At 40.4% G+C, this 243793-nt stretch overlaps 1 protein-coding gene across 1 annotated transcript; it reads left to right on the forward strand.

Annotated features, from left to right (window-relative positions):
* Nucleotides 1-53869: 53869 nt before the first annotated feature.
* LOC126095739 (S-phase kinase-associated protein 2-like) lies at nucleotides 53870-242185 on the forward strand. Its single transcript, XM_049910508.1, has 11 exons — nucleotides 53870-54278; nucleotides 81750-81884; nucleotides 103866-104152; nucleotides 109729-109773; nucleotides 146994-147029; nucleotides 154686-154869; nucleotides 173219-173523; nucleotides 188823-189008; nucleotides 191788-191967; nucleotides 223779-224006; nucleotides 240196-242185. The coding sequence occupies exons 2-11, from the start codon at nucleotides 81864-81866 to the stop codon at nucleotides 240335-240337; spliced, it is 1614 nt and encodes a 537-aa protein (XP_049766465.1). The 5' UTR covers nucleotides 53870-54278; nucleotides 81750-81863; the 3' UTR covers nucleotides 240338-242185.
* The last annotated feature ends 1608 nt before the right edge of the window (nucleotides 242186-243793 follow it).

Raw genomic sequence — 243793 nt, forward strand, 5'->3', positions numbered from 1 at the left:
AGAATAATTTAATTTCATTGTCGCCTGTTTCTCTGTTGTCTTTAAACAGTAGAAGCACACCTGCCGGCTGTCTCGTAAAGAAAACTTGACAGTCCCTTTTTTGGCTTCTGTTTCCCGCGTCGCAGGAATTTTAGCTGGGACGCAAATATATTCTGAATATTCTTGACACTGTCTTTCTAATTTAAAAAGCAAATAATTTTTGCAATTTCTTGCAGTGAGCTGTGCTGGATCGACTCTTATCCCACTTACTCTTACAACATTTTAGCGGTTTCTGCGGGCAGAGAACACAGACAACAAAGTTTAAGTAGTCTCGTTGGCAGTTGTTGAAGTGTGTTGTCATTTGTGTGAACACTACTATGTCTACACGCAAATGCACTTTTCTTCCAACATAAAATAAGAATAACCTTTCCTCGAAGAAAAAAAACCTTAGTTAAGATCATGTAAAATTTGTAATGCCATGTACTATTCCATTGCACGGACTGGGAACTTTGATATCATGCAGGCTGCAGCACAACAAATGGGATAAACAAATGTTGGTTTCTTCTTCTTTTTTCGCCAAAAAAAGTAACTAAGAAAATAAATAAACTTTTTAACTGTTGTGAAATGTGTTCCACACATTACATATTCTACTTATGTTCTTTTCGTATAAACATGTGTTTAAAAATGTAGAATATTCCCAGTATCAACATGTTTTGTTAAACGGGTGTCATTAAATCAAAGCTTAGATGTTAAAGACCACAGAGCTTTCACATTAATTACAGTAATGGAGGGCTGACTTGATACTTCCCTGTAATTTCTACAATAAATGTAAGCAGAGTCAGTTTTACATACTGAGACCCACACATGTTACGGTATTTAAGAAACTGCTGATTAGTTTATCACAGCTTTTCAGGGGTCCTGGTATTTTCACTGGGAAAATATGGTAGGGTTAAGTAGAAGCCGACAACATTCTCGGAATAATAACGTTTTAAACACTGCCATCCTGACAGGTTACTTCAAAATATTTTGAACAATCATGAAAATGATACTAGACAGAAACCCAATGTTAAATTTCCATTCGGTCACCAAGTAAACTACGTATATTTCCAAGCGTGTATTGTCGAATTTCGTTCTTAAGCCTTATTTAAAAGCAAGTTGTTGACAATATTAAAAATTTTTGTCGTTTGTAAGCGCAGTTATTTTAAAACGCAAAAGGTTAAAACGAGTACAGAGCAAAAAATGCCGCCCCCGTTAAGGAGCCGCCGCTAGGCCCGCGCCTAGTGGGCCTGTATGTAAATTCGTCACTGGTAACAGTTCTGGAAGATGTTTCTGAAAAACTGGAAGAGTAAATGGTGGTAGAAAGATAGAGGCTGCAACTAGGTCTCCAGTTAGTTTAAATCAGTTATTTTGCCTCGTAAATTACAACATTCATACTTCTTTTACCTTCTGCAGTTCCGTACACATCTTCACTTCTCGCTCTTTTATGATACTTCTGAAAATCTGTTGGATTTTTAGTTATGCCTTCCCTGATGTTTGTAATTTAACGATCAAAAGCTGTCAGCTGATCTTGTGCGTAAGTTGGGTCAGTATCCTTTTTCTGTACATTTACAAAATATCCACATGGATCATAATTTTATTAAAAAACCATGAACTGGAACACGAATAGTCGTCCTTCAAAATCGTTGTTAAGCTGCAAGCCTACACAATGATATTTTTCTGTGCTGTCTTGCCCACTTATATCTTATAGGGTGCCTAGGAAGCTGTTCTCGGAGAGCTAGACAACATACAAGCAAATCATATTAAAAGAGTGTATTACAAGAAAGTAGACTGACAATACTTAACTTTGGGTCGCAAGCAAATGGCGACATGCAAATAATCAACGTCCTTCGATATGTACAATAACCATACAAGCAATTAATGTAAGGCACAAGTCTCAGTATAAGAGTTAGGATGACAGCTCTTCTAGTGCTCTCTTCTAGTGCATGGTTTCTACTAGTGTGCGTCTTCTACTGTCCGACCGAGGAGCGGCGCTTATATTCTCTTAGGATGGAGGCCGCTTCTGTCGTGGTGCGGTCCTAGTCAGCGTACTATTGGCTGACGACGTCTGCTCTTGCGGTCTTCATCTTCGTGCTGGCGCTTGTCATTAAGCCAAAACATTCCCCCCGCCCCAAAGCGACTGGCCGTTGTCGTGTAGGGAGTGTGACAACGGCGGGGGAGGCAGGAGTGTGGGCTCACTACTGGACCGGAAGCTGTGGCTGCAGGGGACATCAAGCTTCCGGTCGTACCATTCCATCCAGCCTTTGCTCTGGCGGAAATGTCCCCTGGGAAACGACTAGAAGGGTAGGCGTCCATCTCCTAATGCCATGAACCAGACCAGATGAAGAATGCACCGACTGCAGCGATGTGAGTCTCCATACGTAAGACGAGAGAAGGCGGAGGAGGTGAAGGCTCTTCTCGCGATGTCGTGATGACACCTTGTGGCGGCAGTTGTGGCCGCGCTGTCCTCTGGATCCGTGAATCTGGGGTAAGACACTGAACATCATCGTGCATATGACAGAGGCGAAGTTGAATTTGATGTCGTCACTGCAAGCCATCTGGACCTGAAATAAGATACGACGGACGATTTCGCCTCGCGCCCACCATCTGCTGCCGCTAAGAACCCTGTAAAAGACAATATCATGCGGCGTGAAGCGGTACTTGCGGCCTTCCTTCGGCGCAGGATACTGAGGAGGGTGGAGCAGCGTCCGATGGCGGCGGCCGTGAAACAATTCCGCCGGCGATGGTCCATCTCGTGGGTGCGAACGATAGGAGGCGGGAAACACTTGCAATGCTTGATCCCTGGTGTTTTATAACCCTACCTCAACTACTGTAATTAGACGTTGAGCGCCCATAAGCCCCCACTATTGGAGGATAGTCCTGTCAATAGGAGAAGAGTTAGCCTTTTTACAGGATTTGACCGTGTGTGTCTAATGCATAAGTAAATCAGACTATTCACTTCTTTCCTAAGATCCTACCCAGCGGTTAGACAGAAACGCAGTATGAATAATATTACACTGAAGCTAGGACAACTCAGTACGAAGTTCATTTAGTGGTTTAAAACATGTATTAATGCTCGCCAGTTTATCCAGGCAATGAAACAGTTAAGTATTGGAAAAGCAGAAGTGTGAATTTTGCCTATTTTCTTGCTACTGTTTAAGTTGCTTCTTCAAATAAATATTACTCCACGTGAACAGTGTTATACTACACCCTTATACATTATGTTTCTAAAAGAGAGAGAGAAAAAAAGTAGATAACTTTAAGGAAGCTAAATAAATTTGGCCAGGGATGACCTTTAGAAAAGCACTTTACATAATCAACAAACTTAAATACTAAAATACTTAGATAATAAAGCACAGACTTTTTATACTGAACATTTCACTTCAAGAAAACCTCTTTCTTACTGGAATTTACTTCCAAAAGCTATTATTCTTTCAACTAACTCTGTATAGTTATTTAACAGATTCTAGTAACTTGGCTACACTCTGAATTTTACGAAAGCAAACTTTTAGTATAACACTTTGCAGTTGTTAAGAACACACAAAAACAATTTAAATGGTGCTCCTTTATATTAACTTGGCACTTCATAAGTCTGTAAAACAGGATACTCGGATTAATCAAACACCAGGAAGGAGCCCTACATAGGTGTATGATTAGGATGAAATAACAGGGCGAACCAGTTTCTTTAAAGTTCAAGAATTATTATTAATACACAGTTTAAATTAATGATTCACGCTGTACAAAAATAAAATACAGTAATGAGTGCTACACTACCCACAGAACGGCCTGCAAGTATCTTGCTGTATGGGTTCAGTTTCTCTTCTTGGCGTCGTTCAATTTTAAATACCGTAGCCCAACAACTCGCAGGTATGCCGTTTGCAGTCTTCATCCGAGGCAATTTTGTGCAAATTTGCAGGCAAAGCTTCTCCTGCTCCACAATGGTGTTGCCTCAATCTCTGCTGCCTACAGACTGAGTGGTTTACTTCTCGCACTAGCTCTAGATAGCGCGACAATTCCCATTTGCCATCCTTTCAACTCCCCAGCGCCGCTTTCGTTTCAAATAAAAGCAAACAGGCTTTGACATAAAACCTATTTCTTACATTGTCCCTAAGCGTAACCAGTTCTTACATTTCTCAAATTTACATCAATATGAACAGTTAATACACACAAACAGTGTCATCAGAAAACTATTTAACGTAATAAACAATTTACATAGTATTTTACATACATTACTCGCATACAATGCAAAGAACTTCGACTTCCAGTATAGTACACTTTACTTTGCATATACAGAAAATATGGTACCAATATGCGAATATTTAAAAAAAATTATAAAATTTATATGAACCATAAACAAATGTTGTTATAGTGCGTGCGGAGCGAACTTTTGCAATCTGCTGCTTGAACGTTCTGCCAAAACGTTCCGCTTCGCCGTTTGATTGTGGATGGAACAAGGCACTAGTTAGATGATGTATGCTGTATGCTATTGCGTTCACAGGACGTATCAAATTCATTTGACGTGAACTGAGGCCAGCTGTCTGACACTATTACTTCAGGTAAACCTTCGACGCAAAAAATAGAGGACAACACCTGAACTGTGCTACGTGACGTTGTCGAGTTCATTGGCACAGCAAAAGGAAACTTGCTATATGAGTCAACCACAATCAACCAGCGAGTGTTCCAAAAACGTCCTGCAAAGTCTATGTGCACACGTTGCCATGGCGATTGCGACTAGCCCATGCAGAGAATTTTTGTGGCGGAGCGGACTGATTTTCCGCACTTGCGTGACGCTGAGACGTCATCTATTCTATTTGGGTGTCCAAACCCTGTCAAGTACAGTGTCGACGCGCTGTTTCGTACGAACAATCCCCCAGGGTCCTTGGTGAAGTAACTGGAACACTTCTTTTTGCAAAGCTGTAGGGATCAATATAGGTGACTATTCACTGTAATTTTGAACAAGAATCACACCTTTTTGTACAGTGAAGCTATGCCGACGTGCAAAGTATCGGCGCACTACAGAGTTCTTTATGCTATGCAAGGAACGAGGCCAAGATGTGCGAATGTATTTTAGCAAAATGTTCAGATCTGAATTAGTAGTTCGGCGGAAAAGATTGAGGCAATTCAGAATCACGAGCAACAATGTGACAACAAGATGTAGCAGAAGCGTCAAAGTTTATGTCGGGGCCAATCGGATACATGTTGAGCCGTCGGATGATACACAATCTCGTACTGGTACTGAGACAACAACAAAGCCCATCTTTTCAATTCTTGGGCAGTTCGTGCAGGAACCGGTTTCGTAGGATGAAACAAGGACTGCAAAGGCTATTATCAGTTACTAAGTAGAATTTTCTGCCGTACAAATAATGGTGGAATTTGGTGACGACATACACAATAGCCAAAGCCTCTTTCTCAATTTGTGAATAGTAACACTGAGCTTTGGACAACATATTTGATGAGAAAGCGATAGTCCCGTCTTGATCACCAGTTCTGTGTGAAAGCACTGCACCGATTCCATAAGAGGAAGCGTCAACTTGCAATACTACTGGTTTGTCAGGATCTAAGTGGACTAAGCATCGATCACTGAGCAATGCACGCATCCATGCAAACAAAGGGGACATTATTGTGAGGCAAGCGATGCAATGGATCCGTGATTTGCGCAGCATTCGTTATGAACCGGATATAACAATTCTTTTTACCTCTGACTGCAATTCTGTGACATTGCGAGGTATGGGCACACTTGAGCAGTCAGATATTCCAAAATTCACTGGAAAATGGCGGTTGCAGAGGTACTGCCTAAAGGCAAACGCAAACACTTAAACAAGTCCAAATGAGTATTTACTACACATACTTTCTGAAATTCTTCATGCAGCTGTATTTGAAGATAAGCGTCGTGCAAATCAATTTTTGAAAAGTAGCGTCCATTGCCTAATTCGTCCATGAGATCCTCTGGATGTGGCAATGGGTAAGTATCAATCATAGTTTGTGGCTTGACTGTAGACTTCAGAGGCACATGTGACCTGAAGGTTTGGGGAGCAATACCAGTGGACTTGCCCACTGACCTACTTGTATGGATGCAATAGCTCCACTATCTTGCAATTATTTAAGTTCAGCAGCGACTTTGTCCCTTAATGCCGTAAGGTGGCTATAATTTCGCACCTTACAAGCACTCATCCACATACTTTGCTGTGAACTACAACCACAATTAGGTGTCATTTGATAGGTTGTACATCGTATATATGAATATTTAAAGGAGACTGACATTGTCACGTACGCCTTGTAAATAATTGTTAACGCTTATTTCATGAAAGGTGACGGAGTGTCTTTATTAACAGAACGGCGTGACGAATGATTGCCTATACTAGTAGAGGTTGGAACGCCAGTGGAGATGAAACGGCAGGCAGAACTCAAGCTCTGGGTGGAAGGCCCGCACAGCTGTTGGTCCTGCTTAAAAACAGGAAGTAGCTAGACAGACGTCTTGGCACCTGAGCTCTGGAGTACACCGACTCAAAGGAAGGCCTCGGCGCATGTTGGTGACGTCACGTCAGTTAGGCACGGCGAACGCCAGGTCTGTTGTAGGCAGAAACGCCTGGGCGTGCTTATCACTATAAACCTCTTATTTTTGGACAAATGTTTGGTATTGTTTTGGATTCTGCAGTTCAACTTAGATGAAAGATTTTCTTACTATCGTAAAGCTACAAATGAAGATCATAGTTCTGTATTACTGAATCCTGTCGAAACAAACGTGGATCAATATGAGAAGATGCTTTGCCCCATTGCAAGCTTCGGAAATTTTACATTCAAGTAACTATATTTATTTGATCCATTTTGTTATCGAAACTTACCTCAACCCCCTTACAATTAACACGTTTCTTTTATTTATTAATTAATTTATTTATTTTCGTTTGACATCGTCACTGCAAATGTGAACTAATTTACATGTGTAAATGTCCAACTGTTGCCAGTCATTAGATTACAGTCGTTTCAACGAAAGGAATTCTAAAAAGGAAACAAAATAGCTTCATACATCGAAAATACTGCTGAGCTTAAACTTTTTTAAACATGCACATTAGAAAAGATAAATATTCCCCTCTTGCAACTGAAAGGAGAAACTTTATAATATAAAAAAAATTATTTGATAAAACAAGTATCTCTCTTTTGCCTCTTCTTCTGTCCCCCACTCCGTCCCCCAACGTGTTCAATCGCAAGATATTTCATTAACATTCAGTGCTCCTCAACCCATAGTCAACCAAGATACCTAAAGAAGAGCACCAATATGTTCACAGTTTCTTGTAAAAGCAACCCAGTACAAACGTAACTTCCTCAGATTTACAAATAAGGTAAAGAAGCACGAATTCTGTTGCTGCTGGACCATGAAGTTGTTTTTTGTATGTCAATCCTTAAAACAGGTGGAAATTTAAGTTCGGGAGTACACTATTTGTTAAGAAAGTGTAATGAATTGCACAATTAATTGATTGCAGAAATCTCTCAGAACAATGTGTGTTGGTCAACTACCGCCAATAGTTTCACATTTTCCTGTGTCAGAGAGGGAGACACCACCATTATGAGTATGCCTGCAACAGACCTGGCGTTCGCCGTGTCTAGCTGACGTGACCTCACGAACAAGCGCCGAGGCCTTCCTTTGAGTCGGTGTTGGTGATGGCCGGCCACTATTGTAGCAGGACTGGAAGTATAGCAGGGAACTCAGCAAATCTTGGACGCAGGTGGGAGGGACGAAGAAGCGGCACCTCAGAGAACACGCAGGCTGGGTCATTTCCAAGGATTTTTACTCAGAAGCGTACCATTGTACGAGTATAGGTTTTTCCTCGCAAACTTTCCGCGCTGGACGACAAAAGACTAAAATATAGTTGGTCGGCGTTCGGAAGAATCTATAGAGAGGGAGAATATTCCGTGGTTTCGGGAATATGATTCGTTTTCGGAATTACGAGGGTGGGGAGCCGAGCCTTGCTGTGAAGCCAGAGGTGGAGAGACTAGGTCTTCCGTTGTGAGCACTCGTGTGTGACGGTCGCTCGGTATCAGCTTTGTTGGTGCAGACAGATTTGCTGTCTTTGCTCTCAGGAGAGTTTATAATTAGAACATTAGGCACTGTACTGTTGCGAACCTATACGATTCTGGACTTCACCTCCGGGATGGAAGTCGTCGTTGAGTACACAGCATTCAGTAACTGAGAGCACTTCTTCTGCCTATACTTACATTTAGACGTTATCTGAACTCTGTACTTGTGGCTGGGAGTTCGCGTTTATCGTCTGTAGAACACAGAGGAGAAGACAGTATTAGAGTATATTAGTCAGAGGACCGCCTTCTGCCGTCCTAGTGTTTGAAAGAGTTTATTTGTGGCTGGAGTTCTTCCATCGTCGCAGACGAGTACGAGTATCATCACTTCGACGCACCACATGCAGTACATACGGTGATATCAGAAATTGCTTCTGCTTATTAGGAATATAAAGCTAAACAGCTGTGATCACGTTAGTTTATTTCCACTGAGGCTCCACACCACCGTAGATCATCTTTGAAGGCAGTGTCTTATAGTGTTTGGTACGTAGATGATGTCAGTCATTTCGCGTTAGTGGTATTAGACTGCAGTGATAATAAGGGTCAGAGTTGGGCAGTTGATTAACAATTTTTAGTTAGGAAATAGAGACAATTGTACTTAAAGGGTTGATTTTAATCTACAATAAATATCTATTGAACAACAACGTTTATCATTTAGTAGTATTAGTTGCCTTCATCATTTATTTATGTCTAGATTGTAATTTATATATCAAAAAGAGCATTAAGAGACTCTAAGATCTGCTTCAGGGGGTAGTCAGACAGGGCCAACTCATCATTTTAGCGTTTATTATTTTCCGTTGCGCACATTCATTTTTAAACGCGCCTGGAGTAACGTCTTGGAATGCAATGGCAACAGTTCTGGCCCGGCAAAATTTTGGCTGGGCATTGTCTTTCAGAGTAATGTGTGCAACAAAATTGTTAGCCTTGCCTAAACCGTCAGAAAAGAGTACCAAGAATTCTTTTAGCAAGCTACCTACACTGTCTTTTGCACATAATGAAGACACTGACAACGCATTGTCCTGAATGTTAAAGCCAAACAAATCAAAAGAATCAAGGCAAAACATGATGTAACACTCCCGCGATTGTAGCATCGTAAAAGTCATTTTCGCGTCTGTGAGCGATACATGGCAGGCAATGTACACTTTCTGAGAACAGGAATATCTTGTTTTATATACACTCCTGGAAATTGAAATAAGAACACCGTGAATTCATTGTCCCAGGAAGGGGAAACTTTATTGACACATTCCTGGGGTCAGATACATCACATGATCACACTGACATAACCACAGGCACATAGACACAGGTAACAGAGCATGCACAATGTCGGCACTAGTACAGTGTATATCCACCTTTCGCAGCAATGCAGGCTGCTATTCTCCCATGGAGACGATCGTAGAGATGCTGGATGTAGTCCTGTGGAACGGCTTGCCATGCCATTTCCACCTGGCGCCTCAGTTGGACCAGCGTTCGTGCTGGACGTGCAGACCGCGTGAGACGACACTTCATCCAGTCCCAAACATGCTCAATGGGGGACAGATCCGGAGATCTTGCTGGCCAGGGTAGTTGACTTACACCTTCTAGAGCACGTTGGGTGGCACGGGATACATGCGGACGTGCATTGTCCTGTTGGAACAGCAAGTTCCCTTGCCGGTCTAGGTATGGTAGAACGATGGGTTCGATGACGGTTTGGATGTACCGTGCACTATTCAGTGTCCCCTCGACGATCACCAGTGGTGTACGGCCAGTGTAGGAGATCGCTCCCCACACCATGATGCCGGGTGTTGGCCCTGTGTGCCTCGGTCGTATGCAGTCCTGATTGTGGCGCTCACCTGCACGGCGCCAAACACGCATACGACCATCATTGGCACCAAGGCAGAAGCTACTCTCATCGCTGAAGACGACACGTCTCCATTCGTCCCTCCATTCACGCCTGTCGCGACACCACTGGAGGCGGGCTGCACGATGTTGGGGCGTGAGCGGGAGACGGCCTAACGGTGTGCGGGACCGTAGCCCAGCTTCATGGAGACGGTTGCGAATGGTCCTCGCCGATACCCCAGGAGCAACAGTGTCCCTAATTTGCTGGGAAGTGGCGGTGCGGTCCCCTACGGCACTGCGTAGGATCCTACGGTCTTGGCGTGCTTCCGTGCGTCGCTGCGTTCCGATCCCAGGTCGACGGGCACGTGCACCTTCCGCCGACCACTGGCGACAACATCGATGTACTGTGGAGACCTCACGCCCCACGTATTGAGCAATTCGGCGGTACGTCCACCCGGCCTCCCGCATGCCCACTATACGCCCTCGCTCAAAGTCCGTCAACTGCACACACGGTTCACGTCCACGCTGTCGCGGCATGCTACCAGTGTTAAAGACTGCGATGGAGCTCCGTATGCCACGGCAAACTGGCTGACACTGACGGCGGCGGTGCACAAATGCTGCGCAGCTAGCGCCATTCGACGGCCAACACCGCGGTTCCTGGTGTGTCCGCTGTGCCGTGCGTGTGATCATTGCTTGTACAGCCCTCTCGCAGTGTCCGGAGCAAGTATGGTGGGTCTGACACACCGGTGTCAATGTGTTCTTTTTTCCATTTCCAGGAGTGTATATTATAAGCTGTCAGTTGCTTGCTAGTTTTAGATAGGTGCGGGGAGCCTAATAGTTCATAAGCGTGACGATTTAGCAATGTGACAGAGGCACCCATGTGCATCTGATATTTCACACGTTCCCCACAAAGAACTGAATGAACAAAAAGTTTGTTTGACTGGCGTATCACTAAAGAAACTGCTCAAGTGCCAGTTTTGCGAATTCCTGTTGCAGACTTTGAATATACTGCATTAATGACATGGGTCTTGTGGCTATATTTTTGTGAGTGGGCTGAATTCTTATGTTTGTCCCGTTGCAAACATACGGATTGCACACGTCCTTCCCTGCCACAAGTGTAACACTGAGCTTGTCGGAAGGGGCAGTCTTGGCGTTTGTGCCGTGAATAACACTGAGGGCAAGACTTGATTCTGTTCGCCTGTGTAGCCGCTTACGCGGCGTGAAGCGTTGTTTACTTGGCGTGGCTAGCGCAAATTGCCGCCGACTGGCCAAACAAGGGACTCAACCTGACAAATTGCTAGCTGCTCAAATTTAACGGCTGACAGGACACCGGAATCATACTGGTCTAGTTTTTGCACTACTTGCTGAAATGATGGCTCTGACTGTTTCAGAATCTGTTCTCTGAGTTTAACATCGGGGACACTGTACACGATCGCATCATGCAACATAACATCTGAATATAAAGCACCGCAAGCACATCTGAATTTGTATTTCGTTGTCACACCCTGCAAATCTGTTACCTACTCGCGATAAGTTTGTTCTGACCATTATTTGCAATGAAAGAATTGATACCTAGCTGCTACCACGTTCACTTGTTGGTCAAAATAGTTACCGACTGTACCATTTGTTCATAAGTAAGTTCACTCGGAGTGGTGTTAGGAAATAGCTTCTGAGTTAAATGGAACACTGCACTTCCTACTGTTTATAATAGATATGGATGTTTCACAGTACCTGGTCCGTTGTGAACGAGTATGTGAGCTTCAAATTGGGACGACCGCTCGAGCCATTCCTCTTCTTGTTCACGAAACTGTCGAAAAGGCGAAGCCGGCCGGTGTGGCCGTGCGGTTCTAGGCGCTTCAGTTTGGAACCGCGTGACCGCTACGGTCGCAGGTTCGAATCCTGCCTCGGGCATGGACGTGTGTGATGTCCTTAGGTTAGTTAGGTTTAAGTAGTTCTAAGATCTAGGGGACTGATGACCTCAAAAGTTAAGTCCCATAGTGCTCAGAGCCATTTGAACCTTGTCCTCGCACCCCACACGCATACACAGGTCCGCATTTCCAGTTGCAGTTGCAAGTTGTTGTCGGCACTTTTGCGTCCCACTTGGCTGCGTTCGTCGCTCAGAGCCTGGGCAAATCTGCTTCTTCACTTGTATAGAAAGCTCAAAAGGCTAAAACAGCCTAAAAAAATTATTCCTGCGAGTAGCACGAACCTATTCATGAACAGAACTCCGATTTTAAATTTCCATACCTTTCCCCATTTTGAAGGGAAATAGCCATTTCTTCGAGCCATAAATCAGTAATAAATCACATGCTGTTGAACCTATAGTGTAAAGAGCACTATTGCTGGACGCCCAGTAAGGCAGGGGAATAGCACCATAGTCTGCCAGAGCCTGCCACTGCCTAGCATAGTCTGCCATTTACAAGACTTGTCAAAGTCCACGTGAATCAGCAGGAGTGCGTTGTCACTTACAGTCGAACCTGCTGTTAAGAGTCAATGAATTGATATAGAGGGCCTCATTCAATGCTATAAGAAGCAGAATTGCCCAAGATTCTTTGGAAACAGTTGATTGGGGTGTGGTAAAGGGTTTTTATGACTGAATTAAAATTAAATGAGATATAAACGACTTGACGGAAAATGGCGAAACAAAGACAGTTATTCTTCTGCAGGTTTGATGAATGGTAGTAGTTATTTTTCTAAGGGAGAGGCTGTCACCTGATAAGTTTAAGGAAAACTCTTCTTTCAAAATAATTTTGCTCTTCAAGATGCTGAGGAGCTTATTCACGACAACCATAAGAGATGATCACACCATTTTCGTAAGCATATGACTGACTCAGTGAATATTTGTTTACTAAAATCCAATAAGTTATACTGGATGACACATGTTCTACAGAAACGAAAGTAAAATCGACTGTGCCCAAAGAAACTGTACGAAGATCTTTAATGTTCTCTATAAACATAAACGTAAGTTCAATAGGATGAGCAACGCTATTACATTGTTCATTGACAGTAGTTATGTCTACAGGAAAGTATCGTCTTTGCACCATCGAAATAAATGCATAGGACTTGGCCAAAATTTCCTCTTGGTGTAATGAATCACAGATCTCTTTCAACTTGGATAAAAATCAGATAATGGCTATTATAATGAAAAGACCGCGATAGTATCAGAGTACAAGACTGGAAATGAATATCTTGAACACGTCTTATTGTATATACGAGTACATCTTGTGATAATGTTAAGGAGTGATATGAAAATGGACAGTGCGTAAAATCAGGCAGACGGAAGATATGGTTCTGAAGGACCGCTTCTGGGAAAGTGAAATCAGTCTGTTAAGGAAATCATAAACAACATGCTGTTGTGAATGTTTCTAATTAATCAACACCTAAATCAATTATGAACGACAGGAGACATCGAATGAATTTAGAGACACGCTGTTAGGGCTCATGAAACTGATCAGTGTAGTCCATACAAAAGTGTAAGACTAATGTTAGGCAAACTTGAATTGGAATCCATGGAAGTAAGACTATGTAGGATTCACAGAACCCTGTTGGGTAGATGTAGAGAACCCATAATCGACTAAGAGTTTAAAACCTGTACAATGCCACCGTCATGAGAATAACATGAATATGAATATGTGAATGGTAAATGGGTTCTACTGATACGGGATGCAGGACTTTTTAAACTTACTGGACTACCGAATGCTAATGCAAATAAGCGCTCTGATATTCTTTTTTATAGTAAATATATTTAATTACAATAATTAAGAAATTATTAACTCATTGCGTAGTAACCATTAAGATGTCAGTATTCTCATCAAATGTACACTGAAATGAATTTACCCAAAATGGTGATCATACTGAATGAAATTAGTTAAATTAAAACATAATTCTTTAGAATCTAATTAAAATTCAGAATTCGGGCCTGCTAGAATATTGCGCATTGGTAACGACAGGTTGGATGTACTAAGATTGATTTCGGCAGGGGTGGCTACATTGATAGGCACTCATGAAGTATAAACACAATTTATTTAACCAAAAACACAATTTAAACACTATTCAATAAACAGTTTGTAATAACACTTGCTGTTGCCTTAGTTTAACATTGTTTCAAATGGTTGAATGGTGATGAAAGGGAAGGTATGTGAAAATTCCGGGAAGAGGATAGGATAAATGCACGTACTTACGCAATATTCATACTAAAGAACAAAGCTCAAGACACATTATACCTTCACCAAAGAGTCAGGGAAACAGATTCATGCCTTCCGAAGTAGTAATCTTTCAACAAATGCAATTGCTTAAAATAATCTCACATAAACAAAACCAATACAAGGTGGGGAAGGGGTGGGGTGCTGTGGGCGTGGGCAACCATGTGTAAACTAGATTAAAAAAAGGTAGCACATTTACCAGGTGGCTAAATATTTTCACAAAACGGTTAAATTACATTTGCGACACACAAAGAAAGATAAAATGAACTGCAAGAAATTTATCCCTCGATGACCACAGAGAGCTGACGGCTCAACTGGCTTGTCCAAGCACCTAGTTCAGGCTAACAAAGCAAGCACGCTATCCATTTGAAATTTCACATAGTGAAAAACACAACCTAAAAGCAATGTAGGGAACACGACTGATTACCGCTGAACAACACAGAAGGCGAGTTCGCGCCATGTGGTGCAAAGCATAAAGGCAAACTTATCAAATCACAGGTGAAACCAAAAGAATTCAAACTGCAATAATAAATGAAAACATTCACACGAGAATGTATCCAGGCACGCCTACACACTTAGGAAAATCTATTGATCACAGGTGAAACTGAAAGAATTCAAACTGCAATAATAAATGAAAACATTCACACGAGAATGTATCCAGGCACGCCTACACACTTAGGAAAATCTATTGTAACGTAATGTCAGCATCACTAGATGGCAAGCCTTTGCTCACTAGAAGTTCTGGTAGCCCAAAGAAAGTACCAGAAGACACTTATTAAAATTGGTAAATTGCACCATTGTCTTCCTGCGTAAACTGTGTATCATATAACGAACCTATCGCTGTAATAGGAAGTGAACAATAAGGCTTCAGCTAGCCTGCTTCACCACCCCCAGAACAACGAATCTCCGCAGGTAGCCAGAACTGACCAAAGGGGTTGCTTCCGGTACCAACCTACGCACTGTCGCTAAAGACGACTTAGAAGGCACGAACCTCTTTGCTTTGACTGAACACCCAAAGTTGGCCAGACTGACCACAGCAGACAGCAAGTTCCGTACTGCTAGCTACCAATGGAAACACGAAAAATACATTCGCATGTATTTTCACACAGACGGTAATGAGAAGGAAGGAAATCTAGGAGCTTAAAATATATTCAATGTAAATCTAGTTTAGGGCTTGCATGTGAACAATTAGGTAATTTAAGTACTTTTATAGTGATGCAGTACGCAGAGACCTTTCAACATAATATGACATACATTTGATTTTTTGTATGAGGGGCATTCAGTAAGTAATGCAACAATTCTTTTTTGAAAGCAGTTTGGTTTTATTCAGGATTACAATAAACCATATTATTTCCCACTCTTTTGACTACAACATCTTATTTATCAACATAATCTCTGTTAAGTGAGACGTGACGGAAGTCGGAAGGTCTGAAGTCGGGGCTACAGGGCAGATGAGGGACAACAGTCCAATGAAGTGTTGTGAGCACTGCCAACAGAAATATCCAGTTGAGTAGCGAGGTGTTTGATTGTAAACTGTCGACAATCTCAAATGAGAGTGTCTGCACGTTCCAACATTGCAGGAGTAACAGCTGTGCCAGCACGTGGGAGACTGTAGAGGTTTGGACGACCTTGTTGCGATAGTAGCAGATGCCTCACTCAATGACTTAGCATGCTTTTGTTCACTGACAGGTCTCCATAGACATTCTGCAAGCGCCTATGAATATCATGTGATGCTCTGGTTTTCCTCCAAAAGAAACTCAATAACAGCTCCCTGCTTGGAACACACCTCCGTTACAGACGCCATTTTGAAGGCTACTTATAGCGTTGCCATCTTCTGGAAGGTCACAAAGTATAGGGCCGAAACGGGGATATTTCACGATGTCCCAAGACAATTTTCGCATTTTTTCAACCGAAATTGGCCGAGAAAAATAATGTGTTGCGTTACTTACTGAACGCCCCTGATGTTATTACCCTCCACCATACAGTCTACCCTGAGGTGACAAAATCCTTGGGCTACCTCTTAATATCATGTTGCACCTCCTTTTTTCCGGCATAATGCAGCAGCTCGACATGACATGAACTCAAAACTAATCGGAAGCCCCTTCAGAAATATTGAGCCATGCTGCTCTATGGCTGTCCATAATTACGAAAGTATTGCTGGTGCAGGATTTTGTGTATGAATTGATCTCTCGACTATGCCCCATAAGTGTTCGATGGGATTCATGTTGGGAAATCTGGACGGCCAAACCATTCGCTCAAATTGTCCAGAATCTTCTACAAACCAATCATCAACTACTGTGGCCTGGTAACATGACAATTGTCATCCATAAAAAATCCATCGCTGTTTCGCAACATGAAGTCCATAAATGGCTGCAAATCGTTTCCATGTAGCCGAATATAAACGTTTCCACTCCATCATCGGTTCAGTTGGACCATAGGTCTCAGTCCAGTCCATATAAACACAGCCCAAACCATTATGTAACCACCACGAGCTTGCACAGTGCCTTGTTGAGAACTTGGGTACATGGCTTGGTATGATTTGTGCCACACTCGAACCTACCATCAGCTCTTACCAAGTGAAATCGGGACACATCTCGCCTGGCCACGGTTTTACAGTCGTCTAGGCTCCAAATGACATTGCCATGTGCCCGGGAAGGCGCTGCAGTCAATGTCGTGCTGTTAGCAAAGGCATTCGCGTCGGTCGTCTGCTGCCATACCCCATTAACGCCAAATTTTGCCGTACTTTCCTAACGGATACGTTCGTCGTACGTACCACACTAATTTATATGGTAGTTCATGTAGTGTTGCTTGTCTGTTAGCTCTGACAATTCTACACAAGCGTTGCTCCACTTGGTCGTTAAGCGAAGGCTGTCAGCCACTGTGTTGTCTGCGGCGCGAGGTAAGCCTGACATTTGGTATTCTCAGTACACTCTTGAGATTGTGGATCCCGGAATATTGAATTCCCTGACGATTTTCTAAATGGAATGTCCCATGCATCTAGCTCCAAGTACTATTCTATGTTCAGAGTCTGTTAATTCCCGCGGCCAGCCATAATCACGTCGGAAATCTTTACACGAGTCATCTGAGTATAGATGACAGTTCCTCCAAACCACTGTCCTTTGTGTACGCCATACTACGGCCATCTGTATATGTGCATATCGCTATACTATGATTTTTTTCACCTCAATGTAAAGATGCTAGCAAAGTATATAAGTTCATATAACTGTAGTTTCTCAACATAGTGACACAATGCAGAGAATAGAAAACGCTTCCCATGGGACCGCCAATGATGATCTATAAAGTGCTTAAGCATCTTCTATATAGTGGTTCTAACAATGAAACGCCGTCTTTCGCTCATCCTTCAACATGAGATTTAAGATTACCTTCTGGCCAACATACGTCTCACGAAATGACTGTAATCAGAAAACCACGGCAATAAGAGATAATATACCATTCAGAACACTTCGCCAGTCAGACAATAATTTCTGTGTGGGATTGCTCATTAAAAACATTTTACATAGATTAGGGTTTTGCCGTATGTATCGCTGATAAGGCTGTCTATAGGAAGCTGTTGGATTGCAGAAGATGGATGATTGTTACAGGGATTTGGTACTGCAGTATCATTATTGTATTCTGAGAGAATGTTACACTACACAAAACAATTGAAATGTAAAATCTTCCAGTACTTTTAAAGTACTTGTGCATTGTGTGCTACGTCTAGCGAGAAGATACGGTTGTGTGAAGAAATGTATAATTAGAGATACAGTATGACATGAAAGACTTTCCTGCTCATTATGCTATGCTACAAACTGTGATATTACAAAAATGGCTATGTGGATGTGATTGACACAGGTTAGATATAAGCCGCTGGAAAAGATATTTACAATACGAAGAAAGACTGACAATAAACCAAAGGGGATAAAAAGTAGCAATTGCAGTGTTTGTGGTAACTATAGTAACTGCTGAGGTGACTGTCTCACGGAATGATTTGTAGGGGGGAGTGGTGGGGGCCATATTAAGTTCAGTTTCCTTGAATCTGCAGTCTATCGTAAATGTTATGTTCTCCAACCTTTAGTCAACAATCTCTCACGAAAAGAGTATCTCTGAATTGTTTGGAAGGAAACTGATTGCCTCTTTCTGTACTCAGGTGTAATCCATAACCAAAAATAACGTTAATATTCAAGGTCTTCATGACGTGTTACCAGAAATGATTCCAATTTTCAAGTGCGTTTTTTCGTGTTTGGTAATATTAGAATGATTTTATAGACACCTAGGGAAATAAGCGTTACACAGTGGAAATAATCAGAATTTGCAACGAGATAAATGAGATCCCGTAATTGTATTTTAATAGAATTTCACACAAGTTTTTTTCATTTATCACTAGAGGGTCGTTGAAGCTGAATCTAATACATCATCTCACAGAGCTCAAGCCATGGCTCGAGAGTCACAGGGATGCTATCTGTCACTAAAGTACCTGTGATCAGCGGGAAGTGTCCGCTAGTGCCTGGGTTACGAATTAGTGCTGTAAGTAAGCCGTACTATGGTGGAGTGCTCACAGCCCCTGGTACATAGCTTTCAGAGTAGCGGCCGTGTTTCTTAAGGAAAAATTGGAACTTTCTGGTGTGTTCCTATGTGACGAAACTGTTTAGGTAATCGGTCGCTAGGCTCACACACTACTAAATCTAACTTAACCCTTTCAGACCCTCTGGCTACAATTGGCTCTGAGCACTATGGGTCTTAACATCTGAGGCCATCAGTCCCCTAGACTTAGAACTACTTAAACCTAACTAACCTAAGGACATCACCCACATCCATGCTCGAGGCAGGATTCGAACCTGCGACCGTAGCAACAGCGCGGTTCAGGATTGAAGCGTCTAGAACCGCTCGGTCACAACGGCCGGCGACTACAATTGTGTACATTAACTTTTACTGTGTCTTAGCTGCATTACAAGTATTTTTCGCAGTGAAAACCTGAGATACACATTTGTTAATCTTCAGCCTTTTCATCATGTCCAAGTGACGCCAACTATTGGGCATCATTATGAAAATACCAGCAAGTCAATGTAGCAGTGCACAGCAGCCCGTGATCACCAGAATACGTGACTGGTTCGCTATATTCTTCTGTATAACTGAATATTGTTATTTTTCATGGTAATTATTGAATGATTGTTTTACTATTTATTACAATGCAGAATATTTCGTAGCTAGTTATTTTAGTGCATACAATGAAGACAAATGTACAAAGTATGTTTTGAAAACTGGTGTTTATTTTTGTATAAATCTTGCGTCTAAAATCATTAATGAATCACCTAAGAGCATTACAACATAAAGAAAAATTTTCCACCCTCAAGAAAAAATTCGGTTCTGAAAGGAATAAACTAACTTACGCTAAGGACAACACACACCCATGGCCAAAGGAGGACTCGTACCTCCGATGGGGGAGAGCCGCAAACCGTGGCAAGGCGGTTGGGACCACGGGCTACCCCGCGCGGCTTTTCTTAAGGGTGATATCCCTTAATAAAGACATGTTTGCTATCTTGCTTTGTCCTACTCCCACAGCATCTGACGGCAGGGGCTAGCATTGTATGTGTTCCGTAGCGAGAGTGGTGCACGTGTGCATGTGCAGGTGCTTGTTGTTGTTGTCAAGCTGTCTCTGGAGTGTTTGCATTGTAATGATTTGTGGGATAAATGTAACTGCAACACCCCACTTGCTCAGCTATAAGTGTGAATGAAAACGTTCCGAAAAAAACTTGTTAAACAGTGAAATTGCGCTTATGAATAATTGTTCTTTGCATAGTAAGAACTTTGTAGTTACACCTCAGCTAAAGTGCTCATTAACCAGTGTAATATGTGAGTTTTTTTAATGAGATACTGTGCTATATTTCTCTCTACAAACAACAGGGCTACTGCATTTTGAAAGGCAAAAAGGAGGACTCACTCTATATTTTAGTAAGAAAAAATTATTCTGTCTGGTTAGCATGTCTAATAAAGGAGAATAAAAATTTTTGGAAGCGTTTTTAAATTAATACATTCTTGGTGTAGTTTTACATGTTATGTTTAGAGCCCAGCTTTGCTGTTATTAATCAAAGAATCGACGTAATTGTGGGTTTGTCTAGATGGTGGCTGCTGGTGCCCTCACGACAGAGTACAGAACGTGAGTGGTGCTATCAGTCAGGCTGTGCACATTTTTCCAAACGGTACAACTGGGTTACTCTTTTTTTTTAATTTCATGAAGACAGGTTTCACTTGCATTGTGATACAGTTACCCTGTCGTAGCATAATTAGCTGATGGTGTACAGAACTCAAATATAGGCTTGCGATAAGCAAGTAACAATCAGCCATCTTTTCTGCCACCATTTTTTTGCACATCCACCTTGTGATATTGTATAATGGTCCACCCGACTGCCTGAAAAAGGAGGGGGGAGTCGGGAATAAGTAGTGTCCCTATCTCATCAGTGACCTGTCAATCAATGTGGCCGAGTGGCCTCCCCCAGGGAGAGAGTGTGCCCATATCTTATCAGTGACTTGGCAGTCAAACTGCACCAGCTCTCTCTTTGGCCCAGTCCTATAATATATTGCTATACATATTTTTTAACATAGAACTCAAAACAGCAAGTCTGTACAATCATATTGTAACATACATGAATGTGACAAATTAAAAACTGAACATGAAACAGACAATTTCGGCACTTGTGTACAAGTTCTGTTAAAATGTAGAAAAGTTTAGATCAAGCATTCCCCTTCCTGTCTCCCCGGGTAGTTTGAGGATGGTCTGTAGCGTACCACATTTTGTCAAATCCTTGTTGATCTCTTAAGTTCGACAGATGTCTGCTCAATCTGTGTATTTTGTGGCTCAGTCTCTAAAGTAGTAACATCGGATTCATTTCCATTCCGCTCTAGTGTTGGCGCAGGAGACAGTTGAATTAAGTGTCTTTCATTTTTAGTTCTGTGTTAGTCAATATTTTTCAAGAAGCTGCAATTTCTGAGTTGGTTGTGACACCTTTTGACAGTCCCATAAGACAGTTTCATGATGAACAGCATATTTCTCATCTGTTTGATTAGACTGCCAATAATCCACATTGGTCTGACTGACAAACTGTTTGAGAATTTTTTGGCATTCAGTTGCTCACCAATTTGAAACTCTGAACCTTTCTTTGTCTTTGTATCCTCTATTTATTGAAAGATCAATGACAATGTCATCCTTGTCTGAAGACCATGAAGCAGTTTGAAAGTTGCCTGTTAAATGCTCATGTCCAATTTTCTATTACATTATTACTTTCTTTAGTGAAATAGTCATTGTAGAAACTTTGCAAAGCTGATTCTGTACCAGACAGCTACAATCTTTGAAGAGTTCTCTCTGTGAAGAATGGGGGAATCACCTCACCTCAGACGCTTCCAGGCATGTTTGCCAATGAGGATTTTAGCTGGTACGCTAACACACGGTGTCGGAGCTTTTCAGACTTGACTGTTGTTACTGGCTCTGTATGGTATGGATATGTTCTCAGTGGTGTGTTGTATGTTGCCATGCAGGCTGGTAGTTTTGGTGAGATGGTTCAGATTATTGGGGTTATCTGTAGACATCACCTATTCATAAAGTGATTTCATAAGGTGTACAGGAAGTATTTATATTGCATGGTCAGATTTTCTATGTTTGTTACAAGCAGAAACATTTTCAGCATGCTGTTACTCGTGCATTGTCTTACGTTGTCTATGCTATAATTGTGACCCAAGGTACAGAGTCCTCATTCAGTCATTGACTCTCGAGAGTAGTTCAATCAACTCAATCACTCTCCCATTCCATTTAATGAGTTAAAAGTTTCGGTTTACATGTGGACATTGGTGTATTTGCTGTGGGCGTACCTGGTTTACATGCCTCGTGTCTTTGTGTTGCACTATCCAACCCCACTTAGTTTTGAGTTAAATATACAACATGGAAATTCTATACTTCTTTCATTTAAATTTCCTTGGCCACTGATTTGATATTTGCTGTAAGAGTATAACATTATTGCGAGTTGTAAAGTACAGACACATCACTAATAACATGGATTTGCTACTTTTTTCATAACATTTCAAATCTCAGATAGTATTACCCATTATAAATAATATACATTCCCATTCTTTGCATGGATCTTACAACCAAACTTGTATGTTTTAACACAGATGCTGCTCTAAGACACTCTGTGCCTGTTTCTACAGAAGTGTATCTACCAAGTGCTTCACAACCAATCAGAGCGATTTTTGCAATGTTTTCTAACACTCCTTGATGAACCATTGATATTCAACCTTGTTAAGATGCTATAATTTTTTTCAGATTTACTTATATTCTGTTACAGATCCACTCTTCCTGTTATTATTATGTTGTGTGATCTTTGTGTGTTCTACCCAATTAACTTTCAATTAGCTTGTACAGTAGATTGCGTTTACTAATGAATTTATGGGTCATTGCAAGGGTTATTATAAGGTATAGTTTCCCTATCTCAGAGAAGATCTGTTTACTTTACACTAGGTAAACCATGTGTCAAAAAGAGCCAAAGCCTTACTAGTTCAACATGTGATTTTCCAGTTACTGGATTTGGAGTTGTGCAACAAGTTATCAGCATTCCCTGCAGAGCATCTGACTTGTTTTCCTGCTTCACCACACTAAGCAGTGTGAAATGGAGGTATAGTCAGATGACCTATGCCTTTCATGCCACAGAAATATTCGAATTCCCGTGATACAAATTGTGTCCCACTATCAAAAATTAGTCTTGGGGAATACTTCAAGACAAAGATTTATTTTTTTGGAATCCCTTTGTTGTGGCTTCTATAGTTATTGATATCATGTCATATTCACAGCTAGAAATAACTCAATATCCAATTCCAAGGCCTGAGGAGCTTTTTCAGAAAATCAGAAATGGCAAATACTTTACAAAAGGACATGCATCTTATGCATATCTCCAACTGAATTGGACGAAGTGTTTGGGATGATGATAGTCATGCGAGCTTGAAACTTATTCACTAGCATGTTCCCAATACCAACTCTAATGTCAGTCTGCTGGAATTTGACATTCCCAACAATTTATAATGATTTCTGCTATGCCAACCTGATAAATTCTAATTCATTACTGTTGCAGGCCAAGAAGCCGAAGTCGCTGTGGCTACACCTGTGCATTCTCTGTTTTAGATTCAGTGGAAGCATTTTGCGCCTCTTGTACTGAAACTATAGAGTCTCTCGCAAATAAGTCAATCACGGGTTCCCCAGTTTGAAAATCTTCATTATAAAAACCGACACCTTCCATGTCTGCACAACACCTAGGTAGGACAGTCTTAGGCGCATTGCTCTATAGAGTGACACACAATTTGGGGCTTTCCTGGTGTATTAAATTATTTTATTTCCTGTTAATTAGCTGCCATGCACTTACACGGCGATACGTTGCATTGCATGGGCAACAGCTGAAGTGTATTAAAAGTGGACAGAATACACATAGTGTAGTTGCTGCCTTCAGCATGTAGGCTGCAGCATCCAAATACATAACGAGAACATTTTCTTCTTGAATTCCCTTCTTCTCCATCAAGTTTGTGAACAATGAGATTACCAATGAAGTATCCATACCCGCCATTTGTTTTGTTGATGGATATATGTATCGTGGTTAATTTATGTCACGCTGCACACTTTTCATAGCCTCTTGGTAACAAAAATCTAAATAGTTTTTCTTTAATGTCGATTCATCAGGTATCTTTTGCCCACACAATTTTTGTAGAAATGCGTGATATTCAGGATTTTGGAGTGTGTACTATGGAATTTTCACAACAACCATAGTAGAGCACTTATCATGGAAAATTCATTTGTGGAGTCTGGAGTCTTTTGCATCTGCTTCAATAACATAAGCTTCTTATAGGTTGCACTACGTTGTTCTTTGTATGCATATCACTCGGTATATGTTGCTGAAGTTGGAACATCAAAGGGCACCTGATCTGCTTATTGAATGCTTGACATAGAACAATATCTCTGTCTATAGTGAAGGCGTCATCTATTATAACCAAAGATCTTAATTCAGATGATAGTTTTAGTGCAACAGGAGGCATCATGAGCACCAACAGTTGTGAACTCTTAAAAGTTCTATTTGGAAAACTTTACTTGGTGCACGCTTTTCCTAATTCTGAATCAGTTGATTTCGCTAGGAGCCGATAAACATGGAGACTTTTGTCTAGGGACAGCAAATCTTGGTGCCAATCATGTGAGTTGAGTGGTTGCGCTCGGCTGGCTGCGAGTTTGCAGCTTGTATCACTTTCCGGTAGCATACAGTGACGGTGTCCTGTTCACATGGTTTGGTTATTTTGTATTACCCTATGTTAATACAATTATCATTTCCAAAATGGAAAAATATATTTGCAGTTTTGTACACTGCAACATAGGGTAGTAATAAAAGCTTATATCGCCAAATTGTCCAAGATAAGGCTTTATAATCAAAATTTTCGTCAAAACTGACAATACTGCCAATTTTTTTCTTTACTTTAGGAGAGCGAAAATCATTTGAGAACCTGGGAAATACCCTTTATTCTTTAACTTGCATAGCCTTGCTACAGATTACATTTCGAGATCGTTCTCCCTGACTTGTAACCTTGAATGTCTCAGGCCTTGGTATCCAAGAAAATTATGGACAGAACGTTCTTTTTCTTACATACCAAATATCAGGTGTAAGATTGTGAGTAATTTATACACAATTTTCATCAAAATCAAAATTGATTAAATAATAAAAATGTATTTGAAGAATCTGATATAGAGTGTCTCATATGCCATACGTCAAATTTAAATACCTCATTGTTGAGATCCAACAGTGGAAAATCCAGGATAGAATGTATGACAGTCTTTTTGTTGTGCCTGTCTGCGACTCAGCATCTCCGCTATTTAGTGAGTAGCAACTTTCATTCTTGAGATCTTTATAATATTACAAATCGTATCAAAGGACCATACTCTCACCCATTTTGTGATGGTTCTCCCCATTAAGAAATGCGCTTTGGCAGTTTGCTTTACTTTTTTAACTCTCTTTCGTTAGCAATGACATTTTCATTTACTTCTTATTCATCAGCAAAACACTAATAGTAATTAAATGGCACAAACAATTTTTATACTAAATGCACACTTTGGTACTAAAGTAGTCTTAATACTGCTATACTGTGTACCTTACAGGTAATTCCTTCATACAAAGCATTTTTAACAAGAAAAATTTCTATGTCACTACTACTGATACTATGGACTATAGAAACAGTTCAACTAATTTTCAAAATATTTCAAACACTTGCAACAAGTACATCAACACTGGCATTGTGTAGGTTTTGCTTTTATATTAGAGTCATTAAGCTAACTAGGTTATATCACAAAACCTGTCAGCTGTTTCTGATTCTCCATACCAGTCCACTGCATTAATAAACACTTTTCCACCTCCAGGATTGTGAAATATAATTATAGTAGTCCTTGTGCTATTGCCAAATTCAATCCCCTGGAAGGAATGTTACATAAAAACATACAGCTACTTGTAGACTGCTGCAGCTGTATAGGAGCTTCTTAAAAGAAGTGTATAAACCTCTGACCGCTTCTTAAAGTTAAAATTCAGCTCCAGGTCAATGAAGGAAACCAGTATCCATGATGTTTGTGTAGATATCGGCGATAAACACAGGATTCAGACCAATTTATTTGCGTAGTCCTCTACACTCAGAAACACAGAGAATTAGTAAGTTAACATAGTAAGAACTGGGACACTTTTCGTAGAAATTACTTGTAGTTTGAGAAGTATATAAACTTAAGTATTGTTTATTTGTGGGCAATATTTTCGAGGACTTTTTTGTGAAGTAAGCAGTGGGTACCCAGAACTGCATAAGTGGTTTATGTGCACCAACCCACTGTTAAGATTGTGACAACATAAGATTACAAACTTCAGTAATTAATAGTTTTGAACTTGGCGAAGAATGAATCAAACAGTTTCTTGTCCAGAAGGCGAATGTAAGCTTTCGCTGTCTGCCACAAGGAAACGCTATGACGTGCAAATCCAAGGCCAGCCGAGTGCAGCCAATTCGCTCGCATAATTTGCTGTCGCTAGACACAAGTAACAGTGGGCCACTAGTATTTTGTTTGACCCTTTGCCAATTTCAAAAGCACATGAAGTCCTTTACTACACACGATAATGACTACTACAGTGTTATCCAGAGTTTTCTTATTATATCTACTTCGCTTTTGAGAACTAAAATTCCGAATATTAGCGAATCAGACAGAAACACGTCCTTAATAATACAACCCAAAACTCATTTAACCATATTTATTGCACAATAATGTGATTTTTTTTCTGTCTTCAACATTCATGGTTGGTCGGATGCGGATATGTTTCTAATGGAACAGCTTGCTGAGAGCGTGGGTAATATGAAAAAGAACAAAAAATGTAATTTTATGTGTAGCACAATGTTAAAGTACGTAATTGTGGTAAAATATGTAACGACAGAATGAAATATATGGACGCTGCGAGTATAATTCGGGACGTTTACACTTCTCACATGTGTAAGAGCAAAGGAAAAGAATATGTGAGTCCTTAAATTCTGAGTTCTAGTCATGAATGACTTCTCATATTAATTGAAATTCGTCACGTTAGGTTTTTATGTTTTCTACGATTTCTTGTCACACAGTAACCAATCAGGCATCTCTCTCTCTCTCGGGTGTTCATCATGATTTGCCCCTCACCCCTGATATGGTGGAGCCTAACTACAGGTGCTGTTCGTCCAGAATCTTCGTTTTGTTGTAACTGTTGATTTCTCGTTTGTGTTGTCGTCTCAGTTCCCTCCTCTGATCTCTTATGTCTTCTTTACTGCCAGCAGTGCTGACAGCTTTTGTCTACACAATGTGAAGGTAGGTTTCACTGCTCCCAGACGCAGATATCGTTGGGAACGCTTGAAAGGGATGGGCTGGCTATAGTGCAACCGGCGTGGCTGCCTGAATAGCTATCATCGTGACCTCAATGACTCTGCGGCGAGACACACCTTGTCGATGGCCACAGACAGCGAAGCGACAACGGCAGCCGGATGACCATTGGTGACAGCAACTGCTGGTGCGCTGCTGGGTGCCGCAGCCTCTGTAAGGCAACTTGTTGCAGCATCAGTGTGGACAGCGGTCAAAGCATTTGCACTCTTGCTGCCTGCCGCGGTGTTGTCATCTGTGCAGTGGTGAGTTTTCTGTGCCCTAGGTCCTAGGCTCTATAGAGATCATCCCACTGTCCCTTTGGACTGACGTCTCGATCACGCTTTCTGGCACACAGGAACCGTCATGTTCTGCTTTCTGGGAAGGAAATGGTGGTGACAGCATGGCTAGCCAGCATCTGCTTAGAGTTGTTTGGTCCCTTTGTTGTCCTTGCCTGTGAGCTGTGGACTTCAGGCAGAGTGGTCAGTCTTCTGTTTGTACAACTCATCATGCTGGCAAGCTACAACCGCCTTAAAACTCACAGACACTATAGCTCGAGGCATGAGCACTGCCAGAGCTCGTGTAGTTGTCTGCACATTTAACGCTTGCTTCAGGGAAGGAACAGTGACATACTACATGTCTCATCTCCTGGCAGCGAAAGCACTCTGAAGAAACACTTTTCTGGTGAAGTGGATCCACTGTGAGAGTGGTGTCAGCCGCTCTCTTCAGTTGAAACAGCTTTCTGTTGTCTACGTTATCGACAGCAATCACCAGGAGCGATGGAGACTCTTTCTACATCTGGAGGCCGTTGATGCATTCACAGTATACACTGAAAATCACAAGTCCACCAGTCCTTCTTTAGGCAAGTATGGGATTGATGAGCACTGGAACCCTCTAAAAACTGCCTCGATGAGCTTCTCTCGTACAGTGGTGTGCATATAGAGGGGCACCGACAGCGCTGACACTTCGCTCATCAGCTTTCAGAAATCTTCACATTTGGCGAGCTGTACTCCCTCAATATAGAGCCCTGCAGTCTTGACGGGGTAGCTCACAGTAGTCCACTGCTTCAGACATTGCAGGAATCCTCTGTAGTCGACTTTCACCTCTATGACGATGGGAGGTCGTCTTTGTTACAACTGCCTGGCTGTGGACACTGGGTGGGAGCTGGCTACGTCCTGATTTGGTTGCTGCCAAGTTGGCAGTTTATTTGGACTGCCCTCTTCTTGTGCTGCAGGACTTATGTTTTATTCACCATTCTACAATTGTTCTTGTGTCAGAGGATCGTGGTTGGTAAGTGCCAGAAAGTGGTTACCGATTTCCGGCTGCATCGCGTTATACTTCTTGGCAGTTGACGCAGAACTAGCAGCATGCTTTGATTTGACCATTTTCCAGTCTCCGTTTGTACCTGTGTTAGCTGTAGGTGTTGTGGGGGAGGAAGAGGAGGGGAGGGGGCAGTAAACATGAACGCCACAGACATTCATGCATGCCCCATCATGCTCGTTCCAGCTATAGCTGGAAGCCACCACTGGCCTTCTGATTGGATGGATTTTCTGCTCAAAGGCTGTGACTCCATCCTGGAATGACTTCTTTGTCTTTGATTGAGATGGAATAGCAATGCTTGTGCCTCTCTTCCCTTCCACACGGCCTCAGAGAATTTGGAATTACATGTCAATGCAGGTGGGCGGTATTCTGCTTCGATGTAATTGTAATTCTCTTCCGTATCGTCCACGTCCATTCCCTCATTCACGTGCCGTGTCGGCTCGATTGGGGAGTCAGGTGGGCCTGTTGAGGGAGCGAGCTCAACCACAAACTCGCCACACCCTTCGCTGTGCTGAGTGCCCTAAGAACAAAGGACGCGCCCGACACACTCCTGGGGTTTTGGAACGAGGAGAAGTACACTCTGGTGAATCATGTGGGACATGTGAGGCACTAACGTCGCCAAGTCCCTTCGCGTACACAGCCATAACTGTGTCTACAGTCGCAAGTACATCACAGTTCAATGCCACTGCACCTTAGGCTCTTTTGCGTATATCAAATAATGCATAAACGAGAGGGAAAATACCTGAAATTGTAAGTAGAAAAAATTCAAACTGACACTTGCATCGTGATTTGAAAACGTGGAGCAGCAGAATAGGCTTCTTTGTTGTATCTATTATCTCCTTGAAAAATAAAACTGCAATATTTGTACCTTGGCTTCGCTAAATGAGACACTGAACTTCGCAGGTTGATAGGTCCTTTAAGTAATAGTTATATTACTTCCACATTAAAGCTCTTGTTCTTTTGGCTGATTTTGGGAGCAAGACTATTCAAAGTTAATAAAAGAAAGTCTGAATTCGATCACAGCTTGCGATAGCACTAAATTCGATCAATTAGCGATATAGTGTACCAACATTCAGTAGGAAATTTGTATTTCCCCCTAGATAGAGCTGTGTCGTCCGAACAAGACATAGCCAGGGCAAAAGCACCCCAGGGGCAAACATGTGAGCTGGTGCCAGTGCCATACAGACTCGCCACTTGTGCTAGTTCCACCAGCGCCACGGGCGGTGCTGAGCATGAAGATATCGACTACGCCTCGGCCAATTGCCGGCCGAGTACAATCCGCCAATGACCGGACGACAATGGACGGAAGCCGACTCGGAAGATAGAAGAGCAGCTCTCACCCACTTGGTTATAGACCATCGTCCAGTACTGACTTAGATGGGGAACGTCATTTAGTTGAACAGACAGTTGTTGTAAATTTCATTTACTATGTACTATGATATCTGATTAACATTTCACGATCACAGGTTACTGTTAGAAGGAGATAAGCGAATGTGAAATTCTGGTATTTTAGTAACCAGAATCTAGAATGCAAACATGCAAATGTGTGTGAAATGTATTATACAGGTGCTGGATGTCAGTTTTTGGGATGGAACTCCATGACTGTTGCAGACAATACAGGGACTGTTAATGTAGTTAGTGGATCACACTTACGTTGTCGTCTGATGATGTCCCATATGTGCTCGAATGGAGACTAATCTGATGATAGAGCAGGCCAAGGAAACTTGTCGACATTCTGTAGAGCAAGTTCGGTTACAACAGCGGTATATGGGCGAGTGTTATCCCTTTGGAAAACACCTTGTGGAATACTGTTCATGAACACCGGTGCAACAAGTCGAATCACCAGACTGATATACAAGTTTGCTGTCAGAGTAGGCACGAGAGTGCTCCTGCTATCATACGAAATTGTACCGCAGACCATAACTCTAGGTGTAGATTCAGTGTATCTAGCACACAGACAGATTTGTTGCTTAACCTCCTTGTAACCAACACATGGTATCACTGGCACTAAGGCAGAACGAGCTTTCACCAGAAACCGCAATAGATTTGCATCCCGCCCTCCAGTGAGCTCTCTTTTGGCATCACTGAACGCACAAATGGCGGTGTTTTTAGGATCAGTGTAATACACCCTGCAGGGTGTCTGGCTTGGAGCTCCTTGAAGTAACCAACAAGTAACAGTACGTTGCGTCACTGTAGTACCAACTGCTGTTGAAATTGCTGCAGCAGATGCAGTACGATGCGCCAGAGTCATACATCGAACATGATGGTCTTCCCTCATGGTAGTGTTACTTGGCCAACCAGAGCCCTGTCTTCTTGCGACCATGCTTTCTCATAAACATTGCTGCCAATAATCATGTACAGTGGCTAGATTTCTGCCAAGTCTTTCTCCAGTATCGCAGAAGGAGCATCCAGCTTCCCCTGGCCCTATTACACAACATCGTTCAAACTCGGTGACGTGTTGATAATGGCGTCTTTGTCGTCTTAAAGGAATTCTTGGTTAAAATCAACTTACCATGTCCAATCTCAAAGGTAAATAACGCAAAAGACCGTTATAGCGTATATTTAAAGCAAACCTGGCTTATATCCACATAGTGGAGCTATTAGGGCCACTCTTATGCGACTAGCGCGAAATGTGAACAGACATCATCTTTCAGATGTAGAAATACACCTACTAACTTTCATTTGTGTCACAACCTCTTCTTGGTATTGCGACTTTTCTCCCTGTCTAAGTAGTTTACATGAAAAGTTAGTGTCACTCCTGGCTTGTACGTAACTGACGTCAAACAGACGTGCAGCTCAATGTAAACAAGAAATTCGATAGTCGGCAAATGAAGAACTCTAGAGACACCATTATGGATTTCGTCGTATTTCATTGTTTTCCTGTTATAACTTGCATGTTGTGAAGCTATTGTGTTTCAAGGAAACGGTGTTTTGAAGACTTGTCACAAACATGTCAGTATTGGTGTCATTTGTTATAATTAAATGTCAGTTAATGCTATATTGGCAATAAAAGCCTTCAAGAGATCCTTTATTCTACAAGGGTCTGTCAAAAATTAATGCCTCCTGCACTTCTAAATTTTTGTCAAGAATTTAAAATAAAATTACACGAATTAAAAACCTTGAAATTGAATATTAATTTATGACTTTACAGTATCATCTCCATCAATTTCCACAGTTTTGGTCCTTCTTTTAACAAGACCATGTATTTGAGTGTGGTAAAATGCACAGTCCTGCTTCTGAAACTATTGAAGCACATACATTTTCACAGCGTCCTCATCTTGAGAGTAAATTCCACAATGAGATTTTTTCCATCCAGTCTTCTGAATCTCTGCAGTTGTGTGAGGACTGGTGTGTGGTCTTACATTGTCATATGAAAGGAATACATACACTATTGTTTTTGTTGGGCATACTCGCTTAAGACTTGCTTTAAGCTGTTTGAGGTTTCTGGCGTATTGGATAGAATTTATTGTTATCTCTGGTCCAAATAATCAACCTTAATTACACCCTCTGCATCCCGGACCTCAGGTTATGCTACAGATCAGTTTGTCACCACAATTAATATTTCAGGGAGGTTGAGGGGGGAGGGCAATACCAACTCTACCCAAACGTTTACATACTGTAATTTCTTTCTGTTTCATAGTAAACTACTAAATAACATCAAAAGCTAATTGCAATATAAAATCTATAGGTATTTTATTTTTCCTCCAACGCCACATTTCCCGACAGCTTACCACAACAAATCGTAATAAAAAACGTGTTTTGGAGAGGCCTTTAATGCGGTGTATGTTAGCTTTGCTGCATGCTTAATTTTCTTGGTATTTTCATTTCTAAACTTCAGACGTTAAATGTTTTATGCGCTCAAATCGCGGCGTTTACGAGTTCGCTTGACCAAAGAGCGATGTTGCCATGACGTCACGGATCTTACGCTGTGATTGGGTGACATCAGCAACCCGAGCAACCGCCTCGGTAGTTTAAAACCGCGTTTGTCGTATTTATAATTGTGTATTACGAAAACACGCATTTTACCTGATACCGCGCACACAACCACTCAGCTGCATTTTTTGGTTCTGTTACAATTGCATGTACACTCCTGGAAATGGAAAAAAGAACACATTGACACCGGTGTGTCAGACCCACCATACTTGCTCCGGACACTGCGAGAGGGCTGTACAAGCAATGATCACACGCACGGCACAGCGGACACACCAGGAACCGCGGTGTTGGCCGTCGAATGGCGCTAGCTGCGCAGCATTTGTGCACCGCCGCCGTCAGTGTCAGCCAGTTTGCCGTGGCATACGGAGCTCCATCGCAGTCTTTAACACTGGTAGCATGCCGCGACAGCGTGGACGTGAACCGTGTGTGCAGTTGACGGACTTTGAGCGAGGGCGTATAGTGGGCATGCGGGAGGCCGGGTGGACGTACCGCCGAATTGCTCAACACGTGGGGCGTGAGGTCTCCACAGTACATCGATGTTGTCGCCAGTGGTCGGCGGAAGGTGCACGTGCCCGTCGACCTGGGATCGGAACGCAGCGACGCACGGAAGCACGCCAAGACCGTAGGATCCTACGCAGTGCTGTAGGGGACCGCACCGCCACTTCCCAGCAAATTAGGGACACTGTTGCTCCTGGGGTATCGGCGAGGACCATTCGCAACCGTCTCCATGAAGCTGGGCTACGGTCCCGCACACCGTTAGGCCGTCTCCCGCTCACGCCCCAACATCGTGCAGCCCGCCTCCAGTGGTGTCGCGACAGGCGTGAATGGAGGGACGAATGGAGACGTGTCGTCTTCAGCGATGAGAGTCGCTTCTGCCTTGGTGCCAATGATGGTCGTATGCGTGTTTGGCGCCGTGCAGGTGAGCGCCACAATCAGGACTGCATACGACCGAGGCACACAGGGCCAACACCCGGCATCATGGTGTGGGGAGCGATCTCCTACACTGGCCGTACACCACTGGTGATCGTCGAGGGGACACTGAATAGTGCACGGTACATCCAAACCATCATCGAACCCATCGTTCTACCATTCCTAGACCGGCAAGGGAACTTGCTGTTCCAACAGAACAATGCACGTCTGCATGTATCCCGTGCCACCCAACGTGCTCTAGAAGGTGTAAGTCAACTACCCTGGCCAGCAAGATCTCCGGATCTGTCCCCCATTGAGCATGTTTGGGACTGGATGAAGCGTCGTCTCACGCGGTCTGCACGTCCAGCACGAACGCTGGTCCAACTGAGGCGCCAGGTGGAAATGGCATGGCAAGCCGTTCCACAGGACTACATCCAGCATCTCTACGATCGTCTCCATGGGAGAATAGCAGCCTGCATTGCTGCGAAAGGTGGATATACACTGTACTAGTGCCGACATTGTGCATGCTCTGTTGCCTGTGTCTATGTGCCTGTGGTTCTGTCAGTGTGATCATGTGATGTATCTGACCCCAGGAATGTGTCAATAAAGTTTCCCCTTCCTGGGACAATGAATTCACGGTGTTCTTATTTCAATTTCCAGGAGTGTATACCCTTGCCTGTTTCGGTTCTTGCTTCATGTTTGCATCCTGTCTGGGCGCATCAGTTTCCTTCACTTTCATCTTAATCGAATGTTCCAAAATTTCACCTGATAAATTGCATACTGAATTCATATGGTGTTGTTTGCGAGCTCGTGGTAACCTGCTGTTATTCGCAAGAAAGCAAAACTCGTTAAACTCAGAAAAAGAAACTTGCCAATGATGCACGTTATCTGCAGTAAGCAAGCAAGGAAAGTAAACTAACTGGACATATTTCACGCACGGGTTATATTTCGCGGTCTTTTTCTTAAAATCGTTCGTGAAATTCCCACTAGGCGGTGATACATATGTTACCGTACTGCAGTGCGCTCTGGCGGGACATTTGCAGACATTCCAACGGTAGAACAATAGTACTAAAGGTCGATTGATGACACCTCAGAGCTTAATAGAGATATACAGAAACAAGGATTCGACACCAACTCTGTTCATTCCCTTTTTATGTAAAGAGTGGAACGTGAAAATTGTGTGCACGTTGGTAGGACACCATTATGCTGAAACACCAGAGCCTTTGGGACGCTCATAAGAGCTCCCAAACGGCTGCTACATAAAGCTAAGCAGCATTTGAAGGCGCAGCCATAAGGCTAGCTACTACCTGTTCGAAAAACATCGCTTGGTATCACATAACTAACAGAAGATCATAACGAGTAATGAAGAACCATCTGCACAGAACTGCTTGCACATTACGAGGCTGATCATGATAATTTTTTGTCGAACATCGACACAGGCGATGAAACATGCTCTTATCACTTCGAACCAGAAGCAAAACAGCACTCCATAGAAAGGCACCACAACACCTCTCCTGCAAAGAAAACGTTCAAGGCTGCAGCCTCAGGTGGAGAAGTCATGGCGGCCATCTTCTGGGATCCTGAAGGGATTATTCTGTTTGATGGCCCCCCCTCATGCTCCACTCTGAAATGTATTGTGGCACCCATAGGAAACTGAAGAAACGACTTCAACATGTTCATCATCACAAAACTGCAGACGAACTTGTGCTTTTCCATTACAACCCAAGGCCTCACACAAATCTGCACACCTGAGAGGAGTTCACAAAACTTCATTGGCGTGTTGCAGCCCAGATCTCTCACCTTCCGATTTCAACGGGGAGATTCTTGATGCGGCAAGACTTTGGCTCTGATGTCAACCCCAGTAGAGTGATACCATGCAGGTACACAGCCCCTCCCAGTAAGGTGACGTAAGGCTGTCACATTGAACAGAGATTTTGTTGAGAAATAGGACTTTGTAGCTGAAAGAATAGGGAATAATATAGTGTATTGGAATACTGAATAATGCCAACCTGCTTTCAGAAGAAAATGTGTTTCTTTACTCATTGAGCGCCCCTCATATTAGCTGTAAAAATGAGAAAGTAATGTACTTTTCTCCCCACGAAGTTATACTCATACGTCCACAAACACTGGAGTGCACTATTTCAAGTAAACGTTTTGTTTTCTTACTTGATTCTTTTCAAGAAGGTTTTTGGGACTTTTTTTCTTTTATGCGAGAAATAAACTGATCCAAATTGTATGATCATTATCATACAATCCACTCCAGTAACCATATATTCTTTTATTAAAATAATACTTCCACAATTTAAGTGTCTTCATTGTCATACAGCATAATTGTTGTCCATTTCTACATAATCTGTATGATTGTGAATTTAATTTAATAGACATATACAGGTGCTATTGTTGTTCCAGAGACAACTATATCTTTCTTATTTTCTACATCACTCTGTAAATCACCCAACAATAGGCATAATCCACTTCTCGTTATTTGAGTAACAGTTAGTAACCTTCTCCAATGTGTGGAACACATGCACATGCCGCGTCATTAATCGGTACTGGTCTATTCTTGACATAACTAGTGATTTTAAGATGAATATTGTTCTCATTGGTAGCCTCAGGCTACTCTTCTCTGATACTGTAACTTTTTAAAAAATGGAGTTGAGTCGAAATTGCTTACCAAATCTTCTCTATTCATCTTGTGTTGTACACAACCAGAATCTACCTTCCTGTGGTTACCATCACATAAATATACAGTAACAGACAATAGTGTATTTTCGTTTTCTGTTTTCACAGTATTTGAGGATTTATTTGGTTTCTTCTTAGTTCTACTTTCATTCATCTTGTGACTAATTTTTTAATGTCTATAGCATTTCACAGATGTAAAAGTTCATTGTACATGAATATAGTTGGAGTTTAGGTGTTTACTGTTCTGCTAACTGCCAGTGACGAAACTGTAGTTCCATTTGTCACCATATCTCACTTTTCATTGCTTCTTGATTTAATTGCTGACTAACTAAATCACTAACAATATTGACATCCAGATTCTAAACTGCCATGCTGAAGATTTTAAAATCTGATGGATGTCCACTTAACATGATCGCTGCTACGAGATCACTATCTATCTTCTTACCAATGTTTCGAGTTTGTTGTTAAGTGACAAGATTTTCGACAAATACATTTCAATATTTTTCTCAGAAGTCAATCATACATTCATCAAGCATCATAGCAGCATAATATAACTAGATAAACTCTTACATTCGAATGTTAGTGACAATCTCTGCTTTTGTACTATTCCTTGTTAGCGGTAGGATAAAGTTCAAATCTCCCAACATCGTGGATTGCATACCTTCAGGGGAAATCATACATTCAGAGGCAAACTTGAGTGTTTTATGACCATCTCCCATTAATGTATTGTAATGTTAATTGATTTATGACCCCCCTGGGGATAATCCATCATTCTGAGAACCTCCTCTCACCTCTCCCTTCCTCCACCTCTCCAGAAAATCTCCAACTCTCCCCCTCCCCCCTCGCCAATACAAACAAACTTTTAATATCAAATTAACTGTCTAATTAGTTAAACTGATCAATTAATTACCCTCTCCCTTTCCTGGGAAATCCCCCAGCCCTCCTTTTCCTTCCCCCACTTCCCCTCCCCTCCCCTACCTGGAAATTGTCAATAAAAAGACTTGGTCTGTGCTGGAGAGGAAGGATTTCACGATAGGAAGTTCAACTACATTGCAGAGGGTATAATAATGCTCAGATACAGCAACTACATGGCCTAACTACATAATTAAACCATTGCAGATTGGAGGTGTTGTCCTGTTGAAAGATGTTTGTTTGTGTGTGTGTGTGTGTGTGTGTGTGTGTGTGTGTGTGTGTGCGCTCACCTTGATGAGAGATTCAACCCCTGTAAATTGAAATTTATAAATAAACAATATATGATTATACCCTCTGTAATGTAGTTGAATTTCCTGTCATGGAATCCTTCCAGTCTAGCGCAGACCAAATCTTTTTCTCGCCAATTTCCAGGTAGGGGCGGGGGGAGAGGAAGTGGGGGAGAGTGCGGTGGCCCGGTGTAATGTTAAGCTCTCTCTATACAGCTTAAGCGTTTTCGTGGACTTACTTGTTGAAGTTCTGCTTTCTTGCAGCGCTGATGTCTTCTGCTAGCAGCGAAAGCTTCTCCGAAAATTTCATTGCTAGGAAGGGGAAATTTTCACTCTCTCGCTCTCTCTCTTCTTATTTAAAAAATACGCTACTCTTGGAATATCATTCATTGCACCAGAACATATTTATTTCCACTTTGTACAAAAAAACAACTAAACTTTATGACATAAGCCCACACATTACTGGGCACCCAGAATCAGCTAATTACACATTTTTGAACACAATTAATACATAAGATTTTATCGTGGCTGACTATCCACATCCAGTCCACGAACTCTCAACAGCAGTTCAATGTCTAATAAACAGTCACTATTTCGAGTCTCTCCATTTGTTTTTTAACAATACAATGCTACATTACTCTTTGCAGCCGGAGCTTCCGGGCCATATTTGCTTATTCTTGGCAGGTCGCGCTGAACACTTGCCAGCGCTGACAAATTATCTCCCTTCCAGTTTCGCCTGCACAAACAATAAATGGGTGCAGTATCCCATGCTCATCCTTACACCCTGCTTTAAAATAACCCGTGTTCGAAACTGCTGGAACCCAAGTGTCTCCAGACTTTTGTAAAATTCTGGGGGCACTACATATCCCTCCCCTTAGCTCGAACACTCGTTATTTTGCACTCAAAATATATTTTAATATTTTTTTTTCTTAACACTTATCTTGTTGCCTTGTACTACATAAAAACATTAGGTACAAAAACGCTCTTCCATCTCCGGTATTTCTTCAAGCTGTTGATACTACCTTTCATGGACATAGTAGTACGATAAACTAATAGTACAACAAGTATTAGCTATTTCCAATAGATTTATCTACTCTTGCTTCCAGGATTGAGCCAAAATAAATCCCTCCCCTTAGCCAGTTTCAAAGTTCAGGCGTTATTCTGAGTAGAGTCTTCACTTTTTTTTAAGAAGCTTTTGCGATGATAACCACCGGTTTTCCGGGTCTGTAAAAAAATTAGTTGTACTGGGGGTTTTCTCTTTTTTCTATCTCCTCGCGCAGGACTTGTCTTTTCTATTTAAAAAAAATTAGAATTCAAATTTACCAGGAGAAACTTTTCACTACAACCTCAGGTCACTATACCACCCTTTCCCTTTGGGTTCCAATGTACATAAGGATTGATACTATGAAAACATCTTCTTCCTCATCCTTGGTTAGGTACGCCCCTTCCATTTATACTAAACTATGGTACAGGTCAATCCCCTTTTTGGTGCCCCTGCCTGCACAGTATAGGTCAGCCTCCTCTGGGTCTGCCTACCTGCCTCTCTTTCTCTCTTTTCATCTATATCAGATGCGCCATCCATATCTTCTCTAACAATGATTCATAGTCTTGCCTCTTTCGTACTCCTCTGCACACTATTTTATTTAAAATTTGCTGGTAAACTTTCTATCCACCTCTCCTTTCCTCCTCCTGAGTCCTTCAGCCTACCTGCTTAACTTCTTCGTTTGTTCATTGCTTATAGCTCACTTATATAGCCTTAATAACTAAATATGTTTCGTCCATAGTTGTAACTTTATTTCTATTCTTCAGGCTATTTGGTCTGCACAATCCTATTATTCATCAGAAACTTATTTGACTCAATACCTCTGGTTTAATATCTATTTCTTTTTATATCCATTCATATTACTTCGTACTACTATAGCTATGAACACAGGTGGGTATACACTTCGTCCCCCCTTGTTCCTTTAGCTTAAGCGTACTACACCGTTTCACTTGAGATGTGCAATCATTACCTAGCACTTGTGCTCGAGCTCTTCCTGAGCACTACTTCCCCCCTTATCTGTGATGGTTGTTCCATCTCCCTGTGTATTACTTGTCTGCGTCTTTGTATTTAATTGTTTGAGTGTGCAAGTGTGATCGTGCATCCTGATTCTTTGGCCCACTAAGGTTCTTAGTTGAAGATTTATAGAAAACACGGAAAAGAGAAGGACTTCAGCGATAGAAGTATATGAATGTGGACAGAGGGAAAGATAGATAGGTACTCTTAAGAGAAGTAAGAAAGGAAATAAAAGAATTGGTTGCTAAGACCGAAGAAAGAAATAAGACAGCCTGAAAGACAGGAAACCCTTCCCACCCCCCCTTCCCTAGGATCCCCACATCGCTGGTACTTAAGTGAGAAGCAGGAGGAGGTATGACATTCGGCATCTCTTGCAGAATGGACATACTCACCATCACCTTTGATGTCCCCCAAGAAAAGATCTTAGCAACTCCTATGGAACAGCAAAAGATTAAGAACCAGCCACACTTGTTTGCGAGGGTTGTATGAAGGGCGTGGTGTGTAGGTCGTGTCTGAGCCTATGCTACCCACCCCTTTCAAAATTAGATATAAACCCTCCCCAATCACATCACACTTTACAAAAAATATAAAACATTCTATAAAAATAGAAATTATATACACTATAATCAAATATTTATTCAGTTAGTCATTTCACTCTGTATTTCATACACATGTTCAGTTTATGTGCTCTAGATATCATTCTTCCTAAACAGTACCATCATATTATATCTCCTGTTAGAATGTTACCCTGTTAGTGTTATCTCATGCTTAGAGGTTACTGTTTATTATGACTCCTTAAATTATTCATAATCGTGTAGTCATAATTGGTCTCTTTTAATACTAATATGATAGGGTAGCTTAAGGGCTATAAATAGATAACAGGATAGTCGAAGATTTGAAGGGAGTTCGGTGTAGGAAAAATAATGTGGAAGTAACACTGAACCCTACTCGGGAACTGGCGGACGTCACTCCGCCCCTTGACACAGAACGTCAACGTCCCTGGGGGGTTTTGTACCTATCGTTTTATATCCTTAACATTATACATTCCCTTTTCCTCTCTCATCACAGGATCTACCAAAATAGGGTTTTTTGGTGTACTATTGATTGAATGTGATAAGGTCCTACGTACTTCAGAAAAAAAATGTGCGTTTCTTTTTTCAGTGCTGAACTTTGAAGGTGTTGTTTTACTAATACTAAGTCATCTACGTGGTATTCTGGGTCAGTTGCGGTTGCATTGTATTTATCATCCTCCCAACTTTTAGGTATGGCTTGGTTAAACCGTTTTAAGAAATTGGTGGGGTGTACCTCCCCGTCTGGTTTCAGTTTAGGAAACTGTCTCGACAAGCCTGAATTTGATCCCAATTGCAAATCAGTTATCATGTCCTTATTTAATATAATATTTTGGGAAACTGTGCCTTTCTCTAGTTTCTCCTGCATAAGCTTGAATTCTTTCCTCAAAGTTTCTAAGTCTTTCTTGGTTTTATTTAAATCGGAAATTACTATAGGCAAAGAGATATCAACACTTAGTTTCTCTTCAACCTTTCGTCCTATTAATTCTTCTACTTGTTCTTCACAGCCATTCAAATTTATGAGCTCTGCAGTCATTAACTTATCTTTGAAGTTCTGTTCTACAGTTTCCACCCATGATTTGATCCCTGAAATTTGCGCCTGTACTAGGGGGAGCAACTTGTCTTGTTTCTGGCCATTGGTTTTTAACATAGTTAATTCTCGTCCGACCACATCAAATGCAACATGATATACATTTATCAAAGAGTCGTATTTTTCGTTAAATTGTGTTTCCAAATTACTACATTTACAGTCTACATCATATTCTAATTTTTGAACTAACCCTTTTAGATGAGCTTCATTTCTTTGTTCTAAATCCTTAAATAAAATATTTGTCTCTTCACTCAGAGAGTCGGACAATTCTTTTTTCAATTCTTTTTTCCATTCTTGTATCTGATTACTTAGGATATTAACAATACAATGCTACATTACTCTTTGCGGCCGGAGCTTCCGGGCCGTATTTGCTTGTTCTTGGCAGGCCATGCTGAACACTTGCCAGCGCCGACGAATTATCTCCATCAAGTTTCGCCTGCACAAACAATAAATGGGTGCAGTATCCCATGCTCATCCTTACGCCCTGCTTTAAAATAACGCGTGTTCGAAACTGCTGGAACACAAGTGTCTCCAGACTTTCATAGAATTCTGGGGCACTGCATAAAAGATGTTTGTGTGTGTGTGTGTGTGTGCTCACCTTGATGAGTGATTCAACCACTGTAAATTGAAATTTATAAATAAACAATATATGATTATACCCTCTGTAATGTAGTTGAATTTCCTGTCATGGAATCCTTCCAGTCTAGCGCAGACCAAATCTTTTTCTCGCCAATTTCCAGGTGGTGAGGGGGGAGAAGAAGTGGGGGAGAAAGTGGGGGAGGGGAGGGCTGAGGGATTTCCCAGGGGAGCGAGGGGGAGTTATATGACCAGTTTAATGAATTAGTCAATTAATTTTATATCAAAAGTGTGCTTGAATTGGCGAGGGGGAGGGGGAGAGTTGAGGATTTCCCACAGTACCAGAGGGGTTGGGGTGGTGGGGATGTTTCTAGAAGGAGAGATTATTCCCATGGGGTAATAAATGAACTCCCAAGGGGGTCATAAATCACTTATCATAAGAATAGGTTAATGGATGGAGTCATAAACCAATCACGTTTGCCCCTGATTGTATGCTTGCCCCAGTATGTATGCAACTCGCAATGTGTTGTGACACGCACTTTGCCGTACTACTATTGGGCTACAATGATTCAAATACATGTGTAAAGTTACAATAAATATATATTTGATAAGGCTTTCATTATATTCTTTGAATTACATTTCAGTATGGAATTTCCAGTTTTTTGATAAAGCTTTCATTATATTATTTGAATTACATTTCAGTAGGGAATTTTCAGTTGCTGTAGTTAGCTATGGCTATCAGTTTTTCAAAATTAAATAGTGCTTTTCCACCAAAATCCATTTTAGATACATTCAGTTAGATAGCAAACAAAGCTTGAATTAAAGAAAAGACTACTACACCATCACAATATACTATATGCTATGGGCAAACCAACTGGGTATTTTGATGTCTGAGTAAATGGTACTTTATGGATGTGAAATTTTTACTAATCTCTTCGTGGCCTTACTAATTACTGCATACAGACTAATGATTGGTCCACGTGCAATTCTATATCTACACAAATATCTATGCACATCATTTCTGGACAGACATATTGTACTGTGTGAACAGGAGATTTTGTGCAGATATGAGATGCATGTATACCTGTAAGTTGGATCTGGAGCTTTTGTGAAATATTGCTGAAATCTCTGGTTTCAAATGACATCTCCACAGGCAAATCTGAATACTTGGACAGGAGATCGTCAGCAATTTGGTTCACTGAATGTGTTTTAATCAGTTGCTTGTTCAGTGTACTGTTTTTCGTCTTTGTGTACACATCGAATTCTAAAATAGTTACTATACATCAAAGAATTATATAGTTAATTGCTGAATTTACTGAAATATTTAGGTCTCACAAATGTCTGTGGAAGGTTAAGACCAACGAATGCAGTGATCAAGACAAGAAGACAGCTGATTATAATTCAACTGACCACACAGCAAATACATACATTACAGTTTTAATAAAAAAAAGGTCATTGTGAACTTGACAATATTGTTCAATTCTGCCTGATATCTATTTAGAAATCTCTCTCATTTCATTGGTCAGCATTAGCAATTGCTAACATACTTTCATTTAGTATTGTCCTATATCATAATCTTTCATTGCAATGTAGCTAAAATAAAAAAGTATTTATTCGTAGAAGAGTGCAATTAGAATATTGTGTTACGTTGATAATGGTACACAATGTAGCAGTAGAGCCAAAGGGACTGTTACACTTGTGTCCCAATACATTTACTCCCTAACCGAGTATGTGCTTCACAACAAAACTGAGTTAAAGGTAAACTACACAATTCACCACCAGAACATTAAAAGTAAAACTTTCCACATAGACTATGAATCCTTTTCTAAAGTTCAGAATGAAGTTTGTTATTCCAATGCAAAAGTTTATAATAGGTTGCTGGTAGCCTTCAGGCAGAGAGCTGAAAATCATTTGCCTGCCTTATAATTTATTATTATATAAGGAGTTCAACATATGTCTAACAATGTAAAAATATTATTTGTAACTTTTCACAACTGATATCTTACATAATTGAGATACTTCATTCAGCTTCATGAAATCCTTCTTCAGGACATTGTTTATGGCTTTGCATGTGTCCTGATCATTGCTTGTTTGGACATAAGTATCGAAAATTCTAAATCCCTTTTGCTTCTTCTTGTTGCCAGGAATTGCAGTGTCGCTATCATCCATTCTTGTGAAAATACACTTATTATAATAGTACTTTGGTGCATTGTATGAGTAGTTAGGAGTGTCAATAGGCATTTATGTCTTCATGTCTATTTGCAAAGAATTTCGTCAGTCGTTGGTTTGGTGGCGTAATCCACAAAATTAATTAATATATGAAAACTGCCATCGCTTAAGGAGCCACTGTCTCAACTACTTAGGTTGTTCTTTCTGCCTCTCACGCTTTGTAAGCATTTTGTAAGACAAGTTGCGAACGCAGACCATACTAGAATTTCCTGGATTACAAGTTGGTGTCCTCTGCAAGATGATAGCCGCTTGCAGTTGAAATTTCCTTCCTAGATTGACAGATGTGGGCCTCCAGCAAACTGAAACTGTGTCGTCTGAACGTGGCAATTTAAGGCCAAATGACGCTAGCTGTCATGTCATGTCACATTATGTCCCATCAAAACATTCTGCAATGCATTTCAAATGGCGGCATCCACACTGGCCATACCATCACGTCACATCATGTCATGACACTGCCAATGTTTCTCAGGAGGAAAGTTTTGATAGCTATTGTCATTCATCCATTGTTGATCACATGGCCCCCAGGCTCATTTCCTTCTAATACATGACCATGCATATATCACTATGTTTCGTTTCATCGTGATTTTTGTGGTTGATATCAGTTGTTTGTTATTTTTGTTGTTTGTTATTAATTGTTTCGTTTCTTTATTTCTTTTGTTAAAATTTATAATTTTATAATAAATCACGAAAGATTAATCGAAGCAGTGAGGCAGCAGCGTGAATTCTACAACATGAGGATACTAAATTTCTTACCATCTACTACATACTGGCAATGTACTGTACTGGTACTGTATTTAATGTTTTACAATGAAATGGGTTGCAGTGTGGCTGCAACTTGAAGTCAAAAAAGTACCATGTGTAGATTCATATTGATTAGTGAGCGAAATTTATTTGTGTATTGTCAGGCAATTGCAATGTTCCATAAAGAAATAGACTGAAATCTTCAGATACTACGACAGGTGCAAAATACTTTTTTTGTGAAGTCTAGACCAAGTAATGTAGTAGAGTTGTTTCTTTAAATATATGTTTGTGGTAGGCTAATTTATTGTTAAGTAGGTCTCTGTATAGTGTGTGAAACAGTTTTGCCAGCATCAGTGGCCAATAGCTACGATGATTCACTAGCTAACCCCACCAAAAATAAGGCACTTGAACAATTAAAATGCAAATACAAGATGTAAAGAAAACCTTTAAATCTTGAAGGGAAAGTTACTGAATATATGAGCACCATACAAAAGTTTACATTGTACTGGCACTAAACTTAACCTTAAACAAACCAGTTTTTATGGGAGGGATGGCAGCCCTTAACATTTTGCAATTTGAACGTTTCAAATGAAAAACTGGTGCTTTGACTTCCTAAAATTCTTATAAAATGCAGGTTTCTTTTCCTCGAGCTGCTTGTAGAGTGTGTGAAAGTCCCCTTCTGTACCATGTAACCATATTTTTTGTATCCTCACTTCTTTGCGTTGTTTTGCATTTCTGTCTCCCTTCTCTAGTACAAAAGCTATCGCTGCGAGCAGGAAACCATTTGCAGCAGCTCAGCTGTGTCAAGTAGTACCACAGGGTTGATGAACTCTGCCAGGAGGTTCAATCTTTCACCATATAGGATCTTTGCCAATGAAGCTTGAAAGTCCTCTCTGAAAGCACTGTGAGCACCAAAGAGCACCCATGGAAAGACCTTGACTATTGTCTGCCATGGCACATCGGTGACACCCAAGTGTGTGATGCCACCACTCCATGAACCCACTGCTCTGCGGGTGGTGAGAAATCGTTCTACTCCAAAGAGGCTGCACAATTCTTTGAAGAGTACCAGCAGTACCTGGTCCATTGGTATGACAGCAGTACAACCAAACCACAAGATCCATACATGAACAAAGGCATTAGCCGTCATCTCAGCCATCATGTTCCATGTAGGTACTGCGTCAACCCACTGTGTGATGGAATCGATGGCTTACAAACTATACTTTTATCCACCAAAATCAGGCAGTGGACTGACCTAATCCAAGTGTATGTGCTGCAACCTTTCTGCTGGAACATCTTAATGGCTGAGCTCTGGGATAGCATATCTGCCTGTTTTAAACTGTCAGTATGCAAGTCAGATGCGAATCCATATCACAGAGTCATGCTTCAAATCTGGCCAAATGAAGCTGTCTGTTACAAGTTCTGTAGTAGAGCAGATACCTGGGTGTGTCAGGTTGTGAAGATTATCAAACACATGTCTTCTCATTTGTGATGGAACCAACAGTCTAACATTCCCTCATGATTCATCACAACAATCTTGTCTATCTGATCTGGGGAGGCAACATTGCTCAAACCAAGGGCTGACTGATGTGTTTTGCAAAAGATCTTTGATGTGTGTATCCATTTCCTGTACTGATGCAAGTTCATTATAGTTAACGGACACAGACAGAGTATTGATTCTCGAGAAGAAACCTGTCGGCCCCTTTAATATGTTCCACATGAGTTGTAAATTGACTTACATAATGCAAATGCCAAAAACGTCATGGTGGAAGTTCTTCCTGGGTTTCTGTACAGCGATTGCTAGTAGTCTGTGATTCACAAAAATAGTGAAGAGCCTACCACCCACTTCTGTTTTGAAATGATGTAGTGCTCCAAACACCGCTACTAGTTCTCTAGCAAATGCAGATCATTTGCACTGTACACTGTACGTTTTTGTGAAAACAATCGTTAAGTATTGTTGGACCCCATCGACTAGTTGTTGGAACACTAGCCTGATAGCCATATCACTCTCATCAGTAATGATAGATAAGGAGTGTCATTTACAGGCTGTACTAGAGTCATAGCCTGCTGGAAAGACGCTTTGATGTTATAAAAGTCCCTGAGAATTTCCGTAGTCCACATCAACGTTTGCCTACCATGTTTGTTGCTGCCTTACAGTGTGTCCGTGAGAGCAGCCAGAGTGGCCACAGGCTGTGGTAGGTGTTGCCCATAAAAGCTGATAGTTCGCAAAAATCGTTTCAATTCTATGTTTTTTTTGTGGTGAGTCACACCCCAGAGGGATTAATCATATGTCCTAAAAGCGTGACTTCCTCCAGGTGTAGTTGGTACTTGTCTGTAGATCTAAAATACGCCATGACCATCAAGGGTGTCGAACACAGAGCGGAGGGGTACTTCATCGTCTGCCAGAGATGGCGAAAAACTCAAAATGGCATCGAGGTATGACAACAAAAAGAAAACTGTCTTAAAATTGGATCGATAAAACGTTGCCACATCTGTGTGGCGTTTTGTAGAGCATAAGGCGTGAGAAGGAACTTATACTACCCAAATAGTGTATTAACAGCTGTCTTTGTCACGTCTTCCAGAGCGATGGGTATGGAAGACATGCCTTTTTGCAGTCGAGTACATTGAAGACAGATGCCCCTCCCAAGACGTGAGAAAAATCCAGATGTTTGGAATAGGGTATCTCTCTGGTACCGTTCATGCAATTAGCGAAAGATAATCCTCACTCATTCTATGAGACCCATAATTCTTTGCGATCAAATGTCCAATAGTCTCACAATCTCATTGTTGAGTACCTTGCCTGTAATATCTTTTGCTATATGCAGTTTGTCAGGCGCCAAACGCCGAGCCTTATAATGAACTTGTGGCCCAGGTGTCATAATGGTACAGTGCACTGTGTCATCATTCACACCATACCTGGCTGACCGTATGCGCTGCTCGGTAGTGTCACTCATCACTTATGTGGAGGTGGAACGCACACTTAAACTATCATGCACTGGACTAACCTTGGCCTCCTGTTTTGTGTCAGGTACGCATGCAGGCAGTGACGTCTTCTTGCATAGACACCGAACAGACTATTGCAGCAGCTGTAGCAGTGGCTGTTATTCTAGATTTTGCTGATGTTGTTATGACTGTTTTTGTAAGAGGGCGATGTTGTCACGAGCATTGCTCAAGTCCTTTCGTAATGCAAGCAGTTTTTCAGTTCTGTACTCGTTGTACAAAAATTCAGATGTTCCTGTCTCGTAATCTCGGATTTCTTCACCATGCTGCAGAGATCGTCTGCTAAAGCTTGCTCAAGTTCCATATCCTCATTGGAAGATTGTGCTGACAGAGAGGTAAATGAGCTGGAGGTGACCTGGAATAGCTGTAAACTGTCTTCCCACTACACGTCTGGCAGAGTACTCTCACTACCAAATCAGCTGCAAGTGAGCACTTGTGCAACTACTTTCTGAAGCAGGCATGATGCCGTCACATTTGAGACTGTGCTGACGCCACAGTATGCAAAGCACTAGAGTCAACTGATGGTGGGGCAGATATAGGCTACAAGTAAAAAAAAGAAAGGAAGTTTAGGGTTTAACGTCCTGTCGACGTCAAGGTCATTACAGTTGGAGCACAAGCTGGGATTGTTTCAAAGATGTCAAGGAAATCGACCACACCCTTTCAGAGGAACCATCCTAGAATTAGCCAGTAGAGGTATAAGAAAAGCATGGAAAACACAAACCAGTAAAGCCAGATGTGGGTTTGAACCACTAATCTCCAAATGTGAGTCTAGTGTAGATGGAGGTCAATGGACCCTCTTCATGTAACACTGGGAGAGCTCAGGCTCCTTGGTCGGTGAAGCCTATGCGGAGCTGTTGTGGCTTCTTACTGCCTGCAGGTAGCAAGAGTTGAGCTTTGTGGGAGGCATCTACAGTCCTTTGCGTTGCTGGGGAATTCCGTGTAACCTGTCGCCCAAAAATAACATATTATTCGTAGCACAGAGGATTTTCGCGATTAACGCAGTCTGAATGAGTGGTGGAAGCATCCAAATGGCCCACAACGTGCTGTCTTGCATAATACCCAGCGATATAGGTTCTTGAAGTAGGATCCAAAGTTGCGAGGGTGTGTTGTAACCAATTCTGTCTTCAAATATGACTTGTTGAAGTTGCTGTTCTTCTGTCTTTGTCAGATGCTGATGTGGGGGTGCCTGTAGAATGTCGCTGATGATGTGGCATGGCTGCAGAGGTTGCACAGCAAGTTTATAAATTCCTTTGTATCATCCACAATACCATAACACTGCAAAATGGTTTAACCATCCGAAATCTCTCAGTAATGTAACTGAAAAGTAGCCAGTTAAGATAATCATAGGGCTCAGATGAAACATCATCTCACCAAATCCCAGTCTATGTGGCTGACAAGCACTCGTTGCACCATCATGAAAGGAAACCTGGGTATGTGACACAGGCTTCAATCAGTTGCACAGAGCTTTGAGGATGAACGGTTTCATCTGGAACAACACCAGCATAGGAGAGCCGAGTGGTAAACTATGCAACTGTCATACACTTTAAAGTATGTAGTTGGAGTAATACTCCGATGGCCTATAGTACCAACATCAACGAATTAGCATCCACTGGGCGAGACTAACTGACACACATTTTGTTCCCGCTCACGGCCTTCGTTGGCGCCATTGTCTGTGCACTGCATCATTTTTTAGTTACATCTGATTATGGGTAATAGGCAGGAAACTGTTCGGTGGAGCAAAGTCGTTCCACTATTCTGCATGAGGTGTTGTAAAAACCGATGTTCGTATAATGTATCCATTGCTGAATGAACAGTTGAGTGTCGCACAAATCCAAAATGGACGGGCGAACTACAGTGTGGAAACAGGGTTATCACTGTAAGTAATCCACAGCAGGAGCCATGCAGAACGAAGCACTAACTGGATATACACTGTGAATAGTGTTTTATTGTTATTAAATGAAACAACACACATGAGCATCTACGTATAAGGCCGCCAAAAAGTGGATTGCTTAAACACTAAAGATATTACAAACATCACTGCTCTCATCGTCTTTATCGATACTGTTTCGTCGTTCATTCGCATCCTTCTAGAGTGACGTCCACACGCACTCGACGGAAAAAATATCCCAGTGGCCAGGGAACACATTTAATCTTCCACGAAAAGTAAGAGCAATGATGAAATAAAGTTTAAGAAGAAACAAAACCACAAAATCCACGGCTGTAACATGATTGAGCGCTGAGAAAACAGGTTAACTTACGATAGCACACAACGGCATCGTAAAAAAAATTTTCCCGACTAATCTTGACGTGACGTGACAGTTCGTTGAAGGCCTATGAGAATACCGTCACTTGAAATGCTTTGTGGAATATTTTCACATGATGAGATGCTTTAGCCAGTGTGAAGTGGCCTTAAAACTTTCTTGTGGAGAAACCTTGGCGGTGACATTACCATTTATTGCCATAGCTACATCGTTCGCCAATCAAGAATGGATAGACTGCGTCAACCAAAGAAGACAAAGTAAATATTCCTGAGTTCCAATCAAGAACAACTGCCAAGATGCGAAACATGGAATTAGATATCCTCAGTGTCGCAAAGCAGATTAAATCACTTAATAAAGGCAAGCCTTCTGGACCAGATTATATATCAGTCAGGTTCCTCTCAGAATCTGCTGTTACAATAGCTCCATATTTAGCAATTATATACAAGCGCTCGCTCACAGGAAGATCTGTACCCAAAGACTGGAAAATTGCTCGAATCACACCATACCCAAGAAGGGAAGTAGGAGTAATCCGTTGAATTACAGACCCATACCACTGACGTCGATTTGCAGTAGGGTTTTGGAACATATTCTGTATTCGAACATTATAAAGTAACTCGAAGAAAACGATTTATTGACACATAGTCATATCATTCTTGCGAAACACAACTAGCTCTTTATACTTATGAAGTAATGAATGCTATCGACAGGCGATGTCAAATTGATCCCATATTTTTGGATTTCCACAAGGCTGTCGACACCGTTCCTTACAAGCATCTTCTATCCAAAATGGAATATCGCCTCAGTTGTGCGACTGGATTCGTGTTTTGCTACCAGAAAGGTCACAGTTCGTAGTAATAGACGGAAAGTCATCGAGCAAAACAGAAGTACTATCCGGCGTTCGCCAAGGAATTGTTATAGGCCCTCTATTGTTCCTGATCTATATTAGCGATATAGGAGACAATCTTAGTAGTTATCTTAGATTGTTTGCAGATGATGCTGTCATTTACCGCCTTGTAAAGTCATCAGATGACCAAAAGGAATTGCAAAATGATTTAGATAAGATATCTGTATGGTGCGAAAAGTGGTAATTGGTTCTGAATAAAGAAAAGTATGAAGTTATTACGTGAATACTAAAAGAAAGCCACTAAATTTCGATTATGCGATAAGTCACACAAATCTGAAGGCTGTAAATTCAACTAAATACGTAGGGATTACAATTACAAATAACCTAAATTTGAACGATCACATAGATAATATTGTGGGTAGAGCAAACCAAAGACTGCGATTCATTGGCAGAACACTTAGAAGGTGCAACAGGTCTACTAAAGAGACGTCTTACACTACGCTTGTCTGCCCTGTGCTGGAGTATTTATGTGTGGTGTGGGATCCGCATCAGGTAGGACTGACAAATGACATCGAAAAACTAAAAAGAAGGGCAGCTTGTTTTGTATTATCGCGAAATAGGGTAGATAGTGCCACAGACATGATATGTGAATTGGAGTGGCAATCATTAAAACAAAGGCATTTTTCGTTGTGTCAGGATCTTCTCATGAAATTTCAATCACCAGTTTTCTCCTCCAATTGCGAAAACGTTCTGTTGGCACCCACCTACATAGGGGGAAATGATCATCAAGATAAAATAAGAGAAATCAATGCTCGCACAGAAAAATTTAAATGCTCGTTTTTCCCGCGCGCCGTTCGAGAATGGAACGGTAGAGCGACAGCTTAAAGGTGGTTCACTGAACCGTCTGCCAGGCACTTTATTGTGAATAGCAGAGTAATTACGTAGATATAGATGTTAATGTTACAATATTAAGATTACACAATCATTATAATAGAAAAACAAATTAGCATAACTACTCATAATAATACAGAAAAAAATTTCATAAGTATAGCATAACACTTAATGGTATGTGGAGCGAGTAACTTTTAAAAAGTACATGTTCACTTCGTTTTGTATGACAGTGCATTGTTTAGATATTCCAATCTGCTGTTTCACTGTCAAAGAACTCATTTAAACTGTACTGTGGTTTTAGGTGTAGATTTTGCGACATCTTCCTCGACGTTTCACCAAGTACAAGAACTGAATTTTAGTATTCAGATGGCTGAACATTTTAATAGCTATAGTTGGAAAACTGTCCCGTGTCATGGAGAGTCAACAGCTTGGAATGTCTATGTATTCCTTACTGCGCTTGTTATAGTTGTGGACATCACTTCTGTTGGTGAATGTTCCATGACTTTCTTTCACATACATGAGACTAATGAAAACATATTGATTGGAAATTGTGATCACTCCTAGACACATGCAAATGGGTTTGCAGTGGTCCAGTATCCTGTTTGACATTATGGTCCTTATTGTTTTTTGTAGTAGCAGAATTTTCTTGCAGCCTGTCCCTGTAGTAACAGACCACAGCTGATATGACTGTGGAACTGTACTTCAGTTTCCTCAAAAGGTATGTAACTCATGATAGTTTATCACACACATGCACTGTATTCTTGCCAAGTGAGTTTACTGTCCACCACGATCCCAGAAGCTTCTCAATTCTTGCAGTTTTTAAGTATCCTTTGTCACTGAGGCTAAATGGCAATTTTTGCGTTTTTTCATGTATTTTCATTTTTTATAAGAAATCATTCCTTTGCAGCATCAAACAAAGCATCTACTTCTTCTTGAGCCTTGCTGGCATCAGTGTCTTTCAAGTACAGGGTTCTGTCATCTGCGAATTGCAAGTACCGCCAGTGAGAACTTAAATCATTTACAGATACTAGGAACAGGAGGTAGCCCATTACTAGCCCCTGTAACACACGGCATTCCAACTTCCGTTAACATGACAGTGCTTCTTGGACTGATACGATCTGCCTTCTGTTCTCCAAATAAGATTTGAGGTTGCTAAAACAGTGCCTCCAACTTCATATTTACTGAGCTTGTGTGGGAGTACCTTATGAAGCAGGAACTCAGACGTTTTTCTAAGACTAAATTTACACTGGCACGATCATGTCACGGCAAGGTGTATTCACACTGTCTGTCGCGTCACGGCTCGTCAAGTCAATTCAAGTCACATGATGTTAACTCGGAAGGTCGACGGCAACGGTTTTTTTCGCGGGATTTGGGATCTTTGTAAGGTGATTTTCAACTGTTTTTACGCGCAAAATGTACATATTAAAAATATATATACAAAGTGGTAGTTTTTATACGTCCATATTTCTTCGAAAATGACATTTATTGCACTCAAATTATTTAAAACAGCTTGCGGGGATAACATTTATATTAGAGAAGGAAGACAGAAGTGCAAAACAACACAAAAAAGTGTGTGGTTCGAAAAATGTCATTACAGAGTACAGAAAGGGAATTTCACACACTATACAAGGAGCTCGAGAACGAGAAATCTTCATTTTATATTTTATAAAGCTGAAGCATCTGCTTTTTTCATTTGTTATGTCAAATTGCACCCAGAATCACTAAAAGGGAGACAGTGTTACAAGCTGCCATCATATCACGTGAAAAATTCGTTTGTTTAAAGTTAATTGTAGTTGCCAGTCCAGTGCAAATTATTTGTGCAATAATCATATCTCCCTCAGTACCTTTCCCTTCAAAAACTTACAGGTTTTCTTTGAGTTCTGCATTTTGCTTTTATCAGTTCAGGTGTCTGATTTGTACTGGAGTTAGCTGGTGAAACCACACAAATATTGATCACTGATTCTCGCAAAACTGTTTTACACATAATCCAGAGAGCTATTGAACAATAAATAAGCCCGTCATATACACGTAATTAAACAAACAAATAGCAGTGTGTGAAGCTTATAGTCCGTTTCTTTACGAAACGCTACAGATGCCCAACAGCATGTAAATAAATTCCACCTACTAATCAATCCTATTCTAACCACAATACATTTTTCACTTCAAGTTGTAGCCATACTGGAATGCATTTCACTGCAAAATATTAAATATCATACAGGTGGAATAAAAATCCACTATATAAATAGAGAGCAAGGAATTTAGTAGGCTTATGGCGTACTGCTCAGACTGCTGCCTCACTGGTTCAATTAATCTTTCGTAATTCATTATAAAATTATAAATTTTAACAAAAGAAAGAACGAAACGAAACAATTTATAACAAATAACGAAGAAAGAGCAACTGATACTAAACACGAAAACAACAACGAAACCAAATATGGAGACCTGCTTACGGTCGTATATCGGGAGGAAATTAAATGTGGATCATGTGATCAATAACGGACGGATGACGTCAGCCGTCAAAACTTCCGAAATCCGAGGAACCTTGACGGTGACGAGACGTGACGTGAAGTGACGGCCAATGTGAATTGGTCTTAAGATCGCCAAGTGTCAGTGCAACAGTTTCTTTGTTCTCAAAACATGTGACGTTTCTTGCCGTTGGCGGCCTGCGCGCAAGCCAACACTAGAAATGTATTGTGGAATGTTTTGATGTGACAGGAACGGGTATATCACAATCTGTGTGAATTATCCTTTGACTGCATCTCAGTGGAATTTTCGATAATGTGACATGAATGTTTTCAACTTGCGTTGTACTTAATGTAGTATCTTTGACTAATCGCTTTGGTTTGTCATATACAGGAAGTTATCGATGGATGATAAAATTAAATAGCCAGCGGTTGATGGCCGTAGGGCGGTTGAACATGTTGAGAATGTTATTAAGGCTAATGGAGCGAAACATTGTGAGCAATATAATTGACTTAATAATAGAGGTTTTATGTTTGTATATTAATTTCTTACTTCCACATCATCACTAAGTATGGCGTCTTAATGTCACTTTACATTAGCAAGAGAATTTTCAATAAAATTGATCAAAGTAAAGAAATTGGTTTTCAATATATTAAAATATGTTTCGTTGTCCGAATGACCCTGCCCAAACGTCTGTTTCACTTTTAGCGGAGAGATATAACGAATTAGGATTTACTGCCGGTAGACTTGTAACTTTCGTTGTGTCAGCATTTCGACAGCAGTTCTTAACGGAAGTTACATACGTACAGCACTGTTGTCACCTTACGATAATTAACTGCATGTAATCGAATTGTAACAATATCATCTGCAGAATTGAAGAAACTAATAAACGGTAATACGTTTGCTGTAAATGATGATAGGCTAGAGTAATTACATTTTTATATCAGTCAAAGATTACACGCTGTTTTGTGAAATAATTAATGTATCCGTACGGAAATGAATGGCTTGGGCCTAAGGGTACGCGGGAAACTCCGTACTTTTACTATCTTCCTGTGTTAAAGAGTGATTCCAAATCATGGAAAGCTAGTATCTGATTTGTGGACCATTCGTTTCTTTTCTTCTCCCAATTGATTTATTTCACAGCTCCCGTAACGGAAGACAACATTTGGGAATCAAAAAGAGCCAAAGTACATCTGACGGCGTGAAACAGTAGTCTAGATAAATACTGAATGTTAAACTTGTCTGTTATTTAAAATACTATAAACAAACATGATAAAATTAGGAGAAATCTTGATAGGGATTTTCAGCCCAAATGTAGATAGATAGCTAATGGAAGGAGTGACAAATTTACGTTTGCAGTCTTGTGTGGATTCTATATTTCTTGCAGGTCTATTAGTTTGGTAAACAGTTTTGTTTTTGAATACAGAACTTAATTTTAAGCAACAGGAAAGGAAGCCAATTCTTCATTGAAATTAATTTTAAATTCGTAATATGTGTTTCACAGTTCAGCTTAAATCAATTTTGGTCACCAAATGTGTTATTAGTTACAGTTATAATACTCAGAAATAATTGCTTTCATCTGCCGTAAACATGTTACTTCAATTACCCCGAAAGATTATATGAACTAGTGTGCAAAATAAGCTATCCTTCGTGTTGCTAGACGGGATAATTTGAAATGCACATCAAAATTGACTGACTAGTTTTGATGAGAGTATCAGAGGATTGACTATTTTTACGTGATATACATATGAAAATTTCACTGCTTAGTGTTATTTTAATATATGACTCTTCTTGTAAGTCTCTGGTGTCCGTTCTTCATTCAAGTTTCTTGTCTAAAGGATTAGATTCTGGCAACTTACTCATGCAGAGCTAATATGGAAAAAGAAAGAGTTGTTACATAATTATATTAAGGCAAACTGTGTAGATTTCCCCCCCCCCCCCCCCCCCCCCCCCCGCCCTGTCCCAGTAAATTTTGAATTTTTTATTTATTATGAATCTGTATTCCTAAGTTTGCTGTCTGTAAGAGAGCAGCAAGCAGTTAATACCCTGTGGTGATTTCGTTGAAGATGATCTAATGGATTCTGAAAGGAAAAATGATCTGGAAAACTTATTTGGATCGTACAATTAGATCTTGTTAATTAAGTTTCCAGCATGGGTGCATAAAGGCAGTAGGATCCTAATTGATGTTTTCATTGTTGAAGCTCAAAGCAAGAAAATAACTGTTTACCTAGTCAAAAGTGCTTTCTCTGATCATGATGCACAGTTAGTTAGGACAAATAATGTAGTGCACTACACTAAAGATACTCATAGTGGACTTCAGGTAGAATAAGTAATGACTTGAGGAAAATTAATGTTTTTAGGAATAGTTTACAAGAGATGATCTGGGATGAAATTTATAATGTACAGAATAAAAATAAATAAAAATCTGTTCCATGATAAACTCTTGTCATTATTTGAAAATAGCTTTCTGCATAAGCTAATCAAAAAGGACATTTAACAGGCATGTACAAAACCACGAATCACTAGAACGACTATGGGTCATGCTGTAGTTCCACACTACAAAACTCAAAATTACTAAGAAAAGTTATTAAAAATGGAGGAACATTTACATAACATCAAAAATCAGTAATTCTGACAACAGACAGGTTATTTGGAATGTAGTGAAATGAGAGACAGAACAACCAGCCACAGATTTAATATCACTATTGAACTGAATGGAAGGCCTTTAAATGATGAGTCACAGGTTGCAAATATATTTAATAATCATTTCTTAATGTAGTAGAAAGTACAGGAACAAACAGTTCAAGAGAAAAAGCACAGCAGTATGTATATGAAAAAGTAACTCTTATAAAATTCAGTCATCACAGCAGTATGTTGAAAAAGTAACTCTCATAAAATTCAGTCATATGGATGTTCGCCAACTCCTTCTGAAATTAAAAAAAAAAATATGGATTCTCTTAAAAATAAAAACTCATCTGGTTTTGTTGGTGTTTCCAATAGAGTACTAAAGATTTGTTCACATATAATAAGCCCATTCTTATATGAAATATGTAATGCATCACTAGATCAAGGCATTTTTCCAAAGAAACTGAAATATACCATTGTCGAACCTCTCTGTAAGAAAGGTGGTAGGAGGAATGTCAATAACTACCGACCTCTTTCACTGCTGATGGCAGTTTCCATAATTTTTGAGAAGATGATGTGTTCTTGACTAATATCTCACCTGAACAACTACTTCTTCAGCTAATCACAGTTTGGATTTCAGAAGAGTTGCTCTACTGAGAATGACATTGACATACTCACTCACCAAATTTGATAAACATCAAATAATAAAATATTGCTGGCTGGTATTTTCTGTTATCTATCTAAGACATTTGACTGAGTGAATCACAGTTTTCTCTTATGCAGACTAAAATTTTATGGGGTTGATGATATAGCTAACCGGTGGATAATGTCATGCCTTACGAAAATAGATAAATAAATGGAGAAAGTTGTACCTAACAATGCAACCAATATAGTAAGGGAACATTTCACTGACTAAAGAGGAATCACCTATGGGTTTCCCCAAGACTCAATCTTAGGTCCACTATTGTTCCTCAAATATGTAAATGATTTTCCATGTAATATACAACAAGCATAATTAGTTCTTTTTGCAGACAGCACTAGTATTGTAATCAGTTCAAGCATTCACACAGAAACAGAAGAAATGGTAAACATTGCCCTTAAAGGTGTCATTGGTTCTCTGTGTATGGTTTCACTCTCAGTTTCAAAAAGACTTAACATTTTCAGTTCTGGACATCTAGGGCTGCTACACCAATGACGTCTCCCATGACATGGGGTTCTGGGTAACTACTCTGAACTCTACTTCTTTTCTTAAAGCTATCCATATCGTTTCCTTTCATCCGTTCAACCCTTATGCCAATGATAAGTGCAACACATGCAAATAAAAAATAAATATGATAGAAACTTCAAAATTCTTGGGTATCCTTGTTGATGAGAATTTAAATTGGAAAAAGCACATTTTGGAACTCCTAAAAATCTTAGTTCAGCCACTTTTGCATTTAGAATCTTCATAAAGCTTGGGGAGAGGCACATAAATAAGTTGACATATTTAGCATATTTTTCATTTGATAATGTCATATGGAATGATGATGTGGGGAAACTCATCTTTAGAAAATGAAGATTTCATTGCTCAAAAACATGTTGTAAAAATATGGTGCTCACTCATGATCATCTATGACATCTGTTTAAAGAGTTGGGAATTCGGATTACTGGTTCACAGTTTATTTATTCCCTCATGAAGTTTACTGTAAATAATCCACTGCAGTTTGAAAGGAACAATGGTGTACATGATTATAGTATCAGAAGAAAAAATGACATTCATTATTCCACATTAAAGTTGTCTTTAGCGCAAAAGGGGAGCACAGTGTTGCAACTAAAATTTTTGATCACTTACCCAGTGATATAAAAGTATGAGAGAAAGCAAAGTAAAATTTGAAAACTAACTAAACAAGTTTCACCTTGACAACTCGTTTTATTGTGTAGAAGAATTTCAATTACTGTAAAGTGTGAAAGGTGGTAGGTAGGAATTACTAATTCACATCTATATATTAAAAAAAGAATACTTTATTAATGTTCAGCATGTAGCCATATTTAAAAATTAAGTTGTGATGTGTGTGTAAAATGGCTCATTCTGTATTATTACAATTAATCATGTAGATGATCCATGGTAAATGAAACTAACTAACAAATAATTAGTACGAGTTTTTTCAGATTAAGCCTTGATGTGTTTGCTGTTCATTGCCAATTTCAATTTTTAAAGCTAAAAACATAGGTTACTTGTATGCTTCAGTTTAAGCCCTTGGTTAAAATTATCATACCGTGGCTAACATTACAATTTTGAACAGCTCTGTTGTGTCATTGGTTCAATGATTATGTTAGATTAAGAAATTATTGTTAAATTTGAAAAAGAATTGCATTTCTCTTCAATAAATATTGTAGGTAATTGGAAAAATACAATCATCCAGTTTTGACCAGTGATGCTACTAACCAGTATGATGACTGCGATGTATGGTATCATACAGTACAGCATATTTAAAGTATCAAATTATTGGGATCTCAATTGAAATATGGAGGTTGTTGTTGGGTATGTTCTTGTTTGTAACATCATTAAATGGATTAAATACTTGAAACTTTCAGACCACCCTGTAAAACTAAAGGTTTCCACCGGAGATGGAGATATAACTACAGAAAGTGTAACATATATAAGTAGGGTAGATAAAAAAATCTACTCAGCAAGAGGCGGCAGAACACACATTCATAAAAGAGGGTTGTAATTAGGCAAGCTTTTGGAGCCAGTGGCTCCTTCTTCAGGCACAAGGGCTGAAGTGGAAGGAACTGCGGGTTAGGGGAGACTTACTGCATGGGATGAGAAGGAAAGTCTTTCCTTCTCATCCCGTGCGGTAAGTCTCCCCTGACCCACAGTTCCGGGTGACTTCCGAAATCTACCACTTTTCCTAGACCTCTCCAGACCTTTTCCTGTACTCCTCTTCCTTCCTCTTCAGCTCTTCTGACTGAAGAAGGAGCCACTGGTTCTGAAAGCCTGATTACAACAATCTCTTATGTGTATGTTCTGCTGCCACTTTGTGAGTAGATTTTTTTTGTATCCAATTGTATTGTTTTGTCAAAAATTGATTGTTTTTGTTAATTTATATAAATCGTATTGTCATGATTCCTTCTTCTGGCATCACCACATCATGACAGTTCACTTTTATACATAACCTATACGTTAAAAAATAATTTGTTTTTGTGACATGTTTGTTGGCTTTGCCAAATCATGATCAGACTGTCACCTTCCATACTAACCAAATCTTCAGGCTACTATACAAACCAATGTGACAACCTTCATTTAAAAAAAAAAAAAAAAAAAAAAAACGGCTAGCTGTCATGACACATTTGTTGGCTTTGCTGACTTGCAGACAAACTGTCGTGGAGAATCGTAAACCAGACCTTGGGCTATACTATAGATCAGTAATTCCAAACAGCCTCCATTCAGTGCAGATGGTGATGTCATTGGTCAGTGCAGAATGGCTGTATCACTAATGTCAACATAGCACAAGTGATTATTCTCAAAAGAGTGAAGAATATATATAATGAACTTGAGAAATTAATATGAAGTGCTGTCTGCAGTAATGGAGTAAAGGAAGTACCCATAAAAGAGGGTAAGAAATGAAGGAGAAAAACTTTAAGGATTTTGAAATTATAAAACACCTTTCTTTCAAAATTTGTATTTCCAAACTAAATATTTTGGAAGGAAAGTCATTATTTATACCTGTAAACATTCGTAAAGCAGAAGACTACCATTCTATATCCCCCCCTCCCAACTTCCTTTAAACCAGCACAGGGCTATACTAAGCTCAATAAATGACATGCCTTAGTACATGTAAACCAATAGAACAGTAAGCACAGTGGTTTTCTGGGAAATTGAAGTACATTAACATGGGCTGCAGAATAGAATAAAGAAATAATCATCAATCTGTGAAGAAAGATAAATAAAAAACACTGTTTACTTATGTCAGAGCTAGCCATCATACCTCAATGCCCTGGATCCCTTAATACATTACTGTCAGTCAATCTACAGATACTTTGATCAACAGTTTTTAATGAAATAGAGTTACTTCTTTTGTTTGACTGTGTACTGAGGAAGAAGTTCTGATTACAGCAGAATTGTGACAGATTTGCAGTCATGTTGGACCATGGCCAGTTAATTTTTGTGATTGCCTGAGGATACTGATACATAAATGGAACTAACGTTGCTCATACATTATGATTGTTATTGGGCTAGTTGGTTTCTACTTAGGTGGTCTGCAGATGACGTAATTGAAATGACGTGTATGGCAGGAAACCAACAGAAGTATGTTTACAGTCGGTAAGAATTGTTGTTAATGTGACATATGAGAACTAGCAGTAGATGCTCTTTGCACAGGAATTTGAAGTGAACTGACAAAGAGATGCAAATGGGGTGGTTTAGGTCTGCAGCTCTATTGGTATATTTAGAGAATCCTCTAGACATCTTTGTGAGCGTGTGACTACTTAGAAATATATGGTTATATTGATTAGATAATTGGCATGATAACACATAAGAACTAAACCATGTCAGAGAAATGCTAGCTTCAAGTTCACTGCCAGCCGCTGTGGCCGAGCAGTTCTAGGTACTTCAGTCTGGAACAACGCGGCTACTACGATCGCAGGTTCGATTCCTGCCTCGGGCATGGATGTGTGTGATGTCCTTAGGTTAGTCAGGTTTAAGTAGTTCTAAGTCTAGGGGACTGATGACCTCAGATGTTAAGTCCCATACTGCTTAGAGCCATTTGAACCCCCCCCCCCCCCCCCTATTTTTTCAAATTCACTGCAGATTTCTTTCCCAATGTTTACAAATTGAGTTAGTACTCCATATCTTATGATCTCATTGTTGAGATATGTTAACAGGTTTACTACCACCATAGGGGGAAACAGTTTACCAGGAGCCATTCAGCTGTACCAGCATTAGATGTTATTTTTTTCCTTTTGATGTGCCGATGTCACCTATCTAGGAGCTGCAAACAGCATGCTTTCCTAAAGTACCTACATGTATGTGAGTTTAGATTGCCAAAGCAACACGTAGCTATGGAATTTTTCATCTGACACCAAAATTGTCTTTAAAGTGGCAGAGACACTGCCAGAAGTGTCAACCTGATGCTTTAAAACCTCAAGTGCAGTGAAAATGATGAACTCTATGTCCCTTCTTGGTTTCAGGCACTTAGCGGAAAGTTGATTGGCTTAGGCAGTTAGCCTGCTGGTGGGAGAGGATGATATACTCAGTCACTAAAGGGATAACTGTCAGCAAATCCAAATCACAGGGGTTCAATTGTTGGGTGATACTAGGATTTTTCAGTTATTTTTTGCTTCTTTCACCTATAGAAATGATTGGTTAATTTGAAAAATGTCAGTTACACTATTAGTTGGCATCTACAGTAAGCTAAGGTCCCCCCTAGTATTTGTTGGGTAAGTCATTTCAGAGGTCAGAGGAAGGCAAGGGTGTTCCACTTCCAATAGGATCATGCCTAGTAGTGCACTGTGGTATTCAAACAAAACTTTTGTCTGAGTACTGCTTTCCTATTATCGTATGAAACATGACATAATTGATGTTTAGAAGAATGTTGCAATTAGTGAAATTATTATTTTTTCCTCATGCACAGGGAAATATGAGACTTTCATAACTACAATGAAGAGTGTTGTAAGAGGATTTGCTGAAAAGTAATGCCTCAGAATTTTTATGTGGAAACTTTTAAAGCTTTTTAAATAAAGCAAATGTTATTAGCATTCTACGTCTTTATTCTTCATGACTGTGTATTTGCAACAGAGGGTTCTGAATTGTAGCGTGTAATGTGGTGGTGTGTAATGTAACTATGTCGGTGTGTGAGAAACAGTGTCTGTAATCGAATTTTGAATTCAAAGAGTTCACCTACACTTGGAGCGTCCTCTCTTTCAGCATGACAATGCCAGACCACACGAGTGCTGCGACATCTGCAAAAATCCATCATCTTGGATTCACTGTCATCAGTCATCCTCTATATAGTCCCAACTTGACCCTTCCAATTTTCTTCTGTGTTCAAAACTTAAAGAACACCTCCAAGGACTTCACTTTGATAGTGATCAAGTGGTGCAAACAGGGGTGAGGCTATGGTATGGCTCTGTCAACAAACTCAAATGTTCTACAGTGATTGTATCAACCAACTAGTGTCTCATTGGGAGAAATGTCTTCATCATCAAGGCGACTGTGTTGAGAAATAAATATGTAGACATCAGAGAATAAAAATGTAGAATGTTAATAATGTTTGTTTTATTTACAAAGCTTTAAGAGTTTTCACATAAAAAATTCCAAGGCATTACTTTTCAGCATGCCTTCATAGTTTACAGATGAAACTCGTAACTTCATAAATAAAATCTGTAATTGTGCATTTTCAACTTCTCGCGGCGTAATGAATAATCCATTAAATTTTGGGCATGCAGCCACGCAAATAAAATTTCCTCCGCTGATATTACGGCCGCATGTCGTCTGGCCATCCTCAGAGTGAGTCACAAGTCTTGTGACTCACTCTGAGGATGGCCAGACAATACGTGGATGAAATATCAGTGGAGGAAATTTTATTTGTGTGGCTGCATGCCGAAATTTAATGGTCTAAATTCTGTAATTGTTGTCCATTTGAATAAGAGAAGAAAAGAAAATTATGTCCTGTCTTATGCAGAAGTACATTCACTGTCTCTTTGTACATATACAGACATAAATGACTGAGAAGTTGTTGTTATAGCTGTAAACAAGATATTGGATGATTTTTAGTGACTTATCAGCAGCATTAAGAAATTACTGACAAAACGGAGAGAGCAACATTTTGGGTTCAAAATATGATCGAGAATTGTAGATTTCGCATTATCCGGGGTAACAAGGAAATATAACTTTGCTTTCTGCATCGTACAGAAACCATGAGTTGCTGTAGCATTTGCTGCTTAAATTGTATCACTCTCTGCAAATGTGTGAAATTCATTGTGTGATCCATTCTTGAGTACTGCTCAAGTGTTTGGTCCCCCACCAGTGTGGATTATAGCAATACATGGAATCAGTTCAGAGGTGTTTAGCCAAATTTGTTAGTGGTAGGTTCAGTCAACAAGCAAGTTTTACATGAATGTTTTGTAAACTCAGATGAGAATCCATGGAGGGAATGTGATCTTTCTGTGAAACACTATTAAGAAATTTCAGGGATCTGGCATTTGTGACAGGCTGCAGGATGATCCTACTGCTGTCGACATCCACAATGACTGTGAAGACAAGATAAGAGAAACTGTGGCTCCTATGAAAGCACATGGACGATTGTGTTTCCCTTGCTCTGGTTGTAGGTGGAACAGCAAAGGACATAACTAGCAATGGTACATGGTACCTCTCACCATGCACCAAATGGTTGCTTGCAGGATATGCATGTAGATGTGATTGAAGTCATGTTTCAAAGTGATAAACTGTACAGTTGCAGCACTTGGTAGAGCATAGTAAAGTAAGAGGACAGAGTTCCCATCAATGTTCTTAGGTCATTTATCTTGCACACAGATTCACACATTGTAGAGAATTAGGGACTGATCCTAGTTGTTTCTCTTTCGTGGCCAACTCTTTATTTGCAAGGAAAGACCATTCTAGTCCCTTTCCAGATTTTAATAATATCATGCATTTGAGATATTTCTCAAGTCTTTCTCCCTTCTGGTCTTGTGGTCTTGTCTCACATCCAGAGAAGTGCTATGAGATGTTCTCCATAAACTGTAGGTCTACCCACAGAGCTGCTACACACCATTATTAACAGCACATAACATTTTTGTACCTACCTTCATAGCCGATGTTGCTTTTACATATGCATCTATATTCTGTAAATCACTATGAAGTTCATGGGAGAGGGTACTTTGCACTGTATCACACATTGAGATTTCTTGCCATTCTATCCATGTATGGAGCACTGGACGAATGATTGTTTAAATGCTGCTGCACATGCTGTAATCAGTCAAAGCTTGACTTCATGATCCCTCAATTCCTCACCTAATACTGTTTCTTAAAACTTTGTAACCAGGCTTTCACAGGATAGTTGGCATCTATCTACAAGCAACTGCCACTTCAGAGTATTCAGCATCTTAGTGGTGATCTCAAGAGGATCAAACAAATCAGTGACCATTCTTTCTGTATGTTCAGTATCCCTTGTTAGTCCTGATTGATATGAGTCTTCCACACTTGAGGAATATGGTTGCTTTTACATTAGTGCTCAACCTGGAAGTAATCAATTCAGATCCTTTGCTGGAACATTTTTCATCACAGGTAATTGACCAAGAGGAGTGAGGGGTGGTAATTATGTGCTGTTTACTATAACCAGATTGCATGCCAATATGAGGAGCTAAATTTGAAACCTCTACAGAGTCCCCCATAGAATGTATTTATTTATTCACCTAGGAATCATGACTGAATTTGTCATCATTACGAAAATAATAAAATGGAAATAAATAGTTCGGAGGAAAACCTAAAACAGGATTCCAAGACAGAGCAAATTCCACCCTTCTGAATATGAAATCAGTGTCTTAGCAAAGGCACTGCATAAGTCCATTGGTCCTGTTGTGGTAGTGTTTGATGTTGTTAATGCTAATCCATCCATTAGTTTTGTTTATTGAACTTCATAACCAGTGGATGCCCTTTGAGAGATGTAGACTCTATATCTGCAGTCTTCATTTAATTCCATAGTAATTCATAACGATGTAAACAAACACATTACTGTATAGTTAGTTAGGTAGTTTCATCTTCCATTCATCATTGTGCACAATAAATCATAATATTGTGGAATGGGTCATTTTCATTCACATGCAAATTAACTGGTAAATATGTATTTTTAATATACAGATGTGAGTTAGCAATTCCTACCCACCACCTTTTATGCATTACAATAACAGAAATTCTTCCTCAGAATGGAAGGAGTTCTCAAGCAGAAAATTTTTCAGTTTTCAAATTTTAATTTGTCTCTGTCAGACATTTTATATCACTGGGTAAAGGATCAAAAATCTTACTTGCAGCATTATGCACACCTTTTTGTGCTAAAGGCAGCCTTAATGTGCAGTAATAAAAGTAATTTTTCCTTTTGGTATTGTAATTATGTACATCATTGTTCCTTGCAAAATGCAATGGATTGTTTAAAACAAACTTCAGGAGGAATAAATATACTGTGAAGCAGTAGTCAGAATGTCCATCTCCTTAAACAGATGCCTACAAGATGATTGTGCATGAGCACAACAGTTTATTCTTACTGCACACTTTTGAGCAATGAAGACTTTCTTTTAGAAAGATGAGTTTCCTCTGAACATCGTTCCATATGATATATTAAAATAATCAGCAACCAGTTGCATAAAAGAACTGTTTGCTGATTATTTCGATATATATAACTACGGTTGCTGAGGATGAATAAGATATTAAAAATTCTGTATAAAATTACTAAGTGAAAATGTGAAAAATATGTCAACTTACTAATGTGTCTCTCCCCAAGGTTTGCAGTGATTCTAAGTGCAAATATGCTTGAACTAAGGTGTCTTAGGAGTTCCAAAATGTGCTTCTTCCAGTTTAAATTTTCATCAATGTGGACACCTAAGAATTTTGAAGTTTCTACCATATTTACTATTTCCTCACCATGTGCTACGTGTATCATTGACGTAATACTCTTAGATGTGCAGAACTGAATATGTCGTGTCTTTTTGAAATTGAGGGTGAGACCATTCACAGAAACCCAACCAATGATACTTTTAAGGACAATGTTTCCAATTTCTTCTGTTTCTGCGTGTATGCTTGGACTGATTATAACACTTGCGCCATCTGCAAAAAGAGCTAATTGTGCTTGTTGTATATTAGATGGAAGATCATTTACATATATGAGGAATAATAGTAGATCTAAGATTGAGCCTTGGCAAAAACTGTAGCTTATATCTCCTCAGTCAGAATAATGTCCTCTTGCTACATTGGTTGAGTAACTAACTACAAGTTTCTGTATTCTTTTGGTAAGATGTGACATTATCCATTGGTGGACTATACTATCAGTTCCATAAAACTTTAATTTATCTTGCCTAGTATGGTGGCACAGGTCTCCTGTGATGTTCCCCCACGCTCTGTAAAGGAGTATGGACTTCATCATCATTAATTTATCTATGAGAGTACTGTCTACTATATCAATGAAAATAATCTGTTTTTGAAAATATAATGTAATTGGATATATAAAAAATCTACTTACCAAGCAATGGCAGGAGAGCATATGTATTGAAGGTATTAAAGTTTGCAAGCTTCCGGATTCAGAAGGTCCTTCTTATGGCAGAAGGGTGGAAGGGAAAGGAAGAGGGTGAAAGAAAAGGATTAATGATGTTTAAGAAAATGGGTAGAGTTCGGAATAGTCACCCAGAACCCTGGTCAGGGGAAATTTCCAGTGCAGGAAGTCTCACCTGACCTGGGGTTCGGGCTACTTTTCTGAATTCTACCCCTTTTTCTAAACATCACCATTCCTTTTGCTTCACTTCCTTTTCCTTCCCATAGAACCCTTCTGCCAGTGAAAGGATTCCATGGCACTGAAAGCATGCAAACTTTGACACCTTTTATATTTTGTTCTTCAGTCTCAGCTTGGTGAATAGATTATTTTTATCAATCCAGTTTCATTATATGTAGGAGAATACTGCAATTCACACAGTCAAATGCCTTAGACAGGTCAAAGAAACTAGGAACTGGAACTGTTGTATTATTTGATGTATGTAAAATTTGATGAGTAACTTGTAAATGGCATAATCAGTAGAACAAATCTTCTGAAATACAAAACTTGATGTGCTGAGTATATTATAGTTGCTCGAATGAGGTGTTATTCTAGAATAAATTACCTTCTAAAAATCATGGAAAATGATTTCAGCAGTGAAAGAGGTCGGTAGTTCGTAACATTCCTCCTGTCACCTTTCATAAAGAGAAATTTGACAATAGCGTATATCTGTCTGTTTCGAAAAATGTCTTGAGTTAGCTATGCATTACATATTTCAGATAAAAATGAGGTTATTGTTTGGAAACAAATCATTAGTGCTCTATTAGAAATGCCATCAAATCCAGATTAGTTTTTATTTTGGAGAGAATGTGTAATTTTGACATGTGGAATAATTGGGTGTACTGCCAGATGCTTGTGTCGCTCTGGCACAATATTTCGGCCATGTAACTCGTTGTCTTCTTCAGGTGCTACCTGAGACTGCCGTATTGGAGGATCTTGTCCAGTATTTGTGCCCACAGTGCGCTGGTTGCTCTCTTTGCCGTCCGCACCCGCCTGGCGCTGCTTGTAAGGTGTTGTCTCTTCCCCGGTGCTCCCTCGGACGTCTACGCCCAACTTGGTCGCCATCTGTGGCAGCTCTCTGAGGCCCGTCCTTTGTCGGGCATTCTGATTGCGGTCCGCGCCCGCCTGGCGCTGCTCCTGAGGTTTTGGCCCCTCCCTGGTGCTCCCACGGACGTCTGTGCCTGGCTTATCCACCATCTGTGGTCGTGGCAGCTGTCTGGGGCTGGACCCATGTTTGGCGTTCCGTTCGTGGTCCGCACCCACTTGGCACTCCTCCTGAGTTGTGGGCACTTCCTTGGTGCTCCGACGGACGTCCGCACCCGCTTCGTCCACCATCTGCAGCTGTAGCAGCTGTGCGAGGCCCGTCTCGCGTCGGGTGCTCCATTCGTGGTCCGCGCCCACCTGGCGCTGCTTGTAATGTGTTGTCTCTCCCACGGTGCTCCCTCGGACGTCTGCGCCCGTCTTGGTCTCCATCTGTGGCAGCTCTCTGTGGCCCGTCCTTTGTCGGGCACTCCGTTTGCAGTCCTTGCCCGCCTGGCGCTGCTCCTGAGGTGTTGGCACTTCTCTGGTGCTCTGACGGTCATCCGCGCCTGGCTGGTCCATCATCTGCGGTTGTGGCGGCTGTCAGAGGCCCGTACCTCGTCAGGAGTTGCGTTCGTGGTCTGCGCCCACCTGGCGGTGCTCCTGCGGTGTTACTACTTCTTGAGGAGTTTCTTGGTTCCTTTTGTTGGGCCCTGATAAGCTCCAGAGCCGGACTCCACGCTGAGCTGAGCTGGTAACCACTGTCTCGGTTTATTAGGTTGTCTGTGACCTTGATCTCGATGGCCTACTTTATGACACTGTCCCAAAATCTTGGCATCTGTGTCACAATTTTGGTGTTGTTGCAGTCCATTGAGTGACCGAGCTCCAGACAGTGCTCCGCTATGGCAGATTTGGTTGCCTTTCCGAGTCTGGTGTGCCTCTGGTGTTCTTTCCACCTGACGTCCACCGTCCTGGTTGTCTGGCCAATGTATGACTTTCCACACTGGCATGGAATGTTGTAAATCCTGGTTTACGTAGTCACAGGTCGTCCTTCACACTCCCTAGCATTGTCCCAATTTTGGAGGGTGGACAGAAGATACTCTTGATATCATATTTTGAAAGAATTCTGCTGATATTTGCAGAAATAGGTCCAGCATATGGCAGGTATGCCATCTTCTTCGCCTCCTCTGGCTCCTCATTCTGATCGCGGTCCGCGCCCGCCTGGCACTGCTCCTGAGGTTTTGGCCCCGGCCACGTAACATCTGCCCTGTGGTTGGCTGGTAGCACGACGTGCCCTTTGGATGTCTGTGGAGGAGTATCCATTTCTGCTGAACACCAGCTGTAGATGTTCTATTTCTGTGGCCAGACTTTCCATATCCAACAGAGCCTGAGCCCTGTGAACTAATGTTTGCAAGACTTCATACTTCTGTGCCGGGCGGTGGCAGCTACTGGCTTGAAGGTATAAGTCAGTGTGGGTGAGCTTATGATACACACTGTGTCCCAGAGTGCCATCTGCCTTCCTTTTGACCAGGACATCCAAGAATGGGAGCTGCCCATCCTTCTCTAGCTCCATAGTAAATTTTATACTTGGGTGGCGTGAATTTAGATGTTCCAATTTTATACTTGGGTGGCGTGAATTTAGATGTTCCAAAAAGTCATCTAGCTTCTCCCTGCCATGGGGCCAAATGACAAAAGTGTCATTGACGTACTTAAGAAAGCACTTGGGTTGGTAAGTGGCTGATGCAAGTGCCTCCTCTTCGTACCTTTCCATGAAAAGGTTGGCTACCACTGGTGATAAAGGGCTGCCCATTTCCACTCCTTCCGTTTGCTCATAAAATTGACCCCCATAAAGAAAATATGTTGAGGTCAGTACATGCTTGAACAGGTCGAGCAGGGCACCATCGAACTTCTCTCCAATGATATTGAGTGAATCGGTGAGTGGCACTCATGTGAAGAGCGACACCACATCGAAACTGACCATGATGTCAGAGTCCACAGTGTGTAGCTGCCTTAGCTGTTGTAGGAAGTCCTCCAAGTTGCGAATGTGGTGTGCACATTTGCCCACATATGACGCCAATATCTTTTTCAGGTATTGTGCAGTGAGGTATGTCGCTGCACCGATGTTACTGACAAGAGGGACCCCCTCCTTGTGGACCTTGGGGAGTCTATATAGTCTGGCTGGTACAGGTGCTTTGGGATGAAGCTTCTTGATGACCTGTTCAGGTAGACCTGTCTCCTTCAGCAACTTTCGGGTCTTCTTGTCCACCTTGTCAGTGGGGTCGCCATCTAGTGGTTTGTAAGCAGTGTCTTCCAGAAGTTGTTGCACCTTCCTATCATACTCCAACTTGTTTAAGATGACCGTGGAGTTACCCTTACCAGCTGGCAGAACTATAATGCTGTCATCCTTCTGTAGCTGCCTGAGTGCCACCCTCTGCTCGAAGGAGATGTTGGATTTGGGGGGCTTCGTCCTGGTGAGTGCCCTGCAGGTCTCCCTGCAGATCTCTTCCAACACATTGGAAGGTAGCTTGTTGACGACTTGCTCAACCAAACTGATGAAGGCTGCAACAGGTACACTTCTGGGAGTCACTGCAAAATTGAGGCCCTTGCTGAGTGCTTTTGAGGTGGCATCATCGAGCTGCTTGTCGCTCAGGTTGACCACTGTCTGTGTGTCCCCATCCTGTTGTACTTTCTTGTTAAGGCGCTGAAATTTGGCCTGTTGACATGCTGTTGATTTACTCATGCCACGGACCAAGAGGCACCATCAACCTGGTCCCAGTCTTCTCGGGTCAGGGTAGCTGCTATGGAAAGGTGGAGATACAGCAAATCCCTAGACGTGACATCTAGGCGGTGGTGCATGTCACGCACTCTTTCTCTTACCAGCACGAGGCTGGCTCAGTGTTTAATTCTGTTTGCTGCTCTGGTGTTATCATGATGCTTGAACCTGGCAAAGACAGGAACTACATCCCCCTCTCGGCATCTCAGAAGGAAACTGAGAGAACTCAGCATCCTCTCCTTCCTCTGTTGAAGCTTATCCGGCTTTTTGATATTAAGGTACATCTCCTTCCCGTAGAGTCTTCTGATGTAACTCTTCAGGATTTCCTGGCGAGATCTTGACATGTGGCATAATCGGGTCTACTGCTGGATGTTTTTGTCCCTCTGGCACAATATTTTGGCAACGTAACTCGTTGCCTTCTTCAGGTGCTACCTGAGACTGCCGTATTGGAGGATCTTGTCCAGTATTTATGCCCAAAGTGTGCTGGGTGCTCTCTTTGCCTTCCGCAGCCACCTGGCGCTGCTTGTAAGGTGTTGTCTCTCCCCCGGTGCTCCCTCAGACGTCCGTGCCCGACTTGGTCTCCATCTGTGGCAGGTCTCTGAGGCCCGTCCTTTGTCGGGCATTTACAACATTCCGTGCCAGTGTGGAAAGCCATACATTGGCCAGACAACCAGGACGGTGGACGTCAGGTGCAAAGAACACCAGAGGCACACCAGACTCGGACAGGCAACCAAATCTGTCATAGCGGAGCACTGTCTGGAGCTCGGTCACTCAGTGGACTACAATAACACCAAAATTGTGACACAGATGCCAAGATTTTGGGACAGTGTCATAAAGTAGGCCATCGAGATCAAGGTCACAGACAACCTAATAAACCGAGACAGTGGTTACCAGCTCAGCTAGGCATGGGGTCCAACTCTGGAGCTTATCAGGGCCCAACGAAAGGAACCAAGAAACTCCTCAAGAAATAGTAACACTGCAGGAGCAGTGCCAGGTGGGCGCAGACCGCGAACACAACTCCTGACAAGGGAAGGGCCTCTGGCAGCCGCCACGACCGCAGATGATGGACCAGCCGGGTGCGGACGACTGTCAGAGCACCAGGGAAGTGCCAACACCTCCGGAGCAGTGCCAGGCAGGTGCGGGATGCGAACGGAGTGCCCGACAAAGGACGGGCCTCAGAGAACTGCCACAGATGGAGACCAAGTCGGGCACAAATGTCCAAGGGAGCACCGGGGAAGAGACAACACCTTACAAGCAGCTCCAGGCGGGTGCGGACGGCAAAGGGAGCACCCAGCACACTCTGGGCATAAATACTGGACAAGATCCTCCAATACGGCAGTCTCAGATAGCACCTGAAGAAGGCAATGAGTTACATGGCTGAAATATTGTGCCAGAGTGACACAAACATCCGGCAGTAGACCCGATTATTCCACATGTCAAGATCTCGCCGGGAAAGCCTGAAGAGTTACAATGCATAATTTAAGGAGAAGTTGAAGACACATTCATGTGACTGAATTTTATAAGAGTTGCTGTTTCAACATACTACTGTGATTCTTCTCTTGAACTGTTTTTTCCTGTACTTTCTATTATGCATAAGAAATGATTATTAAATATATTTTCTACCTGTGGCTCATCGTTGATAGCCCTTTCACTGAGTTAGTAATGATGTTAAATCTTTGGTGGCTTTTCCTGTCTCTCATTGCACTAAATTCCTTACAACCTTAAGTCTGTTGTCTGAATTACTAATGTGTGATGTTATGTTCATGTTCTTTGATTTTTTTAAAATAACTTTTCTTAGTAATGTCTTTTCTGATTAGCTTATGCAGAAAGCTATTTTTAAATAATGATACGAAGTTATCATGGAGCAGATTAAATTGCTTGTTAGTATTTGGTTCATTATAAATTTCTTCCCAGTTCATTTCTTGCAAACTATTCATGAAAATGTTTCTCCTGAAGTTGTTCTAACCGATTTCCACTGAGGAGTGTCAGTACTGTAAGATGCTATCTTATTTATCCTAACTAACTGTGTAGTGTGATCAGACAGAGCATTTGCTACTGGGTAAACTGCTGTTTTCTTGCTTTGAGCTTCAGCAAAGAAAAAACTATCAGTTAGGGTCCTACTGTCTTTATCCACCCGTGTTGGAAAGTAAATTACTGAATTCAAATTGCAGGATCCAAATAAAATTTCTAGATCATTTTTTGTAGCAGTATCCGTTAGAAAATCTACATTGAAGCTACCACAGACTATTAACTGCTTGCCACTGTTGACAGATAGCATAGTAAGGAATCCAGATTTCTCATAAACACTTCACAATTTTCCCAGTGGAGCTCTGTGTACATCTACAATTGAAAGTGAACTATTTTTAACTATTAATTCACAAGCACACAGTTCTATGAGCTGATCACTACAAAATATACTTGTCTCAACATTTTTGTACCTTTGTTTTGTTGTAATATAGGGTGTTTGGAAATTTGAATTACAAACTTCAAGAACTTGTAGAGGGGAGTGAGTACATAATATTTTGAATAGGAATCCACATCTGGAAACATACCATTTCCATTCTGTGATGGTTTCAATTCAGATGTTTAACTCATCCATTTATGCTCGAGGAATTGAATTAAACATGACACAGTTCAATTATTGGGAAAAAAAAATTTGAAAGAAAACACAACGAAATATTGCATGTATCACTAAAGTACATTTGTTTGTGTTAAAGCTTAAACATTATGAGTTTACAAAAAAGAAGCTAGCATACTGTACCTACAAGACAGTACTGATGCATTAAAACAGTGGCTCGATATGGAAACTAAGAAAGTTGTTGCAGACATTGTACTTACGAAGCATGTTGTGCTATGCACTGTCTGTCCCATCTCGTATCTCTTCAATTTTTAGTGCAGCGACCAGAACTTGTGCCAGCAGATCTTCCTCTATCTGTACAGCAGTCTCATAAATTACCTTTGCACATGACATCAGGTGATTGTCTGACATGATATACATCATCCTGTCTACACTATTGTATAGCATGAGAAGTAACTCTGAGACTTTTCTCTTTCCCTCAGCAGACATGGATGCATTACACATCCGAGTTGAAACCATCGTAGAATGGAAACCTTATGCTACCAGACATGGGTTCCTATTCAAAATATTATGTACTCACTCCCATCAGCAAGTTCTAGAAGTTTGTAACGGGAATTCTGAACACACTCCTGCTTTTCCCATATTAATTTTGTGTTAGTAAGTTGCTAAAGTGTATTTTTTCATAAGTAACTTATTTAATCCTGTGGTTATGTGGTGCTCAAATAGTCACAGGATGTTTATCTTTTCAGATCTCTTTAAATTTGCTGTGCAGGGAAGAAGTTCTTCTCCCTTATTACTCAGTCCTCTAATATTTTGATGGGATAAGCTAACCTTACTTTTCTGTACATTCTAAAGCATTTTGTGGGGCTCTTCTGTTATTTTGACTTTTTTCAAAGCAGGGTGCCTGAATTGTGATTCTAACTGAATAAAGGCACCTCTCTGACACCAGTAACCATAGTGATCTTGCTTTGTATGGTGACACCCTCCATATATTTTCTCCAAGAAACTCAGTGAACCTATTCTTCCATCTCCTATTTGGTTGTAGGCTATGTCTTGTATATCCCCACATCCCAATTGCAGCAACAGGCACTGCACTCATATGAGATTTCATTTCTGTTAGCAGTAGCCTGCTCAACTCAATGTTTACACGACCCTCAACAGTATTAACCCAGGGCATAGCACTGCAGGACATCCACCAAACTCACATTTTTGTTTGTAGCTGCTGCTCCTATTTCATCCAGCTTCCCCCTAATGCTCCACTACAATAACCTGATCCTCTCTGCTGAAATCTTTGTCCCTCCAGGGGGCTCACCTCTCTTTGGCGGGTTCATGCTTGGCTACAATGGGGGCCCAGCCTTTGCAGCATCTGTATCCTTCTGTGTTGCATGTCTATCCTCTTGCTGTTCTTGTTCCCCTCACTTGGGGAGCATGTCTGGGGTGTTATTGGGAATGTTCTGCATTGTCTGTCGCCGATGTAAGAACAGTCTTACCACTGTTTTTTTGCTCCCTTTTCCCATCTTTGAATCCCTTCTCTTCTCGTTCCTCTGCTTCAGCATTTGAGATTCTTCTTTTTCTTCTTCCTCCCTGTGCACTCCTGAAGACCAGCCCATGTATCTGACGCATAAAAGGGACTGGGTAATGCACGATTCCAAGCCCTGGATCGACAGGTAGATTTCGCACGTACACCTGGTACACAGGCCAGGCCCAGGGAGGGTTGATTGCCCGAGCTGCAACCTTCCCAAATTGCTGATTGGTCCCTCTGTCAGGTGTTCAGGAGGTGTGACCTAAGGTGTGAACAATTACCTAAGGCGACTGCGCCCCCTTGTAAAGGGGGTCCCCAGTTGGAAGGAGCACGCCATCAGAGACGCTGGCAATCATGGAGTATTTGGAGTATTTTCTCCCAACGAGCCACTCATCTTCACAGTCAGTGTCTACGAAACGTAAACATGATGAGGATAACGATTCAAAGACCCTTGCCGCTGCACGATGGTTCCTCGTGGTCTCACGTACTGAAGACAGTCAGTCCTTCGCCGTGGTAAATCCGTTTATTATTTAGAAAGGTATTAATGCAATTGACGGCCCTGTGAAATCCTGCTCTCATTTGCGGAATGGCACTTTGCTTTTTGAGACTACTTCTGATTCTCAAGCACAACAACTGCTTGCCGTCTCTTTTCTCCATGGCTACCCTGTTCGTGTCAAGGCCCATAGAATTCTGAATTCTTCTCATGGTGTTATTTGCACTAGGCTGCTTGACGGTCTAACCGATGCCGAAATCCAATGTTACCACTCTGATCAGGGTGTCATTGCTGTCCTTCGGGTGATGAAAAAGGTAGATTCCTCCTTAGTGCCCACCTGCACTCTTTTTCTCACCTTTGATAGAGTGGTGCTTCCATCCAAGATCAAAGCAGGCTATGAAATTATCACAGTCTGGCTGTACAATCGGAACGTGATGCTCTGCCACCAGTGTCATCATTTCAACCACACTAGAACATCTTGTCGACACCCAGCCAAATGTGTAACTTGTGGTAGGGTTGTGCGTGAGGGCGATTGTCTGTCTCCTTCTCCTCACTGTATCAACTGCAATGGCAGCCATGCTGTGTCCTCTCGGGATTCTACTGTGTACCTTCATGAGCGGGCTTCCCAAGAGATCTGGGTAAAGGAGAAAGTGCCTTACCCAGTCGCATGCAAGTAATTGGCTAGTCGCTTACACTGTGTTCTCCCGTTTGGAACTTACAGTTCTGTTCTTGCTACCTCTCGCTCCATGGAGGACATGGCCACGTAGACATGTGACCTCAGATTCAGCTCTGAGGTTGTGAAATCGCCCAGTGTCAAGGTAGCATTGTCATCCCCCCTTGCAGCTGTGCAACAAGCCATCAGACTCTCACCTCAAGGGGCGAAGCCACCAGCTACACAACTGGTAGGCCGGAAAGGACAGAAGGAGTACTCCTGTGAAGACTTCATATGTCCCTCCAGCCAAACAACACCAGAGTCTTCTTCTAACCAGAAAGGCCCAAAGAAGTCCACTAAAGGCAAACAGTCTTTTCCTTCACCATCTTGAGATCTTCTTCGATGATATTGCCATATGATACGTTAGCCCGGCCGGTCTCTCTGTCGCCAGTGTGCACCACCAAGCGTTTTTTAGCGTTGGACTCCACAGACTGACAGCACAAGCAAGCTGATGCTTCGGTTGACCCCATGGAGCAGGATCATCCTGCTTCTGTGCCCTGTAGCAGCGACTCTTTACAGGCTGTCACTCGGCAGCTACCGATGTGACATCCCTACAGCTTTTCCTCATCGTTACTCTCCTCCAATGGAACGTTCTCGGCCTTTGGTCCCACAAAGAGGATTTGTGGCTGCTTTTAGCATCACAGCATCCCCTTGTACTCTGCCTTCAGGAAATGAAATTGTGCCCTCACGACTGCTTTGAGCTTTCACATTTCTTCCAGTTCATTTTGACCTTCTCCCTGAGGTTGGCAATCCATCTCATGGGGATATCATCCTGCTGATATGGGATGACATTCATAGTCAACCCATCTCCCTGGCTACCCATCTTCAAGCTTTTGCTGTTCGCATTTTTATTCCCCACCTGACTTTTTTCCTCTGTACCATTTATATCCCTCTGTCATTCATTGTCACCAGGGCAGACTTCCTTCAGCTTATTGGGCAGCTACCTCCCCCTTTTCCGCTACTCAGTCACTTTAATGTATATCATCCCATCCCCTTTGGGGTTTTCCCAGAACCTGTCAGAGAGCTGCCCTCTTGGCTGACCTTCTTAATCAACTCAATCTCTTCTACCTTAACCCTGGAGCACCCACTTTCCTTTCTGACTCCTTGCACACCTTTTCCCATTTGGACCTATCCTTCTGCACTGTCCAGCTTGCCCATCATCTTGAGTGGTCCGTTCTTTCTAACACCTACTCAAGCAACCATCTCCCATGTACTCTCCGTTTGCTGACTCCTACCCCACCTGCGTGCACAACCATATGGCAGCTTACTAAGGCTGACTGGTGGCTTTACTCCTCCCTGGCGACCTTCGAAGAACAAGATTTCCCCATTTGTGATGACCAGGTGGAATATCTCACAAACGTTATCCTTACTGGTGCAGAACGCTCCATTCCTCGCACTTCTTCTTTACCACACCTTGTGCCAGTCCCTTAGTGCCCTGAGGCATGCCGCGAAACAATTCATGCACAGAGATGTGTTCTCTGCGATTTTAACCATCATCCTACAATGGCAAACTGCATTCATTGTAAACAGATATGTAAAAAGTGTCATCGCATGCTTTGGGATAGCAAAGAAGCTAGCTGGATTTTATTCACTAGTTCTTTTAACAGTTCCAACCTTTCCTCTGTCATGTGGGCCAACCTCCAGTGGCTTCCTGCGCCCAAGATCCATTCGCTAATTTCTGGCCTTACAATAGCAGACGATGTTATTGTGGATCCTATTGTTATCTCCAACACCTTGGGCTGCCATTTTGCAGAAGTTTCGAGCTCTTTCCACTATCATCCTGCCTCCCTTCTTTGGAAATGAGCAGGGGAGTTCTTGGGCGATACCCTTCTCTTCTCAGAATTGGGAGTGCCACAATGCCGCCTTTACTATGAGGGAGCTAGATCATGCTCTCAGTTCATCCCAACCCTCCGCCCCACTGCCAGACGCTGTCCACATTCAGATGTTTCAGCACCTTTCTCTTGCAGGCAAGCACTTTCTGCTTAACACATACAACCGCATCTGTGCAGAGAGCACATTTCCCAGACTTTGGTGTGAAGCCTCCATCATACCCATACCAAAGCCCAGTAAGCAAAAAAACCTTCCTTCTAGCTACCGCCCCTTCTCTCTCACCAGCTGCATTTTCAAGGTGATGGAATGTATGATTCATGCCAAGCTGGTATTGTGGCTCGAGTCTCGTAATTTACTAACAAATGCACAGTGTGGATTTTGAGCATGGTGTTCTGCAGTTGACCATCTCATTTCTTTGTCCACCCATGTCATGAATGGTTTTGTGCGGAAATCCCAGACTGTGGCTGTGTTTTTCAATTTGGAGAAGGCCTACGACACGTACTGGAGAACTGGTATCCACTGTACTCTTTACATATGGGGCTTCTGTGGCTGTCTGCCCTGTTTCCTTCAAGAATTTTAAAAGACCGAGTTTTCAAGGCGTGTGTGGATTCTGCCTTGCCAGACAACTTTATCCAGGAAAATGGTGTGCCTCAGGGTTCTGTCCTGAGTGTTGTCCTCTTTGCTATCGCCATTAACCCTATAATGGCCTGTCTCCCACCGGGCATTTCTAGCTGCCTTTTTGTTGACTATTTTGCCGTCTATTGCAGTTCTCCACGGACCTGTCTCACTGAGCGGCATCTTCAGCAATGTCTTGATCATCTTTACTCCTGGAGCATTGACAATGGCTTTCATTTTTCCACTGACAAAACTATCTCTATGAATTTCTGGTGGCGCAAATGGTTTCTCCCACCATCTTTACATCTTGGTCCTGTTGCCCATCTGTTCATTGAAACTATGAAATTCCTGGGGCTCTTGGTCCTCCCTGCACACGGTTCCTCAATGTCCTACATGTCCTCAATGGTACTTCCTGGTGTGCCAATTGAACCACCCTCCTCTGTTTGTATTGGTCCGTTTCCCATTTGAAACTCGACTATGGGTGCTATGCTTATGTGTCTGCACATCCACTGCTCATACATCATCTCAACACTATCCACCATTGTGGCATCCGTTTGGTAACTGGCACTTTTTACACTAGCCCAGTTGAGAGTCTGTATGCTGATGCTGCTGAATGACCACTTTCTTACCTCCGTGACTTTCTCCTCAGCAGCTATGCATGCCGTTTGTCTGCTGTCTGTGGCCACCCGTCCTATGCCTCCTTCTTTGAGGACACCTTTGATCATCAGTATGGGGCACATCCCTCTTCTCTGTTACCCCCTGGAGTCCTCTTTTGGCACTTGCTGCAGTGGCTTAACTTCACACTACCTGCAACTTTCCCAGTGGGTGTGAACCCTTCACAACCTTGGCTTTGTGAAGTGGCCCATGTTAACCTCGGCCTTCATTCCCTTCCTAAGGACACTACTACTGCTTTGCTCTATTGCCTTCTGTTTCACGACCTTTGCATGGAACTTCGCAATAGTACCTTCATATACTCTGATGTCTCTCGGAATAACCATGGGGTCAGGTGTGCCGTCATCATTGGCACCCGTGTCTTTCGATTTCTGCTTCTAGCACACTGCTCAGTATTTACAGCTGAGCTCTTCACCCTGGATCTGGCCACGGAGTACATCCGGCAACACAGACTTTTCAATTGTGTCCTCTTCTCAGACTCACTCAGCGCCCTTCAAAGTCTATGTGCGCTGTACACCACCCATCTCTTAGTGCAACGGGTCCAGGAAAATTGTTACTTGCTCACTCTTGGTGGAGCCACTGTGATGTTTATGTGGGTTCCTGGTCATGTCGGTCTGCCAGGAAATGAGGCTGCTGACACAGCTGCTAAGGCTGCAGTCCTCATACCTCAGCCCGCTAGTTCCTAGATTCCCTTCGATGCTCTCTGTGTTGCCATCTGTCAGGAGATGGCATCCCTTTGGCATCGCCAATGGTCCTCCCTTTATGGAATAAGCTCTGGCTTATTAAGCCTACCCCAGTGACTTGGACAACCGCCTCTCGGCTCTCCCACTGAGAGGAGGTCATTTTAATTAGGCTGCATATTGGGCACTTCCTTTTTAGACATCATCATTTGATAAGTGGCACTACCCAACCACTTTGGAAACATTGTGCACAAGTTTTAACTGTGCTACTCCCTGACGGAATGCCCATTTTTTAACCGTTTACATTCCCACTTGGGTTTGCCATCTGAATTATCAGCCGTTTTAGCAAATGACGCATGGGCTGTCGACCGTGTTTTAGTTTTTATCCACCAAAGCAATATGGTGAAGGCCATGTAATTCTTAGTTTCTGCATGGTGTCTTTTTTAGCTCTTTCCCCATGTCCCTATTTTTAGCTGTTTTCTCTTATGTCAATTGGGACTGACGTGTAGTCATTTTTTAACTCCTCTCTGTCTTCATGTTCTATAGTTTTGACTTGGGTGAGTTTCTTTTTTGCACCCTAAAGCAGAACACAACCAACCAACCAAAATATTTGCACAAATTCACTATGTCTTCTGTCACCTGGTTAAGGCTAGCATGTGGCCTCATTCCTAATTTGTTCTGTACCATTTGGCCTACACCCCTCCCTTGCTACTGCCTAACAGCAAGAGTCTTTTTTTACTGCTCATTTTGAACTGACCTACACTGAAATTCTTTGCTAGAAGCCTGCTGCAACCTACTGTAATGTACAACTTGATTACACCCTTCCCTTATCGTAGTTATCTACATTGTACTGTTCATAAGTAGGCAGTGGCAGACCACTCTGTTATGATCTTGCCCAGTATAGCAACATGGGATTACTCTCAGTTCTTTAATCCTGTCAAATCTTTACTATCGTGATATAGTTCAACATGACATGCATACTGGAAATGGCAGACTATTTGAGTTTACTTTGAATGTTTGTATACACTATGTGTGTAACATTCGAGTAGATGACGAAGTCAATCTTTCCTATGCAGAGTCAGTGTGGATGTGTATGGATGGACGAGATGATTTCCCTGTGGTCTGTTTCCTTCATTGGTTTCATAGCCACTGGAGTTCTCATACCTCTCCTTACATATCAGGTACCTTTCATCATTCCAGAACTCCAGACCAGATTGGATATGTTCAGCATCTTGGCTGTATCTTTGAATAACAGAATATCTTTCTCGATCTTCTCTGTTTCAGTGATATGACTGTGGAATAAAGCATCCTGTAACCTGTAGCTTATCAAAAACTACTCTTTATTCGAGAGGAGATTAAAACTTTATCTGTTTATCATTGGCGCAACTTCTCTTTTGTAATATCACCTTCTGCTTGATAGAGAACCAGTATGTCTGTAACAATGTGAACAGTCTCTGCTTTTCTTGTCCCTATTTATTTCTGTTTTCTTCTTTCCTTCTCATATATTAATCTTACTGTATTATTTCTCACTCTTCCTCAGACCCATCAGCTTCTTCTCCACATCTGATTTATTCTGTACTGCTGCCATATATTTCTATTAAATAAATAGAAATATGGGCATGGCAAATGTTCGATCTCATTACTCACATTTGACAGAACTGTAATGAGGAAATCGGTTAGCACAGTGTTATAAGACTGACATTTCTTAAATTCTATATAGTCAGTACTATATCATTGTTATATTTTTTGTTTTATGCATGTTGTAATATTGACTCACTAAGGATGTCTGCTTAGATGTAAGAGAGAGTTTGAAGATGAAATAAATGCATAAATAAATAAAAATAAATGGTGTTTATCCTTGGAAAATTTATATTTAGAATACTTATTTATTGACATCCTTGTGGTAAGAAAATCATTTGATGGATCCTGTCATGGAGTTTTGTTCATATTTCGATGAAATATTTCAAATAATGCTCTCTGAGTCACAGAAAGAGACCTCCTATATATTCTATAAAATATAATTTATTTCGTTGTTTGCATTTTAAGAAGACATTCCTACAGTTCTGTTGTGAGTGAATCATATAGAAACTGGAAATGACAAAGTTTAATTTTGAAGAGAGATTTTTCATTACAAATATACTAAGAATACATTCTATGTTTACATTCTACAGCATCTACAGAAAACTTACGTGTGAGGGGTGCAGCTTATCAGCGAACTTGTGCTGATATTTCTATGCATATACTATTTCAATATTTTATGAAGAGAGAAAACCACTTCCAACAAAATGAAGACTGCAAAAAGAATGGTGAGTAGGCTCACTAGCTTTTCTGAGACTACTTAAGTGACAGAACTGTACTTAGGATTTTTGAGTAGTTTACTGACAGATCTGTACTTACGATTTTTGAGTAGTTTATTTCTACTTCTGTACTGCACAAGTCAGTGTGTGGCAGAGGGTTTATCAAAATCATTTTCCCATCCATGTTTCATTTGTGAATGGCACACAGAAAGAAAGTAAACCTCTGTGGGTACAAGGAATTCTCTAATTTTTCTTGTGATCATTGCACATATAAGTTGCAGGAAGTAATTTGTTTATTGACTCATTTTGGAATATAAAATATGATTTATTTTTCTGTTATGAGTTATATAAGTTTAAGAAAAAAAATTACAAATGGAACCTGACTGCTCCATATCAAAGTACTTTAAAAATGGATTATCCTCAGTCTTGATTGCAAAAACATTTATTTCGATGGTAACCAGTTTCAGTCTGTATTTTATCAACCTGAGACCCTCATACCATGATGGTAGGTGGTATGAAGGTGGTATGAAGTTCTGAGGATGGTCAAATACTGACTAAAACTGATTACCATCGAAATAAATGTTTTTGTGGTCAAGACTGTTTGTAATCCATTTGGAAAGTACTTTTAGCCAGACTGTTGTTTCTTCACAAGAACTGTTCTCAAACATTACTCACACTGCAATGACTGAAGCTGTTGTTCATGTGGACCCAGTATTTTTTTCATTTGATAATTATACCAGTGACTGTATTTAAGTTATTTTAGAGTGAAATATGCAAAAATATAGGGAACATGTTGGTTGTTAGTAAAACGGTGATCATAACATTTTGCGCATTCCCTTGTTTACAAAACTGATGAGAGACATTGCGAACACAGGATAACTTAACAAAGAGTTACACTGTTTGTGCATCTAGTCATTAAATTAGCAAACAGTGTTTTACATTTGAGGCTTTCATTTTCAGAACTTAGAGGAAAATGTGTTTGTCAGATGAGTGAACCGGACATTTGGATATTGTGAAGATGTGAATACAGCAAGTTAAAAGGAGGTGTACAAGGAGTGATAAAAAAATATGGAGAATGAATTTTTTTTAGCAGCAACTGCTGATGTTACAACCATTTGATGTAATTTGTCCAATAGCCTGTTCCGTTGAGACAGGCAGCATCAAGTTGAAGCACATTCAGGCAGTCAGCATCCAGAGACAGTAGAGTGAGGTTATGTTTATTACGTCTGTTGCACAGTGTGGATTTTGAACAATGCAATTTGCAAAAAGTACCAAAGAAATTCAAGAAATGTTGAAATTGGTGTACGGCAATAATGTTGTAACTCTTAATGCTGCTTACAAATGGTATGAGTGATTTACAAAATGAAAATATTTGGTTGAAGATGAGCTATGTTCAGGGCATCCATTAACCTAAAAAACAGAAGACAACATGCAAAAAGTGGCAAAAATTGTTTGTTCAAACAGGCAAATAACTATTTGAGAGCTTAGCAAAGAACTTACAAGGGAACCTCCCCATTGCACCCCCCTCAGATTTAGTTATAAGTTGGCGCAGTGGATAGGTCTTGAAAAACTGAACACAGATCAATCAAGAAAACAGGAAGAAGTTGTGTGGAACTATGAAAAAAATAAGCAAAATATACAAACTGAGTAGTCCATGTGCAAGATAGGCAACATCAAGGACGTTCTGAGCTCAGGAGTGCTGTGGTCCCGTGATCAGCTGCGGAGCAAGAGGTCCATGGTTCAAGTCTTCCCTTGAGTGAAAAGTTTACTTTCTTTATTTTTGCGAAGTTATGATCTGTCCATTCGTTCATTGATGTCTCTGTTCATTGTAATAAGTTTAGTGTCTGTGTTTTGTGACCGCACCGCAAAACCATGCGATTAGTAGACGAAAGGACGTGCCTCTCCAATGGGAACCGAAAACATTTGATTGCAAGGTCATAGGTCAACCGATTCCTCCACAGGAAAACATGTCTGATATATTCTATACGACACTGGTGATGGCATGTGCATCACATGACAGGAATATGTTGTCGACCCACCTAACTTGTACACTTGGCGAATGGGTAAAAAGATTCTTCTACCTTGCCCGATTTAGGTTTTCTTGTGGATTTGATAATCACTCCCAAAAAAGTGATTAAAACATAAGAGTTTGTCACATTAACTGCAACAAATGAATGCAACAGTTTCACAGTCGCACAGTTTTCCCTGTGCTCTGTCAAAACATATTTTTTAAAGTTTTAAAATTTTTCAGTGTGTAGACCGTCAAATCTTGCATATGTCCAAGCAAATCTGAACATGTCCTGGAATTTTGGAGAGCGAAGTTGATTATGTGTGAGTGCCTGAACTTTGATAATTGTGTGAAAATAAACATTTTTTCACTCGAGGGATGACTTGAACCATGGACCTCTCGTTCCGCAGCTGCTCATGCTAACCACGGGACCACGGAGCTCCTCAGTTCATATTGTCCTTGATGTTGCCTATCTTGCACATGAACTACTCAGTTTGTATATTTTGCTTTTTTTTCATAGTTCCATACAACTTCTTCCTATTTTCTCGATTGATCTGTGTTCAGTTTTTCAAGGCCTATCCTCTGTGCCAACTTATAACTAAATCTGAGGGGGGTGCGATGGGGAGGTTCCCTTGTTAGCATCTCATATGGGTCTTTACAATACATTTTAGCTGATAATTTGCAAATTAGATGAGTGTGTGAAAAATTTGTTTCCAGGCTCCTGAGTGATGAATAGAAAGAAAATTGTGTTTTCGTTTGAATGGTGTTGAATGATCGTCTTCATTCAGATATAGACTTCATGTCCAAAATTGTAACTGGAGACGAAACTCTGGTCTGTGGGTATGAACCTGAAATGAAAATTCTGAGGTCTCAATAGAAAACCATTGAATCTCCTTGCCCTAAAAGGCACAACAGTCAAAACTGAATATCAATCTCACATTCATTCCTTTTTTTTTCTTTCTTTCTTTAGTGATGGCGTAATGCAATCAGAGTGCATTCCAAGGGGAACAACAGTAAATACTGAATTTTACAGTGGTGTACTGCAAAGGTTGCAAAACAATATAAAAATAATGAGACCAGAAAAATGGGCTAATGGCTTTCTTCTTCATCATGGCAACATGCTGTGCTACACTCTGCTTCTGATTCATGAGCTTTTGGCCAGAAAAAGTGTTCCTGCCTGTCCACATCCACCTTACTCACCATGGCCTACTCTCTCAATGGTTATTGACATTAACCACCTATAAAATGATAGGTGTTATTGCAGTGATTAGTATTGCAAACTCCAATGATTTGATTTTGGAATAGTTTTTGGTGACCTTATCGTCTTTAATTACATAGATTGAATTAAAATGTAAGAAATATTTTAAAGTGTATTTTTGGACTGAGCCTGTATCATATGTTGTCAGCCCCCAATACACTCATTGTAAGAAACTGTTTAAAGAGTTGAGTGCAGCTATCAATCCATTTTGCACATAATGTTAAACAAGAGTAATTATTCCACAAAAAGCTGTGTTCATCATCATAGAACAAGATGCAGATTTAACTTATATGTACTTAGGAAAATTACACAAATAATTCAAAACCATATCTTTTACTAATGAATTAGATTGTTTGATAAATTTGACCAAGGCAAAGAACAAGATAACTAAGACTAACATTTTTAAAAAAGGCAGTTAAATAATACGTAGTATACAGCAAAGGATGATCTGTCCAAAATGTGTGTCAATATCAGTGTGATTTTACCAGCAGAGAGGTGACAATTATTTCATCAACTACTCTTTCAGGCAAATTTACAGTTCCAGAGCTAAATCAATGACCTTCAATAATCCCCTTCCTCAGAGCGCTCTCATCTATTTTCTGAGTATGTGCTTGGTCACCATGAGGCCGCAGCCCTTACAGTGCTTCTTCCCTTTCTATGCTACAAATTTAACTTTCTACTGTATCAACAAAAATAATCAGTTTTTGAAAATATAATGTAATCGGATAGATAAAACATATAATCAACAAGCAACGATTCGAGAACACACAAGTAAAAATTATTACAGTTTGCAAGGTTTTGAAGCCAGTGGCTCCCTCTTCCAAGCAATAGGTTGAAGGGGAAGGAAAAGGATTGGTGAGGTTTAAAGAAAGGGATGCATTTCGGAAAAGTCACCCAGAACACCAGGTCAGGGGAGACTGATCAGTCCTGTAAGTCTCCCATGACCCGGGGTTCTGGGTGACTTTTACGAACTCTACTCTTTTCCTAAAACACACCAGCCCTTCTCCTTCACCCTTCTTCTTTCCCCTTCAAATCTTCTGCTAGTAGAAGGAGCCAGTGGCTTCAGAAGGTTGCAAACTGTAATATCATATAAATGGGTATTCTCCTGCAGTAACTTGGTGAGTAGATTTTTTATCTGTCCAATTTCATTTACCAACCTTCTACTTTTCATTTTTCCTCTCCGTCTTTCCATTTTATTTTCTTCTTGGTGCCGATTGTGCTTGGATCTGGTTTGTGATTTTGGACACTTGTTTTCTTCCATTCCAGCACTACAACTTTTCATTCTTAACTGTAATGTATCCTTGTTGGATTTGACTTGCTACTCCTTTCCTGAATTTCACAGGAGTGCAGATCTTGCAGGGAAGGTCGCTCAGTGGGCCTGTATTCTACCTTTTGTGCCTTTCTCCCTTTGCACCCTTCCTTTTTTGCAAAAGTACTGCATCCAAAACCCAGCACAGTAGCCATTACATTGAGGGAGGGAGGGAGGGGGGGGGGGTGGTGTTCACCAGGTACCTAAATGGTGGTAGCCCTCTGAGTCACCTAAGCTGGAAACTCCTTACTACACAAGCCAAGGAGTATGTACCCAATGTGAAACCAAATGCTCCACCACCTATGAGGTGCTTCAGATGTTTACACGGTGGGCATATGTCATCCTGCTGCAAGGCAGATCCAAAATGCAGCAACTGTGGACGATCACCCCATGAAGGTAGTCCTTGGGAACATCAAATTTTGTGCATCTACTGTGTGGAGCACCACCCTCCCTGTTCACCAGTTTGTCCAATTTTGAAGAAAGAACAGAAGACCCAGGCCCACAAATCTATTGATTGTCTGTCATATACTGAGGGACAGAAGAAATACAAACACCTACATACTGTGGGAATGGTGATCAGCTAGGCCAACACCATGACCATCAAACCCTTCTACCTCTACATTCTCCAAAACAGTTATGTCACCACTCTCCTCTTCTTTGGTTTCCGTGGTGCATCCAGGAACCACTTGCTGCTTCTTCAGCATCTCTCTCTCCCCAGCAACCACCAGACAGAAGCCCGATACCAAACAGTACCTGAAGTAGCCGCAGTCTGTGGGTTCCAGGGCTTTCCACTTTTCATCTGCCCCTGCACTCAGTGTGGGTAGCCCCTTGAATGAACCTTGCCCACCAGCAGTTACAAAGTAAATAAAAAAAAAAAAAAGAAGAAGAAGAAGAAGAAAACTGGAGGAGTTTGTACTTTGGTATGTAAAGATGTTGTCAGTGTATGGATTCCCCTTTGTACCTCAGTAGAGACAGTAACAAATGACCTATGCCATTGCCCTTGCCGCAATAGTAACACCAGTTCCTATCAGATCACTGAAATTAAATGCTGTCAGGCTGTGCTAGCACTTGGATGGGTGATCAACCTGTGTGCTGAGTGCTGTTGGCAAGTGGGGTGCATTCAGCCCTTGTGTGGCAAGCCCGTCCATATCTGCATCCAGTGACACTTATGGCCTGACGATGACACGGCAGCTGGTTGGCTTGTTATCTAATCAAATGCAGTAAGAAGGAATGCTGGGAGCCCTATGTCTGCTCATGGGGGATGTATGACTTCTTCTCAGGTGCGGGCCAAGCTCCATTTTCTTAAGGGCTGCCAAAGATCAGCAGCTATTCTGGGTCTTATCCTACTGGGTGGTGTTTGTACCGATTCGTTGGTTCTTGCAGAACACCTTGCGACAGCATCAGCATCGTCTTCCTATACAGCTATCTTTCTACTGCAGAAGTGATGAGTTGAAGAGATCCCCTTATGTTTGACTCCCCACTGAGCTGAATCCTGTAATTAACCCTTCACTGACTGGGAACTACTTCAGACTCTTTCCTCATGCTACAACACAGCCCCAGGCCCTGATTCAGTTCACAATCAGATGATCTAACACCTGAATGTTCCCCAAAGGCAGCATCTCCTCAGAGTCTTCAACAGTATCTCACTTGAAAGTGTCTTTCCCTCACAGTGATGAAAGACTATAGTTGTCCTAATCCTTAAGCCAGGAAAGAACCCAACATCTCTCGACAGGTTTTGACTGATTAACATGGACAACATACTCTGTAAGCATCTTGAAAGGATGGTTGCCCACAGATTATACTGGGTTCTCAAGACTCTGGTCCTTTTGCCCAGCAGGGACAGTCCACAACCAACCACGTACTTAAGTTGGAAGCAGCAGTCTGACAGGATTTTTCTAACCACCAACTTCTTATTGGAATCTTTTCTATCTGCATAAGGTGTACAACACTGCTTGGTGTCATCACACTTTACTTACCCTCTGGGACTGGGGATTTTGAGGCTTCCTACCAATTTTTGTTCATCAAATTGCATCCCACTGATAGTTCCAGATTAGAGTTGGTACCTCAGTCAGCTCCCTGCGGGCCCAGGAGAATACCATCACACAGGGCTCTGTCTTAGAGTGCCACTCTCTTCCTCATCATGATCAATGGTATAGTGACCTCTGTGTTGGGCTGCTGGTCATCCCTGCATTGTACGTTGATGATTTTTGCATTTGGTACAGCTCCCACTCAGTTGCAACAACTGAATGCCATATAAAAGGTGCTGTCCGGTCTTCCTCTGAAAGGGCTATTTCCCATAGTTTCCAGTTCTCTTCTACAAAAATGCTTGTCATGTATTTCTGCTGTCAAAACACACCCCATCCTAACCTGGAACTCTACTTGGATAGCCAGTCCCTGGACATTGTAGCATACTCCAATTTCTTAGGCTCCCATTTCGATGAAAAACTCACTTGGCTGTGGTTTCCAGATTTATGGCTTGACAGCTCCATTAGCTTTGGAACTTTTAGGGTGCTGAAGCAGGGATCTTCCCTCATCAGATTTGATGGTACGAGCTTCTAGTCTCCTATGCAATTGCCATATGACAATTCCCTTATCATTTCATGTATCCCATTCTCTTTGCATACAAGGGCTGTCTTCCTCCTGATATTCACTCTGAGGTGGGATTCCCAGTTGGAATGTGTGTCATTTCCTTTTTCCAAGGTTTCCATCTCCTCTCCCTGGACTGTACTCCCTGTGTTTTCTTGTACACTCCACCTTAGATTGTGCTCAGGCCACAGATTAGGACCAGTCTCTTCACAAAGCCCTAATGTCTCGGCCACCTCCATATGCTTTCGGTGTCTGTTGTGTCCAGTCTTTCAAGAGTTTCGAGGTGCTACCATCTTTTACACCAATGGCTCCAAAACTGTGGGTCAGACAGAATATGGTTTTACATCTCCTACAAGTGTGGAACAACATTTGCTGCCAGGAACGCATAATATGTTTACAGCAGAGCTGACAGCTGCTAGCAGAGCCCTCCATTTTATTTAACAGTCTCTTGACCATGTTTTAAAATGTATTGATTCAGTATGCAATCTCGAGGCTTCTGACCAATGCTATTCTTGCCACCCTTTGGTATACAAGTCCCTCTAGATGATCTTCGTTGTGCTGCCTTCTCTGTTGCCTTTCTTTGGGTCCCAAGTCATGTGGGTATTCTGGGGAGTGAACTGGCCAACCGTTTGGCTGAAGGAGCACTTACTTGCTCTCTGTTTGCTTTTCTGATCCCGGATGCGCATTTGTGAATGCATGTGAGATCTCTGCTCACTCGGAAGGTAATGACATCTGGTGGGCTACTGCCACATCTAATAAACTCTGCACAATCAAGGGGAGTATTGCAGCGTGGTATTCTTCCTTCTGCTTCTCCCAGAAGGAATCCACAGTCCTTTGTCATCTCCACATCTGTCATACCAGGTTAACCCATAGTTTTATTTTGAGTAACGAGCTACACCCCACATTGTGATTGTAGAGCCTCACAGGAAGTAGCTCATATCTTGGTCGAATGCCCCGCCACCCTTTGTGGACCTCCATGGTACGTATGGACTACTAGATTCAGTGCCTCTAATATTGGTGGACTGTTCATGGATGCTTAACCTGATTCACAGCTTTCTCTGTGAAAGTAATTTTTATTCTCAGTAATAAGATTTTAATCTACCACCAGAGTAGGGCAGATCAGTTGGGAATGGTACGTCTCCCACTGTATGCTAGATCTAAAGGTTCCCAAACCCTACCACCTTGGCCAGGCTGTCCTTTAATCCCTCTTTTACTCTGATTTAATTGCTTTTAGAATTTGCTTCTTTTCTGCTTCACCCAGTTTTCTATTCTAGGTGTCGCACTCTGTTGAATAGTGGGCACTCTTGACTATGAAATATCAGGGGTGGGACTGCTGTGAGTGGGGTGGTTCCTGTCATCTGCAGGCCCCTGGAGGTACCCATTTGCTGTGTTTCCTGTTTCCTTAATTTGCTTTTATTATTGTTAGTACAAAAGATGTCAATTATGTTTTTAGGCTTCTCACTTTCACTGTTAGGAATCTCTTGACTAGATCAGAAAATGTTCTTGGTGGATGCACCACTCTTGGATCGAGGGCCTGATGACGCTGTTTAGTTCCTTACCCTTCCTCTCCTTGCCCCAAATTAACAAACCAACCAACCTACCCTCAGTAACATTCGGTTTTCAATTATCACTCTGTATTCATTGTATGTGATCATACTCAATCGCTGTGGTAATACTTGATGAATCGGGGTATACAGCATAAGCTTTCCCCATAGAAAATATGGAAAATCTACAGTTAAAACACTTGCCAGGTCCATTAGTGCTACTACATTGTGATGAGTGTATACGTGGAGTCTGTGTGTCCTTAGCCATATGGCTGGACCACTCAGTGAGTGCTCACCCTCAGTGGGTGTGCACCATGTGATATTGAATGCAGAAACTACCGGTCACGTACTTCCGCAATGTGTGCGATGTGAGTGATGGGCAGCATCAGAAAATGCTCATGTGGATGCAGTGCTCCACCATCTATGGGTGCTGGAACACTGTTGGCATATTCTTTAGTCCAAATGGCACTCTGTGGTAATGGTAATGATGCATTGGAATGGTAAACAAGGTTTTAGGTCAGTCCTCTGTTGCTACTTTCAAGTAATGGTACCTGCTTCACAAATCCATAGTTGTAAAATATTGACTGGTCCAAGCTGTCTAAAGTTTCTTGATATTCAGCATTAAGTATGCATTCATAACCATGGACTGATTTAAGTGCCAACAGTGACAATAAAACCAATATGCCTTACTCCCTTCCATGCTTTTCTTGGTTACAGTTACCACTGGTGCCATCAAAGAGCCAGTACTTTCTTCTATAATTCAGTCAAGTAGGATAAACAATCCTCTAATGTTCAGATACCATATTAATAGTGAGCTGCTTGACACAGTTGCACCATTTAAACATCTAGACTTACATTTACAGAGCGACTTGAGATGCAACATACACATAAGATTGGTTGTAGTGAGAGTGAACGGTGGATTTCAGTTTATTGGGAGGATTCTAGGAAAATGCAGCTCATCTATAAGGGAGACTGTACAGAGCACTTGTCACCCTTTTGTGAGTACTGCTCAAGTGTTTGGAATTTCCACCAGGTCTAATTAAAGGAAGACATTGAAGCAATTCAGAATTGTGTGCTGGTAGATTTGTTATCAGTAGGTTCGATCCATACATTAGTATTGTAGAAATGCACTGTGAACTGAAATGGGAATTCATAGAGACAACACAACATTCTTTATGTAAAACATTATTGAGAAAGTTTGAAGAACTGACATTTGCCACCAATGTAAGTCTTGCATGAAAACTGCGAAAACAAGAAGAAACTTCTTGGCAGATTAAAGCTGTGCGCCCGACCGAGACTTGAACTCGGGACCTTTGCCTTTCGCGGGCAAGTGCTCGGTCGGGCGCACAGTTTTAATCTGCCAGGAAGTTTCATATCAGCGCACACTCCGCTGCAGAGTGAAAATCTCATTCTGGAAGACGAGAGAAATTTGGACTCATATACAGAGGCATATAGACAATCATTTTTTTTTCTTCACTCCAATTTTGCTAGTAAATCAGAAAATGGAATGGCTAGCAGTGCTAAAAGGTCCTTCCACCCCCACTACACACCATATGGTAACATCCAACAAACCCTTAGATCTCGTAATCTTCTTGGTCTAGATCTTCACAAGCTCCTGTCCCATACCCACCCCCATCCCTGTCCCCTTGACTCCCACATCACTCTTTATGCACACACATCCTCTGTTGTGTATGACTATACGCAGTGGTAAGGACAGGTGGGCTTCATAATGGTGCACCAACTGTCATCGTAGAAAAGCTGAACAGGAGTGGAAATGATTAACAAACAAGTTAACACAATGAATAGAAGGTTTACTTAACTTGTATTTCTCCAAGCATACAAATACTCATTACAAATAATGCAGCAACAATTAGAGTCCAGCTCATACAAGAGCAGCTAGGATGAGGCTCGCTGAACTAAGCACGAGCAATGTTGTTGTAGCGTTGAGGCTCCAAGTGCAAGTGGGGTGTGTGGCTGCTGCTGCCGACAATCCTATACCAAGGTGGCATAAGGCTCTCATAGTCCACAGCTGCCGGAGGCGTAGCTCAGTAGGCACACACCATTTAGTCCGGTGGATCCTGCACAACCACTATGACAGCCGCCGGATGGTATCATTATGAGGTACCACATCCCTGCCCCCCAACCTTCTCACCATCGTTGTGTAGTGTAGTGTGAACATTGCCGGGGGACGCAGCGCTGGAAGCAGGTGGCAATATGGAGACACTATCCTCAGCTGAGGCCAGTGCCGAGATTCTGGTGGGGTGTCAGCAATCCTATCAGTCCCTGCAGTAAAAAGAGAGAACAACAAAGAAGTCATACAGTGGTGTCTTGCTCCCAGTGCCTCCATCCACCATGCAGCCTGAAAGACTGAATCATTTGTTTCATACTTTGCTGGCCTAGGCAGAATGCACACCACCCACTGTGGTGGGTGCAGCAACTGAAGCCATCTGTCCATGTAACAACTCTGCTGGCGATGGTCCATTGTGTAGCTTGGAGTGGTAGGAAGACAAGAATTACAACAGAGCTTGATCACATGTGTGGGAGACATGAAGTTTGTGCATCTGTTGCTTAAATATTCATGGAAAGCATTCAGTTTTGCCTTTGGATTACGTGTGAAATGGTGCACATGTGATGTGGTTAATGCCAGAGGGGTGCAAAACTGTTCAAACATGGCCACAACAAATTGAGGTCCACTGCCAGTCACAAGCATTTCAGACTGTCCCTCAAAGCAAAAAATCAGCGACAGGCTGTGGCTTGTGGAACAAGCCATAATAGAGTTATAGGAACCATGATGGGAAATTTGCTGAAAGTGCCAGCAAAGATGAGCCAACATCTATTCCAGTAAGGACTCAAAATCCAAGTGCAAGCATTACTTAGGTGCTTGAGGTATGGGCCATTCAAAGAACTGCTGAGGTGGAGCTGACTGATGTTCAGCACAGGCTTGGCACTGGGAAGTCAACTGTTCAATTTGTGAATCCAGACTGTGTGCAGTGCAATGATGTCACACTACTTGCTAGGTGCAAATGACATCCCAGTGTCCTTGATTTATCAAACAAAGGACATCAATCTGGAGAACCACAACACATGATTGGTCATTATCAGCATGAAGCAAAATGACACCTTGGCAACTGCAAGGGGATACCTGCAGACAAAGTATTGGTGAACCACAGAGCTATGAATCTGTGTGCTGAATGTGGCCAACCATTGCAGATGTAGTGCAACAGAATCTGCAAGTCAGGAACTGCTGCTGTGGCGCTGGCAATTTGCCGGTGATTAAGTGAAAACTATGCAAAACATCTGTGTCTTGTGCGTCAATATAACAAGAAGAAGTAGAGGACTCATAAAATGTTGAATCTGGGCCAACAAGGAGAGGAGAAAGAGCATCTGTGTTGGCATGCTTAAAGGTGGGCCGATACACAATTTGCTAGTGGTAATTTGACAAAAGAAGAGTCCATCGTTGCAGCTTCTGCACTGTGTGAGCTGGGAGTAACTGAGAATGGCTAAACAATGATTGTGGAGATTTATGGTCAGTCAACAAGTAAAATTTTCCACAAAAAAGATAATGGTAAAACTTAGTGACACCACAGACAATGGTGAGAGCCTCCTTTTCGGTCTGTGAATAATTATATTGAGCTTTGTTCAATAACTTCAAAGCAAAGGCAGTTGGCCTGTCAACAGAACCAAATTTATGCATAAAACTGCACCGATGCTGTTAAAGGAAGCATCCACAACCAAGACCACAGGTTTTTTTGGATCAAATTGAACAAGCCATCGATCACTAAGTAAAGAGTCTTTCAGCTTCTAGAAAGCAGACTGACATTCTTGTGACCAAACAAAAGAAACCTTTTTCCTGTGCAAGCAATGCAAGGGAGCCACGATTTGAACAGTGTTTGGAATAAATTTGTATGTAATATGTGAGTGTCAGAGATACAGATTGCAATCTTGCACACTGCATGGGGGTGGAAGGTCATGGATAGTAAGAAAATATGATTGAAACGGGTGAGTACCCTGGCTATTAATGACGCGTCCTAAGTACTTAATTCAGTCAGAGAAAACATACATTTGTCTCTGCTATATTTGAGACCAGCTGCAGACAACACTTTTAAAAGAATGCAAAGATCGCTAATGAGTTTATCAGGAGTGTGAGGATTTGAGCAAAAATTAACTTTTATGGTCAACTTCTCCAGAACGCGCTGGAATATGGCGGGTGCAGAAGCACTGCCAAATGGCAGTACCAAACATTTGAAGAGATCCACGTAAGTATTAATCACAAAGACTTGTTATGACTGCTCATTCACAGGAATTTGTAAGCAAGCATCACACAAACCAATTTTAGAAAGGTAATGACTCGCACCCAAATTATCCATCAGTTCTCGTGGATGCAGCAAGGGATGACTGTCAATGACTGTTTGAAGATTCACAGTTTTCTTAAAATCATTGCACAAAAGGTGTCTGCTGGACAGCTTCTGTGGAATAACAAGAGGGGATGCCCACTGACTGGCAGTGATGAATGCTATGACCATCTGTTCTTGAAGAGCCTGAAGGACAGGACAAGCTCTAACAAAATGAGGGTGTGCATTGTTCCTTATTGTGATATGGACAGCAAAATTATTGGCTTTGTGTAAACCCTCAGAAAACAAATTCTGAAATTCTGCACATAACTGTGCAATACTCTCCTGAGGATCAAAGGAAGAAACTGAAAGTACATTGTTATGAATGCTTAACACAAACAAATCAAAAGAGTCTAGACCATAAGTATTAGCAATGTCTCAGGAGGAAAGCATTGCAAATGTCATTGTCTTCGTGAAATTTCGGAAAGTTGTGGGAAGGCAACAAGTGCCTAAGGCAGAAATGTTTTGGCTGTTATATGGTGTTAGTGTATGATGTGATGTGCACAGCTTAGGTCTGGCAAGCAATTCGCAAGTGCTATAGTTTAGCAAACTCACTGAAGCCCCAATGCCAAGTTGCAAATGGACTGATTGTCCAGCAGTTGTAAGAGATAAAAAAAACTTTGTAGCCCTCACATACCAATGCAGATGAGTTGTGTGCCTTTCTTAAATGGCTGTTGCACTGCTGTTTTGCACTAACGACACTGTGGGGCTCTGAAAACACACTACACAGTGCTTGTGACTTTGATTTGCATGGAGGACACGGGTTTATGCGAGCACTGTGGCTGTGGCCGGCTGGGCTGCTGTTTGTGGGCCAGCTACGATGCCTGCTTCCTGTGTCTATCTACAGAACAAACAGGTTCTACCTCAAAACTCTCTGCTGCACTTTCACAGGAATCCTGATAGTCTCAAATCTGCAAAACCTGTTGCAAGGAAGGGTCTGGATGTTTAAGAATCTGTTCCTGAATTCAAGAGTCAACTACATTGTGCATAATGGCATCACAAATCATTGCTTCTTTGTAGTAATTGCCACAGTCACATTTGAATCTATACTGTCTAGTAAGGCCTTGTAGTTCAGTCACCCACTGAGGGTATGTCTGTCCTTATTGCTTATGCTACCTAAAAAATCTGTAACAGGCAGCTGCCACTTGAACCATGTCCTCATAACTAGTTCAGGGTGGAATCTGGGAAAAAGTTTGTTGCATAGCTGATAAACCGTCACTCCCGCTGTGAATAAGAAATAAGAATGTTTGTCAGTACATTGTATGTGATGTGTTGCAATGTGCACGTTGAACTGTGCAAGGTACTCTGTCCAGTATTCCTTCATCTTGTCAAACTCATAAAACAGCAGCAGATATGCAGGTGTTGTTGTTGCCACTGGGTAAAGCACTTCCGTCATTTGTTTACTCTGAAGCTGAATAAATTGAGTTAGATCAAGTGCAAGTGGCGTAGCAGGTGATTGTGGCTTGGCAGCATTGTAACTAAGCAATGCAGAAAATAACAAAACAATTAAGCAATGCACAAATGCAAACAGCGAAAAGCAAAAATAGTACAGAGAAAACAAAAGGGGGTAAGGCAAACACTAGGTATCCTAAAGACAAGAAATAGAGAAAGCCACTAACAGCAGAAACTAAACAAAAAGATGAGAGAACAGGAAGAAAGAAACTCAAAGATTGCCACACGCAGGCTCGATGACACATCGCTAGATTTGTTGTGTACGACTCCATTTGCAATGGTCAGAAGAGGTGGGCTACAGGGTGGTGAGGTGTCTGTCATCGTAGAAAAGCTGGACAGGAGCAAAAATAATTAGTGAACAAGTTGTCACAGTGAACAGAAGGTTTACTTAACTTGTATTTCTCCAAATGTACAAAGACTCATTACAAATAATGCTGCAAGACTTTGGGTCCAGTTCATAAAATAACATCTGGATGTGGCTTGCTGTACTGAGCCCAAATGGTGATCTCATAACAATGAGGTTCCAAGTGCTGGTGAGGTGAGTGGCTGCCGCCGGCCATCCTATGTTGTAGCGATGGAGGACACTCGTACTCCAGAGTGGTTGAAGGCATGGCTCTGCAGGCACGCATCACTATGTCTGCCAGATCCCACGTGACCCCTATCAATGTCAAATGGAAACTTGCAATTCTGTTGTTGTGACACCCTTGGGGTAGTATCAATATGTGATAGCACAACCTCCTTTCCACAATCTTCCTCTGTCTCTGTTCTGTCTTCCCTGCTCAGTCCATGTCATTGTGTGCTTCATTAACTCCTGCTGGCTACACCACAGTCTGCTTGCTGATACCATATGCCTATCTTATACTCATACTGCCTCTCCCTCCCAGCTGTCAGCTACCCTTCCCTCCAATCCTCCCTTCCTGCTCCCTACTTCCTTTTCCACTTATCAGCTTCACCAACTCAGTCCATCTCTCGAATCAAATTGTGGTTCCTGTGGTGTGTGTGTGTGTGTGTGTTTTCTAATAGTTATGTAGAAAATTCATCCAAAAGCTCAGCAGCATTCAGTCTTGTTCATGTGTCTGTTGACAGCTCAACACCTCAACTGTGTGGTGAGTTGCTGCCATAACTCCTTCCATTATTTATAAAGACTAATATACCCATTTTTATTTAGTTAAAGATAGCATGTGATATAGAAATTTGTGAATCCCCAGCATGGAGCCAGAGACACACACAATTTGTTTATGCATAGCCTATAAGCTCTCTTGTTCTACATTATTTCAGTAGAATTTGTTCAGATGATCTGTAGAACTTGGATTTAACCAATTAATAAGTAAAATCTTATTGCATAAATGGCTGGGAGGCACTGAAGGGCAGATTCAGCCACCTAATTGGAAAGGATTTTCCTATCCTTTGCATCTCCAGGCACCTTTCATTCATGAAGTATGAGAACGATGTGGGTAAGTGTAGATGTCTGAAATGCGTGTGTGTAGAATGTAGCATGATGTTTATCCTTCTCTCGAAGGGAAACCCAGTGCTGGCAATAGCCTGCTTCTCTTGAAGAGCACCCAGGGGCTGCCCATCTTAATGTCCGCATCTGACAGAGGGATGACAATAAACAGTGTCGCATGCCCTCACTTGATGAAACACTGTGGAGAGGTTTGCAGTACATTGGCGCAAAGACTAGTGATTAGGGACTTTACACCACCACACTGTAAAGGCAAATGAAAAATTGTCAACAGCATGCAGCATAACTGGATGGTCTCCCATCCAAATACTGGCCACTCCCGGTGGTGCTTAACTTCAGGGATCAGATGGGAACTGGTGTACCCACCTTGGGGTGGCTCTTGACAAACCAATTATTAAGTTCCGTGGAGCACAACTGTTTGACATATTCAAGAAAGAATGCATGTCTTTGTACATGTTGTGGAAGGATGATAAGAACAAGGTAAGAAAGATTAGGGTTTATTCAGAGGCTTAAAGGTAGTCATTTTGCCAACACTTGTTGCTAGCTGAACACACAAGTGAAGGATAAGTAGTGGTATGACCTTTTCCAGAGTGAGTAGCAACTTACAGCTGTTTTCTGTGGTAGTGTGGTGTATGGGAAGGTGTAATTGTTGAGTGACTGTAGGAGTATACAAAATGTCTTAGACAGAATTTCTAGCTGATGCAATGAATGACAACTTGCTCTAAATGTAGAAGAGTGTGAGCTAATACAGATGACTAGGAAAAATAATCCTGTAATGTTTGGGCCGGCTGGTGTGGCCGTGCGGTTAAAGGCACTTCAGTCTGGAACCGCGTGACCGCTACGGTCGCAGGTTCGAATCCTGCCTCGGGCATGGATGTGTGTGATGTCCTTAGGTTAGTTAGGTTTAATTAGTTGTAAGTTCTAGGCGACTGATGACCTCAGAAGTTAAGTCGCATAGTGCTCAGAGCCATTTAAACCATTTCGTAATGTTTGAATACAACATTAGCAGGATACTGCTCGACACAGTCGCACCGATTAAATATGTAGACATAATGTTACAAAGCAATATGAAATGGAATGAGCACATCAGGTTGGAAGTAAGGAAGGTGCATGCTTAACTTCATTTTATTTGGAAAGTTTTGGGAAGGTGTAGCTCATCCATAAAGGAGACAGTATATAAAATGCTAGCTAGTGTGAAACTTTCTTCAGTATTTTTCAAGTGTTTATCCCCACCAGGTTGGATTTAAGAAAGACACTGAAGAAGCAATTCAGAAGCATGCTGCTAGATTTGTTACCAGTTGGTTTAATCAGCATGCATGTTTTATAGATTTGCTTTGTGAAGTCAAATGGGAATCCTTGGAGGGAAGACAATTCTCTTTTTGAAAGGCATTACTGTGGAAATTTACTCTTTTTGCAAGGTATTACTTTGGGAATTTAGAGAACTGGCATTTGATGTTGACTGCAGAATCATTCTACTGTTGTCAACATACATTTTATATAAGGACCACGAAGATAAGACACGAGAAATTAGGGCTCTTACGGAGCCTTGTGGACAGTCGTTTTTCCCCTCATTCTGTTTGCAAGTGAAACAGGAAAGGAAATGACTATTAGTAGTGTGTGGACTCTCCGTCACACACCGCACAGTGGCATACAGAGTATGTATGTAGATGTAGTGTACAGTATACATTGGCTTCTGCATTATTTCATCTACATCTATATAGATACTCCACAAGCCACTGCATGGCATGTGGCAGAGAGTACGCTGTACCACAACTAGTCATTTGATTTCCTGTTCCACTTGCAAATAGAGTGAGGGAAAAGCAACTGCCTATGTGCCTCCTTATGTGCTATAATTTCTTGTATCTTATCTTTTTGGTCCTTACACACAATGTATGTTGACGTCAGTAGAATGGTTCAACAGTTAGCTTCAAATGCTGGTCCTCTAAATTTTCTAGTTGTGTTCCTTGAATAGAACATCACCTTTCCTACAGGGTTCCCCAGTGAGTTCCCAAAACATCTCTGTAATATTTACATGTTGTTTGAACCTATCGATAACAAATCTAGCAGCCCACCTCTCAGTTGCTTCATTGTCTTTCTTTAATCTGACCTGGTACGGATCTCAAACACTTGAGCAGTGCTCAAGAATATGTCACAAGAGCATCCTACATGCATTCTCTTTTACAGATGAACCACACTTTTCCTAAAATTCTTCCAATAAATGGAAGTCAACCATTCACCTTCCATGCCACTGCCATCACATGCTCATGCCATTTCATATCCCTTTGCAATGTTGTGCCCAGATGTTTAAACATTGTGACAGTGTGAAGCAGAACACTACGAATACTGTATCCAATAATTACAGGTTTGTTTTTTCCTACTCTTCCACAATAACTTGCGTTTTTCTATATTTAGAGCTAGCTGCCATTCTTCACACCAACTAGAAATTTTGTCTAAGTCATCTTGTATCCTTCTACAATCACTGAACTTCGACACCTTACCATGTGCCACAGCATTGTCAGCAAACAACCACAGATCTCTGCCCGTTCTGTCTGCCAAATGGTTTATGTAACAGTATTATTAAAAGGAAAGTTGCTACTCCCATATAGCGATGATGCTGAGACACAGATAGGCACAACAAAAAGACCGTCACAGTGTAAGCTTTTGTCCAAAAGGCCTTTGTTGAAAATAGATGACACACACACACACACACACACACACACACACACACAAACAAACAAACAAACTTAAAAGGTGTCAGTTGCATTTGTGTATGTGTGTGTGTGTGTGTGTGTGTGTGTGTATGTGTGTGTGTCTGTCTGTCTGTCTCTCTGTCTGTCTGTTTTTGACAAAGGCTTTGTTGGCTGAAAGCTTATATTGTGACAGTCTTTTTGTTGTGTCTATCTGCGACTTAGCATCTTCGCCATATGGTGAGTAGCAGTTTTCCTTTTCACAATTTTGTTACATTCCATCCTGGAAATTCCATTGTTTAAATGCTTTCTGTAATCATCTTGTGGTGCAGTTCTTCTTGTTAAGTCCGTGCTTGCTACAAAAATGGGATGAGAAATTCTGCCTTATGCAAGACTCCTTTTTTTCTGTTTTGTTTCACCCATACATGTTTCAGCACTTTTGTACTATCTTCAGTGGGTTTAATTTTTATTTTTTGATGTAGAATTGTTGTTACATATTAACATTTGTGTTGTTTATAACATTATGTCAAAGTTCCATTTATAGCTTAATTGGCGAAAGGTGGATGTATGCATTAGTTTACATACCTTAAATGATGCTATTGTCCATTTATTTTGGTAGCTATTCTGCTACACAATATACAAATTGTCATTTTCAAACAGCAAAACATAATTTATTTATCACTCATTTCATTCTGGAAACATCCCCCAGGCTGCGGTAAGCCATGTCTCCGCAATATCCTTTCTTCCAGTAGTGCTAGTCCTGCAAGTCCTGCAAGTTTCACAGGAGAACGTCTGTGAAGTTTGGAAGGCAGGAGACGAGGTACTGGCGGAAGTAAAATTGTAAGGACGGGTCGTGAGTCGTGCTTAGGTAGCTCAGCTGGTAGAGCACTTGCCCATGAAAGGCAAAGGTCCCGAGTTCGAGTCTCGGTCTGGCATACAGTTTTAATCTGCGAGGAAGTTTCAACACAAATGTTAATATGTGACAACAATTTTACAGTTAAAAATAAAAATTAAATCCACAGAAGAGAGCACAAAAGTGCTGAAACATGTATGGGTGAAACGAAACAGAAAAAAAGGTGTCTTGCATAAGGCGGAATTTCTCATCCCATTTCCCCATAAATGGTTTTTGTATGTAGAGAACAATAGCAGTCCGTATCACATTTCCCTGGAGCACTGTCGACGATACCCTTGCCTCTGATGAATACTCGCCATTGAGGACCACATACTGGGTTGTATAACTTAAAAAGTCTTCGAGCCACTCACATATCTGTGAACCTATTCCATATGCTTATACCTTCATTAACAGCTTGTGATCGGTCACCATGTGAAACAATTTCCAGAAATCTAGAAATATGCACTCTGCCTGTGGCCCTCTGTCCATAGTTTGCAGTATATCCTGTGAGAAAAGGGCAAGCTGAGTTTTGCATGAATAATGCTTTCTAAAACCATGCTGATCAGTGGACATAAGCTTCCCAGTCTCAAGAAGATTTATTAAATCTGAACTGAGAATATGTTCACAGATTCTGCAGCAAATTGAAGTTAGGGATACTGGTCTGTAATTTTATGGTTCATTCTTTTACCTTTGTATATACAGGAGTCAACTGTGCTTTTTTCCAGTCACTTGGGAGTTTGCCCTGGGTGAAAGATTCGCAATAAATGCCATACAATATTCTTTCCAAATTGGACTTAGTAACTTATTTGCTTTCAGATCTTTCAGTTGTTTCTCTACACTACGGATGCTTATTACTATGTCATCCATAGAGGAATTGTCCGATGGTCAAATGACGGTATGTTTGTATGATTCTCCTGCATGAATGATTTATTGAATGTGAAATTTAAATTTCAGCTTTTGTTTTGCTATCTTCAGCTGCCACATCGTACCTGACAACAAGGGCTGGATAGGAAGCCTTAGCTCCACCTAGCGATTTTACATGGGAACAGGATTTTCTCGGATTCTTTGCCAGATCTTTTGCTAAGTTGTTACAATGGTAGTTGTTGTATGTTTTGTGCATAGATCTTTTCACAGATGCACAAATCTCTACTAATCTTTGTGTGTCGTCATTTGTGTGTTCTCTTTGGAACCGAGAGTGCAACAGCCTCTGCTTCCTCAGTATGCTTGAAAAGGGCAAGCTGAGTTTTGCATGAGTGATACTTTCTAAAACATAAGCTTCTTGGTTTCAAGAAGATTTATCACATTTGAACTGAGAATATGTTCACGGATTCTGCAGCAATCCGAAGTTAGGGATACTGATCTGCAATTTTATGGTTCCTTTCTTTTGCCTTTGTATATACAGGAGTCACCTTTGCTTTTTTACTGTCACTTGCGACTTTGTGCTAGGTGAAAGACTTGCAATAAATGCAAAGTAGATAAGAGGCCAAAGCCATAGAGTACTCTTTGTAAAATCGAATTGGGATTCCATTCTGACCTAGTGACTTATTTGCTTTCAAACCTTTCAGTTGTTTCTCTACACTAGGGATGCTTATTACTATGTCATGCATACAGGAGTCCATCCAGTGGTCGAATGATGGTATGTGTGTATGATTCTCATGCATGAATGATTTCTTCAATATGAAATTTAAAACTTTGGCTTTCGTTTTGCTATCTTCAACTGCCACATTACAACAAGGGCTGGATAGGAAGCCTTAGGTCCACTTAGTGATTTTACATGGGAACAGAATTTTCTCAGGTGCTCTACCAGATCTTTTGCTAAAGTATGATGGTGGTGGTTGATGTATGCTTTGCACATGGACCTTTTCACAGACTCATGAAACTCTATTAACCTTCGCTTGTCATTGTATGTGTGTTCTCTTTGGAACCGGGAGTGCAACAGCCTCTGCTTCTTCAGCATTTTATGAATTTCATTATTAAACCATATTGGGTCTTTCCCATCCTTAATCCCCTTCCTTGGCTTATAATTCTCCAGACCACAATTTACAATCTGCTTAAACTTTGCCCATAATTCCCCTATGTCCATCTTACTGGCATTAAGTGATGTCAATTCACAGTCTAAGTGAGAGGGTAAAAATTGCTTATCTGGTATCTCCAGCTTTCTTGACTGATTTATTAACTTTAGATGTTGAACTTTTAACAGGTTAAAACTTTTTAGTGACCTTTGTTACTAACCCAGACAACAGAGTTAAGTGAGCCCTACTCACCAAAGGTAGTTATCTAGGTTTGGGTCCGGTCTGGTACTTGCTTTTAACCTATAAAAATTTTTCAACTTTCATAGCAGCATGAATGTTTTAAAATTACTGGCAGTATCTGGTTAAGTGAAAAATAATGCCCATTGCAGGTGAAAGTGACATCATCGCGTCTGGTTAGAGGACGAAGAGCAAAGTTACTGGCAATCAGATCATTGGAAAGTAAAGGAACATGTGTCGAAAAGAGAAAAGTTGAGCCTCTTGTGAACAAAGATGATGTGGACAATGTGACAATTAATGATTTACCAGATGAGCTGCTTCTCAATGTTATGAAGTTCCTGTCAGTGGAGGAACTGCTGATAGCTCAAGAAGTATGCCATCGCTGGGAGCAGCTGACTTATGGACCAAGTGTTTGGTTGAACAAGAGTTTTGTTGTTTGGTAAGTACTGCCCAAGTGAAAATTAATTACTTTAATGGAACTTTAGTTATCAATATCAGTACATGGGCCTTTTATTCATTTATCTGAGTATCCTGTTGGAACTAGAGACTATTGACCCTCCAGCTGCGGGCGAAGCAGATGTGCAGTCAGCAATTTCCATACAATTTCATGGGATCCACAATTATCGTTTCAAATGCAATTTCTTTTCTGTTTGCATATCAGAAGTCACAATTTTACTGTCAAATACTTTTCTGTTGGTTTGGAATGTTGTAGGCTGCTATTCTCCTGCAAAATCTTTTTTTGCTGCTCTTGAATACAGGGGCTTGCTATTTTCCTGGAGCTTGTGTATGGAACCTTGCTTTAAGATGTACAACACTCAGAAAATTTACCAGTAGTTTATTTTGCTTCTATAGTGTTGAACTTGATTTTCAGGTTTCCCTCATTGTTTATGTTAAATGTCAATTAAAATTAACTCTAAAGTAAGTTTTTGGTTTTTTTATACATTCCTATAATTTTATCCTTACAACTGTTCTAACTATCAAATAGAAATACCCCGCAAGTTTCACAGAAAAAACTGAAAATTGCCTACAGTGTAAGGGAATGTATATGGAATAGACATAGTTTAAAGGATTGTATATGGAATACACAGAGCCCATATTCTGTAAGCTGATAAAACTGGTCTACATCTGGCAGAAATTAAGACAGGTTTCAATCATGCTGAGTAAATGACTTCTTCTTTGGGCATTGCAGAAAAAGAAGAGGTGATGAAGTCTCACATAGTTTTGGCAAATACATCCAAAGAAGCAATATGGCAATTAAATTTGTGGTACCACATCTTATGTCATTAGAATTCCTTATCATGCATAAACAAATGGTTGTTGAAGAGGCTTCATCATTTATGCTTGAGTATGAATACTGGCGTTTGATGAATATTTTTATGCTTAATGGAACACCCAGTCATAAGAAGACAGATTTCATATATAGTGTAAGGTATAAAACAGATATGAAGTTTGATTGCTTATGAAGATTGGTTAGCAACACACATTGCATTTGAAAGGAGAGACAGAGCGATCACTTGTCAGTTTATGTGATCGCTCTAAGCTTGTTGACACCAGTGCCTACCAGTTTAAATTGTATATTACAGCACTGAAGATGGTCACTAAGTGACTGAAAATCGATTTTGCAGTTAATAAAACAAAAAAATACAACCAATGCTGTCTCTCCTTTCAAGTATACCCATTATCTGATCATGGTGCATAGGACACTCCATGGAGTCGCCAATCAACATATTGCATTTTATGTATGCAGCAGCTTCAACTGGTCTATTGTGTAGCTTGGCCACCACATAGGCATTGCATGCAAAATTAATCCTTCAGTCTTCACCTGAGTGTGCACCATTTTGAAACTTCATGATAAAAGTTTGGAAAGTAGGAGAGTCATACTGATGAAACTGAAGCTGTGAAGGCAAAGAGTGGATCAGATCTGAATAGCTTACTAGATCACTGATTGAGAAAGGTGAGGTTCTAGCTTTGAGTCTCAGTCCAGCGCACACAGTTTAATCTAAAATCAGGCCTCAACAGTGCACACACTGCTGGAGAGTGAAAGGTTCATTCAGGAATTTTATTTGTTATTCATTAGTTATTGTTTGTCTTTATGTAATGTGGGGTTGTGATAAGTCTGAAAATAAACAATCCTAATGCTTCTGAAGTCAGCCCAGTAATATTTTTCAGTGCAAGAAGATGTAAGAATTCTCTCTGATGTTATGGAATTGCAGCCTATTATACAGTTGATTGTGTTGCACTATCAAGCAATACAGAATGTTGCACTGATAATTTGACAATAATAGTGACCGTCATTGAAGCTTTTGCACCCTGTGGTCAGGAATTTGTTTTGACGGATGAAACAGTGCAGTCAAAGGCTTATGCTGTGAGCAGGAAAAGTTGTCTGCCATACAGGTAATGATGAAACTTGGTGACACAATATATTAGAGCCAGGGCTTCCTTCTCCAGCTGACTATACTTAATCTGAGCACTGTTCAACACTTAGGAAGCAAATGTGTTGGGGCATTCAGTTTTGCCAATTTTGTGGGATAAAACCACCCCATTGCCATGGAATGAGGCATTGACTGCAAGCAAAAATAGTTTGAGTGGATCGTATTGCGTAAGGCAAGGTTGATGAAGCAATGCATTTTTCAAACTTCGAAAAGCTGTGGCAGTTTACATTGCATTAGGAATGAACTTTATGTAGTATGTCAATTTTCCGAGAACAGTTTGCAGTTCACTTAAATTCTTAGGAGATGGCAATTGCTGAATTGGTTGAAAATGTTTCATTGAAGGACGAGCACCATTGGTGTTGATGATGTGTCCTAAGTATTCAATCATTGTGTTGAGAAAAGAACATTTCTGAAAATTACATTTGAGGCCTGCCTCAGTTAAAATTTGAAAAAGATTGTCAAATTTTTAAGGTGGTGTTATGGCGTTTGCCCAGAGACCATTATGTCTTCAAGATAGGACGACACCATAGATGTTACTTGCTCGAGAAATTTTTGAAACAATGCAGACATGGAAGCACTTCTAAAAGGTAGGCATTGATATTCAAACAAGATAGCATGAATATTGGCAGCAAAAAATTTCTTTGTCTCTCTGTCTGGTGGTAATCGAAGATACGCTTTTGCAAGATCAATTTTTGAGAAGAACTGTCCGCCCTATAGGTGATCCAAAATTTCCTGTATATGTGGGAGCAAGTAGGAGTCAATGACTGTCTGTGAATTTACTGTGCATCTGAAATCTTCCCATGTGGCTCATGAATGATTAGGGGTGATGCTCACTGACTTGCTGAAATAGGTTTTAAGATACTCTGAATTTCTGTAGCCATGCTGACATGTAATGCATGAGGTACAGGGCATGCACAGCAAAATTTGGGTTGTGCATTAGCTTTCAGTTAATATGAATGTGAAAATTGTTTGCTCGTCCTAGAGTACCATCGAACAAATGTTGCTACTTGTTGCAGACTTGTTCGAATTGTGGCTTGGGAAATGTTTGTGTCAATGGCATGCACATTGTCTTGTATGTCTGAACCAAAGGAATCAAATGCATCCATGCCTAAAATATTTGGGCTCATGCAAGAGCTAACTACAGTGAAAGAGACTTCCATAGTCGTGTTTTTTTTTATATTGCAGGTAAGCGGCACACTCCAAACACTGAAATGCTGTCGCTGTTATAGGTAATGAGTTGCAGACTTGATGCATAGAAAGACGATTGGCTATTTTTTTCATATGTATCTATGTTAAGCAACTTTACAGAAGCTCTGGTACCTAGTTGAAAACGCACTGACTTTACAAATTTGCAATGTAATTGACAGTTTGCAGTCTGTTCTCTGAATACAATTTCCATTCCATGTTGTGAAAAACTGTTCTCTGTTTCCACAAGTGCACTAAAGCACATTCATGAATTTCAAGATTGGGAGAGCCTTTTTGAAGTGTGTGCCTGTGAGTTATTCACATTAAATGTGTGTGTGTGTACATTTTCTGCACCTTCACTTGTCTGGTTTTTGAGCAGGAGGAGGTGTAGAATCTGAACATGAAATAATATTGATTTCCATCCATTCCAGCTTTGCGTTATTCCTTCATGAAACAGAAAATATATCTAGTCTCTTGCAGCAGACCAGTTTTTTATGTCCTGTGCAATAACAAAATTAGCATTCAGCTTGTCTGAAGAAGCAATTCTTCTGATCATGGGTGACATAGCATTTCACACGACTTGGCTTTACGTGGAGATGGGGCATTGTAATTAGCATTGCACTGGTGTGGCAAATGCTGTGTGTAGTGTGTCTGGCCTTGTTTAAGCGGTGCTGACTTGCGAGTGCTGGGGCCAGGGCTGTGGCTGGGGCGTGGGTTGTTTGTATCAAGTAAAGTGATGACTGGTAGACAGAAATCTTGCTTGACTATATCTTGAACTTCGTGTGCATCGATAACTTCAAGCACTTCACTGAGGCTAGGGTTGCAATGATTTAGAATTTTGCCCATAAATCTCTGATCTGACAGATTCTGAATATTATCATTGTGAAGCATTTCATCCTGATAAGTTGTGCCACAGTTACAAATGAATTTACAGTCTTCAGTCATACCCTGCAATTCTGCAATCCATTCTTTATAGGATTGATCACTGTGATGTTGGTTGCAGAAATATTTATACTGTGCAGCAGCAACATGTATTTGACTCCCAAACAATTCATCTAATCTTGCAGTTATGACCTCACAGGGCTGGGTTTGTGTCTCACTGAGGGGAAACAATTTCACTAGGAAGTGGTAGATGGACACTCACACAGATGAAAAGAAAAATGCAGCATGTGATTCACCTTTAATTTTGTAGTCATCAGAATATTGATGCAGCCGTGGTACATTTTGTTTCCGTGTTTCCTTCATCTCATCAAACTGTCAGAAGGGAAGGGGTAGCAGCTGAATTCCTTCTTTAGCTTCTGACACCTTGTGCTGCTGGGCTGCTTGCAGTTGTATGAAGCAAGGAACTGCTGACAGCAGTTGTTTGTTGACTCTGGAACTGAATAATAGATGTTTGATGCTGCTCAGCACTTAGATGTTGCTCTCCCTGGTTTGCCATGATTCCTTAAATATCTCCACGTAAATATTCAGCTTATATATTTCAAATTAACATACGCACACACACAAAGAGGAATTCAATAGAGAGAAAAAAAATGTCCTGCTGTGGTGCCCGAAGCTCCTTGTTCCACTTTCCATTTGCTCATCACCAGTCTGTCATGTCTTCCTTTGCACGCTGTGTGGTTCTTTAAAATTCAGGTATCACTCTGTTCTACATCTAATATCAAATAGTTAAAATAATACACAATTTTTTTACTGTAGATGCAGTGTAAGCTACTAGCAGTAGATTTGAATGTAGCAATAATATATACAGACACAAAAGATTTATAAACCTGTCACTCTTCAATACAATGTCTGTTCAGAAGATCACAATCCCTGACCACCATGAAAGTCCATAAATGTTATTCAACTGGCCAACACACAAAAATGGAGTCAGTGTATGAATGTTCCAACTTAAGTACACCCACCACTGTAGCTCCAAAGAAGGGTGCTTGCAGTTATGGCAGTGCTCTCGTGCCGCGATGATGACTGTAGGACTTGCAGCAGGATAACTCGTGGTGCATGTATTTGAAAGTGTGGCCGACTGGATAGTGACTGATACCGCAGATGAGAGCTTGTGTGAAGTTTAAAAAGGAGGAGGGAGATTTAGGAAAAATACAAACTGTAAAGGTAGATCATGAGTCTGAACCTCAGTATCTAAGAGAATTGATTCTGAAAGGTGAGAATCTGGCTTCAAGTTCCAGTTCTGTGAACTTGTTTCCTGTAACTTACTTGCTTCATCATGTCATCACAAAATATATCACATCGATCAGTCACTTAGTTTGCCTCTTCTAAGGACTCAAGAATAACTTGTGGGCCGTAATTCCCATCAGCCTCAATTCTTCATGTTCAGATTTTTAAAAACAATATATGTGCATAATGTTGGGAAAGAATATACAAATTATGCGTTAATTATTTCCAGGCATGGGCGTCATGCTGTACCTTTGGCACGAGGTGACAGAATTGGGTAAGTTAATAAATAATTTTGTGATTCAGTTGAGTGTATCTAATAGTTGCATTGTTTCTTAGGGAGTCAATATTTCTCTAAGAAATTTCAGTAAATACAGCTGTTGTGGACCATTAGACTTTTCATTCAGTTTTGTATTTTAAAAGCTTCTACTCCTGATGTAAATACCTGTGTTATACTGTATGAATCACCATTCAGTTATGTAGTATTTATTAATAAGAAAGCGTAACAAGTATAATAGTAGAGAATCTTGGCTGGAGTATACCGTTAATATGAGAAAAGAAAAATTATTGTTGTAAAGAAGAGTTGAGTGGCAGAGGGGCACACAGACAAGACAAATGATGATTATTATTCACTGTTAAACTGCCATTTCTTATCAGACCAGACATACGCTCATGGACAGCCACTCATTTGTATGACTCTGTGGCGTGATGGTCCAGTATGTATGGCTTTCATATTCTTCTTTGGACTATTAGTTTCAGTTTTTATGTTATGCTTGTCATAATACGAATTATGCTCAATGTAATACACGAAGAAAATGTCTATACACAGGAAAGCTTACTAGCTCCAACTGCAGCATCACGTCTACTTCTTCATACATTATGAGCTACAGGTATACTCAACTCTGGCAGATCTTCCTGCAAATATTATCAGTATTGTAGGTGGTTGTCATGTAATGGTTTTCAAAGAGCACTGTGAAGTCGGTTATGCATCTGTGAAAGAGCCTGCTATGACCTAGGCAAGACAAGCACAGTGAGACGTGTATTACCAATTACTTACGTTACTGAACATAATTTCTAAGCAACAAGTAATGCTCCCGAGCAGCAAGTAAGTTTGTTCTGGCTCGTGTCAGAATCCAGGGCAGCTGCGTCCATGGCACAGGAACAGGTGGAGACTGTGGTGCAGGAGTAGGGGTTGCTGGGGCCAGTGTTGGACCAGCAACAAATGTGCCGGAGGTGACTGAAGATGCGATGGGCCAAGATGAGAAGCACTATTGGTTGGATTGAGCTGGGAAGCCAGAGAGGATGGAGAAGAAGTCCCCCAAGAGAGAGAGTATGCAGGAGCATGGAATCTATTATGGGCATCATAATGAACAGTGAGCGGGTCATGTGAATCTGTGTAGGAGAGGGCAGGAAGGTCAATTCCAAGATTAAGGGATTGAAGAAGGCGATAGGCTGAGAAAGCTGGACGAGGTGAGGAGAAGAGCTTGGCAGTGAGAGTCATCAGTGGTGATGGCCATGAAAGAATGCTCCAGATGATCAAGGAAAGCAGACCATGGCTCCAAAGTGTCATTGAAGGACTGGAGTGTTGGTGCTGATGCCTTGCTGTTGGAGAATGGGAAACAGTTGAATGGTGAGGTGCTGCTGGGAATGGGCATCAGCTGGCCAGGGTATCAGCTACCATGGTGGGGCCATGGCTGTTTGGCAGACTGCTGCAGGAAGAGCGTGTGTTGCACTGCATGGCTTCGATGTCACAGTGTGTGATCTGGAACAACAATGTTGAGACAGTGAAGGGCAACCATTGCTAGTGGTACCAGTCCAAGATATACTGAAGAGAGGAGACCCAACAAAGTGTTAATTCGACACTGTGGAATAGAAACCAATAATCCCCATCACCACTTTTATGTCCGCATATTGGGTGGTAGTCTTTACAGCAAACAGTGACCGATGATTATACAGTTAGTTTGACAACTAATATTTATTTCAGTTGCACCACCAAAAAGTAAAGTGCCCCAAAATAAAATGATAATAGAGATGATCATCATTGATCAATGTGAATGCAGAAACACCAAGAGTTTGTCTTAATCTGGGTCATGACAAAGGTCGTGATGTAATCACTGCTGCAAGACTACACTGTAGCACTGGGTCTCAGGGAGAGTGCTGATGGCTTCTGGATGGTGCAGTAGAGCAATGTGGCATGGTGCAGAGTGGCTGTGCTCCAACAGATTGGATGTCATAGGCAACTGGTGTGAGTGGCCTGGAGCAAAGCTACAACTGCTACTGACCATTGGGGAGTGTGCCACAGCATAAGTACACTGCAGCAAAAGAATATCCATGGGCTCTCAAGGATCAAGTGATCTGCAGACATAAGATAGTCCATGATAGCAGTGCTGCTGTTGTTGCTGTGTGCACTGCCTGTGTGTGATGGTAGCTGTCCCTGTTGGTGCATGTTAGCATTGGGCCTGTGAACAGAATGTTTACAATCAGCACTGAATAAAAAAACAGGGAGTACTGGCAAGGTACTTAACTTTCTGTCATGCCAGAACAGGAGTAGCAGGGGCCTTACTTCTGTGTATATGCTAACATATTAAAGGGTAACCTTACATTCCTAACCCCCATAAGATGCTTCAAGTTCCAGCACCTTAGATAAACCACACGATCACAGTAAATGTAGAAAGAAGGGAGTTGGTTTTTCCATGCCAGTATATGTCAGTGGCTCTGGGAAGCCAAGCCATCTGGAGTAGAGAATGTAGTGTGTCTATGGAAGACAGAAGGTTCAGAAATAAAAAATCATGAAACATGTTTCTTCTTCTTAACCCAGAATCATCTATAAAGAACACAAATCTCCGCTGTGTGTCTCAACATTCACTTCTCTAACTAAAATTTCATACCTTTTGCATCTGTGGCAGAGACCATGGACATTGTAAATTTAGAAGCTCTACCACAAATGACTACTGGCCACAGAAGCTGGCCACCTGAGGAACTATGAATATGATGACATAACTGGTCGCATTGTACATGGAAGTCAGTTTTCTTCAGGTAGCCACATCAAGCAGGTCATGACCAAGCTACACTAAGTCACTGTCTCCTCATCACCACTGCCATTGGACTCTTGAGTACAACATTGCTTCACTCCGCTGGACTGTCAAATTCATTGTTTCATCCTGCTGTAATGCCATGGGACTTCGACTCTGTCAGCAATGCTTGCCCATAAGTGATAGGCTGGGAAATGTTTCCTGTAGATATCTGTGCTGCCTGTCACACGTTGTGTGGAACACTCTGAAATTGTTGACATTATTGTCAATTGTCAGTGACTGCATCCTGTGATATATGCTGAACTTCTGGAACTCCAAGTGTTAGTTACCGTATTTACTCGAATCTAAGCCGCACTCGAATCTAAGCCGCACCTGAAAAATGAGACTCGAAATAAAGGAAAAAAAAAATTCCCGTTTCTAAGCCGCACCTGAAATTTGAGACTCGAAATTCAAGGGGAGAGAAAAGTTTTAGGCCACATCTCCAAATCGAAACAAAGTTGATCCTTTGTAATATGAGAGACAATTTAGGTCGAATGAATGACGATACAGTTACAGTAGTTTGGTTCGAGTCGTAAGCTTATTAGTTACGCTTTACCAGGTAGCCATTGGTATGCGTCAGGTGCTCCGTCCGTATTTATACGAGAACCCTTCCTTTTTCACGTGCTTCGTCTGGTTTGAATCAATTGCTTATTTTGCTTTGATCTGATAAGTGTCGTTTTCTTTGTTAAGCTGAAAATGCATTACTGTACTGTGTCATGCATTGTTTGTCGCATTCTGATAGTGCGTGTTTACGGCCTGTTGCCGCTCGCGGCATGGATCGCTTTTGTGCGCGCTACCGCCGCTTACAATTAAAAAAAAAAAAGAGGAATCGTCTCATTAGCGAACCAATGCCAAGAGACTGCGATTTGTTGTTACTTACACTGCTGCTTTCTTTGATAATGATCACCAAGAATCAAATAATAGACTGCGTATGACAGAACATGTTCTGAACGAGAGTTAGGCGAAAATTTTTCTCCGTTTGAAAATCTTTGTGGCCGCTTCTTTAGTACATCAAATTCTGCACAGAAATTAGAGTCATCTTAGATTTAAAAATCTAGTCAGTTGCCGTGCTTCATTTATGACAGTATCACTATTAGGCATAAGAATAATACGAATATAAACATGACACGATATGTACATTCTTCTGCGTTTGCTGTTGTCTCACTCTAGTTTCGTAGTTTATTAGGCAGACAGGATTTAAATGAGATGGTAGCAAACATGAAAGAATACATGACAAAATGTTTATATGCATATTATTCTTATGGTGAAGAGAATACTGCATGTGATTCACATTTCATCAGGTTCCTATTAGCAACCATCTCTTCTCACAGGTAGGAAAAAATTCAGAACGTAGAGTTGGCCATATTGACAAACTTCCCAACAGTCATGCCAGTCGGATTTTCGTAGTACATTGAAATGCTGCTACACTCGAAGATGAACAATATGGAATTTGTATTTACTTCCTTGGATAATGTACGAAAATGCAGTGGTCAAAACTCGGGGTGGAGAAAAAAAGCTTTTTTTTTAATTAATTTACTGACGCAGAGGTTTTGGCGCCAGTATTTATCTTTGTGCCTACAAAGCATGCCTGTGTCGCGCTACATATATTCGACGGCAGAAGTTAGTTGTGGCGGCACCTACCAATATTTTTCAGAACTTCGCTTGCTTTGCACTCGATTCTAAGCCGCAGGCTGTTTTTTGGATTACAAAAACCGGAAAAAAAAGTGCGGCTTGGATTCGAGTAAATACGGTACTTCTACTTCGTCTGTTCTCTGGTGGAGTTTCATTTTTTCCAGATGAAAGGGTCTGGTGAATTAAGTTGTATTACTATTTGATTCACAGTAAATTTTGTAACTGTAAAAGTGTTTACTTGTCACCGTTGGTTACACCAAATGATGAAGGGGTATTTCTATCGTGTATGCAAGAAAGCTGCAGTATGAGGGAACATAAACAGAGCAGTATCTAGATACATTCAGTTAGTAAGGGCAGGACAATGTTTTAGCAATGGAGACAGCATTTCTTAAGGTCATCAAACAAAAAAACTGGAACTACAGGCATAATAATATGAATGGCAGCAGAAACAATTACAGCAGCAGTTACATCAGCATCAGTAAATGCAACAGTGATAGATGCAACTTAGGAAGTAGCTTTTGCTTCACTGTGAGGTGGCCCCACCCTCCCCAACATAGTCCACACTGTCCCATTCCCTACATTCAACATTGACTGTGAGGAATGGAGTTAACAAGCAGCATGCCTGTGCTTCATCTCTCAGTGTAACATATTACTGTTGCTTCTTGTTGCCAGGACTACTTCTGCATATGGTGGATACTTTAAGTCTTTTAAATGGTATAGAGGATCACTCCTCAGCAGGAGCCTTCTGCCTTCACCCTGGATGAGCTGATGGTTAAACTAGTCCAATACTATGACTGCCGAATGCATGTGGCGTCAGAACAACTACATTTCTTGCATTGTACTAAATAGTATCTATGATGGATCATCAAACTGCAAGGCATTAGTCAGTGATATAAATTCACTTGCACAGCATGGGGTTGTTCTAAATATTATGCAGATGGCGTCAACTGAGACATACTGATTCAAGTTGCACCCAAACATCGATCAACACTCTCAAGTTGCCAGATCCTACAATGGAAGAAGTTGTAGCCACCACATGGTCATTTGATAGCACAGACAGCTCAGTGTCTGATGTCATATGTGATGGTTGTCACGTTCACAGCTTTAAACAAGAACCACTCTTGCTGTCCACCATGGGTCAGCTCACCTTACCAGTGTAGAAGGGAGTGTCCCTCCTACCAGAGGGCTATTGTCAGCACAGCCACATTGGCTGCCCCTATTGCAGAGCTGTTTCTACAATTTGCTGTCAAAGGGCCACATTGCCGCTATTTCTCGCAGCACAAGAAGTCGAACTGTAACACCTACTGTACAGCAAAGGCAGACTTCATCCACACAGTGCAAAAAGGATTCCATGACTGTCCTATAGGTACAAGTCCACACTGCTGGCTACTGAGTACCATGTATCAGTTGGATATTGGCACTACAACTACTCCGTGTACTATGGCATAACCATTTACCATACCTCTGCTTGGGTGTGGCCAAACACCAGTTCCAGTTTTAGACGCATGGTATGCCTTGGCCACATGCAAATTGGTTATCCATCATCTGTTCCCTTATAAGAAATCAGCAACATCAGTAATAATTTTCCCCTCCCTTTTCCATCAAGGTTTAGGATATGTAAAAAGTGTTTCAGCATACATCACTCTTCGTGCTGACACCATTACATGGTTCACATGTGCTTGTCTTATACCTTATGCCATCACTCGGTCTGTATGAAATGAACTCGATCACCTTGTGGTCCAGGGCATTCTGGAACTGATTCCATCAAGTATGTCACCATCCTCCATCACAGTGACCCATAGATCAGATGGAAATCTTAACATCTGTGTCAACTTCAAGGTCACATCAGTGCTCAGGCTATGTGCTACCATCAACCAAAGAATTATTTTCTTACCTTGCAAGTAGGCATTGCCACTCAAAGATTGATCTCTCTGAATGAATTAGAAAATTTTGGATTACACAAAAGAGTAACCGAGAAAACAAATTGGAAGCAAGCCCTTCCATCCGTGTGTTAGTAATCACCACCACCTCCTTATCCATAGGAGTGGCACTTACATATCTCAGATGCAGCATCCAATTCAGGAAGTAGAGAGGAGAGAAGCATTATGACCATGTGTGTGTGAATTGTGATCTGGCTCATCGGAAAATGTCACATGGAGAACACCTTCTGAGTGAAATTATTCCTAAGTCCCAGTGCTTCCTCACAGGATCATAGATGAAGGATGGAAAATATGAGATTTACTTATTGTACATATTTGTATTATTGGGGTGTATTAATTGTAACAGTGCAAAAACCAATATGTATATGTTTACATGTTAAAAGAAAAGAGGAACCCATGTATTTATGTGTGTACATGTACACACCAATGTAACCTAGATAAGATTTGAGGACAAATCTTCTGGCATATGAGATGTAATGACCGAATCACGAAGGGTTGCCATAAAAAAAATAGAAAAATTATTTAAGTGTGAGTATTAGCAGAAAAGCTTGCAACTTAGACACAGTGCAGGTCACTTTTGTCAGGCCATTATGAGATCATATGCATTGACAAACTGCTGATTTCATGCTCAGTGATTGCAAATTGGAGAGAAAAAGCAAAACAGAATTTTCCAGAGGTTCCAGGTGATATGAACTGCAATGTCATACACTTTTCAGGAGGTATTTTGCTCTAAAGGAGTATGATTTTTATATTCAGACCAGGAATCAAGCAAAAGCAAGATATTGGCCAAAAGCAATGCTCATACCGTAGTTGTAATTCTCTTACACCCGTTTTCCCTCTCTTGCTCACTGTGATGTAAATATTCCCTACTACCCTTGCAAGATCATGTACACGAGGAAGAAGCGTAAGGGGTGCATAACCTCCAACTTCTCACAGCACAATAAATAACTTTCCAGATAATTTACCATCCAGGTTATCTGTTGGCATAAGTGTGTGTGGATGCATTAAGGCAATGATATTAGTTGATCTTGATACAACTCTCTTGGTACATCTAATTTCCAGTGTTCCTTTCATATATGCCTTTCCTCTTCAAATCCCTATTGTCCAGAGTTGAAAAAAAAATTCCTTACTGAATGATGAGATAAGTTTTTTTTATATCATCTACAAATTTTTTGGGCCAGTTCTGTGGTTTGCTGTGCACTATTAAGTGACACTCTGTTTGAAATTTTGCTATCTTACATCGTCCAGTTTTGTAGCACTGTTTGAAGTTATGCATCCATTCACTGCTTCCATTGAAATCACTGTAATCTATGTTGCGCACAATTTTATGTGCATAATGTAGTGGGTCATTACCATGCACATCCTGTAAATTGTATCGAGCACCCCTGAAACATGCAAACACCAGTTTGTGTCCTTCCATCAATATCCATAGTTTTTTTGTCTTATGCATTACGTGGTCATATTGCTGCAGACATATTCGAAATCTGTTCGTAGTTGTTTTTTTACTATGCTGTGGACGGTCTCCCATGCACACAATTGTGTTTAGTAATCACTCCTGAAACAATGATTGTCCTTCAGTATGTTGCATTGGAGATGGGATTTGCGGCTCCCTGTCTTACAGGGATGATGAACTACATCGCTTGAAACCTGTTTCAGTATCACTTTCACTTGTTAAGCATTGATTGTCATCATTGTATGTCTCATGTACATTGTCCACACAGTTGAGTATACACGACACCACACATTCCACTGACTCATCTTGCAGAAACACTAATATTTAATCTCCCTTTTCTTTCTCACTCTGTGAAATCCTTGTGTTCCTTTCTGACGAAATGTCAGCTTTGTCAGTTGCTGTTGTAGATATAATGCAATGTTTGCTTTGTTTATTGTTGCCATTGATCTACTTTTATCAACACCACTAGCACTGTATCGTTGTTGTGAGTTATTCTTCATCTCAGAAATTCAACTGCTTTCCATAACCTCATACTGTACTCACCATTTGATATCTCCAGTCATGACTCCTGTTGCCACTAGCAGCCAGTTTTATGGATGCATGGTAGACAATATGTGGGGCATCGAGTGCTGTAAACAACATTGGCTTCTTCAACCTCACACTCAAATTGTCCCTTGTAAGCAGTTATGTTGCAACACACATCAGTTTATGACAGTCACACTAACAATTGCTGCAGAAGTCAGTAAGTAGGGTAGAAGGATCTAAATTTTGGAATGTACAAATTGATGAAACCTTGAACTGGAATAGGCATATTATTGAGCTTCTCAAACAGTTAAGTTTTACTACTTTTTGTTGTTCATATAATTGCCAATCTTGGAAGCAAATGAATTAATCTCCTGACTCATTTTATATGTTTTCACTCAATAATGTCATAGGGAATAATTTTCAGGGTAATCATAACTTAGAAAGAACTGCGCGGGTACACTGATATTGGAACATATCAAATAGTAATTGATGATGTGGCCACATGTGTTGTTTTGAAATGGTGAAGTTGGCACAGAAGAGGAATTCTTGGTAGGTCATAAGAAACCAGCCAGAGGACGAATTTTTCACTTTGAAGCAGAGTATGCACTGATAGGAAAGTTCATGGCAGATTAAAATTGTGTGTTGGACTGAGATTTGAACTCAGGACTTTCGCCTTTCGTGGGCAAGTTCTCTACCATCAGAGCTACCCAAGTGCATCTCACAACCCACCCTCAAAGCTTTACTTCCACCTCTACCTCATCTCCTATCTTCCAAACTTCACAGATGTTCTTCTGTGAAACTTGTTGGACTGATAGTCCTGAAAGATATGGTATTGCGGGGACATGGCATAGCTGAGAGGATGGGTCATGTGTCTTGCTTGGGTAGCTCAGTTGGTAGAGAACTCGACCGTGAGAGGTGGTACCAAATTTGAGTCTCATTCCGGCAGATAGTTTTAATCTGCCAGGAAGTTTATATCAGTGTATATTCTGCTGCAGAGTGAAAATGCTACCTGACATTTTTTTTTTTAGGATGTACCATGCCTCTACACAAAAGAGGATGCCTGATACAGCACAAAGTTCATTACTAATGAATTTTCCTCCTTCGGTCAACAATAAACAAAATGATGCCTTACTTACTGTGTAAGTACAGTGCAAACCTTCTGTCAGTTATCCTTAAAGTACATGTTATTATTATCATTAACCTTAAAAAAAACGCGCACATTCATTATAATGTTACCACATGCATGCACACAATCTACAGACACGCTATTCTCAATGTTCAATTCATCAATATCACATTTTTTTATATCTTAAAGATTTTTCAAAGATAGGTTTCCTTGCATTATAAACCTCAGTAAGCTCACTATGATACAGAAATTCTGCTTAAATGCTGTTTCAAATGAAAATAAAGCCTTAAACTTAATTTGATAACTGGAACTCCTGTCTATCTCTTCTTATTGGAAATTTAATTGGAAATTTAATTTTAGACATATTTGCCCAACCTGCGGTTAACACTTCCTTAAACTGCTTCAAAAAAGGCAATATCATCTATAGAATTGGTAAGTGCGGCATTAAACTCAAAATTCTCTTGCACCTTTGGTTGATCTCTTTCCTGTAGATGTTTCTCCAACAAGTCACAGTTCTTGCAACCTACTTATTTCAACCAATTATCTGCTGTGTTCTAATGTCTCTGCCTGACCTTGCATCTCTAAGATTTTATAGTTTAACATCTTAGGTTCATTGTGTACCTCTTGAAACTGTTCATTCCCTTCATTTTCTACTGGATTATTTCATTTATTTAGTTCAGCATGCAACTTCATAGGCAAATCTAATATTAAGAGTTTCTACTTTAAAAACTTTATCTACTTTTGTATCTATCTTTTCCCATTTTGGTTTTAAATCTGCCATACCCTTAGACAATTCTTTATTCAAGGCTTTAATGTCATTTAACAGATCTTCCTTTTGAATTTGAAATGTAGTAATATTACTCTTTATTTCCTCTATTTGAGTTTCGGTACTATGTGACAGTTCTAATTTAGCAAATAAGGCCACTCGGTCTCACTCCATTTTATGAGTAGTGACAGGCATAGAGTGAAATCAACAGTATGCCCACTAAGTAGCACTAACATACAGTTACATGGTTTTAACATCACTGCACAAGACTAGAAAAATGTATATCAACAATTCCACCTGCCAAATCTCTAAAAAAAGTCTCAGCTTAGTGCTTTTTACAGCTCACCTAATGTGGTGCACAGCAAGTTGCTCTACTCTGCTAATGCATCGTGCGTGTGCAAAGTGGTGTATCTATGAGCCATTGTGTAGCCATTGCCATAGTCAGCTGACCAGCTGCCACACTGATAAGTGAAGGTGCATAGCTGTTTTGTTGGTTGGCTGCTACAGAGTCGCTCTTGGAGATCACTACTGAACTTGTAGCCTCGAAATATGCACGCTGAATCTTCCATTTTGTTGATGTAATGTTTCTTGACTAATGTGTTGACAGTTATTTCAGTATGTAAATATTTCTTGCTGTTGACCTGGTTGTTGTGGTCAGCTAATCTTGCTTATCTCTTCTGATGTTGGTTTTTACCAAATCACCGAATTACTTCTCCTTAAATATTGTGGTGATATTAGGTGACATTACAGCATGTACTTTGCTCCAGGTAGCGTCACGTGTTCTTCCGCTATTTCTTGAAAATTCTTTTTATTATTGTAAAAGCTCTCTTATTTAATTGCCTCTTATCTGCGTCCTTCACCTTCAGCAGCAAACTGAAGTGTTTGAAAGGGCTCTGGTTATGGGATGTAACTGAATCGACAATATTGTAAATAATCTGTCACCCTGACACTCTTCATGCTAACTTTTACCTTGATTATTTTCTTACAGTCACCTTCTTGTAGCTTCTTGAAACTGTGGACCTGCTATGAGTGGCCGGCGCCACTCCTTGTACCCTATGACTTTGTCTCCCTATGCAGAGGATCAAGTGCTTTAAGAGAACTCAGATTTACGTTAACTCACTACAAAATGATGTAAGTCTCTTTTAAAGAACTCTTCTGTATTTGATTGTTCTCATATTTAACATTTACAACATTAGGTAACAAATCTCTTATTACTTAAAACAACACATATGTGAATCTTAGAACAGACAGAAGAGAATGCCATTTCTGTCCAGTTTCTTTCAGCTGTTTATGCCGGCGTTTACACTGTCTACAGAGGTGCTTGCTTGCCCGCCAAGCCATGATATCAAAGTATAAATGCTATCTCCTGAGAGCATCATACCTTGCTGATGTCCTGTGCTCATGTTTCTCCCATCATTTCTGCACGAACCAAAATCTAAGTATGCACATTGGAAATTCTCTATACACAATCTACCTAAACAACATTTTACACTAACATCTTTCATCTGATTGCAAGAAAATGTGGAACAACCTGTTACTCCACAGGTTCTATTGGTGGTACTATTAGCTGTGGCTGTTGTTTCCAAACATTGAATAAAACAACACGTTATCTTGGCAGTGGCCCTACCATACTGTGTTTGACGTTCAATTTCATGTATGAACTATTCATTTCCTTCATTTAGTTATTCTGATATTTTTTCTACTGACATTTGAGGTCACCTATTTGATCTTACTTTTGTATGGAGTAGAAAGCAGAGGCAGGTCACTCAGATCTTAGATTGAGAGGGACTGGCCTGTTTTTGTGAGGAGGAGGTGGTTGCTCTTCAATCTGGAGTCTGAGGGATCTGCCCCTCCTTTTCTAACCTGCCCCAACCTATTCCTCTTTACTTCCCAAGGAAAGCTACAATAGTTGTTTCTACTTTTATGTGTTTCTGTTTGCAGTACTGAGAATTTAAACTTCTAAAGATAGATAAATACTGGTGAGGCACTCTATCTCCTTGTAATTTATAATTTTCTCAAGTGAGTTATCCTTTTGAGACAGTTAAGTACAATCCCGATACTGCTTGCATAGGTCTGGATCTGACAACAATCACGTGAATATGGAATCTGTGAGTTCTGGAGGCCATATTCAATGGCATACATAATCTCAGTGGCCCCATATGACTTGTGCCCAAGAGGAGAGGCATATTGTTCACTCAGCCATGCAGAATCATACTGCCGCATCACATAGCTTGAGTTAGGAAATGACTTGTTCACAGAAAGAGTAGTATCCACATGGAGAGCATGATGGTGTCTGGAACACTGTGAAGTGTCAGCATGACGATCATTGTTGCAACTTCCCTTGACACAGCAGAAGAGGCAGGCACATCAACAGTGGTGTGCCAAATGAGAACACCAGATACAGGAGTGGCACCACACTGTCTCTTCAGTCAAGTCTTACTTCTGCAAACAGCATCACAATGGATGTATCTGAATTTGGAGGCTCCCAAGAGAATGAACATTTGCATTCGTGATCAACAAATGGGACCAACATCTGGTGTGATGGTACGACATGCCACTTAGTGCATAACAGGATTACCTCGTCCTGTCCAAATTTTAATACACTGCGCATTGATCGTGGTCTGCCTTGTACTCTGGATGAAATTTTAGCGGATGACCCAGGAGCAGCTGCTCGCATTCTTTGTTTTATCCACTTAACAAACCAGTCTAGGGACATTTGATTATACTGTTTTCTTTTAATCACTTGCCTGTTAATGTGGCTTTTATAGTGTTGTCCTTTTTAGTTGCTGTTTTAACATTGTGCCTCGCAGTGCATTCATAATTTAGTCTGGGCGCTAATGACCACTGTAGTTGTGCGCCCTAAAACCACAAAAACAAACAAACAGGATTACTTCTGTTTCTTATAGCTTGTAATTTGGACTGCGTTGACATATTTCTGGCATGTTAAGGCTAGTGGCTGTACTCGTATCTTTGTGATCTCAGTGGTGTTATCTTTCAGTGAGATAATGGAAGACCCTTTGAAAACATCTGTCATGGATTGCCGAGAGATTGGCTTGTCATCACTTGGCAGCCATTGTAATTGATGAAGTCTGGCATAAGGTTGAAGCAGTGTGGAATCCTTGCCTGTATACCCCAAATCACCTAAACATTTAATCGTCTATTCCTCCTGTATAAACTGTTTGTGCATTCGGGAGGACGACGGTTCAATCCCATGTCCGGCCATCCTGATTTCGGTTTTCTGTGATTTCCCTAAATTGCTCCAGGCAAATGCTGGGATGGTCCCTTTGAAAGGCACGCCCTGCTTCCTTCCCCGTCCTTCCCTAATCCGATGAGACCGATGACCTCGTTGTCTGGTCTCCTCCCCCAAAACAACCCAACCCAAACTGTTTGTGGTACAATCAGTTGATTTCTTGACAAACACAATCATGGTTATTGTTGAAAATTCAGCTTTTCATTGAGAATCGACATTACAAGTACACTGAGAACTGTTTGTATGACAAGTCCTCTGTGAAAGACTTTGTGGTTTTGTATTCTTCATGCTATGTTGCTTAAGAACAAAAAGTAAATTTTTGTTTTTCTGTATGGTGTGGCAAACTTGAAGGTCAGCAGTTTAGTTCCTTAGGTATTCCAAACCTAATCAAGCATCCCATTAGGATTTCCCATTGCATAATGTCAAATACCTTACCTGAGTCCATAAAATGTGCATGCAGGTCATGATGCTCTCACACTTTCTGGGTGAGCTGTTAGAGCTCACAGTTGTTATCAACTGTGGGTTATCTCTTCTTGAGATCACCTTGGTACTCACCAATCATTTCATCTGCTACAGGTTTGATTCTGTCATACACTACCTTACATATGATCTGAGAAAAGCAATTTCTTGATAGTTGCTACAGTCCATTTCATCAGCAACGCTGCTTTAAAGTTACCTGGAATTTTTTCTACAGTTTGTATCTTCTCAGTTGGTTGACATAGTCATTTGTGGAACTTCTGTGTTCTATCTTAAGAAACTGACGCCTAGATTCAATTTTTGCTTTGGCTTTTGTTCTTCTTCACCTTTCTTGTTTGTGTCTCAACTTAGTGTGGGTGGGGAATATTATGGCTCTAAACAAATACTGAAACTCAGGGTTGATGATCACAGCTGAGAACACTACTGAAGTACTGATTCTGTCTCCTAACCATATTATAATGGTCAGTCAAATGAAAGCAAGATTGATGGGGAAAAAAGTAAGTGGACAGTTTATCATTTAAAAGTAAACACCATATCTTTTAGTACAGTTATCTCACTATGAGACAAGTTAGACAATGCTTACAGAACCATGATTGTACCCATCCAATGTCAATCAACAACCACAAGTACCTTTCTTCAGAGCTCCAAAAACATGTAAATCACAGGGGAGAGATTTTGGCTGTATGGGAGATGTGTAAGGACTTGCCAGTGAAACTTCTGCAGCAGAGTCAAAACAACATTGGCAAACTGTAGGTCCACCTATGTTTCTAGTATGTTGCAGGAGTTTTGCTGGGAAACCCCTACACATCCTCCATGCAGCCCCTGTCTCTTCCCATATGGTTTCCAGGTTCTTTAATCCAAAACAAAGACATTTATGACAGATTTTCTTCAAAGAGGAGGCATGCCTGTGTACAGTCATGTTTCTGTAGGGAACAGCTAACATTTTTCTGTGGAGGCACTGACTGGCTTGTCTAATAGTGGAATAAATGTATTAACATATATGTTGATTACTTCTGAAATAATAAACATTTTGCTTACTTGCAGCACCAATATGTTCTTAGTCTTCTACTTCATATTAGCTCAGACCATAGCTCTGTTGTTGTTGTGGTCTTTAGTCCAGAGACTGGTTTGATGCAGCTCTCCATGTGACTCTATCCTGTGCAAGCTTCTTCATCTCCCAGTACCTACTGTAACCTACATCCTTCTGAATCTGTTTAGTGTATTCATCTCTTGGTCTCCCTCTACGATTTTTACCCTCCATGCTGCCCTCCGATATTAAATTGGCGATCCCTTAATGCCTCAGAATATGTCCTACCAACCAATCCCTTCTTCTAGTCAAGTTGTGCCACAGATTTGTCTTCTCCCCAATTCTATTCAATACCCCCTCATTAGCTATGTGATGTACCCATCTAATCTTCAGCAATCTTCTGTAGCACATTTCAAAAGCTTCTATTCTCTTCTTGTCTAAACTATTTATTGTCCATGTTTCACTTCCCTACATGGCTGCACTCCAAACAAATTCTTTCAATAACGACTTCCTGACACTTAAATCTATACTCAATGTTAACAAATTTCTCTTCATCAGAAACACTTTCCTTGCCATTGCCAGTCTACATTTTATATCCTCTCTACTTTGACCAGATATTTTTCTCCCCAAATAGCAAAACTCTTTTACTACTTTTAAGTGTCTCATTTCCTAATCTAATTCCCTCAGAATCACCCGATTTAATTCAACTACATTCCGTTATCCTCATTTTGCTTTTGTTGATGTTCATATTATATCCTCCTTTCAAGACACTGTCCATCCGTTCAGCTGCTCTTCCATGTCCTTTGCTGTCTCTGACAGAATTACAATGTCATCGGCAAACCTCGAAGTTTTTATTTCTTCTCCATGGATTTTAATTCCTACTCCAAATTTTTCTTTTGCTTCCTTTACCGTATATATATGTATATGATGTAACTTACCAAACGAAAGCGTTGGCATGTTGATAGACACACAAACAAACAAACAAACACACACACACACACACACACACACACACACACACAAAATTCAAGCTTTCGCAACCTGTTGCTTCGTCAGGAAAGAGGGAAGGAGAGGGAAAGATGAAAGGATGTGGGTTTTAAGGGAGAAGGTAAGGAGTCATTCCAATCCCGGGAGCGGAAAGACTTACCTTAGGGGGAAAAAACAACGGGTATACACTCGCGCGCGCACACACACACACACACACACACACACATATCTCTGCCCAAACTCTTTGCCTTTGAATATGTCTGCTTGTGTCTGTATATGTGTGGATGGATATGTGTGTGTGTGCGAGTGTATACCCATCCTTTTTTCCCCCCTAAGGTAAGTCTTTCCGCTCCCGGGATTGGAATGACTCCTTACCCTCTCCCTTAAAACCCACATCCTTTCGTCTTTCCCTCTCCTTCCCTCTTTCCTGACGAAGCAGCCGTTGGTTGCGAAAGCTAGAATTTTGTATGTATGTTTGTGTTTGTTTGTGTGTCTATCGACCTGCCAGCGCTTTTGTTTGGTAAGTCTCATCATCTTTCTTTTTAGATATATTTTTCCCACGTGGAATGTTTCCCTCTATTATATATATATATATATATATATATATATATATATATATATATATATATATATATATATATAGGATATATAGGATAGGATAGGATAACAACGATCCTGAAAGAAGTGGAACCAGCAGCCGTGGAGGAGGACGCCAACGACCGGATGAGATGGACTGCCATCTGCAACAGCTCCCTCCTCTCGTGTAATTGACAGACACTGCGTGTGTGTTCTTTTTTTTGTTTTTTTTTGTTTCTGTAATGTATCCCTCTTGCCTTTTAAACCTTTGATTGAATGCCCTGTTTATTTTTTCGTTTCTTCTTTAAGCTGTAATGTACATATGTAACTTTTACTACTGTATAGAGTACTTTTGTAAGTCTTTTTGTCTTTACTTTTCCTTTTGTTCTTCTTGCTGTAGGCCTTAAAGGCCCGATAAGGCAATAAATGATGATGATGATATATATATATATATATATATATATATATATATATATATATATATATATATATATATATATATATATATCTGTATCTGTCTGCTTGTGTCTGTATATGTGTGGATGGATATGTGTGTGTGTGTGTGTGTGAGTGTATACCCGTCCTTTTTTCCCCCTAAGGTAAGTCTTTCCGCTCCCGGGACTGGAATGACTCCTTACCCTCTCCCTTAAAACCCACATCCTTTCGTCTTTGCCTCTCCTTCCCTCTTTCCTGATGAGGCAACAGTTTGTTGCGAAAGCTTGAATTTTGTGTGTATGTTTGTGTTCGTTTGTGTGTCTGTCGACCTGCCAGCACTTTCATTTGGTAAGTCACATCATCTTTGTTTTTAGATATATTTTTCCTTCGTGGAATGTTTCCTTCTATTATAACTATATATATATATAATAGAGGGAAACATTCCACGTGGGAAAAATATATTTAAAAAGAAAGATGATGAGACTTACCCAACAAAAGCGCTGGCAGGTCGATAGACACACAAATAAACACAAACATACACACAAAACTCTAGCTTTCGCAATCAACGGTTGCCTCGTCAGGAAAGAGGGAAGGAGAAGGAAAGACAAAAGGATTGGGTTTTAAGGGAGAGGGTAAGGAGTCATTCCAATCCCGGGAGCGGAAAGACTTACCTTAGGGGGAAAAAAGGACAGGTTTACTCGCACACACACACATATCCATCCACACATACACAGACACAAGCAGACATTTGTAAGGCCTTTACTACAAGGAAATACAAATAATATTATAGTGACATGGAATATAGCCTTTTGCTACATTCCCCATGAGGTGTTTCAAGTGCATGTGTTCTGGTCATGTTGTCATGGCGCATAAATGTTCCACTGTAGGTGGCTGGAGTATGATAATACTGCTTTCAACTTGGCACCACCTTTTCCTCTTTCATTGACTTGCCAAGTGCTAAAGAAAGAATGCAAAATCCAAGAATATAAAACCCTTCATCTTCTAACATACCAGGAAACTAAAAAGAAGTATGACTTTCTCTGTTCTATTGTGAGGACAGTAAATTTTACGCAAACAATAAGAAAGTAAAAAGAATGCTCCATCTTTACCCTCAATGGTAACGTCTGTTGGCCATCCAAATCTGCTTTTTCACATTGGAGAAGAGAGCCTCTCTCTATGCTCCCTCCCCTCCCCCTCCCCCTCCACATACACACCCACCACACACATGTATATCGCTGCATGGACTTCGACCTCCTCACTCCATCTCCCAAAGAAGAAAGAATTCAACTTCACCAATATCTCCTGAAGGATGGTAGTCTTCTCCTCCTTCAACCCCCAAAACCCTAGTAGCCCCATGCCCTGATGACGGGTTGTGGAACAGCAGCTTAATAATAATAATAATAATAATAATAATAATAATAATAGTAACAGAAGAAGAAGTGAAAAACATCATTCAGTCCCTGAAGAATAACAATGCACTGGGAGAAGATGCTATAGTTGCAGAGCTTTGGAAGCAGGCTGGAGACAAAGCTCAGCAAATTGACTGAGATCCTACGGAACATTTGGGATACTGAGAATTTACCAGATGACTGGACATCTGCTCTGATCCACCCCTTACACAAGAAGTGTGATTTGACTGACATCAACAATTATAGAGGGATCTCATTGTTACCAGTCACCTATAAGATATTATCTAAGGCATTGCTTAACAGAGCTGAACCTCAATTGGACCCAAAACTTGGAGATTATCCAGGCAGTTTTAGAAAGGGATGTTCTTGTGCTGAATATATCCTTAACTTGAAGTCAGTATTAAATCAAATTAATTAGCGAATAAACAGTACGTAGTTACTTTTGTTGACTTCAAGAAAGCACATGATTCAGTCGACAGACATACTCTTATGAGAATTTTGCAGGAAATGGGCCTGGACCAGAAAACCCACAGCCTTATCCAAAAGACCCTGTGTAACACTAGATCACAGGTAAAGTTCAGGGGAACACTTTTAGAAGCTTTGAGATAAAGACAGGAGTTAGACAGGGAGATGGAATTTCACCTCTTCTCTTCAACTGTGCACTGGAAAAGGAGATCATAGAGTGGCGAAAAGAAATAGAAGTACAAAACATACTGAGTCGTATTTACCTGGTACACAAAAGGAAGGAACTTGTAGTAGACTGTTTAGCTTTCGCAGATAATCTGGCACTTATAGCAAACTCAGTGAAAGTTGCAGTAAAGCAGCTCAGGATACTAAAAGAAAAGAGGTTTCAGGACATACCACCCCGTAAAAAGACCGGCACCCTTTGGACAAAGGAGAGAAAGGAAAGACTTAGCCAGAGAATGCGTGATTATTGGGCAGACATCAAGCCCCTCTCCAGGCTGAAAAGTTGACTATTGTTGTCCTTAACTGGCCCATTCAAAAGAAGAAGAAGAAGTCATAAGTAGTAGGAAATTGGAAATACTGTTCGCCGTCTTTTACGAGAGCCTGGAAACTACACTCCTGGAAATTGAAATAAGAACACCGTGAATTCATTGTCCCAGGAAGGGGAAACTTTATTGACACATTCCTGGGGTCAGATACATCACATGATCACACTGACAGAACCACAGGCACATAGACACAGGCAACAGAGCATGCACAATGTCGGCACTAGTACAGTGTATATCCACCTTTCGCAGCAATGCAGGCTGCTATTCTCCCATGGAGACAATCATAGAGATGCTGGATGTAGTCCTGTGGAACGGCTTGCCATGCCATTTCCACCTGGCGCCTCAGTTGGACCAGTGTTCGTGCTGGACGTGCAGACCGCGTGAGACGACGCTTCATCCAGTCCCAAACATGCTCAATGGGGGACAGATCCGGAGATCTTGCTGGCCAGGGTAGTTGACTTACACCTTCTAGAGCACGTTGGGTGGCACGGGATACATGCGGACGTGCATTGTCCTGTTGGAACAGCAGGTTCCCTTGCCGGTCTAGGAATGGTAGAACGATGGGTTCGATGACGGTTTGGATGTACCGTGCACTATTCAGTGTCCCCTCGACGATCACCAGTGGTGTACGGCCAGTGAAGGAGATCGCTCCCCACACCATGATGCCGGGTGTTGGCCCTGTGTGCCTCGGTCGTATGCAGTCCTGATTGTGGCGCTCACCTGCACGGTGCCAAACACGCATACGACCATCATTGGCACCAAGGCAGAAGCGACTCTCATCGCTGAAGACGACATGTCTCCCTTCGTCCCTCCATTCACGCCTGTCGCGACACCACTGGAGGCGGGCTGCACGATGTTGGGGCGTGAGCGGAAGACGGCCTAACGGTGTGCGGGACCGTAGCCCAGCTTCATGGAGACGGTTGCGAATGGTCCTCGCCGATACCCCAGGAGCAACAGTGTCCCTAATTTGCTGGGAAGTGGCGGTGCGGTCCCCTACGGCACTGCGTAGGATCCTACGGTCTTGGCGTGCATCCGTGCGTCGCTGCGGTCCGGTCCCAGGTCGACGGGCACGTGCACCTTCCGCCGACCACTGGCGACGACATCGATGTACTGTGGAGACCTCACGCCCCACGTGTTGAGCAATTCGGCGGTACGTCCACCCGGCCTCCCGCATGCCCACTATAAGCCCTCGCTCAAAGTCCGTCAGCTGCACACACGGTTCACGTCCACGCTGTCGCGGTATGCTACCAGTGTTAAAGACTGCGATGGAGCTCCGTATGCCACGGCAAACTGGCTGACACTGACGGCGGCGGTGCACAAATGCTGGGCAGCTAGCGCCATTCGGCGGCCAACTCCGCGGTTCCTGGTGTGTCCGCTGTGCCGTGCGTGTGATCATTGCTTGTACAGCCCTCTCGCAGTGTCCGGAGCAAGTATGGTGGGTCTGACACACCGGTGTCAATGTGTTCTTTTTTCCATTTCCAGGAGTGTATTTCTGTGGTCAGCCAGAAAGCAATACAGAAAGTACTGACCATAGTTTCCACTCTACAAGTCCACATTCTTGTCCAGCCTGCCGAAAGAAATATTTCTATTCTCTTTTTACTCAGAGGACTCAGGAACCATGATTATAAATGAAGATTTTGAACTCTGATTGATAGATATATTTGATAACTTTCACACACACAACATAGTAATATCCCGTACGATAAGACTAATAATAAATGTCTCTATCCTAAACAGCATTATGAGCAGTTCAGAGGCGACCTGTGCAGTAAGTTCCCATTAAATAGTCTTTTCGCCCTGACTTCTGATAATCAAAATAATTGCTCACCACAGAATGGGAAATAAGTATCACCACTTGACACACGGATTTGTTAACATTGTGGGTGGCACACTGACAGTCACTTCCGAGAAATCTAAGTGATCCAGGATAGTGTACAGTCCTCAAGAGTTCACTTTCTATTATTAATGAAAATACGCATTTATTAACAACCTGTCTGTGATGTCATCCGAGGCAGTGCATACTCTGGCGTTTGACGGACTTGGATCATACAGTAGCAGGGTGTGAAGTGAAGTCTTTTCACCAATCTAAACAATCCAGGTCAGTGTACAGTCCTCAAAGTTCACTTTCTATTATTACTAAAAACATGTGTTTAGTAGTGGCCAAGTTGTGATGTCATCCAAGGTATCACATACTCCTGCATTTGCATTTCACTGATGTGGACTGTACGGTAGCTAGGTGCGAAGTGAAGTCAAGTGTTGCCTCTCAAGCTGTATTTATATATGGGTGCAGCAGATGACCAAGGGAACACCTGCTGTCATCGGCTCTATGCCCCCGGTAGTAGCCTCTTAACTGCCGCTTTTTCAGACACACAAAAACTGTTGTGTATTAATTTTGAATTTTCGTAATTTTTGTATGAATGTAGTTAAGTTTATTAAAATCACAGAAAAAATTTTAGCTCGCCTGCATTTAAACTTTGCTGTCTAGAATTTTTAGAATGGAACTGACAGTAGTAGAACATGACCTCTGAATTACAACTTTAAGAGACCTTGTATTTGTTATTATTTACATCCAGGCCTTGAAACTTGTTATAGCTTTATTATTTAATAGGTTTCATCATGTGCTGTAATGAGAACTTTGTAGTACTAATATAACAGATACTTAATCTACTACAAATAAGGACGTTTTTGTTCCAAATTTAGTTTTCAGTAAATTACTCAAAAACTATTAGAGATAGCTCAATGGGGTCATGTAGTTACTATCTTGATGTTGAACTGAAGCTTCATACAAATTTTCATATTTCTAAGTCTAATATTTAGTGCCTTCAATTTTTCTTAAAAACATGGATTCTGACCAAAATATTGCTTTAATCACATTGAGACTTGTTCCAGTTAATTTTGACATACATCTGCACATTATGACCAATTTTTGGGTTCCTAGCTTTATTATTTAGCGCCACTTACTTTTTCTTAAAACATTGTATTTAGGGGAAAATATTCATCTGATCAATCTGAGATTTGACAGTTTAAACATTAATATACTAAAGCACATGCTGACAAAGTTTGTAAAAGCAACTTTGACTTTTAACTTCAATCTTAATGTATGGTGCAATACTTGTGTGCTGCGCATTGATGCGTCATGGTGATATGGCACTGCTAACTGTGAACTGGTGTAAGTCCTGGCACACTCCCTCACCTCTGCATCACTCAAATGATACAGCGCTTGTTTTTCCACAGGGAGACATGGACAATGGTCATCAAGATGCCCCACTCTTTGTTGAATAACTGTTCTCCCACTCCTGTATATTTAGTTTTCTCCCATTTACCTTCTGGAAAGTTTCTGATGACTTATCTGTTAGTGACCATTTTGTAATCGTGTTGTTCTTAGCACACCGCTACCTAAATGGATTACCTTCACATTGGTTCCTCAACAGTACTGACTGGCACTTCCTTGGCACTTCTCCGTGTGGGATAATTGACATTGTCCTCCACAGCACAACTACAGTAAAATTACATACAACAGAATCAGCAATCCCCATTCTCGTGGGATCTGCTTATCAGAAGCCAGTCTCATGGTGGACAAAAGAAATCACCATGGTCATTAAACACCAAAGGTGTGCACTTCAACAACATAAGCACCATCCTTTGAAGGACACTCACTCGTCTAACCTTCTAAAGGCTCCAAGTAGTTTGTAACTACCATCAGGACACAGACCCCTTCTTCACATGGATTGATCAAAATGCATTGTATTTTTGGCCAGTTGTTGATGACAACAGGTATCTCTGGTCCCTCTCTGGACAGTGTAATCCAGTCTGACTATGCTATGGCCAGTTGTTGATGACAACAGGTATCTCTGGTCCCTCTCTGGACAGTGTAATCCAGTCTGACTATGCTAATATTGCTGAACAGCTAGTAACACTTTTGACGGAACTTCGGCACCTGACAATTACCCTCCCACCTTCTGTCTACAGTAAAGCCTCATGGAAAGTGTCAGTCTGTCCTTAGCTACACAATCATGGCATCAGACAGCGTATCTTTTGTGGTATCATATACTGATACCACCTCACGGATGTTAACGTTCACAATGATATTACAGGTTTCCATCAGATGCTGATATGCCCTGGAAGACAATATGAATTTTCCCACATGGAGAAATGTCAGCTGTTAGAGAATGGCCAAAGATGTGAGGGATATGGCATACCCAATAGTGTGTGCCTGCTGAGCCATGCGTCCAGTGGCTCCATACCATATGCTCCTCAAACCACTGTAGCAGCATTCTGGCTCTGAGACACAGACAATTATATGGCTGATGATGATATTGCCATTGGGGAAAGACACCAGGCAAGAAGGGTTGCAGGTGGTTTGCAGCTGTCAGTGTGTCTTTGATTATCACCATAGGTCCCTTGCAAGTGCAGGAGAATGTCTCCCATAGCATAATACTGCTCCCACCAGCCTGCGTCCGTGGTGCACTGCAGGTTTTGAGCCACCGTTAACCTCAATTTGCGGAGATGACCATTGACCTATTGTGGTTACAGTGTGATTCATCTGAAGAGCTGACATTTTTCCATTGATTAACTGTTGAATCCTGATGGTCCCATGCCCACTGCAATTGCAATTGACAGTGTCATTGGGTCAACATATGAACGCATAGGGGTGGTCTGCTGCAGGGCTCCATGTTCACCGATGTACAATGAATGGTGTGCTCCGAAACACTTGTGCATGCACCAGCGTTGTGCTCTTTCAGCAGAGATGCCACAGATCAACATCTATTCTACTTGACAGAGCAGACAAGCCTCCGAACCCCACATTCTGCGAAGAGTCATGGATGTCCAACTATTTAGCACCTTGTACTAATTTCAGTGTCCTTTTAGCTCTTTCCATAGATGCTCATGACAGTAGCATGGTAACATTCGACCAGCTTTGCTATTTGTGAGATACTGATTCACAAGCTCTGTGAAATAATAATCTGCCTCAATTGATTTCCCCATTTGCAGCCCATATCTTTGCTGGGTTATCCCCTGTCTGCGTCTGCTCCACTTACATACTTCTATAATGGCGTCAAATGCCTGCAACACCATCAGGTGGCATCAAACGTTGTAGTGGGCAGTGATCATAATGTTTCCGCTGATCAGTGTATATGTTTCAGGATGATGAATAACTTCCATCTTTTTTACTGTAGCTGAGTCAATATCACCTTCAGAGGTGAGGGAGACATTGTAGCAATAAACTCATCAACCAGTTGAAATGTAGGCCTACAACAAAAAAAATGACATTACATTAGCAATGCCAAATTAACACACTTTCAAAACATCTAGTGTAGTTACTATATCAATAACTATTGTTTATTTACCTTTGATGCAGAATATATAAAATCAGATGTCAGACAAACTCAGAACGATACTGTGATGCACTGCAGATATGAGGTTTTAAGCAAATGAACAGCAGACACGAACACCCCCAGTTAGTGTGACCATTACATTTAAGGTGGATGAACTCTAAACTGGGATAGGATCCTTTCTTCAAATTAACAAATATTTCTGTTATAACTTTAATCACCAATAATCGCGTGGATATTCAAACACACTCACTTAGAAACAATAGCTGGTTACATGATAACAACTCAGTATCTCTTATTCGACTGCCGTGCCGTGACGTGCGGCCGGCACCGTTCGTAGGTAGGTGGCGCTCCCGCGCTCAGCCGAGTTGCGGAGCGCCTCTATTGCCGTTTGCGCGTACTGTCATGGCGGCACTGTTAAATGTCATGGCACTGTCACAACACTTTTCCCCCCTTGAAAAAAAAAACACTCACTTCCTTGGAGACATGGACAGTGCGGAGACATCCATGGCCTCTTGTGAGGCCCTGAGAAGATCCCGCGGAGAGACACGAGAGTATGGTCGAAAATGTCCAGGACGGAAGCTCGTGCGTGGAACGTGCCTCCTGGACGAGATGATGGGTGAAAACTCCGGAGCAGCATCCATAGGTGTCATGGACCTGGGGATGTGCTCCAGCGAGATGGGGCCCGGAGAAGGCGGTGTCGTGACAGGGGCCGGTTCCGGCGTACTCGGAAGTGGTAGCGACGTCGGCTGCATCAACACGTACGGTAGATCGGCAGCAGCGAAAGGACTGGCTTCTCGGGCTGGTGGAGACGAAGGAAGGAGCGGTGGCACCGGCGTGGCCAGCACTCGTGGGCGCATCTGGTCGTAATGGCGAACAACCATGCCGCCGTCCGTACGTATTTCACAAAGCCGGCGGCCGCGAAGAGCCTTGACCACCCCTGGAATCCATTTTGGGCGAGATCCATACCCTTGTGCCCACACGTCGGCGCCCACCGAGTATTTTCCCGCACTAGGGGACACAGCACAAGGCCTGACAGGGTGAAGCAGGTTCAGTAGAGTGCGCAGTTGGCGGCCATGCAAGAGTTCAGCAGGGCTGCGATCACCCAGAGGCGTGAAGTGATAAGAACTCAGAAATTGCAGCAGAGCGTCATCTGTGGAAAAATCACTAAGGAATTTTTTCATCTGGCTTTTGAAAGTGCGGACAAGGCGCTCGACCTCCCCATTCGATTGCGGATGGAAGGGCGGTGCTGTAACATGATGAATCCCTTGTCCAGTACAAAAATCACGGAAGGCCTGCGAAGAGAACTGAGGGCCATTGTCTGTGACGATCGTGTATGGAAGACCTTCTAGCGCAAAGATTTTGGACAAAGCCAGCGTTGTCGCTGCAGTGGTGGGCGACGGACATCGAAAAACAAACGGAAACTTCGAGAAGGCGTCAATCAACAGTAGCCAATAAGTACTGAGGAAGGGGCTGGCAAAGTCAGCGTGCACCTGTTCCCATGGCTGCACCGGATCAGGCCACGGAGAGGGCATTGTACGAGGTGCAGCCAGTTGTTGAGCACACTGACCACACGCAGCAACCATGTGGGCAATGTCCGAATCAATACCGGGCCAATAAACGTGCCTGCGGGCCAGGGACTTAGTCCGAGAAATACCCCAATGGCCTGCATGCAACAGTTTGAGAACATCTTTGCGAAGAGAGACTGGCACCACGACCCGTGGAGATGCGCCATCCTGTCCAGAAGAACAACACCATCACGAACAGACAGACGAATGCGCAAGGCATGGTAGTTGCGAAGGGGATCCGATGCTTGGCCCTTGGTCCTGTCCGGCCAACCCTATTGAACAAAACCGATCACCTGACGCAGGACTGGGTCCCGCGCAGTAGCCGACACGACCTGCGAACCTGTAAGTGGAAAACCCTCGACCGCACGACGTTCTTCCTCATCAATGTGGAAACAGAGGAGTTCATCACGATCGATAACCGGGTCGGGGTCCATCGGCAATCGCGACAAAGCGTCAGCGTTGGCATGCTGGGCCGTGGGGCGATAGTGAATCTCATAGTGAAAACGAGACAAGTATAAGGCCCAACGTTGCAGGCGGTGAGCTGCCTTATCCAGAAGCGACGCCGATGGGCTGAACAGAGAGACCAGTGGCTTGTGGTTGGTGATGAGGTGAAACTTAGAACCATACAAAAAAACGCTGAACTTTTTTAGAGCATAAATGATAGCGAGCGCCTCCTTTTCGATTTGAGAGTAACGCCGTTGCGCATCGTTGAGGGTCTTGGAAGCATAGGCGATGGGTCGTTTTGACCCATCCTCATACCGATGGGCGAGAACAGTCCCTAGGCCATACTGTGACGCATCAGTCGCCTGCTGACACTCGTCGGACCAACAGAAAGGGACATTTTTGCGTAACAGCTGATGCAGAGGATGAGCTACCGCCACCGCGGATGGAATGAATTTGTGATAATAAGCAATCTTGCCTAGAAACGCCTGAAGTTCTTTGACCGTAGACGGCCGGGGTAGAGCATTAATGGCCGCAACGTGCTGACATAGAGGACGTATACCCTCACGGGACAAGTGGAAACCAAGATACACAGTGGAGGGTTGGAAGAACTGTGACTTGTCCAGATTGCACCTCAACCCAGCCGAATGCAAAACCCGAAACAGTGAATGCAAATTGCGAAGGTGCTCCTCAGTGGAGGCCCCCGTGACAACAATGTCATCCAGATAGTTTATGCAGCCGGGAACGGAAGCCGTGAGCTGTTCCAAAAACCGCTGAAAAATTGCTGTCGCGCTAGCGACGCCAAATGGTAACCGCTGGTACTGATACAACCCACAAGGAGTGTTGATAAAGAGAAATTCCTTGGAAGAAGCATCCAACGGCAACTGATGGTACACCCCCGATAAGTCAAGTTTGGAAAAGAACTGGCCCCCAGCGAGCTTGGTAAATAACTCCTCAGGACGGGGAAGAGGGTAAGTGTCAATGAGGCTCTGAGCGCTGACAGTGGCTTTAAAATCACCACACAATCGCAGACTCCCGTTTGGTTTAGAAACCACCACGATTGGCGATGCCCATTCGCTGGAGGTAACAGGAAGGAGAATCCCTGAAGCTGTTAACCTGTCTATCTCAGCCTTGACAGGTGCACACAACGCCACCGGAATAGGGCGTGCCCGGAAAAACTTTGGGCGAGCTGTAGGTTTAAGAGTAATGTGGGCTTCAAAATCCTTGGCATGACCCAGACCAGCAAAGAACACGGACAAAAATTCAGAACACAATCCATCCAGCTGTTGATACGGAATATCCTCAGATATGAGGTGCACATCATCATCAATGGAGAACCCGAACAACTGGAAAGCATCATAACCGAACAGGTTTTCAGTGCCTGCATGATCCACCACATAAAGCGTGAGGGGCCTAACAACAGACTTGTAGGCAGTGGAAGCATCAAACTGGCCAATGATAGGAATTTTCTGTTTATATAAGTTCTCAGATTTCGCGTAACTGGAGACAAGGGAGGGGAGCTCAACTCCAAATACGTGCGAGAATTAATGAGAGTTACTGCAGAGCCAGTGTCCACTTGCATGCTAATGTCTTTATCCAGAACACGAACAGTAACAAACAACTTATTTGTTTGAGAAAGCACACGGTTAACATCCATGTCCGATGCCTCGTCCTCGTCGACAGGAACTTTAGGGGACTGACACACAGAAGCAATGTGGCCTTTTTTCCTACATGAATTACACGTGGCCCAACATTTTGGACACGCGGCCCTGTCATGCTGTACGAAACAACGTGAACAAGATGGAAGTGCGGAACGGGCCTGCTTCTGTGGTTGCTGTTTTCGCTGCGAGCGTTGCGGCCCAACGCGACGTTGTTTACGCGAGTGAACCGCCACCACATCTTCGTTCTCCTGTGAAACGGGCAAATTGTCCATGTCGAAAGTTGACTGTACAGCGCCTACATCACACCACGCGTCTATTTGCGCGCCAGCAGCGTGAGACACTTCAAAGGATTGAGCGATGCTTAGAACTTCCGACAATGACAGGTTTGGCAGTTGTAGGGCACATTGCTGAACTTCTTTATCAGGAGCAAGCCGTAGAAAGCATCCCTAACCATTGAATCAGCATAAGACTCATGATGAGTGTCTGTGACAAACTGACATTTCCTACTCAGACCGTGTAGTTCCGCCGCCCAAGCCCAGTAAGATTGATGGGGCTGTTTACAACACAGGTAGAACGCCACGCGGGCGGCAATGACGTGGGTGTTTTTTCGGTAATAGTTAGACAATAAGTCACACATTTCTTGGAAGGACAGTGAGGCAGGGTCCTGCAGAGGGGCTAACTGAGATAGCAGCTGATAGATCCGTGGGGAAATCCAAGATAGAAATAACGACTTACACAGAGGAGTGTCGACAATGCCGAAAACCAAGAAGTGTTGCCGCAAACGCTTCTCATACTCCTCCCAGTCTTCAGCGGCCTCGTTGTAAGGAGGGAATGGAGGCGGAGAAGAGGAAGACAGACGATGAGTAAGTGACGTCGACAACACCTGAATAGCAGCCGTCAGCTGTGTTTGTTGTGCCTGAATAGCAGCCATCAGCTGTGTTTGTTGTTCAATGAGTGCTTGCATAAGCTGTTCCATGTCTGCCCCGTCACGAACACACAAATCCCCAATGCAGTGAAAATATCCGACCTCGTCGCCAAAAAGTGTTCTAACCTTTAATCACCAATAATTGCGTGGATATTCAAACACACTCACTTAGAAACAATAGCTGGTTACATGATAAGAACTCAGTATCTCTTATTTGACTGCCGTGCCGTGACATGCGGCCGGCGCCGTTCGTAGCTAGGTGGCGCTCCCTCGCTCAGCGGAATGCCTCTATCGCCGTTTGTGCATACTGTCGTGGTGGCACTGTTAAATGTCGTGGCACTGTCACAACAATTTCCATGTTCAATTAAGCTGGCACATTAGTGATTTTCATTCTCTTTTTGTAGCTTACAATCTGCATCTATATGCTAACACATGTTTGGTGTTAAAAAAAGAAGATATTTTGGCACTTGTTCATTTCTTCAAAATACTGATTCAAATATCAGCTTGAAAGAGAAATTTAAATAATAAAATTATTTGTTGTAGAGAGGTCTTTCTATTCAGACAATGAATTCATGCTAAATATAAAAACTTGGAAGTAGGCATATGGTGTAACAGAATTAAAATGTGTATAGGCAGAATATTGGTGGCAGAGTCAAGATGTGTACTTCTGTATGGTGCAATAGAACTGAAATGTGCATAGGTAGATTGTACAATAGATCAAATGCATAATTATGACTGATGTTTTTGTACGTAAAAGTGATACACCTATGATAAATAGCGTATGTGATTATGATGCAGATATGTACCTGGATCTGATCCTTAAAAATACATCCAAAGCTGCTAAATAAAACAAATAAATAAATACCAAATGCCAACAATATCGGACATATTGCAAATTTGGAATCTACTGTAGAATGATAAAAAACAATTCCAAAGTAGTATGATACTGGTAGTCCCATGGTGTATACAAACAACAAAAGAATAAAGGTAACCCCTGCACTGAACTGTTGAGATGTAGTGGTAGAGAGACACAAAAACAAGAGTGAAATTGTGGCTACACTTACATACAATGTAGAGGACACAAAGACTGGAAAAAAAAAAAGAAAACCACACACACACACACACACACACACACACACACACAGACGCGAGCTAAAAGACTCAAAGACTGAAAAACACTTCTTCATACTCGGCTCAACTGTGTGTGTGTGTGTGTGTGTGTGTGTGTGTGTGTGTGTGTATTTGGTATTGGAGGAGAGACAGGCCCTCACACTATTCAACTCAATGACACATATGTCGTTACGAGAACGAACAGTGTGTGAGGTGTAGTAATAAAAGAAGCAGTTGAAATTAAAACCTCAGAAAACACACTCAAACTTACAAGGGAACCTCCCCATCGCACCCCACTCAGATTTAGTTATAAGTTGGCACAGTGGATAGGCCTTGAAAAACTGAACACAGATCAATCAAGAAAACAGGAAGAAGTTGTGTGGAACTATGAAAAAAATAAGCAAGATATACAAACTGAGTAGTCCATGTGCTAGATAGGCAACATCAAGGATAGTGTGAACTCAGGAGTGCCGTTGTCCCGTGGTTAGCGTGAGCAGCTGCTGAACTAGAGGTCCTTGGTTTAAGTCTCCCCTCGAGTGAAAAGTTTACTTTCTTTATTTTCGCAAAGTTATGATCTGTCTGTTCGTTCATTGACGTCTCTGTTCACTGTAGTAAGTTTAGTGTCTGTGTTTTGCGACCACATCCCAAAACCGTGCGATTAGTAGATGAAAGGATGTGTCTCTCCAATGGGAACCGAAAACATTTGATCGCAAGGTCATAGGTCAACCGATTCCTCCACGGGAAAACACATCTGATATATTCTATATGACACTGGTGATGGCATGTGTGTCACATGACAGGAATATGTTGTCGACCCACCTAACTTGTACACTTGGCGAATGGGTAAAAAGATTCTTCTACCTTGCCCGATTTAGGTTTTCTTGTGGATGTGATAATCACTCCAAAAAAGTGATGAAAACATTAGAGTTTGTCACATAAACTGCAACAAGTGAATGCAACAGTTTCACAGTTGCACAGTTTTCCCTGTGCTCTGTCAAAACATATGTTTTTAACGTTTTCAAATTTTTCCGTGTGTAGACCGTCAAATCCTGCCTATGTCCAAGCAAATCTGAACATGTCCTGGAATTTTGGAGAACGAAATTGATTATGTGTGAGTGCCTGAACTTTGATAATTGTCTGAAAATAAAAAATTAAAATTTTCACTGGAGGGAAGACTTGAACCAAGGACCTCTCGTTCCGCAGCTGCTCACGCTAACCACGGGACCACGGCGCTCTAGATCTTACACTATCCTTGATGTTGCCTATCTTGCGCATGGACTACTCAATTTGTATATTTTGCTTATTTTTTTCATAGTTCCATACACCTTCTTCCTCTTTTCTCGATTGATCTGTGTTCAGTTTTTCAAGGCCTATCCACTGTGCCAACTTATAACTAAATCTGAGGGGGGTGCGATGGTGAGGTTCCCTTGTTAGTATAGCATGGGATCTGGCCTTTACCAGTTACAAGACATAACATTGCCCTATTTGCTGATGGTTTGAGCATCAATGAAGTCACAGCTGGCAGCCTGGCTGTATTAGCATGTCCATCAATGGCACTGCAGTCAGATACTACTTGACAATGGTAGAAGAGCACTTGGTTGAAACAGTGTGGGATTTTGACAGCTTGGCATGCTGACAGCCCAAGAAGGTTTTATCTTTTCATTTTTCTATGACACTGTGCATTTACAGATCAGCTCGTTCCTTGTCTTCTGTAGAATGTACATGTGTACTTCATTTGTCGTCTGCCTCTTCCATCCAATGAAAGGACCTGGTTAAAAGGTTTGAAACCTCAAAACTGCACACTTGTATCTTTCTGCTACATTACCAGAAATTGAGGTTGGTTTAAAAAAGTCAAACCACTATTGATTTTGGATTTATTGCATATCCAGCATCAGACGGCAGTTACAGATTTTCTTCAAGCAATACTTGTGTCTGGTTGCTATTTTAAATTCTAAACTTATAGTTGCATCTTTCTTTTGCTATTTGTCAGTACTTCCTTAGTTGTTGCTCTTTCTGTACTGGTAGTCAGGCATTCTTCTGACTGGCAGGAGTTTGATATAACTGTTTAAAAATTGACCGTTTGTTCACATGTACTTACTTTTTTGTTTCTGTAGGGCTGAAAATTTAGCAGCAAGAAAACATATCAACATCAAATGAACTTGAACTGGTTTGTCTAAATCTGAATTTACACCTATGCACACTGCGGCTACTTGCTATGCACCTGTGCTTGCCCCCAAGACGCAAGTAGAGGCACACTTTAAGGGTGCGCTTCTTTCTGATCTTGTGTACATGATTGATTCCATTAACATCTAGAGAGAAACACGCATACTACTCCTGAGGTCAAACTACAGTTGCAGGTTAAATGTGCCTGTGTGGCTGGCCAGTGGGCAGTGGGTTTGTGTATCAAGAGCCAGCCAGAGTGTGCAGCAAGGCTGCAGCATTAATTTGCTTTTTAAGGGCAGCTTGAGGGCCATCTAACATTATTTATAAGGTTTACTGGGAGGAGCAAAACCCTTGCTAGATTATTAACATTTACAATGAACAGATCAAGAATGTAAAAGTACATGTATTTTAGTCATGTTACAAAACGTAAGAAGAAAGTGAGATTGTCAAAGCAGCATCCTTGTAAAGTCTTTCAGTGCATATTATTAATACATATTTTTCCTTCACTTGGAGGGCTCATTATCTGAGACATTAGAAAGAGTTTGAAACACCTGGACATTTTAATATTGCTCTGATGAATTCAATTCACTGACTAAGTCGGGTGTGTTGAGAGGTGGAATTTGTGATGCATAAAGGGAAGCAATTACTGCAGTATATGGATCTCCAACATACAAGATGTAGGGTCTCTTGTTCTATGCACAAATAAAAAGTACTTTATAGATGTGCGTTTCTGCTAGATAGTTCAGTGTCCTTTTATTTGCTTGCATCGGTGAAAACTATCAATGAAATAAAGTGTCTCATAAAGGAACCAGGATGGCTTTGACACATCAAAGGCCCAAGAATCATTCTTCTTCTTCTTCAAGATATATCTCTCAGAAGTACGGACAAAACCTTTCTTTTTGATCACATTTGTCTCTGTTCTTTCGAGGTAGTTCTTGTTTTTGAGTAACTGTAGATGTAGACAGTAATTTAGTTTCACTCTTGTACATAATCCATAAGTAACCAGACATAAAAAAGGAAATACACAATAACACTGTTCAGAATCCTGTGTTTCTCATTAGATTGCTTGGCTAAAATCCTAGCACAAAGACAAATTGGAATGCGTGCCAAAAACTGAATCTTTTAATGGTGATACACAGAAAAACAAAGCACCAAAACAGAGAGAAATGCAAACAGATGCATGACTGTCAGACATGTTTCCCTGCCTGTGATAGGGAGACCCCTGTGCTTGCACATGGTGGCTCATGTGCACAAATCAGAGGCATGCTTGAATTTGCAGTGGTACATGCACTTTCTCTCCTCCTCATATAACAGTCTCATGCAACTAGTGCAGATGGAAAATTGAACAGGTGTAAATACACCTCAAGGGATATTTACTGTGTAAAAATTATCTGCTGTTTGTCTGACAGGTGATTTATTCATAATTCCTTCACACTCTTCCATAAATCCTTTATAGACTGCATTCATAATTGTCATTAAAGTAAATTAAACTGTTTGTCCTTATTCAAGTTAATTTTAAAATAGTAATATTATTTATTATAGTCTGTGCTTTGAACTAGACAGAGCTCTCACTTCCTGGTGTAAGTTACTTACCCTTGCTCCCATGTTAATTATACCTTCATTTGTTAGGGAAAACAAGTCTCAAATGCTATAGAAATTTGTTTAATAAAAAGTTAATTTTTTAAAATATTTGTAAATCTCTCTCCAGCATTTTTCATCAGAGCTCTCTCGAAATATTATTTATCATTTTGTTTCTTATTTAAACCTAATTGATCAGTATATTTTATTGCTACCATTTGACCATTATGGACAGTTAAACATTTACTGTGACTTTTGCTTCTAAATCAGTGTGATCTATAAATCTTATTGGGAACTTTACTGCTTGTCTTTTACTTAGATATATGTACATGCTGAATACTTATAAAAATCTAGTAGCTTGTTTCTACTTTCATGAAGGGCAGCACATAATGAGTTGTGATAAAAAAGTAACAGAATTTTTTTGTTTTTCGTAAAGAATATTTATTTATTCATCAACATTAACTTTGTGCCCTTCAAAGTAATCCCCTTCATATATAACACACTTATGCCAGCATTTTTTCCAGCCTTGGGAGCTTTTCTGGAACTCACTTCTTGTTATGGTGTTCAGCTTCTTCAGCGTTTCTGTTTTTATCTCATCAATGGTGGCAAAACGACATCCTTTCATGGTTCTCTTCAGCCTTGGAAATAGAAAGAAGTTGCAAAGGGGCATACTCCATGAATACGGTGGCTGAGGTAGCAAAACTGTTTCGTATTTTGCCAAAAAAATCATAAATAAACATTACTGATGTGTGAGCATGAGCATTATCACGATGAAATTTCCATCAGTAGTTTTACCACAGTTATGGTCATTTTATTTGGATTTTTTTGAGAAAATGATGCATAACTTCCAGGTAATATTCCTTATTGACCATACAACTGTAAGACAGGAGCTCATGATGCACTATCTCATTGTAATCTAAGAAAACAGTGAGAAGATCCTTCACATGTGATCGAATGTGTCGAGTTTTCTTCCATCTTAGCTCTTCACACAGTTGCCACTGGGACAATTGGGCTCGTTTTCAATGTCAGACCAATGTTTTATCATCTGTTGTAATCTTCTGTAGAAGTTCTGGATTACTGACTTCTTTCAGTAGTTCCTGAGTGATGTCTATGTGATGTCATTTTTGGTCAGAATTCAACAATTTTGGAACAAACTTTGCTGCTATATGTTTTTTTCCCAAAATATCTGAAAAAATTGCTTGTCATGAGCCAAAGGATATGCACGTATCATCAGCAACCTCTCTGATGATGATTTGACAATTTTCCAAAACCTTTTCTTTACTTCTTCCACATTGTCATCAGTAATTGATATGTTAGGGTGTCCAAGGCAATCATCATGTTCAACATCTTCTCAACTGTCTTTGAAATGTTTATACCACTCGTAAACTCTTTTTTACTCATAGCAGATTGCCAGAAGCCACAGTCAACATTTCAAATGCAGTGCTGCACTTTATTCCATTTTTCAAGAAAAAATTGATGCAAATTCTTTAATACATCTTTTCAAAAGTAAGAGTTTGCTGAGCACTCAAAAACATGTATAGCTGTTTTAAATGTCAACAATAAAGCAAATATTTGAAACAGCTGAAAATGCAATTGTACATCAGGAACCTGTATACCAACAGGTTAAAAAAAATTATAAATCAGATTATAAAGCTCACAAAAACTTCGAATACTTTTTGATCACACCTTATATATATGTTTGTAAATGTTAATCAGTTTTATCATCATTTGGTTTTAAAGCTGTGTTTGCAGGCTAAATTATAGCTGTTCAAGTCAGACAACCAATCTTTTTACTGTGCAAACATGTTTTGGCACATTTATGCCATTATTGGTTGGTTGATTTTATTCAGATATGTAGAAGCAAAAATGCTTTGCGTAATTGTTATTGGAACAATAATTCGACTTAAAAATGTGTTGTACCTATTGTGATTATTAGCTTATTTTCTACACCAGTAGGATATGCAGGACCTTCCTAACATTGCTTTACAGTATACCATCTGCAACAAAATGTTGTTTTTTGTGAAATTGGGTAGTGAGTTAGCATATAACTATTTTTGGACGTAATTCTAATATGCAGAAATATTTTGCAAGTACAATAGTGTGGTTTTTCTCATGGATCCTGTCTTCATCTACGAGCTCAGCTGTCGCAGAAATACTCAGAGACATGGTACACGTTTTAAATGAACAAAATTTAAAAGTTAAAGCACTGAATTTTGCAAAACACTTTTTTACATTCCTATTGTTAGTCTTGTCACTGTTGATATTCAGGTGTTTTATGCTTGTTCTGTCACCTCATTTGAACTCTCTCTCTCTCTCTCTCTCTCTCTCTCTCTCTCTCCTGTATTGTGTGTGAACTATTTTTTAAGTGATAGCTCACATAGCATATTTGCTCACTACTTCCAGCCCACAACCCCCACATGGCTAAAATTGACAATAAGACTAAAAATATCGAAATCTGGCTTCAGCTTATATCTAAAACTTGCTGTAGAATAAAACTACCACATACAGGAGGTGACAGCAGAAGGAGAGCAATTATAAATGACAACATTACAATATTCAATGACATACTGCTTGGCACAGTAGAGGAATTATACTAATAGGGCAACAAAAACAGATAAAATAGGTGCACACTCACAGCTTTATGACATACTTTTATACAATAAAATTTCATTTATAGTTGAATTGATTTGCTAACTCATCGATCAGCCTCATTGTGAAGACTGTCTTACAGAACCTAACTGTCTAGAAAGTAAGGTAATGATCACAATGGAAACATACAATGTTTTTTGGGTCAGACTTTTGCTCCAGTAATTATTATGTAAAACATATTTGTTTTTTACAGCCCTGAATGAAAGTATCCATTGATAATGGCACAAAATTGTGAAAACATGTTCGACAATAAAAATATTAGTTTTATATGTAATAGGCAGACCTGAATGCCCATAAGTTAAACATTTTCAACAATAAACTGAAATACCAATACCTTTTTTGATATCAGTTTATTAATGAAGTATTTAATTTTATGTTTCAGGAGGTACTGCAGTGTGGAAACATCACTCACATCTTGGTAATTACAAAAACTTTCATTATATGTGGTCTGTTGCATTATCAACAGTCCTGTTTAAGCATCATCTTCTTCTTCAGCTTGTACAGCTCTCCAACACTGCCAGGGACAGCTTGGAATATAAACCCTTCCATTTTCTCCTGTCTCCCCACCAGCTCAGTGGCACTGCTCTGGTTATATTATGTGATACTACAAATGAAGTATATTGCATTAATATGCACAGAAGTAGGAAAAAATGTTCTTAAAGAAAAACATACTTTAATATTAAAGGAGTCAGTATGGCACAACATTTAAATGACAGTGGCGTTCTCTCCTGATCTTTTAATAGAAGGAAATATGGTTAATATGTTTGTGAAGGAGAGGAACTGGTAACAGCTGACACCAGGGAGATTGCGGGAATATAGGGATCTGTTGTGTGTGTTGGGGTTTATGGGCGCTCAACATCGAGGTCATCAGCGCCCTAGGGATCTGTTGCAAGGAGAGTTCCCATCTGTGCAATTCAGAAAAGCTGGTGTTGATAGGAAGGATCCAGATGATACAAGTTGTGAAGCAGTCACTGAAGTGAATTACATTGTATTGGGCAGCAAGTTCAGCAGTTGGGTGGTATAGCTATCTTTTGGTCACAGTTTGTCAGTGGCCATTCATGCAGACAAACGGCCTGTTGGTTGTCATGCTTACATGCAAAGCAGTGCAGAGGTTGCAGCTTAGTTTGTAAATCACATGACTGCTTTCACAGGTAGCCCTGCCTTTGAAGGATGTGTCATGCTTATGACCAGACTGGAGTAGATGGTGATGGGAGAATGTATGGAACAGGTCTTGCATCTAGGTCTGTTGGAGGGATATGAGCCATGAGACAAGGGGTTGGGAGCAGGCGTGGAATAGGGGTGGACAAGGATATTGCGTACTTTTGGTGGATAGTGGAATACCACCATGGGGAGGTAGGAAGGATCGTGGATAGGATATTCCTCATTTCAGGGCACAACAAGTAGTAATAAAAACCGTGACAGAGAACATCATTCTATTGCCTCAGTCCTGGGTAGTACTGAGTCATGAGGGGATTGCTCCTTTGTGGTCGGACAGTGGGAATGTGAGAGGTGATAGGGGACTGGAGAAACAAGGGACAGGAGGTCTTTTTGTGTGCGAGATTGGGAGGATAATTTCAGTCTGAGAAGGCGTCAGTGAGACCATTGGTATATTTGGAGAGAAACTACTTGCCACTACAGATTCGACAGTTGAGTGTGGCTAGGCTGTGTGAAAGGACTTCTCGGTAAGGAGTGGGTGGCTGCTGTCGAAGTGGAGGTGTTTCTGGTTTCTGGTGGTTGGTTGGTTTGATATGGACAAGCCATCTTTGAGATGGAGGTCAACATCAAGGGAGGTGGCCTATTGGTTGAGGAGGAACTTGTGAAGTTTGTTGAGGAATATAGATAGGGTGTTCTCATCTTCATTCCAGATCACAGAGATGTCATCAGTGAATCTGAATCAGGGGAGGAGTATGAGATTCTCGGTGGTTAGAAAGGATTCCTTTAGATGGCTCATGAATAGGTTGGCATAGAATGGTGACATGTGGGTGCCAATTGCTGTACCACAGATTTGTTTGTTACCTTCAACAGTGAAGTAATTATGAGTGGGGATTTAGTCAGTCACAGTGACAAAGAAGGGGGTTGTTGGTTTGTAGTCAGTGAGGCATTGGAGAAGGTTGTGCTCAATAGCAGCCAGGCCTCAGGAATTAGTGATGTTAATATAGAGTGGGGCAGTAGCAATAGTGATGAGCAGGATGCTGTATGATAAGGGAACAGGAAGGCATCAGAAGACCAGAGATTATCTTAGTAGGGCGTGCTGGTTGGTTGGGTTTATGGATTTTAGGAAGCATGTAAAAGGTAGGAGTGTGGGGAGTGGCAGGAGTGAGGAGAGAGGTTCTAGGATGGGCCTAAGGATTTGAGGAGGAATTGGAGATCCTGTTGGATTTTCTGGTAGAGTTTGTTGGTGGACAAATTTGACAGCTGGGAGAGTCCCTCTGCCAGTTAATCGCTGCAGCTCAAAATCACATGGTGGAACCTTTGTCGGCAGGTAGGATATAGGGTAGGGATCAATTTTTAGGTGGTGGACTGCGGTTCTTTCTGCAGATGTAAGGTTAGTTCGCATGTTGAGGGATTTGGGGAATGATGGTGAGGCTAGTTTTGACGTTAAGAAGTTCTGGAATGTTAACAGAGGGTGATTTGGAGGCAGTGGGCATGTATCATGTTTTGAAGAAGGAGGCAGCATTCAACATTGGTTTCGGGTTGAGTCTGATTGATAGGGCTGGTGGCAAAAAAATATTTCCGCAGTATGGATAGGGAGAAAGAGAGGAGGTCTTTAACAAATCCAGCATGATTGAATTTTGGAGTGGGGCAAAAGATGAAGCTTTTGAAAAGAACTGATGCTTATGTGGGACTAAGGATTTTGTGTTTAGACTCTGGATTCTGTGTGCTGTTGGGAGGAGCACCCACAGTCTTTTTTCCCCTCCTCTACTTCTCTCCTTTTCTACCCCATTGTCTAATGTCCCAACTGCATCTAACAGCCCCACCCTGTCCCGATCACATCCCTGTATGCTTCCCCAAGCAGCACTTTACAATCCCCCACCCGTACCTGCTATTCCTCCCTATCTTTGCCCCGGCCTCTTCCTATTCCTCACCACCCAAATTTCTTCTCCCATATTATGTGCAGTTGCTCGCTGTCCAGCTTTGATGTCCAAAGTCTACAACTCGTGATCTAGTGGCTAGTGTTGTCGCCTCCAGAAATCGTCTTCCTGGGTTCAGTTCCCAGATGGGTTGGGGATTTTCTCTGCCTGGGGACTGGGTATTTGTGTTGTCCTCATCATTTCATCATCATCATTCGTGAAAGTGGCTAGATTGGACTGTGTAAAGCTTGGGACTTTGTACGGACACTGGTGACCGTGCAGTTGAGTGCCCCACCAACCAAACAACAACATCATCATCATCATCATCATAATCATCATCATCATCGTCATCATCATCATCAGTGGCCAAAGGCAGAGTTCATGTGTGTGTGTGTGTGTGTGTGTGTGTGTGTGTGTGTGTGTGTGTTGCCTACTTTAAAAGAATGCTTTTGACTGAAAGCTCACATGTTAAGCAATCTTTTTGTTGTGTCTGTCTGTGACCAAACTTCTCCTTTATAATGTGAATAGCAATATCTCCTTTTAATAGTATAAACATTTGCTTTGCTGCATTCTCTATATTCTTAGAACAACTTCAGGTTTCCAGTTATAGTCTTCTCTGTTGAACCGCAAGGGCTGCTTCTTTTGCCTGGCCAGGCAAACAGGAAGTAATTTTGATTATGTTGAGCACCACAGCTGACAATAATTATGAAATTTGTAGCACAATATATTTGTAATAATACAGCTGAAACTGTTTTCATTAATCATTAAAATTAGTGTCAGCTGTGCTGCTCAGCATGATCAAGATTATGATTGGAATTTCTCTTCATTAGCTTCTCCATAATATCTTCCCTTGAGCACCATCTGAGATTTTTTATTTATTTTATTTTATTTTATTTTTTTATTTCAGGTTTTAGAAATCCCATAGTTATCTTTACATCCATTCCATCTGAGATATAATAGATTAGACTTGGTTTAATTTGGGAGCTGTAAAGAAAATGCCATATATTTTTGTTTCTTTCTGCAGTGGCTAATCAGATTAATAGGACTTGGTTTATTTTGGGAGCTGTAAAGAAAATACCATGTATTCTTGTTTCTCTCTGCAGTGACTGATCATGTGAACCATTTGTTAAATTTCCTCTTCCTATACACTGGGCCTGCTCTTGAATTTAAAAATAAATTTACTATGTGTTATCACCACTTTCTTAGTAAAAAAAATTTACTACACCACTACAGGCATTAGTTACCTTGCTTGCTTCAATTGCCTTCACTCGAATAATGTTCTCTACTCACTTAGAACTATGAACCCTGAATTCATCGATTATTAGTGGTTTGCCTACCACTGATTATCATTGCATATTTGAAAGTGACTGATACAATTCAAATTAGTATGATTTTACTACAGTTACAAATTTCATTGAAACTGTACGACCATATTATGTTAACTGTTGGATTCTTATGTGTTCAGCGGCTAACCCAGTCTCCATTATTGTAGTGATTACTTTGTCTGAATCTACTTCAGAATGCTCTACCCAAACTCATGATATCCACCTGTGAAAAACATGCTATTTCTTGCAAATTAACAGCAATTCCATTGTTCTGTAATATTATTGTAATTTCAGCTTGAAAATCTTGATTCCTAGCAGCCAGGTTCCATCTTGTTTATTCTTAGGCTGGCACCACTTCTCTGTCGGTCCAAGCACTGTGTGTACTTTCTCCAACACCTTGCTGATCATATGCTCAACTTTATTGTGCCAATTTGCCCACACATTAATATATTTAAACAATAAAATGTTCAACAATTATTAAGACACAAGAAACAAAGTTATAACAATGTCCAGTTCATCATTATGTATTCAAGACAGTATGATTCAGAAGCTGTGAGGTCAAAAAAAAAAAAAAAAAAAAAAAAAAAAAAAAAAAAAAAAAAAAAAAAAAAAAAAAAACTTTGGACCATCACAATACGAATTTAAAAAAAAATTAAAAATGTTGTACCGCTAGCAATAAATTTTATGAAGCTTTTCACAGCAAGGAAAGAATAGATGAGTAATTAATTACAAGAGGACATGATGGCTGACTGTAACTTACTTTCAGGAGGCACAGTTCCCAGTAGAAACATTTAATAAAATAGTAATTATTGTTTTCAGAACCTATACAGGATGGTCCATTGATTGTGACCAGGGCAAGTATCTCACGAAATAAGCATCAAACGAAAAAACTACAAAGCACGAAACTTGTCTAGCTTGAAGGGGGAATACAGATGGCGCTATGGTTGGCCAGCTAGATGGTGCTGCCATAGGTCAAACAGATATCAGCTGCATTTTTTTAAATAGGAACCCCCATTTTTATACATATTTGTGTAGTACGTAAAGAAATATGAATGTTTTAGTCGGACCACTTTTTTCGCTTTGTCATAGATGGCGCTGTAATAGTCACAAACATATGGCTCACAATTTTAGATGAACAGTTAGTAACAGGTAGGTTTTTTAAATTAAAATACAGAATGTAGGTACACTTGAACATTTTATTTCGGTTGTTCCAATGTGATTCATGTACCTTTGTGAACTTATCATTTCTGAGAACGCATGCTGTTACAGCGTGACTACGTGTAAATACCACATAAATGCAAGAAATGCTAAAAATGATGTCCATCAACCTCAGTGCATTTGGAAATACGTTTAATGACATTCCTCAGCTCTCAACAGCGAGTAGTTCGCCTTCCGTAATGTTCGCACATGCATTGACAATGCACTGATGCATGTTGTCAGGCATTGTCGGCGGATCACAGTAGCAAATATCCTTCAACTTTCCCCACAGAAAGAAATCTGGGGACGTCAGATCCGGTGAATGTGTGGGCCATTGTATGGTGCTTTGACGACCAATCCACCTGTCATGAAATATGCTACTCAATACCACTTCAACCGCACGTGAGCTATGTGCCAGACATCCATCATGTTGGAAGTACATCGCCATTCTGTCATGCGGTGAAACATCTTGTAGTAACATCGGTAGAACATTGCGTAGGAAATCAGCATACATTGCACCATTTAGATTGCCATCGATAAAATGGGTGCCAATTATTCTTCCTCCCATAATGCCACACTATACATTAACCCGCCAAGGTTGATGATGTTCCACTTGTCGCAGCCATCGTGGATTTTCCGTTGCCCAGTAGTGCATATTATGCCAGTTTACGTTACCGCTGTTGGTGAATGACGCTTCGTCGCTAAATAGAATGCATGCAAAAAATCTGTCATCATCCTGTAATTTCTCTTGTGCCTAGTGGCAGAGCTGTACACGACATTCAAAGTCGTCACCGGTACGGGTGCAATTGATGTTAATGTAGCATTCTCAACACCGACGTTTTTGAGATTCCCAATTCTCGCGCAATTTGTCAGCTACTGATGTGCGTATTAGCCATGACAGCAGCTAAAACACCTACTTGGGCATCATCAACTATTGCATGTTGTGGTTGACATTTCACATGTGGCTGAACACTTCCTGTTTGCTTAAATAATGTAACTATCCGGCGAACGGTCTGGACACTTGGATGATGTCGTCCAGGATAACCGAGCAACATACATAGCTCATGCCCGTTGGGTATTTTGATCGCAGTATCCATACATCAACACGATATTGACCTTTTCTGCATTTGGTAAACAGTCCATTTTAACGTGGGTAATGTATCGCGAAGCAAATACCGTCCGCACTGGTGGAATGTTATGTGATACCACGTACTTATACGTATGTGACTATTACAGCGCCATCTATCACAAAGCAAAAAAAGTGGTCCAACTAAAACATTCATATTTCTTTACGTCCTACATGAATATGTAATAAAAAAATGGTGGTTCCAATTAAAAAAACACAGTTGATATCCATTTGACCTATGGCAGCGCCATCTGGTTTCCCCCTTCAAGCTAGACAAGTTCATTAAAAGTGAGTGAAATGAAAAATTTTAAAAATAAATAATGAATTTCTACCACATGGAGAAAGGGAGGTTCCCATCAGTCTCTTTCAGTTAGCCTCTATTTGCAACTCTCCACCCTTTCTTCACAGTAGTATACTTTACTTATTTACTCAATTGCCACTTTATTTTATTTTTTCCCCTCTCTTGCTGTCTTCTGATGACACTTCCCCACTTTCTTTCCCCTGTTTCTTTTTGCATCATTCATTAGACCTTTTGTTTCTCCTCATCACTAATTTACAATCAAGACTTTCACAGCCAGTATAACTTGTTGCTGTACAACAAAAAAGTAACAACAGAATGAGGAATTTTGGCTTCTCACACACAGAGCCGACATTTATGTTACCAGTGAAGTTCCGTTTCATTCTGTATTTTCTACCATATCAGGCCTTACTTTAGTTACACACCTTGTAGATTACACACATAAAAGAGGAAGAAAGGGTGCTGTGAAAAAGATTACAGTAATTGTGTGGGAAGAGAGTAAAGTAAACTAAGGCCTGTTGAAAGACATGAGATGAGGGTTGGAAAGTGTTCCCTTGTCAAGGGAATAAGCTGTACTTCTTTGTATTTTCTATATTTTCTCTAGCAATCCCATCTGGTTAGAGCCCTCAATGACTGATATTAGAACCTAACAGTGTGTTGCGTGTATTGTTAACATATGTTGTAATGCAAAGAAAAAGTAACAACAGTCCTTGGTTAAAGTTACATAATCTGACTTGCCAATATTACATAGTAGTTAGCACAGCACATAGCAGTCACTAACAGTAGATTTTCCAATGATTTCGAAATTCAGTTGATAGATAGATAGATAGATAGATAGATGCTTATTTGCTCACAAGTTTGGCTGTTGCCAAGGTAATGAACCATGACATTTTTACAGCACTTAATTACTTTTTATATCCCTGCTATTATTATGCAGTAATTTATTATAAAACCAAATTTGCCCATCTTTGGTGTTCTCTAACTTGTTATAAGTAAGAATGTGTGAACTTTATGGTGCGTGTTTTTATTTCATTTGTACTTATAATCCATTATGCAGGTCAAAAGCTGACATCTTTCTGAGAACTCAGTCACCAAAGTACCTGAATAAAATTTTAAAAAGGATGCCTCATCTACGTGTATGTGCCTTGCCATTTGAAAAGCAAGCAATTGAAGCTCTGTCGACCTATTGTCAGAACATTACAAAGCTGGAAATTATTACCTGCTCTGAAGTTGACACCATAGTAAGTTAAAACAACTTTTTGAGATACATGTTTTTAGCATTTTTAGCATTTTTGAAGTGTAAACTTCAAAATGAAGGAAAGTCTTTTCTTCTCATCCCATCCGGTAAGTCTCCCCTGACCCAGGGTTGTGGGTGACTTCCCATAACTCTTCCCATTTCCTAACCCTTGTCAGTCCTTTTCCTTCATTCCTCTTCCTTCCACTTCAACCCTTCTGCCAGAAGTAGTAGCCACTGGCTCTGAAAGCTTGCACCAGGGTGGCTACTCAACCTGGAAAAACCAGGAAATATCATATGACAGTAAAGTTCTGTGAAAATCAGGAATGTTTCACATATTTCTGGAATTTTTGGTCCATCCACACACATACAGACACAAGCAGACATATTTAAAGACAAAGAGTTTGGGCAGAGATGTTATCTCTGACATCTCTGCCCAAACTCTTTGTCTTTAAATATGTCTGCTTGTGTCTGTATATGTGTGGATGGATATGTGTGTGTGCGCGAGAGTATACCCGTCCCTTTTTCCCCCTAAGGTAAGTCTTTCCGCTCCCGGGACTGGAATGACTCCTTACCCTCTCCCTTAAAACCCACATCCTTTCGTCTTTCCCTCTCCTTCCCTCTTTCCTGATGAGGCAACAGTTTGTTGCGAAAGCTTGAATTTTGTGTGTATATTTGTGTTCGTTTGTGTGTCTGTTGACCTGCCAGTGCTTTTGTTTGGTAAGTCTCATCATCTTTCTTTTTAGATATATTTTTCCCACGTTCCCATCTCTGGAGTTCGGATAGGTTGGTGTTAGTAGGAAGTATCCAGATAACTCGGACGGTGTAACACTGCGCCAAGATGTGCTGGTCGTGCACCAAGGCATGTTTAGCCACAGGGTGATCCTCATTACCAACAAACACTGTCTGCCTGTGTCCATTCATGCGAATGGACAGTTTGTTGCTGGTCATTCCCACATAGAACGCATCACAGTGTAGGCTGGTCAGTTGGTAGATCACGTGGGTGCTTTCACACGTGGCTCTGCCTTTGATTGTGTACACCTTCCGGGTTACAGGACTGAAGTAGGTGGTGGTGGGAGGGTGCATGGGACAGGTTTTACACCGGGGGCGGTTACAAGGGTAGGAGCCAGAGGGTAGGGAAGGTGGTTTGGGGATTTCATAGGGATGAACTAAGAGGTTACGAAGGTTAGGTGGACGGCGGAAAGACACTCTTGGTGGAGTGGGGAGGATTTCATGAAGGATGGATCTCATTTCAGGGCAGGATTTGAGGAAGTCGTATCCCTGCTGGAGAGCCACATTCAGAATCTGATCCAGTCCCGGAAAGTATCCTGTCACAAGTGGGGCACTTTTGTGGTTCTTCTGTGGGAGGTTCTGGGTTTGAGAGGATGAGGAAGTGGCTCTGGTTATTTGCTTCTGTACCAGGTCGGGAGGGTAGTTGCGGGATGCGAAAGCTGTTGTCAGGTTGTTGGTGTAATGCTTCAGGGATTCCAGACTGGAGCAGATTCGTTTGCCATGAAGACCTAGGCTGTAGGGAAGGGACCGTTTGATGTGGAATGGGTGGCAGCTGTCGTAATGGAGGTACTGTTGCTTGTTGGTGGGTTTGATGTGGACGGACGTGTGAAGCTGGCCATTGGACAGGTGAAGGTCAACATCAAGGAAAGTGGCATGGGATTTGGAGTAGGACCAGGTGAATCTGATGGAACCAAAGGAGTTGAGGTTGGAGAGGAAATTCTGGAGTTCTTCTTCACTGTGAGTCCAGATCATGAAGATGTCATCAATAAATCTGTACCAGACTTTGGGTTGGCAGGCCTGGGTAACCAAGAAGGCTTCCTCTAAGCGACCCATGAATAGGTTGGCGTACGAGGGGGCCATCCTGGTACCCATGGCTGTTCCCTTTAATTGTTGGTATGTCTGGTTTTCAAAAGTGAAGAAGTTGTGGGTCAGGATGAAACTGGCTAAGGTAATGAGGAAAGAGGTTTTAGGTAGGTTGGCAGGTGATCGGCGTGAAAGGAAGTGCTCCATCGCAGCGAGGCCCTGGACGTGTGGGATATTTGTGTATAAGGAAGTGGCATCAATGGTTACAAGGATGGTTTCTGGGGGTAACGGATTGGCTAAGGATTCCAGGCGTTCGAGAAAGTGGTTGGTGTCTTTGATGAAGGATGGGAGACTGCATGTAATGGGTTGAAGGTGTTGATCTACGTAGGCCACGTTCTGTGGGGGCTTGGTAACCAGCTACAATGGGGCGGCCGGGATGATTGGGTTTGTGAATTTTAGGAAAAAGGTAGAAGGTAGGGGTGCGGGGTGTCGGTGGGGTCAGGAGGTTGATGGAGTCAGGTGAAAGGTTTTGTAGGGGGCCTAAGGTTCTGAGGATTCCTTGAAGCTCTGCCTGGACATCAGGAATGGGATTACCTTGGCAAACTTTGTATGTGGTGTTGTCTGAAAGCTGACGCAGTCCCTCAGCCACATACTCCCGACGATCAAGTACCACGGTCGTGGAACCCTTGTCCGCCGGAAGAATGACGATGGACCGGTCAGCCTTCAGATCACGGATAGCCTGGGCTTCAGCAGTGGTGATGTTGGGAGTAGGATTAAGGTTTTTTAAGAAGGATTGAGAGGCAAGGCTGGAAGTCAGAAATTCCTGGAAGGTTTGGAGAGGGTGATTTTGAGGAAGAGGAGGTGGGTCCCGCTGTGACGGAGGACGAAACTGTTCCAGGCAGGGTTCAATTTGGATAGTGTCTTGGGGAGTTGGATCATTAGGGGTAGGATTAGGATCATTTTTCTTCATGGCAAAGTGATACTTCCAGCAGAGAGTACGAGTGTAGGACAGTAAATCTTTGACGAGGGCTGTTTGGTTGAATCTGGGAGTGGGGCTGAAGGTGAGGCCTTTGGATAGGACAGAGGTTTCGGATTGGGAGAGAGGTTTGGAGGAAAGGTTAACTACTGAATTAGGGTGTTGTGGTGCCAGATTGTGTTAATCGGAATTTTGATGTTTTGGAGGGAGTGGAGCTGGAAGTGGGAGATTGAGTAGATGGGAGAGACTGGGTTTGTGTGCAATGAGAGGTGGTTGAGGTTTGCTGGAAAGGTTGTGAAGGGTGAGTGAGTTGCCTTTCCGGAGGTGGGAAACCAGGAGATTGGATAGTTATTGGGTTTGTGAATTTTAGGAAGAAGGTAGAAGGTAATTGGGTTTGTGAATTTTAGGAAGAAGGTAGAATCTCCATCTCCTGGTTGTCTTTAAATATGTCTGCTTGTGTCTGTATATGTGTGGATGGATATGTGTGTGTGTGCGAGTGTATACCCGTCCTTTTTTCCCCCTAAGGTAAGTCTTGCCGCTCCCGGGACTGGAATGACTCCTTACCCTCTCCCTTAAAACCCACATCCTTTCGTCTTTCCCTCTCCTTCCCTCTTTCCTGATGAGGCAACAGTTTGTTGCGAAAGCTTGAATTTTGTGTGTATGTTTGTGTTCGTTTGTGTGTCTGTCGACCTGCCAGCACTTTCAATTGGTAAGTCACTTCATCTTTGTTTTTAGGTATATTTTTCCTTCGTGGAATGTTTCCTTCTATTATAACCATATATATATATATATATATATGTGTGTGTGTGTGTGTGTGTGTGTGTGTGTGTGTGCGCGAGTGTATACCTGTCCTTTTTTCCCCCTAAGGTAAGTCTTTCCGCTCCCGGGATTGGAATGACTCCTTACCCTCTCCCTTAAAACCCAAATCCTTTTGTCTTTCCCTCTCCTTCCCTCTTTCCTGACGAGGCAACCGTTGGTTGCGAAAGCTAGAATTTTGTGTGTATGTTTGTGTTTGTTTGTGTCTCTATCGACCTGCCAGTGCTTTTGTTTGGTAAGTCTCATCATCTTTCTTTTTAGATATATTTTTCCCACGTGGAATGTTTCCCTCTATTATATATATATATAATATGTCTGCTTGTGTCTGTATATGTGTGGATGGATATGTGTGTGTGTGCGAGTGAGTACCCGTCCTTTTTCCCCCCGAAGGTAAGTCTTTCCGCTCCCGGGACTGGAATGACTCCTTACCCTCTCCCTTAAAACCCACATCCTTTCGTCTTTCCCTCTCCTTCCCTCTTTCCTGATGAGGCAACAGTCTGTTGCGAAAGCTTGAATTTTGTGTGTATGTTTGTGTTCGTTTGTGTGTCTGTCGACCTGCCAGCACTTTCATTTGGTAAGTCACATCATCTTTGTTTTTAGATATATTTTTCCTTCGTGGAATGTTTCCTTCTATTATAACTATATATATATATATATATATATATATATATATATATATATATATATATAAAAAAAAAGAAAGATGATGAGACTTACCAAACAAAAGCGCTGGCAGGTCGATAGACACACAAACATACACACAAAATCTAGCTTTCGCAACCAACGGTTGCCTCGTCAGGAAAGAGGGAAGGAGAAGGAAAGACAAAAGGATATGGGTTTTAAGGGAGAGGGTAAGGAGTCATTCCAATCCCGGGAGCGGAAAGACTTACCTTAGGGGGAAAAAAGGACAGGTATACACTCGCACACACACACATATCCATCCACACATACAAGACACAAGCAGATATACTCTGCCCAAACTCTTTGCCTTTACAAATGTCTGCTTGTGTCTTTGTATAAGCGGATGGATATATGTGTGTGTGTGTGTGTGTGCGCGAGTGTATACCTGTCCTTTTTTCCCCCTAAGGTAAGTCTTTCCGCTCTCGGGATTGGAATGACTCCTTACCCTCTGCCTTAAAACCCATATCCTTTTGTCTTTCCCTCTCCTTCCCTCTTTCCTAACGAGGCAACCGTTGGTTGCGAAAGCTAGAATTTTGTTTGTATGTTTGTGTTTGTTTGTGTGTCTATCGACCTGCCAGCGCTTTTGTTTGGTAAGTCTCATCATCTTTCTTTATATATATATATATATATATATATATATATATATATATATATATATATATATATATATATATATGCTGAAATGTTTGATCTGTGCTATTAATGGTGAATGTTAGAAACAGAGTTTGCATTGCGCAGCTCATTAACACAGATGTAGGTATTTCACTGAGTGGAAGCATGTAAGTCATGCAACCAGGTGACATCAAGTGAAGTAAAGTATTTGCTCCACAGTGTGGCCGGCATCTGTTAGTTTTTTGAACCAGGTGATGTCACAAGATGCACAATTTCCCCACCTGCCAAAACTTATGTTAGTGAGCTGTGCTTCATTATTTCCTATTGCCATTTTCTTTTCAGTGTATATTGAATGGTAAGTTTTCAATTTCAATTAGTGTTTTTTCTGCTTCTCTCTCTAATTAATTTTTTTTTTCTTTTCTTTTTTTTTTTTACTTCATGGCCGAGTTTGGATGGAGTTTAGTTTGGTTTTTAATATTTATTTATGCTTGTTTAGTTAAGGTTGTAATATAACTTTTATTAATGCACAGTACATGAATTCAGTGTTTTTATTGTTTACATTCCTAAGATTAATCATGCCATTTTTGTAATTAATTACCTAAGTAATAAGAACACATCTTTCACAGATGATTGCTGGTGGCAGGTGTGCTTTCAGCCCATCATGGTACTCGATGAAGAATGTTCAGTTTGGTTAGGTGAAATAAAAAAAAAATAAAAAAAACACATATCGTGCTTACTGTAAGCTGCTTACTGCAGCTTAAGTAATACAACAGTTGTGTTAACAAGTCATATAAAAGGGAAGAAACATAAATTGGCAACTGAACTTTCAAAGAAATGTTCACCTGTTTCTTGTTTTGTCAAAAAAGAAGCAAGTTGTGCCAAAGAGTCTTTACATCTGGGAAGTGATGACCAAGTAACAAGTACAATGCAACATATTTTTCATCAAATGCCACTTCTGATTGTTCATGCAAGGGAAATTCTCTAAACATGTTTTTATTGTAAAAGCAACCAACAAAAGCTGAAATCATATGGTGCCTGAATGCTGTGATTAAGCATATGTCTTTTTGCAACATAGCAGATACTGTTCCTCTTTTCACTTTGATGTTTCCAGACAGTGAAATTGCACTACAACTGCAGCTGCAGCATACCAAAGTTACGTACACAATTGTCCATGGTCTTGCTCTATATTTTAGGGATATCATTTCAGAAACTGTAAAAGAATGTGACTGTGTTATTACATGCTATGATCGAAGTTTAAATAGAATTACTCAGAAGCAACAAATGGATTTGATACTCAGATTTTGGAATACTGAGAAAAACGAGGTTTCTGTGAGAAGTTTAACATCTGTTTTTGTGAGGATACACATCAACCAAAGACCTTTTAAGTCAGCTAAAAAGTGGTTTGGATGAAGAAAACATGAAGAAAGTTGTACAAATATCAATGGAGGGCTCGAACATCAAATTGGAGGTTGTTATATGGTGTAACAATTAATAGCAAATACTCGTCTTCATTTCTCAGTGGTCTCTGTTACTGCAGTGGCTGTAAAAGAATTTGCAAGTATCTGCCCCAGCAACATTTGCTGCAGCTTCCTGAGCTAACTAATGATTTGGTAGAGCCAAGAGAAATTTCAAGAAATTCAGGTTGACATGATGTTCTCTTTTAGAATTACATATTTATTGTGTAAAAATAAAAAATAAAAATAAAAAATAAAAATAAAAAAAAACTGGCTCACAGAAACCATCTAAAAACTGAGACTCCGATGGCTGATTCACCACTACTTATATATTATTTAACGATTATTGATTAAGTCATCCATTACTAGAAACAGGAAATTTATAAATTACTTTCGTAAACATGCTTATGTGCAGGTTGACATCATGAATTACATATTAGTTTGCTCCTCTCACATTGCAACAAAAAAATTACACAGCTTTTGGCTTTTAGTATTGAAATTCATAAAATGTGTTTGATAAAAATGCTTTTTATAAATTTGCTTATATCATGAAGATTATTGGTTGGAGAAAGTTCCTAACATTTGCATGGAGTCATTCCATGAATCCTAAAACAAAGCTAATTTCACTTCTTCTGAAAGGAATTCTGGAATTACAAAATGAGAACTGTTTATGTTTTATGTTGAAGTATCAGTTAGTGACAGTCAGACCAGTGTAGTTGCTTGCTAAATCCAAAATGAAATTAATGACAGAATTTGAATCAGTATAAGAAATTGAGTTCTAAAATGACCAGATGAATGAAATAAGATTGTTACAAAGTATATATAACCCTGTGAATGTCACAGTCTCACATCTGAGGTCAAAATTTCATGTTTCACTTATCCTAACAATTTTATATTGGTGCGGTTCAAGGTATTGTGAGAGTTAACAAATGTGTTAAAACAATTCCAGGGTGCAGTGCTTTTAAACATTGGTAACTGTGGTTTACACTCCACTAAATAATGCTTTTAAAGCTGGGTTTTAAAAACACGATTGAAATATAGTAGAGTTTTTACAACCATTGTATTATTTATTGAAGAATGTGCCAGCGAGAAGAGCTGATTACATAACTCTACAGGTTATTGTACATTCCCACTTAAGTTTTGCTCAGTGAGATGGTTGGAAAATGTAAATGTAGCAGAATCAGTTATTTTTATCTTGCCGAATTCATCAGTGTTTGTTATAGATGTTGTTCAGAATCACAAAGTTTCAGAGACCAGTCACGGTTTCAAAGCAAATTCAAGATAAATTTCTTGGGGCAAAATTGGCATCTTTTAAATCTGTTGCTCCTCACTTTGAACCATTTTTAAGAGAGTTCCAAATTAATATGTCATTAGCTCTGTTCTGTACAGTGTGTTGACACATATTTGAAGGTTTTTATGGATTTCATCATGAAAGAAAGTTTTTGAACAGCTTATCTTCCTTTCCGAGTTGACCTGACAATGTAAAGTAATTTTATTCCTTCAAATAGTATTTCTCTTGCTTTAGCAACAAAAAATGAGTTAAAGAAGGTTAAAGGCATCATTGATTTACGTAAGCTGCAGTTTGAAAATGACTATTCAATCTGGATTAAGTTATTGTTACAGAAGTTAATGGAGAAGTCACCATTAAAAATTTCCTTTGATACAAGCAATTTCATTTTTAGATCCATATTTGGAAGCATTCAAAACAGCATGAGCAACCATTCATGTACATTAATGCTTTCAGCTTCTGATTGAGAAAGAATGGCTTTCTGGGATGCAGGCTGATAATGCTGAGCACCAATTTAAGGAGTTTATTGCACTACCAAGAATAAAAGAAGAAAATGTCAGTGTACAAATGGAACAAAAGTAGACTGAATAACCACTGGATCAAACTTTTAAGCTTATTTGGGAAGAGGAATTTCCTGATTAAAAGTGTATTGTAAGATGTATTTCCACACTTTCTCATGGAAATGCATCAGTACTCTACAGCAGGTTTTTGATGCTGTTATATCTTCCAGAAGGATAGCAGAAGTTGAAATAACATAACAGTTGATACATGCCATGAAAAATGCTCATTCTTGCTGGAAAAGGACAAAAAAGAAAAAAGGAGAACAAAAGGGAAAGGTAGAGTATTAGAAGAGAGAAAAAGTTATAAGTATTAGCAGATACTGAAAGGATAGTGCCACTTATTGAAGAAAAAAGTGCAAGATCTTAAGAAGTAGTGTCACATATATCTTTCTTCCTTATAGACAATATTTTGAAAAGCTACATCACTTACTAATGTGGGTGTTTTGGCACTGGTAGATACCTCGTACCTCAGAACTGTTTGTGCTGTAAATGTACTCATTTGCAACAATAAATCTTGAGCAAATTGGAAACCTCTAAAAGGGTATACTAATTTTTTTACAGCATTGTATTTACAAAAATTGACTGTTTTTGCTGATATATTTGACACAGAACAGATTGTTACAGCCCAGCACCTGGGAAGAACCATCTCAGAAATGGCAAAACTGATCGGCTGTTCACATGCTGCTGTTGTGAGCATCTATGGAAAGTGGTTGATAGGCAGTAATACCACTAGTGGGAGATAAAATGTTGGACATACACTCCTCAACAGGAATGCAGAGGTTGGAGGCATGCCCACTGTGTTAAGCACCACAACAGGCTGTGATCCGTGGCAGATCTAATGACAGAGTACAATGCCGGTGAAACCCAAGTGTTTTGGAAATTGCTGCTGTGTGCACATTGTTCAACATGAGGCTCCACAGCAGAAACCCTTGCATTTCCCCATGTTGACCCAGTGACATCATCAGTTATGATAGCAGTGGGCATGGTATCATTGACATTGGGTCAATGGAAATGCATTGCCTGGTTGGATGGATCACATTTCTCATTACACTAGGTTGCTAATCATGTCCAAATATTTCATCATCCAGGCAAACGGCAGCTTGAAATGTGCTCAGCAGTGTGGATACAGCTCTGTGGAGGCAGTATTAAGCTACAGGCAGCTTTCACTTTTGTTTCTATGGTACCTTTGGTGGTGATCAAAGGCACCATGACAGCTGTGGACTCTGAACATTACTGTGGACCATCTGCATCCCTTCATCTTGATGTCTTCCTTGATGGTGATGGCATCTTTCAGCAGGAAAACTGCCTGTGTCAAGGCCAGAATATTGCTGCCGAGATTTGAGAGTGATAGTGAACCCTTTAATTTCTTGGCCACAAATCCATCAGATCTGAACCTGATGGAACAAATATGAGACACTATCAGATGCCAGCACTGTGCCCACAAACCACTGGCCCATAATATACAGAATTTGTGTTACCTGCACAGAGACATCCAGCCACATACCTCCAGAAACTTACCAAGGATGTGTTGAATCCTGTCACACAGGTAAAACATCTTTGATTGATGAGTTGTGTACATTCAGATCTCTCATAAAGATAAGTGGGTAAATGTGTAATAACAATTAATGAAGGCAATATTATATCATAAATAAGTAAATTAGTACCTATTGTTAGTTATCTATTGAAGGTTTCACTTTTATTTGCAAATTTTTTTGGAAAAAGAAAACATATCATAGGTGCAAATTTTGTCCTAGGTTTTGTTTACATTATCATATACTGTAAGTTTATAAAATACTGTTTGCATTGTCTGTGTATTTGTTACATACTATCCATTTGACTCTCTAGTAAACGCCAAAGTGAAAAAGTTTGGAAATAAGTGAAAAGTTCATATAGTGTAGGCTCAATTCTCTGTTAAACTATACAGATTTAATTGTTTCTATTTCTTCAAAAGTTTTGAATTAGTATCCAAACTTTAGGCCCAAACTTTCTGAGAAATTTAATAAATTAATTGAGTAGTTAATAAGTTATTCTTGGTTAATTTAGACTAAAACTAAAATTTGTTTACCATGAGTGGGAAGTGTATGACTTACCATAGGATTATTAGTTCCGGGATGTAGTGTGAGGGTTGTTGCAGTTTCTTTCATGTGGGTGACTGTAGTGGCACTGGAATTGTGGAAATGAACAAGGCTCATTGGCTTTGCAGGATTTGTTGTAGAGAAGGAAGATAGTGGAATGGGAGGAGAACATTGTTGCCCTTCAGGGGAAACTAGGTAAGGCAAAACAAGATCTGGAAAGGTTAAGGGGAGACTACTTTGGGGAGTTTGTGGTAACAGCTGTTACAATGTCCTCTGACTGGAGTTTCAACCAGTTTGTGATTGCCATTCATTGATGTCTCCTGAACATCATCAATCCCGAGTAATGCATTTGCAATAGCTTCACAGAAAGTAATGATACCCATATTTGTTTTGTAATTTGAACATACAAAGTATGAGCATTCACAAGAGTAGTATTGAATAGTAATTCAAAGCCCACTTTCTGGTACCACTTCACTGACTTTCTAAGCATGAGCCATAGGTTTTCTTTTGATCTGAAAGATCAATGTAGGATTTGGCTGCATTGTAATTCACAATTGCATTCATTTTTTTCACTTCACCTCTCCTAGTGTTCACTGCCACAGGCTCAGGTTTGTGTGTGGTTGTCATAAAAATGATGTCCCTCTTGTCATGCCACTTTCAACAACCACCTTTGAGTTACTTTCCACAACCACTATTTCCCCCTTCTTCATCATTTGTGTGATGATAGTTTTCGGATTTCCCCTTCTTTTTGCACAGAGTATTTTTACCAGATGAGTTTGTTTTTCTAGAAGAATGTGTGCCAAGTTCATAGAAGTGTAAAAGTTATCTACAAAGAGTGTCCTTCCAGAATTCAAAAGTGAATCCTTTAACTCTAAAACAATTGCTGTTGCTACATCTATAACATTAACGTCTTTTCCACAATACACTTTAACATTCCAAGTACATCGACCTACATCACATACTGTATATAATTTCACTCCATATTTAAATCGTTATCGAGGAATGTACTGATGAAATCATAACCTTCCACGAACTAGAACCATTGTTTCATCGATAAAAACAGTTTCACATGGAACGAAAGCTTCCTGGAATTTTGTGTTCAGATGATCTACAAACTTCCTGATATTGAACATATTATCATGTTCATCTATGTTTTCATTGTTGCAAAAATGTATGCAACTGAGGAACAAATCAAACATATTTCAGGACCTAATAGAAGACACCTGGTTTTTGTGAAGCGTATTCTGGCACCAATACTCCTCCATTCTTAGCTTATGATCAAGCCCCATCCGCAACATAGGCTCCACAAATTTCCTCAAATCATCATTGGTGATATCACTCCATAAAGTCAGTCTGGATGATGGTGATAATGTTTCTGCAGCTCAATATAATGGTTTGTTTCATTCACTATGAAATTGCACATTTCTTCATCAAGAAAAAATTTTAAACATCAATGGGACAAATATTTGCAGGTAGATTGTCCAAAAGTGCATTGCTTACTCCACAGTTACCAGAAAAAACAAAGTTGTTTAGGTTTCCCTGTATATCAGACCACTTTATTTGTGAAGTAGGGAGCCTACAAGCACAAGAGATCTCTTCAGGTGACAGCTCACTTTCACTGTCTTTTTCAGTGGAAGATGAAACTTTGTTTGCCCCATTTGTAGACGTATTATTTGTAACTTGCAAGTATACCTTTTGTTTCTTCAAAGGAATTACTTTGTCTTCACTACTACTATCACTCAAGGAATGAGCTTGGTAACCTGGTCCAGAATCACTACCACTTCCAAACAGTGATTCATCAGATAAACTTGATTCCTCCAACCATTTTCAGATTTTCTCCTCTTGTGAATCCATTTTTCACCAAACATCCACAAAATCTTACTGAAAACAACCACTACACAACACCACATATGTAAACAAAATGTCAGTGCCAGCAAGGAACACGCACTGACACTACAGGTAACAATTACCTGTCATCTATTGCTCCCACTAAAAAACCAACATCACAATCCTTTTACCACTGGCTGGTATAATGTGACACCCATTTGATTTTAATGCAGGTTTGATCGTGTAAGCACCACAGGCAAAACTCATGAACCTTCATGTGATCGAATGTGATGCACAAGGCAAAAACTGAAAAACTGATATGCGTCAAATATGACGCACATGGTGGTGAAAGTATTAAGAAGTAAGAAGTCAGAAAAAGTTGTGAAGAAAAAGTTTTGTTGTTAGGTAGTTCACATAGTAGAGATGTTGGCCAACTGTTGCAGTCTGAACTAGGGTCAGGTTACTAGGTCACAATTTTTTTAAAACCTAGTGCAAGTCTGCATCAGGTGACTGAGGATGTAGGTTCACTATGCAAAGACTTCACAATGGGAGGCACCATGGTAACCGTGCGTGGGGCAGGCAACAGCATATACAGGAACACTAATTGTTCAGTTGAGGGTGACCTGGTAAGGATAGCTTCAGCAATGAGACATACTGGTGTTCTGAGGCACTATGACTGGCCTCATTTGAACTCTTCTGTTAGGAGAGCTAATTTCGAGCTGGAATGGCTTCTTGGATCAGGTATGAGGTCTCATATTGGTGTTGTTCCTGTTGACTTTGTCAGCAGGTGGGACTCTACTAGGCATACCCTTCACCTCAACAAGAAAGGGAAGGGAAAACTGCATGGGTTAATAGCAAATATCTTAATAGGAGACACTATCACATGTGATGAAGTACCAGTTGTTACAAGAGCCAGAACAGCAGTTTTTTGAGGGTAGGGAGGGCAGAAACAAAAGATGTTCTGAAACTGACATCCACATTGAAAAAACAGGCAGTCGGAAGGCAAATTTTAATATACACAGTTCATACAAACAGCCCATAATTGAAACTGGAGATTTTCAGAAATTGACAAGAAATTTTGTCCAACCAGTTGTAATTCAGCCTGTGCACACAATCAGTTATCCTTATTGCATCAGAATATGTGAGGACTGAGAGGTAAGCTTAATGAGTTGCTTATTTGTATTGAAGAATTAGAGTTGAAAAAACCAGTTGATATAATCAGCCTCTCTGAACATCATATGACAAGTGGTATAGATGTGTTAAGTGTTACAGGATTTAAGTTAGCCTCTTACTTCTGTAGAGAAAATATGGAGAAAGGAGTTGCCACATTTATCAGAAACTGTTTTAATTTCAAGAATATTGATATTAATAAATATTGTTCAGAGCATCACTTAGAAGCATGTGCAGCAGCAGTAGTAGTATTCTATAATAAGTCCTTTATAGTAGTAAGTACATATAGGGCACCTTCAGGAAACTTTAACCTCTTCGTAAAACATCTGGAAGCTCTGTTGTCCTATCTCGCAGTAAAAAACATGGAAATAGTAGTTGCTGGTGATTTTAATGTAGATTTATTGAAAAGCTCTGTCAGTGAACAATTATTGCAATCAGTAACACAGTCACTCAATTTAATGCCTAGTGTGAACTTTGCAACTAAGGTATGTAAATGCTCTGAGACTGCTATTGGTGATATCTTTGTAGACAAATCTAGGGAAAAAAGTCATATCACAAAACCTACGCTAAATGGGCTATCTGATCATGACATACAGCAACTTGTGTTAAATGTTGAAACATGTCAGGATATAACACCTGTTAAATCTGTGTACAGGAGGGTAATAAAGCAGTTAAAAATTAAGAATTTTAGGAGATTGCTCAAAAACATGAACTGAACTGGATAGATGTTTACAATGCTTCTGACTCAAATGGAAAATACAAAGCGTTCATTAATAAAGTTACTTCCTCATTTGGAAATTGTTTTCCCTTAAACGTAACTCAAACCAAATATAAGTCTAAAAATAAAACATGAATTATACAAAGAATAGAATAAAGGTATCATGGGGGGCAAAAAGGAAACTATCTACTATCTAGGACAGCCCTGGTGTTAGAATTGTAATGTGTTACAAAGAATACTGCAAAATATTGAAGCAAGTAATCCAGAAATCTAAGCAGCTTCATTATGAGAAAAATATAATTATATCAGGAATCAAAATAAAAACTGTATGGGATATAGTCAAGACAGACAAATGGGACCATAAAGGAAGAGGAGCAGATAGGCTCTAAAAATAAATGAGATATTGATAACAAGTGCATGCAGTGTTGCAAATCTCTTAAACAAGTACTTTGTTTCTGTTACTGTCAACTTGAGGTTATCATGTTCAGTAAACAGTGCAATGGAATATCTGAGACTAGTCTCTTCAAATAACTTCAGTGAAATGGGAATGACACTCACTTCTTCCAAAGAAGTAGTGTCCATCATAAGTCTTTAAAATCAAAGTATTCTAGTGGTTATGATAACATCAATGAAGTTAATCAAAGAGTGTTCATGTTAGTTGAGTTTTTTGTCTTAAGTTACGTGTGTAGCCAATCTTTTTATCGGCAGAATATTTTGAGACTGGCTAAAATATACTGAACTTAAGCCTCTTTACAAGAAAGGGGATAAAGAGATACAGTCAAGCTATTGACTGATTTCACTTTTGGCAGATTTTTCAAAAATATCTGAAAAGGTTGTGTTCAAGAGTCTTCTTAAGTATCTAACTGCACATAATATATTGTCCAAGGCACAATTTGGGTTCCGTACGAGTTCCGATGTAGAGAAGGCATTTGTTACACAACAAATGAGATGCTACTGTTATTTTCTGTGATGTGTCAAAGTATCTAACTGCACATAATATATTGTCCAAGGCACAATTTGGGTTCCGTACGAGTTCCGATGTAGAGAAGGCATTTGTTGCACAACAAATTAGAGGCTACTGTTATTTTCTGTGATGTGCCAAAAGCCTTTGTGTGAATCAGAGCATTCTCTTAAGTAAATTAGAAAGTTATAGTGTCATTGGCAGTGTTATAATGGTTTGAGTCTTATAAAACTAACAGAAACCAAAGGGTGTCACTGTGAAATACCTGTGGAGTAAACAGTCAGTCTTCATCTGCTTGAGAATTAATTACATGTGGTGCTCCTCAAGGTTCCGCCTTGTGTCAGTTGCTTTTTCTTTTGTACATTAATGACCCCCTCATCTGTTACATGCCAAATGCTAAGTTTTGTTTTGTTTGCAGATGATACGAACATTGCAATAAATAGCAAGCCAAGTACAGATTCAGAAATGGCTGCTAATCAAATTTTCATTGACATTAATAAATTGTTTAAAGCTAATTCAGTGTCAGTAAACTTTGAAAAGAACGTGTAAGAGATTTTGTTCCAGCATGTGTGTAACATATGAAGACATGCAGATAGCAGAGGCTGACAGTGTTACATTTCTGGGATTGCAACTTGATAGTAAATTCAGTTGGGAAGGGCATGCCACAGAACTGCTGAATTACCTAAAAAAGTGTATTTGCAATGCAAATGATGTCAGTTGTAGAAGATGTAAATACAAAAACAAACCCAACCACCCAGGACACCCCATTGTGGCCGATTACTGTGCCCCCACTGAGAGAATCTCTGCTCTTGTAGACCAACACCTTCAACCTATTACCCAGAACATATCCTCCTATATAAAAGACACCAACCATTTCCTCGACCGTCTTTCTACAGTTCCTGTCCCTTTACCACATGGTGCCCTGCTCGTCACTATTGATGGCGCCTCCCTGTACACTGACATTCCTAATGCCCACGGCCTTACTGCTGTCAAACACTACCTTTCCAGATGCCCTATGGATTTCAAACCAACAACCTCCTTCCTAGTCTCCATGACCAACTATATTCTTACCCACAATTACTTCTCCTATGAAGGCATTACCTACAAACAAATCCGCGGTACAGCTTTGGGCACCCGCATGGCACCATCTTATGCTAACCTATTCATGGGCCATCTAGAGGAATCTTTCCTAAAAACCCAGAATCCTAAACCCCTCACCTGGTTCAGATTCATTGATGACATCTTTGCTATCTGGATTGAAGGTGAGGACACCTTATTCACATTCCTCCAGAACCTCAACAACTTCTCCCCCATTTGCTTCACCTGGTCCTACTGAACCCAACAAGCCACCTTCCTAGATGTTGACCTTCACCTCAGAGATGGCTACATCAATACCTCCATCCATATCAAACCTACTAACCACCAGCAATACCTCCACTTTGACAGCTGCCACTCATTCCATACCAAGAAGTCCCTTCCATACAGCCTAGCCACCCGTGGTCATCACATCTGCAGTGACGACCAGGCCCTCTCAAAATATACCGAGGGTCTTACTGAAGCCTTCACTGATCATAATTATCCTCCCATCCTTGTACAAAAACAAATCTCCCGTGCCATATCTTTCCAGTCTCCCACCAACTCGCAAAGTCCCACATTCCAGCCACAGAGGAGCATTTCCCTCGTAACTCAGTACCATCCGGGACTGGAGCAACTGAATTACATTCTCTGCCAGGGTTTCAATTATCTCTCGTCATGCCCTGAAATGAGAAATGTCCCACCCACTATCCTTCCCACCCCTCCTACCGCGGTATTCCGCCATCCACCGAACCTACACAATATACTCGTCCATCCTTACACAACCCCCAATCCCTTACCTCATGGTTTTATACCCCTGTAATAGACCTAGATGCAAGACCTGCCCTATACATCCTTATACCACCACCTGCTCCAGTCTGGTCACTAACATCACCTATCCCATCGAAAACAGGGCTACCTGTGAAACCAGTCATGGGATTTACAAGCTAAGCTGCAACCTCTGTGCTACATTCTATGTAGGCATGACAACCAACAAGCTGTCTGTGCGCATGAACGGCCACCAACAAACTGTGGCCAAGAAACAAGTGGACCACCCTGTTGCTGAACATGCTGCCAAATATGATATCCCTCATCTTAATGACTGCTTCACAGCCTATGCCATATGAATTCTTCCCACCAACACCAGCTTTTCTGAATTGCGCAGGTGGGAACTTTCCCTATAATACATCCTACGTTCCCATAACCCTCCTCACCAATCCAGTCCTCTCCATGTTCCCATTCCAGCACTACACAGCTGTCATTTCACCGCCACACCCAGTCTTTTAATTTCTTTTATTTCTCTCCTTTCTGCTACTTATCCCCTCCCCCTCTGCATCTTTTCTCCTGCCCTCCGTCTAAACTGCAACACTTGACTGTCCGCCACTCCCACCATACTATCCCTCCCCTTTCCCGCCCCAGCCTCCTCCTTACCCCCACCCAGTTGCCACTCCCATCATGCACTGGTGCTGCTGTTCGCAGTGTGGTCTCAGCTCTCCGAGACTGCAGATGTGTGTGCAAGTTGTGTTTATGTGAGTGTGTGTGTGTGTGTGTGTGTGTGTGTGCGTGTATGTATATGTGTCTACTGCTGACAAAGGCTTTAATGGCAGACAGCTTTAATTGTGTGAATCTTTTTATTGTTCCTATCGCGACTCAGCACCTCCGCTATATGGTGACTAGCAACTTTCCTTCTTTGGTATTGTTACATTCCATCCTGGATTTTCCATTTTTTGATTTTTGCAACAGGTAAAATAGTCAGCCAGCAATTTTTTGCAATTTGGTATGTGAGGTATAGCAATTACCTGTTGTAAAATGAGAAATTAATCACAGGCATACTTGCAGCTCTGCACTATATAAATTTCCCAACTTTTTTTTTAAAAAAAAGTACTTAAGCAAGTGGAAACATTCTCTTCCAACAAAGCAGTGCACTTATTTCATTTAGTGGATATAGCCACAGTCATGTTCCTGAGTAGTTGTCTTGATGGATTTGTCATCCACACTGTTCTTTAGGTTTAATGCTTCTCTACCATTCCTTCATAAACTATGTTACTTAATGATATGAAATTGACATATAATAAAAAGTCTTGGTGTCAAGGAAACTCCTGTTTAGGTGAACTCAAGTGCAGTTCCCCTCCCCCCCCCCCCCCCTTTTCCCCACGCACATTGGGTAGAATGACTAAACAAGGTAATTATTGGAGAAAGGGATCTGGTCAAAAGAAGACAAATGTAAGAGATAATTTGTAGGACACTGAACAGAATTAAATAATTTAAAGTATCTGGCTTTGTAGTCACTTTTTTTGCTGTAGTGAAAAGTGGTGGTTTTGTGTTACAGACTCTGACAAACTTAGTGGAGCGATGTCCCCTGATTGAAGTCCTGAAATTGCCTGTGAGCTTCATGACAACTGAGTGCTTGGCAGAACTGATCGCACATTTGAAATATCTTCAGGCACTCAGTCTCCATGTGGACATCAGCAATTGGTATTCACAGCCTGTGGTCCTGCAGCCCCTAGCAAGAAACTGCAGCCGGCTTTGCAAGCTTAATCTGTGGTGCTTCACCCTTTCTGACATTGGATATTTATTTAAAGCACAGCCACCTTTGGAAGAACTGTCCCTTCGCTGGACAACTGAGGAAAAGAGGTTAGTTTCTGCATAGGAGATCATTATTGTTTCTTTGAGTAAAATATAAATTACATAAAAGTCACAACTGTGTAATATTTTATTAAGTAAAATGGAGTATTATGTTTAGTGCTCTGCCCACTTTGAGTAGCATGCGAGGGGGTACCCAAAAGGAACTCAACTAATATTGTAGTGTGCAAATTTTTGTAATACCATGTTTTGTTTAGGAGTATACAGAGCTACCATTCCCAAGTCATTAAGCCAAGCATCATTGCTAAGAAAGGTTGCATGATTTTTTATTGACAGTTGTTTTTTGTGCATGTTGTTTTGTTAATGGCTGATTGTCATGAACATGCTGACTTATGAAATTTCGCTTCTTGCTCGGAGAAACTGGCACAGGAACTCTTGAAATGTTAAAAATGGTTTACAAGAAACTCAAATCTTTGAGTTGTTTTCCCACTTCAAAAGATGAGAAATATCTGTTTATTGCAAATCTTTCTCTGGTTGTCCTTCCATGGTCTTACCAATTTAAAAGTTCCTAACCAGTGCAGAAGTTGAAAACATTCACAAAATCATCCTGGAAGACTAACAGCAGACCATTGAAGAAGTTGTGAAGCAGTGAAGAATGACATGGAGTTCATTTCAGCAAATTTTAATGGAAGATTTGGCAATGAAAAGTGTGGCTGCCAGTTTCATACCTTGACTGCTAACTGCAGAATGAAAATAGTGTCACAAGGAAGCATGCTGTGCTTTGAAACACAAATTCCAAAATGAACCAAGCTTTTTTCTGAAGTCATTGCAGAGAACAAATTATGGTGCTATTCTTACGACCCTGAAAAGGAGCAACACTGAAGCCAGTGGAAGACTTCAGATTTGCCTCATCTCAGAAGAGCTCGTCAAATGAAGTCAAATATCAGAATGAAGCTGATTACATTTTTTTGATGTGTTAAGAGTTGTCCATCCAAAGGGCCACTTCAATTTCCAGCCACATAGAAAAAATTTTGAGTCCAGAAAACTAGCCATTTATATCATTATTTAAAAAGTTGCTGGCACATTTGTGTTTGATCTATCTGAGAAGGTAATACACATTAAAAGATATCAAACATTAAGTTAAGTTCGTATGTGAAAAAGGCAAGATGAAAATAAATGAAACAGAACTAAATAGAAATTACAGCAGCAGTATCTGTAGAAACAATATTAGTGCCGAAAATTTGGAGCAGATTACAGCTTACCCGAGTTTGAATCTTCTTCAGATATTTTTTCCTCCAATCCATAATCACTGAATTCTTGCTCTGTAGCTTCCAAAACATCTTGCTCGCTCAACAAACCTGACATATTTGTAGCAGAATTACAGCAGACAGCCAAATCTAATGAAAATGCACACAAATCTCATAGCAAAGCAAGCACACAGTGGCTCAGTCAGTTGGAGCAACTCTTACATTTACTGCTGCTTCTTTCGAAATAATTCTAGAAATTGACAACAGAAGATAGCACCTGTCGAGGGACAGGTAATGGGATGTCCATACATTCTTTTCATATAAAACTACGGTAGTCCAGTTTTCGAGTGCTAAGTGGCTCATACTTCATGAACGTTGCAGTCTGAGATATACTCCTTTCAGTGTGGTGTACTGGCTCCCATTGTGCTCTGCCTTGGTTGCCAAAGGTGTAACTAGGCTTTTTGCCTGAATGTTTTGAAAAGATTGCATAACAATTTTTGGTGGAAGAGACCTGATTTTTCCTGTTGAGTGACTTGTTTTTAGCAGAAATGGAGAATAACATGTTATTACATTATATCTGTTACAATTTTTCAAAAGAATCTACATAAGCTTCTTTAGGGGAGTCACTTACAACATTGTTGTCTGCTGTGTTAGCACCATCATTCACCACCATGGGATGAAAAATATTGCCCATGAAGTCTTGTCCTTCAGTTTTTGGAACAGGAAGAAGTGACATGGGACAAGCTCATACGAATAGAGTGGATGCGAGAATACTTGTGCTGTGTGACGTGTGTCCTCTGAGGTCACAGAGGTGAAATGACCCATATTGCTGAAGAAAGTAGCCACCATCTTCTTTCTATAGCTCCTACTTCTCTAAACTTTCATGGATGGTTTGTCACTTGTAAAGCGCCATGCTGAAGACTGCCTCTTCATTTTGGGGTCATAATGGTACACCCATATTTTGTTATCTGTGATAATATTGTAAATGTCTTTAGACCTCACTTTGCCAAATTTTTCAAGCATAAAACGACACCAATCCATTCTTGTGTGTTTTTGGGCTTCTGACGGTGAATATGGCACCCAGTGGACACATCTCTTGGCTGTACCTAAAAGATCGTGAATGATAGTCTGTGCTGCAGTCCATCCAATGTTTAGGGCCCCTTCAATGTCAAAATGAGAGATGAGGATCATCATTGACCATTTTACTCACAGCATCAATGTTTTCTTGGGTCACTGCCATTGCTGGGCGATTGGGATGAGGTTCATCTTGAAGAGAAACCAATTTCCATTGATGGCTCTTGAAGGAGCAGACTCACTAACCATATGTTCCAGAGAAGAGTGGCATTCTTCTGCATTTTATTTCTGTTTAATTCCTGTATGTAGTCATAGTATATCATTGCACAAAAATTGAGGCACAACAGATCCAACTTGGACTGTGTCTGAGTCGGTACTGCCTGTGTTTTCACGCACCATTTGCAGAATGGCTTAAAATCCATTGGTGAGAGAACACTTCAGGTTCAAAATGTGACTCTCTTTCATGATACCAGTAACTGAACAGGAACGCAATCTCCTCGCTTTGAAGTGCCTACAGTGCAGAGCCAGATCCTCAGCATATGGTGTATCAGACAGTGCTGCCAAGATCCCAGCTGTGTATGATGGCAGGAGATGCAGCAGTCCTGGGTCCTTAGATTTTGGAATTTTTTAATTGTAGGTGCTGTAGCAGTGAAGACAGCTGGAGGGCTGTTGTGTTGGTGTCATTGACTATGGTATTTATGTCAGTAGGCTGGTATCAGCAGTGGGAGATGTGTCCACTGTCAGAGAAGTGGCATTGCTGTCAACTTTAGCCAACACAGTGTAAAAATGACACTGCTTGTTGCAGAAACAAGCTGACAGTGATTGCAATGCCATAGCTGTGATAGGTCTTTAGTGATAGCAGCTAGGATGTTGAAGAGTAGGTGCCTCATATGCGTATTAGTAAGGTGCCACCTGTGCAACTGGTGGAGCGAATGGCAGTGCAAGTGGTGGAATACCCTTAGAAAAGGCTTGTCTCTGTGTCACCTCTGTTGTCACATGTGAGCTGCTACCACAAATAAATGTTTTAATTGCACAAGTGACTCAGGGCCTAGAGTCTGACCTCAACCCTAACAGCCATAGAGACCCTGCACTGCAGTTAATTGACCAACTGCAACAAAATATTGTGTGACCCTGTCAACTGTGGTGATAATGATGGTGGGAGCAACTGTGCATGCTGGTGCTGAGGGCTGGACTGTGCCTGCTGCTGGTGATGGCAGCTATGACCATCAGTACTGCATCACTGGCCATCGATGAAATACTAAACAGTGCTGTTGTTGGCGACAGCTGCTGTGATGCAGAACAACTGTTGCTAATGGCAATGGTAGGCAGACCAGTGAGGGCGTTGCCCTGCTTTCCTGGTTAGTCACTGTAGGAGCTGCAGCAGTATTTAGTCTGACACAGTGGTGGAAGCAGCAGTGATAGTTTCATTAATAGAGGGGACACGAATAATGTTTATCAACTGTAGATGTATGATGGAGATATTGCCGTTCTGCTTAAAGTTTGTAATGCTTGTTGAGGAACCTGACAAGAGATCATGCATTCCTTATCCAAGAAAAGGAATGTATTGCAAGGGTGATTACCTGGATCAGGACAACAAAAATTAAAATTGCTGTTATCTTTTGAGTAAAATAGTACAGGAAGAATCTGTCCTTTTACGGAAACTGTTGACTCAAAAAGTAGCGTGGGCAAAAGTGAAACAAAGTCTAGTGTTTTAGCAATGTATTAGCAGTACCTGAAAGAATGGATGGAAGTTTTCAAGACTGGTAAGAAGTGGGTTTCTGTGGTGACTTTGTAACACAGTCTCACTAGATACCTGTATTAGAAATTTTGAACCCAAAAACTTGGACATTGTCTAAACAAAAACTGTTGTTGATGGTAGCATAACTCCCAGCCGCAATGGAAAGTGAATGTGATATTTTTTGTATTCTGAGTTAACTGCGGTTTCTCCTACAAATGGAATTTGATTGAGTCCATCACCAAACAAGTGATGTGGTACAGGGAGTAACACTAGTGTAGTGAAACAGTGGTATATCACTGTGTTTTTAGTTTGCTCATGGCTCAGAGTCTACATGGGAGGTAATGGCTGGTTGCCTAGGCGAAGTAAAATTTGAAATGTCTAGGATGTTGAGATAGTGCTAGTCTCCTACCAATGTAATACTATATTAATTTCCATATCCTTTGCAAAATGAAAAACTTTTAAAGAGTTGTTTGTGTCTGTAACATACTGCTACAATCTGCCCCCATTCTGACATCGGTGCTCATGTCACTGTAAACAATTTCGATAGAACTTATATCTGCAGTTGGGTCCTGTTGCTACCATGGGATCAGAGAAGAAGGACAGTTGTGCTGTGTGGGAGCAGTCACCGCACAGATGGAGCACCTCTGTTGGCAGTATAATGGTGCATCACTGAAATCTTCAAGCCCATTGACAGTGAACTTTTGGAAGGATTATTCTGAAAGTTACATTCTTCAAATGACTATCATGAATTCCTGTAATTGCTGCGTGGCAGTCTGTGTAATTACAAATGCCTGAGAAATTGATAATACCTCTTCTAACAATGGATTGGTGGGATTCAGCACTGCCATGGACCACACTATTTTGGTGCCTCAGGCAGTTTTGACAGGGCATTAATGACTTGTGATTTATAAAGATAGTGTTAGGATGGGAGGGGTCCAAGAAGAGTAGCTGTGTCATAAGGAAACATTTATAGCATGAAAAAGAGTGCTGCTGTTCATGAATTCTTCATCCAGAATGATCCTTACAAACAAATCACAAATATGCATTGTGGTGTAACATATCACTCCCCAGAGTGGTGTGTAACCCTATGTCTATCTAGCCAGTGAATGGTGGTCACAGTAGATGTAACCATATAATAATTTAGTAGTTAAGAATTGAAAACTGTTTGTGGGTTTATGTCATCTACAGTTTGTCATCTCATTTGTATAACTTCCATGAGTCGGCATCTCACTGTGGAGAAAATGCATGTGCCATGACAATGCTGAATTACTTCACAGGATAACAGATGTTGTCTGGAGAACTGTTATAAATGCCATTTGGTTTAATGTCAGTCTCTTTGGCATTTATTTACTGGCAGTGATCTGATAAATGTTGTTTGTAACAAGAAAAGTTATTGTAAATTTGAAATATAATACATATGTGTTATTCATAATGAGAAAAGTTACTGTACATTTGAGAAATACTATAGGGAGAAATTGAATTAAAAGATACTTCTTATTCATTGGTAGAATCTGGTTGAAGATTCTTCAATTGTAGCACGAGCACAGCTGCGGTGATAACACAGTCAACCAAGCTACATTGGCACAGGTTGTGACAATAATGGATCAGAGGGTATCACAGAGTGTAGCTGTATCTTCCAAAACAGCACCTCCTCAAACATTGACTGTGCTGGAATCGGCCGTGTTCCAGTGCTCAGACTGACAATACTCTGATCCGTCTCCCCTAAATTTAACACACTCAGAAATTTTAAGGTAACTGGAACCAGAAATACTCTTGACTTATGGACTTCATTCCTTTTAGTCCGATGTGGAGCATAGGGCACTTATTAGAGCTGTCCATCTGATCCTGTTCGTTGACATCCTCTCGATGTTACTCCAGGAGTTGCCAACGGCTGCCACCTCAGCTTCAACAGTCCTGCGCCAGGTCAACCTTGGTCTGCCTCTCCTCCTTGCTCCTTGTGGGTTCCATTCTAAAGCCTGCTTTGGAATATGTTGCGGGTCTCTTCTCAGGCATGTCCAATCCATCTTCATTTCCTTTCTTTTATGGTTATCTCGGCTTTCCATTGTTGGATGTGTTGCCATAATTCTTGGTTTGAGATAACATTTAGCCCGTGTACTCCCAGTATAGTCATAAAATATTTATTGATGAAGGTTTTTACTCTTGTTTTAACCTGAGAGAAATGGAGAGGTATGCAGTGGACTCTTCTGTCCCACACTTTCAAGTATATGAGTGAGACGCTTAAGGAATTGGAAATAGAAGCTTAGAGAGTTGGATTAAAAATAAACATTGCTAAGACCAAAGAGCGTAGGATGAACAGTAAGAACAAGAATGCACTAGCCATGAAAGAAGAAGAGATTGAGAAGGTGGAGAGCTATTGTTATGTGGGAAGTATTGTTTCCAAAAATGGAGGGGCGGCAGAAGACGTCGAAAGTAGGATCAAAAAGGCAAAAGGGGCCTTTGCTCAGCTGTGACCAGTTTGGACATCTCGTGAAATATTGATGAAGGTAAAGCTTAAAATCTCTGACTCAAATGTAAAATCTGTTCTCTTTTATGGGTGTGAGATGTGGAAGGTGACAGCACAAATTAAAACAAGAAATACTCTTCCTCTCTTCAACTTGGTGGAACATTATGTTCACACATGCAAGTAATTACCCAGAAACTATAACATTACCCATTAACTCAAATCAAACAGATTACCACTGATAAAATATTCTCCTAAACAAAGTGAACAACTTCTGATGTGTTTCTACCTATTAATGCAGTGGTTCCCAACCTGGGAGAAACTACCCCCTGAGGGGTAAAATGAAATTTTCTGAGAGGTAAAAACTAAAAAATTCATTTCCGTTTCAGTTGTGAAACTAAATTATTTTCAAAAGATCATTACTATTATCACAGTTTTGTAAGTTCCTAATGTTGATTATTTAAGTTATCAATAATTATTACACAAATGTTGTGCTTTGTCCTGTACATTGCTGATGATAAAAGTGAGACATATATGTACCAAATGCTAAACATCTCACAAAAACAAATGATAAATATCTCACAAAAATGTCTTCTCCATTTGTGGATATTATCTGCAGTAATCCAGAAATTGCTTTATTACTTGCTTCAAAACAGATAAATGAATTAATTGACAGCATGACACAGCAATAACTACATAGGGCCTATTATAGTGCTGGACATTGTTTTATTATTATTATTATTATTATTATTATTATTATTAGAGTGGTTAAGAGACAAAGCATTAACAACATGAAGTCATCAGGTTCAGAAGTAAGGAGAGCAGCTATGAAGTGATTTGTGAACAGTAAGTATAGTGCACACATCTGAACTTGTTTGACTTTAAATGGGGTTGCACTGTGCAGGTCAAGCAAGTGCTGAAAGGAGAGGAGAAATGCAGGGGAAGCATGTTTTGTAACAAGTGTGTTTCTCACTGTGAATAGTTAGCTTTCTTTTCTGAGAAAGAGTTGTGGGTAGCACTTGTGATGCACCATGAATTCCTTCATCATTCACACGCATGCACTTGCGCGCGCACACACACACACACACACACACACACACACACACACACACAAACTAAATATTATCCATCATTCATCATTTTAAAAATAAAAGTGTTCCAAGAAAAGTCTTTCATTCTACAATTTACGTAGGTGCTAAAGTTGGTGATAATGTGGGGGATTGGGGGGGGGGGGGGGGGGGGAGGGGAGGGGCAACAGATGGCAGTGGTGATGAGGGTACTAGCTAACGTCTGATTGCACTCAGGGGTAATGATCTAAGAAAGGTTGGGAAGCACTGTACTAATGCAATGGTGGTTAATGCATAATACACAAAATTCATCGGCAGACCACAACATTTCACATGAGATCCAATGCAGAACAACAAAACATGCAAATGTAGGTAAACATTTACAGACTACATAAATAAAGAAACATTGGCAATTAAAAGCAAATGAAAAGAAATCAAAACTGTTTAACGCGTATCTCATTTGTATCAGTAACTACTGGTTGTGAAAATGACTGACTTGAAAATTAATAGGTTCACAAAGTTACTATAGTTATGGAAAGAAGTAATTAAGCAAATGAAACCTAGTTTAACTACTATTCTGAATGTTATTGAAAACAGTGCTGAATAGTATTGCAAACAACAATTTACAACTATGTAAAATGAATGGCAAAAAAATTATTATTGTTCCTATATAAGGAGTTTTTACATCACTGATTAGAATAATGTAGTTTGTGGCATCTCTCGGCCCATGTTTTTTCAAAGCAGTTCCCACTTTGCTGATGCTGCTGGCGGGCTGTCGATATCCGCATCATTAGTCCATGGTTCTTGGGTGTGTGATCCAATAATTGCTGTCATATTGCTGAACTCCTTGATAATTAGTGCCTGTTGTGAATCTAACAGGAACACTTGATATTTGTAGAATTAATTCCAATCTGTGTATCTGCAAGCAATGACTAACATAAAATATGCTTCTTTCTATTAATACTTGATGTAACCTGATGTCGTAATGTTTGTTACACAGTGTAGCCACAGTTTTCAGATTTATGCTTTATGCTCGCAGTGCAGTGATTTCCACAGTACATTCATCTGCACTACAAAAATAAATAAAGTCAATTGTACTGTAAATCATTAATTAGCAGTTTTACCTGAGCAATGAGTGCCATGCATAAATGTCTATGTGATCGCTTCAATAACACGGCAGTCAGCACACTGTACATTCACAGTTAAGACTTCTTTGTATCAATATAAGACAAGTAATTGCACTACCATATTTTCTGTTTGATTTCACAATCCATGGTACACACTAAATAGTTTGTGCTGGCTGCAATAAAAAACAGTACCTTTACAGCATGAACTTAGCTTACTGGTATGCACCACAAAGTTTTATGCTTAATGAGCTAAAACACAGTTCCCCAGTCGTTTAATCACTGTACACACTGAGATTGTAAATGTAGTACTGTGCAACCATTGACATATTTCACAGGCCAAAAACACATTGTGTAACAGTACATAAGTGACACGACAATCACCTCTACTCTCCTTCTCACTCCCGACTCTTTGTTGATGCCATCTCTTTTGACATATCAGTTTGATTCTGCATTGCTCGTACACCTCGCTTCACATAACACTTTCAAAAACTTTGATTACATCGATTTACAGTTTTCTACAAAATCACAGTTTCATATTAGTCTGTCCATAGAAAATGAATTCAAATAAAATGTTAACAAATAAGAAAGTATACAACACAATAATAATTGAAAATGGCAGTAAACAGAAACATAATCATCCCAAGAATTAAATTTACAAAACTCATTCTAAAATAAACTTTTCAGTGTATGACAAAGATAAGCAGGAAAGAAGTAAAAGAAAATATAGTAAGAGGGGAAAAATGTATATCAGCCTGTAATTTTATCTTCACAAGATGTAGCAGTTCAGAGATTCGAGATAATGTATGTGAATCAGAATACAAACATATATTTAGTGGGGAATACTGCAGTGTATTGGCATACCACTGTTGACTATTAAGAGTTATGAAACATGAAATCACATTTTCTCCACAGATGTGGAGAGATTGTATGCTCCTTTATTGTATGATTGTGTGCTCCCTGCCGCCGTTGGATAAGCAGCTGCAGCAGCAAATCGTATACTCCTAGCTCACTCACTTGTTACATAGTTTAATTCTTAATTTCTTTGCGTGTTTTTGTTACTTGCATTGTTTAATTCATAAATTTCGAGCGTATTATAGTATTTGAGAGTTGTAGCATCGCATTTTAGTACCTGAATAGTGTAAATTCGCGTAGTCGTCTGTCTTATGTTTTTGTTTTGAACGGCCAGTGTCGGTTGGTCACAGTCAGTGTGCTCCCTGCCGCCGTTGGATAAGCAGCTGCAGCAGCAAATCGTATACTCCTAGCTCACTCACTTGTTACATAGTTTAATTCTTAATTTCTTTGCGTGTTTTTGTTACTTGCATTGTTTAATTCATAAATTTCGGGCGTATTATAGTATTTGAGAGTTGTAGCATCGCGTTTTAGTACCTGAATAGTGTAAATTCGCGTAGTCGTCTGTCTTAAGTTTTTGTTTTGAACGGCCAGTGTCGGTTGGTCACAGTCAGTGTGCTCCCTGCCGCCGTTGGATAAGCAGCTGCAGCAGCAAATCGTATACTCCTAGCTCACTCACTTGTTACATAGTTTAATTCTTAATTTCTTTGCGTGTTTTTGTTACTTGCATTGTTTAATTCATAAATTTCGGGCGTATTATAGTATTTGAGAGTTGTAGCATCGCGTGTTAGTACCTGAATAGTGTAAATTCGCGTAGTCTCCTTCCGCCGCCGAGCAGTGTGTCAGCAGTGCACAAGTTACTGCATTTACTAGGCAATCTCGTATTTTAATAACCGTTTAAATTTTGTGTCGATTTGTTTGCGCTCTCGGTAGATTAGTTCAGACGTTCTTTGCACAAGTTTTTAGCATGGATAGGGACTGCAACTGCTGTGTTCGGATGCAGGCTGAGTTGGCATCCCTTCGCTCCCAGCTTCAGGCAGTGTTGGCTTCGGTCACACAGCTTGAGGCTGTTGCCAATGGGCATCACTGTGGGGGTCCGGATGGGAGTTTGTCGGGGACGGCCAGCTCGTCCCACGCATCCCCCGATCGGGCTACGACTGTGGTTGCCCGGGATACTGCCCGCATTGAGGCTGATCCCTCACCTGTGGTAGAGTGGGAGGTCGTCTCAAGGTGTGGCAGGGGGCGAAAGACATTCCGGAGGGCTGAACGGAAGGCCTCTCCAGTTTGTCTGACGAACCGGTTTCAGGCTCTGTCTCTGGCTGATACTCAGGCTGATACTGATCTTCGGCCTGACATGGCTGCCTGTCCTGTTCCAGAGGTTGCCCCTCAGTCTGCAAGATCCGGGCGGTCGCAGAGGGTGGGCTTACTGGTAGTTGGGAGCTCCAACGTCAGGCGCGTAATGGGGCCCCTTAGGGATATGGCAGCAAGGGAGGGGAAGAAGACCAAAGTGCACTCCGTGTGCATACCGGGGGGAGTCATTCCAGATGTGGAAAGGGTCCTTCCGGATGCCATGAAGGGTACAGGGTGCACCCATCTGCAGGTGGTCGCTCATGTCGGCACCAATGATGTGTGTCGCTATGGATCGGAGGAAATCCTCTCTGGCTTCCGGCGGCTATCTGATTTGGTGAAGACTGCCAGTCTCGCTAGCGGGATGAAAGCAGAGCTCACCATCTGCAGCATCGTCGACAGGACTGACTGCGGACCTTTGGTACAGAGCCGAGTGGAGGGTCTGAATCAGAGGCTGAGACGGTTCTGCGACCTTGTGGGCTGCAGATTCCTCGACTTGCGCCATAGGGTGGTGGGGTTTCGGGTTCCGCTGGATAGGTCAGGAGTCCACTACACGCAACAAGCGGCTACACGGGTAGCAGGGGTTATGTGGCGTGGGCTGGGCGGTTTTTTAGGTTAGATGGCCTCGGGCAAGTACAGAAAGGGCAACAGCCTCAACGGGTGCGGGGCAAAGTCAGAACATGCGGGGACCAAGCAGCAATCGGTATTGTAGTTGTAAACTGTCGAAGCTGCGTTGGTAAAGTACCGGAACTTCAAGCGCTGATAGAAAGCACTGAAGCCGAAATCGTTATAGGTACAGAAAGCTGGCTGAAGCCAGAGATAAATTCTGCCGAAATTTTTACAAAGGTACAGACGGTGTTTAGAAAGGATAGATTGCATGCAACCGGTGGTGGAGTGTTCGTCGCTGTTAGTAGTAGTTTATCCTGTAGTGAAGTAGAAGTGGATAGTTCCTGTGAATTATTATGGGTGGAGGTTACACTCAACAACCGAGCTAGGTTAATAATTGGCTCCTTTTACCGACCCCCCGACTCAGCAGCATTAGTGGCAGAACAACTGAGAGAAAATTTGGAATACATTTCACATAAATTTTCTCAGCATGTTATAGTCTTAGGTGGAGATTTCAATTTACCAGATATAGACTGGGACACTCAGATGTTTAGGACGGGTGGTAGGGACAGAGCATCGAGTGACATTATACTGAGTGCACTATCCGAAAATTACCTCGAGCAATTAAACAGAGAACCGACTCGTGGAGATAACATCTTGGACCTACTGGTAACAAACAGACCCGAACTTTTCGACTCTGTAAGTGCAGAACAGGGAATCAGTGATCATAAGGCCGTTGCAGCATCCCTGAATTTGGAAGTTAATAGGAATGTAAAAAAAGGGCGGAAGGTTTATCTGTTTAGCAAGAGTAATAGAAGGCAGATTTCAGACTACCTAACAGATCAAAACGAAAATTTCTGTTCCGACACTGACAATGTTGAGTGTTTATGGAAAAAGTTCAAGGCAATCGTAAAATGCGTTTTAGACAGGTACGTGCCGAGTAAAACTGTGAGGGACGGGAAAAACCCACCATGGTACAACAACAAAGTTAGGAAACTACTGCGAAAGCAAAGAGAGCTTCACTGCAAGTTTAAACGCAGCCAAAACCTCTCAGACAAACAGAAGCTAAACGATGTCAAAGTTAGCGTAAGGAGGGCTATGCGTGAAGCGTTCGGTGAATTCGAAAGTAAAATTCTATGTACCGACTTGACAGAAAATCCTAGGAAGTTCTGGTCTTACGTTAAATCAGTAAGTGGCTCGAAACAGCATATCCAGACACTCCGGGATGATGATGGCATTGAAACAGAGGATGACACGCGTAAAGCTGAAATACTAAACACCTTTTTCCAAAGCTGTTTCACAGAGGAAGACCGCACTGCAGTTCCTTCTCTAAATCCTCGCACAAACGAAAAAATGGCTGACATCGAAATAAGTGTCCAAGGAATAGAAAAGCAACTGGAATCACTCAACAGAGGAAAGTCCACTGGACCTGACGGGATACCAATTCGATTCTACACAGAGTACGCGAAAGAACTTGCCCCCCTTCTAACAGCCGTGTACCGCAAGTCTCTAGAGGAACGGAAGGTTCCAAATGATTGGAAAAGAGCACAGGTAGTCCCAGTCTTCAAGAAGGGTCGTCGAGCAGATGCGCAAAACTATAGACCTATATCTCTGACGTCGATCTGTTGTAGAATTTTAGAACATGTTTTTTGCTCGAGTATCATGTCGTTTTTGGAAACCCAGAATCTACTCTGTAGGAATCAACATGGATTCCGGAAACAGCGTTCGTGTGAGACCCAACTCGCTTTATTTGTTCATGAGACCCAGAAAATATTAGATACAGGCTCCCAGGTAGATGCTATTTTTCTTGACTTCCGGAAGGCGTTCGATACAGTTCCGCACTGTCGCCTGATAAACAAAGTAAGAGCCTACGGAATATCAGACCAGCTGTGTGGCTGGATTGAAGAGTTTTTAGCAAACAGAACGCAGCATGTTGTTATCAACGGAGAGACGTCTACAGACGTTAAAGTAACCTCTGGTGTGCCACAGGGGAGTGTTATGGGACCATTGCTTTTCACAATATATATAAATGACCTAGTAGATAGTGTCGGAAGTTCCATGCGGCTTTTCGCGGATGATGCTGTAGTATACAGAGAAGTTGCAGCATTAGAAAATTGTAGCGAAATGCAGGAAGATCTGCAGCGGATAGGCACTTGGTGCAGGGAGTGGCAACTGACCCTTAACATAGACAAATGTAATGTATTGCGAATACGTAGAAAGAAGGATCCTTTATTGTATGATTGTATGATTGTATGACCCTTAACATAGACAAATGTAATGTATTGCGAATACGTAGAAAGAAGGATCCTTTATTGTATGATTATATGATAGCGGAACAAACACTGGTAGCAGTTACTTCTGTAAAATATCTGGGAGTATGCGTGCGGAACGATTTGAAGTGGAATGATCATATAAAATTAATTGTTGGTAAGGCGGGTACCAGGTTGAGATTCATTGGGAGAGTCCTTAGAAAATGTAGTCCATCAACAAAGGAGGTGGCTTACAAAACACTCGTTCGACCTATACTTGAGTATTGCTCATCAGTGTGGGATCCGTACCAGATCGGGTTGACGGAGGAGATAGAGAAGATTCAAAGAAGAGCGGCGCGTTTCGTCACAGGGTTATTTGGTAACCGTGATAGCGTTACGGAGATGTTTAACAAACTCAAGTGGCGGACTCTGCAAGAGAGGCGCTCTGCTTCGCGGTGTAGCTTGCTCGCCAGGTTTCGAGAGGGTGCGTTTCTGGATGAGGTATCGAATATATTGCTTCCCCCTACTTATACCTCCCGAGGAGATCACGAATGTAAAATTAGAGAGATTAGAGCGCGCACAGAGGCTTTCAGACAGTCGTTCTTCCCGCGAACCATACGCGACTGGAACAGGAAAGGGAGGTAATGACAGTGGCACGTAAAGTGCCCTCCGCCACACACCGTTGGGTGGCTTGCGGAGTATAAATGTAGATGTAGATGTAGATGTAGATGACATAAATCACTTACACAGTCAAGGTACAATAGTAAACTTGCTTTCTAACACTGGCGAAACTGGATGAGAGGTTGCTACTGCACAAAATTTCCGATCAAAGTAGGTTTCCTACCAGCTAGAAGTTGCATACTAAACTTTATAAGACACATGAACTACAATCTAAACACAAGTCTGTTGCTAGCTAAAGTGAATCACTCATAAAACAAGATACCAAATCAGAGTCTGGTTGAAATAGTTACTAATGTAACTGAGTCCAAATAAATGTCGACATTACTGAGACACAAGCAAATTGCAGATTCACGTTGTTTCTTCACTTCAGGAGGTGGATATTCTACAGAGGTTCAGACCACCGTAGGGGGAAGTGGTACTACCGGTGGTGAGGGTGCACTTCCGGTATCAAAGACAGCTCCAGTTGCTCTGATGTACTCTCTGAATTCTGTAATTCTGGCTGGGATACCAAATTGTCATCTCTGGTTGTCAAGTGGATTACATTAACAAACTTTCAGCTATTTTCATACAGTTTTGATGGTAAACACTGTTTGGTGATAATATGCCTCGGATGCTTTTTCAATTCTGGGTAATTTGAAAAACATAGTGGCAGTTTGCTAGTAACTACTAACATGCTCTGTTCGGTATTTCAGTCGAAAGTGAAAAATGGTAACTATCAAGTCTTTCTATTTTCCTCATATTTTCATTCCTTTCCTGAAGTTTGGTCTCATGCAAATTTGGCTAGCCTTTTCAGAGCCATAGTTTCACGCCAGATCTTCAGAGTAAAAAACCAGAGTATTCAACAAAATACCTATGGAATTCTTCTGAAAAAAAGGTGACTTAAATGACATTAATTTCTTTGTAGGTGTGTACTCCCAGACTTACTAGCCTGCTGGAAATCAGTTAAATTTCTTCAACTGCAAGAGTATAATGTGAGACACGAGGAGAGTTTTCAAGCATTCCGTTCACTCGGGGAGCTCAGCAGACTGAACTGGCTAGAAATACAGTGTGTGAAAGAGTGCCCAGAAGGAGCTATTGGGGAGGCATTTAGGTAATGTTGCTTATGTGTTTGTATGTTGTTGTTTGTTATTTATGCACAGTAATCTACACAGATATTTTCTGTAAATTGTTACTTTTCTTGGTATGAAGAAACAAGTAATATTTGTTGCAATGTTAAAATTTTTTTATTTCCCAATGACATGTTTCACCTTTCTTTAGGCATCTTCAGATTGGCATATGAAGAATTGAAAAATTTTATAACAGTGATGTGATCCCATGTAGTGAGATTTGATTATCAAGAAAATATTAAAGAACTTGACTGATATTTTGTAGGAATTGTACATGGGATACCGTGCATAAAGTATCCTAGCAGGAAAGTGCCTCTTGTCAAAGCCTTAAAGTACTGTACAATGTCCTATAAAAGAGTTATAAGAGAAGATAACCGTAAGGTATTTTTAGAAAATATGTAACGTACTTTGTCCCTAAATCGACAATTCACAGTAGAAATAAGAAATTACCTTATAGCAGCATGCCGCGCAGTTCTGTGCAACCAAATGGGATCATGCCTATAGCAAGTCCTTACATTGTAAACATGCCAGAGGTGTATTGCATATTCTGGCTGTACACATCACTCTGGATATGAAAACATACAAGACCACTAAGTCTAGCCCACACAGCTCTCGGCAGGTGGTGCCTGCAGGATGTGAGCTATGATACTGTTCAGTTGCTACATCTTGTCATAACAACAGCCTATAACAGTCATTATAAATAACTGGTGTTCTAAAAATTGCTGATAAAACGCTTACATTAATATCCAGAATAATCAGGGTTAGTAAAAATTAAAAACTAAAGTATATAAACAATACAGTGCTATATGGGAAAGCATAAAAGTACATAGGGTAGCTCCGAATACCAATTTTGATTAACCCAAGTAGTATTACAGCTAACATTGTGCATACCCAACTCTTCCTAAAACCAGAATCTATGCCCCTCCCAACTCCCTCTGATGTACAAGATCATGTCATGCTACCTGTCACTGCTGAAGAACAGTGTCAATGTTATGTCTGGATGCGAAGCAAGTGCAGCACGTAAGGCATTTAATGGGATCCTGGTAAATGCAAATGCAAACATGAAACATAATACGTAGTCACACCAACGTTAAACACTGTCATTGTTAATTAGATGGTCTCTTTTTAAAGACAGAAGTTCGTCAGTGCAAAAGCTGATTGCAAGAATCAGTAATGAAAATCCCACTTCCAGGGAATAATGAACCTTCTTGTTGAAGATGTAGAGTTACAGAGGTGCAAGAGCACAGCCAAATGCCACAATGTGTATAATATAGACCACACAATGAGTGAAAAAATAAAAGTAAAAATCAGCAAACATTAAAAAGATAACCTCCTGAAATGTGTAGTAGGTGGCATGATTCAATTACAAAGCATCCAGGGCTTAGTTATTAACATTAAACAATGATCTCATAGTGTCACAATACGCATTGTACCTTCCAGTCACTTGATCATTTAGGACCTGCCTGTCTGTTTTGGCGTTTGTGTTTATCGATTTTCTTTTCTTCCGTAATGTTAAGCTTCTTTTTCCTTTTAGAGTGTAATAGAGGAACACTGTCGTAACTTACAGCCTGCGGGCGACATCTGCCAAGAGCTATGTGCACTAGTCTTAGGGCCTTGTATGTTTTCATATTCAGTATGGTGTGTGCAGCCAGAATATGCACTACACCTCCAGCATCTTCATGATGTAAAGATTTACTGTAGACCTGATCCCATTTGGTTTGCATTGGTCTGCATCACATGCCATAATAAGGTAATCTGCTGCTTCCTTTTTATTTTTATTGTGGGTTGTCAGTTTAGGAAAAAAGCAGTTACATATTTTTTAAAAATTCCTTTTGGTCATATTCTGTTTTATTCTATTTTATAGGGCATCAGACAGTATTTTTAAAGCTTTGACAAAGGGCATTTACCTCCTGGGATAGACTCGCATTTGGAAGGAAGACGGTTCAAACTCACGTCTGGCCATCCTGATTTAGCTTTTCCGTAATTTCGCTAAATCATATCAGGTAAATGCCAGGATGGTTCCTTTGAAAGGGCATGGCTGATTTCCCTTCCCATCTATCCCTAATCTTAGCTAGTACTCCATCTCTAATGACCTCGTTGTCAACGGGACATTAAACACTAATCTCCTCGTCCTCCTCCTGCTGCGATATTTTATGTGTTGCATCCCATGTACCCATCCCTACCAAATATCAGTAAGTTCTTTTATATTTTTTTGTTAATCCAATCTCACTAAACAGGGTCCTGCAACTATTATGAAATTCTGTGTTTCTTCCATAGGCCAAACTGAAGATCCCTAAATAAAGCTGAAATGCTTCATTGGAATACAATAAAAAAATTTTGACATTTGCAAACAAAACTTTTTGTTTCTTCATATCATACCCACTGGTTGCTGTACCAACTCTGTTATGAACTGGAAAATGTTTTACTTTTCATGTTATTATTCTTCTTATGTTAGAATTACTTTTTATTGTTTATCACATGCAACAACTGTATGTGTTAACAAAACTACAGTATCCATCTTTTAGTTGCTGTCCTTCTGGCAGTACGGTAGCTGTCATCTCCCTTCACTTACAAGGAACATTTTCCTCCCAGTTTATTACCCCTTTTTTTCTCCTGCCTTTGATTTTCAAAGAAATGAACCTATATTTACATTTATTGTAGATCATCATATGCAACTGCTCCATATTTGTGTTAGAACCTGTCACCAACAACTCCTATTTGGGAGGGAACCTGTAAAATATGTAACCCTCACTTTATTACCAGGTATGGAGGTCTTTCACAACTGCAGCATGTTGACTTGTCAAACAGCTGGGCATTAGATGATATTGGTCTAATTTCCTTGATTCATGGATGCCCACAAGTACGATGGCTTCGGCTGTTTGGTTGTTATGGGCTAACAGATGAAGCATTCAAGGACATTTACAAACTTGTGCATTTGAAAAGGTCAGTGGAAAAGATATTGTTCTACATTACAGTTTAACCTGATTGTGTTGAGTAGTTATGTACAAATAGATAGTTGTATAAAGGAAAATTCATTTGAGAATTGCTGGCCAAGACTTACCTATTGGAGGCAAAACATGTAGTACTGCCAATAGATACATACAAAAGGAAAAGTGATGTATGACCTAGCTTTTAGAAATAATAGTTCCTTCTGTGAGGAGAAGAGAAGAATAGGTTGGGGAAAGTTGAAAGGAAGGGCAGCTCACTCCAGTCTCAAGATGAGTAGGCCCCATCTGTAGTAAGGACAAAGGTAGGTAAAGATGAAGGGGAAGTCGTCAGAGAGAGACCAAGAAGTCAGAGATAGTATGTTTGCAAGCACTGGTTGGTTGGTTGGTTGGTTGAGTGATTCAGGCAGAGAGGACCAAACAGCAAGGTAATTGGTTGCATTGGATTAGCAAAGAAGGGGGGGGAACCATCCCTGCATTTTCCTGAAATGATTTAGGGAAATCACAGAAAATCTAAATCAGGATGGCTGGACACAAGTTTGAACAGCCATCCTCCCGAACATGAGTCCAGTGCTAATCATCTCTGTTTTGCAAACAGTGTGCTAGCTTCTGTGCAGAGACTATAAGGTGAGAATGAGAAGTAAGTATAGAGTAAGGGCAAGAGAGATGTTAGAGCAATTAAGAATTGGGACAGGAAAAAGTGATAAAATAGTAAATGACTGTACTCTAGTATCATCAGCTTCTGAAATGCACTGATGCTGATGGTCTATCGAAATGTATTCCACATAGTGATTACAGTGCTGATTGATATTTAATGGTAGGTGTGACTCATCTGTCACTCATGGAACCACTATTAAACTGAGGTACAGTTACGCCCATGTCAACTGGATCCTGCCACCTTGTACATTTCCAGTAAATTTCAGTCTCATTATTGTAGTATTTCTTCTACCATGCCCTACTCGCTTCCTGATGATCAGCCAGGAAAAACTATTTCTCACTTTCACTCTTTATGGATCATGCTTTCGCAGTCACTGTGTTCATTCTTGTGACTTGCTTACCGTTTGTGGACCACTCGAAACAGAATTCTCAGCACTGCAAATTGTGATACAGTTATCAATTTCCGTTGTTACTAACCCCAAACTAACTTTTCCAATTTTTAAATCGTTTTTCGTCCCTAGACCTTAGACAAATGTTTTGGCACCTCTAGAGCATATAGTGTCACCTGGAATCATGGATGTCACCGCACCTTGTGATTTGCACATCCTGGCCGGTTGACACATACATGGTGGTGAATGGTTAACAGTGGCAGGTTTGGAAATCTCTGTGCTGAATGTGATAGTGGATACTGGCCTCACAGCAGTCCCCCCGTGCCTTAAAAATAGGTATGAGCTATAGGAGCTAATCTTCATGAAAGGTTCAAACAAGTGCAGAGGGTGGGATTTGTCAATGGGAGCTCAGCATAAGGAAATACCTGGCAGGTCAGTAAAGAAGGCCATTGTCCACTCTGTTTGCTTACTGTGGGTCACGTCTGAGGTGTGATGTTGCAATGTCGGCAGCAGTAGAGTGCACATGGTGCACCCATCTGCTAATCATGCCTCATGTTGTTATGAATGATGCCTGCCACCTGGATTCAGAGACCATTCTCAGGCCGTACAAGTGGCTGTCTGCTTTGTAAAGACAAGCAGTCTCACTCGCAGTGTGGAAACAGAGCTACTGTTCCGCAACATCATTCCCAGAATTGATCTTGGTCCTCTGGTTTGGAGCCAAGTGAAAGGGTTAAACCAGGGACACAGATGATTTTGACAGTCTGTGATGCAGCTTCTTCAACCTCTGCTGTTTGATGAAGAACTGTAGTACCTGCCTTAGTAGAACAGACATGCACTACACGCAGAAAATGGCTACAAGGCTAGTGGAGTAAACATGTGATTTTTTTAAGATAGAGGCTTGATTTCAGACATGGAAGAATACTTTCCCAATTAATTGAAAAGAATATCAGTCATCATGATATGGCAAAGAAGGAAACTGTTAATATACTACTGTGGTTGTAATTAAACTGGCGGTGTTCTGAGTGCTTCAGTGCAGCTTGTATACACTACAGGATGCTGAAACATTGTAGGTATGTTCATTAATTGATGTATTTGCTGGGGAAAAAAGGTTCCATTCACATTCACTGCCACTAGCTGAAAATATGCCACTGTGGGTGGAGAAGGGGGGGGGGGGGGGAATGATCAAGCACGTGATAACAGTGGCTCTGGCACTTTTATTAGGATATGGTCACAAATTAAAACATGTGTTCAATATGGTCTCTTGACTCAGCGATATCCTGCGTCGGTATCACAGCATGATCAACATTTGCTCACAGCATATCCGGTGTAAGCAGAGCAATATGTTGTCATATTCTGTTCTTCAGTTACATCCCTGATAGTCACAGTCTTTCAGATATACCCACAATCATAAGTAACATGACTTTAGGTTGGGTGATCTTGGAAGGCCACACATCTTGAAATTGTCTGGAAATGATGAAGTCATTGCTGAAGGTCTCTCAAAGCAAATCTTTCATCTAACAAGTGACATGTGGTGTTGTGCAATGTTGCTTGAAAATAATGGTGTGGACTCAGATGTATTCTTGCAAAACTGGAATCACGTGTCTCACAAGGTGATCCTTATAATGTACAGATGTCACTGGACATCTAACATGTCTGTAAAGTGCCATCTCCTAAAAGAAAAACGGACTGTGAATGAAGGAGCTTGTGAAACCTCGCAACACAGTCACATAAGCTGAGTGAGTGTATGTTCCTGCACAATATGTGGTGGAGCAGAACCCCATATATGACAGTCCTGTGTATTTGTGGCACCATATAGAGTAAAATGTGCCTCTTGTGTCCAAAGAATATTCCCAGGCCACATATCATCATGCATGCTAAAAAATGAAGGGAAAAGTCAATATGTTGTAGCCTATTGTGGTTCTCCGTTTGGTGCCCATTCTGAATCTTGTAGGAATACCAGTGTAAAATGCACCACAAAATCTTCTGAACAGTTTACCAAGGGAGAGAGAATTCTCGTACCATAGCCTAAGCACTGCCTGCAGAATTTGAGGCATGTTCTGCTTGAATGGCTGTAGCTACAGCAAGTGCATCAACTGCCATGGTAATGGGCCATCTCCCTCTCCCTGTTGCACCACCTAACTCACCTGTTTCTTAATATTTCTTGATCACATTCTTTAGCGATTTATTGACGTGGTACCTCTTCACAGTTGTTTCTGTCACCAATATTCCCGCAATGAAGCACTGCTATTTCTGTTATTGTGATAAAACAACTTTACCAGCAGTGCACTGTCTTTCTTCTCAAAAGCCATTACATTTCACACAGAGAAATTCAACTTTCTTAACCCTCTACACCAACAGTCACTTCATGAAAGAAATCAGCATGAATCACCAAATGACAAACAGCACACTGACATCAATACAGGAAACATATGACATTACGACTGAGTACCATATTTTCACCTGACGGCAGAAAGTGAAACTATTATTTTTTTCAGCATACTCTGTGAATGGACCGATTAATGAACGTACCTACATTATTCCAGCATCCTGTGATGTATACAGCCTGCACTGCAGCACTTGGAGCACTGTCACTTTCAGTATAACTGCCCAGTATTAGTTGGCTGCTACAGCATCCATGGGAAGATACCAGAACTATTATTGCCTGGTAACAATGTCCGCATTCTGTTAGAGACAGGAACTTGTCTGAAACCAGATGTTAATAGCAACAAAATTATGATTGAAAAGTATTTTGCAAGGAAAAGTTGAATGCTGGTGTAGAGGTAAGTTTGTAGCTATTAATAATAAATCTAGTGAGCTTAGTACAGATACCAAGTGCCGTAATTTGGATAAAGACAAATTTTAAAAGGTAGATAAAACATCATTGTCTGATGCTCAGGAACAGTAGTGTCGGAAACTTGGAAATATTTCTTATAAATTTGCTGGTCATCTTGGAGATTTCAATTTACTACTCAAACACTGGAAAAGTCAAGTGACTAACAGAGTTAGTAATGACAGAGAATCATGTGACGTTGTTCTAAAAGCCTTATCCAAATATTGCCTCAAGCAGCTAGTCAGAGAAATGGCTCGCAAAAAGCCTGAACTTTTTGACTCATTTAGTGTAGAACAGGGAATCAGTGATCATAGGGCCATTACAGAATCATTGAATATGGCTGTAAATAGGAATGTAAAGAAAGCAGGAAGTTATTTCTGCTTGGCAAGTGCAACAAGAAACAGATTTCAAAGTTCCGGGGTGATCAAAATGAGAATTTCATCTCCAGGTTTGACAATGTTGAGCATCAGTGGACAAAGTCTAAGAGTGTTCTACAATACACTTTATACAGATATGTTTTCAGTTGTGAAGAATGTAAAGACGCACTGTGGTTTGACAGCCTTGTTAGAAAATTGCTATGTAAGCAAAGAGCTTCACTGCAAATTCAAACATAGCCAAAGCCTTACAGACAAACAAAAACTAAATACAGCCAAATTAGCTTAAGGAGAGCGATGTGTGAAGCTTTCATAAATTCAAAAGGGAAATAATACCTACCAACATAACAGAAAGTCCTAAGAACATTAGGTTTTATGTTGACCAGTAATGGATCGAAGCCATCTATCCAGACATTGTGACCATAATGGCATTAAAGCATGACGCAGAGAAGGCCAAAATAGTAAATATCATTTTCCAAAACTGTTTCACTGAGAAAGAGCACTCTGTAGTTCCTTCTTTAAATTGTTGCATGAACATCAAAACAACAGATATTGAAATAAGTGACCATTGGATAAAAAAGCAACTGAAATCACTCAACAGAGGAGAGGCCACTGGACGTCATAGGATACCAGTATGATTCTACACAGAGTATACAAACAAATTAGCTTATCTTCTAGCAGCAGTGCACCACAGATCACTCTAGGAGTGAAGTGTTCCTGATGATTGGAAAAAGGTGCACTGCATTCCTTTCTTGAAGATAGCCTCTCCAACAGATGCACAAAACTATGGGCCAAAATCTCTTACATGAGTATGTTGTAGAATTTTGAAACATGTTTTATGCTTGTGCGTTATGACATTTTGGAGACCAAGAATTTCCTCTGTAGGAAACAACGTGGGTGCCAGAAACAACAGTCAAGTCAAACACAGCGTGCTCTATTCATCTGAAAGCCCCAGAAAGTAGAAGATATCAGAGTTCAGATTAATGCCACATGCCTTGACTTCAGGAAGGCATTTGATAAAGTTCCACATTGCTGCCTAATGAACGAAATAGGAGTGTACAAAATATCAGAGTACATGTATGATTTAATTGAAGAGTTTCTAACAAACAGGACATAGCTTTTAATTTTGAACAGAGAGAAATCTTTGAAGGGAAAGTAACTTCTGCTGTACCTAATGGGAATGTTACAGGACCAATACTTTTCACATATATACAGTATAAATGATCTAGTGGATAACATCAGAAGTTTCTTGAGGGTTTTCACAGATGATGCTGTTGTGTACAGAGAGGTCACAACATTACAAAACTGTAGCAAAATGCAGGAAGACCTGCATATGATCGACACTTGGTGAAGGGTTGGTAATTGACCCTCAACATAAAAAATGTAATGTGTTGGGCATAAATAGGTGGAAGACCCATTATTTTTTATATTACACAATTTGTAGACTACCACTGTAAGCTGTCACATCCATAAAATATCATGAGCATGCATATTGAGCAATTTGAAATGGAATGACCACATAAAACTGATCACAGCTAAGGCACATGCCATACATATTCATTGAAAGAACCCTCAGGCAATGTAGCCTACTCACAAAGGAGATAGCCTACAAAACCTTCATTTGACATATGGTATGTGATCAAAAGTATCCGGACACCTGGGTGAAAATGACTTACAAGTTCGTGGCGCATCCATTGATAATGCTGGAATTCAGTATGGTGTCGGCCCACCCTCAGCTTTGATGACAGCTTCCACTCTTGCAGGCAGATGTTCAATCAGATGCTGAAAGGTTTCTTGGGGAATGGCAGGCCATTCTTCTTGGAGTACTGCCCTGAGGAGAGGCATCGATGTCAGTCGGTGAGGTCTGGCACGAAGTCGACATTTCAAAACATCCCAAAGATGTTCTATAGGATTCAGGTCAGGACTCTGTGCAGGCCAGTCCATTACAGAGATGTTATTGTTGTGTAACCACTCAGCCAGAGGCCGTGCATTATGAACAGGTGCTCAATCATGCTGAAAGATGCAATCACCATCTGCAAATTGCTCTTTAGCAGTAGGAAGCAAGAAGTTGCTTAAAACATCAATGTAGGGCTTTGCTGTGATAGTGCCACACAAAACAATGAGGGGTGCAAGCCCCCTCGATGAAAAACACGACCACACCATAACACCATCACCTCCTACACACTCTGGCAGATGACGTTCGCTGGGCATTCGTCATACCCACACCCTGCCATCGGATCACCACATTGTGTACCGTGATTTGTCACTCCACACAACATTTTTACACTCTTCAATCGTCCAGTGTTTACCCTCCTTACACCAAGCGAGGCGTATTTGGCATTTACCGGCATGATGTGTGGCTTATGAGCAGCGACTCGACCATGAAATCCGTTTTCTCACCTCCCACCTAAATGTCATAGTACTTGCAGTGGATCCTTATGCATATTCGAATTCCTGTGTAATGATCTGGATAGATGTTTGTCTATCACACATGATGACCCTCTTCAATTGTCGGCAGTCTCTGTCAGTCATCAAACAAGGTCGGCCTGTACGCTTTTGTGCAGTACGTGTCCCTTCACGTTTCCATATCACTATCACATCAGAAGCAGTGGACCTATGGATGTTTATAAGAGTGTGGAAATATCACATACAGACATATGACACAAGTGACACTCAATCACCTGACGACATTTGAAGTCCATGAGTTCCGCGGAGTGCCCCATTCTGCTCCCTCAAGATGTCTAATGACTACTGAGGTCGCTGATATGGAGTACCTGGCAGTGGGTGGCAGCACAATGCCCCTAATATGAAAAACGTATGTTTTTGGGGGTGTCCGGATACTTTTGATCACATAGTGTATTTAATATTGCTCATCTGTATGGTATTCACACGAGACTGGATGTTCTCTATCAATCCTAAGATGAGCAGTGAATTTCATTACAGGTTTATTTGTTGTTGTTGTGGTCTTCAGTCCTGAGACTGGTTTGATGCAGCTCTCCATGCTACTCTATCCTGTGTAAGCTTCTTCATCTCCCAGTACCTACTGCAGCCAACATCCTTCTGAATCTGCTTAGTGTATTCATCTCTTGGTCTCCTACGATTTTTACCCTCCACGCTGCCCACAAATACTAAATTTGGTGATCCCTTGATGTCTCAGAACATGTCCTACCAACCGATCCCTTCTTCTAGTCAAGTTGTGCCTCAAGCTCCTCTTCTCCCCAATTCTATTCAATATCTCCTCCTTAGTTAAGTGATCAACCCATCTGATCTTCAGCATTCTTCTGTAACACCATATTTTGAATGCTTCTATTCTCTTTTCATATAAACTGTTTATCATCCATGTTTCACTTCCATAAATGGCTATGCTCCACACAAATATTTTTAGAAAAGACTTCCTAACACTTAACTCTATAATCAATGTTAACAGATTTCTCTTCTTCAGAAATTCTTTTCTTGCAATTGCCAGTCTAAATTTTATATCCTCTCTACTTCGACCATCATCAGTTATTTTGCTCCCCAAATAGCAAAACTTCTTTACTACTTTAAGTGTCTTATTTCCTAATCTAATTCCCTCAGCATCACCTGACTTGAAACTTCCTGGCAGATTAAAACTGTGTGCCCGACCGAGACTCGAACTCGGGACCTTGTCGTGCTTCGGTAGCTCAGTCAACTTCGGTAGCTCAGATGATAGAGCACTTGCCCGCGGAAGGCAAAGGTCCCGAGTTCGAGTCTCGGTCGGGCACACAGTTTTAATCTGCCAGGAAGTTTCATATCAGCGCACACTCTGCTGCAGAGTGAAAATCTCATTCTGGAAACATCCCCCAGGCTGTGGCTAAGCCATGTCTCCGCAATATCCTTTCTTTCAGGAGTGCTAGTTCTACAAGGTTCGCAGGAGAGCTTCTGTAAAGTTTGGAAGGTAGGAGACGGATACTGGCAGAAGTAAAGCTGTGAGTACCGGGCGTGAGTCGTGCTTTGGTAGCTCAGATGGTAGAGCGCTTGCCCGCGGTAGGCAAAGGTCCCGAGTTCGAGTCTCGGTCGGGCACAGAGTTTTAATCTGCCAGGAAGTTTCATATCAGCGCACACTCCGCTGCAGAGTGAAAATCTCATTCTGATCACCTGACTTAATTCGACTATATTCCATTATCCTTGTTTTGCTTTTGTTGATGTTCATCTTATACACTCCTTTCAAGACACTGTCCATTCCATTCAACTGCTCGTCCAAGTCCTTTGCTGTCTCTGACAGAATTACAATGTTATCGGCGAACCTCAAAGTTTTTATTTTCTTCTCCATGGATTTTAATACTTACTCCGAAATTTTCTTTAGTTTCCTTTATTGCTTGCTCAATATACAGATTGAATAACATCAGGGATAGGCTACAACCCTGTCTCACTCCCTTCCCAACCACTGCTTCCCTTTCATACCCCTCGACTCTTATAACTGCCATCTGCTTTCTGTACAAATTGTAGATAGCCTTTCGCTCTCTGTATTTTTCCCCTGCTACCTTCAGAATTTGAAAGAGAGTATTCCAATCAACATTGTCAAAAGCTTTCTCTAAGTCTACAAATGCTAGAAACGTAGGTTTGCCTTTCCTTAATCTTTGTTCTAAGGTAAGTCGTAGGGTCAGTATTGCCTCACATGTTCCAACATTTCTACGGAATCCAAACTGATCTTCCCCGAGGTCAGCTTCTATCAGTTTTTCCATTCGTCTGTAAAGAATTTGCATTAGTATTTTGCAGCTGTGACTTATTAAACTCATAGTTTGGTAATTTTCACATCTGTCAACACCTGCTTTCTTTGGGATTGTGATTATTATATTCTTCTTGAAGTCTGAGGGTATTTCGCCTGTCTCGTACATCTTGCTCACCAGATGCTAGAGTTTTGTCAGGACTGGCTCTCCCAAGGCTGTCAGTAGTTCTAATGGAATGTAGGTTTATTTAATAACTGTGAAAGTGTTGCGATGAGGCTCAACCAACTCCGGTGGTAGACACTGTAAGCGAGACATTCTGCATCATCATGTGGATTACTATTAAGGTTCTGAGAGTGTACATTCCTAGAAGGGTCAACAAATATATTGCTTCCTCATACAGATATCTCTCAAAAAGACCATGATCATAAAATCAGAGAGATTTGAGCTCACACAGAGACTTACCAACAATCTTTCTTCCCGTGAATCATTCACAACTGGAACATGGAAATGGGAAAGTGTCACTAGTAGACAAGGCACCTCCAACTGTACAGTTTAAGAGGGCTTGTGAAGTACAGATCTAGATGTATTACACAACGCCAAATCATTGTAGTGCTACAGAAGATGTTAAATCCATCAGCAGAACATAATCAAAATGTTGTTAGTACCACCTAACTATTTTCTGTAATGTCTCACAATGTTTAGCTTGCTTTATTTATTCAGTCCAGTTACTCTGACTATCAACAATGCAGTCTACATAATGAACACACTTGATGATACTCCCCAACAATAAAAATAATCATTAAAATGAATTTTTGTTGAGGATTAATAGTTGTACTGCATATGGACATTGTTGTTTATGCTTTACAATTCTTGAATTTACTGTTAGTGAATGAGCCTTGTAGTTAATTCAGATTTCAGTTGCCACATTCCAGTACTCAATACAGTTCCAGTATAACTGTAATCTAAACATTTGACTTTTCTGTCATATTCATTAAATAGTACTCGAATATTGAAAATGTATTACCAATATCAGTGTACTTTGAAGATGACAGAGAAACTCAGAGTAGAAACAAAATAAGTTACCAAAAAGAGACTAGTTTTTGCAATTCCATTTTTTATTCTGTTAAATCACAAACATATAAATCATGATCAAACAACCTTTTTCATTACTAAAAATGTTTTGAAGTCTATCAATACTCTTTGTAATTTAGGTGGATGTTGGACAAATAGTCTTGGCACCTTTTCATCCCTTTGTCTGCCAAAACTGGGATAGTTAAATCTTGTATTTGTAAGCTAACACTGTGTATTGTCCATTTTTTTTCAGATTAATATCATCATGAAAAATATATAAAATACGGAAACATGTGTGCGAATAAATTATTCAGTTGCAAGTTTGCTGTAATACTTGTGAAGATGACCACATCAAATAAATTTCATCCCTCCCCCCTTCAATGACTAGCATTATTTACAATCTAGATCAATTTTCAAACTACACACTGACTCTTAATACACAGTGAGAGTTCCTTCCATAGAAGATCTCAGGCTTTACTTTGCTTCCTATACAAATTGGCAAAATGAAGAAAAAATAAAAATAGAAACATCGATTTGTAGCTTTTAACATTTATATTAACCAAGCAATGTCATGTTTCTACTAGAAAATAACTTCTTTTTATGGGCACAATAATTGTCACAAGTATGAAAATAGCACATACAAAACTATCAAGAAATAAAATTTAAAACATTGAAAAATAATTCAATGTACAATATCATTTCTGTTACAGAAAATTGTACCATTTTTTCTGTTAAAAAATTGTAATTTAAAACAATTTTTGTGCCTTGTTGAAAAGTGTATCACATGTATTTGCTAAAATCTGTGCCAGTGTTTATGATTCATATACATAAGAAAAGAGAGTGTTACTTTTACAGACTGTCTCATCTTACTTATTATGTAAATGATCACTATGTGGTACAATACAGAAATTACTGTAATGCCACAGGCATATGTCTAAGTAAATTCTCATTGTTCAACCACATTATAGTTAGTTCCATATGTATTAAATGGGTTGTTTAATTTCAGATATCTGCAAGAGAAAATTTGAACAATTGTTAGTATTTAATGCCTCCCAGTCCTGTACTCTCCATCTGTCACCACGCAATAAGAGTCAACACCTGAAAATTTAAGGTTGCTTATGTGCTACTAATATCACTTTTTGATCAGCTCACCAAAGGACTATGACTTCTTGCACAATCACCACCTGCTGTGTGCATAATGTATAACTCTTTACTGAAGCACAGATACCAAGTGAAGTTCAAAGAGTATGTTCATCATTGTGCACAGTATGGAAGAGTGCAGCTTAGGCTGTTGTAGCCTGCTGTTGCACATTTGTCATGTACAGAGCCCTTCGGCACATGGCATTAAGCAGTGTAGATGCAGCAGACCACGTAAATTTCCACAGGCTCACTAACACCACCAATGTAGCAGGATGCACATAACTGATCACTGTCCCATACAGCCACCAGTTTAAGAGGTTGGTGCTCGCTGAGGTGAGGAGGAAGAGGTGAGACTAATGGGTATTTGGCTCTCTGGTACAGTTTGCATCTCAATATTATCTGAGAACAGTTGAGATTATTTAGTGATAGACAATGTCCCTGGGATTACATCCCAACTGAATGACCCTGCTGTAGGATCATACAAGTTTACCACCTGCCACATGGGATGACCTCCAGTGGTGATTGTGGCTGCCTGGAGGGCAGTGAAATCACGTGTTGAGGTGAGACTGCTGCAGAATGGGAAGCAGCAATGCAGCCTCCAACTGAGTGATGACTCCAGGAGAATATGTCTATCAGAGTGAGAAGCTAAACATAATATGATGTTCGAGCCAGACACAAGAGTAATGAACTCTACCCCACGTGGAAACTGCTCCTTTCTGGTATCTGCAAATCATCATCTGTTGTTGCTAACATATATGATCTCAATAGTTTCATGTGTTCCTGCACTACCAGCTTCATTTTGTATGACTGCACTGTTCTGTAAGTATTAACTGTTCTGTCTCTTGTGTCCAATTTCCCTCTTAGCTTACGTAAACCAGTACTTCATTATCTTTTTCATCCCGATCATTAGTATTGGTCACTGTGCAACATAAAATCAGCTTGCCTTTGTCAGCTACTCCCATTTCAGAAAACCTCAACTGCTACTAGTCCTTCATTTCCCTTCTAAAACTCACACAAGGCCAGTTATTAATATTTTATGATTTGTATTTTGTTCAATCTCAGGTTTACAGTCAGTCAGTGGAGATAATTCTGTTGTAAATCTCTTGCTAGTAACACTACAATGTTACCTTTGTGCCATATAACCACATGTATGGATAAATTAAATATCAGGGATTATAGGCTAGCATCACTTTCACATAGAGTTAACATGGGAATAGTTGCAATGTATATAAAAGTTGGACACAAAGTAAAAAAATAATGAAACAGATAGTTTATGTGTAAACCAGAACCTAGAAGCGTGTTTTTCTGAGTTTTTTACTGTAGAATACTTCCCTGCAGTTGTAAGAGTCTACAGATCCTCTCTAGGAAACTCTCAGCTCTTTTTGCAAAATATAGGTGCATTATTGAGCTATCTGTCAGACAAGAAGAAATGTTTAGTGGGTTGTGGAGATTTCAGTGTATATTTCTTAAAAGACATGGACAGGAAAAATGTACTAGAATAAGTTTTGGATGTTTCATTTTATGCCAGTAGTTGGTTTTCTAACTTGCTTGCAGCAAGATAGTAGGATGCTGATTGACAAGGTTTTTATAGACAGTGTTCAGGTTGAAATAATTAACATGTATCCAATGAGAACAGGATACAATGTTTTAAGAATAAGTTAAAAGAGGTGGTGCGGGATGAGGTATATATGGAAAGAAATGCTAATGTCAAATTGAGTTTGTTCCATGGTAAATTTCTGTCAGTATTTGAAAGTTGACTTCCTTAAAAGTTATCCAGAAGATCCATTAAAGAAAGAAGGAAGAAGTAAGCCATAAATAACTAAGTGAATAAAAATATCATTGAAGAGGAAAAGGTAAATGTATATAAAGGCCAGAGTAAGTCCAGCTCTACTTGTGTACTACAAAAATCACTGTAATATTTTAAGGAAAGTCATTAAAATTTCAACAATTATGTACATCTGGCAGATATTGATAATGCGGGTAGTAAGATTAAAACTATGTGGGCTATTGTCAAATGGTAAACAGGACAATAGTCAACATACAAGATACCATAATGGTTAAAGTAAATGATTAAGTTCTGACTGATAATTCACATGTCGTGAGTACTTTCATCAATCACAATCTAAATGTAGCAGCAAAAATATGATGAAATGGTTCAGTTGAAGCAGCAAGAGAGAGCATTAAAATGTTATTTCATGAAAATTTAAGCAAGTAGAATAATCACCAACATCCTTCACATAAATTAATAGAATTATAAAAAACAGAAGCTCATATGGTGTTGTTGGACTTTCAAACAGAATTTGTATTTGTATTTATTTATTTATCCTGTGGATCACATATTGTACAAAGTACACATGATATAGGACAAGTCATTTTTCTTAACAAATATCATTTAAAAAAATGTACACAAAATTGTTCATTGATGAATATAGTAACTTCACCTACAGAGAATACAAAAAATTTACATGGGGAACTAAGAAACATGTAGGCAATGTAGTGCTACTTTAAATTTACACAAATAATCACTGAGATTACAGAATAGTGAAAATGTCAACTGGAAACACAACAGAAGGACAATGTCATTTAAAAACTACATTAAACATGAAATTAACATTGAGATTTCACAGACAATTAAGTTTTAATACTAATAGAATGTGTACTTGTACATTCAAAAAGCGAGTTGAAAAATTTTGGGAAGTGAAACTGAAACATAGTTGTGTATAGTAGAAATTAGGTTATTATTTTGCCTACAGAATGTTTTACTCTAATCACAGTATTTTACAAAGGAACTTTATAATTTTTCATTTCCAGGAATTCTTGTACTGAATAGAAACAGTGCTTTGTCAGAAATGCCTTTAGTTTATTTTTAAATATTGGATCTGGAGCAATTTTTATTTGTTCTGGAATTTTATTGTGTAATACGACACCCAGATGAGTTATATATTTTTGGTATGATGATGTCCTTGAAAAAATTTGATGGATATTAGATTTCCCTCTGGTATAATGAACGTGTATATCATTGTTTTGGATTAATTTGCCTGTTCTTGAGAGGTATTCCCTGGCGAATAGGATTGTTTCTTGAATGATGGGATGGGATGTTTAGAACATTAAGTTTTATAAATTGACATTTACAGGATTCCAGCTTTTTGAGGCCACAGATTATCCTCAGTGCTCTTTTTTGTAGTTTAAATATATTTGTGCTGCGAGTTGAATTTCCCCAAAAGATGATTCCATAGCGGAGCAATGAGTGGAACTGCGCATGGTATGCTTACATTAGTGTGGATTTACTTGTAGTAGATTTTAGTATTCTTAGTCCATAGCACAATGATGAGAGTTTCTTTGATAAGTTGTTTATATGTGTGTCCCATTTTAAATTTTGTTGGGCCCATAGACCCAAAAATTTTGTTGCATTTACATTTTCAATTTTATCATTATTTAACTTTACTTGGACAGTTTTTTGACTGGATGTGGGAATTAGATGGAAGTTGATACATACAGTTTTCCCACTATTAACAATTAGGCCATTTTTGTTAAACCACTCAGAAAGTTTTTTCATAGAGTTATCAGATATTGTCTGAAGGGATTCAGGGCTAGATCCAGTCAACACTACGCTTGTATCATCAGCAGACAGGATAGTTTTTTGTGGGCTCATACATTCAACAAGATCATCTATGTAAATGAGGAAAAGTAATGGCCCTAGAACAGAACCCTGGGGAACACCATATCTTATTGTTCTTTCCTCCGAGAGGAAAACTGTGTTATTTATTTTATTCTGTACATTAATATCGTATTGAAGTGATACCTTCTGTCTGCGGTTTTGTAGGTAAGAGCATAGCCAGTTGTGAGCCACATCTCTTATTCCTCTTCTTTCCAATTTAGCAAGCAGTATTTTATGATCTAGTACGTCAAAGGCTTTAGAGAGATCTAAGAAGATACCTGCAGCTATATTATGTTGGTCAATTGATTTCAGTATGTGGTCCAATAGTTCAAAAATTGCTGTCTGGGTGGATAAAGATTTACTAAAACCATGTTGTTGAATGCTGATTGGTGCGTGGTTTTTTTATGAAATTTATAAGCCTGTCATAAAAAGTTTTTCCAGGATTTTTGAAAAGATGCTTAATATGGATAATGGTCTATAATTGGATACTAAATCAGGGGAACCTTTCTTTAGTAATGGTGAGACTTTAGCTATTTTGAGAGCATCTGGAAAAATGCCAGTTTTTAATGATTGGTTGTAGATGGTTGATAATGGCTTTACTATATGGGGAGCACACACCTTTAATATGAGGTCAGGTACTTCATCATAGCCACTAGAGATTTTATTGCGTAACAATTTTATTATGTTCATAATTTCATCAGGGTTTGTTTCATAAACAAACATTGTAGCATTAGTGCTGTTTGACGTATTGGTGGAATTGAAGAACGATACCTTGCAGTTTGCCTGAATGAGATCTTCTGCTAGTGAGGTGAAATATTCATTGAACTTGTTTACAACTGTGTATGGATCTGTGACCTTAGAGTCATTAAATGTTAGAGAAATGTTTTCCTTTTTAGGTGTTGAACTACAAGTTTCTTTTTTAATAACTTTCCACATTCTGAAAAGTTATTCTAACTTGATAAGTAATGTCCTTAGTGATATATGGAATGCATCACTGGCAAAGGGTATTTGTCCAGGCTGATAAAAATATGCAATTGTTAAACCCCTTCATAAGAAGGTTACAAGAAAGATTTAAATAATTATCATCCAGTTTGCTAATTGACATATTTTTTGTAAATTATTCGAAAACATAATGTACTTGAGAGTAGCCCCACACTTAAATAGAAATAATTTATTTAGCATATCACAGTCTGGATTCCAGAAGGGTTGCTTGACTTGAGAATGCTATTTATACATTCACACATCGAATATGACAAGCCTTAAATAATAAAATATCACTGGTTGGTAATTTTGTGATAAATAAACACTTGCTCTGCTATCTAATACACAACTGATTCCACTGAAAAACACTCCACCGTAACAGATCCTTATGCTAACGCAAACTTAACTCTCATTACTGATCAGACAAAATTATCTCTTATAGACTATTATTTCACTGTATTCCATCAAACTGCGTGATATTCTAGCCCAATGGGTGATGTACATACAAATCTTGCTTACTCATTCCACATACTACTCCAGGCAACTATGTTTAAAGTTTTAATTCCTTAATGTTAGAAAAGGCTTTACCATGACACCCTTCTATGGGTAGATAGCTATCTCCATATACTGACTGCACTGAACACAAACACTTCTATTATGCCACAATTAATATTAATAACTTAGTAGTCCAGATGCTATTTACTACATATTGCCTCTACTGCTGCACTCATGAGCTGATTACTTCAGATGTTAATTATAGTTTTCAGATAATCTGCACCTTCTCCTCCACATAATACTGACACCTTTGATTTTCTGTTTACATTACCTCTTTGATAGAAATTCTGTAACCTTGGTACCAATTTACTTTCTTCCATCCTCTTAGGATTCCATTACTTATCACTAACACAACATTATATATATGTATATATATATATATATCACTAGAGAAACCCTTTCTAAAATATTCCTTTACTAAAGTATCCTACTGTACAAAATCACGAAAAATGAGACAGAAAGATGGGGTAAGCATTATTGCCACATAATGACTCCAACATGGAAGGTTGAACCCCCTACTTGCTTTTAGGCCTTATGTCTGGTTCTATGCACACTCCATTCTCCTAACAAAACCAATACTACCGAAGCTCAGAAACCCTTTAAACTGTCACAGATCAATATTCAAACATCTAAGTGGTGATACATAGGGTTTCAGGTCAACAATATTCTTTAATCCTAAAATCCTGTTACTCTTTGTGTAAGCCAATTCATAAGAGCTGTCATGGGCAATGCATACCACTCTGAAAGGACCGTGGTACACATGCAAAAACTTCTTAATCTCTTCATTTATTTTGCTAGATTTTTTTGGTTTTGACAAGGACAAGGTCACCTGCTCTGAAAGTAGTCAGAATCACTGCTTTGTCATGCCTTTTCTTCCTTCCTTCTGCTCTCTTTTTCATCATCTCTTTAGCTAATCTCATCTTTTCGTTCTGTGCTACTTCACTTATCTGAGGGAAATCCACTTCTTCTGTGATGATGTTGCTGGCTCTCTTGTTGAACATAAGCTCACATAGAGCATATCCTGTTGATTTGTTCCACAAGTTGCTGATAATGTTTTCAAATGTTGAATATGATCTACCCAAGCAGTGTCTTTCTTACTACAATAAGTTCTGCACAGCCTATTAATCTCCTTCATAACCCTTTCACCCATGTTACCTTGGGCAAAATAGGTAGAAATCTTTGTGTGTTTTATCTTGTGTATTGCCATACAGTGTTCAAACCTCTCTGAAACAAATTGTGGACCATTGTCAGACAAAAGTGATTTTGGTACCCCTACATTGCGAATGTAATCAGCTGTCATCTTCTCAATTAAAGTACTGGTATTTGCCTTCTTAAATGGATACAGTTTTACATATTTTGAGAATGTGCCCAAACAACGAAAATATATTTACAACCTCCTGTAGATGCAGGCAAATCTACTAGAAGGTCAACTGCTATAACCTCTTTTGGTTCGCTAGGAAGGACAGAATGCATTAAGCCTTTTGGTGGCACATCATTTGTCTTTACTCTCTGACATATATCACACCCTATAGTCTCTGCTTAACCCTTCTCCACAAGTTGTTAAATATGACTGTATCCTAGCTACTAGTTTCCTGGTCCCATAATGTCTGTAACTGTCATGCAAGTAGTCAATAAATTTATCAACATGTTAGTCAGGAACGCATAACTTCCTGATCATTCAAATTTTTCCTCCTAAACAACAACACTTTATGTGTAGTATAGTACTGTCTCATCTTTGACATGTTGTCCGGGTTGTAATATCATTTAACCAACCTTACATTTGGATCCTCATTCTGCTCCCTTCTCATTTGCTTGCAAATTTTTCTAATAAGGTTCTCATCCTTCACTCCCTGCAAATAAAACCACCTTACTTGTTCTTCACAGTTCTCACTATAGTCAGTATCCTTCTTCCCTGCTGACATCCTAGATAATGCATTAGCCACAATATTGTCTTTTCCTTTTACATACCTAACCTCCAAATCCAATTGTTGCAAATACAAAGCCCACCTAGTTAACCTGGTGTGTTTCCGCCTCCTTTGTCATGCACTATATCTTATGTCCAAGCAAATAGTACTCAAACTTTTGAAACCCAAAAATAATTGCCAAAGCCTCTAATTCTGAAATGTAATAGTTCTTTTCATGTGGTTGTAATGTTCTACTTGCAAAAGCAATAGTTTCGTGTTCAACCTCCATCTCAGTAGGCACTAATTGGATAATTTCTACCCCCAAATCACAAAAACTTGCATCAGTACGCATACAGAAAGGCAGTGAAAAATTTGGATGTCGTAACATCTTACTATTTACTAATTCGATTTTCAAACTCTGAAATGCCTCTTCACACTCCTCTGTTCAATTCCACACCATATTCTTTTTCAACAAATTACCAAGGCAAGGACAATTAAATGACTGATCTGATACGAACTTTCGGTAGAAGCCAAACAAGCCTAACATAGCTTTAAGATCCTTATTGTTCTTTGAGGGTGGGAAATCCTCAATAGCAGCAAGCTTTTCTGTATCAGACTGTATATCTTCCTCATTAATCCTGTGAGCCAAAAATGAAATTTCCTTCTTTACAAATTCAGATTTACTTAATTTTAGTTTCATACCTACCCTATACATAGCTCTCTGTACTTCATTCAGAATCTTACAGTGCTTGAACCATTCTGCACTCGCTGTGAGGATATCATCTACATAGACCGTGATTTCATTTATTAATATCTCACCTAGCACCTTGTCAATAGTTCTGATAAATACACACACAGACAAGTTCAGACGAAATGCACCACACAGTATTGGTAACACTTACTTTCATGTAAAATGCTGTACATGGCCTAGATTCCTTGGCAAAACTGATATTCCAATAGCCACAAGTCACATCAAAAGGAGTCTTAAATTTACATCTACAGAATTTTTGCAAAATTTCATCTATGTTAGCTGGTCTTTCACTCTCCCCTATTACAATTTCATTCAACTTCCTGGCATCCAGAACCAACCTGATGCCACCATTCTCCTTCTGTACATCACAAGTGGATTATTATACCTGCTGGTTGACCTTCCAATAATCCCCCATGAGACCATATTTTGAATTTCTTTTCTCACTGCTTCATTTGTTGAAAATGGAATAATAAAAGTTTGCTTGAAAAATGGTTCATGATCCTTAAACTTTAGTTTGTACTCAAAATCTTTTACCAAACCTGGCCTGTCTGAAAATCCTTACAATTGCTCCAGAGAATACCTTTTAATTCTTCCCTTTGATTATTTGTAATACCTTCAATATCCTCAACTCTCTTTATTATTTCAAACCTTACTCTCTCCTCCTCTTCTTCCTCAGTAACCTGCTCAGTGGTCAAAACTCTTAATGGCAAATATAATTCAGTTAGCACACACTCGTCCATACATCCCAAAAATGATACTTCATACCTACTTCCGTTGCACTTAAAACTAAACTAACCATGAGCAAAATCAATATTTACACACGATTTGCTCAAGAAATTAGTCCCAAATATTACATAAGTGCTGAGCTTTTGAATTACCAAGAAATTGCACTCCAACAGCTGTCCTGCCAATTCCACATTTAATAGTACCTCGTACCTCTTGTTTCACACTCTTCGATAGCTTACCAGTGGCACCAATAATTCTTTTTCCAGAAACATGCATCACTACTATACCCTCTGTGTTCTTAATAAATTCAAAAAATGCCTGTGAAATACCATTCAAATCACTACCACTGTCCAGTAAACATTTAACATGTATACCTTGTACACTTGCTGTTATTACAGGGTGCCACACTTCCTTTTTGCTTGTCGTGTGATCATCTTCATACAAAAAATCCTCATTAATCTTTTCGCTGGAAAAACTATCATCCTGCTTACCAAAATGATTATCAGATTTAGTCAAATGACAAATAGTATGCTCCTCTTCCTCAGTACCACTCTCAAACTCTAACTCTTCATTAGGCCTAACATTATCCTTCTTTATTCTTTCTTTACTTAACACATTGCCACCATTATCAATTATAAATTCAAAATACCTCATCCTCATCACTACTGGATTTGTCATTGCTATCATCATTACAACTGCTGTCAGAATCAGACCCACTTCCACTTTCTTTACGCTTTAGATTTTGTAATTCTTCACCTTTTTCTCCATTTCAGTCAATTTTGAATCTACATTTTCATTTACTTTTACCGGTTTTTCTTCTACCACTACAGCACACTTGGTTTCTACCCCAGTTTCTAAATCATTTTTAATCTGATCAATTTGGTTCTCAGGTTTAACCCTGTTTTCAGCACAAAATATCCTGTCATCTATGACTACATCTTTACACTGTTTTTTAGGAGCCTCCACCCTCTTACTATAGTCATCACAAAGCTTCTTTCTCTCTTCTACACATTAACTACTCATTAAGATTAATTTCTCATTAGTATTCTGCTCTACTTTCTTTATCTTTTCATCACAATCTTTCCCTACTGATTCAACATTCTTATTTAATTCTGAAAGGCTAGAGCTAACTACCTTAATTTCCGTTTTAATTTCTTTCTTCAGTTCATCTTTTAGGCTAGTCATATCAGTTTTAATACTACCAATGTCTACTTTCATACTACTGATGTCTTCTTTCATACTATTTTCCACCCTCTTAATGTCTTCATTCGTACTCATATTACTCAAACAACTCAAACTACTCATAATTTACCTTCACATCACTTCCAAATTTCCGTCTGCCATAAACTTTTGCCCTTGCTGACTTTCGCTAGTAGGTTCCTCCCTCTTAACCTTAATGATTTCATCCACTTCAATACGGTTTTCGTCCATTTCACTCACATCACCATACAATGTATATGACGATTTTATCATTCCATCTACAATAGGACTTCTGTCCTCATAATTCAAAGTTACATTTTTGCTTGGCGTATAATCGCTATTGTCTACAGAACCAGTCTCCTGTTGTCCCTTGTCTCCTGTCACATTGTCTTGTTCATTAAGGTCACTCATTATGTATAACTTAATACAAAACAGCTTTTGCAGTGAATTACCTTGTTTTTAATTACTCATCTGTTGCCGATCTGCTGTGGTCATCTCAACTCATCTGCTGCAAGTTGTAACTCTCTCGGCGAGGCATCTTGTTTATCTCGGTCAGCTGTGTCCACCTGCATGCTGCTTGGCTGCTCCTGTACTCAGTGGTTGCTTCCATAGAACCTGCTTACTGGTTGGCTGCTGTCCTGCTGTGGCCATGGAACCCCAGCGCTGATCGGCCGTAGCATCTCTTCCTTTTAAATCCCTGTAAACCGCCTGAGTTCACACTTCACTGTCAAATTTCGTAAGTTCTAGTTTATTGTGCCCACAAACAATAGTCCTCACCTCGGGGCACCATATGTGACAGTTTGCCTTCTTTATTTCTTCGTTTGTTGTCCTCAGTGTCGACATACTGGGTTGTGATACTGACTGAAAAATCGGGTGTGGAAGTACAACACTGACTACTTTAAATAACGTAGCCGACAGATCCACAGTTGTGTTCCACATTAGTTTACTTTTACTGTTCATAACCCCCCAATAATACACTGTTATATACGGCCAGTGCACTATTGTTTTAACTTCCCATAAGACTCATTAATAGTTTGCAGACAAACCTCCACATACTGCTACAATAATTTACTATTTAACATCTACAAACAGTAAAAACCTAACAACAGAATTCACAGTTCTTGAAGAATAGAAAGGCACATATGGAGCAGACACTGTCATTGTTTTAACACACGGCCTAATTTTGTAGCACTTATTTCACAGATAAGTTGAAGCATTGTTGTTGTTCTAACCAACACAGGTTTCTCATCTGAAACTCGGCTATGGACTGACTGTATGTGACTAAAAATCGGGTCCTTATACATCCTCAGAATAATAAGTACTGAAACTAAACATTGTTTGAAGTTAAATTTACAGAAATTACATTTAAAACCTAACTCAATAAATTAACTGAATACATCAAAAAATTCTTTCCTTTTCACAGTTTCTTCTATTACAATTTTTAGGCCAAATTATTTGTTTAAATGATGAAATTAACATACTGTATATAGTTTCACAAACACTACTATTGATAAAACTGTTAATTACTTTGGGATTAATTAAGGGCTGGCTTTGCTAACATGTTTTCGAATAGAGCCAAATAAATCCTTTAAGAACACTATTAGTTGTTGCTCCAAATGTGTATAATTAGTACAGAATTTATATTCGTTTATACATCAACAATAGAATTTAAGTTTTGTAACAATTACTGAATTCACCCTAGAACAAAAGTATTAACTAGTAATAGTCAAATAAATTAGAAAATCAATTATATACATAAAACATAGTGCAGAATTAGACCTGGTGTTATATTCTTTAAAACTGAGGGCCAACCTTTATCTTTTATGGAAATGCAAATTATGTATGCGGGTGCAGTCTTTCTTGGCGTACTCCACTGATGAATTCTTCTTGGGTTATCAGCCGAGTGGTGGCATCTTGTCGGCAATGTTTCAATGAGTTTCGTACCCATCATCTTCTGATGAAGTGTCGGGATGCTGTGTTCTGCATATCTATATAGCTGCTTGGCCGTTGTTCGCTACTATAGGCCGGCCGATCGTGTTCCTCCGGAAGGGGGTACCGCGTTGGTGGGGGGGGGGGGGGGGGGGGCGCTCGCAACGCGGTCCAGCTTCGAGACCCGGTGGCTATCCAATCTGTCTGCGGATGCCGCTGCCTTCAGTTCGGAGCATTACTGATGTATTTTGCCAATTGTGGGATTCCACGCTGCACTGAGCTGAAAACCCCTATCCCTGTTTACTAAATTGTTGTGCAGATGTATCTCCACTGCCTCTTTGAAGATCGAGTCCCAGAAACCATTGGCGGCTACAGCTTCTTCGTATTTTCAAATTCGAAGGTGTGTCCCTCGATAATGCTATGTTCCGCTACTGCGGACTTGTTTGTCTGTCCTAGTTGTATGTTCCTGATGTGTTCAGTACAGCACTAGGAGATACATCTTTGTGTCTGCCCGATGTATTCCATCCCACATTCACACTCAGTACTGTAAGTCGTGGTGTCTTCCACCCCAGTTGGTCTTTGGTTGTTGGCAGTCCAGCAAATGGCAGAAACGCTACATGTTTTGCTGTGTCTTCTTCTGGTTTCTCCTCCCGCCTCTTGTCTGCATGCAAGGCGTGTCTTATTTGTGTCTCTTCCCGCAGATGTGCTAACTCACGCAGCAAGCTCTTGCCGTCACAGATCGACCTAGCTCTTTTTTTTACTAAGGTGTTCAGTACTGAGTTATGTTGTTGTGCTGGATGGTGGCAGCTCCGAGCATTGAGATATAAGTTCGTTTGCGTCTTCTTCCTGTAGACCGAGTACTGAACACCTTAGTACAAAAAGCCAGGTCGATCTGTGACAGTGAGAGTTTGCCGCGTGAGTTAGCACATCTGCGTGAAACCTTCCATAAGAATGGTTACACTGCGACACAAATAAGACATGCCTTGCGTGCAGACAAGAGGCGGGAGAAGAAACCAGAAGAAGACGAAGCAAAATGTGTGGCGTTTCTGCCGTTTGCTAGACCGCCAACAGCCAAGATCACAAGAATATTAAAGAAGCATGAAATAACGACCATCTTTTGCACACCAAAAAAAGTGAAAGATATACTTGGCTTAAACAAAAACCAACTGAGGTTGCAGACGCCGGGCATTTACAGTATTGAGTGCGAATGTGGGATGGAATATATCACGCAGACACAATGATGTATCTCCCAACACTGTACTGAACACATCAGGAACATACGACTGGGACATACAAACAAGTCCACGGTAGCAGAACATAGCATTATTTAGGGACACACCTTCAAATTAAAAAAAAACGAAGCAGCTGTTCAGCGCCAACGGTTTCTGGGACTTCATCTTCAAAGAGGCAGCGGAGACACGTCTGCACAACAATTTAGTAAACATGGATTGCGGTTTTCAGCTCAGTGCAGCGTGGAATCCCACAATTGACAAAATATATCAGGAATGCTTCGTACTGAAGGCAGCAGCATCCGCAGACAGATTAGATAGCCACTGGGTCTCTATGCCGGTCCGTGCTGGCCCCCCCCCCCCCCTCCCCACTCCCCCCAACTGCCGACGTGGTATCCCCTCCCGGAGGAACATGATTGGCCAGCCTACAGTAGTGGACAATGGCCAAGCAGCTATATAGATATGCAAAACACAGCATCCTGACACTTCGCCGTAAGATGATGGGTATGAAACTTATTGAAATGTTGCAACAAGTTGATGACACCACTCGGCTGATAACCTGAGCAGAATTCACCATCAGATTAGGCTAATGTATGTTAATAGTAATTAGTCAGAAATGAAAAAAAAAATTAAAGGGGCTGATGGAAAAACAAGAGGGGAAGTAAAAATATCCCATTCTCTTTGAGGTAATTTGTAATGTTCAAACACATTATGTGTTTCAAAATCCTGTTGCATATCAATGTCAATAATATGGGCCTGTAATTTTGTGTATTACTCCTACTACCTTTCTTGAATTTTGGTGTGACCTGGGCAATTTTCCAGTCATTGGGTACAGATCTTTCGTCGAGCAAGAGGTTGTATATGACTGTTAAGTATGGAGCTATTGCATCAGCATACTCTGAAAGGAACCTAATTGGGATGCGGTTTGGACCAGAAGACTTACTTTTATTAAGTGATTTGAGTTGTTCACTACTCCGTGGATATCTACTTCAAAGTTACTCATGTTGGCAGCTGTTTATGATTCAAATTCTGGAATATCTAATCTGTCTTCTTCAGTGAAGGAATTTCAGTAGGTTGTGTTTAGTAACTCTGCTTTCGCAGAACTGCCATTGTAGAGATGGAATTGACTGCGTCTTGCAGCTGGCATACTTTACATATCATTAGAATGTCTTTGGATTTTCGAAATAAAGTTTCGTTCTGGAAACTATTATAAGCGCCTCAGATTGATGTCTGTGCTAAATTATGACCTTCTGTAAAAGATCACCAATCTTGGAGATTTTGCATTCTTTTAAATTTTCCATGTTTTTTTCCATTGTGTCTGCAACAGTGTTCTGACCCGTTTTGTGTACCGCAGGGGATCAGCTCCATTGTTTGTTAATTTATTTGGTATAAATCTCTCAATTGCTGTCAGTACTATTTCTTTGAATTCAAGCCACATGTCGTCTACATTTACATTGTTAATTTGGATGGAGTGGAGATTGTCTCTCAGGAAGGCATCAAGTGAATTTTTATCTGCTTTTTTTGAATAGGTATTTTTTCATTTATTTTTTGAGGATTTGGAGGCTAAAATATTCAATCTTGCTCTGTGTTAACTATCTGTTTTGATGTTCATTATTAGCTCTGGATTGTTTATTGCTAAGGGGTCAAGTGCGTTTTCACAACTGTTTATTATTAATGTGGGCTCATGAACTAAATGCTCGAAATAATTTTGAGAGAATGCATTTAGCACAATTTTGGATGATGTTTTATGTGTACTCCTGGATTTAAACATGTATTTTCATCAACAAATCAAGGGTAAATTAAAGTCACCACCAACTATAATTGTATGAGTCAGGTACATGTTTGAAATTAAACTCAAGTTTTCTTTGAACCTTTCAGGAATTGTATCATCTGAGCTGGAAGGTCAGTAAAAGGATCCAATTATTATTTTATTCTGGTTGTAAAGAATGACCTCTGCTCATACCAACTCACAGGAACTATCTGCTTCAAATTTCGCTACAAGATAAACTACTTCTAACAACAACCAACACGTCTCCACCAATTGTCTTTAGCCTATGCTTTCGGAACACTGTTAGGTTCTTCACAAAAACTTTGGCTAAACTAATCTCCGGCTTTAGCCAGCTTTCAGTGCCTATAACGATTTGAGCATCAGTGCTTTTTATTACCACTTAGAGTTCTGGTACTTTCCCACCACAGCTACAACAGTTTTACCAATTGTTCCTGTATCTACGTTCTTCCTATGTTTGACCTGCACCCTTTGAGACTGAAACCCTTTTTGTATTTCCCCAGGTCCCTCTAACCCCTCCCTCTAACCTAAAAAACTGCCCAGTCCACACCACACAGACCCTGATACCCCATGTAGCCATCTCCAGTGAGTAACGGATGCCTGACCTATTCAGCAGAACCCAAAACCCAATCACCCTGTGGCACAAGTTGAGGAATCTGCAGCATACACAATCACAGAACCGTCTGAGCCTCTGATTTAGACCCTACACTCGGATTTGTACCAAAGATGCCTGCACTGAGATTGACCCCTCACCCACGGTTGAGTGGGAGATCATTACTAAGTCTGGCAGGCAGTGAAAAGCATTCTGAGGGTTGATCATAGGGCCTCCCTGGTTTATTTGACGAACAGGCTTCAGGCGTTATCTGTGGCTTACGATGTCTCTAAGCTGGATGCAGTTGTCCACCCTGTTCCAGAGGAAGCATCTCGGCCCACAAGGTCTGGGCGTTCACATAGGGTGGGTTTGCTGGTAGTTGGGAGTTCCAATGTTAGGCGCATAATGGGCCCCTTAGTAACATGGTTGCCAAGGAAGGGAAGGAAGCTAGTGTGCAGTCCATGTCCCTACTGGGGGGAGGATGCTCCTGGATGCCATGAAGAGTTCAGGGTCCAGCCAACTCCAGGTGGTTGCTCATGTCAGTACCAATGACGTGTGTCACTTTTGATCGTTGGAGATTTTCTCTGGTTTTGGGCGGCTAGCGGAAATGTTATAGACTGCCAGTCTTGCTTCTGAGATTAAGACGGAGCTCACCATCTGCAACATCATTGATAGAACCAACTGTTCCTTTGGTGCAGAGCCGAGTGGAGGGTCTGAATCAGAGGCTCAAGCAGTTCTGTGACCGTGTAGGCTGCAGATTCCTTGATTTGCACCATTGGGTGGTGGGTTTCCGGGTTACGCTTAATAGGTCAGGAGTCCGCTACACATAGGAAGCGGCTACATGGGTAGCAGGTACTGTGTGGAAGGGACTGGGTGGTTTTTTAGGTTAGAGGGCCTCAGGGAACCACAGATAGGGCATCTGTCTGAAAGGGGGCAGGTAAAACATAGTAAGTTAGTTGTAGAAACAATCAGTATTGTGGTTGTAAATTGTCGTAGCTGTGTTGGGAAGGAACCGAAGCTCCAACCCTAATGGAAGGCACTGAAGCTCAAATAGTTATAGGTACAGAAACCTGCCTAAAGCCGGAAATAAGCTCAGCAGAAATTTTTTCTAATGATTTAACAGTGTTCTGAAAGGATAGATGAAATACAGTTGGTGGTAGAGTATTTATTGCTGTCAGAAGTAGTTTGCCTTGTAGTGAAATTGAAGTAGATAGCGAAATAGCGTGTGTAGCAGTTATACTTGACAATCAGACTAAACTATTAATTGGATCATTTACTGACCCCCAACTCAGAAGATATAGTTGCTGAACAGTTCAAAGAAAACTTGAGTCTCATTTCAAATAGGCACCCCACTCATACAATTATAGTCGGTGGTGACTTTAATCTACCCTCGATATGCTGAAAAAATTACACATTTAAACCTGGCGGCAGGCATAAAACATTGTCTGAAATTATACTGAATGCTTTATCAGAAACTTATTTTGAACAGTTGGTTCATGGGCCCTCTCGAAGAGTAAATGGTTGCAAAAGCAAACTTGACCTCTTAGCAACAAATAGTGAGTATCATGACGAATACAGGAATTAGCGACCACAAGGCAGTAGCTGTTAGGCTGAATACCATAACTCCTACAACCATCAAAAAGTATATCTGTTTAAAAAAGCTGATAAAAAAGCTCTTAATGCCTTTTTTAAGCGACAGTCAGCACTCCTTCCGATCTGATCATTTAAACATTGAAAAGTTGTGGAATGCTTTCAAAGAGATAGTATTGACAGCACTTGAGGGATGTACACCACATAAATTAATAAGTGATGGTACTGATCCCCCATGGTACCAAAACGGGTCAGATTGCTGTTGCAGAAGCAGCAAAAAAAAAGCATGCCAAATCTAAAATAATGCAAAATCTGCAAGATTGGCAAAGTTTTGCAGAAGTTCAAAATATAGTGCATACTTCAATGTGAGATGCTTACAATAATTTCCATAATGAAACACTGTTTAAAAATCTGGCAGAAAACCCAAAGAGATTCCGGTCATACATAAAGCACACCAGTGGTGAAACGCAATCAATACCTTCACTGTGCGATAACAACGGTGAAGTCACTAATGACAGTCCCACTGAAGCAGAGTTATTAAACAAGACTTTTCTGAAACTTCTTCACCAAAGAAGACAAAGTAAATATTCCTGAATTCCAATCAAGAACAACTGCCAAGATGAGAAACATAGAAATAGATATCCTCAGTGTCGCAAAGCAGCTTAAATCACTTAATAAAAGCAAGGCTTCCAATCCAGATTGTATACCAGTCAGGTTCCTCACAGTGTATGCTGATACAATAGCTCCATATTTAGCAATTATATACAACTGCTCGCTCACAGAAATATCTGCACCTAAAGACTGGAAAATTGCTCAAGTGACACCAATACTCAGAAAAGGGAAGGAGGAGTAATCCGTTGAATTACAGGCCTATATCACTAACGTTGATTTGCAGTAGGGTTTTGGAACATATACTGTATTCGAACATTATCAAGTACCTCAAAGAAAACGATTTATTGACATGTAGTCAGCACAGATTCAGAAAATATAGTTCTTGCGAAACACAACTAGCTCTTTATACTCATGAAGTAATGAGTGCTATCGACAGGGGGTGTCAAATTGGTTCCGTATTTTTCGATTTCCAAAAGGCTTTTGACATCGTTCCTCACAAGTCTCTTACAACCAAACTGCGTGCCTTTGGAATATTGCCTCAGTTGTGTGACTGGATTCGTGATTTCCTGTCAGAAAGGTCACAGTTTGTAGTAATAGACGGGAAGTCATCGAGTAAAACACAAATGATATCCGGCATTCCCCAAGGAAGTATTTTAGGCCCTCTATTGTTCCTGATCTGTCCTCAGTAGACGTCTTAGATTGTTTGCAGATGATGTTATCATTTACAGTTTTGTAAAGTCATCAGATGACCAAAACAAATTGCAAAGTGATTTAGATAAGATATCTGTATGGTGCGAAAAGTGGCAATTGCCCCTGAATGAAGAAAAGTGTGAAGTTATTCACATGAGTACTGAAAGAAATCTGCTAAATTTCAATTGCACTAGAAGTCACACAAATCTGTGGGCTGTAAATTCAACTAAATGCTTAGGGATTACACTTACAAATACCCTAAATTGGAACGATCACATAGATAATGTTGTGGGTAAAGCCAACCAAAGACTGCAATTCATTGGCAGAACACTTAGAAGGTGCAACAGGTCTACTAGAGAGACTGATTACACCACACTTGTCCCCCTATTCTGGAGTATTGCTGTGTGGTGTGCGAACCGTATCAGATGGGACTGACAGATGACATCGAAAAAGTACAAAGAAGGGCAGCTTGTTTTGTATTATTGTGATGTAGGGGAGATAGTGCTACACACATGATATGTGAATTGGAGTGGCAATCATTAAAACAAAGGTGTTTTTCGTTGCGGCGGGATCTTCTTATGAAATTTCAATCATCAGTTTTCTCCTCCGATTGCAATTGAGTTCTGTTGGCACCCACTTACATAGGGAGAAATGATCATCACGATAAAATAAGAGAAATCAGGGCTTGCACAGAAAAAAAAATTTAAGTGCTCGTTTTTCCTGTGCGCCATTCGAGAGTGGAATAGTAGAGAGACAGCTTGATGGTGGTTCATTGAACCCTCTGCCGGGCACTTTATTGTGAATAGCAGAATAATCACGTAGATGTAGATGTAGAAGATCCACAGTTAGTCCTGTCTAGTGTTGAAATCAGCTTTCATCTCGCAAGCAAGACTGGCAGCCTTTACCAGTTCTGTTAGCCACTCGAAACCAGAGAGAATCTCTTCTGATTCAAAGTGACACATGTCATTGGTACTGACTTGAGCCACTCCTGCAGTTGGCTGCATCCTGTGCTCTTCGTGGCATCTGGAAGGACCCTTTCCACATCTGGAATGACTCCATCCAGTATGCCCAGGGAATGCACATTGGTTTTTTTTCCCCTCCATGGTAGCCATGTCCCTAAGTGGCCCCATACTCTCGTAGGCAGAGAAGTTCCCTCTGAAACAGGGCAAGTGACTACATCTGGCTGAGGGATAGTGTCAGCCACAGATAACACCGGGAACCTGTTTGTCAGACTAACTGGGGAGGTCTTACATGTGGCCCCCTGGGAAGTCTTTTGCCACCTGCCATGGCCCGAGGGGACCTTTCACTCGACCATGGGTGAGTGTTCAACCTCAGTGCAACTAGTAACTGGGCTAGTCACCAATGCGGGCTGTTCAGCAGACTCAGATGTGCTGGTTGTCCATTGGATCCGCACAGTTGGCCCACAACAGTGATCTTATCCACTGCAGCTTCAAGCTATGTAACTGAAGCCATCACAACCTGGAGCTGAGAGCGAAGTGTCACCAACTCGGCTTCCATTTGCACACAACTGTCACAATCCCTATCCATACCAAAGACCTTGGAATATTTCCCCTCACAGACAAACAAGGACAATTCACACACACTGTGGAACTCTACTGTGGGCGTGGAGGAAAACACAAGAACTGTGTCCATTAAATTAGATTGACACGCAGAGATTCTACCAACTGAACTACCAAAGTACACACATGAGATTAAATAATTTGCTTATGATTTGGAAATGGTAATAAGTCACAAAATCGGTTTACTTTCCTACACAAATGAACACATGAGAAATGTTAAAGATTAAATCATCACTCACGAAATTAAACTACCAAAACACACAGATGAAACTATACAATTTGCTCTTGGTTAGGAACTCATAAAGTGGCACAAAATCAGTTACTTCCCTGTGGTTGCTTGTGTCTTGGCCTGCTCTGCTGCTGCTTCAATTGGAAACCATGAATGTAACTTTATTATCAGTACTGCAAAGAGCAAAGGGACTTAGAGTCAAATACAGTTCCAAATTTTTGTCCTAATCCTACTGTAATTCCCCAAGAATAAATTTCAGCCAACAATTTTTTGATGCTTTAGGTGAATAACTGTTTACTCATGATTACAACACTTGTGAGTATATACAGCAGAATTTCAAGCATCTGAGGTACATGAGTGAGCAAATGGAAATAGCACAACCAGAGTGAAAGAAGAAGGAATTAATGAGCATCCTCCAGATAAACCTCTAGTCCATCTGGTTTGTAGAGTAAGAATTTGCTAATAATACAGAGCAAGCAGGCAATTATGAGCAGTTGCTCCACCTTCAAATTACATCAACTGAAGTTTTCTGTTAAATATATGCATTTGCAACCATAGGTATTGTATAGTTACTAATGATAGTGTTTGAACTGTCTGTCTGTCTGTGTCACTCGACTTATTTATCAGAAAACTTTCTTTATGTTACAGGTTGAATATCTCTCGATGTGTGGGATTAGGTTCAGCAGCCATGTTTTTCATTGCCCGTCTTCCAAAGCTGCGCACACTCTGGGTTGAGTACACAGACTTCAGGCGTTTACGTCCAGGAATAAAATGCATAATTGACCTACCAGAGTTGCGGCACCTCCACATGGGAATGACCACAAATCTACAATATGTACCATTTGATTCCTTCCCAGAGAATCTTTCAAATCTCAAGTAAGTTAAAAAGGAACATCAAAGAGTCTGAGGATTCTCTCAGTCATTTGAAAAAGTGTATATATGTAATGTTTTGTCACAATCTTTGTTGTTTGTTTATTAATATTTCAATTGAGGTTTTGTAATGAATTAGGTATCAAATATGAGTATGGAGCTGAGCTTAATTTTCATATATTCACACACCTGCTGGTACACAAATTTGGCATACACCCAAGTGGAGCTCAGAGCATACACATGACTTGCTTTCAGTAGACCAATGTTGTAGGCCTATAGTACATGGAAAATTACCAATGATTCTTTAGAGATTGATGTATTGTGAAACTCATCTTGAAAGAAGAAGTGACATAGTCACCATTCTTTCACAGCCTCAGTTGTGGAAGCCAGCTCTCATTCTCACACATGGTACATTTCTTAAGCAGCACAACATTTACATTTTATCAGCTAGAATGTGTTTAGGGACATATCACAGACTATGGAAGAATACATATTTATATTCTAAACAAATCGGTAGATGATATCAATGTATTATACAATCTCATCTGACTAAATTTCTTATATACTCTCACTTTGTTGCATAATTGGCTGATGGCTCTCCTGCCAAATCTTCTGTGTGTCTTGGGGATGGAAGGATCCCCTAGATTTCATTACAAGTTATGGAGCAGTGACTCGATAGTTCTCTAGATTCAGAGATTCAGGATTATTAAATGACATACCTTTGTTTATTAACATAACTTTTGTAGTTTACATTACATTACATTAATATTTGTTCGATAGATCATGAATATGACATATTGTAATGATGTGGCACGTACTAGTTTAACATGTTTTTTGTACACAACATAATTTTTTTACTATTACTGCTTCATATTATCTGTTGAGTAGAAGGACTAGTCATTCAGAAATTCTTTTAATTTATTTGTAAATACTGGCTGGCTACCTGTTAGACTTCTAATGCTGTGTGGCAGCTTAATTTACCCCTTTCTGTCCCAAAGTCAGATTTAAACTGGAATAGGGAAGATCATCCTTTCTTCTTGTGTTGTAGCTGTGTACATTGGTGTTATTTTTGAATTGGGATGGGTAATTAATAACAAACTTCACAAGTGAATATATGTGTCGCAAAGGTACTGTGAATATCCGAAGTTCCTTAAGTAAACGTCTGCTAGATAATCTTGGCTGGGCTCCAGCTATTATTCTGCTTACATGCTTATGCGCAATAAATACTTTTTCTCTTAACAATGAATTACTTCAAAATATAGTGCCATATGGAAGCAGAGAATGAAAGAGAGTATAGTAGGCTAATTTACTGATATACACTCCTGGAAATTGAAATAAGAACACCGTGAATTCATTGTCCCAGGAAGGGGAAACTTTATTGACACATTCCTGGGGTCAGATACATCACATGATCACACTGACAGAACCACAGGCACATAGACACAGGCAACAGAGCATGCACAATGTCGGCACTAGTACAGTGTATATCCACCTTTCGCAGCAATGCAGGCTGCTATTCTCCCATGGAGACGATCGTGGAGATGCTGGATGTAGTCCTGTGGAACGGCTTGCCATGCCATTTCCACCTGGCGCCTCAGTTGGACCAGCGTTCGTGCTGGATGTGCAGACCGCGTGAGACGACGCTTCATCCAGTCCCAAACATGCTCAATGGGGGACAGATCCGGAGATCTTGCTGGCCAGGGTAGTTGACTTACACCTTCTAGAGCACGTTGGGTGCCACGGGATACATGCGGACGTGCATTGTCCTGTTGGAACAGCAAGTTCCCTTGCCGGTCTAGGAATGGTAGAACGATGGGTTCAATGACGGTTTGGATGTACCGTGCACTATTCAGTGCCCCCTCGACGATCACCAGTGGTGTACGGCCAGTGTAGGAGATCGCTCCCCACACCATGATGCCGGGTGTTGGCCCTGTGTGCCTCGGTCGTATGCAGTCCTGATTGTGGCGCTCACCTGCACGGTGCCAAACACGCATACGACCATCATTGGCACCAAGGCAGAAGCGACTCTCATCGCTGAAGACGACACGTCTCCATTCGTCCCTCCATTCACGCCTGTCGCGACACCACTGGAGGCGGGCTGCATGATGTTGGGGCGTGAGCGGAAGACGGCCGAACGGTGTGCGGGACCGTAGCCCAGCTTCATGGAGACGATTGCGAATGGTCCTCGCCGATACCCCAGGAGCAACAGTGTCCCTAATTTGCTGGGAAGTGGCGGTGCGGTACCCTACGGCACTGCGTAGGATCCTACGGTCTTGGCGTGCATCCGTGCATCGCTGCGGTCCGGTCCCAGGTCGACGGGCACGTGCACCTTCCGCCGACCACTGGTGACAACATCGATGTACTGTGGAGACCTCACGCCCCACGTGTTGAGCAATTTGGCGGTACGTCCACCCGGCCTCCCGCATGCCCTCTATACGCCCTCGCTCAAAGTCCGTCAACTGCACATACGGTTCACGTCCACGCTGTCATGGCATGCTACCAGTGTTAAAGACTGTGATGGAGCTCCGTATGCCACGACAAACTGGCTGACACTGACGGTGGCGATGCACAAATGCTGCGCAGCTAGCGCCATTCGACGGCCAACACCGCGGTTCCTGGTGTGTTCGCTGTGCCGTGCGTGTGATCATTGCTTGTACAGCCCTCTCGCAGTGTCCGGAGCAAGTATGGTGGGTCTGACACACCGGTGTCAATGTGTTCTTTTTTCCATTTCCAGGAGTGTATTTATCACCAAAATGTGGTATAACCCTAATAGCATAAGTAGCTGAACCTAACTGTTTCAGCAGATCATAAAAGTGTTTCATCAATTCAATTTCTAATCAGTGCACACACCCAGAAATTTTTTAACATTCTGCCTTAGCAACAGACTTCTGTTCAAAGTCTATATTTACCCATGGTGTTATGGCATTTACTATACAGAACTGTATACTCTTGAGTTTTCTCAAAATTTAGTGAGAGTCCATATGCAGAGAACCACTTAATAATTTTCATAAGACATTATTTACAATTTCCTCATCTAATTCTTATTTTTTGAGTGTGATTACTTACTTGTATCATCAGCGAAAAGAACTAGGGTTGCATCTTCATGAATATAGAGTGACATGTCAGTAATATATATTAAGAACAATAAGGGACCCAAGACTGAACCCTGTGGGACACCATTCTTGATACCTCCCTAACATTGGAGGACTCTGCTGATTTTTGCAGACTATCTTTTCTGTTAATTTCAACCTTCTGCATCCTTCCAGTTGAATATGAATTAAACCATTTGTGCACTGTCCCATTCATTCCACAATACTGAAGCTCATTTAGAAGAATTTCATGATTCACAGAGTCAAAAGCATATGAGAGATCACAAAATATCCCAATGGGTAATTCAGAGCATTTAATATTTGATCAGTGGTAGCATATATAGCATTTTCTGTTGAAAAGCTTTTCTGAAAATCAGACTGCCATTTTGCTAATATTTCATTTTTACAAATATGTGAAGCTGCTCTTGAATACTTTACTGTTTCAAGAATTTTGGATAAAGCTGTCAGAAATGAGACTGGGCAGTATCTGTTAGCATCAGACCTTTCCCCTTTTTTATGCAGTTGTTTAACAATAGCCTATTTCAGTCTATCTGCAAAAATACCCTATTTTAGTGAGCTACTACATATGTGAATGAGAATTCTGCTTTTCTGTTGGAAATGCCACCAATTCCATGTGAGCTTTTACTTTTGAGTGAATTTATTATTTTCCTTGTTTCAGTAGGAGAGGTGGGTTGAATTTCAGTTCTATCAAATTGCATAGGGATTGCCTCTTCCATATATAGCCTTGCATTTTCTAATGAATAGCTGGTTCCAATTTTTCTCCACAACACTTAAAAATGATTATAAAAAATATTTTCTACTTTTGACTTTTTGTTAACAAACTTTTCTGAAAGACAGTCTTCCTGTGTTTTAATTTTATTGTCAGAGGTGCTGATCTTAGACATAATGGACATACTTCTGTACTTTTTAATAACTTTTCTCAGTACAGTGCTGCAATTTTTATAATGTTTGACTGTTTCTGGATCATTACTCCATCTAGCTATAAGATACATTTCTTGTTTCTGTTTACAAGATATTTTTATCCCTTTACTAAACCATGGCTTTTTAGATGGTTTCTTACAATTATATTTCACTGGTTTCTTAGGGAAACTGTTCTGAAATATGTTCACATAGGTATCAAGAAATAGGTTAAATTTTAAATTAGTATCAGGTTTCCTGTACACCTCATCCCAGTCAAACTGTTGCAAGCTTTCCCTAAAATTTGCATTTGTTAAATCGTTAACTCAATGCACTGTTTTGGAGGACTGGTTTGCATTACTGCATGGAGCTGTGTTATATACTGTAACTAGCTGTGCATTATGATCAGACAGACCATTTTAACAGGAAAAGTATGCATTTGATTAAATTTATCTTAGTCTGTCAAAACGACATCTATCAGTGTGCTGTGTTTACTGTACAACCCAAGCAGGAAAATCAGTAACTGACATCAAATTGAAAGACCCAAGTAATACTTCAAGGTCAGGCTTTCTATTAGACTCTTTCAGAAAATCTACATTGAAAGCCCCACGAACAATAATTTGCTTCCCTCTGTCTGACAGATAGCACAACAAAGATCCAAGTGTTTCAAAAATAACTGAAAATTTCCCAATGGGTACCTGTACACAGCTACAGTTATAAAAGTACCATTATTTAGTTTAAGCTCACACATACACACATGCATCTATATGTTGCTCAAAAGAAGCATGAAAAGGACTGTTTTCGACTCAGGAGGGACCCTTATAGACAGACCCTCTTTAAGTTTCTTCCTAATTACTGGATATGAAAATCAGTGATAAGATATTAGTTCCTGAAAGCAGTACGACAGAACTGTCAACACAAAAATTCAGATTTGAAAACTAAAAGATTTCTGAGCGCCTTTAAGTATAAGACATTTTGAAATTCATTACATGGTCACCAGTGTTTGAGTGCATAGTGGCCCATGTAATCATAAAGTTGCTGGTTTGAATCTTGCTAGCACTAACATTTTTTAAAACTTTTGTTTAAATTCCATATTCATTCACAAATGGAAATTTTAATTAACAAATATTGAATCATAATATTTTAATACAAATAACGTTTTTGTTTTAATTATTTGTCATATGAAAATAAATTAAAATTTGGTACAGACATGTGAAATGCCTTATTGCTAAATGGAAAAGTTGTGTACATCAATGATATGTTCAGTTTCTAGAAACAAAGAAAGTATTTTATTTTTTATTTGACATTTTGCATTTTTGTATATGAATACCTTAATTTCCTTGTGATTAGTAATAAATATGAAGAGGTAATTTTTAGAACTTTTTCCAGTTCATGGTGGGATGATACAGTAGTTGTGATAAATGTTTTGAAGAGATAAACAGTCTTGGCTGCAAAGCTTGATCTTTTTTTGCAGCCAAGACTGTATATCTCTTCAAAAAGTTATTTTTACCAAAAAATTACAGTTCATTATATGTTTATTAACATTTTCATTTGTTAGTAAATATGGAAGTCCAGTAAAAGTAAAGAAAGAAAATTGCTACTAGTGAGATATCAACCAGCTACTTTATGAATACTAGATTTTCACTCTATGCAATGAGCTACCAGTGACCAGTAATAAGTTCAAAATGTTTTGTACCTGAAAGTGCTCAGAAATCTTCCAATATTGCACACTTATTCTTTTTTGAGAGTTTTTGAGAATCACATCATACTGCTTTAAGAAACTGATCCCAAGGCACTGACCTTCAAATCTTGTAAGTATGAAGAATATCGAAAAGGGTCAGTTCATAGCATCCCTTGTCAGGATATACCTGACAATTTTACCATAACACACAAGCTAGAGGACATAAAGAAAGCAACAGCTGAATTTAATGAGCAATGATTTGCACCTTGATTAGCCTGAAGGAAGGCTGCAAAATACTACACTATGATAGTTGATCTTAGAATAGCACAAAAAATGAACTCAGATCAAGCTGAATTTCTGTTGTTAATTTCTAGAATTATTTAGAGAGAAACATTAGCGTATGTAACAGCTGCTGTCATGAATGGCTGAACCAGTACGTGATCATGTTGACATAATTTTGCATGTGTACTCATTAGCTTTCAGAGTTTACTGTAATTTTGTTGATGTCATGTTTCTTGAGTGGGCAAGAAATTTCAGGAGCTCAAGAGGAAGAAATTGGTCTCTTACTCTTCTAGCATTCCTGTAAGGAGAATTACACTTCCTTTTATCATTGCTTTAATATTTGTGATTTATCAAATTATTAAAGTAAATATGGAAAATACATGTTAAAGCTTCATCTTTTTTCTAGTATGTATTTGTATGCACCAGTAATGCTTTAAATAAGGGCATTAGTGGCCAGTTTTGTAGGCTCAAAATTCTTCTGAGTGGCTGGTCTCTAAAATTTTAATGTCATGTTATTGCGCAGTGAGCTAGAACCAACATTGACTAGCAAAATTTTGCAGATCCTTTCAAGTTCTGTTGCAACCATGAATTAACATCCTAGTGATACTACAAAAGAACAATATTTCATTTTGTGTAAATAAAAGATGAAATGAAGTAAATAATAAAAAAACTACTGAACGATGAAATATTTTTTTCCATGTGTATGGTTAGAATGTAAATATTGAGTGTAGATAATAATTGCTTTGATAAGAATTCTTAGAGATGACTCATATTTAATGTAAAAAAGTTTAAAGGGGTTTCATAGACACTTGGCAGCAGAGTAAGAAAGGGAAATTTGAACTATTTCTAGTGAACAGCAAACTATATGTATATCTAAAAACAAAGATGATGAGACTTACCAAACAAAAGTGCTGGCAGGTCGATAGACACACAAACAAACACAAACATACACACAAAATTCAAGCTTTCGCAACAAACGGTTGCTTCGTCAGGAAAGAGGGAAGGAGAGGGAAAGACGAAAGGATGTGGGTTTTGAGGGAGAGGGTAAGGAGTCATTCCAATCCCGGGAGCGGAAAGACTTACCTCAGGGGGGAAAAAAGGACAGGTATACACTCGCACACACACACATATCCATCCACATATACACAAACACAAGCAGCTGTTTCCTGTAAAGAAAAACTGTTGCACCACATGGTCATGAAGCAGTCCACACAACATGTTTAACTTTGAACAGCTGCACACAATTTCCATGCTTAAGTGGGGATTCTCGGAGCACCATGCTCTCATATTGTGTTGGTTTACCATCCCAGACACTTGAAAGCAAGTGATGTCCATAAACATCACCATTCTCAGATTGTATGGGTCACCATGAATGTGACTCAGAACTTCAATTGCAAATGATATGCACTTTGGCCCGTCTTCACACAGAAGCTGCACCTTTTAGGCATAAAGCTTCATTTTCTGGTGTAGCATCCTGTGCACTGTAGTTGATGGTAGCTGCAGCTGTTGAGAGACCCGATAGATTGATTTGGGTGCACTTTGGTTAAATGCCTGTTGCACCTGTTCCACACCTGCGCCACTCATTCTTGTATGGCCACAACTTGTCCTTTTCATGAGATATTTATATTCCTTAAACCTCATCTACCACTGTCTGATGATCAGATGTGATGTTGGTGTGCTCGGTGTGGGTGTCAGATTTGATGTATCAGCCATTCCACACAGTGTGCCAGCTGCTGGCAGTAGCCAATTTCATCAATAACTATAAAGGAAGAAAAATAGTCCTTGTGTGTGTGTGTGTGTGTGTGTGTGTGTGTGTGTGTGTGAACTGCATGCAGTTGCTAACTGACAGGCCACTGCCTAGTGAAATCATTACACAAGAGGAACAAGAACAGACAGATGGAGTCAATGCTCCTGCACCTGCACCCCCCCCCCCCCCCCACTCCCCTGTTCATCCCATCTGCTGTCACACTGTAGGTGTCAGCAACAATTAAACTAAACTACACAAGCTTTTAGTCGCACATCCATTGTCCATTGTTTCAGTTTAGCTTTCTATTTACTTGTACACAGTTGTACGTGTTTACGATGTGTAGTGTGTAATGTGTTGTGCACCACGCCGTCCAAAAAAAGAAAAATTGTTTCGTGGATAGCTGACCATCCGGGAACTTTTACATATGATGGAATTGTTTTATATTGTCGAGTTTGTGAGAAAAATGGTTTGTGCAAAAAAAGTTTCAAACAGAGGAGCATGTCAAGACAAGTCTTCATTCCCAGGAATGCAGAAAAAAGGCACATGACAACAACTTTTGTCCTCACAGAAAGCTACCTAAATGCATGACTATGTATGTTTTCATCATGCTCGGCAAATGTCTGAAACTGGGAAGCAATACCACTGTGCTCTACAGTGGAGAAATTCCTTAAAGGAGTTTCTTTCCTGTATTTCCTTTCATATTTACATACCAAACCATCAGTAAATACTCCATAAGTACAATGTACTATCTGCGGTTGAAGTTCAATAATCCTGATGAGAATTGGTGTAGCAGCATTGCCAAACATGTCCCGTATTTATTCAGATCATCACTGAACCTTGTTTATGAATTCAAGTTTAGTGTTATGTTGTATAACAAGTTTGTGAACTGTGTTAATTTTCTCAATCAAGAACAAAAGTGATATTTGTGTGTGTGTGTGTGTGTGTGTGCGCGCGCGCGCGCGCGCGCGCTGTCACATGACTTTTATCATTTCGTTGTATTTCAACCTGACACACATATACATTCAGTATTCTCGTACTGGTATTCTGTATATCAAAATGAGTGAACTAAGCAATTGAAGAACTGTGAACTGAAATGAATGATTTTCAGTTAACAATTTAATCATGCCAATTACGTTGAAGGCTAGCACAACTTCTGCAGATTTACTTGACTTTAACAGTATCGGCTCTACAATCCAAAGAAAATAATGCACAACAGCCGTGTTAATAATGAAATAGCACTTTACTACCCCTTTAATCACACTCATTCATTTACACTCCACTTGTGAACCGTTACATAAAATTGTTCAGAGCAAAGAGATCTCTGGAACCAGCTACAGATTAGAAATTTTGTGCTTTGGTATCATGAACCAAGTGTGGTATCAATCTCAAAAGGTTATTACACTGGACATTCAAAGTGATCTAGCTGGTCACTGATGCAGCCACTTCCATACCGAGTGTACTGGTTGACCAGCTGAAATACTGGTGCACATAACTACCTGTAAAGAAGAGACTGCATTTGAAAGATGTTGCTACACTGGCCAAAGTTCATGTTGACATCCAGAAGCTGTGCTGAGTTTCTAAAACTGCGGCAAAACCTTTGTATATGAAGAAGCCAAATACATTTAGCTGTTGACAGTGTCTTGTTCCACCTGGTGGTGGAAGCAGTACAGAAACTTCAGTGTCTTCTGCTCTATGCTTTAATAATTTTAAGTTCCTCATGATGGTCCTGATAGACTGATTTCTCTTCTTTCCACTTTGCCAAAAGGCAATAGCTCATTTTGTATACTTCTCTGTTATGAACAAGGGCATAGTGGTATATAGTGGTACTACATCTTCACAGCAGTACTAATGAAGCTGGTCAACAAATATTGCTGATTGTTGTCATCTCCATCCTCACGTAAAGAAGCACTGAATGTCAGTTCACTATTTTACACATTTTCATTCATGATGGTATCTATGATTGCTCAAATGAAACTGAAAGGTATAATAATAGCACAAAGAAAACCCCATACACTTTCATTGTCCTGTGTAGAAGTTAGTCAGGAGGTGATGTATATCTATGCTTACCAATCATGACTTTCGTGAGCTTTCATTCTTTGATGTTTAAATGTTGTCATTTTGGCATCATTCCTTTCTGCTCCTGCAGGTGCCACACTATTGCTTGTTGGATGACCGACATTATGAGACAGCTGGGCAGTGGGTTGGAGCGAGTGACAAACAATCAGCGCACATGAAATTTAAAAGCTGTACGTTCAGGTCATAACTGTATACTGTCAGAACGATATCTTTTCAAATTTGCACACATTATTGATTACTGGGGCTAATATCTTGCAAGTGTGCTTTTTATCCTTAAAATACTAGGTCAAGTTGGTGATGTGTCCTTGTTAGTGGGGTGGGGCGGGGGGGAGGGGGGGGGGGACACTGAATTGAGCTGCTTGATTAACTTATATGTGTGATGCCATTAAAATTTGTTATTGAATTGGATTCCAAGGAATTTTAGATACTCTTATTTCGTGTATGATCATTAATGTCTATGTACTTCTGGTGCTGAAATGTTATTGTTTGTTTGAAGTTGCATAATATGTCTTTGTAAGATGAAGGCTTAACCCTTTAGCTGCAAATCATTGTAGCCTTGTGCTACTATCACCTGAGCTATCTGTGGTAAGGTTGAATTTGGACCTGTGATTAGTATTTTTGTATCATCAGCAAACATTACAGTTTTTGTCCTGGCCGTTGGTGTCATTGGAAGCTTATTCATGCAGATTACTTATACAAGGAGAAACCAGTCATGTGTCACTATTGTAAATATGTATGCTAGTAAACTGAGGAGATATGGTGTGCCAATGAAACAAAATAAATGAAATGAACATTGCCCTATCTCAGTAAGTAAAACATGACTAACAGATGCTGTATCTGGTAGTCAGTGCAATTGCAAATGTACTTTTTTTTAAATTTCAATAAAATACACCTTGAAGAGTAATAAATTATATTGATTTGGATACAGCAGCAATTGCAGTGCAAACCTTTTGTGCTGTAAGAATTTGTTATGTAAAACACTTGCCGAGTACCTGTGAAAATTCTGGACCTGTGTAAAATTGTGAACTTTATTGAAGGCTTCTATTCAGACACTTGTCAACCAGTCTGGCGTGCCAACAGAAGACAGCAAAGGAAAGCTGGATATTTAAAGGGGGGAGGAACTACATCTCATGGTGGAAACTCTTTTTTAGTGTAAGATCAGTGTCCAGTGGGAAACTCAGCCAGGCAAGTACTAAAGATGTTAAAAAAGTTCAAGATAGTCACAAAAGTAAAGTGAAAAATAATGTTAGTATATTTCATCAAAATACTGGGGGATCGAAGAACAAAATTGATGAGCTTCTGCTTTGTTTAGAAGATATAGAAACTGAGAATGTAATAGATGTACTATGCCTGTCTGAGCATCACATTGTCACTGATATGCAAAAGATTAGCATCAATGGGTACAAATTAGCTGCACATGTAAGTAGAGATAATATGATGAGAGGAAGAGTTGCCATATACGTCAAAAGCTTCCACAGTGTAAAAAATTTAGAAACTAAAAAATTTTGTGTAGAGCAACATATGGAAGCATGTGCCACTGAACTAAAACTAAATGATGGCACTTTCATAATTGTAACAGTGTATAGGTCCCCCTCAGGGAATTTCCAGCTATTTCTAGAAAACTTGGATGCTTTGTTGTGCTCTCTGTCAGACAGGGGGAGGCAAATTATCATTTGTGGGGATTTCAATGTTGATTCCCTGAAAGAGTGTAATAGGAAGAATGACCTTGTAGTATTACTCAGTTCTTTCAATTTGAGCTCCGTCATTGATTTTCCTACTCGGACAACAAAGAACAGCAGGACATTGATAGATAACTTTTTTATAGACCAAGATAAGTTTAAGGACATAAATGCTTATCCTGTTGAGAATGGTCTTTCAGATCATAGTGCACAGCTAGTTACAGTACATGACATAGCTCCATGCAGTATATCAAATCAGAATTTCAAAGCAGTGCATTCAATTAACAATATAAATATTGCAAACTTTAGGGAAAGCCTACAGCAGCTAGACTGGGATGAAGTGTATAAGGAACCCGATGCAAACTTGAAATATAACTTATTTCACGATACATTTTTAAGGGTATTTGAAAATTGTTTTCCCAAGAAAATAGTTAAACATAATTCCAAGAACACATATAAAAAACCTTGGCTAACTAAAGGAATAAGAATATCCTGCAACCATAAAAGAGAACTGTATCTAACAGCAAGAGGGAGTACTGACCCCAAAATTGTTCAATATTATAAAAACTATTGTGCGGTACTAAGAAAAGTTATTAAAAAGTCCAGAAGCATGTGTATCATGTCTGAGATCAGTAACTCTGATAATAAAATTAAAGCAATTTGGAATATTATTGAAAGGGAAACAGGGCAACCAAGAGCACAGGAAGACTTTAGTGCCATAAAACTGAATGACAAGTGTACTAACAAACAATCAGAAATTGAAAATGTTTTCAATAATCATTTTTTAAATGTTGTGGAGAAAATAGGATTTAGATCTTCACTAGAAGAGGCAAGGCTACTAATAGAAGAGGCCATACCTGTGCAGTTTGAAACAACTGTATTTCCACCAACCTCTCCCTCTGAAATCAGTAAAATAATAAACTCACTGAAAAGTAAAAGCTCTTACGGAATTGATGGCATTTCCAGCAAGGTACTTAAAGCTTGTTCCCCACAGATAAGTAGGATTCTCGGCCACGTATGTAATAGCTCTTTGGAGCAGGGTGTTTTTCCCGATAGACTGAAATATGCCATTGTAAAACCATTGCATAAAAAGGGGGATACGTCGGATGTCAACAACTACCGCCCAATCTCTCTTCTGACAGCTCTATCAAAAATTTTTGAGAAAGTAATGTATTCAAGAGTAGCCTCCCATATTTGTAAAAATAAAGTACTAACAAAATGTCAGTTTGGTTTTCAGAAAGGCTTTTCAACAGAAAATGCTATATACGCTTTCACTGATCAAATATTAAATGCTCTGAATAACCAGACATCACCCATTGGTATTTTTTGTGATCTTTCAAAGGCCTTTGATTGTGTAAATCATGGAATTCTTTTAGATAAGCTAAATCATTATGGTTTGAGGGAGGGCAGTGCACAAATGGTTTAATTCAAACTTAACTGGAAGAATGCAGAAAGTTGAAATAAGTGGTTCATGTAATGTTAAAACTACAGCTGATTCCTCAAACTGGGGGGGGCTATCAGGTACGGGGTCCCACAGGGTTCGGTCTTAGGTCCTTTACTGTTCTTGATATACATTAATGACTTACCATTCCACATTGATGAAGATGCAAAGTTAGTTCTTTTTGCTGATGATACAAGTATAGTAATAACATCCAAAAACCAAGAACTAAGTGATGTAATTGTAAATGATGTTTTTCACAAAATTATTAAGTGGTTCTCAGCAAACGGACTCTCTTTAAATTTTGATAAAACACAGTATATACAGTTCCGTACAGTAAATGGCACAACTCCAGTAATAAATATAGACTTTGAACAGAAGTCTGTAGCTAAGGTAGAATTTTCAAAAATTTTAGGTGTGTCCATTAATGAGAGGTTAAACTGGAAGCAACACATTGATGGTCTGCTGAAACGTCTGAGTTCAGCTACGTATGCTATTAGGGTTATTGCAAATTTTAGTGATAAGGATCTCAGTAAATTAGCTTACTATGCCAACTTTCATTCACTGCTTTCGTATGGCATCATATTCTGGGGTAATTCATCGTTGAGTAGAAAAGTATTCATTGCTCAAAAACGTGTAATCAGAATAATTGCTGGTGCCCACCCACGGTCATCCTGCAGACATCTATTTAAGGATCTAGGGATCCTCACAGTAACCTCACAGTATATATATTCACTTATGAAATTTGTTGTTAATAATCCAACCCAGTTCAAAAGTAATAGCAGTGTGCATAGCTATAACACCAGGAGAAAGGATGATCTTCTCTATGCAGGGTTAAATCTGACTTTGGCACAGAAAGGGGTAAATTATGCTGCCACAAAAGTCTTTGGTCACCTACCAAACAGCATCAAAAGCCTGACAGATAGCCAACCAACATTTAAAAATAAATTAAAAGAATTTCTAGATGACAACTCCTTCTACTCATTGGCTGAATTTTTAGATATAAATTAAGGGGGGGGGGACTTAAACATTAGTGTCAGGCAATATTTTGTGTAATGTGATATCTTGTACAGACATCTTTTATTAACCTGACACGTTCCACATCATTACGAAGTGTCGTATTCATGATCTATGGAACAAGTATTAATCTAATCTAATCTTTAAATCTCACATTTATTAAATCATTCTTGCAGGAGGATCATACAAACATACAGTAGTTTGACAATAGCACAGGCTCTCATGTGAGACATAATAAGAGGCATCCCTGGCAGTGAGCAGCATGTGAAATATTTGAAAACAAATAAATCACCAGTTCCACATGGAATCCCTGTTTGGCTTTGGCCCCTTATTTAGCTTTCATTTATCACAAGTCTGTTCCCCAGGGCAAAATCCCAAGCAACTGAAAAAAAAAAACCAACAACAACTACTGCAGGTGACTATTGTAAAAGAACAGACTCACAAAATTTTAGACTAATATCCTTAATATCATTTTGCCACTGAAATCTTAAACATATTTGGATATAATAAATTTCCTTCTGTCCAAAAATCAGCATGGATTTTTAAAACATTGCTTTTACAAGACTCAGATTATTCTTTTCTCACATGATATTCTGTGAACTGTGAGTGAAGGGCAGCAGGCAGATTCCACATACCTAGATTTCCAGAAAACATTTGACACAATGCCCCACTGCTAACTGTTAATGGAGGTCCAAGCATACGCAATAGGTTCTTAGATATGTGAGTGGTTCAGAGACTTATTAATTGATAGACTCCAGTACACTGTCCTGGATAGTGAGTGTTCATCAGAGTCAGTGATATCATCAGGAGTGTCTCATGGAAGTGTGAAGGACTGCAGTTTTCTGTACACATATATGATTAGATGAATATGGTGAGCAGCAGTCTGCGACCATTTACTGATGAAGGCAGTATGAGTCGCTTGCTGCTTGACACAGTTGCATTGATTAAATCTCCAAGCATAACATTGCAAAGTGATATGAAATGAAATGAGCACATAAGACCACTAGTAGGAAAGGCGGATGGTCATCTTTGGTTTAGTGGCAGAATTCTAGGGAAGTGCAGTTTATCTGTAAAGGAGACTGCATATGGAACACAAGTGCAGCCCATTCTTGAGTACTGTTGGAGTGTTTGGGATCCAGACCAGAATGGATTAAAGGAAGAAATCAAAGCAATTCAGATATGTGCTGCTAGATTTGTTACTTGAAGGTCTGAACAAAATGCAGGTGTTACAGAAATGCTCTGTGAACATAAATCCATGGAGGGAAGACAGTATTCTTTTCATAAAACACTATTGAGAAAATTTAGAAAAATGGCATTTGCGGCTTACTGCAGAATGATTCAACTGCTGTCAAAATACATTTTGCATTAGGACTTTGAAGGCAAGATAAGAGAAATTAGGGCTCATGCAGATGTATATGGACAGTCTCTTTTCCCCTCACTCCATTTGTAAGTGGAACAGAAAAGGGAGCAGTCAATACTGGTTCGAGGTACCCTCCACCATGCACCATATGGTAGATATAGATGTAGGTGCACAGCTGCTAGGTAAAACATCAAACAAGTACAAATGGTGTCCAGGTCATAATGTATATATATAATGACAAAACCAGATAAAAACAACAGCATATTTCTTGTGTTTATATGGTCCCATTTGACATTTTGGTAACAAATGTCCATAAAACAAAATTAAGAAATATATACTACCAAATTTATTTATTGGTCCAAGAATCAGAAGAATGAGATCTCATTCCGGAAACATCCCCCAGGCTCTGGCTAAGCCATGTCTCCGCAGTATCCTTCCTTTCAGGAGTGCTAGTTCTGCAAGGTTCGCAGGAGAGCTTCTGTAAAGTTTGGAAGGTAGGAGACGAGATACTGGCAGAAGTAAAGCTGTGAGTACCGGGCGTGAGTTGTGCTTCAGTAACTCAGATGGTAGAGCACTTGCCCGCGAAAGGCAAAGGTCCCGAGTTCGAGTCTAGGTCGGGCACACTGTTTTAATCTGCCAGGAAGTTTCACTAACATAAATACCTTACAAGATTAAGGAATGATTAAGATTTAAATCTCTTTCCAGCCTTTCAGATTTGGGTTTCTCATGATTTTTTGATTTCAGATGCTACAATGATATCTTTGAAGAGGATGTGGCTAGTTTCATTCCCAGTCTTTGTCGAATCTAAGATTCCACTCACTCTCTTATGAACTAATTTACCTCCTTTTACAGCAGCTTATGGTATATCACCACCACCATATGAAACAGGAAAGGATTTATTTTTTCAGGTCACTGGATGTACAATGCTCCAAATTTGATGCTGCGGTAATGGAAAATTTGAAGAAACGGATGCCATCCCTAAAAGTTCATGTTACTCAGTTCCAGTACCAAGACATAAACAGTGCAGATACAAGTGATGATGAAGTTTAGTACACACTATTTTGGAGTTACATTTTTTTAATCATGTTTGTACTTCATAGTGATGCTTAGAGGGAAATTGTACATACTTTTAACTGTGATTGATATATCACTACTTCTGGTGCTGCAAGATAATTGTGCAATTGTTTTGTATCTAGTCATTTGTTATTCTGGAGTTCTCATTTAGTTTGTAGTATGTTTTATGCTCTCATGTAAGGCAGCGTTGGACATTTTAGTTATAAATCAAACAGATTCTGATACATAGTATATTTGTTTATGAAAAATCAGAAATTATTGCCACAGGTGCAGTCCTGACACCTACGAGCAACTGAAGGCAGTGCTGCACAATCTGGGATATCAGTAATTGCTGGGACTATAAATCTTGTACAAATTAGTATTTTTCTCATATACCCTCTATTTGCTGTGAGTTGCTGGATGTGCACATTATAGTGGAAATGTGCAGTCTGTGAGAAACCAGTCCTTTTATTTGACACTGTCAAGGAAGAATGATTATTAATTGACAGTGTAGGCTGATGCCTGTAATACACACAATCCCAACCACAACCACAAACTGCGACTAATTATTCAGATAAGGGGCTGCAAGAAAAACTTCCACTTCCCCTGACAGTGATCCGTTGGATTCTAAATCGCACAGCTAAGAACACTGTAAAGATTTCGTACACCTAAATGCCATGGCCCAGAGGTTCCTAGCTTGCGAGCCAATCAAAAACTAATACATTGCATTACTCATCAGTGTCAGAATCTAACTTCTTTCCTTCAAATATCAAATCATTTGAGAGTAATAGCCTCCATATTTGTTGTGCTTGTTTTCCCTCTTTTCACAGTATCACTGTTTTAAAATTTTCCTGTTTCAATGGTATGAAGAGGGATATATGTAGTCATTTGAAATGTGTTCACAAATAATGGTGTATGGCGCATTTTTCGGTTTCTAGGAAATTGACAAAAACCATTATTTCCAGAAAATTATTGCAAAATAATAATGTAATTACAGATATGTATTGTTTGTGCATACAAACTATTGAAAATACTTGGTTGTGCTTTTTAAAATTGCAGTAAGCATAGGTTTTATGAAAATAAGTGAATATTAAAATGGAAAAACACTGTATAGCAATAGATATACAGCATTATTCCATATCTGTCTTCTGCTGTAATGATAAGGTTGTCTTGAATCCAAAAGTTGTAAGTAAGAAAATTATAACAAGATACAAAATAATATTTATTGTAAACTGATAACTTTGGTCTTAAAAAAAGTAATAGAACATTCCAGCCCAAGATGCTGGAGTTGGCAGTCCTGTGTGCATGAGGTGTGCTTGCTTGTTTCTACATGTGTGTGTGTGTGTGTGTGTGTGTGTGTGTGTGTGTGTTTCTCTCTTTACTTATTAAGGCTGTGGCCAAAAGCTATATGCGAGTATCTTTTAATCATGCCTGTCTGCAACTTGACATGTCTTCTTTACAGTAAATAGCAATCTGTCTTTGCCTATATTGTTAATAGAAAATGAGTTTGTTATAAAGTTGAGAGACAAATCTGTGCATGAAACTCAGTTGTCAAACTGCAGATTTTCATTAAAATTCCTATATTTTGGTTCAGGATATTTCATCATGTCCAATAAATTATTTTCTTCTTCTTATGAAGTTTCAGTGTCCAGTTGTAGAGCAACCAAAAATCAAAAGGCAACAGAAAACTTTTTACTTGATGTTCACAAACTGTTTGACAATACAGTGTCTTCCCCATGTGCGAAGCACATTGCAACTAGATGCATGCTTATGTCACTAAACAGTCTCAGCCAGAGTAATTTTCAAAGCAAGTGGCTTTTTGGAAACTTAACTCATTGGATCCTGTCTCCTCATTGGATCCTGTCTCCTTGAAGTCTTCCATCATCTTGTGAATGGTCAGCTTTGAAGGATTGACAAAGCCCTCAGCAATGGCGTGCTTCCATTCTGAAGGAACCATAACTTTTGACACTTTTTTCTTTTCTCGATCATTGTAAAGTCCATATCAGAAAGTAGGAAACTATGACCTGAACACACAAACTTTTGATGTATTTCTGTAAAGTACTTGCAGCCGATCAGATAGAAATAGGGCGCTAAAAATCTACAGTTATTTTTGTGCCCAACACAGCAGTAAGACAATTCCATCAGTTCGTGTCTCATACCTTCCTCAAGTGTATTGTAATTGTTTGTCATGAATTCAAGCAGATGGGAAACTATTTCAGCTAAATGTCTCCTTGTGGTGGATTCATCCCACAAGTTTACTGTGATGTTTTCAGTACCAACATCATGAACCATGAAATTAGATGATGACAACTGTCTCTGGTAGAATACCATGGATTGCGTCAAAGTAGGACGAAGTAAAGCCTTTCGTAGGTCAGCACAAACAATTCTGTAAGGTACACATGCTGTGCTGTGGGGCGATCAGTATGGTTGAAAATGAACACACTTCATACGCTGCGATCGCAGTGTAGACACTTTTATTGCTTCGTGATTACCGGTTTCAACAGTCTTATGCTGCCGTCCTCGGATGATCTGTACCTTCTATAAAATTGTCCTGTTACATTACATAAAGTCAGAGTGGGTATTTGGGAATGCTTTTTATGCTTTGACTTCGTGTAAATTAACTTTGCAATTTTCTGGAAGGAGCAGTAAAAGCGTGTACACTGTGATTGCAGTGTATGAAGTGTGTTCATTTTAAACACATATAATAGGTATATTGTTTTTCCTTTTACCTGTTTCTGTATCGTTTTTTAACACTTTGAGCTGCATCATACAAAAGCAGATCAAACATACCCTCTCAGGTTCAGTGTTGTGTAGTTCTGTTTTGTCAGAAGCTGCAATGATTTTGTTAAACAACAAATTTCACTGTCTGCAAGCATCTAACCTAGTACTCTGAAATGTAAATTAAAATCTGTTTGATACACACTTTGATAGTATGATCTGCTTATTGATTTTCAGGAATTTTTTTGGTAAACACTCAATACATTCTAGAGAGTTTGAGATCAGGAGGCAGACATTCTTTTGAGTATTTATTCATGTTGTAATGGCTCATCTGCTTTGGAAAACAGGAAATGTGATCCCAAATCAGAGCCATGCTGTCATGTGATATGGCATGTGGCCTACTGAAATGTTTTCCTCGACTGTCTTTAGAGTTGGTCATTCCACCTTGTAGTTTATATTGAAGAGTCTGTATTCATCGCTGGGTGATGCTGAATATGTCAAACAATATTTTTTGACGCATTTCTTTTGGCTGGAATTTGTATTTGAAAGTAACTTGTTTCCGTGAAACATCATCTGTCGTACCTTTCTTTCATCTGGCTAAGCACACCTATGTTGATGGATTTTGTCAAGTAAATGGACAGCTCATCATATATCAAGGCGCGATATTCTTTGTCCAACTTTAACTTAATTGCCAGGTTTATATCCTTGCATACTTCTTTTGAGCACACTTCTGCA

This window comes from Schistocerca cancellata, chromosome 8 (genome assembly GCF_023864275.1).
Source record: "Schistocerca cancellata isolate TAMUIC-IGC-003103 chromosome 8, iqSchCanc2.1, whole genome shotgun sequence".
Lineage (NCBI taxonomy): Eukaryota > Metazoa > Arthropoda > Insecta > Orthoptera > Acrididae > Schistocerca > Schistocerca cancellata.

Excerpts from the sequence above, each read along its gene's own strand:
- LOC126095739 (XM_049910508.1), top strand. The coding sequence starts at position 81,864 with ATGAAGACTGCAAAAAGAATG. Across the intron at positions 173,524-188,822 it reads TGGACAACTGAGGAAAAGAG|GTGTGTACTCCCAGACTTAC; the intron begins GTTAGTTTCTGC and ends ATTTCTTTGTAG. Across the intron at positions 191,968-223,778 it reads AAACTTGTGCATTTGAAAAG|GTTGAATATCTCTCGATGTG; the intron begins GTCAGTGGAAAA and ends TTTATGTTACAG.